Source organism: Cygnus olor, chromosome 25 (genome assembly GCF_009769625.2).
Source record: "Cygnus olor isolate bCygOlo1 chromosome 25, bCygOlo1.pri.v2, whole genome shotgun sequence".
NCBI lineage: Eukaryota > Metazoa > Chordata > Aves > Anseriformes > Anatidae > Cygnus > Cygnus olor.
The window spans coordinates 686,109-961,480 of NC_049193.1; the positions used below are offsets into that span (position 1 = coordinate 686,109).

The 275,372-nt window shown below is 57.9% G+C and overlaps 9 protein-coding genes across 22 annotated transcripts in view; 4 read left to right on the forward strand and 5 right to left on the reverse strand.

Moving 5' to 3' along the window:
• Positions 1-2,433: 2,433 nt before the first annotated feature.
• KPNB1 (karyopherin subunit beta 1) lies at positions 2,434-25,834 on the reverse strand. Its single transcript, XM_040537103.1, has 22 exons — positions 25,679-25,834; positions 25,337-25,395; positions 23,403-23,585; positions 21,456-21,656; positions 19,354-19,506; positions 18,213-18,272; positions 17,751-17,840; positions 17,205-17,315; positions 15,875-15,976; positions 14,531-14,755; positions 14,120-14,311; positions 12,723-12,853; positions 11,393-11,540; positions 11,047-11,118; positions 8,627-8,771; positions 6,855-6,937; positions 6,128-6,235; positions 5,727-5,870; positions 5,517-5,622; positions 5,061-5,175; positions 4,277-4,438; positions 2,434-3,719 (listed from the first exon to the last, which is right to left on the reverse strand). Coding segments are annotated over exons 1-22 (2,631 nt in total). The 5' UTR covers positions 25,719-25,834; the 3' UTR covers positions 2,434-3,718.
• Positions 25,835-29,212: 3,378 nt separating this feature from the next.
• Positions 29,213-65,375, reverse strand: NPEPPS (aminopeptidase puromycin sensitive). Of its 2 annotated transcripts, none has more exons than XM_040537104.1 (23): positions 64,936-65,375; positions 56,479-56,563; positions 49,501-49,578; positions 48,004-48,125; positions 46,990-47,097; positions 45,862-46,062; positions 45,307-45,403; positions 45,168-45,201; positions 43,608-43,722; positions 41,157-41,321; positions 40,659-40,763; positions 40,225-40,285; positions 39,327-39,436; positions 38,528-38,591; positions 37,978-38,117; positions 36,278-36,412; positions 34,929-35,148; positions 34,191-34,333; positions 33,539-33,595; positions 32,941-33,048; positions 32,566-32,721; positions 32,417-32,464; positions 29,213-30,582 (listed from the first exon to the last, which is right to left on the reverse strand). In XM_040537104.1, exons 1-23 carry the CDS (start codon positions 65,056-65,058, stop codon positions 30,430-30,432), a joined length of 2,628 nt encoding a protein of 875 aa, XP_040393038.1. In that variant the 5' UTR covers positions 65,059-65,375; the 3' UTR covers positions 29,213-30,429. The 2 variants fall into 2 exon arrangements, with proteins under 2 accessions (XP_040393038.1, XP_040393039.1); XM_040537105.1 differs by lacking the exon at positions 64,936-65,375 and adding an exon at positions 63,571-63,926.
• A 4,099-nt stretch (positions 65,376-69,474) lies between these two features.
• On the forward strand, positions 69,475-73,834 carry MRPL45 (mitochondrial ribosomal protein L45). Its single transcript, XM_040537109.1, has 8 exons — positions 69,475-69,568; positions 69,842-70,037; positions 70,472-70,589; positions 70,963-71,061; positions 71,617-71,665; positions 71,910-72,059; positions 72,143-72,316; positions 73,175-73,834. Exons 1-8 carry the CDS (start codon positions 69,521-69,523, stop codon positions 73,232-73,234), a joined length of 894 nt encoding a protein of 297 aa, XP_040393043.1. The 5' UTR covers positions 69,475-69,520; the 3' UTR covers positions 73,235-73,834.
• A 144-nt stretch (positions 73,835-73,978) lies between these two features.
• On the reverse strand, positions 73,979-86,612 carry GPR179 (G protein-coupled receptor 179). 2 transcript variants are annotated; one of them, XM_040537106.1, is made up of 10 exons: positions 85,675-86,612; positions 85,080-85,188; positions 83,949-84,051; positions 83,348-83,817; positions 82,729-82,838; positions 82,417-82,655; positions 81,848-81,986; positions 81,572-81,677; positions 81,301-81,447; positions 73,979-80,945 (listed from the first exon to the last, which is right to left on the reverse strand). In XM_040537106.1, the coding sequence occupies exons 1-10, from the start codon at positions 86,523-86,525 to the stop codon at positions 76,338-76,340; spliced, it is 6,882 nt and encodes a 2,293-aa protein (XP_040393040.1). In that variant the 5' UTR covers positions 86,526-86,612; the 3' UTR covers positions 73,979-76,337. The 2 variants fall into 2 exon arrangements, with proteins under 2 accessions (XP_040393040.1, XP_040393042.1); XM_040537108.1 differs by having other exon boundaries at positions 80,821-80,945; positions 81,246-81,447.
• A 1,477-nt stretch (positions 86,613-88,089) lies between these two features.
• On the forward strand, positions 88,090-105,190 carry SOCS7 (suppressor of cytokine signaling 7). Its single transcript, XM_040536317.1, has 11 exons — positions 88,090-88,270; positions 88,541-89,055; positions 93,548-93,612; positions 96,242-96,346; positions 97,112-97,213; positions 98,053-98,183; positions 98,597-98,765; positions 101,364-101,492; positions 104,041-104,176; positions 104,488-104,645; positions 104,939-105,190. The coding sequence occupies exons 1-10, from the start codon at positions 88,148-88,150 to the stop codon at positions 104,606-104,608; spliced, it is 1,596 nt and encodes a 531-aa protein (XP_040392251.1). The 5' UTR covers positions 88,090-88,147; the 3' UTR covers positions 104,609-104,645; positions 104,939-105,190.
• Positions 105,191-125,117: 19,927 nt separating this feature from the next.
• Positions 125,118-147,011, forward strand: ARHGAP23 (Rho GTPase activating protein 23). Its single transcript, XM_040537120.1, is given in 25 exon segments — positions 125,118-125,722; positions 129,596-129,775; positions 132,993-133,017; positions 133,959-134,051; positions 134,400-134,478; positions 134,892-134,946; positions 136,099-137,530; positions 137,840-137,995; positions 138,176-138,287; positions 138,375-138,432; positions 138,547-138,684; positions 138,768-139,067; positions 140,349-140,410; positions 140,837-140,964; positions 141,123-141,241; positions 141,330-141,485; positions 141,863-141,941; positions 142,132-142,205; positions 142,297-142,386; positions 142,514-142,639; positions 142,808-142,849; positions 142,956-143,049; positions 144,534-144,565; positions 144,690-145,345; positions 145,347-147,011. Coding segments are annotated over 25 exon segments (4,968 nt in total). The 5' UTR covers positions 125,118-125,434; the 3' UTR covers positions 145,741-147,011.
• Positions 147,012-147,200: 189 nt separating this feature from the next.
• SRCIN1 (SRC kinase signaling inhibitor 1) lies at positions 147,201-217,787 on the reverse strand. Of its 10 annotated transcripts, XM_040537113.1 has the most exons (22): positions 217,655-217,766; positions 208,572-208,634; positions 189,041-189,324; positions 178,133-178,156; positions 166,707-166,899; positions 166,358-166,556; positions 165,682-165,775; positions 164,443-165,272; positions 163,972-164,064; positions 163,818-163,861; positions 163,316-163,494; positions 162,994-163,169; positions 162,623-162,753; positions 161,547-161,694; positions 160,279-160,591; positions 159,647-159,896; positions 159,204-159,358; positions 158,963-159,115; positions 158,439-158,567; positions 155,828-157,096; positions 153,250-153,387; positions 147,201-150,783 (listed from the first exon to the last, which is right to left on the reverse strand). In XM_040537113.1, the coding sequence occupies exons 3-22, from the start codon at positions 189,299-189,301 to the stop codon at positions 150,658-150,660; spliced, it is 4,905 nt and encodes a 1,634-aa protein (XP_040393047.1). In that variant the 5' UTR covers positions 189,302-189,324; positions 208,572-208,634; positions 217,655-217,766; the 3' UTR covers positions 147,201-150,657. The 10 variants fall into 10 exon arrangements, with proteins under 10 accessions (XP_040393047.1, XP_040393048.1, XP_040393051.1 ...); XM_040537114.1 differs by lacking the exon at positions 208,572-208,634 and having other exon boundaries at positions 217,655-217,787; XM_040537117.1 differs by lacking the exons at positions 208,572-208,634; positions 217,655-217,766 and adding an exon at positions 199,403-199,524.
• Positions 217,788-247,072: 29,285 nt separating this feature from the next.
• LOC121059908 (elongin BC and polycomb repressive complex 2 associated protein) lies at positions 247,073-249,930 on the reverse strand. Its single transcript, XM_040537123.1, has one exon. It carries the CDS (start codon positions 249,329-249,331, stop codon positions 247,073-247,075), a length of 2,259 nt encoding a protein of 752 aa, XP_040393057.1. The 5' UTR covers positions 249,332-249,930.
• Positions 249,931-267,761: 17,831 nt separating this feature from the next.
• MLLT6 (MLLT6, PHD finger containing) overlaps positions 267,762-275,372 on the forward strand; it is a 43,705-nt gene continuing 36,094 nt past the window's right edge. The window contains exons 1-2 of one of the 3 annotated variants that reach the window (XM_040537125.1): positions 267,762-268,023; positions 271,524-271,603. In XM_040537125.1, the coding sequence (XP_040393059.1) occupies positions 267,915-268,023; positions 271,524-271,603 (189 nt within the window). In that variant the 5' untranslated portion in view covers positions 267,762-267,914. Of the gene's footprint in view, positions 268,024-271,523; positions 271,604-271,629 lie in introns of those variants that run through there. The other 2 variants (XM_040537124.1, XM_040537126.1) reach the window with 2 other exon arrangements.

Consider the following 275,372-nt stretch of genomic DNA (forward strand, 5'->3'; position numbering starts at 1 on the left):
GGCATCGCCCAGTCCTGGCCCCTCTGCATCCCCAGGAGAGCCCTGGGCCGTGGCAGGGTGGGTGGAGGAGGGTGCCCAAGCCCCCTGCGCACCCCGAGTCCCCTCATCCATGTGCACAAACCTCACTAAGATGCAGCCACACGTTTGTGTCAAGCCATCACAGCTCACACCAAGAAGGGCAGCAGCGGCGGACATCCACCAGCACAGCTCTGTGGTTTCCATGCTGCCCTCAGGCTCAGGTAAGGCCCTGCGGCCCCCCTGGGTGCAGAGGAGGGTGCAGGGGCTGGGGGAGAGCTGCACCGCACGGCCGGGGGGCACAGAACCCCCCAGGCCCAGCGGAGCCCACCCACACCTGGCTCTGGGCACCTGCAGCGCGGTTTCCTCCAGGGCCCCGGGTACCCGACTCGAGGGGATTCACCAAATTCCCACCGCTGCGCGTTGAGCTCCTGCTTCGCTTGCACTCGCAGCCAGCGCCTCGGGAACAACAGGGCTAAAAAGCAGCGGTGAAACGAGGAACGGCTCAGCCCAAAGCGCGGTGTCACCGGGGAGCGAGCGCCAGCCGCTGAAGCCACCGGGCCCTGTGCCCAGCGGGTGCCAGACAGTGGCTCCGCACTGAAGCAGGGGCCAGGGCCCCGCTGTCACCCCCGGGAGCAGAAAGCCGAGCGCTTTCACCTCACTCCTCTCCCAGCCCCGCGCAGGATTTGGGTTTCTCCTGCCCTCGGCTGCTCCCCGGGGTCTGGTGCCCGCAGAAGCCGAGCCCCGCAGCGCGGATGGGGCCGAGCGCCGTCCCCAGGAAGCGTCGCGCAGGGCCCCGCGCGCTCGGTGGCACAGATGGCAGCTGCCACGCTGCTGCCACGCCGCTGTCACCCCCGGCTCCCCCGGCTCCCCGCAGGAAGCGCGCGGCCGCCGCACACCCACACCGTCTCAGAGCACCGCGGGGGCCGCGGCTGGCGGGGGGGGGAGCAGCAGCGGCTCTGTCAAACGAAGCAGCAAAAAAGTAACGAAAACCAAAATAAAGCGGCTTTTATTTAGGAGGTAAATAAATCGGGCCTACCGGTTTGTTAGCAGCTGGGTCCTCTCCAGGCGCCGTTAACGTGTTGCAGCAGGGAGGAGGCGCGGTAACAGCGCCCCGGTGTCGCAGCCGATCAGGTCTTTGCTGGGGGAAGCGCCGGCTCCTTCGCTCGGCGTGCCCGAGGAAACGACAGAGCTCCGTTAACGAAGGAGCCCGGCTGGGCACCCCTCGAGGCCAACCTCCCCCTGCCAAGGCACCGGGGCAGGGCAAGGAGCCGGACACAGCCCCAGGCACATCCCCACCCGCTGCTGGAGCAGCCCCTGGAGAGGAGACATCGGGGTGGGCTCTACCTGCTGCACCTGGCTGCACCAAGAGCAGCTCTCCAGGAGCCTGAAGGAAGCCAAAGAGGTGCTCGTGCTCCCTCCGAGCCAGCCGCTTCCCTGAAGCGAACAAAACCCCCAGAGCCCCAAACAAACAGGACAGACACGGGTTTGTTTCCACTACTGTCTCAGTGTACTTTATTCTCCTGCTGTCTACAGCTGAACAGCCACACAGGACAGAAACAGGTAGCACTGAGGAATGATCAGATTTCTTCCCTCCACGCCCCCTCCCCAACTTCAGGAATGGCTTTTTTTTTTTTTTTTTAAAGGAAATCCCACCCCACCTCAAGAAACAAAATAAAAAGAAAAGGCATTACTCGAGACGTGGCCCAGGCCTCTCGCTACCCGTGCTCAGGAGCTGGCTGGCGCTCCCGGTCAGCGGAGCTCCTCCTCGCCTCAGCACCTGGGAGGTTTTATTTTTTTGTACACTGGTTCAAAGTCGGCACTTCGACTGCAATCTGAACCCAGCACTGAAAGGCACATATCTGATACCCTGTACAAGAGCTATTGTGGATGCTGCAGTGCAGATGGGCAACAAAAGTGGACTCCATTACAGAGGGTCCAAGGATCAGACTGGGAGAAGGAAGTTGGGGAATAAAGCAGATTGCCACCTGCTTCCGGGGAAAAAAAAAAAACAAAGCAAAAGGAAACAAAATACTGGCTAAGGTTTTCTACTCTCCCTCCCACAAGCAGCTTTTAAAAATGTCCACGTTAAACTGCAGATTCAAATGCTGGTAGTATCAACAGCTGCATTAAGAAAAATGAAATGAAAAATAGTCTGAAGCCCTGCACCTCCTCCGTTTTTCTTGGCTTATTGCTGACAATCTAGGATAAGCAAGGGACTATTCCTCAAAAGCAAAAGTCTCATTTAAGAAGAAACGAGATTCTGATCCTTCATGTGAAAGTAAGACATCGCATGATTAGGGAAGTAGTAAGCAGCCAATTCATTTCAGAGTTGCCCATCAGACTGTTACTACTCTATTAAAAAATTGTTAATGGGTTCCCCTTTTTACTGGAAAGACCAAGAATACAAAAAGGAAGTTTTGGGGAATGTTTGACACCATTTTATTAATCTTCAACTGCAGTGGAAAAATATAACCTTTTACAAGTGCCGTCTTGTGTAAGCTCAAGTCAGTATATATATATTTTATATAAATTTCTTTTTTCCTTTTTTTTGTTTTTGAAGTGCAGCAAGAGACCAATACCACATTAGATTTGATCAAATAAAGAGCACAAAAGGCCAAGCAGTTTCCAAATGGCATTTTATCAGATTTTGTTTGAACATTGAATTTATCCTCATTTTGCAATCCAAAATATTACCTGAAGTTTTATTTTGTTTTTCAACTCTTTGGCACAATTTTTGTGGGTGTTCGGGCTGCTACAGTACAAGTCAGGAGAGATCTTTCCCTTTGCGTTCTCACTGCCAATTCGGAGCACTTAACGCTTATATTTTTGTTTGTAAATCTGAAATCTTGTTTGACAATTTACTTCTATACCCTCTAACGCAAGAGTTTGCTTTTTTTTTTTTAATTTTTTTTTCTTTTTTCCCCCATTTCTACATTCACAGTTGAACAATATTAAGGAAGGAAAGGCGCTTTGATGAAACGAGATCATGAAAAGCGTCACTCAGAACGGGAGCTCTGAACATTCGTCAGTGTTTCCCTAAAATAAAAAGCCCTAAAGAGCGACTTTCCTTTTTTTCCTCTTTTCTTTTTTACATCTCTTATGCTGCATCAGTAGACTGAACTTCGGTTAGTTTATGAAATGCAACAGCTAACCCTTTTTTGGGAAAAGATAAACTGCAATGACTTGAAGTTGAGAATGTGGATACCGCCTCATTCACACACACTCACTCTTAGACTGAAAATCCTTCACCCCTCCTTTTATCCCGTGCACCGACAGCATCGCGTGGCCAAGGTTGCCGCGGGCGGCTGGAGGCCCGGGCTCCATCTCTCCCAGCAGCCAGAGCCGACCTCGGGCAGAGCGCGCCCCGGCTGAGCCCTGCTTCCTCTTCCAGACCAGCCGCTCCAGGGACGCCAGCCCGGGTCTGTCGGAAGAGGCTGCCCGTTCCCCAGCAGGAGCCGGTCGTCCCCTCTTCCCGAAGGTGGCCGAGGCCAGGCTGCCGACACAAGTCAGTGCTCAGCTCGCTAACAGCGCCGCTGCTGTTGCTGTGGCGGGATTTTCAATGTGGTGTGTTCCAAGCCTCACTCACTCATCCTCTCATTCCCAAACATTCAGCATCCGTGCACACTCCTCACTTCCGGGTTTTTTCAAAAGATTGGAGATTTCCAGTGGGGGTCTCAGGTGTCATCCCAATGGTAACAGATCTGCAAGCAGAAAGGGCTGGTCAAAAAAGCCACACGCAAAATCCCACGGCCAGGCGATACGAGACACTAGCAGCGAGTGGAAAAAGTCGACTCCACAGAAAGAAAAAAGAAATAACGGGGATATTATCAAAATTCTCAAAGTAGGGTGAGAAAGCTGTAGCAGGCTTATTCTCCCAAATGCAGACACTGTCCTGCCCCTCAACAACCCGCTCCTTTTACAAGGTGCTTCAGGAGGCCTGCGGAGTAAGCGGACTTCAACTCTGCTGCATTTGGAGGACTTCAGGATCGTCCCAGCCTGGCAAGGATGAAGCATTTCACAATGCAAGAAGCCCTCAAGTCTGCACCTGGACTTGTCAAAGTCAAGCAGTTCACTCTGTTTTCCTGTTTGCATTTGTTCTGATATACAAGACCACAGATGGGGCTTGTTTACAGAACAATAAATTAAAAACAACCTTCTACATAGAACAAGGCTTTTGTGTAGCATCTCTTTCAGACTCAGGAGTTCAGCCAATTTCATAATTATGCAACATGAAAAGGAGGTGGGTGTAATCCCTTACCAAGCTTGATTCTTCAGTTTTCTCAGTTCTTTAGTCGCCCAGGTAGCAAGGGTTTTTGTTTTGTTCGTCTTGGATCTTCTTCCTTCAGTTAGCAGTTCATGTATCATGGGTCTAGCTTCTACTAATTTCAGTACATCTTTTCCAAATGCTGTACACAAATCCCTGCAGAAGCAAGAGAGGCTTTGAGGCTCAGTGCCACAAACAGATGTGCCAGTACCGCTCTGATCAGTTCTTGCTAGCTAGAAGAAATCTGACTCACAGCTAATGTCCTTTTTAAAATGCTGCATATGGTCACTAATTTCAGCAGTAGGAGAGCTGAACAGTTTTCTGGAATTGTGACTAACTGGAGACATTCAATCTCCTGTCCAAAGACTGATCTCCCCAATGTTTCCATCAGCTCTCCACCTAAATTCCCCAGAAAAGATTAAGACGCCCTGGCCCGAGATCTTCCATATACAAGCAATTGAGGGTTTGGGTTTTTTTGGGTTTTTGGCTTTTAAACCCAGATCACCCCTGAAAAATCCCAGATCTGCATGTTACAATAACTTCAACAACTTTCTCTCATACCTACAGTTTTTTTACCCTGCCAGTTAAGGACCTCACCTGTGTTACCTACTTCACAAGTTCAGCTAAATTTTCGATGCCCAACTGAAAAAAAATCCCAAACTGACATCAAATGCTTCTGACAGTCACGAAAATGCAGCTTTAAACACTAAGGCTGCTGCACAGAGACTTCTATCTGATGAGCGGGCTGTAAGTTTTCAGACAGGATCGGGATGCTCACCCTATCAGTCCAGCAGCACACGCCACTACTCCATCTGTGTGATCCTCATCTCCAGCAATATGGTCAATGTAAGACAGAATAAATTCTACTCTGGGCTGCACCAGCATCACATCCGCTGAAAGAGAACAGCTTCATTACAGGGTGAAACACAGCTCACGTTTAATGGTCTGCCTTTCAGAAGGGCTTCCAGCATACTCCCAGACAGCCAAAATTTGACCCCAAAACCACTCTGATACACGAAGAACAACGCATGCCAGAGGAAGAGCCCTCCGCTGTGGTGTTTCTAAGCCCATTCCCTGCTCGTGGCAGCGAGCATTCCCTCCCACACAGAAGTGAATTAACAAGAATGTGCCTGTGGATGTGACAACTACCGTGAAACAGCTTATCCAAACAGAGCTCTTGCTATTTCCCTGTCATTTCAGCCCCAGAAAGACCACACCAGGACAGAGTACTCACGATGCACATTTTCTTGGTCTCCTTTCAATCCTTGAATGATGCCAGTGTAAGCTTCCAGGCAGCCCTCCCGCAACTCATTCAGGTAATCCACCATATCATAGTCAGACTAAAAAGGCAGCGAGAGAGCATGTATCAGTGCCCTTGATAAAGTGTGCACAGCCCTTACTCGTTTATGATTTTAATGAACTGCAGAGCACACTGTTGGCTTACCTTATCAACCTGTGCTTGGGAAGCCTGCTGGAGGGTATTCAGTACAACATCCAGGTACTTCTTAAATTCTCCTCCAATAGCAAGGGCAATATCACCAAACACTGAAAGAATCTGTGGCTTCACAGACCTATGAACGTTTTCATTCTGAAAGAGATTTCAGCACCATTACATTCAGCTGCACTTTTCTAAGAGGGGAGGAGCTAATAAATTAAGACATTTACTTGAAACATAAATCCTTATCCTCTATAAATTTGGATTCAATTCAAACACTAAGCGACATAGTTGTCAAACATGGGATCTTCAGAGCATGCCTAACACTTCTGCTTCTCCCACCTCCCACTTTTCCTCTCAATGTGCAAGCCAACTGTTACTAACCAGCTAATGAGAAGGTAAACACTCACCCCCAAGTTCTCCAAGAGCAGCTGCATAACCTCGTCACAAAAAGGCAGGATGTTGGATTGCAGGGCTCTGCATAAGTCACCAACCAGGCCCACTGCAGCCAGACAAACCTGCAAATAGAACAGCGAGTCAAACACCCACCCAATGAGTCAGTCTTCCACACTCTATCTGTACAGCTTCAGCTGATTGAAGTGCTAAGTAGTGGTGAGAGTCTGCAGCCATTGAAGTCACTGACAGGAACGACCCTCGCATAAAGCAGGGGCTCAGCAGCTGCTGTTACCACTTACATAAAGCCCTGAAGAGCTGAACGCACCTAACCAACAGGGGAGGCAAGGGGTCCAGGTGCCAGCAAAGGGACGGGTACTTGTTCTGAACCACCACTACCAAACGCAGAGCCTAAATATCTGCCCCACAGTGAGAACCATGACTTGACCTTCTAATGGAAATTCGCAGCCAGTAGCAACCTCTCTCCTCATCAAGGCCAACTAATACGCAGCCACTGAGAAAACCCAGGTGTAAAGCCAATTAAGGCCTTCTGGTGAATTAAGTAGAAGAGTGTCTAAGTTTGCGCGTGCAGACAGTAATTACAGAAAAATCTATGGGGCTCCAATTTTTGTTTCATCACCAAAAGCTGTGGTGTTTTACAGACGCACATGCGCTGAACTCAGCACCTGAGAGCAGGTGAGAAATTTAGAGGTTGCAAGCACAGGGCAGCCTGGTTTGACCCACCTGGTACTCTGCGTAGTTCTTCAGTCCGATGCCAAGGAACGGTTTGAAGGCGTCCATGTACTTCAGAAACTCTCCACCTAAGACTGTGCATGGAAAATATTCTTGTCAGAAAAAAATCCCAGCCCACTATGTATATGATGGAACTCACCAAAACCAGAAACTCAACATATTCTACCCCAAACCAGTACCTGTATTTTCCACAGAAGCACAGCAAATCAGTTCTCCGCTAGACGTTAGACAAAAATTGAGCACTGGTGAAATACATCCGTCGGGACTAAAATGATTCAGAGCCCAACTTCTCGCAGGCTTTTGAAGATAAACAACCCATTCCACCCCGCGCTAAGAAACGATGCTGGGCGCTCCCTGAACGAGCACGGCAGATGCAGCAGCACGCTTCAGGCAGGGCTCTGCACATGGGGTTCAGTGCAGCAGGAGCACCACTGCCCAGCTCCGCACCAGCTGAAAATGGAGCCTTGTCACACTGCTTTACTGCCACGCAGCTGGAACATCTTCCCTTTGGAAACGGCTGCTCAACCTCTTCACTTCATGGCTGTGCAGTTCGAGCATTCCCCAGTGTGTTTGTGTTTAGGAGATATTAAATATTTGAAGTGAAAGACTTCCTTTATGCTATGTCTGCTCTTCTCCAACTCCCGCCTTCCCCAGGACACTTGCATTACTAAGGTCGCACGTGCAAACATCTATCCAAAGGGAAAAGGCCTTTGCCTCAAGGGGACAGCTTTCCATTTCTGCTTGCTGCCTAGCTTCAATTCTCCCACTTGACTTGCCCATTCACTTCCCAGCTTCCTCAGACAAACCCAGGAGCAGTCATAAAGCCGTCCTCTGCAGCGGGGCACCTGCCGAGGTCACAGACCTGCTCTCTGAACTGTTGGAAGGGGCTGCTCCAAAAAGCCCAAACTGACGTGTTTACAAGCTGTCCTGCGTTCTTGGAGCAACGGGCACATACTGCTGCTGGAAATAGGTCTGGTCACCTGAAGAGGCCCTGAACAACCCAGTCACAGTTACAGCCTCAGGAAAAAGAAGGAAGATCCAAAGGAACCTCTTTCTGAGCCATGCTCTCTGAAGACCTGTGTCCGAACCACGCGGGGCTTTTACCCGTGGCAGCAGAGGGCACCGAGGTTACACACAGGCTGCCAGCAGCTCCTCAACTCCCACAGCCACGGACGGAGCATTCGGCAGCACTGCTCCTGGAGCTCCGGACACCAGCTTCTGAACACGAACCACAAAGCTCCAACTGCCTGCACTGCCACAACCCAAATTTTATTTAACTTCACAAATCCTGACTCGCTCTAACGCTGCTCTTTGCCGGTGTGATTTCTTTTAAATAAGAACAATGACTATAAATCAGCCATTGACAAAACATCCCAAAACAGCAACAGGTCTCAGGCAGCAGGCAAGTATGAATCATTAAGATAACGTTCAGCCGGTGCTGCAGCAGCACGAAGCCAGCAGGTTCCCATTGTGCTCAGCACCGCACAGGGTAGCGCTAGCTCTTTTTCCTGGCAAAATTTGCATTGTAACTACGTTATTAACGGAAAACGAGCTATTCATTCAAGAAACACAGTCTAGCATAATCAGGCAGTCTCAGGGCTTCAGCGACAGATGTGGTGAGCTGTGCGGTCAAAACCGTACCTCCAGCAAGGCAGGAACCAATGCTGTTTTTTTGCCAGATAGTCAAAAAGAGAAGGAAGCGCAGGGGCTCTGCCCAAGTCCCGCTCCCCCCAGCACCCCCAGCTCCGCAGCGCAGCACCGACCTTCCACCAGGGTGCTGACTGCCATCAGGGCGTCCTCCTGCACGCCCCCCGAGCCGGCCGTGCTCTGGAACATCCTCAGCAGCGATGCCATCACCACGTCCGAGATTTGCAGCGCGTCCTGGTGCTGAACCTTCCGGAGGACGTTCTAGGCAGGAAAGGGGAAAGAGACTGTAACTGCTTCTGCACGTACTGGGCTGAATTATGCCTCCACATCTGTGCTGCCTCTGAACACTCAGGACCACAGTGGGCTGCTAAAAGCAAAGCTGCTGTTTGAACTTCACGGCTGCAAAAATATGCTTTGTCAGTGTGAGCACAAAGTCCCATTCATTTCGGCTGCACTCCATTTCCCAGCCACAGAACAAGCAGAATTTACCTTTCCTGCTGCATAGGCTGTTCTCCAGGCCTTCCTTTTGTAAGCTGGCATTAAATGCGACCAGCCCAAATTCGGCCCTACAAAAAAAAGCCCTTTTTCCATCACAGCAACGTGACAATCTCTTATTGCCAATTAGAGGCTGCATGGAAGCTTTGCTTCTGCACCAGAGAATTAAACTTCAGAGATAATGCCTGTTAAACTGAGATGCAAGCTTGTCTACTGCTAACTGCAGTCAAACCTCTCCTATCTGGGATAAGCAGAGAATAAATTAACATAGAAACAATGCAAAATGCATTAGTTTACATGAACATGTTTAGCACTGAGGCATCTGAAAAGCAAAACTGATTTCTGAAGAGAGCAGAGGCAGCCCAGCACACCAGGAGAGCAGCCTGGGGAACGCGGCAGCACATCACAGCGAGCAGGAGGGCTCCCCGGGCAAATACCTGAGCTTCACCTCTGCTCTCCTCCCACTGTACAGCCCTGATCGTCCCTTTCGGTGTACAGACTACAGAACACAATTTTGACTTATCCTTATTTACAATATAATTGCACTTCCTATGAAAAGACTGATCCTTTAACCTGCACAGGAAAATAATTATCTGACGCCCGATTCTTTAAACTGCGTCACTCCAAAGAGATTGAGTTTGACTGTTCAAATAATAGGTCTTGATTTAATGCTTTCTCTCTTCTGCTGGAAATACCATGCAACAAAATGGCATGCTTTACTAAGTAACACTGAAAAAATCCTCCTGCTAATTTTTACTTAATGGAATTAAGTATCTGCTGCAGCTACTGTAAATACTTAAAGCTCAGATTTTGTGATAGTGAAGAAAGCTGTGTCTGCAAATTAAAACTAGCAGCTTAATTCCACGTGTGCTATCTGTACCAGTTTCCAGAAGGGAACAGAGGTGTCCCGAAAGACCTCAGTGACCGAGGTCTCCCTCCCCACTAAATCCCACCACTAGGACAGATGGTTTCCATCTACCTTTTATTTGAAAAATTACCCTAAGAATCAGAGAGGACCAAAGTATCAGCTAATGCTACAGTCTTGAATTAGAAGGAGTAAGTCAAAATTTCTCAAACCAAACTGAAGACAATGCCCAGGAGATTTTATAACCTCACTTAAGAGAATGGAAGCTAAAACGCATGGCCAAGAGAGGCAGGTTTTCACCTGCAGGTGAGGAAAAGGCTCGGTCTCCTCAGCTAACAGAAATGAAAGACAAACTCCAGAGAATGGGTAACAAAACAGAACAAAGGAATAAATCTGAGCAGAGAGAGATGCGGAACTCTGCTTTTATTTCAGATTACACGCTACTCAGCTACATCTCCAGGAGAAAATCCTTTCTTCTGTGAGCCGCACAGAGCTGTGCTGATGCTGAATCCACGTCTATTATACAGTTCTAAAGCAGCACCTTGTAACTTTTAATAAGCTGGGCATGACAGCACAGCACCGCTCTTCCTGCAGTGCAAATAGGAAGGCTTCGATATCAAACACCCTGTATCTCAGGTGGATGGTCTGATCAACGTCCAGAACAGTTTTAGAAAAAGAGGTGGCTGTTTTCAGCAGACTTCGTAAGAACAGGCAAGGAACTGAAATGTGCTAGTGCTCCAAGTCACGTGGGCTGTTCATTACCAGATGTTTAATTTCAAGGACACTTAGTGCATTTTAATTAGTGCCGTTTTAAATAAGAACACCAGCCACAAGAGGCAGATGAACAAATTAAAGCTGTTATGGAGATTTTTTTTTGCCTGTGCCAACCAGAGCAGTTGTTCAGTCCATAGCCAATATAAGAGCCAATCTGAACATACATACAGTTCTTAACATGCCACATACAAGGTACTTTATTTTAAAAAGAAGTTATTTTCAACTTTGTGAGTTGTACTCTGCTGCAAAGGGTGAAGCCTTCTGAACCCTGCACCACCTCCCACAGGTGGGAACTCCCCATTCAGAGATCAACACCGGAGCTAAGTCTGCATCCCTGGGGGCACAGGGACACCCCTTAAACCACCTCTTCCCAAAACCGCAAAGCAGGAAACAGGAACTTACCTGGAGAGTAGCACAGAGAAGAGACTGAAGATCATTGAACTGGATTCTGTCTGAAGTGCTCTGGATATGAGACTGAAAAAGAACAAACCCCATATATAGAACGCCTTCTTCACAGTCCATGAAAATCCAGCAGATTTTGACAGCACTACGAGTTGCAGAGAATCAATTTTAAATATTTGTTTCTTCAAAATTTAAGATGAGAGGTGCTGTTTGTAAGCTTAATATATCTACTATCTATAAAAACCAAGGACACGTTATACCATGATATATACAGTCAGCAACAACGCTCATTTTTCTATTCCAGACGAAGCCAAACAACAGGGGTTTAAACATCACGTTCACCGACCTCCATCTGCAGAACTTGCTGAAGTCGTTCCATAATGACCAAAGTTGTCTTTTGGACAGCAGGGTAACAGTCCTTGGCACTATTTTTCACTATTTCCATCAGAGCTTCATACGCAGAGCTCCTCAAGTTATTCTGGTGTCCATCAGGCCTGTAACAGAAGGAATGTATTTGCAGCTCCCAGTGCTCAGGCTTGCTTAGAAATAGACTTTTTTTTTTTAGTAAATTGGTAACAGCTAAATTTTAGTGTTGTGACAAGCTGAAGCAAATCATATTTCTGTATTCCAAGACTTGAAAGTAAATGAAATTTCTGAAGCCATTTTCGGACCATTTTTTTCATTTGCTATTAATGACTTCCAGTATCTTCAGTCACAGATTACAAGCCCAGGAGCAGAAAACGCTTCAAACCCACATCTTCCAGTGTGCTGTTACCCTGCCTGGGAAGAAATTGTCTCAAGAGGTGAGAGGCATACATTTTACCTCTCTGACATCCCTCTGAGACATCAGTGAGGGTGTTAAGCTTGAAACAGAGATCTATGCTAAGACGGAATTCAGAGCCTTGAGCGAGACACTACACTTCTGGTTGGAAGAGAACGAGACAGGAAGAGAGTTTAGACTTTGAATTGTTCAGACAGGGACACCATTTAAGAAGTTATCCTGCAGCAAAAGTCTTCAACTGAGGATTGAACTGATCCAAGAATTGAACTGCAGAGCTGTCGAGATTCTTTATATAACCTTGAAGGCAGAATACAACTTCATTACCCTTATTTTTGCCTCTGCACAACTGAGAAAATATTTTGCCTTGTCTATATTTCAGCTTCGTTGGGAGAAGGACAGTATCAAGCCTAACTAAGCCCTCAACTCTTCTGGGAGTACCTGGTGCTAACGTAAACGGATTTAACATGGCAGCAACAACCACGGCACAAAACAGTCACAGTAAACTAGTTATGTCTTGCTGCGATCCTAACTGTTCAATGGCCTTCTAGCCAACCTTTAAGAGCCTTACAAATACTGTACAAAGATCTGCACAGTATTACACTGTGGTCCAAAACTTCAAATGAAAACACGGAATAGGCACTCTTGGGGGAAAGCCCAGGCTTACTAGAAGCAGGTATGGGCAAAACTCTGAGAAATTGTTCTCTATTAACGGTGTTCTTCCTCTGGAAGTGTGTTCTATATTTCACATGAAGTCAAAAAGCCCCATCTAATAAAACATCATTCAGTTCTAAGCTGCAAGAGGAAGACGACCAACAGCCTAAAGTTTTGGTTTACTTAAAAAAAAAAAAACAAAAAAGCATCTTTGTAGAGCTTAAGCCAGCTGGGTTAATGTTACCTATCTGTGGTCTCCAGAAGTTTCTGAACTATAAGCTCAAATGAAGAGGATAAGCAGTAGGTTGCTGGTTCTTCCTGATCATCAGCTACATCTGCAGCTTCATAGGCAGCTTCAGCAAGACTAGTGAAGGCCTGAAACACAGAACAACCATTTCTATTATTTAAGTGAGTTTACTCTTGCAAGTCCAGAAACACATATCCCAACAGTTCTTATGCTAACAAAACAATCAGGTGCAGGATTAACAGTTCCCTCCATGAGCTGGTAACGGTTTAGCGCACTGAACTTTGGTGCAAGAGTGACGAAGGTTTCTAAGACTCGAACGTAAGCATCATTGTGCGAGGCAGTCGTGCTGCCACAGACACATCTGCAGAGTGCTGCTGGTCCCAACAACCGAATAAAGGCAGACTGCCTGAACTACACAGGCTATTAACAGACTCTACCCGCTACCTGGCATTATCATTGCAAGTTAAAATCGTGGTTTAGACAAGGCTGCTCAAATTCCCAACTGCAGAACAGCTGTAACAGCTCTGAGACACGTGGATTAAAAAAGCTGAAAGCCTCCTCATTTTCACTTCAATCTAAAGACGCATACTAGTCATCATCTTCGGAAGACAAAAGCCACAGCTACATGGACTTTTGCCAGGATCAGCAGATCAGGGAGAAGCTTCCACACTGACTAGAAGCCTTCAAATCTCTGGAATACTGACAGAATGAATCTTGTCATTTCTAGAACTTGTTTTGACGTGCAAATACTCATCTCTAGCTGAACTCCTATTTAGCAGCTCTGTTAAAAGGCAGTAAGGCATCCTCTTTATAGTGAAAGATCAGATATGCTACGTGGTAGTACACATTCATCAAGACAATACAGCTGAAGTGAGCAAGCCAACCCGAGGGATTGCAGCTCTGTAAGGGAACAAAAAAATTCATGCTCCTCAAATTAGTTTTGAAGCCACTTCAGAAGTGGGCTTAGGTAACGGGAAACAAGGTATCTTGTGTCTCCCTCAAGATTAAGCAGGGAATCCAGCTGCCCCCACAAAAAAAAAATCCTAGCATGCCTCCTCTAAGCACCCATCATACCTGCTATCAAGAACAGCTTCCACAGCATTTTTAAACTTAAGGTAACTTTACACTTAGTTTTAAAAGAGAAAATTGCTAATATTAACTATTTATTTCTTAAACAGACTTGAGATAACTTACAGTTAACAGCTGTGCTTGCTGGACGACCAAGTCATGAATCATCTCTGAAGCCCATTTAAGTGTGTGAGCACATATATGTGTGTGCGTGTGTGTATATATCTATCTATCTATCTCTATAAAACGAGCTGTGCTCCCCTCGCCTTTTTTTTTTTTTTAAATAGAAACTTATCACACACCAAACAGCGAAGGGACTGCCTTACCCAACACACATTGGAGGCCACTCGGGGCTCAGCACTCAGGCCCTCAATCAGACACTGCAGCAGTGGAGCGAGGTAAATGTCATTGATGGCAGCTTCGGGAAGCATTTCACAGATCCTGCCCACGGTCCATGCTGTTGTGTCTCGAACCACAACGCTGGGGTCCTTCATTAGTTCTATTAAAGTTGGCATTGCCTAAAACACAATTCCAGCCAAGAGAAAGGTGTGATCATATGCAATATAGGGAAATACAAACTGGCCGCTGTTTCTAATTTTAACGTATTACCTATGGTAATGAGTAAAAGCAGACATCCTTCTGCTTCTCCTCAGAAGAGCAACATGCAAAGCATGTGTCCTCCAAATAAATCCAAGTTTTCTGTTTTACAAGCCTCCAAGAAACACAGATAATCTTACCTGTATAACTAGTGGTTTGAGCTGGTTAGGCTCTGGTCCTTCCAAAATACACCCAAAAGCCATCACAGCTGCATCTCTGTATCGCCAATCTGGATTTTTAATGTGTTCTTTAATAAATGGCAGCACATGAGGAACAATGTCATCTTCGCAGCAGGTCGCCAGGAGCATGAGGCAGACTCCTGCTGCTTTACAGGGGTTCCAGTCATCGTCATCATCATTTTCATCCTAGGAGGAGAAGAGCACCCTGTCAGTCTGGGAAAAAAAATCTCTCTTACCACTCCGAGGCAGTGGCACCCCGCTGGCATTGCTGCGAGTAACACTGCCCTGTGGCCAGGTGTTCATTCAGGTCTGGAAGTGCTAGAGAAACAGCCTGAGTTCCGTGCACCATCGGTACCTTTCCATCTCGGTGTAAGACTCCTAGCTCCTTACTGACAGGCCTACAGCAGCCTCACACATCTTCCAAACTGCTTCTCTCTCCTCTAGGTGGAGATTTTGTGGTTTTGTTTTTTTTTGATCCATGCCATTGCCTTGCAGACTGGCCACTGTACCTAGATGCAGTCAGTTAAATAGCTTCTTCCCCCCAGCTGTTAGCTCAGCCAAGTTCCTTTGAAGCTGTGTACCTGTGATTCTATTATCTGTTTTATCTTCCCTGGTTTAACAATCACTTCAGAACCTCCTGCAATTTAACTCTCCGCACCCAAGCAGACAGCAATATAAGAACAGGGAAACAATTCTCTGGTTTCACTAGGAGCACCAACCACTTTCCCAGTTCATCACAGTAAGTAAATGAACTCCATCCTGTATAGCTTAATTAACAGTTTTATTTTATAATTAGACCTGCTGTAGCAAGTGATTCCATTAATTTTTATTAGACTGTGAAACAGAGTCCAAACAAGTCCCTGTGAAGTGCTTAATAGCTACTAAATAAACATGGACCTCACAGCTGAGCATGTAAAGCTCAGGAATTCCAAAAATTGGATCTCAAATGCTGCTCAGATTCTGCATTGGCTTTAATTTCACAACCATTTCACGAGGAATACAGGTAACTATAAAACCTTTTCAGAAATCATAAATACAGATGTGTCTTAACAGGATTCAGCATAAAAGCGACAGTCCGTGCAGTGTCAAAGTCTCAGCCCTAAAGAACGATGTGTCATTATGTCAGGGTGGTGCACGATGCCTCATCACAGACCAAGGGCTGCTGCTACAGGTGCTCAGGGCAAGCACACGGTTATAAACTGCCCGAGGGGACCTAAAGCACCTTTTGGACCAAGCCTGTCGAGAAGTCAGTTATGCAAGTGAGCGATGACCACTTTCACATGCAGCAGGCATTTTGCAACTCACCTGTTTTGTTAACGTCTGTGTTAGAATTGGGACCAAATACTGTAGCGCTCCCTTAGCGTAAAATTTGCTAGTGTGCTCCGGAGGCCTTCCTTGCTCTGCTGCCTAGAAAGAAGGTTATAAAACGGTTCTCAGTGACTATATAGGCATGAAGTCTGAGTTATGAACTGCAGTAGATAGAGATTCCCTTCTGCATGCTTTCCACTCCTTCCCAACACAAACTAAGTTACCATAACACACAGGAACCTCAAGGACACTCTGCACCAAGCCCAGTTAAATATTCAATAAGCAAGTTCAATTTGCCATTCCATACATGTATTGTGCCCCTCCTTGCATGGTACAAATATAAATATTTTCAGTTTGCAGTTACGTATAATTAACAAGTGACCCCAAGTAGGAAAAGCAAGAGGTCTTGCTGCATACAGACTAAACCTACATGCTTACTGTCCTTTTATCCTTGCTATTTTGGGCAGGCAACACAAAATATATATTTAGCTACTTTTAAAGATGGATATGATTCATCTAGAGCCCTTCAAAGTTTAAGTTGTTATTGATCTTTGCAACTAATTTATGCAAACAGCATCTGCATGCAGAACAATACCCCAAATTCATCTCCAGCCCATCCATTGTAAAGGATAATGATTAGTTTCATTGCATACCATAATTTTAAACTTAACTCATGAGTAATATATTATATAGAATGTGATCAGTCTTTCTGCACGTCAGGATAGGACTAAGTTGCCCGTGCCTCTAACAGACCCTAGAAATCCTACACATCAGCACAGCACAGAGGCTACCAGGCCTGACACACAGCAGGTAATTCGAGAAACACTCTCCCTTCAACATGGAACATATTTCAGCAATTCAAGATGCTAACTTAATGAAGCAACAGCTCAAAGATATTACTAATGGTGGCCTCTGTGCAACCTTAGCTACAAGCTTCACATTTACCTTGAACGGCAGAATAAACAAGTCGTAGCTGAGCCCTGATTAAGGCAGCTGCCAGCACCCAAGCTAGCAGCTAACAGCTAAGCTGGGTACCACAACACTGCTGATGCCTGCAGCACACCTGATACCCACAGAGCCAACAAGCCTTGTGGGCTTCATGCAGCCCCAGGTCTCAGCTTCTGTATCAGACATGCATCACGCAGCATCAGAGTGGTGCATGGTGTCTCATCACAGACCCAGAACTGCCACACGAGGGGCTCAGGTTGGCTCTCCTACAGCAGCAGAAGTTTTGAAGAACAGGAGGACTTCCAATGTGGTTTAAAAACATTCCCATACAGATGCTCGCAGGCACTTGCCATTTTTCAGTGGTCATTTCCAAGCTCACCTCTGATGCCTCTATAGCGAGGTCCATCTCCTCATCGCAGACGTTGGACCAGAACTCTATTCCCTGTAGAGCCACCTCATCTATGTCGCTTTTCATTGCTTCAATAGTTATCTTTAGAAACACAAAAGAAAGGAAGGGAAAACAATGTTTTAGCATGTTATTTCTCCTCAAATATGCTCCCCAATTTTGAGCCAAGTAGTAAAAAATTCTAGATTGTCTGAAATTGTGTGCCACGTTTGAGTTACTGTTCCTGAAGACAACCTCCTCACTTACGAGTTTGTCAGTCACCAGCACCTGGCAAGGGCTGCAGAGCAAATCAAGCAGCCTGCACTGTCCTAACACTTGGGAGCCTCAAGTCCGAGGCACCCAACGTCGGCTTTATGGATTTTGCTAGGAGAGAAGTAGTCACAGCATGCACTCAGAGACAGAACTACATCCAAAGAAAGAAAAACAAATCAAGACCATAAGAAAACTTTTCCTCTCAGATTAAGAAGACAAGGAAGTACAAGCAGAGATCAATTACATATAAGAAACCTGAGTACTCACAGCAAAAAGAGCAGGACCCATATATGTCTCCATATACTGATAATAAAGGGACATTATCTTCACCAAATTCTGTAAGGCAGCCACTCGTACCTGCCAGAGTACAAAATGGATCAAAGATGTGATATTTCCCTCAGTGCTCTGATCAACAAGCATAGCTGTAGCCTACCACAGGCTAACAACCCAGGCCTTGTACCGATTTAGTTTACTCCACGCCTAATAAGGTCTTTCACCATAAGCAACTTAAATCCTCTTGGTAGTTTACTATTTTTAAGCATAAAATTCACTGTGTTCGAGAATTTACATGTGCACCAGACTTTTAATAGACTGTTGTTTATTTTATGTAACACTTTTAAATTGTTTATTATGATGCCACAGATTCTAGTCATCTTCCCAAGAAAGGAACAGGGGCAGATCAGGGCACTTTTTTTCCACCCACCTTCGCATTGTATCATTTTCACTCACCCTTGTGTCTGGACATTGTGTTGCTTCACAGACTACTTGCATAATAAAGTGCCTTTCAGACTGAAGAAGAAATAAAAGAACATTAGAACTGTATTACAAATGCACTGAAGTCGTTGCAAGCCTTCCTATGGTGAATGTATTTTGGGTCAGAGCTAGTACAAGCACTCAGAGAACATTTCTAAACATCAAGGAATGGTGCAGGTTACTATTCACTGCAGTATTTTGATTAATTTCTTTCTCAAAGCGGAATCCCAATCCACTTTAAAAGATGCTTAGCAAGCTGTCCAAAATAGAAAGATAAGGCAGAACTGAAGATACTACATATTCTGAGACAGCAAAACAAAACAAAAAAAGCTTACTGTTTCATCAACTACTTCAGCAATTGCTTCAAGAAAACTCAAAACTCAGTCAGGACATAAATTTCTTGGGGCGGTACCTGGATGGCTTTGCATTTTAGTAGGAAGGAACAGACTTAGAGGCCCAGGCTATTTACAGCCCTGAAGCCCAACAGGAACACTCTGCACCTGCATCTCAAATTTTGAAGGACTCCAGCTGATCCCATCAACACCTGCTGAATAGTTGCCTATGAAAGGTTTTCATTAAAAGACCTTCTAAGCTGAAGGTTCAATATTTCATCTTCTCCATACTCCCCCTGGTAGGGACATAGAGAACATACTTTATCCAAAAAAGGGAAATTAAAAAAAACACCCAATAGATGCCACTGTTTTGAAGGCTCTTACAGGCCTTCCTCCCCCAGCCATTTCCAGAGGCAAAGTTAAATCTGGATTGCTGCCACACCACTTGAAAGAAAGTGCTGATCCAAGCTTGGACACTTACAGTGGTATTACAGAGTAGAGTTTGATTAGGAAGCAGAGCATCTAATAGGCTAAACTCTAAGGTCAGTTCAAATTTATCCTAAAAAATTCAATGCCGCCTCCTTTCCACTGATGAACCTCTCTGAAGACGTCCATGGCATTTCTGCACTACAACAAGAACACCCTGGATTTAAGGAAACGAATCCAAGTCTCAGCTGTTGTAGAGTTATGCATCAAAACTCAGCGTGGTGCATGATTTCTCATCATAGACCGTGGATTCAGTCTTTGCATTTTAGGCCAAGGATCGCTACTACTGTCCCCCTTACCTCTTTGTCAAAATTTGCTTTGGTGAATTCCAAAGAGTTCAGGAGTGCATTAGTAGCTGCTAGCTTCACATTGTTGCTGGGCTCTTCCTTTCTCATTCCCTGGATGATAGCTGTCAGGATCTCATTGGATTTGTCCTGAAGTTGCTCTGGGTCCTAGAAGAAGTGTTGATAAAGTTACTTGCCAGCTGAACAACTTTCTCTGTATTTTGAAGTATCATCAAAGTTTGATCCCAAAATCTACAAGCAGAAATTGTTAAGACATTAAGGCCAAGAAGTCTTTTGTTCACTGGGACCACCAGAACACAAATACAGGAGATGCGTGCACCTGCACATCTTCACAGCTTCTGATACAGAAAAGAAGACTGAACTGAGGATGGAGATTCCAGGTATTTAAGTCAAACTCCACTGTTTCAAATTATGGGCCAACAAGCTCCAGGCTACTACTCCAATTAGCAAGTTAAGGATGCTGACTTTTTTCCAGTCCCATTACATTCTGGGCAGAGCTCTATGGCAGCAGTTGTGATTGACGCTGTTATCGGTAAAGCTGTCAGCCTTCTTTAGACATAGGATGAAAACGTACAGCATGGGTCAGCAGCAAGGAGAGCTAGCTGTTCAGCGTTCAAGGCTTCAATATTCAAGTTGTGAACATAGACTGAAGATTAATTTTTCTTCATCGTAAATTGACTACAAGACTTGAGTTAATTGTTATATCCGAATTTATCCAGCTGTAGATTCCCAGACTAGGGGGAACATGTACAGTGTCACGATGCGACTGACACAAACTTAGTGCAGAGATCTTGGCTACAAAATACCCAATCAGTAACCCAGGGTCTCCAAAAATCCTAAGGCTAACAATAGGTACCACCCAAACAACCAACTAACCTGCACTCGAGTCCAGCAGGATCTCCTAACAGATCGTGCTGGACCTGCAGCCCTCCTGTGAGCTCCTAGATTTCCTGATTTATTTCATTCAGCCTCCGAGAAGCAACCGACCTCCACCCTAAGCCTGTTCCCCTGCACTTTGCTGTCTTTTCATTGTTTTGTGTGGCATCGGTCAGCACAAGCTGTTCGTTCAGCATGCTGACAAGCACGCACCTTTTCAGGTGGCTTTCAAAATCTGACTCCCACTGCTCCTTCGCTATTCCTTACTCCGCCTGTTTCTGTCACTACCTGTCCATGGTCATCTTTTACTGCTCCTCACCTTGCCCGAGAGCGCCTCCCTCACCCCCTTTTCCCTGTCCTCCACGAGAGGGGCACCTGCTGCAGACACCACGCGCCCCGGAGCTCCCCGCCTGCCCCCGAGGCGGCTGCGATGCCCACGCTGCGTCCTTCTGCCTGCGGGCAGCAGCAGTCAGCAAAGGAGAGGCACGGGAATGTCTGCAACCAAACCTGCTCACGAGTAAACCAGTCCCCTGCAGCCTGACAGAAACACCGAACAGAAGATCTCTCGTTCTGCCTCCCCACACTGAAGTTCAACAAGCAACGTGCTGGATCTGCGTTCTCAAAGGCATTCAGTGGCACCACACTGCAGCAGCCCATTTTGTTTTTCAGTGGTAGGTCTGGCAGCACGCAGGGGCTTTGCCAGCAGTTCACAGCAGATACTTGACGACACGTCGTGATACTGCAAACTACGCTCATAAAACCTTGAGACCTTCTGTAGACAGTGTCCCAAAGAGCAAGGTATTCTTGCCTGTGCTCCTTTGTTATCAAAAAAGAGACTCCTCGTGTAAGATGGAGCTAACGCCCAAAGGAACCGAGCGCTCGCTGCTCATCTGAAGCACTTTACCTAACCAGCCGCAGGCTGAAGTTTTCTGACAGCACCCCTCCCCACCTCACGACCACAGCGACACAGACTTCAGCCTGCACCTTACGAAAGGTGACCTGGATTTCTGCTGTGAAAGCAGGTCAGCTCTTTCAGACGCCATTCCTGCATGTTTACTGCCTGTCATTCTGTTCGCTGAGAGATCCTCGGGACAAGCACGAACAGACAGCCGAGAGGAGGCCGCGCAGCTTACTGGGGAGAGGTGTAACGAACGGAAGCCTGGAAGAGAAGATGTGCTGGGAGAGGTTAGGGCAGCTCGGCACACTTCAAACATACTCACAATATCCTGGCAGATGTATCCGATGGCCTCCAGCGTGGACTCTTTCATGTGCTCTGTGCTGTGCTGGTTTGTTACGTTAGCCACCAACTGGGGAATGAGCTCGGGCCACTGGCTCATGGGGATCTCGGCGCAGGCGATGCCGGCCACGCACTGCGAGGCGGAGCTGGGCCGGTACGTCTCCGTGCCCAGCGTCTGCAGGACCTGCGGGAAGAGATCAGCACAAGCACTCGGGTCAGCACCCAGGGCGACGGGCGCCGCAGCCGGGTCCTCCCCGGGTGCTATTACCACTGCGCCCCTTCCTCAGCAAAGCGGCTCGCTCGCCTCATTTCTCCCTCTGCAAACGGGCCCGTGACCACAGCCAAGTACCGTTTGAGATGAACTTGGCCAGGGCTACCCCTTGCAGGAAGTGTGCTACAGCTGTGCGATCGCACACGCTGCCACCACATCCTCCGCATCCCATGCGCAGCGCCGCACGCCGCCGTGCGCGCCGGTGACTCACCAAACATCCCTCCCCGCTCGCACTACGGAGCGACCTGACAAAAGCTAAGCTAACGTGCTTTAAAATCCTCCCGAAATACTGCTTATGCCAAGATGACCTGAGTATGACTAAAGTATGACTTTATTTCTTTTTGCTTGCAGTCAGTCAGAAGAGTAACTTTTTGGTGCACCTCAGTAACTGTTAGGGAAACATAAAGGAGGGAGGGGCACGGATTTGTGTCACATTTCTGGTGGCACACCTCGGCCTCCCACAAACCCGCCCAACAAACACCCCATTCCTCATGTTCTTCAGTTTCTCCCAGACTCTACAACTCTTCCCCATCCCCACCCCTGGAGCAAGGGGAAGGCTCCGGGCTGAGAGCACCGGCTGGCACCGAAGACCACACAGCCTCACCACGGGACGAGGACCAGGACCTGCCAACTCCCTACCGCCTAATCAACGCGCACTAATTGGTCGCTCAGCTCCTCCACACGGCGGTGGAAGTAACGGCAATCCTCACAGCTGAGGAAAGGGCCAATCAAGGGGAACTGTTAAGGGGAAGCACCGAACGTGACAGCACGATAAGACGCAAAGGACTTTGCTTTAGTTTGACATAAACGCAGCAATAAAGCGGCTTTGGTAGCTTTAATACGCGGCAATATGACGGCTCCTGGTGACAGGATAAGCCACGATCCTTTCTCTATCATCAATGTAAATAACAGGCCATGTAATCAGTGACCCAACCTCACGCTGCGAGATACAGACTCAAAGCTGTCTGTTAAGACAAGAACAATTAGCTGAAGTGCAGAGCCAACTTGCATCAAGGACATGGAGCGCTGCGCACACCCAGGCACAACTGTGCTCCCGCAGAAGACCTCAGCCACCACATGTGCAGAGCCCGGGGTCCCCAGGCAGATCCCTCACCTGGGCAAAGGTTTAACAATTCCCCATTCCCCATGTGGAACCCGCCTGTTTATGGCTACCTTCCTCTGACACGTAAAATCTGCCAGGCCCTGCGCACACGTGTGTGCTCACACACATGGAGCGCCTCAAAGGTGTTCACGAGGGACTGGAAAACAGTTGAGGAAGCTGCTCAAGTGTAAGAAGAGAAAACAAAACCAACCCAGCTGAAACCACGGAGCGGGGAAGCTGTGCCCACTAGCTCCAGCCATCACACCCGACTGTTCGGACCCCCTCTGTAGAAACATTTCCATGCGACAATGTGAAAGCAGCAGCCTCACACCTCTTTGGTTTTCACCCTAGCGCTTCTTCAGGTTACACAGGCTATAAGCAACGGAGCACCACAGCAAAGTCAAGTTACTGGTCTTGGGAAAGGGAGCAGCCAGCAAGCGGGAGACTTAGGGGGGAAAACGATGGAGAAGACATTCATCGTTCATCGCCCCCCAAGAGAAACCAATGGGCTAAAACCAGAAAAACAGAACAGAACAGAAGGGAGATGCGGGACTCACATAGTTCTTGACCTCTCTGCGGGCATTGGCGTCGATGGCGAGCCACCGCTGCTGGTACTGGGCCTTGATGTCGGGGTCCTTGGAGGTGAGGGAGTTCTTGATCTGCAGCCCGGCCGCCACCCGCGCCACCTGGCTGTTGCCGGGGTTGGCCAGCACTCTGGACAGTTCCACCAGGAAGGTTGGCTGCGAGGAGGAGGAGGAGGAGGAGAGGGAGGAGGAGGGCGCTGAGACCCGGCCCAAGCCCCCAGCACCCCCCGGCCACGAGCCCCCCGCCCGCCCGGGGTTAGGAGCCCAGCTGCTGAGCAGAACCGCTGGGAGGAGGCGTGAACAGGCCCCGACTTCGCCGGGTGTCGTCGACTCACCCGAGGGACCGCCACCTTCCACACCACGGCCTGCCTAAAGTATTCCTTTAAAGAACGACCCGGGTCTCCAGCCGAGGTTTGTGTCCCCTGGGCGGGTGTCAAATGCGGCAAGGAGCCGCTCGCTGCCTCTTGCTGCCTTGCTTCGAGGCAAGCACCCAACCTGAAGCCTCAGCAGCGAAACCTCTGCGTCCCGCTGGCTGTATGAAGCCTTTGCCTGCTAAGGAAACCTTCTGGGAAAGGCTGGAGACAGCCGTGCAGGTCTCAAAACCACTTCGTGCCAGGCAGGGACGTGGCTTTCCTGAGAACATTTAACAGGCAGCTGCACCCAACCCATCGCTAGGTCCGTGTAACGGGGTGTAAGGCACAGAGGACGGTTTCAGGGCACCAAAAACAGCTCCTTTTAAAATTTAGCTTAACTTCCAAAAGCCCGACAGAAAAAGAGTAACTCCGCTATCTTGGACTTCATTTTTTGAGTGATCAAAGTGCTCCTCCTCACCAAACCGTCGTTGGGCTGTGCAGCGCTCCCAAGGTTTGAAATGCAGAATTGGGAAAGAGAAACACGTGGGGCAACTGCAGCCGGTGAGCGCGAGGCAGGGGAAATGCTCTGGAACGTCAGTGCTCCAGGCAACCCCCCGAGCGCCCCACACCACCACAACGCCTCCCGTCCATCAAAAATGCTCCCGTTTTACATCTGGTTTTGGGATAGCGGATTAAAAGTGGGGAGCTGTTCAAAAGACACGATGAGAGCGCTGCTGCCTTTGAGAAGGAATCTGTCCTAACGCCCCAGGAGCCGAAGGATCCTTGGATTTCCCTCTCAAATTATTCTCACGAAGCTCTAGGAACAGATCTTGCTAAAAAAGGAAGCCTTTCAGGCCTGAGACCCACAGGAGCCCTTCTGCGGCCGCAGAAGCGCCGGTGAGGAGCCCGGGGAGGGGAGTGAGGAGCCCGGAGGGTGGGCAAGGAGCCCCCTGCGGCTCCCCTGCGGGCTGGGCGGGGGCAGGACAGGGAGCGGCGGCCGGTCCCTGAGGGGGGACGTTCAGGCCCGGGGCCCGAGGCCCAAAGCGCAGAGCCGGGGGCACCCCGAGGGGCTTCAGGGGGCCCCTGGGCCGCACCACCGGCAGTGCACGGAACGGGGCCTGGAGCCGGTGCTGCTCCGGGCGGGCGCTGCCCCACGCCCGCGGCTCCCGGTGCCCCCGGGGAACGAGGCCCCGCGGGGCCGAGGCCTGCAGCGCCCAGACCGAACGGGCCCCGCCGGTGCCGCACGTGCGGTGCCCGCTTCCCCCCCCCCTCCCCCCACCCCACGAGCCCCCCCCCCCTCCGCCCCGTTCCCCCCCCCCCCGGTCCCGGCGGGCGGCGATGGCCGCACATGGCCCGGCCGCTCCCCGGCGCGGCGCCGCCATTGGCCGCGGGCAGCGGGGGGGGGGCGCCGCCATTGGCCGGGCGCGGAGCGGGCGCGGGGCGGGGAAGGGGGCGGGGGGGGGGGGGGGGGGAAGCGGGGCCGCCGCGATGGCGGCGCGGCCTGGCAGGGCCGGGCCGGGCCGGGCGGGGCGGCCCCGGGGGCCCCGCGCTCACCAGGTTCTCGATCGCCGCCTGCTCCAGGAACTTCTGCGCCGCCTCCAGCTCCGAGCGGTCTGCGGGGGGAAGCGGGCGTCACGCGGCGGCCGCACCGGGCCCGGCACGGCCCGGCCCTGCCCGCGGGCGGACACCGCGGGCCCGAGCGGCGGCCCCGGCCCGGCCCGGCCCATCCCGGCCCGCTCCGCTCCGACCCCCCCGGCCCCGGCCCCGTCCCGGACCCCCCCCCCCCCGGCCCCGCCGCCGCCGCCCCCGCCCCGCCCGGCCCCGCCGCCGCCGCCACCGCCGCCCGAGGCCCCGCGGCCGCCGCCCCGCCCGGCCCCGCCGCCGCCGCCGCCCTACCCGGCGACACGGTCTTCTCCAGGATGGTGATGAGCTCCATGGCGGCGGCGTGGCGGCTCCGGCACCGGCGGGACGGGGCAGGGCGGGGCGGGGGCCGACGGACGGGAAGCGAGAGGGGCCTGCCCCGGGCGGCGGCGGCCGGGGCCGGGGGCTGGGGGAGGGGGGGGTCCCGCGCGGGGCCTCGGGGGTCGGCGGGGCGGGGGCGGCGGCGCGGCTCCGGCTGCTGCGGGCGGCGGCGGCGGAGGGAGAAAAGGGCCGCGCGAGCGGGGCGGGCGCGCGCGCGCACACCGAGCGGGGCGGGCGGCGGAGGGATACCAGGCGCTGCCCGCCGCCCCGCGCCGCGCCGCTCATTGGCTGGCGCCCGCCGGCGGCGCGCGTCCCGATTGGTTCGTTCGGGCGAGGGGCCGGCCATTGGCGGGCGGCGGGGAGGACAGGGGGGGGCGGGGCTTCCGGCGGCGCGCGCGCTGATTGGGCGGCGCCGCAGAAGGGCGCCCCGGCGGCGGCAGCGGCGGTGCGGGGGGGGGGGGAGGGGGCGGCCACGTGGGGGCCGCGCCGCGGTGGGGGGGGCAGGGCCTGGGGAGGGGGGGGGGCGCAGGGACCGGGACCGGGCGGGGCCGCCCCGGGGCCGCCGCTTCCCGGTGCGGGGCGGAAGTGCCGGGCCGGCAGCGCCACGTGCGGGCGGCCCCGGGAGGGGCGGGCTCGGCGCGGAGCCACCGGCCCCGGCCCCGGCCCCGGCCCCGGCATCGCCCACCGCGCCCCGCAGCTCCCAGGGAACCCCCCCAGCAGCTTTTGGGGTGAAATCCGGTGAAATCGGGGCTCTGGCAGCTGCTCAGGGCAGAGCCTGGGGCAGCTCCCGGTCGCCGCGGGGCTCGGCCGGGCACGGGCCTGACCCAGCCCCGGGGCAGAGCCCCCACACCCAGAGGGGGGCCGGGGGGGGGCTGCACCCGTCCGGCCGCGGCAGCGGTGGGGGCCCCAAAACCCCGCTGTGCAGTCGGGGTGAGGCTGCGGCCATGAACTTGGGGCAGACGCCGTGGGGATATTCCTCAGACGTTCGCCTCTTACCGTAAATGGCCCCCTTGGTGCTCGCATTGCGGGGCCTCAGGTGCCTCAGAGGAGGCCGTAGCGAGGTGGGGGTCGCTCTGCTCCCCCACGTGCCCGGTGACGGGACGAGGGGAATGGGCTAAAGCTGCGCCAGGGGAGGTTTAGGTTGGATATGAGGAAGAACTTCTTTACCGAAAGGGCTGTTAGGCATTGGGATGGGCTGCCCAGGGAAGTGGTTGAGGCACCACCCCTGGAGGTGGTTAAAAGACGTTTAGATGTAGAGCTCGGTGATGTGGATTAGTGGAGGACTGGGTAGTGTTAGGTCAGAGGTTGGACTGGGTGATCTTGGGGGTCTCTTCCAACCTGGATGGTTCTGGGATTCTGTGTCAGCCCCCGCTCCCATGAAGTGCCTGCAGCCACCAGGAGAGAACTGCTGCGACGTGCTGCCCTCGGAACAGCTGCAGGGACGGTGCCGGCACCTCCACGAGTGGCACCACCAGAACTAGGGCCAGGTGGGCAGGTTCCCTCCGGTGCCTTCAGGTTTCACAGAAAATCCTACACCGAGAAACCTCGAGGGACAGGAATGGTCTGTGATGGGCGTGTACCCAGAGCCTGGAGCGCCACGGGAACCTCTGGGGAGCTCCTGCAAATCAAACGGAGCCGAATGGCGCCGGGTGCGGGAGGCCAGTGCAGGCCCCCAGAAGGAGGTGGACACGAAGGTGGCAGCGCGGGGGGACGCCACACGCAGCAGGCGCAGCCCGGCTATAGCAGCGGCGTGGAAGACGGCCTCGCGCTCGGCATCTCTGGTGCTGAGCTGCAGCAACGTGGCAGATCTGTGCGTTCGCTCACTCGGCTGGAGCAGCCCCGAGGCTGGTTTACGTGCTGGACACGCGGGATGCGTTTTCCTACCAGACAGGTGAGGAAATCCAGTTTGGGCAGCCGGTAGTGATCAGTGACTTACACAAGGCCGAGCAGAGGCACTCACCTGGTCTTCCTGGCTTAGGTAGAACGTTCCAAGTGTGTTCAGACTTGAAAGAGCCTCATTTTTCTTTCCCAGTTTGGGTCCCTGTAAAAGAAAGGTTAATGAGTCCATACCATCAGCCCAAGGAGGAGGCTGGCAGCGGAGCAGTGAAAACGAAATGCCAGAGGGCAGCGTTGGCAGGGCTGCCAGGCAGCTCCCCAGACAAAACCCAACTCACAACCAGCTGCATCCATCCGCGCGTGGTCAGACCAATATTGACATTGTGTCACATAATGTGAGACAACTGTGTCACAAAATTGACGCAGAAGTTAGTGAAAGTGTCCAAGAGTGGAGAAAGAATACATCAGTTTCTTTAAACACGTCTGACTTCAGTAGGTACAGCGGGGCCCTTGTTCGAAGCCAGTTTCCATGTACGTGGGTACCCCGGCCGTGTGCTGGGACACCGCGCCCCGAACAGCCCCGGGGAACGCAGTTAATTCGTAGGGGCAATGCCCTCGCTCGTCATCGCGTTCGCCCCAGCCGCAGCTCTGCCGCTTCCATCACTTTCCTCATCCTCAATGCCTCTTGCTATTCTTGTGCTGACCCTGTCCCAAGGATCGGTTTGCCTCCAGTGAAGAAACATTTCCTATTTCTTGTAAGACGTTCTTACACAATATTTCATCTAAGTGGACAAATCCCAGACTTACTTCCATGAAAACTAAAATTACTTTCTTTGCACACACAAGAGACGAGGCCCAGGCAGTTGTCCGAGACCATTCGGTTTGCTCACTGACCACAAGCTCGTTATTTTTGTCACTTTCCTTCAACTGCTTGCACGTCATTTGCATTGTTTAAAGTCAAAACAAAACCACCTCAACTTGCAGGCACAGTACTTCTCTCATACATCACCAGTCATGCCAGAATCACAGCTTTGCACGTTATTTTGTCAATGTGCAAGAAGCAGAAGAGAAACCAGCTTACTCTTCTGAAATTGTATTGGCTCTGCAGTGCTGACAGCTGGAAAAACCATCAGTAAACTTAGCAGAAGTGACTCAGGACTAAAAGGATCCCGGGCTGGCTCTGGCCACATAGCCACGCTAGCCCTGGGGATCCCGGCCACCGCAGTACCGCTCAGGAGCGCTGCGGCGCCTGCCCGGGCTCACCCTGGTTCTGTCAGCAGCCTCTGCCCAAACCTGGTTGCGCACTCCCTCAGCTTTTCAGGCGTTTTGTACAAATTTGCTGATTTACTTTTTTCTTTTCCACCTTTTACCTTCCAAATTCTGTCCCGGCTAGTTCCTGAGCGCTCAGGTACAACCTTTGTCAAGGTCACACAGATCAGCTTGCTGTCACGCTCCTTCAGCTGCCCTAAGACCTAGCGCTGAGAGCAGAAGAGGAAAGGGCCAAGATCAGGGCTTTCCTCGGGCTGCTAAAGATGCCATCGGCAGGTGACCACTGCTGCTGCCTCGGATTTACGTCCCTGGAAAGCTGCGACGCTCCCAGGCTTCAAACAGAACACAAGGGGAGGACAGGAATTTCACATTGACATTTTTATTAACGCCAACTGTTTTAATTTTTTTTTTTAAACAATAGCACAAAAATGTTTCAGGGAAGCAGTCTGACAGTTAGTCTGATGACCTTCTGAAATACAGTTAAGCCACACCAAATACGAATTCCTGTTAAAGAAAAAAAAATGGAGCTCAACCTTTGTATTAGAGGGTGTCGTGCCCGGTTAGTAGACCACGCTGCTTTGTGAAGTAAATGATGGCACACAGCTTAGACTTCATCATCACGCCAGTCATCACTAATTTAAGGCTTCTGAATCAAATTACCATCAACATCACAGAAAGGAACGAAAAGCTAGTGTTGCTACGGCCATGAGGAGATTGAACAAGCTGGATCTTTTAGACAAGTAACGGTGTCTTGAAGAGAAGAGCCCTGCCCTAACAGCAGCCAGGAGAACCAGTCACACAGTACTTATCTCCTCATTTGCATGCATTTTGAGGGTGCAATTTAGTAAGGAAAAAAAAATATTGCATGAATCGTTCTCTTATTTAATGTGGCTATGAAAGATGTTTCCTTACAACTCCATTATCTCTAAGAAGGACATCAGCGAGTGAAACCGAGGAGAAAACCGAAGAGCGACAGAACATTTTTCTTTTTGCTGAGAGGTAACACAAAAGGGAGGGAAACCTACTCCTTGGATTGGGGGGGACTGCGGGAACATCTCCCCAGAACCTCGCACAGAATGACGCGCAGACCCTCCGTCACGCCAGCTACCTGCCCTGCCGAGGGACCTGTTCCACACAACGCTCTCAGAGGCATTGCCCCATTGCTGCCCCAGGCTCTCCACAAAATTCCACTGACCTAGAAACCACTGGTTTCTTCTTTTTGGGGGGAGGGTGTAAAAAACAGAACATCTGTCAATAAGGGTGTCAGGAGGGGGAGGGCGTTAAATATTTTAACCACTGACAAGGCTTGAGGAAGTTTCACAGTTTTGTTATGCTCTATTTTATTACTATCATATTTACAGATTTCTTTTTTTCTTTTTTCTCTTTTTGTTGAATTGCTGATAATTTTAATAGAATTTAATTCTGGAGTGTGAGCAGGAACCAGTTAACTACATTCATTGTCCAATCCCCATCCGTTTGAGAAAAAGACTCCGAATTCTTGGCATATGAATCAGCTGTTGGGTAGCTCCTCCCTCTCCCCGCGATGAGGCAGCAGGACTGCAGCAGTGGCATGCACAGATTCACACCATGGCTGGGGGGGCCTTGCGCTGCAGAAAATATTGGTGGATGTTCTCGGCGTCCCGCTTCAGCCAAGCTGCATTCAGCAGAATATTTTCACAGCACTGCTGGACAGTGCGTTCTGCCGATGGAGCTGGGTGGCTCTCAAAGAAGGCCTGTACAAAAAGCACACAACCGTCCATAAGGGTGTAAACAGCCACAGACAAGGTTATATTTTAAGTCCCCAAATTCCCTGGTTTGTACAGAAACAAACTACGCTTCTCTGTGCTCGTATCTGCTCCCACCAACTTCACAGACTGAAAAATCTGCAGAGCGCTTGCTGAGTTTGCAAGACAGTAATCCCAGGTACAGACTGAGAACAGCAAAATGCTTCCATCTCTCTGCTAGAGGAAAGCCACGGCAGCATTTCTACAAACCAGCCCAAACGCTGCCTCCTGTCTGTCCTGACCTCGCTGCCAGGGACAGCAAGCGGCACTTGAATGATGATTTCAGTCCCTCATTGGGAGGCAACAAATGAGCAGCAAATCAAGTGTGTATTTCTGGACACTTGGAAGAAGACACTAACTGAAGCCTCAGGCCGTTTTGCAAAAGCATTTGTCTAGAGATCAGATTTCTCAGGACTGAAGGAGGCCTCTGTCCAAACTGCATTATGACCTCCAGGCACCAGCAGCTCTCAGAGTTTTGCTGGATGTTCTCAGGTTTCTTCCTCCAGAATCAACAGCATCGATCACCTGCAAATAGCTCGGGCTGAAGAAAGTGCACCAGAGGCTTCTGTGACTCTGCACTGTGCAACTGGTTAAAGGGTGGAATAAGCTGGCACAGCAGGGAGTCATCCTTCATCTCCGCTTCAGCATACCTTCCCTGTATCTAGCAGATCCCCTTACACTAACGTATGCCACAGGGTGACACGGAGACTCAGGCACAGTAAGCATTCCAGCAAAAAAACTAGGTATACCATGTCTCAGGAAGTTCTTTTGCAAACTAATTATGATTTAGTTATGGAAAGTTGCTCTGGTAAATGTTTTGCAAAGTGTTTTTTAAGAACAAAATGAATTATAGTGCAAGGTTTCTCTGTAAAATCACTTGTGCTACTAAATCTTTTCTAAGGGAAGGGATCACTAGATGACAAAAGACAGACAAAGCTTGTGGCTCAGAATATCTTTGAAATATGAATTCTTCCTGAACATTTTCCTAAAGGCAAAGTGATAATCAAGGGCCACATTTTTAAGTTTTCTCTTCCAAGAAGGAGCCCCCGTAAAACTGCAGGCAAAGAACAAATAAAACCCCCCCACATCCTCAAAATGCTACCAAGACCAGTGCCTACACTCCCAAGTCTGAGGGGACGCTCGAGTCCATGAGTGACATCACATCACCTTGGGCCACCAACTTCACGACAGGCTTTCTGCAGACACGTGAGTCTGTCTTGTGTCAAAGCCTTGCTCTTCATACACAGCACAAATGACGACAAAACTTGGAATTACAATATGGAATTTAGCTAATTTTTAACACGTTAATTCCTCTAAGAGTCACCGTGTGCTAGTGCAGTCAGCACAACATGTGCCGTGTCAGTCTGAGGAGGAACAAAGTGGTGGTGTAAGCCTCAGCTTACTACAGAAGCAGTAACAACTATGGAATTTACCACAGTTATCTTTAAAGGCTATCTTTCAAGGAGTCTCAAAACCCATGCCACAAACTCTGCTGCATTTTATAAACATTTAAATGAGTAAGACTAATGAAATATGAACCATTAAAAGTTGCATATTAGTCTATGAAAATACTAATTTAAGACATTTCAATAGAGTAACTCAAACAAAAGCAATACGATTCAGGGAGTACACAACAGTCAATAGAGTCAAAGGCAGAGCTTCTGTTCAGTTCAAAACCAAAAACCACACGGAACTCATGGCTCTTCCATTAGGTGCTTACAGTCCAGAGCATGCCACATCTGTCACAGATGAAGTTAATGATCTATTTAAGTAAAATTCTTACCTTAACTTCTGCGGCCATTTTATCATTTGCAAATCCATCCACTGTTAGCTGAAGGAAAAAAAATAACCAAGGGTAGGCAGTTAACATTTCAGATATAACTTAGTTTTGGTCTGCTATATGAACAGGACTTTCCTCACAGCCACACATACCTTTATTAGTCGGGATATCAAGAATCCACCTTGGTATCGATTATAAAGTTCCTCCCAGTTGTCCCTTACAAATTTCCAAGCAGCTTTTCTCCCCTGCTTGCTGCCTCCAGCTACTCCACCAATAACAGATACTGTGTCCTGGGGACGTACCTCTTCCTGAAGGGGAGAATGGGGACAAATATTCAATATTGTTCCAACAAATACAGCATGTTGGCTTTATACATTTCTACGTTGAAGATCCAGGATAGTGTTTTTTTTTCCCCACAAACTTTAAGATACAAATCAGACTTAATTGCTAAAACTATTCTTCCTTCCCTTCATTATATGAGTCCAGTGCTCTATGTAAGGAAACAACAGGTTTTTCCAATAACTTACTGAAAGTGCAAAGGTGAGAACTTTTTGAATCAGTTCTGGTTGGGAGATGGCTCCAAGAACTCGCTCAATTCGGTTCTTCTCCTCCTGCATGTCTGCTTGCTTGTGAAGCTTCAAAGCCAGAGCGAACAATGTTAGCGCATGGTATTAAGTGACTTCCTCTCACCTAGCACTACTGAAGTTGCTGTATACACTACAGCTTCCAGATTAGTCTTTAACCGTAGTACGTGGACAAATGGAAGATGTTCGTGAATAATCCTGCAGCTATCTACATTACAGACCTCATTACACATCCATCAGCAGAAAGTACCAATAGTAATAAACTGATCTTCACCGCTGTTTATATAAGGTCAAGTAGAACCGTGCCTCTGAGCAATGAAAAATAATCCTAAAATGAGATGCAACAATCCACTAGGTGGCAATTTCACGCTACACAAGGACCAAGGAAAACTGCAATCAAGTCCTAGCGTTCACATCATCTGTAAAACATCCGACTGGGCCTGTCTGCAGATAAACTACGTCTTAAGACGAACTTGTGAGGTAGAATATTTAGCTTTTCATTGCATAAGCTGGCAGTGTTAACAAAAGGGTGTGCACTCACCTTTAGCATGGTGTCTAAAGTAGTACTATCTCCATGCTTCAAAATTGTTACATATACCTAAGAGAGAGCATAAACAAGGGAAGTCCCTCACAAATCACGCTTTTAGAAATGCAATGCAAAGCTGATAGAAGGGATGAAAGGGCTCTACAACAACAATCAGTTTCTACGTATTTAGGCTAGATTTCTGACAAGCGAACAGATCTGGAAGATACCTGCACCAACACCTTTCGTTTTAACACTGAATTTTAAAGACTCATCAACTGCTTGGCCTCTTCCTCAGTTTCAGCATAATTTGGGTAATTTCAACTACAGCAAAACAACAGAACAAGGAATCTTTGTACCATGCAATAGCTAGCAAGTACTTCATATATACCCAATCCATGTCCACCACAGCTGGACTTTGTGCTCAGCGAGGCCAAGCTGACACCTGTAGTGCTCTTCAAGGATCCCTGCACAATTTCCCACATTGCTTTTAAAACTGGAGGATGTAAGGTGGCCATAAACAAATGAAAATGAATAGAAGTCAGCTCAGGTTCAGCACTGCACTTGAACAGTCTCCCAGCCCCCAAAATCAACACCACCTAGAGACCACAGTTGTTCTGCATCAGTAAATGTGCGCAAAACATGGGAATCAAAATTTACGATAACCTACAGGACTCCTCAGATCAGCTGAGAGAACTTGTTTTCCTTCCACATGGTCCTTAAATCGGCGTCTGGCTTCTTCTAATGTTGCCTTGTGCCCAGCTTTTCCTAGTTTGCCCAAGACCAGACCTCTGAGAAGGGCATCAAGATGACCTAATGAGTAGCAGGATAAAATACAATTATTTGGAGACAATTCAGCAATTAAATTAATGAATGTAATTCTTTAATTCCATGTAGACTGATCAGGGCTGAGCTGTATAATAATCCTTCCACATGCTTGGGGATACCTAAAGAAACTAGGACTTTTCCCACTCTCATTGGTGCCAATGGAAGAATGCATTGATTTTCCTACGGCAAGAGGGTCAGGAGAAGAAAATTCTGGAGCAAATACAACAGGCTATGCCTGTAATCTGAGCTAGGCTGGTAGTAATAACCATTTGAGTCTACAACAGAACTAACTACGACAAGTAAGCATGCATGTATGTGGCTTCCCATCCCTATAGTCTAACAAGCAGAGAATTTTCACTCAATCAGTGACCAGGTAGGGAAAAGCTTCACTATTTTAGCTTGCACTTGAGAAAAAGAGGATTGTTTTGGGGTTTGGCTGTTTAAGTATAAAAATACCCCCAAATGCCTACTTCAGACCTTCCTCTTCCTTCCTTTTCTGCCCTTCCCAAAGTCTCAATGGCTTAGTTACACAGAAGCATTTCAAAACCACTATTGGATCTCACAATGTAAGTTTTCCTACCCTCTCCAGGTTTGGGGTCCCATCCCAGTCTCTCCCCTATCGGTGAGAATACATCTTTCACGAACACCTGGATTTCCTCATAGAAGTCTGTGTGGGATAAGAGAGTTGAGAGAATCTCCAGGTTACAGCTGAGATCGCTCCACACGGTGTAATTGGGCTCATTGACAAAAGCTTCCATGACTTTTAGAACCTCTACAGTGCTAATGATTCCAGCTCGGGCCTGGGAGAAGAAAAGACACAGGTTAGTTTTACTTCCAAACAGAATTAAGATGTTTAATAGCTCGTTGCCTCATTTAACAGTCTTTTCTGTTCAGTTTGCACAGCCTGCACACCAATTCTCCTGTGAGGTTCTGCCAAGGTGAGCTGACACTGGTCAGAGTACCTTAGCTGTCTGCTCAGGGCACACCATGCTTCTCATACACAGGTAAGCACTTCACAAGGAGACAGCTATGTAATTATAAGCACATTTTGCAAACAGGAAGCAGACAGCAAGATTAAGTGACTTAACAAAACTGCAGCAATGCTGGCAAGAGATAACGAACCTACAGAGTTTTTCTCAGCCATATACTACACCCACCAAAATCTTATTTTAACTAAAAACTGTGAAGATTTAGAGGCTTCGTTTTTGTTCTTCATTAAATCGAGAGTGTAAAACTGCAGAAATCATTTTTGTTTCTTGCTACTCGTGAAACAGTACAAGTAGTACTGCCTTTCCACCTCTGCCAGCAAAATGATTCAGAGCATCATGAAAACACTTCTGTGCTCAGTACAGTTGATGATACCTACAGTGAGCATCTCCAAGTTAGAGAGACAGGGTATCAAAAACACGTTTTTAAAGCTTCCATATATATATTTGCTAACCAGCAAGAATAAGAAAGTGCAATTCAAAATACATAGTATAGTCGTTAATTGTTCAGAGCTAGTACCATCTGCTTTTGGGGTAATAACTTGCTTTTAAACAGTAGGAATCCCCAACAGCCACCTCCTCCAGCTTTAGCAAGCCCTACTGGGTAAAACGCATGGTGCTGATAAAGTCTTGGATAAAGTCTTTGAGGGGGTAATTAAAATATCTTATTTTTAGGAGTTAAGAGAAAGCAAGTTCTCAAAATAATTAATTTTATAAGACTATAAAATAATACATCCCTACAGATAAAGTGGGAGTTATGGACAGACTGCTTCCACAGGATTTAAGTCTTGTAATACAAGTTAGAACTTGTTGAGCTAATTAATAGTTAAATGTATGCGGTAATCCCAAAGGCGCTTTGCCTCCGGAAATGGAGACTGACAAGCACTGCTTTCTGCAGCTACTATAGCTCTCATTATTAGACAGAATAGCAAAGGTTGCTTACCAGAGAGAAAAGATCATTCTGCAGGCCAAGTCTGTCCACAGGGGGTAGGGAGAGGTCTTTGATCGCTGGTATTAAGTTCTCCAGCATGTCAGGGCTATACTGGGTACGGTAAAACCCTACTGTTCCAAGGTTTAACTGAAAAGTACCAAAAGAGTAAAAAATTAAAAGTAAGGAACAAAAATGAAATGGTGTTTTGGTGTTTGTGTGTGTGTGTGTTTTGTTTGTTTTGTTTTTGTACCATGAGACGTTTCTCAAAGTACTGCAGTTCAGAGAACTCAATCAGTCATTTAAACCAAATTTTAAAATAAAGGGAGGGGTGGGGGTGGGGGGGAGGGCACACTAAAATTTTAAATAAGGAATGCTCTCTAAGACAGACAGAAGATGAGAGGGAGCTGGCATGAGGAAGCAGAGGCTAGGAGCAAGGAGAGAAGAGAAACTTCTATGGGTAACTCCTAACTGAAGTAAGGGTAGTCAAGTACTGGGAAGATAAAATGCAGGAGACTGCTGGTGCTAGAATCTTAACTTTTGTAACCTCACTCTCAACTTGCTCAATTCAAGAAAATGGTTCTCTATCAAAGTTAAGAAAGGAGAACAAGTACCTCTGCCCTGCATAAACGCAAGTCATGGTCAGCAAGTTTGATGGATTACATGCTACTACCTGCTGGTATTTCAGTGTAGGCAGTCAAATATTTTGGTTGGTTGAACAACAGTACCAGACATAAACCAGAAACATTGCTGAGCTCATCAGGAAGTCACCCCCCTTTTTGCTGGTGCTACAATTTTGGTCAGTCCAATTGCCAGTCCTCAGGACAATGGCACTAACTAAAAACGTCAGGCTGACAACCCTTGCAGGCAGCAGTCCTACAAATTCACCTTGGACTGAGCCGAACTGTTGCCTTCTCAGGCAGCAGTATCAATCTTCGGTCTTGTTTGGACAGGTGGGTTTTGGGGTTGTTCATTACATGTCCCTCTATCACCAGGGGGAAGCAGATAGATATGGTGATACAAGGGAATACACAGGTCTGACAGCTGCAATATTCCTGTTAGTTAAATGGAAAGGTTTGATTTAGAATGAAAAAGAGACTAACCCTTACTGTTATTTCATGGAGTCACCTCTCGGAGTACAGCTCCAGCTTAGAAACAATTATTCTTCAACCTCATTAGTTCATATGGCAATAATCCCAGTCAGCTGCTGTCTTTCAGTTTTTAAATTCTGTTTCTGACTGGTGTCTGCAACAGATCTCAACAGTGAATTTTTTCACTTGCAGATTTGTACTCGCCTGGTAATAGCCCATTGAAAACCTTCACACTTAATGAAAGATAAACAGGACTATTTTTGCTCAGGACGGACTTGAACTAAACTGTGGTTGCCATAGGATACTGAAAAAGCCACCACATTTCAAATCAAAAGTTGCCTCTACTTAATGGTGCTCTGTTTTTCTGGGCTTGCACTCCTAAAACGTTCCAGTTTACATCGTCTGGACCACTCTTGGAAGCAAAACTTCCAAGAGAGAAAGGACCACACTAAGCAAGCATTATAGAGAGCAGCCAATATCCAACAGCAACACAGAAAGGCCCTCCACAAGAAATACAAGATTGCAAGGAAAAAAAGAGAAGAGGAAATTGAAATGCAGGGGCACATTACAGTGACAATCCAGCTTATTGCTAGGAATATGTTCTCTTCCGTTGTGACAACTCACCTTCACCCACTGGTCTGGTTTAACATCTTTCAAAACCAAGGTCAGCTCTGGTTTGTCCATCAATATTTGCATTTTGGCACAGGTGGGGTCATCACCTGTACAAATACTTATGGGGACCATCCACATAGGAAAATCCTCCCCTAAAAGAGGAAACCAAAAAAAGGAAAAGGCCTAAGGAAGAAAGGTATGCAAACACTGAGAAACCTGCCTGATGCTCGAACAAGTTTCAGCAGCAGTTTAAGTAAGTCTGCTTAAATTTAAATTAACAAAAACCTGAAGGAAAAGAGCAGTTCTAGACTCCAAAGCCAAAAATCTAAATCACCTTTGAAGCCAAACACTTCAATTTCCATAAGCAGAGGAGGTAGGCAGAATTTGTATCTTAAAAATAGAGCTGACTTCCATACGAGGCATTTTTATTTATTCACGACTATAAAACCAGCAGCTTACAGAGCTCCTCAGATAGCAGCATTGACCTTAAACTGGACATCAGTTTCAGGCATTCATCAAAAGCATCCGAACACTCCGCTCCTGCTCCTAGCACTCATCTTACCGGTATATGGTCCACTGGCACAGAATTTCTTCTGGGCTAACTTCAACACTTTGTCCTCTTCTTGCTAAAAATAAAATATAATAATTAAAAAAAAAAAAAACACATTTCGAAAGAGTTGCAACTTATTTCAATATTCATGAAATGAAAGGAGAAAGGAATTACCAGCGCATCTAATCTCAACTCCTGTAGATCGCTCTTTATTTCTGTGCACTTTTAAACTTGGAGTAACTTTCATTCTCCTCCACAAATAGAAGCTAACCACAAGAATTCATTCCAGTTTATTAATCACTGTTATTGTTAACACATACATACCCCTAACCCCTCCACTGATTTTTTTTGTCAGACTTTTGTCTGACCTCAGTTTTTAGCCACTAATCCTCAGTCTGCAATCTTGTAGAGTAAGCATAATCAAACTGGAGCGAGAAGCAAACTGCTGCAAGGGGACCTAAGTCAAATACTCCCTTCCTCCCCCCTTTTCACACACAAAGAGCAAACGGGCTATGTCAGCAAACTCCCAGCACGTGATCCAGAGCGCTTGTGGATAAACTCCATTATCACTTTCCACTGGGCTCCTCAAGTGAGTTGCTCTCCCCTCCCTTTAGAATCAGCTCTGTCACTAAACAGAGCAATTCACTGTGATGTCTCCTGGTCAAAGATTATTATTATTATTATTATTATTATTATTATTTAAGTGATTGGATACTACCGAATTTGATCTTAAACACAGCTAAACGCAGCATATTTGATCTGAAGTACTGAAAAACAGAGTTATTATATGGGGAATTGCTATACAATTTACCTGTTCAGCTTCCACATAAATGAGAGGAAATCCCATTTGTTTGGTCCACGTATTCATCACAGCAGCAATAGGTTTACCACTAGCTTTTTCCAGGCTTTCCCAGAGGTCCTCTGCAGAAGAAAAGTCTGACTGAGGTCTCCCAGAGCCTTGACGCGTCAGACATGACTACAGACACCACACAGGCACTGGAGGGTGGGAGGCTACGTTATTACTCCAGTTTGCCCTTCGTGTTTTTGACTGCCTTTTTGTCAAATTGTAACTGATGATGGGCAAGAAAAAGGAAATCGTTTAAACCATTCACAGGTGAGGAGAGGGAGGAAGAAAACTTCATTACAACTACAGAATGTAATCGATACACACTGTATATTCAAAATGATAAACAGAAACATCTTTTCCTCAGGTTTTTCACATACTATGCCAAAGAGCCAACTGAACAACATGGGCTGTTAAAGGCTGACAGAGCACGATGTTCCACCTCCGCATTTGTGACCGATGCACAAAAAAGGTCTAAGTAAAGAAAGCACTGTGAGATGTTAGACCAGACTTTGAACTGTTCAATCATACACGCAATCAATACTGCAAAAGGAAGCTTGCAAAAGGCTTACATGGCAAACCACCATACTCTACTTCTAAATCAAATTATCACACAGATATGCTTGTCAATGGTAAATGCAGGTCCTTCAGATTATCTCATCCACACACTCCTGAGATACAGAACCCCTACAGGATGCTGAATTCTGGCTGTGCAGGTGACACTGTATAAAAAACAAGCCAAATACTTCCTTGCATTTCAGTTATCTCAGTTGGAAAACCAGCTTTGTAAGAATCCATCAATTTAGCAATAAAAAATTTGTCTCCAGAAATCAGTTTTCTTAAGCATATAATAATCATCAGTTACCTGTAGCTGCATTCTTCTGCAGGAACTTTGTTAAATATAAATTCATTCCTTTCCGAAAGTCCTGGAAACACACAATTGAATAGGTAATGGCACCAGAATGTCGTCTCTACCTCCCTCCGCACTGCATTTATATTCAAGAATCAACCAAACAATCCTAGGATCAGTATGCACATCTAACTCTGACCTAAACTATGCTACTAGAAAGAATAGCTTAAAACATTTTTGTTAGCCAACTTTTAGTATTGAAACAGTGGGGAAAATACAGAAATAAAACTATCTTATTTCTCCTAGCTAAGTTCAAATACAGACCAGAAACCACACTGGAGAAAATCCTTCAAAATATAAAATACATAAATTTAATAGTAGAAAGGTTTTTTTTTACTGTAAAAAGATTTGGCAACCTACACTTAGGTTTTTGACAACAATCTTTTTACCTCATCACCAATGTAGTCATGTAGCATTCGGATTACAGACGCTCCCTTGCTGTAAGAAATAGCATCGAATATTTCATCCACTTCGGATGGATGGCCAACACTAACCTGCGGTAAATAGGGTAATTAACAGTGAGAACAATTTTAATTGCCACAAGATTTTGATTTTGCTTGTTTTATTGCTTAAGGAGCTGACTTTTCTCTTTGAAGAAAGCACACATATATCCATCCCCAAATTGTCTTAGTGGAATCTCTGCACCCACTTTGCCATTTCAAGTCAGTAGAGGAGGAACACTCCTGAAGAAGCCATCATCAAACCCTCAAACCTCACTTTTGAAATACTAGTTCTAACAAAGGAAAAGCCACAAAGTGTAAATGCAACTTCAGATTTTCCTTTGCATTATGAATGACTGCACAGTTCTCTTTTCTCAAGAGGAAAAAAAACTCACATCCAGCTGACAAGAAAAAAGGGAGATGACTAGAACAAAGAAAAAATCTTACTTCAATAGGATGGCTGTTGTCTAAGGCATCAAGCTCTTGAGCTCGTGTGTAATCAGCAGAAACAAATTGAGTCCAGATATCGTACTCTGGGAAGCAGTGATCTACACATAGGTACTCAATCCAGGAGGCAAATCCTTCATTCAGCCAGAGATGGGTCCACCATTCCTGGAAAGATGAGAAGGCAAAATAAAATAAAATTAACAACAAAATTCCAGGAACATGAGTTAATCAACAAGAGGTTTGCAGAAAAGGTAAGCTGTTAACAGCCTAGTGTAGCACAAATCAGAAAAAGGTAATAGATGTAAACACTAATTCCTCCCTATAAAGAAGTCTGCAACCCAAGAACAGTGATTAGCAGAGTCTTCCCCTGTCTGAAGCTCTAGGAATTCTGCATGGAGAACTGCATCAGGCACAAGTGAAATTCCCAGACTAGACTAGAGGTCAGAGCAGAGCCACTAAGGGAATTGTCATGAATGACTGCTACGAATGTTATCTAGGTTAGGAAGCTGAGTCAGTGATATGCAAGGCCACGGTTCCACAAAGCAGCAGAACTGTGGGCAACACAACAGTGTCTTCTTCAAAATGAATAAGATCAGCTGCAGAAAACTATTTTTTTATTTGTTGCTAATGAACATACTTACATACAGTAGAAAACCTGGCGTCTAGAAGTGTTCCAGACTATGGAAACCTGAAATCTACTGAATAGCTAAAAGTGGTTTCACCCAGCCAAGGATGGGCTCCGTTTAAAACGTGAATGTTACATTGACATTTATTTTTTTCCCCTTCATTTCTGATATGTAACTGAAGCAGAAGAGATAAGGAAACAAGCTATGGATAGCAAGGACGAAAACACCCTTTTCATAACCACACTTACCATCGTATAAACCTAAGCGTGGTGCTTAATTGAGAAGAGCGTGGCTATGACGATATGGACCCTTAAGTAAATAAACTAAACAGGACGTAGAATCAACCCAGTAAGCTGTTCTACAAAGCACTACTGCTTCTACGATGAACGAGACATTTACCCTAGGGAGAGTGGAATTTCAGCAAGGAAAGCTGTTACTGGAACTCTACGCAGATAAGCCCAGCTTTATTTTAAGAGCGAAGACTATCTCATTTTCTTTTACATTTCTGACTGCATCCATTTCCAGGACAAGGTTCTAATACAAAGGTTGGTGCCAAAGGATTACTGCAACGGCAAAACAGATTCTCAAGCAATGTTTGGACATCTAAATCTTTTCACCCGCATTTTTCTCCCTCATCTCACTTGCAACCTAATTGCTCAAGAATCTACTTCTTCCCCTGAAAGTATTCTGATCTCATTTATATTTGCTACAGAAGAATTGGTACATTGTGCTGCCCAGTAAGACCTGGTACTGGCAAACTAAACCAGTGATGCTGAGGCTGGTGCAAGCATCTCAGGTTATAAGAGGAGAAAGAGCTGACTTTCCAGAAACTTGGAAGTAACACTGAAATCTGTTTTCACTTTTCACAGCTACACCACAGAAGAGAAATTGCTCTGCATTGCTCTCACATGGAAGTTACCTGTGCTATCACAAACAAGAACACAGCTGACTAGAATTTAAGAGGCACAGCACTGTGAAGGAGTTTGAGAACCTCTGCTGAGCATTAATATTTATATTGGTGGCTTTCTTCCACCCACTCACACTTCATTTAAGCAGCCTGAAAGCCAGAACAATGCAGATCTGGGGCTCCAGAGGCGATGTACTTTTTTTGTCAAACACGCTGGTTTCTAGCAACACAAGAAGCTTCCTAACCTGTGAAATATTTGGATTCAAACATCTGTTTGTGGGGTTTGGGGATAAGGAGTGTCAGATCTAATTAACAGAGTAAGCTGACGCTGTTTGTTAACAGCAGAAACTCTGACAGATACAGCTTTCAGTTTTTAGCAGTAAATGGAGTTTATTTACAGATTTCAGTCTTGCTGCCTCAGATAATGCTTCTGTTCCCACTAAAATGACTTAAACATCAAACCATTCAGACAGCTGGCTTCCCATATACCTGAAATAATTCACGTAAGTTACTACTGAGCACCTTCTCAGCTAGTGGACTAGAGTGATTTGCAATGCTGAGCTGGCACTGATATGCCTTGGTATGAAAGCCTGATGAGTGAATCATGCCCACCTGAAAGGAAAACTGGATTATTGCCTCTGAGTAATCTGACTAGCCAAAATCATTTGCATGGAACACCGGCACAACTTTAACTAGAACAGTATTCAAACAACTGAACAATGTTTCACACAGAGAAAGTCTAAAAATACTTTTAAAGAACACAGTGGTGAAGAAGAGAGTGATAATAAAGCACTAGTTATAAATTAAAAAAAAAAATTAACATAACATGCCCAAGGTGTTATTAAGGGACACTTTAAATAGCACATGATATGAAGCATGTTTCAAAGAAAACTAGAAGAACTTGTAACTGTTAGGTACCATAGTCACAAGGTTTCCAAACCACTGATGAGCAAGTTCATGTCCTACAACCAGAGCAACCCACTGGCGAGATGAAGAACAGGAATTTTTGGGGTCAATGAGCAATGCGGTCTCCCTGTATTTAAAAGAGAGAGATAACTGAACAGAGTGGTACATGCCTAGAGAAAAAAAAAACACAATCACAAGTAGGTTAAATTACCTAAGCGAGCTAAAAAGTGATCAGTACAACTGGAAAAAACAAGAGCTATTTCAGTTTAGACACAAAATTGTTTTGTTAAATTCCATGGTTATTGGAATGCTTTGGAGCAATAGTTCCTCATGGCATGCAAGAAGACAAATGCAAAAACCCAAGCAGGAACAAGAAAGTTTACCCTTTATTTATGCAATAGCTCACCTACGTAATCTAGGAAGGGGGGATTTGGGGAGGAGAGGGCAAATCTCACCTTAACTGTAACTCCCTTTGCACTGCAAGCTGTATGCACAGCAAACCTCCTCTGCCTCCCCCAGCCCCAGAGGAACTCCAGCTCTTCCAAGTGCACGGCCGGCTGTGTTACACACGCCGCTGCAGGTGCACGGGATTCTCCACGCACAGCACACACACGCACGTGCTCCCTAGGTCAGGCACACGGCCTCGCGCTATCAACACCCCCGTCGCGGTCAGGACACGGTGGGTCAGCCAGAAAAAGGATTCTGGACCGCTGCGACACAGGGGAAAAACGGGCACCTCAAAACAGAGGTGGTGCCTGCGGATTATGCCGACCTTCTGTCCCCAAAGGGATAAAGCAAGCGTGCCAAGCCGAGTACAAGGGGGGGAAAATTTAACAGCAAAATTAAGAAAGGCTTCCAAAAATTCTGCTCATTCAAGACAAATATTTTTTTTTTCCCCACAGGGAGTAAAGTATCAGGTTTCATCCAAACTGCAACAAGAAGTTGATTTTAAACCTAGGTTCAAATTTCCATTACAATTTTTTTGAGGCCAAATCAACAGTTTAGCATAAGAAATTCAAATGATTTCAGTTTTAAGTCCAAAGCTTGCAAGTCCAATCTTGCACAAAATGAAGGAAAATCAGTCTAGCAATGAGCACAGATAATGTAAGAGTATCGAGCAAAGGTACAAAAACTTGACCAGATGAACATAAAAAACTGAAAAGGAAGGCAAGTTAGTATTTTTGATTTACATGATTTTAATGTGGTTGCTAAATTTACCAACTTGCCTACAACATTAAGTAAGAAACCCTTCCAGCTGTGTCAGTGAGTACATAACTTTTATGGGGAAAAAAAGCAGCCAAGAAAGTTCTCTTGTGGAACAGGCAGTGCTGCCAGACAGTTAAAAATCCTCACACCCTTGGACAGTAGTCATATAGCTAGCTCAGTCTTGCCTTCCTAAGATTAGTATAATAATGCACGCTTATGCAGAAGTCAAAATTATCCAAACTGAAGCAAGATCTGGAGGTATTTACTCAGTCTTATTTGGGATGATAGCAGCTCCCTAAAACTAATCCAGTTACTTCCAAGAATTAGTGAACAAAGAGGGGGAAAGACAGTATTTTAACAGCATACCTATAAGTAACAAGGCCCCAGTTCTCCATGGCACCTTTATAAAATAAATACAAAGGTTTATTGATATTGATACACACCTCTTCCTAAATGTTTATAATTCAAATAAAATACAGTTCATCAATAAAGTGAGTTACTTTACCAGCAGCAAAATCTGCAATAGCTATGAGATCAATTTTAGGAAGAGGGTAAGGAACATTGAAGTAGTCCTTATAAAAAGGCAGAGTTTTAGCAGCAACCTGTAAGAGATAAGAGGGGAAACTTAGTAAATATTATGTGAACTTGGAACAATTGGTGTAACTTGAAAATTTCTTTACGGCTGAAAGTAGCCTAAGAAAACAGCAGACACAAGCTTTCCTCCAGAAGCTGAATTCCCAGCTTCCAGAGCACGGTGGTTTGGAAGACTCCCCTTCCCTTCTCCTCCCAGGCTGCAGCCAACCCGTCAGCACTTCTTGTCTGCGGATGAAAGTCTACACTATTGAATCAAAACAACTCAAGTAAAATGCATACTTTTGTCATTAAAGACACGAGTTTGTCCACAAGTGAAATTTTGTTTAACATCGAGGCCAGTCTCCCTGAGCTATTAAAGTGAAAAACACTCCCACAAGCTTTGGGCACATTTACGTGACCGAGCAGAGGAGAGAGGTACTGTCGGAGGTCACGACAGCAGTAACGAAATCACCCTGAGCACATTTACCTCTAATGCAAACTTTCCTTGTTCTGCTTTGCCAACGGGAGTGTAAACACGCACTAAGACGCCATCCAGGGACCTGGTCTCTACGAAGTCGTATTCGCCCACCACAAATGCCACCAGGTATGTCGACATTATAGGGGTGCGAGCAAACTTCACCTCCACCAGATTTTCATCATCCGGGTACGGCTTGCGGTCAATGACGTTCTTCAACACGAAAGAGAATCGGTTAGTCTCATGGCACTGAAACTGCATTATGCAGCACATTCGACTAACTATTGCGTCATTAAGAGTCACACATTTAACATGAAAGATCTCTGATTATAAAATACAGACCATACCATAGGTCCCCGCCTAGCTACAAAAAGCCCCATCATATACGGGGGTGTGCTTTTATTATATATACATATATATATACACACACACAGACACATTATATTCTATTACTGGAAAGGCAGCTGAACATGTAAGTTATCAGCTGCTGTTCTCCAGTGAGGATATTACCCAATTCCAAATAAGGCACAAGACTTTTACTAACATACCAAAAAAACCCCTGTAACCACATGGTCAGTGGGCAAAACTAGACTTACAGGTAACTATGAAGGTTAGTGTTATTAGAACTTAAATACATATATATTTTTAAATCTACTTTAAAACTCACTTGCTCTTTTTCAGAAATATTTGTACCCTATTTAAAATAGCAGCCTGAAAATGCCCACTTGTATTTGTTACAGAAGTACTTTTACTTGCACATTTTACCCTAGTTCTGCTCAGAAATTCTCTAGGGCAGAAAACATGCTTATTTATCTCAAGTTATAGCAGCTATATAAACATGCAAAGGCTTTTTTTTTTTTTCAGTCACTCTTAATCAAGCAGCACGTGGCCTGACATATGCTAAGACTTTTAAAAAGAAACACACACCGCTGTGGTTTGCACAGTCTGTTTCGATTTTGTGTTAGCATCTGAAATAACAATATCTTTTTAAGAATTATCTCAATTTAGAGCTGCTTAGTAATAGCTAGCAAGATAGACTATATTCCTAAGTCCCAAAACATATTATTACCTTTCAAACAGTCAGCTGCCTTTATTATAGCTTTATTTAAAATACAGTTTGCTTGTGCATTAAGAACTTACCATATTTGACAAAGCTACTCTGTCTTTAGGAACCACCAATGAAATATCAAATGTTGCCTTAATAGCAGGCTCATCCCAGCAAGGGAAAGCTCTGCGAGCATCAGTAGCCTGAAGAAAACAAGAACATTAACCAAATAAATCACGAGATACTGTTGCAGTAAGAACGCACAAAAATTCAGCATATTTTACAGGCAAGAAGTTGGATGTTTGATGGCTAGTCACTGGTGTAGTGTCCTCACTGATACCCCTTGACCCCTGCATTACAGCGTTTTGTTACTACTGTGATTGCTTATTTCCTTTTTTTTTTTATTATTTATTTTTTTTAATGCTCTTTGTGCTCTGATGGAATTCTACAGTCTGAGTAAAATTTAGCAGAGTCATGACAGGAGCAAAGCTCAGTCATGTGAAAGCAGAGAGGGCACCCAGGCGTTCACAGACAGTGCACACAAGACCACCTATTTATATTCTATCACTATATTGCACCCAAGAAATGTTCCATTTGTATTAGGTAAGTACTCTGAGTTTTTATGTAACCAGGCAGATGAAATTACAATATGGTATAAAATTCTGTCATTATGACCAGGGTTTACATAACGTTTGAGGCATTATCTGGCTCACATTTTTGGATGTCATTAAGATGCTGAGATTAAATCTGAATGTTCTATTAAAAATTAATATATTTCACAAAGGCAAGTTATAGAGATGTGTTTGACCACTTCTAAATAAATAGATGCAATGTTTAAAAACATCTATTTTATATATACAACGCATCACACATCAGCGTGATCCCTGGCTGGGGAAGTTGCCAGACCCAGAATGTACTGACCTTCAAGACACAATGTAAAGGATACCTTTAGTGTTATCCATCCACACTCAGAGCAGGAAGCAAAAAATGGATTTTTGAAGTTTGCCCAGAGGGTAGAGCTAAAGCTAGGAAACGAGGCCTTTGCCGCTTTTAAGAACAAATCCTATATTAAGAATGACATTCTCTGAAAACAAAAATATAGCCCGTACCTCAAACTGAGTGACAGCAGCATAGCGTGTGTCTCCAGTAGGGGTAGTATATTTACTTCGGTAAAAACCTTTCATTTTATCATTCAGCTCCCCTACAAAGTCTATCTTTAGCGTTCCTGTCCCTGAAACAGAAACAGATGGGACATTGTTATTTGCACGTGCCAAACAGCACATTTATTTGGTCTGGACCTGCAGACCAGGCTGCTCAGCTGGCCCACTGCCCCTCTGAAGTAAGATGTTCCTTAACTCATCTCCACCCATGACTTTTTTGCCAGCCTCCCTCAAACCCTTCACCCTCGTTACATAAAAATAAGCTCCAGCAGAGCTAAACATCACAAACAATGCAGGCAAAGCCAGCCCTATCATGGTGTTTTGGCACTTGACGGTTAAATTCCTGTAAGGTTCCTGCAGGGCTCATTCTCATCCTCTAAATACAACACAGCAACCAGGAGACACCTACCTTAAGCCACTTGAAAACTCTGATCCTGCAACTCTTACCTCTGAGTAAAGTTTGCAAAAAATATCGGATAGCTACTAAGTGGTAATAGCATCCTCTGAAATCTACTGCGAAGGCCAAAGTGGAGCACTGGCTGCCTTCAAGCTTCTAAGTCAATTAGTCTCAGGATTTATTCTGCCCTCGACGTCTCAGCGTAAAAGGGGAAACCTGATCTTGACCAGAAAGGCAGCACGCCAATATCACACAGAATGAAACATTAACGTTTTATCACCCTAGAATCTTTACATTTGTATTTGAAAAGATTAACTAAAACTGCTTTATTCAAACTGAGGAGCTAAGTTTCAGTCCACAAACTCTGCAGAGCAAAAACCAGTACTTCCAAAAGATTTAGTGCATTCATGCCTAGGAACACACTGCGGTAATTCAGATTAGCTCTTTCTCAGTAAGAGGAGAACAGATCATCAGTATGTGACATAAATAGCTCGTGAGCTTAACGCCCAGGAGCAGGTAAATAGAGTCACCTCAGGTGTTAGAAGCAAGCACTGCCACTAACAAAACAACCTCTTCAATTCCAGGGACCCACGGTCAAAGTGATTTTATCACCTTCGTTTCCCATTAATCTTAATGATTTTAATATCAAAGGAACCTTGTAGGAAAGATTTCCTATGTCAGGAGCTAACCTGCACTGCCCATTCTAGTGCTATCCATGCACTGAGTAGTCAAATATAAACAAAACACTTCCTAGGCAGACAGAAGAACAGCAATTTTTTATGACACTTACTTGAAACACATTATTTGTACTAGAAAATGGAAGCCCAACTTTAAAATCCTTTCAGAATGAACTTCAATCTACTTTTACAACCAATATTTAAGAGTGCCCCTCTTTCAGCCTCCTGCTGACTTACAGTGGGCAGAGTCCCGAGGGAGCACCGTGCTCCCAGCCAGTGACTGCAGGGAAGACAGAGCTACAGCTCCAGCTTCTCAGGGTGCAACTCCTTAAATATGTCGTCAAAAGCCAAGAGCACCTAAATACCTCTTACCTTTCTGAAGGGTACTGGGAAAGGAGAGGGTAACCTTCTCATCCTCATTTTGATAGTTGAACCCTGTGGCGTGTACCTCTGAAAGAGAGAAACAGACTTTGTTTGAAATAAGACCCGGTGGTGTTTTTGTAACTCCTGAGCACTTAAAACAAACTGAATCAGCTGAACCCAACAGCATGCTGCAGTTAGCGGCCAAATCAAAGAAGATTTTGAATAATCCAGAATGATAATTTCAAGCAGCCAAAGAAAAGCCACCCATTGCTGGAGTTGTACCTCATGTTACCTTGCTTCAGACAACTAAATTTAGCACATTTACTTCAGAGCATGAAGCCACAGCCTCAAACCACCACCTCCACGCTCCGTCCACCTCTGAGGCACATACTGCCTTCAGAACGCTGCCTCCTACCTGGCAGAGGGACGTCTGCTGCTGCGTGAGTGCTGAAATCTGTGCTGCCCAATTGTCAGCTGGCGCTAAGAGCAGTGTCCTGCACGACACCAAGAAAGCTGGAAACAACTACTACAGCCCTGCGGCAGGATTCTTGCTAATTATTCTGAACAGGATGCTCATGATTTAAGTAATTTGTGGATCTCAGTTTGAAAAGCACACCAATAGCCACAGCAAGGTGTTTTCGTTTGGTTTTAACCACTAAGAAAAACTCAATGTTGATTTTATTTAAAAATTGTCTTCAGAACCAAGGACCTACCTTGGAGTTTGTATACCATTCAGCAAGGGCATCCAAAATCAACTGAAATATTAAGCAGTATGGCATTTACACAGCATTTGGATCTATTTGTAGATGCAAACATCTGAACTATGAGGCCAAGCTGGGTAGCTGGGGGAGGGAATCATTATACAGAAATTAAACTGTCCTGCAGCGTAGGGATAGCAGAGCCAAGAGAGAATACCTCGTGTTGCTCCCACCTTCCTAACTCACCAAGTGCCATCACTGCATCCCAGGTGATGTACAACCAGGCTCCTTCAACCAGAAACCTAAAATAGCTGCAGAGGGTCTTGCTGTGCAAAGTCCTGCTATCTTCATCACCCGATACTTAACCACCAACACTTAACCACTGCAATGACTACCTGTCTTTAAGGACACAAACCTGAATCAAAACAGCTTAGTAGGAAGAACAATGCTTTCTACCACACATCAGTGCCTTGGACTAACGAGCTGGGTAATCTCGGACACAGCAACGCACCCTTGTAGGGTGCTTAATACAAATACTTGCAATAAAAACAATTCTGGCTCTAAAGACATACAGTACAGACACAAATTCAAGAGAAAAATATCTTTACAGGACTGAGAACTCTAGACAGTCTGTACTGAGAAGTTGCAAGATTTAAATCAGCTCTAAGTGGGATGGGACACATCATTTACACTGAATACGTGCCTCAGCCATCAAAATTCCAGCAAGCCTGAGTACATCCTGAGACAGCTCAGTGCAAGAAGGTGGAAACACTTCCCTCCAAGTACTTACGGCAACCCCAAAACGTCTGTATCTCTTTACAACTTCTACCAGAAGCAATTTGATACCAAAGACAAACAATACCGGGATTTCGGGACCATGGTTATAACCCATGGAAACTGAAGTCGGGAACAACACGCATTATGCAGATCTTCCGCCAAACATTGACAATGAATATCAAACTTCTCCCTCCTCCTCTCCCAAACACAAAGCCCTCATAAGCGGAGCTGAATCTGTAGCTCCACTACTTTAAGACCTTTCTCACCTGCACTGGAAAGCCATAGGAACGACAGGTAAACGTGAGCACAAGATGAAGGCGAAGACCTTTAGCTCCCTCCCTCCACCAGCCTGAGAAGCCACATTAACACATACTGCAAGCTGCAGAGGGCTTCCCCCCCTCATTTCATAGTGCTAGATCCCAGCTGCTCGAAGGTCAAACGACAACTAAACAAGTTAGAGCTCCAACAGGCTGGAAGCAACCATTTCCTGGGAGATGCTGTGCTCTAAAATTGTAGAATATAAACAAAAGGTTCAAAGATACACCGACTATTCAGCGCTAATTTAATCCACAGCAAAAGAACCATAGAAAACCATCAGCGATACTTTCTGTAGTTTGAGAGAACTGCTTATAACAAAGATGTAATTGCAGTAAAAGGCCGTCTGAATTCCTAACACTGTTGAATACAAAAGCTCCTGAAGAGAACAACACAATTTTGGCAGCCTACTAACTCCGGAGAGTTTGGCACGGCAAGGTTGCAAGTTAATCACTAGCACATTAGTGCACAGTCTGGACCACGTTGCATGAGAAAATAAAAAGTGGCTGGTGCTCGATGCTTTTGGAAAAAATGAATAAAGAGCAGACCTAGCAGCTCTCCCTAACTCAGGGCACTACGGATCAAATTTTACAACAACATTTTAAACGAGTTACAGTCCTACAAAGTACTTCCTGAAATCGCATGGTAACTAGACGGATACATCAATTAATGATTCCAATTTCTGTATTACATACTTATAAACGTGGATCCTAGCCAAAGGTTTTAACCAAAGTCAAATGTACATGTATTACAAAGCGAAGACAAAGCCAAGTGGAAATGATGGAATTATAAATATCATAAATCAAGCTGACTGTAAAAAATGTTGCCCTACACAGGCAGGTTTGTTTCCCCCCAAGAAGCCCCCCCCGTCACTGGTAATGGAAGGTATGGTGGCTTAATGAACTTGTACTCATCAGCTGAGCTGCTGTGACAGTGCTGCGTGCTCTCTTTGCCTACTCTACCTGCAAATTAAACACTTTAGCTTAAAGCATCTACACGCTGACATGTCATATGCTATCCTTCTGCATTAGCGCTGAACTATGCCGATGCCGTTCCTGAGAACACTCTCAAGTGCTGTCACATCTTTTCGCAGGTCTCAAACTAGTGGTTGTAAAATCCTTTACAGGAGCCAGAAATATTCTCACCTATCTGATATTCCCAAACTATGCCAGCGCAGCCCAGACCTCTTTAAATAACCTACCATTAAAATTTCTGTGTCACATCAAGTTCCTCTCCAGAAGAAAGGATGAAAACGGGCTTTTCTACAGCAAAGAAAGGTTTCACAACTGGCTTAACAAACCCAGTCTGCTGCAGGCAGGGACAGCGGTCTCACGTTCCCCACCTGGCCCCAGCTGCATGTCCCCGTTCCTTACGCTGGCACTCACGCAACCACCACGATCAGGAAGGTGATCTGTCTCCAGGCTGCCTTTTTCCTTTTTCCCTTCCTCCTTGTAGAGGCAGTTTTCAGGCAGAGCAGAATCCTCACCCACGTGGCTGTTCTGCAGAAGGAACGTTAATGCCAACAGAAGGACAAGCCTCGTTGCCCCTTCCCGCAGCAGCACGGTTTTAGAGCACCTCACATTGGGGTGGAACAGCAGTGATCCCAGGCCACGGGGATGCATTGCTTAGATGCACTTGGGCCACACTGCTTAACTTCTGATAAGCGCTAGTGATCTTCTGTTGTCATTTTTAAAAATCAGCTGAGGCTCTGGTGTAACCACACCGCTTTAAGCACTAGCATCCAGGCAAGTCCCTGCAATCCTACGAAGGAAAAAAAATAAAACAGGTTCTGGCCTTAAAACCTTTTAAAATATGAAGTGCAAATCAAAGTTCACTCGATTATTTCTGCTAAAAAAAGCATCGTTACAGTTGCTTGTAGTCTTCGATACGAAATTGGCAATTACTACTCCCTAAGCATCTCTACATTTAAGAAACTGCATTATATCTCCCAGCATCTGAAAGATTATCCAAGCTAAACAAAGACAATGTAATACACTGCTCACAACTCCACCACAATTCCACAGCTCCTTGATGGAGATTCATGGGAAGCTCAAACTGCGTAACGTCCAGTAGGGATGAAACTCAGTCCCTTAAAATTTAACTTTAAAAGCAACTTGCGTGGGTATGCCTTTTCACTTCTTCACTCAGCTGAACAAAGTCAACCATGTGGACTAAAGCAGTACAGCACGCGTGTACCTAGCCACTAGGACGGCACTGTAAACATTTGACTACAAATGCTAAAAACTAGCTTCTTGAAAAACAAAAATAATTGCTTGTTACGACTAGCGGGAGAAGCCAATCATAACTTCAGCAGAAAAAAACTCAATCTTTTTGTTTGAGTAGCCTTGTTCCATTACAACATAACTGGCACAAACGGCAAATGCACATCCTTCAGTTACCATCACTGCACTTAATTTTGTAACAAAACAGGGAGCTTTTTTGTTCCAAAGTACTGCATGATCAATCTCTTGGTTTATTCTTCACTAACATTCAACCGTGGATTATGTAGCAAAAAATTTTCACTTTGACGTTAAAGCTTCAGCAATTGTTCCTCAGCTTCCTGTTGAATTTTGGGAAATAACCTGATTTCCTGGCAAATCTACATTAAAATTCCAAAGACCAAGTTCTACCCTCTGCTGTATTCGTCTCTAGAAGAATGGATAGGAAGAGAGGGAAAACACGGCCCACAGCTCCAGTTAGGAGTTGCGCTGTTGCACAAACCACAGTGCACTCTAAACTACCAAGAATCATTAGCAGAAGAATAAACTCTTCTGCACAAGAGTCAACAGATCAGCTCCACAAATGAAGGAAGGATATCTGGTGAACAAGGTCTCTCCTTCACACAGCTGCTTTTCAGAACATAACCACACTTGAAAGAAGAGAGCTGACCGATTACCTTCTCTTTCCCACGGAGGTGCAGAAGTAAATGGGGTAACAACTTCCCACCAGAGCCTTTAAGGAGGAAACGTCACGAACATTAACTCGATTTCAAATATTCTACACAGGCAACACGAAAAAGCACCTAAGTAACTAAATCCAACTGATCTGGCTGATTTCTGTTGCTTCACTGGACTACATTCCGTATTCTGTTTTTGAGACCACTTATAAAATTACCGTCCAAAAGCTGTGCACAATAGAAGCATTAGTAAGACTGACTCGATCTGTATCAACAGGTGCCAGCAAATAGTCTGCCAATTTCATGCAATTTTACTTCCAAAGCCATTATACTAGTTGGCAGCTTACCAAATTGAAAGATATGTTTTAACCCCATGAAGCCAGAGTGTAGTTATAGAAAAAATGCAGGACTACACCTCAACCATTTACGTTACAGCAGTTTGAGAGGTGAGTGCCTTTACCACAGCCAGGAGCTGTACTCGTATTCCTCCGTGCCCAGTGCCATATTCAAGCCTATCTGAAAATCAGAATGAAGGAACCGAGGCCACGGAAATTTATTTCCAGTTTACTCAGTTTAAAGGCAAAAAAAAAGTCTCCCTTAAGCTCTGCTATTAATACTTCAAAGTTACAAGGAGAGAGTATTGCTGTTAAAGAACATAAAAATAGACCCTGCAGGAGAGGAAAATCAGCTCTGAAAACAAAAAGATAAAATAGAGAGGGTGTGTGTATTAACTTTCCTTGACTCAAGCAGGAAGAGATTATTCCTAGGCACTTTTTCCCATTTATTTTCATTTTCTCAGGGATAAAATAAAAAATTAAAAGGAGGTCTGGGCCTGCGGCAGAGTGGCAGCTGGACCAGACTGCAGACACGCTCAGCTTATTACCACCTTTCTCGTTATCTCCTCATTACTCCATGGAAGAAAAAGCTCTGGGAGTGCCCACACACCCCTGCCAGCAGCTGGGAACAGCAGGGGTATGGCCAGCACCCCGCTCCTTCGCTGCCCAAACCTCCCGGCGAGGCTCCTCCTGCTGCCAGCTCTGCTCCCCAACACGCCTGCCCAACGCCGCTTCCTTTGGATGGGGGTCCCCGGCTGCTCGAGCACGGCTCAGCTGCTCACAACTGCACCTAGGGAGCCCTCCTGTTACTGTAATGCTACGTTAAAAGAAAGTCAGAGCGATTTAAATGCAAAGACTCACTGCAGAGGTTTCGTTTGCCAGGTAAAAACTCATCAGCCACAGGACAGCCGTGAGCGAGCACTGCAACAAGAACCAAACGGTCCCTACTGAATCCGGAGAGATAAGGTTCTTCTTCTCTGGGTGTTGAGAAACAGCTCTGAGATCACTGTGCTGGAGACATTTCACCTACCCAAAGGAACACCTTCCTCCTACCTGTCACCACGGCCATGCCTGCAGTTCACAGTCATGGTTTAACACTGCTTCGTGACACCACTGCAGCGCTTTCCTCACGGAAAGGAAACTGTGAGCCTTTTGTTGTCTGAAGAATTTAACACACAGTTGTGCCTCACGGACCACAGAGCTGCCAGGCTCGAAGCAGCAGAGGCTCCACAGCACCACAAGAAGACTTCGCACGCCTCCAGCACGTCGCTCGCTTTCGAAGAGCTGATTTTCCAGATCTTAATCTTTTCATGCTTTAATTGCTGAAACTTCTTTTGTGCCTGATAAACCTCCTCTAAACGCAATTGCTGATGACATCAACTACCGAAAGTGTTACAAATAGGTGCTGCTGCTTTTGTTTTTCCAGAAACTTCCAGTCTTTCACTGAACTGTACCCAGCCACTGTCTCCTACACACAAACACCTCTTTCCATGCTGCCATACACTAGGGAAATACTGCTAAATGTCAATTAAGTGTTTTCTGTACTTTTGCAGACCCTTCATAATGAGTATTTCCCACTGCAAGCCACTACTGATACATTTTCATCTGAGCCCTTGGTGCAGATTTTCTCAGTGTTGCCATGTCCACAGGTACAGATCATGTTTTTACACGGTATCTGCTATACAAACAAATAGCAACATCAAAATAGTCGTCCTTTTGCCTGTGAGGCACAGAGGTGACAGTACAACAGACTTCATGGAAGTGTGAGGTAACTTTTTTTGAAGCATAATGCAAACGGTAGGGATGAGAAAAGAACGAAGGCTAAATAACTCATTCTGTGCTTTACAGGTAGATTACCTTCTCCGACTATTATATATTTTTGCAATTGAAATTAACCGTTGGCAACGACACATCAAAAATGAAACGGAATAACACGTAAAAACACCGGCAAAAAAAACAATCCTACCTTCGTCTCCCTCTGGCGCATAGGAAGCTGTAATAATGTCAATGTCAGCACAGTTCATCACAATTTGGTTGGTTGCATGCTTCACCTGTAAGAGAAATTGTATCATCATCAGGAAGAAATGGTGTGCCCTCCTCCTCTGTGCTCCCTCGGGTAGGCATGCCCAGCCTCCATTTAATCTACAACCCCTACATCACCGAGTGTTTGAAATAAAAGGTAGGGCTCCAGACTGGCAAAAAAGAAAAGGATTTTCCACTGACTGCTCTCATTCTTTCTGGAACATGCGCACTCGAATCACGTTCCAGCCATCTAGACCTACTTATCAATACCGTAAATTATTTAAGGGAATGGACTGCCTGTTAAAAATCACTATGTAAGCCTGACAATAGGGCCCTTGTACATGCCTGGGAATCCAAGACCAATAAAAATAGATAGAAAGCTGTAGGCTGCCTTTTAGCGACAACCTTCAGGAGACCGTAGTGCAAGTGGAATGCTTTTGAACACAAAACTACATCTTCCAGAGACCAGAAGCCACACGACCTACAGTACAGCGTTCTAAGCTGCTGACACTATAGGAACTGTTTAGGTTAAAAACATCTGCCAAGAAATTCGCCTTTACATTTTCCTGAAAGCTTTCCTTCTGCCAGCTCTTGGCTACACATTCTTTGCTTTATTTAACAAGTGGCCAGCTCCCAGCGTAGTAATAAACTGCCTCAACGTGCCAGCTTTCTGTTTGGATGCAAGAGCTTGAATACAGAGGAATTCAAATTAAAAATTAACTAATTACAAAGGGGCAAAATATTTGGGAACAAAACTAGGAATTACTCAGAAACTTATGGTTGAAGCCACCCGAACCACCACACTGGATGAGGCTGGTAATCCTGCTGGGCCAGGAGACAATTTCTGGCAGTAGGCGATACCAGAGCCTTAAAGAGAAGAGCAAGAAGTTCTGTAACAGCCAACTGCATTTTAACGTAGCACAAAGAACCTGCTCCCTACCCAGACGGTTCTTTCCTTAGAGCATACAGACTCATGTCCCTTTCTTTTTTTCACTGTTATGACCTAAAACTGCCACATTAACACCCGTGCTGTCGCCCTGGCTGCCCACGTCCCACCAGGCGATCCCGACGGCCTGCGATGGACACGGGCCCCCAGCACCAAGCGCTCCTCGTCCTGCAGGACCAGAGGATGCCAGCTGTGAAGTGTCACAGCCGAAAGGAAAACATCTCCTCCTGCCACACAGGAGCTGGTGTCTACACGGGATGAGCAAACAGAGGCGGGTACTCGGCCCCAAGCTGCTCTGCCCAGGCTCGCTGAAGAACGGTTCCTTAGTCATTGTGTACACAAGAAACAAATCTGAACCCGGTCAGCGACGAGAGGCTTAACAAACCTGAATGTGTAACCTGACAGGAGTGCCCACATCAGAAGAACGGCCCATCTAACCCAGCAATCTGTTAACCCACCTGCCAGCACCAGGTCCTCCACGGAAAGCCGCCCCCCGCCGAGGGCGGTCAGTGAGAGGCGAGGCTCCTCGGGGAGCTTCTTCACAACCTCAGTCACCAACTCTGCTTCCAAAGCAAACGTTTATGGCCCATTCCTAACAACAGAGCGTCTGCACAACAAACACCAGGCATGGCGTTGCGTTTTTCGCCGAGCGTGGGGAACCTTCCCAAGCCCCGCCGCCAGCACGCAGCGGCGCAGCCCCGCTCGTTTTCTCCACGTTGCCTCTTTAGGGTCATAAAACCAAAAAAAAGTTACCTAAGGATCTCGGTGCAATCCTGAAGCAGGGGTACAACGTACCCGGCAGGCAGGAACCAACAAACTGACAGCTGAAGGGGCTGGGGCTGGACTGGGTACTTCAGCCCAGAGCCTCAGTCTGACCTGTCTGCTCCATTTGGGTGCGTGCAAGCACAGGATTGCAACACCTCCCAGACCAAAGGTCCGTGCCCAGTGGCTTTCATCACAACACTAAGGTTTGGGGGTTTTCAAGGAGGTCTTCTAAAACACAGAAAATCAGGATGAGAAAATCTTTTCATAAATGTACTTGTAGAGACCTTTATTCAATCTACAAATCCAAATCTCTCTGGATTAAGAATTCAAGATGCATCAGTAGTCGTCCAAACTGCAGACAATACTGGATTTAACAATAGGCTTGGTCTGCAAAAAATGAACTCTTCTGAGGACAGAAGAATTTTCAGCATAGACTGCCTGCAAAATAAGAAGTTTACATTTAAGCAGAGACAAATTCAGAGGCTCCTTAGAAAGGCAATTACCTATTCTTAGACTTTCCTTACCTCCTACAAATACCAAGCCAGTTTTACAAAGGAGCACAACAAGCTAGAAAACATCTAAAGGGACTCAGTGAGCCAGTAGCTTGAAAAATGGTTACCCTCCAGCTCTGAAAGATGTAGGGCAAAATTCAGCGCACGGATACGAATACTGACCACGTACTGTACGGCACACTTCTGAGCCTCTCATAATTTAATTGTGGAAAAAAAAAAGTTTTCATATTGGCACACAGGCCCTAGCGTAAGAGCCTCCTCCCTCTGCTCCACAAAAATGATGAAGCACAGACACACCTGTAAGAGCAAAACCAAAACAAAACCACGAACCGCCCAGCATACCTCTCCTATGACCATTTTATCTCATGAGAACCTGCAGACTGATCTTAGGGACACCGTGTGCAGCAGGAAGATGAATGAACGTGTTTTACTGCGAGTGAACCTTGAAATCGCTTTTACATTTCTGAGAAAATTATTTTCTGGAAGGCAGATATTCTGTTCACGCAGCGTTTTTCCATGAACGCCATCATATTTAAGAGGCAAAGCAGCACCTCGCTGCATAAGGTATAAGCGCTCGTGAAACTGCACAGATGTGAACCATCCCCCTGCTTCACCTTGCTCTGCGACGTAATAAACCCACTCTTCAGCAAGAGGAGGCCAATCAAGGTAATTTAGTGTAAAAGAAGGAGAAGGTAATAAATGCCAACCTACAAATGGCCACAATGGAAGCAGTTTTGCCATAAGGCTGACACACTTAAGAGCAGCAGATGAGCTAAGATCAGTATCTGGAATGCAGGAACCAGTTTCAAAACCTCGAGCGTGTTGCTTCCCACGAAGCTCCAGCGGCATCCGTCAGAACTCGGACACCCGCCAGGATCAGCCCAAGGCAGGTACCAGAGGCAGGGCTGCCCTGCGACAAGCCAGCAAACCCCAAGCCGTCGACCTCTGTTTCCCACCCCCTGCGCATCCATCTTCATGCTCAGCACTTGCTTCTTGTCCATCTTCATGCTCAGCAGTTGCTTCTCGGAAGGAAAATCTCACCCAACAGGAGACCCACAGCCTAAGTTCCTTCCGAAAGTTTTCCAAGGTAATATCATTCGAAACAGGAGACGAGCTAAAAAGGCCAATTATTTGACTATTATTCATACTACAAAACATGAAATCACTCTCACCTTAGTGCTACATAGCTCCTTTCCCCGCTCACCTCCACGTTACGTTTCCCACTGCGGAGACACGAAGCTCGCTGGCAGGAGCCACCAGCGCGGTCTCACCTAAACTCTTATTCTCAAAGCACGAAACAATGAAGAGGTTTTCAAAACTCTGCCAAATATGACTCAAAGATGCTGTACAGCTTTTTATTTTCACTAGTTATCAGATCAGGAAACGACCTGATGGAAAAAATGGTTTTAGGACATGAGAAACAGGATTTTGAATGGCCTCAGCCAACGCCAGCCTCCCTGCAGCACAGAACGAGGAGCACCGAAAGACCTGCTGCCGCCACGACTGGACGATCTCTGGAGGTCCCTTCCAACCTCAATCCTTCTGTGACTACTCTGCAGAGCCGCTCACAAGACGAGGGAGGTCATTAAAGTCTTGCTACTCTCAGCCTCAGAACGCTTCCCTTAACGTAGCATCATAACAAGCACGTACGCTTGCAGCATTTTACTCTCTAAAAAGTCAAAATTACTTCAGTCCTGTCCTAGGATTTTTTTTAAAGAATTCCTAAATGCGAAGAGAAAAAAAAGTTGCATTAATTTGCATCTAGAGCAAATTATGGTAGCCGAGCAGTACACTTACCGATGCCAAGACTGACTGGCTCTCTGGAGCACCTCACTGCGTTCCAAGGAGCATTCAACCGCGTTCACCCGCAGCAGCCACACATAGCTCAGAAGTGTAGAATTCGCACAGGCAAGTAAATCCCTTTCCAGCTATGATTAATGCAATCATCTTAGCCTTGTGAATTACAGAACTGAAAGGGCCCTTTCTGTGAGGGAGAGGAGCAAAGACATTCCTACTTTTGAAGCTGGTGGCAGAGGGGTACGGAGCCCAGAGTTCCTGGCTGCGAAGGAGCAGACTCCAACACTCAGCAGGACACCTTTAGCGCTCGGATTACTCAAATTCAGACCTAATTTAATGCGCCACAAATGTAAGTTACTACGCTGGGTAACACGGCCGTGTATTTATACTGAACAACTCCCCCCGCCTCAGGAGATGCTGACCACAAATACTACACCTATTAATGGTTAATTTTTTCAAGGTTTAAATACACGAGTGTCACAATCAATCTTTAACTGGCGTGCAGCGAGATCAGAAGGCTGCACATCTTTAGCCTAGCAGATACTGCATAATCAACCTATAAAAAGCAACAGACGCAGGTTAAACACTGCTAAATATAACAGAGTATCTCTAAGACACATTAAAGGGACTGGGAAAGATACTCGAAAGAGCCATCCACCTTAGGTTGTAAATTCTTTCCCGCAGAAAACAGGTTGCTTTGCAACCAAGGAACACCTTCCTGCCGTTTGTAAGGAATGAATCACCACCACCCTCTCCAAAGATGGTAGTTTATGTAGTGGTTAATACCAGGAAGTCAGAACGCAGCCGTGTACCTTTCTCAAGCCCTGCACCGCTACACCCTGTGCCGGACAGGTGACTGTTCGGGGCCGTGACAGCACCGAGAGCTTCCTTTCAGAAGCTTAGAACAAACGTTGAACTTTGGGAGCCAGATGTTTGCTCCTGATGTGAGTTACTCATATTTGCCTTTGCAGCACGATGCTGAAGACCAGAAGGGCAGCACATCCCCTCTTTGTTCCAGCCCTCACTTACGCCTTCCAGGAGTCAAGAGCAGAATAGCGAAGCGTTGACCCAGGCAGTGAGTAATACAAGTGCGCTGCACTGATAACTACACCCCGAGAATCAGGGCTGTAATAATTAAATCTCAAGCTAACAGATGAATAAAGTAGATTAACAATTTCCAATCAAAACACCAAACCTTAATTGTGCTCATTCAGAAGCACTCACACAAGCCCAACAGAGCAGTTTCGGACCCCAGCAGACAACCTAACCAACAGACCGGTCACAGGATCGTACGGGCGGCTCTATTTCAGTTCCAGATCCGCAACCGACGCGCAGCGTCTGATCTCCCACAACCACATCGAGTTCGGTTCTGGCCGTGATAAATGAGTGATTTCACAGGGAACCTGCAAGGACTTTTGGTTTTTAAACTGTGATAAGTGGCAACGATAAATTACCAGTTTATGTAATTGCTACATAATTCCGCTGACTTCCAAAACGTTTGTATGACCACGAGTTACATTATTTTAAAATCTCAGGTAACCAAGCAGTATTTAGGCTACCAAACACTTAACAAGCTCAGCTGCAAATGCTAAGGAATTAAATTGTATCAACAGACAGATTACTGTATTGTTCCTTTATCAAGGAATGACAAACACTAGACAGAGGGCCAATCCCCTAACCTGAAAACTCGAAGTACCGTATTATTTCTTTTTAAGCCTTTGAAACCAACCTGGCCACTGTTGACAATGAAGCAACAGCTTTATCTTTTGAATCATGAAGGGCTTTACCCTCTGAAGCTTATTTGAAGACAACACATAGGAAGTGCAACATTTATTACTGTGGCAAAAAGACCAAGTGTTTTAGGTTATTCGTACATGCAAAAGCCTGAGTAAGTGTACTGCCCCAAAGCCAAGATTAGGCTATTTAACATTTTTTTAGGGCTTGGTGCTCAAGTTGAAAGACTTACCAAAATTCTACACAGAAAGCTGCCAAATCCTGCTTAAGGGCTGCGAATTAAAAACACAAACTCACTGATCAAGTGTTTACTTGTAATATCTTGACTAAGTATTGCAGCCTCCACTAATTCCAGTTTGCTATTAAATATGCAAAACAGCAAACACTTTTGAAGTACATAATGAAGTTTCCCTAATTTTGTCATTAATTATGATTGATTCCAGTGTCAAAGTTGCAGTACTCGCCATGCAAGTCAGAAAGCATCCCTCTTTTAAGTATCTGAGGCAAATTATCATTTGTCTAGCCATTATCATATTGGAATGGGACATCTATCATATTGGAGGGGATAATTATACTTAATTATATATAAAAAAAGATACCTGGACCTTCAAGAGTAGGCCACGCATCTAATACTTACTTTAATTCCTTACCCAAAATTTTGACAATTCAAAGTTTGTGTCTTACTGTTAAATCACTTTTACCTTGATGCGTGCACAATGCATGCCAAAGCTCTCAAGCACGCTGAAAACAGAACCCTTCTCTGATGAGTTCCACTCCACCTTATTAAAAGGTACTGGTACCAACAGCCAGCAAGTCCCTAATTGAACCAGTTAGATCAAAAAGCACAAAACTAATTTATTTTCTAGATTCAATCCCAAACCGGTAACAACCAACTAGCACACGCTAGCACGTTACGTTTAAGCAAGCCGTTCCCTTGTACAGAAAGCACCCTGCCCACCTAGCACGGTGCGTGAGCCGGTTGTTCTTCTCTCCACCAAGGTACAGGAGTCACCCTCTCGTTTTCTGCAACGTGCCTTTGCCATGCTTTGGACACCGGCGGCCCCAGCAAACCTCCGGATTTGCTCGAGGCACGCCAGCACCACCTCCACCTCCCCGCACCTCTCCTGCACTTGGCGTGCATGCGCCAGGGGATGCAGCCTCGCGAAGGTTCCCCAGTCTGTGGCGTTGGGTTACTCAGAAATTTAAGAACACAGATTTTAGGCACGTTTTTTAAAACATCACCTCATTTTTCCTATTTCTGCCATGGGAACATCATGCTCGCCATGTGCACTGCGTTTCTTACAACCTTGAACCCTCCGGAGCAATATTCTTCCTTATGCCCTCCGCTGGTAGGAAAGTCCAGGATTTCGCGTTGTCAGGTGGTGCCCGCTGCTCTGGGAGGCTATTGAGCAATCCCCGCACAGCGGGGCGTTAAACATCCCAACGGGGCGAAAATCCACGCACCCAACGCCACCTCCACGAGAAGCCTGCGAACTGTCGTTATTCTTGGGATTCAGCCGAAGTTTCCGCGGCCGCACTTCAGCGCTGCTCCCTTCTCCGCGGCGATGCTGGCTTAAAAAGCCGCGCTCCCCTCCCCCCGAGCGTTATTTTTAACCGGGGCGATTGCAGTGATCCCATTTACAGCGCGGCCCCGCAGCTGGAGCGGGGCTGAGGAGCGGCGGCTGGGGCGTGAAGACAGGAATAGGCGGCCGGGATTAGGAGGGAAGGGACGGGGAATTTCTCGGGCGGGCGCTGCCGGCCGGGCTGAGGGGCTGCCACCACGGCGAGCCCCCAAAGCCGAGGGCTGGAGCCGTGACAACCCCGGGAGCCGGTTCGCGTTCCCAGCCGTTCCCAGCCGCCGTTCCCGTGTCGCCCTTACTCATCCCTGCTCATCCCCCTGCAGCTCCGCGGCGTCACGAGGCCGCGGCCGGGCCCTTCGCCCTCCCGGCCCTGCGAGGCGCTTCGGGGCCTGCGGCCGTGCCCCCGGTGCTGCCCCGCCGCGGGCCGAGGCCTCGCCCCGCTCCCAGCCCCAGCCCCGTGCCCGCACTCCCCCGGGAGCGCCTCGGGCCCTCCGCCCGGCCACCGGGGGGCTCCGGCAGCGCCCGGGAAGTCCCCGCGGCTCCGGGCGGCGGCTCCGGGAGGACGCGGAGGGGACCGGGGGGCGACCTGGGCACGGCCCCGGTTCCGCGGGGAGGGCGCGGGGCAGCCCCCGGGCCCCGCCGCGCTGCGGCCTACCGCGGCGCCGCACCGGGCGGCCCCCGGCCGGGCCCGGCGGCACCGAGCAGCGGCCGCGGGGCTGGAGCGGGGCCGGGCACCGGCTGCGGGGCCGGGAGGGGCGGCACCGGGCGTTCCCCCCCCCTCCACCGCCGCCCCCACCCCCCCGGGAGCGTGCCGCCACCCCCCCCCCCCCCCCCCCGGTACCGGGCCCCTCCCGGGGGCGGCGGCGGGGCGGGGCCGCCGGGCTGCGGGCGGGGGGCGCCCGGTGGGGCCGGGGGGGGATTGCTCCGGGAGGCCGCCCTGCACCTGCCCGACCGCGGCACCGCGCCGGGGGCTGCCCGCGGGCAAGGGCCGGCACGGGGGGGGGGTGCTCGGGGCGGCGGCGGCGGAGGGGGGGGGCGGGGGTTGGCCGGGCCCGGCCGGGCCTCACCTGCACGGCAGCCTCCAGCTTGCCCTCGAAGGTGAAGTCGATGAGGTCGGGCTTGAGGCAGAGCCCGTAGTTGAGGGGGCAGACGTCGGCGGGGAGCCGCTCGAAGGGCCGCTTCTCCGGCATGGCGGGGCGGCACGGGCTGCGGGGCTGCGCCCCCCCGCGGCGGGGCGGCGGGCAGGGGGCGGCGGCGGCGGCGGCGGGGGGAGGAGGAGGAGGAGGAGGAGGACGGGGGGGGGAGGAGGGCGAGCAGCGGCAGCCGCGGGCTTCCAACCGGCGACGCGGCGGCCCCGCACCGACACGGCGGGCGAGCGGCGGTGGCGGCGGGAGGGAGGGGCGGGGGCGCGCGCGCGCTCCCGGCACGAGGCGGCCGGGGAGGGGAGGGGGGAGGAGGAGGGGGAGGGACGGGGACCGCGCGTGCGCGCGCGGCGGCGCCACGCGGCCGCGCACGTAGCGCGGTGCGAGCGCGTTGCGTAAGCGGCGGGGGCGGCCCCGACCCGCCCCGGTGATGGGACCGGGGGACGGGGCCGCGCGCTCGGGGCCGCCGGGACCGGGCTCCGCGGGGCGCAGCCGCGGCTCGGGGCCCTCCCGGGGGTCCGGGGCCTGAGGCCTGGCTCTTGGCTCCGTACGGGCCCGGTCGGTGCCGCCCCTGCCCATACCGGCGGGGCGATGCCTGCCCGGCTGCCGGTGGCTCTCCCCCGGGGCAGGCCCCCTGTCCCCGGCTCGGTGGCCGCTTAGCCCCCGGGCCCAGTGCCGCTCGGGGAGCTGGGGCCCAGCCCCAGCTGCTGCCGGCCCCCCAGTTATGGAACTGTGGCAGCAGCTTAAAACCCCCTGTGCTCTGCAGCAAACCCCAGCGTGTACGCGGAGACGGGAGCGGCGAGGAGGGGCGCTGCCCTGGGGCCTGCTGTTCCCGTCCTCGGGCCTGCTGTACCTGCCCGGGCAGCTGCAGGGCGCGGGGCTGCTCCCTGTGCCACCCTGAGGCCGCTCCTCGCCTCCTCCTCCACCTCCTCCTCCTCCTCCTCCTCCTTCTCCTGAGCCTGACCTGCAGCAGGGGGAGAAACAAACCTGGGTGCTGCAGGACTCCCAGGAAACAACAGGGCTCGAGGTGCTCACACGGCCCTTGCTGTCTGGACTCACGCTCACTCGTTCCCATTTTGTCCTCCGAAGCCTAAAAAACCTCAGGCTGTGGAGCAGAGGGGAGCTGCTCTGCCCTCTCCTGCGGTGCGGCGAGCTGCTGCCTGCCCTGGGGTACCGCGGCCCCGTGGGGCCCGGCCGCGCTGCGGAGCGCTGCTGGGGCCTGTGGAAGATGCTATGTCAGGAATCTGTCTTAAAAAGCTATGTACACAACACAGCGAGCAGTATTTACAGGGTAATAAATGTCCCAAGTGGGTGATGTTGGATGGCTGCTTGGTTTCGTGACAAACACCAGCAGGAAGTTTAAAAATTCTTAATAAAGACTTTATATGGGAAAGAGAAGGGCGAAAAATCGAATTCCTCGGGAGGAGCGGTGCTGGGCCCGAGGCCCCGGCGGCCCAGCCCTGCCCTCGCACCCAGCCCTGCGTGGGCTCCGCGTGGGAGCCGCGGCTCCGGGCGCAGCTCTGCCGGGAACCCAGCGCGGCGCGGAGCGCTGACCTACTTCAGCCCCGGCCCCCCAAAGGCGGCGTGCCGCGGCTCTGCCGGGGCCGCAACCTCCCTCGTGTTCGGAAGGAAGCACAGCTTGCTGGGGCAGGAAAGCATTTGGCTGTTAATTGCTTTCTGCCGCTGGATATCACAGTTGCTCCTTTTCTTCTCTCCCCCCCCCCCCCCAAAAAAAAAAAGATTTATTTTCGCTAAAAGTGACATCTCACTGTTTAAAATATAAAGTAGCACCAAGCAAAGAGAGAGTGGGGATTTGCTGAGACCTGGAGGAGTCTGCAGCACGAACTGGGGCATGGAGAAAGTACAGACGGATCTTAGCACGTAATTATAAAAACCAAGCAGCTGATGAGCATGGGTTCATCTGGGGCTTCTCGGGGCCGCATTGTGCTACAGTGCCCCGAGGAGAGGGAAGGAGACAGAAGGAAGCAGCTGGGGCCGTGCGGGGCTTTGGGAAGCTCTGCAGGGCTCCGGGCGCCGCCACCCTCCCCGGCTCCTCCGATGCCTTTGAGCATCACCACCGTCCCCTTCCGCGGGGACACACGGACACGGGCAGACCGGTGGGACAGACGGCCGCCCGGCCAGCAGGAGAGACCTGGTGGGGCAGGGTGACTTTTCCCCCCGCTCCTCTCCCCGGGCATGCAGCAGGGTCAGCAGCGGGATGAAGGCAGGAGGGGATTGTCTCGGGGCTCTGCCTCCCACCCCAGGTCGCTCGGTGCCGCCGCTCGTGTGCCGTGGTGCCCGACGAGCCTCGCTGCACCCCCGGGGCCGCGGCGGCTGGCCCGCGCTGCTGCATTGTTCGATGACAGATGCTGCTGTCAGCAAGAATCATGACCGAAAGAAAGGAAGAAAGGAAGAGGGAGAGAAGGAGAGCCTCTGAGGAGATGCCCGGGGAAGCTGCCGCCTCTGCCGTGTCCTGAGCAAACCGGGTTCTCCTGCCGCACCAGCGCGGGGAGGCCTGGGGACAAGCGGACGCGGTGGCTGCCAGGGTCTGTAATGAGCCCGGATCCTGCAGCCACAAATTGCTGTCAGTGCTCTGGCTTAATTAGGAAATCAAGGGAAAGAGGGGAAAAAAAAAAAAGAAAAAAGAAAAAAAGAAAGATCCCGGAGAGTCTTTTCTTCTCTTCTCTTTTTGCATGGGTTTTTGTCGTCCCTGCTAGAGCGGGAGCAGCCGGAGGGCACCAGCTAATCCTGCCTCGCAGGTCCAGCCGCGGCTTAGGGCAGGAATCCGAGGTATTCGGGAGCAGGGGACGGTGCTGGGAGCTGCGGGGTGGCTCCGGGGCTGCCCCCAGCACGAGGCCGCGGCAGGAGGGGGGCTGGCAGCGTTCTGTGCTGCTCCCCCCTCGCAGCGGTGGCGGCGGTGGCGTGCGTGCCGGCCTGCCCGTTGCCCTGCCCGTTGTCCCTCCTGCACCCCGCAGACCCGGGGCGCGTTGCACAAGCACCTCCGTGGTGCAGGGATGGTGCCAACGCGGCCAAAGCCCTGCCTGGAGGACGGCGCAGCCCCGGCGGGGAGCGAGCCCTGCTCCTCCCGGTGCTCCGGTCCTGCCTAAGCCCGGCAAAGGCCCCAACGGGGCAAGATGTGGGAGTTTTGTAAATGGGGGGGTGGGGGGGTCAGCACGGGCAGGCCAGGGCCACCGTCAGGTGGCATCTCCAGGGGCCACCACCCTCGCTGGAGCAGATCCCTGCCCCTGGTTGCTGCAAGAGCCCCCCGGTGGCACCCACCCCCCCATGCACCCCGTCACGGCCCCTACTGGGGGGGGGCAGGCCCCGGTAGCGGCGTGGGCTGGGATCAACGGTCCCGGGCGCAGCAGGGCCGTCACTACACATTAACCAGCTGTCCGGCGGGGGGGCTCCCTCCCGGCCAAGATCAACAGTCCCCGGGCTGGGAGCACGGCCTGGGGGGGCCAGCGCAGCCCTGAGCCTTCCACCGCCCCCCCGGCCCCACGCTTCGCTCCCCGCTGCCCTCGGGTCTGCGGGACGGACCGGGCTGGGCCGAGCCGAGCCGAGCTGCTGGCGGCCGTGCTGCCCCAGGGGGGGAGGATGGGGCTGACCCCCCCCCAGCACCGTCCCTTGCATTCCTCGGGGGGTTGCGCGGGGGCCCTGCGGGTGCTGCACCCGCTTGCCTGGCACTGGCCCCCCCAGCACCTTCCCAGCCATGTGGGGCCGGGTGCCCCGTGTGGAGCCCCCGCAGCCCCCCCCTGCCCCCCCCGCAGGGAGCCCCCCACTTCCAGGCAGACACGGACAGAAGGGCCGGGGGGGGTCAGAACCGAGGGGGGGGCACACAAGGACATTGCATGGGGGGCCTGCACCCCTTGCACAGTGCAATGGGGTGGGAGTTGGGCCCCCCCCCCCGTGCTGCAGGGGGGCTCCTGCGCGTTTGCAGCCGTGCACGTTCCCGGGGGGGGGGTGAGGGGGGGTTGCACCCCGTGCACGGTGCACGGGGGCCCCTCGCTGCTTGCTCGTTGCATGGCGGGGGGGGGGTTGCACCCCGTGCACGGTGCAGTGGGGTGGGCGCTGCACCCCCCCCGTGCTGCAGGGGGGCTCTTGCACGTTTGCAGCCGTGCACGTTGAACGTGGGGGGGGTGAGGGGGGGCTGCTCCCCGTGCACGGCGCAGGGCGGTGCAATGGGGGTGGGCGCCGCGCCCCCCCCCCCCCCCCCGTGCTGCAGGGGGGCTCCCGCCCCGTGCACGCGCACCCCGCTGCGTCACGCCCGGGGGGGGGGGGGCCTTCCCCTCCCCCCCCCGCGGGGCCCTGGGGGCGCCTCGCACCGCCTCGCGCCGGGGGCGGAGCCTCCCCCGCCCCCCCCTGCAGCCGATGGAATTTTCCACTCGCCGCCGCCGCGCGGGCTCCCGACGGCCCCGCCCCCTCCGCGCGCCACCGCGGGGCCACGCCCCCTTCTGGCCCGCCCCCATTCTGGCCCCGCCCCCTTCCCGTCGGGCCGTGCGGCGCCAAGATGGCGGCCGCCATGAGGGCGGCGGGACCGGGGCTGCTGAGCCGGCGGGTGCGGGGCGCCGGGGGCGGCCGGGGGGGAACGGCCGGGGGCCGGGGGCCGGGGCCGCTGTGAGGGAGCGGCTGGGGCCGGGTTGGGGCCGGGGGCAGGCTCCCCCTCCGGGCACGGTTCCGGGCGGCCGCCCCGGGGCGGCGTTGGGCGCGGTGACGGCGGCTCCGCGGTCCGGAGGCCTGAGGGGAAGCAGCGCCCGGTGCCGGCCGCTCCCGGCCCTCGGTTAACGCCCGGCCCTCGGTTAACGCCCGGCCTTGCGTTCCCCTTCCGCAGGCCTTGGGGTCGGCGCTCCGCCCGCCCCGAGCCGCCCCGCCCTGCCTCGCGGTGCCGGTGAGGACGAAGCGGCGGCTGTTCGTGCCCGAGTGGGCCAGGGAGCTGTCCCCGGAGCAGAAGGAGCGCAGGCTGCGCGCCGCCAGCAGGGCGCTGCCCGAGGACCGCGTGGAGCGCGCCTTCTTCTTGGCCTGCACAGGTGCTACGGGGCTCTCCGGGGGCAGTTCGCTGTGACCGTGCGGACAGGGAGCGTCCGCCTGCAGCGGTCTCCGTTACCTGCTCTGCCCCGGGTGGGTGAAAGCAGCGGCCCTGCTGCTGCCAGCTGTGCGTGGGGCTGTTGGCCCTTCGTACCCGGGGACCAGCGTTAGCATGGGAGGCCGTGTTTCCTCCTGCAGGGTGTCTTATCCTCACGTCCCGGGGCTGCATGGAAGAGCAGGAGAGCTGATGGTATAACACAGCTTGTTCACAGTGAGAGGTGCCCCTATCATTTGTGGCCACACTCTTTATTTCATCCTAAAGATGCTTTCAGGGAGGAATCCTTCTCCAGCAGCCAGGGTGCTGCCACTCTGTTTCCTTCAGAGTGCAGCGTTTGGCGGCTTTTGAGCCTCCTGACCTCTCTTCTCTCTCATGCAGCTGATATTATAGACCCTTATGTCCCTCCTGAGGGCGATGCCCGCATGACTTCCCTATCCAAAGATGGGCTGAAGCAAAGGGTGGAGAAGCTGAAGCAGACTGCTGCCTCCCAGCTGGCGTATGTACCTTCCTTCTAATTAGTCTGTGGTGTCGAAGTCTTGCCCAGTTCTGTCTCGCAGTGGTGAGGTGGTGTGTTTGTTTATAACGTTGTTGCTCTTGTACCACTCCTGTCCTTGGCTTGAGAGTGAATACAAGGCGTCTGTCCTGGCACGAAGGGGTGCAATGTGTACTCGCTTTTTCTGGGTTCTTTGGGTTTGCAGAAGTATGTTTTTCTTATGAGCACCTAGAGACTGTGTGTCAGTGGGGAGGGAGTCTCTGGTTCCCAGTTACTCCCTGGGAAAAGTGGTTCTAGAACTGGATAAGATTGTTGTCATCTGAAACACTGAAATGTTTTTTACTTGCTGCAGAGCTTTTTTTTTGTGTCTTTTCAGTCTCCGGAAGGTAAAGGATCACGATCCGGATTTCAGCACGAAAACCTTCCCAGAGAAGGCCCAGGAGATATTCATTGAAGCTCACAATTGCCTGGCAAAGTAAGACCTGGTCTCTGACTGAAGTGGTTATGTAGGACCTGCTTCTTTTTGCTTATATGCTCTGGTTTTCTTCCTTACCTTTCTAAGCCTCGTGCCTCCTCTGCAACAAGTACTTTCTTTTGCTGCCCTCATCTCTCTGAAGAGGAGGTGGCCTCGGAGGTTTGGGAATCAGTGTTATTAGCAGCTGAGTGGATGGTTGCTGCTGTTCAGCATCGTGCCGCAGAGAATGGTTTGGATGTGAAAGGATGCTCTGCTGACTTGCTCCACTTTGTAGGAATAGAACAGATTTCAGAAATGCCTCATTTTTGGTTACAGTTCCAAACATCGATAAAGCACTTAGACCATAACTAGCTTCCAAGGGATGTTGTCATGTCTTTCCCCGAAGTCTTGTCAGCCAGCTGGCATTCAGGTTCTGATTTTGTGTTAAGATCACAGCTGAGAATCTTGTTTTTCTGCTTTGCCGGTGGATTATATATCTTCTGGAGAAGCAGGAATTTGTGAGTAAGCCTCTTTACAGTACATGTATTTGAGTAACTGGGTGTGTTTCACTTGCAGTTTTAACAAGCAGAAACTTCACTCCCTGGTGACAGAGCGCTGCTATCCGGTAAGTTTATCTGGGTGTTAGTGTGTCCTTGACTGGTTTTAGAGAGTCTTAAAGAGTGTGGAAGGGTTGAGAAATTGCCTGTCTCTTTTCTTTTTTTCCCCACCTGAATACAACAAAGACAGTGGGGAGACAAACCACAAGTTTAGGTAATAGATGACGAACAAATGCCTCATTACATGTAGTAGTTTGCTTGTTCAATTCACATCCTAATTAAGTTGGTGCCGACTTATTTTTTCCTTTTTAGGACATGGTCCGTGGCAACAGGTACAAGACCATCCGGTGGAGTTTTGTGGAGTCTCTGGAGCCTCCGAGAGTGGTCCATATTCGGTGCAACAGCATTGTGAATCCAAGTAACCTGTACGGCCAGGTGACGGTGCGGATGCACACGCGGCAGGTACGTCCCCCTGCCCCCCTTGTGTGTCCCAGCTGCCTCCAGCCTGGGGCCAGCCCAACGCGTGTTTCCTGGCTCTGTTGCAGACTCTGGCTATCTATGACCGGTTTGGTCGGCTGATGTACGGTGGGGAGCAGGTGCCCAAGGATGTTTTGGAGTATGTCGTATTTGAGAGGTATTTGGTCAACCCATACGGCACGTGGAGGATGCATGGCAAGATTGTTCCAGAGTGGGCTCCACCGAAGGACCCCATCGTTAAGGTAATGCCACCAAGAGCAGACACCAGCATGGCCCGTGGCTTTGAAACATAAGCTCCTAGATAATTTTGTGCAAAAACAGAGCTGAGTTTCCTGTAGTGGGCTGGTGGTGCATGTACTTGCAAGCAGTCCCATTTATTAACGTGGGATTATCAGCCTCTAGCATCTCTCATGGTGGCTAGTGAATGTTACAACTGCTGGGCACTGGGTTTAGTCCCAGGAGGTATTTGCAATTTGTGTGCTTCTGTCCTAGTTAAGGACGTATTGTTGTATATTGCCTAGAGTTTCCTATGATTAAAGGAGAAACTTGAGAGCCATCAGCACTCTGCAAAAGACAAATCTGTAACTTGAGGCAGATGTGGGTTCTGCTCTGAACTACACAGTGAGTTGGGTTTTAAGCCATCTGATTGTTCCTGTATCTAGTTTTCAGGGGTAACAGAGGACTTCGCTGAAGTCTGTAGGGTGTTTGAGATCTCCGTCTGGAAAATATATAGAGATAAATACATATTTTAGGGTAACCTGGAAGATGTAATAGCAGACCAATGGTATTTGATAGGTATGTGATAATTTAGGGCTTCACTGCTCCCTGTACGTAGCCTGGCAAACTGATGCAGGTGCTCTGTCCTCCTGTGTGACTAAAAACAGGTCCTAGAGAGGCAGGAGGTGAGAAGTGCAGTGTAGTACAATGCGTGTAATACCGCTCCCTGCTCTGTGTCCTCCCCCATGCTGCTGCCATCTGGTCATCTTCCTGTGCGAGGCTCTTGCATTGCCACCACCTCCTGGTCACCCCTTTCTCGTGCTCTTGTTACAACAGTTCTGAGCTGCTCCATGTTGTGCTGATTTTTGTCCTTGCTGTTCCAGACGGTGATGATTCCTGGCCCAACCTTGGATTCTTCACAAGAGGTTAAAGAAAATAAATAAGAAACTTCAGAGCAAGTACAGAGACAGCAGTACGAACAACGCTGAAGGAACAAAATGGAGAATGTCTGTGGAGGTAGCCGGCTGGGTGTAGCTGTGCTTTTCAACAAGCAAAGCAGCTTTAGAAATGGACTCCAGTCACTAAGAAATTGCCTTGAAAGGAGTGAAAGAGTCGTGGGAGAGGATTCAGATGAGCTCTAAGAGCTTTACTCTGTCCAAATAGACTATGTGCTGTGTCTTAACCCTCTCTGTGTTTCTGTGCAGATCAGAAGTCTGCTTGCTTCAGGGCGGCTGTCTGGGCTAATCTCTGTGCCGAACTTGTGTGGCGAGAGCCGTTGACAACACAAGTCTGTCCAGACATGGGATGTATGGTAGACCTGGTGGGCTTTCATTAAAACTTACAGCTGTAATTATGGGTGCTTTCTTTTCCCATCCTCGTTCCCTGTCTGTACAGAATCCCAGGCTTCTTTTCCTAACACAAAACAAGAACAGCAAGCACACTTTAAATCAAGTTCTCCTGAGTGGGTCCTGCTGAATGGGTGCTTGTTAACGGCCAAGCTGTAGCACAGCACTGGTAATTTAATAAATTTTTTTGACTCCTGAGGTCAGCGTTTGTGTCAACTAATGTCAAAAGGCAGCATTTCTCATAGCTGATGGGTTTCAGTGCATTTGTTACAGATGCTCTCAAATTTAGCAATGGGATGTTGTTAATGAGCAGCTGGCACCATCCTGTGGACACGATGACGTTCACATCAGGCCCTCTGGTTTAGCAGGCTGCGTGAGTCCAGAAAACGTACCCAGAGGTTACCTTTTTCCATGGCTGCAAGTAAGGCAGTGCACTGCTAATCTGTTCTTGCTCTGCTTTGCTCAGGTAACTTCTATTTGCATCTAGTCACAGAGCAGAAAATTCACTAGTCGTCAGATAACTGAGTGTTTCCTTTTCCAGCCTCGTACCGCTTTTTAACTCAGCCATTTTCAAGAGCTTATGAGAGTTGAGCGCCTTTTTTTCTTCCTTGAGAGAGATTTTACAGAGCACGCAGTATGATTTATGGCTCCTTATGCTTGCAGAGTTTTCGGTGTTGCCTGTGAATGATGTTCCTTTGAAAGGGCAGAATATCATCTCTATGCTCAGTTAGGAGAGGAGCCAGCGATGGAATCCCTTTCATCTCTTTGGAAATCAGAGGGGTGTCACAATCTGTCTGCCTTTCCTGCAAGAACCTACTATATCGAGCCTTCTGCCTACGCTTCATTCATGAGCTGAAGAGAGATTCAGTGCTCCAGCATATGTGAGCTGGGGTAGGAACAAAAATAAATTAGCGAGCTGCCTGGCTTGTGTCTGGTGTGACTAAGGCAGCGTAGAAGCGGGTGCGGCTGTGACTGCTCAGCCACTTCCTACGGACACGATTCTCCAGCTCAGGCTCTGAATGAGAGGAGTGCGTTTTCTGACAGTGGCTGGGTTTTCTGGGAGAACAGCGTTTAATTCCAGCCTAGCAGCGTGTAGCTCCCCATCTCCTTTGCCAACCTCTCTGACTACACCACTGCTGTTCTTGGGTTTCCTTTACGGCCTCACTGCTTTTTGTTGTAGCTCTTCCTTAAATGTATTTAGTATGTTGCCCACAGCCCATAAATCAGCCGAGTGTGCGCTCTGAAGATAACTTTATTTTCTGTATGTACACTTACTTACACCATTGGATGACTTTGACATTCGGCACTGAGGATCACAGCACACTACAGCGATGCCACTTTCTAAGGAGAGAGGAGGCAAACGACGAAGGAACGGCAGGACAAGCCCCGAGCCCCAGCCTTGCAGGGAGATCAGAGAGAACAGAAGCGTTTGCTTCTGTGCCTCTGGTTTCGATTTGCTTCTGTTCAAACAGAGCAGGGGAACAAACCTGGGGAGACTGCTGTGCTGTGCCGCCCAGAGGGAGCGGGGGGAGTGGGACCTGTGCAGCCCGCAGCGTGCACCCCAGCTCTTCTCGTGGTGATGGGATCAGCCCTGCCTCATGCCCCGGAGGTCGTAGTGCCACTATGGCCTCAGCACCTTCCCTGTCTTACGGGAATGGGTTTCCATTTCTGCCCCCAAAAGGAATGTGAGTACAGGAAGAAGTTGAAATGGGGGATGATAAAGGCATCCCGTGTTTCTACAGGTGGGCAGTAAAAGTGAAGGCTTGGGAGTGCCACTGGAAAGGGTGATGGAAAATCCGCCCTGCGATGGGAAGGTGAGCTCTGGGCATTGCACACATGGTGAATGTGTACATGTGCACACAGGCATACAAGAGAAATAACCAGTAATAACAATGTTTTGAATAGCGTAATTAAGATAAACACTTCTGCAGCTGAGTTGCCAAGAGAAGTGCAGCAGTGCTGTGAAATCAGCCAGAGATGAGTTCGGTAGTGGGGGTACCTCTCTCTGCTGTCACAAAAGCAAAGCTTTCTAGGAGCAGAGCAGCGGAGTGACCTGAAGGCTGGCTGGTCCCACCCGGGGCAGCGATAGGCAAAGGCACCCGGGCACGCGAGGCAGCGGTGGGCATCGCCTCATTGCAGTGTCAAGGTGCTGGGCTGGCAGCACCGGGCTGAAGCAGAGCAGAAGGGGAAGCTTTGCATGCGTGACAGTCCCGCGGCTGGCTCAGCAGCCTCAGAGGATGTTCAGAAATAAGTGGTGGTGTCCGGAGGAAGCCAAACGTGTCGTGGCGCTGACTGGGAACAGCGGCCTTGTCCCAGGCGTCGGAACCTGGCCGGTCCCAGCGGTTCTTACGGAAGTCGCTCTGTTATTAAATGCAGGTGACAGCAGCTCTGGTGCCTTCAGCTGGGCTGCAGGAGCTCCGGACAGTTGTTCTCCTCCCCAGTGGCACCATGGCTGCCCCGACCTGACTTCCCCTGGACTCACGATGGAGAGAGTGACCTGATCCAGCACGCAGGGGCTGCCAGCTCCCCCCGCTCTGAATTCCCACGGTACCGGGTGCTCGGGAGCCCAGACCCTCGCTGAAGGCAGCCGTGGGCTGTCCCCAGCCCTTGCTCTTGGGTCCCCCCGCGGGCAGGCGGCGGGCTTCAGCTCAGGACTTTCCCTGCACAACCGCTGCCAGCTCCCAGCTGGAGCGGGCGAGAGCTACTCGTGGTCCCACGGGCAGACGTCGGGGCTGGTTTCCCTCGTGCCTCCCTCTCCGGGGCTCTGCCCAGCCTGGCAGAGGCTCAGGCTGGGGTCTGTGCTCTCCCACGGGCACGCCGTGGGCGCTTTCTGAGTGCCAGGGGCAGGGGGAGCCTCCTCTGCCTCCCAGGGACAAACCTCGGCCATGGTGGCACCTGGGCTGGGGCTGCTGCTTGCCACATGTGCTTGCCAAGGGAGCCCTGCAGCTGCCCGCAGGGGCTGGGAGCCCGGCAGGACGCGGCGCAGGGGCTTGTGCTCGGCCTGGCCCCCAGAGCAGCCCCCGGCCTTCCGCAGGGCTGGTGGAGATGTGGACACCGGCTTTGGCTCCCCAGTCCCAGCGGGGGCTGCTCCATCAGCTCCCCATGGGCACGCTTTGGGCGTGTGGATCTGCACGGCCTTGGGCTCCGCTGCTTCCCAGGGACAGATGTCGGATTTCCTGCTCTCCCAGCTGTCCGACTTCTTGGACGGCTCTCCCCCCGTTTCAGGTTTTTGGGGGGGCTCCTCCGTGCCCGGGTTCTCCCAGGGGCAGACAGCCTCTCGCTCGCTGCTCCCCTTCTCCACCGCCTTGGAGGCACCCCAGTGTTTTGGCCAGAGGCTCACCTCTCCCGGGGCTGCCCCGGTCCTCTCAGAAAAGGCTCCTTTCCCTGGCAGAGGCGCAGCCGCCTCCCAGGGGCAGATTTCAGCTTTATCCCTAGCTCCCAGCTCCTGAGCCTCCCAAGGACAGACCTCCGTGCTCAGGGCTCTCCCTGCGGGCAGCGCTGGGCTCCCCGAGCCCGGGCTCTCCCAGGGACAGACCTCGGCCGTGGTGCTCCCCGGTTTCGTGGGAGCAGCTTTCGGCAGCTCTGGGCTCTTCGTGCCCCCCGCGGAGGAGCCCCCTGTGCCCAGGCCCTCCCAGGGACAGACGGACTCACGGTCCCAGCCCGCTTTTGCAGGCAGGCTGTCTCTGGTCTCTTTCAAGACACCTTGATCCGTTGAAGTGTTTCTGCCCCCTCTGGACAGACCGCCTTTGTCCTGCCTCGGTTTCCCTTTCTCTGAGGGGAGAACGGCCACCTCCCAGGGGCAGATCTCGGCTTTATCCCTGGCTCCCAGCTCCTGAGCCTCCCAAGGACAGACCTCCGCCTTCAGGCTCTCGGTGCTCTGGGATTCCCTCGCTGCGGGCAGCGCCGGGCTCCCTGTGCGGGGTCTGGCTGGAGGCTCCCAGGGGCACGCGGCCTCGCTGCCGCCCCTCTCCAGGGACCTCGCCGGGCTCGCCAGCGCTGCCTGGCGCGTGATGCGCTTCTCCCCCCGTGGGCCTGCCCTCGGAAGCTGCTTTGCCTTTTGCTCATCGAAGGGGGGTGCAGCCGCCTCCCAGGGGCAGATTTCTGCCTTGCTGCCAGCTTCCAGCCCCTGAGCCTCCCAGGGACAGACCTCTGCCTTCGGGCTCTCCGTGCTCTGGGATTTCTTTGGCTCAGCTTTCGACCCCTCCAGGCTCTTCCCAAAGAGCTTAGCGGAGATCTGGGTGTCCCTGCGAGCCGCCCGACCCCCCTCCCCTGCCAGCTTTACTTTGCTTCCCTCAGGTTCTCTTGATCTGGGTTTGTCGTCTGCTGGGGGAGTCCCACGCGTGTCCTGACTCCATCTTCCCTTCCCCGGCGGAGCTGCGGATACTTCCCAAGGGCAAATTTCTGCTTTAGCAAGCGGCTCCTCCTCAGCTTCCCACGGACAGACGTCGGCCTTCTTGCTGCCAACTTTTCCAGCTTGGGCTGATGTTTTGGGCAGAGCTGGGCTTTCTGCCGTGAGCCCCTCGCCAGGCTCCTCTGCACCTTCCCAGGGGCACACGGACAGGCGCTGGCTGCTCCCTTGGTCCGCGGCGTGTGGCGGCTCGCTCCTGCCCCCCGGGGCTGCCGTCTGCAGGGGAACCGCTGGGGAAAATTCGTTTTCCTCCTTTATTTTCTCTGCCATGGATAAGGCTGTGCTGGTTTCCCAAGGGCAAACTTCTGCTCTGTCGCTGCTGGCTCCTGTGGCTTCCCAGGGACACACCGAGGCCCTCACGCTCTCCGGGCTCTTGGAGGTGAGTTTTGGCAGATCCGAGCTGTCGGGGGCCGCTCGAGGGGGGGGCAGCTCGGTGCTGGCACTGCCCCAGGGCCGCCTGGCCGCTGGCTGCCTGCCCCCGCTCTCCGGTCCCTGGGTCTGCTGAGGGCACAGGGGGCGGATGCTTCTGCCCCCCCTGGGCAGCCTCCCCCCGTCCTGCTGCACCTTTCCCTTCTCCGGCTGAGGCTTCCCCACCTCCCAGGGGCAAATTTCTGCTCTGTTGGCCATCTCCCCCTCCGCACTCTCCCATGGACAGACCTCGGCCATCCTGCCCCCCACGCTGCCTGCTGTCCCTGGAGCCGCTGCCGGCAGCTCTGGGGGCTTTTTCCCCAGCTCTGCCCCTGGCTGGATGCTGCCAGGACCCCCATGGGGGGGACCAGCCTCGCCCCCACTCCCCTCCCAGGGGCAGATCTCCGTTCTAAGGCCACCACCCGCCTGGGCCACCTCCGTGCTCCTGCTCCTTGCGGGGAGCCCCTCGGTGCCCCATCCTTCCCTGGCACTGCAGGGGCCGGGCTGGCTGCCCCCTTTCCCCAAAACCTTCATGGGGCTTCCCCCCCTCGGTGAGCCCCCCCCTGCAGCTGTTGCCTCCTGTAGTGCCAAAGCCCCCCGGGGGGCACCCAGGGCTTCCCAGGGACACACCTCAGCCCGTGGCCCCGCAGCAGCTGCGCTGTGCCCGGGGACCCGGTGGCTGCCCGTGCCCAGTTCCGCAGGTGGTGGTGCTGGTGCTGGTGGTGGCTCCTCGGTGGGGTGCCTGGGGGCCTCCTGCCCCTGCCCCACGGCAGGGGGCTCAGCCCCTGCCCGGGGACCAGCCTGCGCTGCCCCCGGGGTTTGGTGGGGATGCTCAGTGGTGTCCTGGCGGCTGGTGCTGGGCGAGACCTCGTGTGCCCCCGAGGGCATCTCCGGGACCCCGCCGGCATCTGCGCTCCCCGGGGCAGCGCTGGGCTCCTCTGCCAGCTCCTCACCACCGCCTGTGTGCACACCCGTGCCGTCCTCCTGTCCCTCTGCTTTTCCCCTACTGTCCCCCCAGGCTGCGCTTTCCGACGTGGAGCCGGCATTGTTGTTGTGCCGGCAGGGCACCGCGTCCCCCTCCTGCGGGCTGGGCTTGGGGCTTCCATTTGTGGGACCTTGGCTGCTCCCCCCTGGAGAAAGAGTGGGTGTCCCTGCCAGCTTGGGCCTCTCCCTCCTGCTGCCCCCGTCTCGGTCTCGGCCCCGTGTCCTGAGGCTGCCCTCGCTCTCCTTCTTTCCTTTCAGGCTGTTTTTCCCTCTGGAGCGGTTCAAAGCTTTGATGGCCAACCCCAGGCTCTTGAAGGTTTTCTGGGAGGATGGCTTGAGGCCTGGGGGGGCCACTGGGGTGTCACCAGGGGTCCCTGAGGCTGAAGGCTCGGCGGCTTTTTGCTTCCGGCTCAAAATCTCCTCCTGGATCAGCTCCCAGGGGCAAACCTCCGCGGGGATGGAGCGGGCGGACTGCAGCCGGCCCTGCCCCGACGTGGGGGATGCTCGCCCCAGTGTCCCCACGGGTGTCCCCACCGGTGTCCCCACGGGTGGTTCCAGTGTCTCCCTGCTGTCCCCAGCTGCCGCAGTGTGGTGCACCAGGCTCTGGTACCGCACGGGGGGCGGCGGCGGGGTCCTCCTCACTGCCACCCGCACCCGCCCCGAGAAGTGGGAGCTGTCGACGCTGATGCTCTTGGTGGGCACGTAGGTGACGTGTTTCTGCACCTTGCCGTCCCCTGGGGGGGACGCATCACACGAGGGACCCCCGTCGGCACGGCCGGAGCCAGCTGGCAGGGGGGCACCGGCAGTCCCAGTGGCTGCAGCAGGGCTCTGAGGCTTCCCAGCTTGCTCAGGGGGTCCCTGGTCCGTGGGGCGCCCCGCGGCCGGGTGCTGCTTGGCGTGCAGCTCAGCATCCCGCTCAGCATCCCGCCCGTCCCGTGCGGCCCGGCTGGCCACGAGCAGGGCCTCATCCCGCGCACCGGCGACGACGCTCAGCGACTTCAGCAGGAGGGCGCGGGGCTGGGGGGGCTGCTCGTGCCCCGACAGGTTGTGGGCGCTGGCCGACTTGCACACGAGCGGGGCGGCGTCGAGGGACTCGCTGTCGGATTGCTCTGAGCCTGCCGCGGTCGCCGCTGGTGTCACCGGCACAGTGTCCCCGGTGGGGCTGGGGCCAGGGGAGCCGCCCCGGGGGTCCCACGCCGGGCTCTCGGAGCTGCGGGACTTGTGCAGGGCGGCGGCGTGGTGTCGGGAGCCCCCATCCCGCACCCTCAGGCTGGCGCTGCCGGCGCTGGGGAGCCGCTTGGCCGAGGCGCGGCGGCTGCCGGGGGTCCGGAGCCGCTCCTCCCGGCTGCCCCGGGACACCACGGCCTCGGGCAGCTCGGCGAGGCGGCGCACGAAGGAGCGGCCCAGGCTCCGTCGGGACCCGCGCTTCTTGGGCACGTGGGGGTTGTTGGCTGCCATCCTCCGTGTCTTGAGCACCTCCAGCTGCGCGTAGAGCTTCTTCAGCTCCTCCTGCGCGCCGCGGGACAGGGGACACGGCAGAGAGAAGGGAGAGAGGAGAGCACGTACAACGGGACCACCCTGCAATTCTCCACCTTGGCCCCCGGAGCCACGGGGCCGGGCTGTGCCCATGTCCCCGTGCTGCTGCTCTGCCCGGTGCCCGTCCCCCCGAGGAGGTGGCTGCAGGGGACAGGCTGGGCTCCCCCCACCAAGGCCCGTGGCCATTCGCCCCGTGCCCCCTCCCGGCTGCTGCATCCCCTTCTCCACCCTCTGTTTTGCATCAGGAGAAAGACTGCAAAAGGCAACTCTTACTCTGCATGGGGCTGCATAGCTAGCGTCAAAAGAAGGTCCTGAGTGTGCCACCCACCCGAATGTCATCGGGGTCGAGACTGCGCTCGCTCCAGGCAGACGCGATGCTGCTGTTGAGGCAGGAGCCCGAGCGCCTCATGTCCAGCTCGTCCTCGTAAACCTCGGCCGCGATCTCCTCCCGCAGCGGCGAGCTGGCGTGCAGGAACTGGGGGCAAGGGGCGAGCTCGCCGAAGGGCCCCAAAATCCTGGGGAGCCCCCGCCCCATGTCCCAGGCCCCTGACAACGGGGGAGGTGGCGCGGGGCAGCGCAGGGGCAGGGCCAGGCATTACCTTTGGGATGAAAAGCAGCGCCAGGGTCATGGTGACGGTGCTGTGGGTGTGAGCGAAGAAGAGCAGCAGGGTCCAGTCGGGGTGCAGCGAGGGGACCATGACGAACCTGGAAGGGGCAGGAGGGCAGCGTGGGGTCCCACGGGGGCACTCACAACCTTGGCCCCTCCTGGGGGCCCCGGTGGGCAGCTGCTGGCTGCAGGGCTTTGCTGCTGCTGCTCTGTATCGCCGGGGCCAGGAATCTCTGTTTCCAGCCCCATTTCCAGCCCCGTGCCCTACCTGGCCACATGGAAGGCGGCCGAGATCATGAGCTCGTTGTGCAGCGCGATGCCCATGTAGCGGGGCTCGTGGAAGGCGGAGGGCACGGCGCGCGTGGCGTAGCACAGGGAGCTGCCCCACAGCAGGAACAGCATCTCGGCTGCAGGAGAGAGCAGGAGCTGAGTGCCCGGCCCCGACACCCTGCTGCGGGGACGCTTTCCCGGTGGGTTCTGCTCCCCTCTGGGCCCCTCCCTGCCCTGGGTCGCATCCAGCCCAGCACATTCACCCAGGTGCTGCTGGCGCGTGCCGCAGATGGAGCCAGGAGAGGCGCACGGCATCGTCCGGCACAGCCTGGCACTGGCAGCGGGATGCGCTGCTGCCACCGGGTGCTTCACTTGGGGCCAGGGCATGAGCTGGGGGTGCTCGGGGGGAGGGAGGCAGCTCGGACGCCCCGGCTCTGCTGCAGGCTCGATTGGATGGACGAGGAAACCAAAATCCTGCCTGCTGTCTTAATGGGACGGGGAGCAGGGAGGGGAGAGGTGCGGGCAGGGACAGCCGTGGGGGTGCCGGGGGGCTCTGCCGGCGCTCACCGACCACCATCATGTAGTCCCAGCGGTCGTGGCCGCAGATGTAGAAGTGGAGCCCGCGGGTGGTCTGGGTGCGGATCACCAGCGGGATGTTCTTGTCGACGTTCTCCAGCATCCCCACGGTCCAGGCCGCCAGGAACCACAGCACCAGGAGCAGGATCAGCCCCAGCATCTTCAGCACCCGCCCGCTCGACATGTAGGGCACGCGCTGTGCCGTGCGGGCCAGGAACACCCTCAGCACCCTGCAAGGCGCGGGGGGTGAGCCCCGGGCTGGGTGTCCCCGGCGTGGTCCCGGCAGCCCCCCGGCCCCGCTACCTGTACAGCTTGAGGGCGATGGTGCCGTAGACGGTGGCGAAGCCCAGCATGCGCACCCAGCGCAGCACGATGCAGCGGAAAATGCTGGGCTTGAAGTACAGGATGAAGACCTGGGCGGTGGGAGGGAGGGGTCGGTGGCGGCGTTGGGTGCCCGCTCACTGTGATGTGGGTGGGGGAAAGGGCAGGGACGTGGGAAGCAGCGACCGGGGGCAGCCTGGTCCCCCGCCTCCCCCTTGCTCCGCGGCAGCCACCGCAGACCTTCCGGGAGGGAGAGGGGATTTGGGTAGGGATTAATTCTGGTGGCCAGCGGGAGAAAAGGGATTTGGTTTCCTGAGAAGGTTTATACTGCAGCCCTCGGAGCCTGTGCCAGCACAATTAACAATTAGGTGGAGCCGTGCCCGTGCCCTGCCCGGTGCCAGCTCTGCCGGATGGGTGGGACGGCTGCTCGGGGCTCGGCGCCACGTTTTGGGATGGGGGCAGGTGGGGGGGCAGCCCCATGCCGGGGCTCGTGGCTGTGTATTTGGGGTCCACAGCTTAACGTGGAGCCACGGGGCCGCCTGCCCTGGCACGCTCTGAGCACGGAGGGGGGGCTTCAGCACGGGGCCGGGTGGGTACTCACGGGGAAGTAGAGCAGGAGGGACCCGAAGAGGATGGTCTCCAGGAGGACGACTCCTGACGCTCGGATCCTCTGCGGGGACAGGGCCACGTGAGGGCGCAGCCGGGAGCCCAAGGGTGCTGGGAGGGATAGAGCCCAGGGCAGGGACGCCCACCCCAGAACACCCTCCCTCGAGAGCCCCCCAGCAGGAGGCAGCCGGGCAGGGGGACACGGGGCGAGGGGAGCAGCAGCGGGGGGACCCGGCGCAGCCCAGCTGGCGCTTGCCTTGCTCCTTCGGAAGTGGTAGGAGATGAGCATGCTGAGGAAGACGGCCAGCATGCAGAAGGCCTGGCAGGAGAGGATGGCTGCCCGCAGCGCCCGGTCCTCCTGGATCAGGCAGGGGGTGTCGTCCACGCAGGTGGCGCATCCCTCGCGGCAGGGGCGGCACGCCAGCCGGGGCCCCCCATCCACCGGCACCGGGCTCCCCGCCACGCCTGGGGATGGAGCCGGGGGTAGGTGAGGCCCCCAAACCCCCCTTTTGGGTATCCCAAAGCCCCCACAGCCCCGGCACCCTTCAGGGGGCCGTAGGGTGAGAGGGGGGCCCCCAGCTGGGTGCTGCACCCACCTGCCCCGGTGCCGATGGCCACTCCGCCGGCCCCGTAAAAGCCCGGCTTGCACCGACACACGTACTGCCCGAGGACGAAGCCGCGGCTCTCCTGGGGGACGCACTGGAGGAGACAGGCAGAGGTGCACGGAAGGGATCGCCCTGCACCCGTGCGTTGCACTGGCCCTGGCCTCCCCCCAGCCCTGAGCTCCCCTGGCACCAGGGGCTCCAGCACACCCCCGGCTCCCTGACCCCACGCTGTCCTCCCCCACGCCTGGGCCTGGAAATCAGTGGTTAAACATTTAAGAATTAAAAGCCAAAGCCTGGCCCCCAAATCCCTCCCTAAAACCTAAATGGACACCTAATGCAGCAGAGCGCGCTAATCCAGCCGTGCGGCTCGGCCGTGACGGCAGCGGCTGCGGCAGCCCCGCTAATCCCCCGCTGCCCAGCACTGGGGCCGGACCCTGCCCATGCCGCCAGGCCGGCCGGGAGCTTTTCTGGGTATTGTTGTTGCTGGAAAGACGCCTGGCACGGCTCAGGTCACGTCCCTCCCGAGGGAGTTACTTGCAGGGAGGAAAAGTGTCTGAAATAGAAGCTGGTGAGGTGCCGCCTGCGTGGGGACGGCTTTTGGCCGGCGTTTCCCATGACGGGGGGCAGCGAGTTGTCACCCCACAACCCCGGCAGCACCAGAGCCCAACTCCATGGCACGAATGCTGCCCCAGACTGGGGCTCTGCAGGGTTTGCCGTGACCTCCAGGTGGGCACAGTCCGGGAAGCATTGAGGGACGCCCGTGGGGATGCTGCACCCATCGGCTCCCAGCTCCCGGAGCGCTGTCCCCGCTGTCCCCGGGTGGGCGGCAGCTGGGTCACCCCGCTGGCACTGGCGCTGGCAGAAGATTTGCACAATAAACCTTGGGCACGGTGCGAGAGCAGCTGAGCGGAGCAGATGGAGCGGCCGGCGGGGGATAAAGCTCATCCCGCACGGAGGGACAGGCGGCGGGGACGGCCCGGCCGGGGCCGGGGCCGGGGACGGTTTGGAGCGGGGCAGCCCCAGCCCCGATGGATGAGGGAACGGAGTCCCACGGTGCCCCAGGGGCTGGGATGGATGCTGGGACCAGCGGGGTGCTGGGTGCTGGGTGCCCGCGGCGGGTACCTGGGTGCTGTTGAGGTCGCAGCGGTGTGTGCCTGCGAACCAGCCCGGCCCGCTGGCGCACTGGTCGATGCCCACGTCCCGCAGCTCGATGTCCACCCGCACGACGCCCCTGTGCAGGGGGACGGGGTCAGCCCCGGGACATTTGGGAGCTGGGGGGGTCACAGCTGCAGGGGAGCTGGGGCACAGGCCCGGGGGGGGGACGCTCGTGTTGCCAGACGCTGGCTGGGGCTGTGCCCCCTTGGAGCTGGGTCTGGGAGATTCAGGGCTGGGGCACGGACAGCCGAGGAGGCCGGGGAGCAGTGTGGTGCAGTGATGTGCAAATACGCGCACGTGTGTGCGCGTGCACGAACACACAGAAGTGCACACGCACGTGCACACGCCTGCACACACATTCCCCCAACATGCACACAGGCACGCACACACCCCGGGGCTGCTGGCACACGCCGCAGGGAGGAGGGCTGCCAGCACCCCACACCCTGCACCCTGCCGCACACGAGTGGCGCCCCACGCCTGGGGGCGATGCCTCCGGCTGCACCCATCACCTCCGCGGTGCACCCCCGGCCCCCTACACCCCGTCACCGCCGGCACCACTCACTTGAACTCCGGGCTGAGGTCCGGCTTGAGCCCGTAGAAGGCGGAGGAGAGCGTGACGGCCCAGGCGGGCAGGAACTTGCCGTCCCGGCACTCGAGGAACGGCGGCGACCACCGCACGTGGCCCGGCTCCCCCACGTAGCTGTCGCCCCGCTGCCACTTGGGGGTCTCCATGCTGCGCAGGTCGTTGCTGAGCACCCTCTTGCGGAGCTGGGGGCTGCGCTGGGAGCGGAGGGCGTTGAACCACTCGTCGTCCCAGCTGCGGTTGCCCAGGCTGGGGGCGGCGGCGGAGACGTCCCGCAGCCGGATCTCGCCGTCGCCCGCCGTGGCCTGCAGCATCAGCCGGGGCTTGGCGGCCAGCGGGTGGGCGTCGAGGGCCAGCACCGCCCGGCGCACCCAGGGGTGCCCCTCGGCCAGGCTGCGCACCAGCGCCTGGTACCACTCCACGTCCTCGGCCACGCTGGCCTCGCGGATGTCGTTGCTCTGGAAGAGCATGTTGAGGAAGTTGGCGGCCTGGGCCAGCGCCTCGGGGGCGGCACGCAGGGCGGCCCGCAGAGCCGGGGGGGGTCCGGGGCCGGGGGCCCCCGCCGCGACGCCCCGGCTGCAGTTGGCGCGGGCCAGGCGCTGCGCATCGCCCGAACGCAGGAAGGCCAGCGCCGCCGCCGAGCCCTCAGCGTCCCTCGACGCCCCCGGCTCCGACGTGGACACCCCGGGGGGTGGCGAGGCTGGGGGCTGCTGTGCCCCCCCCAGGAGCAGCGCGGCCTGCAGGCACCAGAGCAGCGGCCACCGCCGCGGCCCCATGGCCGGGCTCAGCGCAGCCCCCCGGCACCCCGCGTCCGGCCCGGGGGGGGGCATGGTGGGCACGGCGCCCGAGCCGGCCGGGAGCCCGCTGGGCTGCGCTGAGCCGCGCTCCGCCGCCTGTTTTCCTCCCTCGACAGACGTCACCGGCTCCAAACCGCGCTCAGCCGCTGGCGCTGCCCGCCCGGAGCCCCCCCGCCCGCCCCCGCCCGCCGTTTGTCCCGGCCCCGCTGCGGGGAGCCCCCGGCCGGCCCCGGGACCCCGCTCCCCGGCCCCTCGGGCTGCCCGTGATGCAAGCGCATCCCGACGGGCAGCCATGGCAACCGGGCTGCGAGCCGCATCCGCAGCCCGCATCCGCATCCTGCATCCACATCCTGCATCCCGCGGGTCCCCGGGTAGCCCCGGGGGCTCGGTGCTGCAGCGTCCCAGGCCCCGGGGAGGGGGCCGGGGTTGGGCTCCCATGGGCAGGAAGCCCAAAGTCCCTGTCCTGGGGCAGGGAGGGAGATGGGGGCACATGGGGGTCCCAGTGGGCAGGGGTCCTGTGCCTCCAAGCCTGCCCCTTGCTCCCCCCCCCCCAATTTGGGGGTGTCCTTGGTGTCACGCAGCACTGCCTGCCTGCAGGGGGGAAACTGAGGCACAGGAGGCTGGTGCAAAGCAAGGGCGGCTTCTCCCTGGCCTCCAGGCAGGTGCACGGGAGCTGCTCCCGGTTCTGGTCGTCCAGCGGGGGGGGGGGGGGGGGGCTGGGGCTGACCCGGGTGCCTGCGTGAGCCGTGCAGGGGCCGTGCAGGAGCCACGCAGTGGCTGTGCAAAGGATGTGCAGCAGCCATGCAGAAACTGTGCAGCAGCTGTGCAAAAGCTGCGCAGGAGCCGTGCAGGAGCCGTGCAGGGTGTGCAGAGCTGTGCAGGAGCTGTGTGGGCGTTGTGTAGGAGCTGTGCAGGAGCTGTGCAGGAGCCATGGAGAGCTGTGCAGGAGACACGCATGGGCTGTGCAGGAGCCATGCAGGAGCCGTGCAGGAGCCGTGCAGGAGCCGTGCAGCAGGCATGCAGCGTGCATGCAGGAGCCGTGCAGGAGCTGTGCAGGAGCCGTGCAGCAGGCATGCAGCGTGCATGCAGCGTGCATGCAGGAGCCATGCAGGAGCCGTGCAGGAGCCGTGCAGCAGGCATGCAGCGTGCATGCAGGAGCCATGCAGGAGCCGTGCAGGAGCCGTGCAGCGTGCATGCAGCGTGCATGCAGGAGCCATGCAGGAGCCGTGCAGCAGGCATGCAGCGTGCATGCAGCGTGCATGCAGGAGCCATGCAGGAGCTGTGCAGGAGCCGTGCAGGAGCCGTGCAGAGCCGCGCAGAGCCGCGCAGACCGGTGCAGATCGGTGCAGCCCCGCGCAGCGCCCACCAGCTCCCACCTCAGCCCCCCCCCCCACTCCCGCCGCGCCTGCACGTGCCGGGGGCGCGAGGGGGCGTGGCCTCACCCAGGGGGCGTGGCTTCGGAGGGCAGGGAGGCGCGGCCGCGGGCGGTGGGGGGGGCGTGGCCGGCGGCGGAAGTGTGGGGGCGGGGCGGCGGCGGCCGTCGCCGCGGAGGAGGGAGCGGCAGCGGCGGCGGCGGCGGCGGCGGCGGCGGCGGCGGCGGCGGCGGCGGCGGGGGGGCGCCCCGCTGCGGGCCGGGCCATGCGGCGGCCGTAGCGATGCAGCGCGCCGAGCTGCGGGACGGGGAGGCGGCGGCGGCGGCGGCCTCGTACCGGGTGCTCAGCCGCCTGCTGGGCTATGGGGCCGCGCCGGAGGCGGGCGCGGCGGGCGGCGCCGTTACCGGCGGGGCGGGCGCGGGGCCGCCGGGCCCCGGCGGGGGGCGGCTGCCGCTGCCGCTGCCCCTCCCCGCCGCGGCGGTGGCGCCGCCGGGCGGCGGGGCGCTGCGGGGGCCCCGGCCGCCGCCGCAGCTGATGGTGTTCCGCAACGCGGCCGAGGGGCGGCCCGGCGAGGCGGAGGAGGGCGGCCCGGCGGCGGGCGGCGGCGGAGAGGGCCCGGCGGCGGGCGGCGCCGAGCTGCTGTGCCCGCGGCACCGCTGCGCCCTGGAGCCCAAGGCGGCGGCGGCGGCGGCGGCGGGGCGCTGGGGGCCGCCGGGCGGGCTGGAGCTGCAGTTGGCCGCGCTGGGGCTGCGGCCGCCGGGGCTGGGCCCCAAGGGCCCCGGGGGCTGCCCGTGCCTCGGGCCGCCGCCGCCCGCCGGGCCCGCCGCCGAGGAGACGAGCGACGCGCTGCTGGTGCTCGAGGCGCTGGAGCCCGACGAGGCCGGCAGCGGCTCCGAGGAGGAACCGGGCAGCCCCGACGGGCAGGAGCCGCCGCGCGGAGCCGCCCGCGCCAACGGGAGGAGCGGGACCGGCCCCGGCCCCGCGCCGCCGCCGCCGCCCGGGGCGGGCTGCAGGAAGGGCTCGCTGCGGGTCCGCCTCCGCCGCCTCTTCCGCACCAAGAGCTGCAGCGGAGGCTCGGCCGCGGGGGACGCCGCCGCCACCGGGAGCCGCCGCGCCGGGGACCTGCCCGCCTCGGCCGGGAGCCTGACCGACGTGTGCGGGGCCCGCGGCCGCGAGCAGGAGGCGGGCAGGTACGGGCCGGGATGGGACGGGACGGGACGGGGGGCACCGGGCAGCGGCCTCCCGACGGTTTGCTGGCGGCCGGAGGGGACTTGGGCTCGGTGCTCACGGCCGGGCCGGGCTGCGGGACCGGGGAGGTCTCGCGGGGGGAGCGGGGCTCTTCGGGTTGGGGGAGCAGCACCGGGCCGGCTGGGCACCTGCTGAAGGCGGTGCTGGTGTGGGGGGACCTCAGCCCCCAGGAAGTGCACCCCGAGAGCGGCCTCTGGGGATGCTGAGCCGCAACCCGGGGGCTCCCGGTGCCAGCCCCCGTTCCCTGCTGGTTTCCTGAGCCTCACGAGCCCGGCACCCAGGCTTCAGCCTCGGTGCTGGTGGGTAGAGCCCGCTGTGCAGGATGAGGCCTGAGGAGGTGCTGGGGGCCTGATCCTGGCACCCCCGTGCGGGGCTGGCCGTGTCGTGGGGCTTTACATCAGCTTCTTGCTTGGATTTTCTGCTCTGGCTCCAGCTGCGCGGCTCAGAGCCCGCAGCGTTCGTCCAGCGTGGGGTTTGAACGCTGCCCTTTGCCGGTGGCTCCCGTTCCTCCGACAGGCTGGCACGGGCGCTGTCACGGGAGGGCACGTCACCGCACGGCAGAGCCACCAGGCTCGGGGGCTCCGCCAGCAGCTGGCCCTGCGCAGGGCGCTGAGCCGCTGCCTGGCACCGCCAGGACCTTCTGCAGCAGCGTCTCCGTCCTGTGGCTGCTTTTAGCAGCTGGCCCCTATTTCTCGAGGCGCTGAGGGCGCGTGGCTCGGTCCTGCTGCGCGTGGGGACTGCGCGGGTTCTGGATCGCGTTGGTCTGAGTTGTTCACGCTGGTGTGTGAGCCTGGCTGTGATGTGCTCCCAGTTCCAGCCTGGTGGCACAGGCCGAAGGGGGGTGTTTCTGCGGAGGCCGTGAGCTGCTCGATGCCAACAGGAGAGGGCGAGGTGCCCTGGTGCTGTGCCAGCCCCGGCCCTGCTGCAGAGCCTGCTGCCTGCAGCACCTCCAGCAGCTGGCGTGAAACTCCTCGCAGGAGGCAGGGAGAAAGAACCCTTCTGAGGCCTGCACGCCTGCTTCTGGTCGGCCTGGAAGCAGCGTTAAATAATTGAATGTACCTGGAGCACTTTGGGGTTGGCGTTCCTCCTGCGGGGCTCCTGGGGCAGCGTGCCTCTGGTGTGGGCACGAAGCTCGCTCGAGGCGTGCGCGGAGCCAGGCTGAGCCCCGAGCTCTGGTCTGTGCTCACCGGGTGCTTCGGCCGTGAAGCTGTTGTGGGGGCAACGAGGCTGAAATTTTCCCCGTTGCAGCAGGGGAGGTGGCTTCCGAGGTGGGACAGCCCCGTCTGCACCGGCCCCTGGCCCGCAGCTGCTCGGAGCATCCGCGTGTGACCTCCTGCCTCGTGGGAGGGTGCCTTAGTTTTATACACGGCTTCGTTTCCCACGAACGACTAAATGTGCCTCCACCAGCAGTGGAGCAGGTTGCCTGTAATGACATAGTATTTTGCTAACGCGCTTGTGGTTTTTCCACTCCTTGTTCTTCTCGTCCACGAGAGCGAGGAGTCCTCAGGACTTCCCCACGCTGGGCTCGGGCGGTGGAAGGCTGGCGGTTACGTCTCTCCTCAGAGCAGGAGAGAACTGTGGTGCTGCCTGGGCTTTCCCTTTTGTCGGAGAGTTTCATGGTCACTGCTGGGGGAAGTGCTGACTTCTCACGCTCCAGCGTCGTGGAACTGCTGTGCTAATTAGGATTTTAACAAAGGTTAGTTCAAGGTGCCTGATGCAGCAGCTGTTGTGGTTCAGGGACTTCTCCGCTGCCTCCAGCTTTGGGAACCCCCTCCTGCTGAAGAGGTCCGGGTTATTTGAGCGACACTTTCTGTTCTGTGGAGCACCGGTGGGACCTGGAGGTTGTGCTCGGTGTTGGCCGTCCCCTGCCTGTTAACAGGAACAAGGTCAGCAAGGAGCAGTCTGTGCTGCTGAGCGCCTGCTCCCGGTGTGCGGCTCTCCCCTGGGTGCTGCTGGCGAACGTTGCTCTTGGTCTGCAGTGGGTTAGTCTGGCTGTGCCTGGACATCGCTGAGAACCAGCTCCCGGTGTGTGGAGCTGCATCCCGCAGTGCCAGGCCTCGAGGCAGCACTGGGCAGCTCTGCCTCCTGCGTGCACATGCAATTCAAAGCAAACCAGCCCCGCTGGCTGGAATCAGTGGCTGGGCTCTGAGATGTGAGAGGCTTGGAAACTAAACGTGGAAGATGAGGCTTCTCACCCAGGGTGTAAGGATTTCAAGGCTGCAGCTGTGAAACTGCTCTTTTTGAAGCAATTTGTACCGCAGAGGTAAACGGAGGGTTAGGGGACAGTGCTGGGTTGCAGCAGTTCAGGGGTCAGGGCAGGCAGCCCTGAGCTGCAGAAGGTGGTGTATCAATGGTTGTATTGATGGCCTGACCTTGTTTTTATTAATGTCTCCATATAATACACCTAAAGTAGCGCGTAGCCAGCTGGTGGACAAGACCTGTGACATGCTAAAAGGCTGCCTGCAGTCACTGCTGCAGGAAGGGCCACGTCAGCGTGTTCCCTGCTGCAGTCTGGGCCCGGTGGGTGACCCCGAAATCCCCGTCTGCTGCCACTCAAGGCGCTCCCGGTCCCGTGTCTGTCCGTGGAGTGTTCGGTCCACGTGAATTGCTTCTTGCTCTCACCCTGCTGCAGATGTGAGCTTGCTAGAAATGAGAAATCGCAGAAATCTGTCGCTGGCCGTAAGATGTTGGCATAAAATGTGGCTGTTTTGGTAACAGCGGAGTGCCGGCAGTGCTCCTTCCCCTCTGCTTTAGGATGTGGGAGCAGAGCAGTCCCTGTATTATAGGGTTAGCTGCTGTTAGCCCGCAGTGTGACTTTGTGAGCGCGTGTGGCTGGTGACTGGTGACTTGTTCTCCTTTGAGGGCGAAAAAACTACCCCTCAAGTAGGTGCGAGAGCTTTGAAATGAAAACACTTCCAGGCATTTCAGTGGGATTTTGTCTATCGAGATGTTGAATTTTTCTCAGCTCTTTTATTGGCAGTCCTGCAGCATTAGTTGTTTGTTCACAGCTGTGTGACCCGGTGACGTTGCTGGAGCTCAGCCACAGACGAGAAGCACTCGGGGTGCCCTGCGAAGGGCCGGGGCGCACCCGTCCGCGGTGTGCTCACGTGGCGCCGTGCTGCTCGGCCGTACGGGGCCGGAGCTCACCTTCCTGCTCCCTGCAGGCTGGCTGAGTTGTGTCTGATCAGCGCGATCCTTCCGAGCGCTGCGAGCCCTTGCTCAGAGCTGCTTTTCCCTGAAGCCGTGCCCAGCCTGCTCAGGAGGCCGTGACGAGAGCGGGGCTGGGGCGTGGGGCCCACTGTGACGACGTCGAAGCGGATGGGGATGGTCTCAGAGCTCCCCTGGGTCCCTGGTCCAGCCACGTGCAGTGGGACCGGTTCCTCCGGCCGGCTCAGTGAGGCCGTGCTGTGTAATTTGGGGTGACCTTGTCCGAGCCAGCAGGGACGTGTACCGGGGGGCTGGGAGGACCCTGGGCAGGAATCTGCGGCACCAGAGCCTCCCTTGCCTTCAGCTTTGCTCTTTTCCTCATGTGGAAGTGAGGTTCTGGCCCCAGGGTGCTTCCAGCCCCGGAGTGGTCCCTAAGCGGCGTTTTTGGGTTGAAATAGCAGAGGTTGGACAGCTCCTGTCTTGCTTTCCGTGGCGAGGCCTGGCAGCGGGCCGCGTTGCCCTGCTGGCCCCAGCCGTGGGCTCGTGCCCTGGGTCTGCCGTGCCCTGTGCCCCGCCGGCGTTCCCTCTGCCTAGGTCTGTACAAAGCCCTTTGGCGCTGCAGCAGGGAGGGTGCTGGAAGGGCTGGTTCCCTGCGTGGGGAGAGCACAGGAGTAGCTCCAGCCTCATTATAAAATCACTGTTTTGGGAAGGAAGCTTTGGAGGAATTACAGGTGTTCTTGGATGCCCACCGGAGGCGCCTTTTCAGCTGTTTCCATCCACCTTGATGCTCCAGGCTCAGCTTCCCTGCCCTTCGCTGCCTCCTGGAACGCTTCGGGGAGGCGGCATCCTCCAAACACTGCGCGAGGGCATTCGGTGTGCTGGCTGTAGGCACAGCCCGTGATTGCGCAGGGCCCCAACCTGTTTGTCTGAGGCGTTTGGCAATGCCTGGTCCAGAGAAATGGTGTGGTGCCTGTTGTGAAACAGCTGCTTGGCTCCGGTTACGATACTTGCTTGGGGTTTTTCTTTCCAAAGACTTTATTAATTACCTAGTTAGAGATTTGCTTAGTAGCAGGATGGAGACCTAGCTTTACTGGTTGACTGTCCTACTTAAGCCAACACGCTGCTCTAGGAGTCGAATAAACACGCGGCGTTGAGCTGTCTCGAACCTCTGTAAATCATGGTGAAGGCTCTCCCAGTCTGAGAGATCAAACGGTGTTTTCTTCTTTTGGGATGCACCGAGTCTCCCCATCCCTATTCACGATGTTTTTTTTTTTTTATTTCCAACAGGAAACACAGACTGACAAGAACTCAAAGTGCCTTTTCCCCGGTTGTTTTCAGCCCCCTCTTCACAGGTAAGGATTTGAGTCATGTATGGTTGGGTCTGCCGTTTTGCTACGAACAGAGCAGTGTATGTGTAACGACAGCCTGCCCCTTTCCTCTACTCCTCAGCTGTGACCCTGGGGGCAGCTCCTGTGGCCTGCGTGGCCTCAAACCCGAACCAAGAGGAGCTGTAGAGAACGGGGATGTTTCATGTCAGCACTTTGCAGTTTCTCCTGTCGAGATGCGGGCCTGAGCTGTGCTAGAGGCGAGGTTCCTTCCTCCACAGGGGCTTTTTGCACTGGTGGTTCGGGAGCTCCCTGTGGAGCAGGGGCTGTGCCTGTGCTCCCCTCCTGTGGCCCGAGGGGAGCCGGCAGCTGTGGGGCTGAAACCGCTCCGCGGGGCAGCGCCTCCCCGCGCAGCTTCTGTTCTCTGCGTGCTTCCCCTCTCCCCGCTTCCTGCTGGTTTCTGACCTTCCTCTTTCTGCTGGGGGAAGCTGGCTGCTTTATAAATGGCACAAGGGGGAAGTCCTGCTCTGCTGGCGGCTGATACCGAGAGCCTTCTGTCACGGTCATGTGCCTGGTGTGGGTGTGGGCCGGCAGCGAGAGCCCCCCAGCTGCGGGGCTCAGGACCTCTGCGGGCGAGTCCTGCTTTAAAGCTCGCGGAGAGGAGGGCTGAGGGCACAAGTGAGTATTTGTCAGGTGTGCAGAGCTCCACCGCGGTGTCACAGAGCTCAGGAACAAAGCGAACGCGTGTTGAGAGGCTTGTTGCAGGGCTAAGGACTTGCAGGTTCTCGTGGCTCCGTGCGGCTCCTTCAGCCCTGCAGAGATGGAGTCGTTTGGGGGCGATCGGGCTGTGCCGGTGCCCGTTGTCTTCTCCATTCTCGTACTGCTTCGGCTGATGTCCTGATAGCAGGGCAGCATGCGGAGGATGCTCCCTGTGAGATGTGACTGGTTTTGTGTGTGTCACATGCATTTATTCAGCAAATCAAGGCTGGTTAAAGCAAAAGCTGCTCCTACACCGTCAGCTGTCACTAGGGGAAGCTGCGGGCAGAGATCTGTGGCTCTTGTGCCTCCTGGTGACAGGCGTTACGTGGCCGTGCGTGCTGAGTATCTTGGCTTCAAATGAATATTTAACAGAGAGGAGAGCATGGAGTGGACAAGTTCCTGCTCTAAATCTGGGAGGTTGATTTAATTGCTAGCTTATCCTATTAAATGTTCTTAAAATGGCTTATGTCAATTCTTGCAAGTCGGTGGAGTGGTGGCAGTGTCCTCCAGGAGCTTTTCCTTTGCAGAGGGCTGTGCCAGCATCCCCAGCGTCAGCGTGTCTGCCCTTTAGTCGCTTTGATTTGTTGGTGACTTCAGCCTTACCCAGCTGAGGTCTGTGTGGAGGATTTCTGAGGCTGGGGCTGCCAAAGTAGGACTCAAATGCCTGGCCCAGCTTGCTTGGGGTTCTTGGTGACTTGCTTCCAGGTCAGCACGAGGGCCGAGCTGGGGCCAGCAGAGGTCCTTGGGGAAGTGGTCCTTGCCTTCTGTGACCCCTTCTCGGGCGTGCTGCGCTGTAGGTGCACGTGGCTGCCATCGCTGCTGTGCTGGGAAGGGTTTGAAAGCTGGACTCCTGCAGCCCCCCTTGGTCTCGTCGCTTTTTGTTTGTGCGAGGCGAAGGCACCCAGCCTACGTGGCTGCTTTATTTGTAGGGCGTGGAAATGAAAGGGTGGCTGCATGCATGCGTGTGCACCCACACCCATCGGTCCCCCAGGGAGAAGGTGCCGCGGATAATAACCAGGCCTAAATAACCCTCGTAACGCTGCTTATTAGTAGATAGGGCTTCTACGGTCAGGAGGAAGCTGAGTCAATATTGTCCTATGCCCTGTGCGGTAAATACCTGGAGGTACTGGCCGAGAGGCCGGGGAAGTTTTTCCATCTGAAGCAGAATTGGGGCCCTAACCCCAGGAGTTGAAGTCTGACACAGCCGAATCCTGTGGTCCCTGGGACCATGGCTCAGGTGTGTGTGGTGCTCTGGTGTTGGTTAGTGGTTTGTGACAGCTGGGTTAGACTTTTTTATTTTGGAAAGTTCCTTGGCTGTGCTAACACCGCTCAGTTCTCTCTTCAGGAGTTAGCTGGTTTCCTTTCACGTCTGTGTTGGTCTGGTACTGATGGTTTAACCTTGATTTCATGGCTTCATTTTTCTCCCATGAATTTAGATTAATTTTAGGCTTTACTAGTTTGTTAGACATCTCAGTTTGCATTGTCGTTTTCCCAAACCAGTGTCCTGGGTCTGGAGCCTTTAGGTGAATTCCAGCAATTTAATGTAGAGGCCTGTCCAGCTGGCACCTTCATGGCCTGCCGGATAGAAGGTATTTCTGTTAGATTGGCTGCTTGTAGGCAAACTCCAACTGGAATTAATAGGCGCATTATCTCATAGCTGTGTATCAGCAGGGTAGGGCTGTGAAACCATTTCCCAAGAATTACATAAAGTGCCAGTGCTGTACGTCGGTGACGAGCGCTGCAGGAGCTCAGTGCTTCCCCATCGCCTGCTGCTGGACCGGTGTCCATCGCTCCCTTACTCCTCGTGGGCAGGGGACCCAGCCCCTTCCCCTCTCCCCCTGCCTCCCTGCGTGCCCGGGAGGTGCAGCACTAACAGTCTTGCTCCGCCAACCTGCAGGTGAAACAGTGTCACTAGTGGACGTGGACATCTCCCAGCGAGGATTGACCTCCCCTCACCCTCCAACTCCGCCGCCGCCTCCGCGAAGAAGCCTCAGCCTGCTAGGTACGGCACCGTGCCTCTTGAGAGCCCGTCCGTGTGTCTGTCCAGGAGCACAGAAGCTGTCTGTCTGCCCGTGCTGAGCCCTAGCAGGGCCTCGCTGCCTGCTCCCCCTGCCCCAGCAGGATTTCTTGCTGTTGCTGGTGGTGTCGGTGTTTCTTGTAGATCGGGCAGGAGGGGAGGGTTGTGGTGGAGGCATGCGAGGTGGGACGTGATGTGCTGATTTCGCAGTGTCTCCTCTGATACGGCTGCCCACAAAAACATCCCTCACTCCCTCCCATTGCCTGCCCAGGCTGGTTCCTTCCCCTGCTTCAGTCTGTGGAAGGGAGGCTTTGGGGAGGATGGTACCAGGAGCCTGGCGCGGCTGCTCAGCACCCTCCTCTGGAGGAGGCTCCTCTCTGAGCTTAGCACGAGTCAGCCTTGGTGAGCAGCACCCGACGTGCGCATCCCGCGTGCTAGGGCAGCATTGTGCCTGTGAAGTCGTCTGTAAATGCCGGTCTTGTGCTGCAAGCTGCGCGCATGGAGGGAGCTGGGCTGGAGAACTAACTCCTTCGCTCCAGGTGTGTGTGCACAAACCTCTGAGCGTGCTGAGGATGGGCTGCTTTGGCACCGCAGCAGTGCCCTGCTCTCAGAAGTCGGCGGAGCACCGTGAGCTCTCCAAGAAGAGCTCCACCTTCTGCTCCAGGCAGCGCTCGGTGCTGGTTTGCTCAGCAGTGCAGGGCTCGCTCGCTTTCTGTTTTCTGAATGTCTCTTGCCTCTGTTCTCTCCTAGATGATATCAGTGGGACGCTGCCTACATCTGTCCTAGTGGGTCCGATGGGGTCTTCCCTGCAGTCTTTCCCTCTGCCTCCGCCTCCTCCACCCCATGCCCCAGGTCAGCTTAGCTTTAGCAGCAGCAAGGCTTTAGTTCTCCAGGGCTTTGGACTTTGCAGCTCTTCTTGGTTAACTTTAAGGCTGCACTTAAGACAGCAGCAGTGCTGCCTCCTCTGCCCACTTAGGGACATGCACTGCTACTGATGGTGTGCTGTTGTGTCACGGCTCTGGTTTCCTGGCCTTGGTCCTTTGTCTGTTTTCCATGTGCTGTGGCTCTTTTGTTGCCCGCAGTTGTTTTCCCGAAGCTTGTAATTGCACCAGCTTTATTCTCAGTTCAGCATCTCCCATTTTTTCTGCTTCTTCCTGGGTTCAGCAGAAGCGCAGCCCCTGGCTGTGGACTTCTCCGTGTGCTTTGGGTGTCAGCAGTGTCAGACAGCAGCTGTAGGAGCAGGGCTTAGCTCAGGAGCCCAGGCTCTGCCCGCCTGCTGTGCAGTCCAGCTAAACAGCATGTGAGGATGTTCCTTATGCAACTCCCCTTTGGTTTTCAGTTTCTGGCCCTTCAGGACCCACGGGGCTTTAATTGCCCCCTTGTTATAAACTAAGGTGTTGGGATGGGTTAATTCCTTCCAGCTGGTGCCACCTGGCACTTCCCTTGGCTTCCCTCCAAGCTGGCTTAAGGAAATAGCAGACGAGGGCTCCGAATGAGTCACCTTGGAAGAGCCAGGTGGTGACTCCTGCCGTGTCCTTCACGAGGACGCTGTCCTCCTGTCCATCAGTCCTGCTTTCTCATCTCCTCCTGCCCTGCCCTCTGGAGCCAGGCGTGCCGGGGGACGGGGCGGCTCGGTTTTGGGGCGAGCTCCCGACGGGTGACCATGGCCCGGACCGTTTCTCCCTCTGCAGACGCCTTCCCGCGGATCGTGCCCCTCCGGCCGATGGAGACGGCGCCCAGCCAGCCCGCCCCGCACCTCCAGTGCCCGCTCTACCGGCTGGACTCGAGCAGCTTCGCAGCCAGCTTGCGGGAGCTGGAGAAGGTAACGTCCTCGTGGGGGGGTGCTGGCAGCACAGGATCTCAGGAGGGGAAGGCTGCAGGTCTAGGCCATGGTTTTTGGGACTGACCAGGAATAAAAGTTTAAGGCGGGACCAGAAAACAGCACCTGCCTTTTTCCCAGTGAGGTCTTTGGTGAGTGCAGAACAGCATCGCTCATGCGTGGAAGAACTGTCATGGTTACACCTGTTATTTCACTACTTCTGGGTGCTGGATGTGATGTCGCTCCTGGAAGAGAAAGCACCGAGTCCTAACCATCTATTTTCCTGCTGAATGTAACCAGAAACTTAAATTTTGGCATTAAAAGTGAATTAACAATAGCAAACTGTGCTGCCTTTAGTTGGTGACGCAGTCTTCCTTGCTTTTGGTCTGCTGATGTTCCGTGTCTCGCTTCCGCAGTGCGGGTGGTACTGGGGACCGATGAACTGGGAGGACGCAGAGATGAAGCTGAAAGGGAAGCCGGATGGGTCCTTCCTGGTCCGAGACAGTTCTGATCCCCGTTACATCCTGAGCCTCAGCTTTCGGTCGCAGGGCATCACCCATCACACCAGGATGGAGCACTACAGAGGTAAGAGCCACGGGGAGCTCTGGGGGTGCTGACGGCTGGGGCCCGTGGCTGTGGGCAGTCTGGTCTCAAGGTCCCAAATCTCTGCCCAGAGCACTGATGTAGCAGAAAAGAGGGAGCAGCAGCAATGTGTCCTCACTCTGTGTCCTGCATTTAACCTTGCTATCTATGCCTTGGGCACAAGTTTCCTTAAAGCAATGAAAAACCGGGGAATAGAAAAGTTCCCCGTGCCTCTCCTCAGGCCTTGCTTTGGAAAACTGAACTTGAAGAGAATGATGATGGGGAGATCTGAGATCCCTCATCACGAAGGTGTGATATAGCGAGAGCCATCGTTCACAGCTGTCCGATTCCCCAAACTGAACTCTCCCTGTGAAATGAGAAGCGATCTGTTGACATCACAGCTTGTCACCTTGCTTTGTTCTGCTCGGGGGACGCTCAGCAGCAGTGCCAGCTGCCCTCTGTGCAAGGCGAAAGTTTTAGCTCCACTGTTGTGGGCGTTTGTTCTGAGAACTTTGTGGTGTTTGCACCCTTTCTTCCTGCCATGCTTGCTGTCGTGCATGGGGTCTGTCTCACCTCGCCCACATGCTTTTTCTGCTCGTCTTCAGATGTGGTTTTCCGTATCGAACCCCAGCACAGGCAGCTGCCCTCAGGCCGAGCAAAAAGCCCGAGAAGGCTCAGCACAGGAGGGAAGGGCATCAACAGGACTCTGGCACCTGCCCTGTACCCAGTGGGCAGGCTGTAATAACAGCTGCCTGTAGAGCACTGTCATTAGGTGTGCTGCCAGATAATGGGTTCTGAGGCTTCCCAGGCAGTCTGCTGGAGAAAACAGTGGTTTGTGACCTTTCAGGGCAAAGCTCACCTGTTCCGCCTTTTTGCCCTTACTCTGGGGATGTCGCTGTGTCTTCCCCCTCCGTTAGCATTGCTAGTGCTAAACAACCCAGCAGAGTTTCTGGTCTTGAGCCCCTCTGGTGGGAAGTGCAGCAGCATTAATTGTAGCCTGTCGAGAGCCAGTTGTCCTGACCATTGCATAAGGAGGATTGGCTTTCATCACCCTGTCCTTAGAGAACTTGTAAGCAGCATTTCCAGCTGGGGGAGATGTGAGGTCGGCTGCACAGAGGATGCTTGCTCATGACTGAGCTTTGGATCAAACTGCTGCTGCTGCCGGTCCAGTTTCTTGCTTTGGGGCTGGGGTACTTGTTCTCAGAGCTCCCTTAGCCAGGTGTCCTTCCCTCCTTTCCCTCAAACTGCATTTCTTGCTGCACGTGGTGAAGGCTGGTGCTGCCACCATCCCCGGAGCAGCGTTTCCAGGCGTGGCACTGCATCAAGAACTTCATTCCTGGGTCCAGTGCTTCTGTCTGCATCAGTGGCTCTATGCTTGCCCCTGGGCTGGCTGCCTTGTGCTGAATGTGCTGCAGCAGCGTGCAGAACTGCAGACCTGCGCACTCTGATAAACCGGGAAGATGACAAATGGTGGGGCTGAGGGAATGGTAAAGAGATAAATGCTTGACCTTCAGGTTTCAGGTACTTGAGAGGAAGAAGACATAATTTTTGTCTTTTTTTTAGGAGAGCTGAGTAGGCAGCCTGCGGAGGCTGGTGTTTGTGCAATAACCCCCCAGTGTCTGTCCTTTGCATCTACTTGCCACTCGTAAGGGCTCATTCAGATCAGAGATTGCTGGTGCCCGAATGTTTAGCAGGTGCTAACCTGGATCACTGTTTCTCACACTGGTCCCTGGTAGGGGTGAGATGATGCCATTTCCCAGTAAATACTACCAGACCGAGCTGTGGGGAGAGGAAGTGCATTTTAAATTTGTGAGCAGTGTGTAAGCCCTCTGTTGCTGGTTGCTGGCCACCCTACAGGGGGCTGTGATTGCTGGACATCCTCCAGCACCACCTCTTCTAGGTTTCCTGTGCCGCTGCTGGGGCAGCTGCTCATCCCAAAAGTCCCTGGGCTGGAACACAACTTTGGGTACCTCTGGTTTAGCTACACCTTCTCCTTGGCATGAGTGCTTTACGAGGATGGGTGCAGGGACACAAGTCGCTCGCTGCCTCGTGGCTCCAGGTCCCAGGGTGCCCGCAGACGAGCGATGCAACGCGCCTGCTGCGGGGATCTGCCCCCTGCGGGCCTGGTGGGATCGCTCCTAGGATCCTGTTGGGCTCCTCCTGGTGAAGCTCTGTTCTGCCAAAGCACTGCCTGATCCCCTTGGTAGCTCCTTGGTCACGAGGGGGTTCTGGCTTGGGCGAGGTTTTGTGGGTAGAAGGGGACGGGGGGACCACGGGCAGCTCTCTGGCAAGCAGGGGAACAGGCAGGGTTGCTCTCTGGTACAAGAAGGGCAGTGTCTGCAGCACCAAGAGCGTGAGAGCAGTCTGACTCGAGGCTTTAACCTACTTAGGGTTCTCTCAGCAGGTTGGGGCCCTGCCTCCCCTGGGCTGCCCTCTCCAGTCCCATTGTTTGCCATTCGAGCAGTGCCTCCCGTGTCAGGTGGCGGTGCCAGCCGGGCTGCAGCTCTCGGCGGCTGTCACCTGGCCTTTAAAACATCAGTCCCACATCTCTCCCTGCCACCAGCGCCCCTGTAACGTGAAACTCTTCTGTTCTGTTGGAAGGGACCTTCAGCCTGTGGTGCCATCCCAAGTTCGAAGACCGCTGCCAGTCTGTGGTGGAGTTCATAAAGAGAGCGATCATGCACTCCAAAAACGGGAAGTTTCTTTACTTCCTCCGGTCCAGGGTCCCAGGTGAGTGTCCTGCTGGGTCTGGGGGATGACTCTTGCTCTGTGATTAGCTGCTGGCGTGTTCTAGAGAGCCAGCTTAGTTCACCTTTTGTCTACTCCCTCAATCATCTGCTTGGCTATTACAAAAAAAAAAAAAAAAAAGCTGCTCCCTCCACCAGTTACTTGGCTACTGAAGCCCAGCTGCCTTCCCTCCCCCAGTCTCAGGGCTGCTTTGCTGAGAAACCTCTCCGTGCTTTGCAGCTTCCCAGTTCTCCCTTTGCTGAGACCCACCTGGGGCTGCCGAGAGGAGAGGCATTAAACTGAGCGTGTGGGAGCGCTTCCAAGTGGGGAGCTAAATGTGAGCCTCGAGTGATGGATGCTGTAGGTTCAGAGTCCCCGGGGGGACCGTGGTGCCAGGGCACATCCACAGGCAGGTGCTTGCAAGCATGAGGGAGTGTTGAGAAGCTTTGTTGGAGCACGTTTGATTGCATGATGCTGGAATTGCAGAGTGCTTGTTTTCCCATCCAGCAAAGTCTGGTCCTTCTGAATGGGCTCACATCTGCCTCCTGCGAGAGCCAGGCTGGCAACTGGGTCAGTGTCTTTATCACTTTTTTTCTGGTTTTGACTCAGCTGTCATTGCATGTCAGAAAGCTAGCTGAAAATCCAGCGTGAAAGAGAGGGAAGAGTCTGCCAACTGAACAAATATGCCCCTTACTTGGGAGAGAGCAGCAGTGGGGAGCAGGAGTTGGAGGGAGGATGAGAGGTGATGCTTTGAGCAAAGCACCAGAGCAGAAGGGAGCGCGGCTGCAGCAAAGCAAGGCACGGCGGTGAAGCAGAGAGGGGCAGGATCGAGAAGATGGCCAAGGCCCTGGTGGGGGCAGGTGGGGAGGGGATGGGATGTTCCTGGCTCCAGGCTGGCTCTGGCTCACCCATGGGATCGGAGCAGAGCTGGAGTCGTAGCCCAGACCTGTTCAGTGTTGCCCCCTGCTGCAGAGATGGCCAATAACTGGGAAGCCGATTTATAACGTGGCCATGCTTTTGGGGAGGAGAAGGCTGCAAAGCTACTGCTGCTGTGTATCCTGCCTCCAAGAAATTCTTTCAACTTAAAAATACAAAAATACTTTACCTCCCCAATCCTAAGACCTGTTCCCCTTGAGAACAGAGCTTTGTGGACTTGCCAGCTCTACAAGCAAACGCCTTAGTAGAAAGGATTTGCTCTAGAAAATATCTTTCAAAGAGAAAAGGAATCCCCCTGAGCAGCGCCGTGCACCTGCCGGGGGGTCCCTCGCCGCCTGGTGCCAGCCCCACTGAGCTGCCAGCCGGCTGTGCGGCCGCTCCTGCGCCCCTCCGTCTGCGTGCAGCCGCGGTCCCCGGCGCTGCTCGGGGCTGCTGAGCCTCGATCCCTGAAAACCCAAGTCTCACGCTGATCCCTGATCTTTAGTGGGAGAATGTTTAGGATCTGCATCCCCCCGGCGTGCTCGTTAGTGATGTGCTCCTGCTGAAGCGCTAACGGCCTCCCAGAGGAGGGGGATGTTTCCAGCGGGCGCCTGGCTCCTGGCGCTGGGGCACGCGGCCAGCACAGCGTGCAGAGCTCGTGCTGCGTCCCTGTAGCTGCTGGCTGCGCTCCCGGAGGCTAATTCCTTTTTGGTAGAATAAGGAGGGGGGGGGAACCCAGCCTTCAATTGATTCCTGTTCTTTGCTTTCTCAAAAGCTGGCTCACAGCTTCCTGAGCTGCCTGGAGCAGTTCTGAGCCCATCTTAGTGTGAAGAGCTTTCCCTTTTCTCCTTTCACTCCATTGCCCTCAGAGACAGGCCAGCAGGAGGGGGTTAGAGTGTAACTAGCTCTGAATCCTTCTGTAAAGACAGATAAAACCTTACACTGTGAATGAGCCCAGCTCCCGTAGATCCTTTCTGGTGCTCCTGCTGACCTCTTGGTTCTGTGGGCTTGATTGTTGCTCTTAACTTGGGGGGAGGAGGTTGTGGGGCGGGGGGCAGCTGGATGTAGCTCCTTTTCAGCCGTGCCGGGCTGCTCCCTGCGTGGGGAGCTGGCTCTGCCGAGGCTGCTCCCGCCTCTGTCTTTGTGCCCACCCTCGTGACCCCAAGAATGAGCAACTCCTGTGCAGCTTGAGCTGACCAAATCCCCGGCCTTTTAATGCCTCGATACAGCTACCCAAAGGGTTATGCAGAGCAAAGTGTACGTGCCGGTCACGCTGCCTGCCTTTCCTTTCGGCTTTCTTCTGCATCCTTTCGAAAGCAGTTTGCTTCTCGGTATGAAGGGACTCTTCACCACTGGTCCTGGGGGAGAGGCGGTTAGGAGTTGGCAGTATCCTGGATCTGCTGTACCACTGGTGGCTGCAGGTGCCCTGTGAGGAGAGCTGGGAGGAGCTGTTGCAGCCTTGTGAGGGAGGCTGGAGATAGCTTGTGGTATCGCCCGTGTTTGCCTGGCCAGTGCTGAGCTGCCTGGGCACAGCCTCGCAGAGAGCTGCGGTTCGCAGGGACCAGCGCTTCCTCTGGGGATCGGTTGCGGTTCGTATCTGACACAACACTCTTCTCCAATATTCTTTTTTCCAAAGGTCTCCCTCCAACACCTGTCCAGCTCCTGTATCCAGTCTCCAGGTTCAGCAATGTCAAATCCCTTCAGCACCTTTGCCGCTTTCGGATCCGGCAGCTGGTCCGGATCGACCACATCCCCGAGCTACCGCTGCCCAAGTAAGTCCCGAGGACTGGGCTGGGGAGAATTTGCTTTGGCTTCGTCTGCCACTCGCCATGGCAGGCAGAAGACCTCTGTGTCGGCAGCAAGGGCTGTGGGAGGGAGTGGTTGACTTCTTGCTTTTGGCCTTGGGTCAGCAGGATGAATGTCCTGCGGGGCACAGGGGTGCAGCTGAGTGAGGTGTTACGGCCAGTGCCACTGCCAGGAGCGCGGGCTCCCATTCCTGCTGGGGGAGAGGTTCTCGTCCCCCTTTGCGGAGGCTGGCGTGGCTGTGGCTCGGGGCTGAAGCTCCTGCCCCTGCCTTCCCCAGGCCCCTGATCTCCTACATCCGGAAGTTTTACTACTACGACCCCCAGGAGGAGGTGTACCTGTCGCTGAAGGAAGCTCAGCTCATCTCCAAACAGAAGCAGGAGACCGAATCCTCTACGTAGCGAGGCCGGCTCGCCCATCGTGTTGCTGTCACTGATGGTACGTGCGTGCTGCTGGTCCGTGCGCTGTCCCGTGGGGTCCAGCCTAAATCAGGCTGTTCCTCTGATTGCGAAGGAAAGACAAAATCCTCCCTAAGGAGGCTGTTCGCTCCCACCAGCCTTTTTCCTTTACTTCCGGGGAGACAAGCAAGGCTTCTGCCGCTTGCTTGTGCTTGTTTTGTGCCTTCACAGGCCTGTGCTTGCTCTTGTGCCAAACCCTGAGTGGTCTGGGGCAGATTCGGCCACGTCGGGCGGGCTGTTTGATCCCTTTCCTCTCTCTCTCCCCCCCACTAGGAATTTGGTTGTTGCCATCCAGTAGCCCAAGTCAGGCGGTGGTGGGGACGAGGCACATGAAGGTGAAGCCTGCTTCTGCAGTGTGACTTCTGCTCTCAAGCTCTTTTGTAGAGAGAAGAGGGTTCAAGACTCCTAAGAAGCACAGCAGAAGGGGACCAAGGGTCTCGGCTCCTGGCTGAGGGCGAGGGGGTCTCGGAGGCAGCTGAGCCCAGCTCGCGGACTCCTTGCAGAACAAAGAATGTCACGGCACTATGTACGAGTTTTTGAAAGTTTTATTTTTGATGTCTTCATTTTTTTTTTGAGTTTATTTTCAGCATGAGAAATACTGTCTTATGATCAGCTGAATTTTATTATCCTCCCTTGGAAACTTCGAGGTGAGGAGAGAGAAGGGGACTCTCTGGGAAGATCGCCTGCTCTGGGCACTGATGGGACTGCTCTGCGGAGGTGAGGCAGCCAGAGAGCTGCCGGGAGGCAGCCCGAGCCAGAATCTCACGCAGTTCCGCAGAGCAGCCTCTGGGGAGCACGGGGCAAGGCTCCCCAGCTCCCTAGGATCTGGAGAAGAGGGCCAGGCCTCGTCCTGGGCGGCCGAGCTTTGCTACTGGACTTGCAGGATGGCCTTAAAGCTGGGCCCAAGGAAGGAAAAGCCTGCGAGCCATTCGGATGTCCTGGAGCCTTCTGCCACAAGGAGTGGTTGCTGCTGTACCGGGGAGCAAGGGCTGCCCCTTTGGGGAGGCGTCGTTCCCCTGAGCAAACACTGGAAGATTTCACTGAACTGCTGTGATGAGTGGAAGGAAGGTGGCAAAGCTGTCGCTGTAACTTTGGCAGCAGCCTGTGGACCAAAGGTACTTGAAGTGATCTCGGTCTGGCAGAGCCTTGGGACGTGCACTTTGAGCCTTTCTGCTGGCTGTCTCTAGAAGCTGTGAATGAAGTGGCTTTCTACCGAGGTGTGAAGGATCCCGATCGGTGGTTGCTGGGGCATGGAAGCATCTCTGGGGTGACTCGAAGCAAGGAACAGCTGAGGGTTCTTCTGGAGCTCGCTGCTTCCTCTTCCTGGGATGTCCGTGGAACCACAGCAGTTCAGGAACAGGACGCCAGGAGAGACGGCAGCTCTTGCTGAGCTGCTGGGCTTAGCACTGGCTGCAGCACCCGTGTCCCTTTCAGTCCTGGTCTGCTGTTTCATCCGTCACAGCAACTGCAAAGAGTTTGCATTTCACGGTGAAGTTTAAAGTTTGCCCGAAGCGATGCTGAGAAGTCTCAAGCTTTTCTCTGGTATTGAAACAAGCCTGTGTTCTTGGGCGAAAGAAACACCCCATCCTGCAACCGTGCGGCCTGAAAATGCGATGCTGTGTGTGGCCTGGGTCTGCAGATGGGGTCAGTGCCCTGTGAGCTGGAAGCAGTTGTTCGGGAGCCACTGGGACTTTGTTCTTGCCCCGCAGAATGATCTATGTCCTTGAATTAGACACAGTCCTGTGGATCTTAAAGCAGCCTTGAAAAATCCTGATTGTCTGCCTATGCCAAGTGCTGCTGCAAAGGGTGCTAACTAATCCTGGTCTCCCTTTCTTAACCACCACCTCTGGCCTCGCTTTCAGTCTTGGGAAAAAAAGGTTTTTACAAGATTTGGCTTCCAGATGAAACCAATAATTAATCTTCAAAATCTGTAGAAATACCTCATTGGACGCTACCCGCTGCTGACTTTGCGTTGCATTGTCGGGTGTCAGGACGGGGTGGCTGCCCCACAACGTGCTGGGTGGCATATCTCACTCAGCCCATGGTGAAATGTGAACTAATTTGGTCTACAGCTACTGCGTCCTCCCTGCGCAGGGAGGCAGGCGTTCGTCCCTCTGCAGCCCTTGCCACGTTCCCCCCCCCGCTGCGGACCCACAGCTCCTTCCAAGCCATCAGCCTGCAGAAAGTGCAGCTGTTCCGACCAACGCACAGCACAACGGGGGGAAGCACCCGTGTCCTTGCGCACGGGAAACCTGAATATCAGAAACCTGAATATCAGCGCACCTGGCCCTGCTGCATCTCAGCTGCTCATGTGCTGAGGATTTGAATCTTCCAACTTATCTGTATGCTGGAACAGAAAATCTTCCCGACAGCCATGGCTGGGCTGGTGCCTCAAGTGTCTTACGCAGTGCCAGCGAAGCAAGAGTGTGCCCGATGCAAATGTCTCTTGCAAAGCTTTCCCCCAAAAGGAGACCCCAGAGATGAGGACGCGATGGCATGGGGCAGGCGATGACCTCCTGGCTGTGACCTGCTGGCCAGCTGCGTGACCTGGGGGAGCTGTGAATGCCCCCTTGCTGCAGCTGGGCACAAGCTGGTGTCTCCCAGGTGTGGAGGTGGCAGCATTCTTTTCATTCCATCCCTGGTCCGGTATGGGGGGGACTGGGTATTGCTGGTGTAATAACAGCACCTGGGTTTGGGAAGGGGAACAGCCGGACTGGGGGAGAAGCAGCACTGGGAGGGGGCATGGGGCCAGCTGTGCCCTTGCTGGGCTTGCTGGGGACAAAAACGCACAACCCGCTCTGCAGTGGCGGCAGGGTGGGAGAGCCCCCGTGTGTCCATCAGGAGCTCCGTGACACCCGTGTCCCTAAAACGCCCTGGGTGTGGGGTGGCTGATGGTCCCACAGCACAGCGAGCTCAGGGCAGCTGCTGCCCGAGTCCTGAAAAGCACGGACCAGGGCTGCCTCGGTGTGCTGGTGTGGTCGTCCTTGTGCCAGGACGCTGTGTTCACGGGGACGTTCTCAGCTCAGCATCGATTTCCTTTCGCGGCCAAAGGGAGGGGAAGAGTTCAGCGTGGTTTGGGCAGCCTCAGTGCTGCTGGGGTGGGAGCAGAAGGGGCCTGAGCACCCAGAAACCTCGTCCTGTCCGGCTGGGCTCCCGGCACCTTACATATCCGTCTGAATTTTTAAACCCCAGAGGTGTTTTTCTCATGGAAGTGTTTTCCGTGTGAGCACGTGCAGGGAGACAGGTGAGCTGGGGGCAGTGCGAGGCTGTGCCCCCCCCCAGGAGGCTCGGTGATGCTCTGGGGCAGTGCGAGGCCAGGAGCCCTTTAGGGGGGAGCCCTTTGGGGGCTCCCCGGCAGCAGGGCCCCCGAGGAGGCACCTTCCAGCCTTCGGCCTCGGTTCCATGCAGTTAACATCTGACGTGTATGGCTTTTACACCAAGAGGTCTGAGCCTGCCCCTCGGCGGCTGGGTGGGGGCCGGGTGCCCACCCCCTGGTTTTACTTGGGAAATCCCTGGTGGAAGCTGGGGGGCAGCGCCCGGCGCTGGGTGGGGGCTCCCAGGTGGAAACGGAGCCGGAGCAAGGGGCGAAGGGCAGCGGCTCCGAGCACAGCGAGCAGGAGGCGCGGGGCCAGGGGGGGTCCCGGCTGGGAACCACCTCCAGTAGAAATGCAGCTTTGCTTAATTTTCTTTTTTTTGTGTGTGTGCGCTTAATTTATTAAAATAGTTGCTGTATAATTTATTTTCATAAACTATATTAAAAAGTTACTAAATGGTTAAAAAAAAAAGAACAGACTTGCAGGCCAATCTTTCAGAAGAAGAAATGTTTTTTGATATAACATGACAAATGCACTTTGGGTGTGTTTGGTTATTTTTGGGGGTGGGGGGGGAGCCTGGCTCTACCTGGGGGTCGTTCCAGAGGGGGTTTGTCTGTATATATTGTATTAATAGGCATGTTTGGCCTCTTGTGTGGAGCCGTTAGTAACTGCTGCAGGTCCCGTGGGGAAGCTGGTGTGAAGTTCCCAGTTTTTGTAAGCTGTCAGTCCGGGAGAGCTGACTTCTGTGTTTGTAACTCCTTTTTATCGTCGTTTTGACCGATGGTTTTTTGGTTTGCGGGGGGGGTGGGGGGGTGGAGGGAGAGAGCGGGGGTTTGAAATAAAACGATTGGAAATTGTTTGGTGCTGTGTGGTCCCTCGAGCCCGACGGGGGGGTCCTGGGGGGGGGCTGGGGCTGTCTGGGGGGGGACACCTGCAGGATGGGGACACCCCGTGCCCACCCCCCCGCCTGGTGCTGGGGCGCTTTGAACGCCCCCGTGCTGCCGATCAAAGGCACGGAGCGACAGAATGGGGCTGGGGCGGGTGGGGGGAGCTCCCCCCGCGGCTGGGGGCGGGCGGGGGGTGGGGTGGGGGTGGGGGTGGGGGGGGAGAGGAATCCCGGGGGGAGCCCGTGGGGACAACGGGCGGCGGGGGGGGCGGCCCGGGGGGGCTGGCAGCGGGGACCCCCCTGCCCTGCTCTGCCCGAGCCGGGGGGGCTGCAGACAGGGAGAGATGCGGGGGGGGGGGGGGGGAGTCTGGGGTCGCCCTCCGGGGCTGCAGACGGGGAAGCCCCGGGCCGGGGGGGCCGTGCCGGGGGGGCCGTGCCGGGGCCGGGGCCGCCGCCCCCGTGCCCCCACAAGGCGCCTTTGTGCGGCGGCCCCCGGCTGGCAGCGCCCCAACATGGCTCCTTGGCAGCCGCCGGCGGCCCCCGCACAAAGCCGCGTTCTTCTGCCCGCCCCCCCCCCCCCCCGGGCTCGGCGGGGCCGGGGGTCCCGGGGGGCCCCGGGGGGGGGGTCCGAGCCCGGCCGAGCCCCCCCGGGGCCGCCTCCGCGCCGCTCCCCGGCGGGCAGGGGGGGCCCGGTGCGGGGCCGCGGGAGGGAAACTGAGGCCCGGGGGGGGGCCGGGCCGGGGGCGGGGGGGCCCTGACACTGGCGGGGCTCCGGGGCTGGCACCGGCGCTGCCCCGAGGCCGCGTTTACCCGGGCGCCGCGCCGGGGCCGCGAACCCCCCGCCCGCGGGGGCGCAGCCGGGCCGGGGGGGGGCCGCGCCGCCAGCGGGCACCCCCCCGGGCACCCATGGGCGTCCCGAGGGAGCTGGGGAGGGCCTGGGGGGGGATGGAGGGGGGTGAGGGAGCGCTGTGATGGGGGGGGCGAATTGGGTGGGGGGCGGCTGGAGGGATGGAGGGCGGGGGGGGGGCGTGATGGGGAGGGGCAGGGAGGATGCGGGCGGCGTGATGGAGGCGAGGATGAGCGCACGGCGGGGGAAGGGGGGGATGCGGAGGGGGATGCGGGGGGGGGGTCGGGCGGCGGCGGGGCCCCGGGTGGGGCCGGGCGCGGCCCCCTCCCGCCGCCGCTCTCAGCTGACGCCGCTCCCGGGATGCGCCGGGCGGCGCCGGGCGTGGGCGGTGGCGAGAGGCGGCGGCGGCGGCGGCGGGGCCGCACCGGGGCGCACCGGCTCCGGGAGCGGCACCGGCACCGGGAGCGGCCCATGGCCCCCGGCCGGCCCGCCGCGGCCGTGCCCTGAGCGGCCCCATGGAGCAGGTAGGAGCGGGGGGGGCGGGCCGGGAGGGGCCGGTGCGGGGCCGCACCCGTGGGCGCGGTGCCGGTCCTGGGCGGGGGGGGAGGCCCGGTACGAGGCTTTCCTCAGCAGCCCCGGCCGGGGGTCCCCCTCTCCTTCCCCGGGCCCCCACCTGCTGCCCAGCATCGCTGCTTCCCACGCCCAGCATCACTGCCCGAGACCCCCAGCCTGCAGCCCCCCGACCCCCGCCAGCCTCCCCGCCTGCTCTGCCCAGAGCAGCCCCCCCCCCCCCCATCGGCAGCCCCGGGGCCGAGCCCCTGCCCACCCCCCGGCACCTCTGTCCCCTTGTCCCATCCCTGCCCCGCTGACAGCAGCGCTTCCCCCAGCTGTGGCACGGGAATGCTCGGTGCGTGGCCCCATGTGTGAGCTCCCTGGGCACCCATGGGTGCTCGCTCTGGCCGGGTGCTTGCCCCCGGGATGGTTTCTGGCTCCTCACCTCATGTGGGTGGCCAGAGGGATGGTCCCTGCTCTGACACAGGTCTCCTTTGTGGCCCCAGGTGTGCCTGGGTGTTTCCCAGTAGCGCAACAGAAGGATGCGAGCAGCAGGATTTGGGGAGGGGACCCCTGCCTGGGTACGGAAAAAGCACGGGGGGCTCTGATGAGGCTGCGTCTGTTGGTGTTTCCATGTCTCCCAGCCCTGTTATTTACCAGCCAACGCCTCTGGAAGCCGTTCTGGCCATCGTGCTGGGATGCTGCGTCCTTCCCTGGTGCCCACCCCGGGCTGTGGGTGCTCGCGGTGTCCCCATGCTGGGGCTCTGGGTCTTTCCCATCCCGTCCCCCTCCGGAGGGGTTATTCTCCACTGAGCATTTCCTGGCCCTGCTGTTGCACACCAGGGCAAGGGGCTTCTGCTCCCTCCCTGCAGCCCCTCAGGCTCTGCCTCCTGTTTTTGCCAGCAGCGCCATCCTTCTGGCTCGGCCCAGATCTGAGCATTCAATGCTGCTGTGCCCCCCCGGGGCGGGCGGGCCTGGGGCCACACCGAGTGGTCCAGCACGAGGCATCCTCAGTGCACGGCGAGCTTTTGTTGCACGTTGGGGGCCGCGTGCTTATGACCCCCCCCAGCCTGGGGCAGGTCCATGGCCAGGAGAGGCGGGGAAGCGCGCAGGCACGTGCGTGGCGTGGGCGAGTGCCTGCTGGTGCCTTCGCCAGCCCGGTCGGACCCCAGGACCTCGCTCGCATCCGCCCCGCTGGAGCAGCCAACGCCAACGTGCGGTCTGCGCGTGATGCGCTGAGACCCTGCGGGGGCTGCATCCTCCCGGGGCCGTGAGCACCGGGCCCCGCCGCACCCCTGCCCCGCTGCGCCCCAGGGTGCGCTCTCCCCGCTGGAGAATCCCCCCTCGTGCTCCTCCAGCTGCAATGCAGAGGAGCTGCCGAGCAGCAGCCCGCACGCCTCCCTCGTCGCCCTGATTGGCAGCGGCACCGTGGTAATTTTAGGCTGCGATCGGCAGCAGGTTGGCACGTGCCTGCCGGCACCCGGGCAGGGATAGCAGGGGCCGGCAGGGCAGCTCCGTCCGGCCGCTCTCCCACCGGTTGCAATGGGCCCAGGGCAGCGTGCGGAACCGGGGCTCTCCGGGGTACCCCGGCTCCCTGCAGGATTTCGGCCCCTCCCTGGTGCGGGGACGTCGATGCAAGCCTGCACCGCCCCGCATTGCTCAGCCTCGCTGCCGGGCTTCCACACACCTCCATCCATCGCTCGCTCACAGCCGCCTGGCTCTTGTTTGTCCCCGACCTGGAGGCGGACGGTGGGGACGGAGCGATGGGGGCCGTAACCCTTTCGCCGCTCTGCTGCCGGCTCAAGATGGCTTCGCGCAGCAGCGGCTGCTGCGGGGGGAGAGGAGCTCCCGGCCGGGAGGTGCCTGCGTGGAGCTGGGTGCGGGGCCAGTGGGGTCCGTGTGGGACCCAGCCCCACGGAGGCACCCAGCGCCCAGCCCGCTCTGTCCTCCAGGGACCTGTCCCTGTCCCCAGCCCCGCTGCTGTGGGCATGGCCCCGCTCCGGGCTTGGGGAGAGCTGGGGGCCAAGGGATTTGCCAGCGCCATGCCCTGCCCCAGCCACACCAGCACCGCTCCTGTGCCCTGCGGTTGCTTTTCTTCGTTTTAATTCATGGGATTAGGTTAAAAAAATATCGCCCAGCTGTGATTCCCCTCTCGTTCCCTTTGTCTGCGGCGCGTAAGCGGCTCCGCAGGGAGCGGCAGCCTGTGCCGGCGGGGGGGGTCGCTCTCGCCGGGTTTTGGAGCCCGGTTCTCCAGCTGCTGGGATCTGGGCTGCGGGTGGGGGCCGGGGGGGATTAAAGGCACGGGCGGATCCGCCCCAATGAACTGGGCAAGCGGCAACAGCGAGTGAGCAGGGCATCTGCCTTGGTGGCTGGGGCCAGAATGGGGATTTTGGGGTCTATCGTTGTCAATTGGGGTGCAGGATGAGCGGCTGTGACAGCTCCAGGCTTGGGGGTGCCCTCGGGGGCGATGTGTGCCACCCCCTCCCTGCAGATGGGGTTGCGGTGCTGGGGGAGACAAAGAGGGCTGGCGGGGGGGGGCATCAGCTGGGTGGGGGCGCGGTGGCGCTCCTCGGCAACCCACCTGGAAAATCTGGGCCAGGAGCAGGGCTGGTGTTTGGGGACCCTCTGAGCCCCCAAGGCTGCGCGCCCCAGAATGGGGCCACCTCTTTCTGGGGGCGGCTGCGTCTCCCTGAGGATCCTCCCCTGTCTCTCAGCCCTGCATGGAGCAGGGTGTGTGTGTGGGGGGTCAGGGCCCTTGTGGCCAGCCTGGGTCTCACCCCCTGCCCTGGCAAGGGTATGCGGGGTCCCCAGGGTCTGTGTCCGAGTCCCGCTGGCAGCACGTCCACTGTGCTGGGCTCCTGGCTGGGTAGCACAGCCCCACCGTGGGGGCTATGGGGGGGTCTGCAGGCAGGATGTGGCCTTGTTTCCTGGGGGCAGGACCCCCAGGATGGAAAGTGCAAGCAGGGTGGGTGGGCATGGCCGGGAGCTGCCCTGCTCTGTCCCGTGGGCCAGCTGCTGGGAAGGGCTGCGGACGGAATCAGGTTGGTGCTCGGTGCCAGCCCAGCTCGGAGGAGAGGTTTCCTGGAAGGTCCCTGGGGAGAGGCCATGGCAGAGCCGCTGGGCTGGCCAGCCCTGCCCCGCTCCCCCGTGGCCTCAGCTGGGAGGTGTCCGGGGGGGGCTTTGGGAGCTGTGGCACGGCTCCAGGGTGTGGGTCCGGCTGCACCCTCACGGGGTGGAAACATCCCCTCGCTTTCCTGTTGCTGGCATCCAACCATCCCCTCTGGCTGCTGGGATGGGTCCCGAGGCACTGTCCCCTCCTTGCTCCTGGGGACCCTCCGTGCTGCCCACCCAGCAGTGGGGGTCCCGCTGCGTCACAGCTCGCCCAGGGCTCCCTGCCCACGCCGCAGCCAGGCACAGGCCGTGCTCCCGGCATCACTGCCGTGCTTCTGGAGCTGGCGCACACCCCTCAAATGCTGTTCATGTCTCTGGGTGCTGGGACTGGTCCCCTTGGAGGGGTCCCCCCAGCTCCCCCAAATACCCGCTGGCACCTCGTGGCGCTGTGGCTCCATCCCGAGGGCTGGCTCTAGGCCAGATGAGCCGGTGCCAAGGGCTGGAACATCTGTCCCTATGGCAGGGGCCCCGCGTGGCCTTGGCACTGCCAGCTGCTGCCGGCCGCATCCCAAAAGCTTCAGCCTGGAGCCAAACCCTGCCCCTTGCCCCCTCCCCTCGGCTGGGGGCAGCTCCTGGGCCCTGTCCCCACGGGGGGACACAGCTGGTGGCTGCCCAAAGAAGCCGGCGCTGCTCACACGGGGAGCTGGCAGGGGGCAGCTTGGGGGTGGGCAGGATGTGCCTGGGAGCAGGATCCGGCCCCGTGGCCTCTCCAGCCCCGGGTTCCTGGGGGTGAGAGCGGCGGCTCCTTCATATCCGGGGGCTTCTGAGGTGGAAGATGACGTCTGGGTCATTTATTTTTCCTAGTGGTGCTGAGGTTTTGTTGAGTGCCCAGAGGAAATCCTTGTTGATGCAGACTTTCTTCATTGTTTCATGGAAAACTCGCGCTCAGCGGCTGTGCTCACGCCAGGCGCGTGTGACGGAGGGCGCAGGTTGGCACCTCTGGGGGGTGGGCAGGGAACGCAGCTCAGGGGGACTGGGGAACGCTCAGGGCTGGCACCGAGCGATGTCCCTGCTGGGCTGAGGACCGTCGCACCCACCAGCAGCTGAGGGGCCCCATCTCAGGGTGCTGCTGTGATTCGCCCCCTACGGGGCTGCTCTCAGGCCGTGGTAAGACCAGGAGAACAAAACCACCGTGCCAGGCCCCTGGGCTCAGACCCGCTGCCCCCAGCTGAAGCCCAGCCCCAGCCCCGTGGCTCTGCCCGTCCTCCCCACCCAGCGTCCGTGCGTCCCCGCGGGCTGTGGCCGTCATTCCTCCCCGGCTTCCTGCGCCTCCTCCCGCTTTCCCGTCACGTGTGGCTCCGTTTCCCCTCTGCCATCGCCCTGCAGCACCCCAGGGCGAGGGTGCAGGAGCTGGCAAAGCTGCTTGGCTTCCCTCCTCTGCGGGGAGGGTAACTGCGAAATTTCCCCCACGAGGCTGTTCAAATGCCTTTCGATGTCCCTGGGGGGGAGGCAGGTTTGGAGAGGCGGCCGGGCCAGACCCAGGTCCCTCCTGCGTGCCTTGGCCGAGCCCGTGGTGGTCTTGAAGCCTCTGTGGAGCCGTGGGCACCCCGAGGCTGAGGCGTGGGGTGGATGTGCTCGGTGGCTGCTTTGGGATGGCTTCAGGATGCTCTGCTCTGGTCCAAATGGTCGGAGCCGTGCCAGGCCCTGTCCGGCTGTCCCCTGTCCCTCTGTCTGCTGGGCGAAGCTCTGTCCATCTGTCCCGCTGTTTCCCGTCCTGGCCGTTTCCTTTCCCCATGGTCCGTGTCAGCCTTTGGCCCTCCGTCAGCCCCAGCCCGGTGTTTCCGTCCCTGTGCCGGCCCGTGCCAGTCCCTGGCAGTCCTGTCCCGCTGTCCTGGCGCTTCCTGTCCGTCCGTCCCTCTGCATCGCCTGGCCTTGGCCTCTCCCTGCTGCTGCCGTGCGGCTGTCCCTGTCCCGCTGTCCTGCCACCCCCTGCCCGCTCCCACTGCACCGTCCCGCCCCGGGTCCCCGTCCTCGTGTCCTGGGTGTCCCCGGTCCCGCTCCCTGGGTGGTCCCTGCCCACCCCAGCCCCCCGCGGGTCTGTGCCCGTCCTGGTCCCGGTGCTGCATCCCGTGCCGAGCCGCGCCGTGCCGAGCCGTGCCGCGCCCCGCCCGCTCCCGCCGGCGCCCGGAGGAGGCGGAGCCGGGGCCGGGGCCGGGGCCGCGGCCGGCCCAGCCCGAGCCGAGCCGTGCCGAGCCGAGCGGGACCGCGCGGTGCCGGGCCGTACCGAGCCGGACCGGGACTTGCTGGGCCGTGCCGGGCCGAGCCGTGCCGGGCCGAGCCGCGCCCCGATGAATGGCATCGCCTTCTGCCTGGTCGGGATCCCGCCGCCCGCGGTGAGCGGCTCGGGGCGGGGGCACCGGGAACGGGGCCGGGGCCGGGTGCTGGCGATGCCCGGGCGCCTCGGGGACGGGACCGGGACCGGGAGCGGGGCAGAGCCCGGGGCTGGGCTGCGGGGCTCGTCCCCGGTGCCCGGCGAGGGCGGCGGCGTGGCGGGGCCGCGGCGCCTGGGTCCGGCCGGGCTGGAGGCGAAGCCGCGGGCGGCCCCGCGCGATTCCCCCTCGGGAGCCGCCGGCCGGGGGGGTTCGGTCCCCAAACGTCCCTGCAGCCGGGCCCCATCCTGCCCCTGGCTCCGGGCTGAGCCCAGCGGGGCGATGCCGCTGGCGTGGCGCCGGCACCGGCATCCCGGCGGGCGGAGGGCAGGCCAGCCCGGCCGCGGGCAAAGCCTCGTCTCCTGCCCCTGGCACCGGGTCCCGGGGTCTGCAGCGTGTCCTGCACCGCCCTGGGGACCGGTGGGAGCGGGGGCACGGGATCAGGCCCCTTGCTGCGGCGACCGGCCGGGGAGGCGCACAGCTGGCGAGGGACGTGCCGGGCTTTGTGCCGCAGCCCGGGTGGGGATGGGGACCCCACCGTGGGGCTGGGGGCAGGGATGGGGACCCCACCGTGGGGCTGGGGGGCCGGGGCCGGTGGTGGGCGCGTGCCGGGTTAGCGCCCGGGCTGGTATGTAGGCCACGGTGGCAGACTGGCACAACGCCTGCTGCTCTGAGCAGAGGTTGCACGTCCTCGCCCCAGAGCTGAATTCGGCCTGTGTTCCTCAGTTCCTGGTTATTTGAATGCGGCTTCCCCGTCCCCGCAGTGGGGCTAATAACCGGCCTCAAAGGATTAATTGGTGTGCGAAATGGTTCAGATATGAGGAGTGCTGCTCGTCGCAGCGCCGAGCATTAATCATGGTTTCCCCTCGGATTCCTCCGTGCTTACTCCGTATTGCTGTGCGTTGGGGCTGAGATTTTTGAGGGGGTTTCTTGAAATCTGGTCTTGTCTTCTGCTGCGTTTTGGGGTGAAATGTGCCCTTCTGAGGGGCAGGACCAGGAGCATGGGGGCTTTGCTCTCCGCCTGGTTCTGCCACCCCCTTGCTGGGTGACTTGGGGAGCTTGGTGACATGGGGCGAGCAATTTAACTGCCGCTGCCTCCCTTGGCATGGCCGGGAGGACGGGGACGTGGGACCTGGCTCTGTGAAGATGGCACTTTGCCATCCCGGTGAGGGGCAGAGGCCACGCACAGCCCCCTGCTCACTGCTGGGGCTGAACCCTTCTGCATTGGGCCCCATGGAGCTGCTCCCTATTTACCGGAGCTGCTCATTTCTTAATGCTTTTTTTTTTCTTTTTTTTTTTTTTTTTTCTGAACCCTGAACTTGAAAGACAGGAAAAGCTTGTGTTCAGGCCTCCTGCCGCAATCCTGGCTTGCAAGTGTGAAACCTGGCACCGGCGCAGGGTCGGGGTGTGCGGCGTGGCGAGGTGCTGGGGGCCGGTTGGCGGAGCGGGGGTTTTGGCACCGTGGGTCCCTGGTTGTGCGGAGGGCTCCTGGGCTTGCCGCGGCTGTAGTGTTTAACCTTGAGCACGCATCACGCGCTGTGAGCTCTGGCACCCGTCTCTTGCGCTGCAGGGTGACGCCTGGGTGACTTTTAGTGTCCTAAAACCCCCCAAAGGTCTTGCAGCGCCATCCACGTTGTTTGTGGCGTCAAATGCGAAGGAAATGCTGAAGGATCTTCTTAGCGGCAGGCAGGGCTGGGGGACACCTCTGCGCCTGTGGTCTCTGGCGGGGGAAGATCTGGTGACAAGTTGGGGTTTGGCTCATGCTCCCCGCTTTGGGCGTGGGTTCCCGGCCGGGGTGTGGGCACAGCCCAGGGCTGTGGCTGCTGCCAGAGGTGTGGGAGGGCGCGGAGCAGCTCCCCGGAGCGTGGCGGGCAGTGCAGGGGGCGAGCAGCTCGCCGAGAGCGCCTAGAGCAGGAGCTGGGGCTGGGGCCTCGCCCCTGCGGTTCACACGGAGCTGCTGGTGGGCAAGCTGGAGGAGAGTGTGGGGAGGGGATCGTCATGGGACACGCCAGGCCTCTGGGATGCTCTTTTATTCTCATTAAAGGAAAAAAAAAGATTAGGTTTCAAGTCGGTGCTGTCCCATTAATAAACCAAGTTTGTCTTTAGCAGGCAGCAAGACCTGATTTAAAAAGGAATGGAGATAGATGACCTATTTTAAGCACTCAAGTTGGAAAATATCGACCTGGCTGCCTGCAGGCTGCGAGCAGCAGGGCCGGCTGCGCGAGCTGCGCCGTGCTGTGCTGTGCCGAAAACCTGTCTGGGGTGTCCAGGGGCCAGGCTGGCTCAGGATGCCCCGGGTTGCAAACCGTGGTGGCTGCTTCAAACCTGCCGCGGTACTGCTGGCCCCGGCCCAGCCGCCTCCTCGCTGGCTCACAGCACCCAAAGCGCTGACTCCTTTTCCACGGCTGGTTATCCCCAGGATTTCATTAAGTCTCCCTAATTGCCTTTCCGGGCAGCACGGCAGCCAGCACACCTCTGCCGAGGCGCGGCGCGGGTTTGTGTCGCAAGAGCCGCGGTGCTGTGCTGCGCCCGCTCGGTGCCGCAGCCTCGGAGGGAGCCAGGAGCACTGGGGGAGCGCAGGGGATGCTCCCCACTGCTGCCTTTGGGCTCAGCCCTGGGTGCAGCAGGGCTTTTTGGTGCTGTGCTAGTCCCCAAGGATCCCGGCCCCGGTACAGTTTGGCTTCCTGGGGCTGCAGCTGGATGAGGGTTCGGTGTTGCTCACCAGCCCCACGCGGGGCAGCTGCGCCCTCTCCACTCCTGAGCGTCCTGCACGGGCGGGCGCCTCGGGGAGCGATGGCTCAGCACGGCTGGAAGGGCTGAGCAAGGGGAAAATCTGAGCTGGGAGCTGGAGAGCAACTCTGGTGGCCAGGCTCTCTCCAGGGAAAGGGGTGGAAACCCGGCTCGTGAGTCATCTGAAAGTGGCCAAAATGAAGCGCTGGTGACCGCAGGGAGCGATCCTGCTGTCACCCTGCGCTGGGATCCAGCCGGCGCCTGAGCACCCGGTGTGGCAGGAGGGAGCGGGGCGGCGAGCTGCGCCGAGGTCCTGCACTGATCCTGCCGGAGCAGGCCCACGGTGCTGGGGTCCCCGGGCAGGTGACGAGGTGGCTCCCGGTGCTGCTGCAGGTTCCCAGCCAGCCGGGTGGCCCCGGGCTTGGCAGCTCCTCCCTGCCCTGCCACCGGCCCGCGGCGAGGGAGGGGAAGCTCTGCCTTAAAATAACCGCCATGGGAGACACCCCTGGGGCAGTGCCGCAGAGCTGGTGCGGGGCACCCCGGGACGCAGGTGTGGGGTGCTCGCAGAGGCCGTGCCCATTGCCCCGGCGGCAACAGAGGGGCCCTTGATGGGGCTGAGCGCGTGGGGCAGCTCCCGGAGGCGGGTGGGAAGGGGCCTGGTGGCTCTGGGGACAATCGCGCTATTGTGGCACATAGTGGGCTATTTTTCTCCTGTGCGAGGCCGAGGCGGGCGGGGGGGGGGGGGGCGGGCAGTGGCTGTGGTGCCAGCGCTTTCGGGGTGAAGCGTGGTCCCCGCTGGGGCTGGCGGTGACTGGTGTGGTCCCAGGGGGGCACCGATGTCCCCGGAAGGGGTGGGTGGCAGCTGCGGGGTGAGCTTCGCGGGCAGGAGGGGAGGTCCAGGAGGGGAGGTGGGATGGAGGTTGTGCTCTGCGGGCTGCAGGACAGCGTTGGATGCTCGGAACCTGAGGAAAATGCCGTCAGCACCTGGTGCCACGGCCGTCCCAAGCTGTGACCCCAAAGCCGTGTCCCCCCTGCTGCCGCTTGTCCTCCCTGCGGCTGTAGGGAGGCTCCAGTTGCTGCCTTGCATAGCAGCTGGCACGAGGTGCGGGAGCTGGCGCTTGCCCTGGGCGCATCCCCCTCAGTTTTTTGCTTCCAGGAGCCTCCGGAGCATCTCGGGTGCTGCCCGGCCCCGTGCTCCCTCCCCAGCCTTGATGTTGGGCCTGGTCCCCGTGCAGCACCCAAGCACGGTGCCACGGGGTCCCCTGTGGGTGCGAGGGGTGTAGGGACGTGGCTGTCCCCTCCCCGGGCCCCCGGCCCCGCGTGGGGCAGGGGCTGGAAGTCGCCGGCAGCTGCCCCTGACCTCGCTGGGTAGGATTTTCCGCCGTGGTGCCGTGGACAAACGGGAGCGGAGCGCAAGGTGCCTCTCAGAGCCACCGGAGGAAATGGCTCATTGTTAGCCCTGCTGAAAAAAAGACCCGAAAAATTACAATAATGAGGCCAGCTTCTATTTGAGGGTTTCCATGGGAAAAACAGGAAATGGAATCCTGTTACTTTTCTAGGGCTTGCTGCCGATAACGCCGTTTTTAGGACAGGGCAGAGAATGAGGAGGAGGAGCTGGGGACGGAGGCAGCCCCACCAGCGAGCCCTCTTCCCCCCTTCCTTCCTCTCGGGCCTGAGCCCTCGTCCCCCTCCTCGCAGCCGCTTTCCCCTCCAGCACCATGAATTGAAGCCTTGCTGAGTGCGTTGCTGAGCCCCTGAGCATCCCCTGGCCTTGCAGGCCCACCCGTGCTGGGGCTGGAGGTGGTGCCTGGAGTCCTCGCAGAGCTCGGCGCGTGTGAGCTTGGCAGGGCTGAGCTCCGCGTCCTGCCCTGCGCTCGTGACGTGGTGCCGTGAGCGGAGGCAGCACGTGAGCCCGCAGGCTTCGCACAGATGCTGGCGTCAGCACCCACGTCGCTGCTGCCAGCCCGGGGGGGATCCTGCCCCTGGAGACCCAGCCGTGGTGGTGCAGTGGTGGGGACCCCCGTAGGGCTGGGCTCCCCCAGTGCCTGCTGAACCCCATGGCTGGAGAGCTGCAGCAGGCGCCCGGGGCTGGGGAGTTTGGGAAAAGGGAGAAGGCTCTCCAGCCACCTCCCCAAATTTCTCTTAATGCTGTACCACAGCCCCAGTGCCCTGGCCGGGCGAGCTGGAGCCCTCCAGCTTCGGGACACAAAGGGCAAGAAAGCTCAGCAGGGCACGGGGGGCCGGCAGGGAGCTGAGCACGGTGGTGCTGCGGGCGGGAGGGAAGGGAGCCAAGCGGTACCCGGCGCGGGCTGGCGGCGGGGCTGCGAAGGAGCCGCTGTCAAGATAAAAGTTTGTGTTGGGAAGGAACCAGGCGATTTCCTTCCCCGCGTTAACACCCAGGCTGGAGAGGGAGGAATGGCAGACATCCCGGTCGCCGCTCCTCAAGCGGCTTTGCGGCACCGTTTGTCTTTGGCGCTTGGCATCCCCTGGGCAGCACCACCCCTGCCCGGCTGCTTCGGTGGGGAAATGCGGGTGGGGGGGTCCCGGTGTCGGGAGGGGATCTGGCCCTGGGGGGGCTGCAGCTGCCCATGCTGACAGGTCTCTGACCCCCAGCAGAGCCTGGCCCTGTCCTTGGTGTCGTGCTGGCGCCCCGGGCGGTGCCGTGGTTCGAGCCGTGCCCTTGGCAGCGCCGAGCGCCTCGGGCAAGGGTTGGGTGCCCTCAGCCCAGCACCTCCCGCGGCCCCGTCTGCGCCATCCCCAGCGTGAGCTGGGCCAAGGGCTGGGAGCCCCAAATCTGTGCTTGAGGGGCTCCTGGTGGCCGCCCCTGGTTCCCCTGTGAGAGTTGCTCGGTGTGCCTCGGCGTGGCGATGCTCAGTCCCTCGGGGGGTGTTTGGGTGCCGCTGCCAACCGAGCGCCTGTGAAGGCAGCAGGAAAAGGGGAAGCTCTCTAAGGAGCAACTGCTTGGATGGTCAGAGCAAAACCATGCGTGACCCTGCCCGTCCCTGGGGCTCCTGTCCTGCCCAGGACCACCGCGGTGCGTCCCCGCTGGGGGTGTCGCTGTCACCCCGGTGGTTCTGGCTCCTGCTCCTGGGGGGCTTTGGGGAAGGGGCGTCCCAGGGGCAGGGGCACGCGCCAGCTGTGTGCAAACAAACCAGCACACCCCCAAATCCCTGCTGAGCTGCAAAGCTCCTCAGCCCCCGTTTGGGTTAAAGAGAATTAAAATGCTTTCTCCTGCGGGGCGTTAATCTGGGAGGCTGGGGCATGGCCGGGCCGGTCAGCTGGCTGCTCCCAGACGCTGTCACCTGGGGGGGTCACACTGCCACCACCACCTGCCCCCCCGGCCCTCTGCCAGCACATCCCTGGGCCAGGACCCGCCGCCGTCCCCACTGGAGCAGCTCTGGGGTCCCCTTGCTGTCTCCCCACGTGCCGGCAGCACCGTGGGGCTGGCCTGGGCTGAAGGTGCACGGGTGGGACCTGGGTCCCCCTCCCTGGGCCCCGCTGCAGGTGGGAACAGGGAAACACTGCCATGTGAGGGCTAAAAATGTGCTATTGCACAGCTTTCTCTTCCCTGAAAATCCTATTAAAACCTCATTTTTCTGACCCTAATCTCAGCTCACTGTTCAGGAGGGATTAGTGTTTGCCCTCTCCCCCCCGGCCCCGTGTGCTCCTGCGCTGTGCTGGCTCCGGGCTGGGGAAACCTCCGCCGGTGCCAGAGGAGGGGGCTTGGCAGGGCCCCGCGCGCGGTGGTGGTGGCAGGGCCGGCAGCTGGCCGTCCCCCTGGTCCCCCTGGTCCCCCTGGTCCCTCTGTCCTCTGTTCTTGCCCGTGTGTGACGTTACCCTCGCAGCCTGCCAAGGGCTGGTGATGCTCCTGCTGGCAGGGACCCAGGGCCGCAGCTGGGATTGGGGGGGGGGGTCAGCGTGGGGCTGCGGTGCCACCCCCAGCTGGGACACCGCTGGGACATGAGCTGGGCTCCTCTGGGCTCCCGTGTGCCTCAGCTTCCCAGCAGCTCGCCCGTGCTCCCTGCTCGGCCCTGGAGGATCCGAGGCTGCAGGAGCGAGCGGAGGGCAGTGCGAGCAAACCCGGGCGGCGCGGAGCAGCAGGCAGGGAGCGGTGCCGGCAGAGGGCCCTGCTGGCCGCTGGCAGCGTGGGTGCGCACGCGTGGGCGCTCGCCCGCTGCCTGCCCCGGCGTGCCGGCGGCGGCGGTGCATGCCGGGAGCGTGCCGCGTTCCCCCTTGCTCCCATTTGGCTGTCTATTTAGGACACTCCTGTGCAAAACACAAGTATTTTGGAAGGCGTCCAGGCGCGCTCGCATTCCTCGGGGTGGAATCTGCCCCCGCGAACGCCGCCTGACCTTTCCCAGTTTGGGCTGCGGGAACAATACTGGGGGGGGGGGCCCGACCTCCGCTCAGCCCGCTGCGCCCAGCGCGCCCCGGGGCGAGCGGCCCCCCCTGGCCCCCAGCGGCACGCCGCGGGGTCAGCGCCCGCCTGCGTGCTCGGTGCTGCCAGGGAAGGCGTGAGCAGAGGTGGCAGGATCAGACCCCCCTCTCCGTGCTGTCCCCGGGGCAGCCGGCACTGCTCCAGGTGCCGATGTGCATGTGGGGGGAGCGGCCCCCACTTTGGCCTCGTTGCTTTTCAAGGTGCAGACACCGGGAGCGCGCAGAGGCTGTAGAATGCCCCTGTTCTGCGTTGGTGCTGAGCATCAAGGGCTGCGTGGCCGATCAGGGCCATGCATGGGTGCCAGGGAGCAGTGCTGGGTGGGGACTCAGCCTGCGCTCCCCATCGGGCCCCCAGCGTGCGGGGTCGCACAGCGCCGTGGCTGCCCAGGGACCGGGCAGCTCCGGCTGGGGCCAGCCCCCAGCCCCAAGCTCCAATTTTTCCCCCTTTTTACGTGGTTTCAGCAGGCGGCTGGGAAGCAAAGCGCCTCCCCCCCGGCCGCTGCTTGGCACCGACAGCTGCGTCAGCCCCGGCTCGCTCCGCCGGCTCGGCGGCTCTGCTTGTTGGGGCAGGCCGGGCAGATCGGCAGGCTGCCTGTCCCCGGGCTGCAGGCGGGGGCCAGGGCAGCCCCCCTGGGGTGGCTCCCATGGGACACCCCTGGCACACGCGCCGGGTGACGTGGGGGTGGCCGCGGGGGTGCCCAGGGGCCAGGGGAGGAAAGGCAGTGATGGATTTGTGTCCCACGTCCCGTTCTCTCCCCAGGGTGCTGGCGCAGAGGCACCGGGATGGTGCCAGGGGGTGTGCTGGGGGCGTGCGGTCGGGCCTCTGGGGACACGGCTGCTGCTGGGCCCATTGAGCAGCCCCTGGAGGGGCTCAGGGCAGGCACCGGGGCTGTTTTGGGACAAGGCTGTGGCGCTTTGGCCAGGGTCGGTGCTGGGGCCGTGCTGAATGCCGTGGTGCTGATGGCGCATGGGGGTTCATGTGGCGTTGTGCCCTGGGCACCGTCCCCTCACTGGTGTCCAGAACCAGCTGGGCTGGTGGCCATGGGAAGTGGCCACGTGGCATCGGTCCCACCGTGGTCATGGTGCAGGGGGGCCGAGGAGAGGAGGGGGCCGTGGCCTGGGGCTGCAATCCCAGCAATGCCCGGCATTTCCCCGGCGCGGCCGCACGTGCCTCCCCCCGGCCTCCAGCGCGGCAGGAATGCGGCACGGGAGCCCTCGTGCGGGGCTGTCCCAGCTGGGGCCGCAGCGGCTGTCCCCCAAGACGTGCCCGGGGCCCCTGCGGGGATGCTGAGCTCCAGGTCCCTGTCCCTGGGTGCTCCCGCTCCTTCCTCCCCATCCTTCCTCCTCCTCCTCTGCACCCCATGGACCAGCCTGCGCTCCCCCGGGTGCCGCCGTTGTCTTTGTTCTTCCCCTCTTCGGGTGCTGTGGTGTGGATGGCTCTGGGGGATGCACAGTGGGGTGGGCTGGGGAAGGGGAATTCATCATTCACCCACAGCTGTGGGAGCCCCCCCGGCGCACCCAGGGGTGAGCACGGTTTGCCATCTGTGCCTGGCTGTCCGGGGGCTCTGAGCTGGGGATTAAATCACGGGGGCTGGTGGCCTGTGGCTGCCTGGGGGGAACAGGGACCAGCTGCCCTGGTGCCGGGGTGTTGGGGGCAGCGGAGGAGCTGGGGGCCTCTGGTTGGGCTCCTGGTGGGGAACGTCCTTGGAGAACCCTCCCTTTGCCACAGCCACCGGGGGGCTGCACCAGTCCCTGGGGGCTGCGAGAGCAGAGCATGGGGCTGGGACATGTCCCTGCTGCGGGGGCTCCGCTGGGCCCTGTGCTCAGAGAGAGGCTGGGAGGGGCTTTGGGACCCCCGGCTTCTTCCCCTGGGCTCCCCATTGCAGAGCCCCTCGCAGGGGTGCGCCGGCCGCTGTCAGCCCCGTCCCGGCATCGCCTGGTGCCCCGCGGCGGGCAAGCGGAGGAAGGAAGGAAGGGGCTGGGAGGAGGGAGAGGAGGAAGCGGGGAGGGTCGGATGCTGCCCGGGGTGATGGAGGAAGAAGGGGGCGGTTAAAAAACAAAACGAAAAACAAAACAAAAAAAAAAAAAAAGAAGGAAAAAAGGGAAAGTGTGTGTGAAGCAAAACTTCAGGCCGGGGGGGGAGTGACGGGGCTGGGAACGCTGAGCGCCGCGAGCAGCTGGAGCCGGAGCCCTCCAGCGGGGCTGGGGCGTGCGGCCGCCCGCCTCCCCCCGCCTGTCCCCCCCCATCCTCCGCTGTGCACGGTGGGGGCCGTGCTGCTGGCGGGGGAGAGCCGCCAGCACGCCGTGAGAGCCGCCACGATGCGGCCGGTCCCCGCCATCCCTCCGCCGGGGCCGGCGGCGAGGAGGGGAGCCGTGGCTCCTCTGGCCATCGGCTGCTCCAGCTGCTGAGAGCCCGCTCTGCTTCGCCTCGCCGCCCGCATCTCGTGCCCATCCCGCGGCCTCATGGTGGAAGAGAGCTCGGGAAGAGGGGAGCGGGGGTCCCGGCGGGCTCTGCAGGGCCCCCCGCCGGCCCCCAGCCCCGTGGCGGTGGTGAGCAAGGCGCTGTGGAGCGTGGAGCGTGCCGGCAAGGGCTGGCGGTGCGAGCGCGCCGTCGGCGTTGATTGCAGCTCGCCCGAGCCCCGCTGCATCTGGCTGAGCAGCCTGCGCCGGCACGCCGCCGCCCCCGAGCCCCGCTGGCCCCCGGGACCCCGGCCCCGTTGCGCGCCCCCTCGCACCGCCAAGGGCCGCAGGGTGAGAACCGCGCGCGGGAGTCGCTGCTTGGCTGGGGGGGAAGGAGGTGGGGGGCTGCAGGGTGCTGGTGGGGCTGGGCAGGGGTGGCCTGGGGCTGTGATCCCTCTGCCCTGTCCCCTGCTGGGGCTGGGGGCTCGGGGAGCCACGGCTGGGGGGCCGGGCTCGTGCCCCGCTGGGGGGCTCCGAGGCTGGGCTGTGCGCGGGGGTTTTGCTCGCTGTGCCAGGGAGGGGGACGCATCCTGCCCACCCCGAGGGCTCTGGGGGATGTGGGGAGAACGCTCCTTTGTTCTGCAGGAGCTGAACACCGCCGGGGGCTACCTACCCATGGGGGACACGACGTGGCACAAGGACCCGGTGCCGGTGCCGGGGGCGAGGGAGCGGGGGGGTACCGGGGCCGCCTGTCCCCGGGAGGTGCCGGCCGGCACCGCGTCAGGGCGGGCAGCGTGCCCGGTGCCCGGCTCCACGGCCGATTGTTGGGATGAGCCCCGGCGCGCGGCCCTGCGACAGCAGCGCTGGGGCGGCTTTGTGGGGTTTAGCGCTGGGGTTTAGCGCCGGGGCCGTGTCTGGCTGCTGGCGCGGGGCAGGGGAGGCTCAGCGGGGCTCAGGGGCGGCTTGTGCAAAGTTGAAGTCAGTGCCTGACGTGGGGGCAGAGCCCCCCTCCTTGTGCGGGGCTGGAGGTTTTGGGGAGCCAGGCTAATGAGCAGGACGCAGCTGCTCAGAGCGCGTCAGAAACCTTGGGCTGCGGTTAAAATAAAGCCCAAAAGCAGGAGATCGCTGGCTCCCCGCGGGGAGAGGGGACGGGGCACCAGGGACAAATGGCTGGGATGACAGTTCAGGTGTCGGCCCCTCGCTGGGGCTTTGCTGTCCCCCAGGGGAGCTGCAGGAACCCGCGGGGCCGTGGGCTGCCTGGGGGATGACCGAGCACACGGCTGGGGCTTTGCGGCCTGGAAAGCTCCAAGCTAGGGCGGGCGAAGAGGAAAACTGAGGCACGGTGAGCTGAGACTGGTGCGGGATGGTTTGCCGTGCCTGTCTCCTCACAGGGGTCTCTGCGGGGTCTCGTCTGGGTCTTTGCAGCGGGTGACTTCCCGCGCCAGGCTAACTCAGGCCAGGGGGACGGAGCGGAGCTGGGGACTGAGGGGGAAGCACCCCCCGACGGGGCCTGAGGGGCTGTAGAAGTCCTACAGGGGACTGGTGATCAGGGCGAAGGGAACACGGTGTGCTCCCGCCCGGCGTCCCCCTGTCCTTGGCAGCAGGGTCAGGGTGCTGGGTCCCTGCGCAGTCCCTCCTCCGCCACGAGGTCAGAACCTCGGGATGGAAACAGCTGGGGAGGGTTGTTTGCAATGCAAGGATCTCCTCCAGCTCCTCTGCAAGGTTGGATTCAGGCTCGTGGGACCAGCTCTGGGTGATGGGCACCGGGCTGGGGTCACCTCTGGGCACCGGCCGCAGCACCTGCTCGCCTGGGGTCCTCAGCGCTTTCCGTGGTGGGTTTGCAGGGGGGCCTGGGACCCACTTGAGCATCCACAGCTGCGGGAAGAAACCCTTCTGTCTGCCCCGTGTCCCCTCCCGGTGCCAGCAGCTGGCAGCGAGCAGGATGCTAATGGGGTGGCTCAGCCTGTTGGGGAGGGGGGAGAGGTGTGGGGGGGTCCCGGGGGCCTGCTGGGCAGCTGGTGCTGGTGCTAAGTGCTTGGTAATGGGCAACCCGGACCTGGGGACGTGTCCCTGTGTCACGGGCACACTGGAGCCATGGCCACGGCTCCGACATGCCCGTGACACAGGGACACGTCCCCATCCCCGCGGGTCGGTGCCGCCGCTGGTGTCTGCACCGCTCCTGCCCTCTCCGAGGCTTGTCGGTGCTGGTTAAAATCAGCGGGGCACATTCAGCTGTCAGCTTAAAAATAATCCAGCGAGCCGGCGGCCGACACAATGGAGGGCGCAGATAGGGACGGGCATCATACCGCGGTGTGCGGGGCCTGGGGTCCCTGCGGGAGCCTGGGGCGCTGGTTCTGGTCATGTTTTGGGTCCCCACGGCGCACGGAGGACTTGGGGTCCTGGGGGCGTGTAGGGCTGGGGGCATTGCTGTGCTCCACTCCGGTGCTGGGGTTTTCTGGCTCCCTGGTGCCAGGGTTTGCAGCATCACAGCTCTCTACCTCCTGGGGTTTCTGCGGGGTCTGCAAGTGCTCGAAGCCGCCCTCATCTCCCTGCTGCTGCCAGAGGAGGCGAAGCCTCCGAGCTTCCCTGTGTCTCTCCATGCAAGTCGCTGCCCCCAAACAGAGCTGCCGGGGGGGCGTGGGGGCCAGGAGAGGGGCTGTGCTGGGGAGATGCCACACGGGAGCCCTTGGCTGGGGCCTGCGGTGCTGTGGCCGTGCCCTCCCCTGCCCCTGGAGGGATGGGACCCCCCCCTGGCCCCCCAGCCTGGATGGGTGCCACAGCCAGGAGTGCACGGGACACAAGGCACAGGGGGTGCAGGGAGCCCTGCTGAGCCGATCGGGCAGCAAAAGGGCCGGCTCAGCACAGGCGCAGACAAAGGCTTTTTGTGCCTCGTCCCTTTGTGCGTCCCTCTTCCCCTCCCCGCCTGGTTTTTGCCTCCTTTCTCCCTCATTCATCACCCCACCGGCTACTGCTGCCCTCCCTCTTGGGGGGGGAGATGTCATCTGAATTTTAACACTCCTGGGGGAGAATCCGGTGGCTGCTCAGGCCTGGGCACTGCTGCGTGAGCGGAGCTGCCAGTGGGGAAGGATCCGGCCCCGGGGGCTGGGTGACCGCAGCCACAGCTGGGGGTCTGCTGGCGGAGCCCCCCGCTGCAGACGTGGGCTGCAGATGTGCGGTGCTGAGCCAGACGTGCAGTGTGCAGCCAGGTGTGCAGCGATGTCCCCTCTGCAAACCTGGGGTTTCTGACCTCTTGGGCCCTCTTGGGCCCGTCTGCCGCTCCTGGTGTGCGGGTGCCGCCGGCAGATTTATCTGGCGGCAGCTCTTTCCCCAGCCTGCGGCGGGGTGGCAACGGGGTTATCTCGCAGGCACAGCCTGATCAAATATTCCCTGCTTCGTGCGCCTGGCTGGGCATGGAGGTGACAGGACGCGCCTGAGGGGGGGACTCGAGGAAGGACGCGTGGCTGCGCTCCGTGTCCCTGCAGTCCCTGTTTCGAGGCTGGGGGATTTGCATTGCAGGCGCTTGCATGGTGCAGGGGCAGCACGGGGCCATTTTTCTGCCATGAAGGAGCCCCCGGACAAAGCTTCATAGCAGAAAACCCTGCGGAGAGCAGCTCCCGGCACCGTGCATCGCCGCCTTGCTCCGGCACCTGGTGCCCGTGCAGGAAGGCAGCGCGGCGGCACTGGCCCTGCGCTGGGGTTGGCTCCAGGAAGCGTCCCCTGCCAGTGCCCCAGCCCTGCCAGCTCCCTGCCCTTCCTCGGCCGTGGCCCTTTGCCCGCCGCCTCCCGGGAGGCCTCTTTCCGGCTTGCCCCAGGGCGCTCCTGGTTGTCACCAGTAATCGGAAGGGGACCTTTTGTCCCCGCAGCTCCGGCTCCCCTGGCCATGCACCCCCCGGCTGCCCCCCTTCTGCAGCTTCTCCTCCGTCTGCTCTGTCCTGGGTCCCGTCCAGACCCAAGGCACGGCTCGTTCCAGGTCCCCCCCCCTTTTTTTTTCCCTTTCCATGTGCCTTCTTCCAAAACGTCCCTCACAAGGAGGCTCTGAGGATGCCTTTGGGGTGGGCTCTGGGAGCTGTCGTTTGATGCAGCAGGGCTGGAAGTTGGGAGGGATCTCCTGGGAGCCAGGGGGCTTTTCAGCAGACCCCCAGGGCCGAGGGCAGTGGTGCTGAGCTGGGGCTGGCTGCCCGCACTCACCCTGCTGCATGTGACATCTCCCCCTTGTCCCCACAGCCGACGCCGGGCCGCAGAGATGGGGCCTCCCCGAATGACAACGCGCCCCCGGAGGGGCCCTTCCCCTGGGGGGGCCCGAAGACAGTGGTGCTGCGGAAGAGCACGCAGGGGGGGTTCGGCTTCACCCTCCGCCACTTCATCGTCTACCCCCCCGAGTCGGCGGTGCACTCCCCGGCCAAGGTAGGGCTGGGGCTGGGGGCGGGGGGACCCCGGTCTGGGGTCTGCTGGGGTCTGTCTGGGGACTTGGGGGCTTAGAGGGGCTGGGGGACGGCCAGTTGGTGCAGGATGCTTGTGTGTTATCTGCGGGCATGGGGGGATTCGAGGAGCCATGGAGTGGGCCATCCATTGCCCGCCTTGTCTGGGTGCCCCCACCCATGGGTGGCCCCGAGACGGGGGAGCCGTGGAGCTGCTGGGAGCCACATTCTGAGCAAGCAGCGAGTGGGCAGCGCCTCCAGGGACGTCCCGGAGCCTTTCTGGCTGGGGACACGGCTGTCTGTGGGAACGGAGACGATGCCTCAGCACCAAGCAGCAGCCCCAAGGCTCGGACAGCCCTGGGAACAGTAGGAAAAGACGATGTTGAGCCCCTGGCATGACTGCTGGCTGCAGCACACATCCTGCCCCAGACCCCGCGGGCAGGGAGTGGGGACGTCGCAGCGGGACATGGCTCAAGCCAAAGGAAAGCGCTCGTGGCCGCCTGGGAGCCCAGGAGCTGGCTTTTCAGAGGGTGCTGGACCAACCCTGCGGAGATGCAGCCCTTCAGCAGAAACTGGTGCTCCTGTGGGTGCTGGGACTGGCAGAAGTGCGGTGAGGGCGGCGTGCCAGTCCCCGGTGGGACATGCCTGCAGCGCAGGGCTGGGCGGCGAGCTCGGGGTTTCACAACGTGCTGCCTGTCAGCTGGAGGCGTTGGGCTGGATCTGCCCTGGGAGCCAGGCAGCAGCTTCCCGGCTCACCTGCAGCCCTGCTGCTGCACCGCTGGGGCGAGCAACCCGAGGATTTCTCAACCCCTGCACCCTGCGAGCCATCGGCTTTTGGGAAGCCCCCCGGGCTACGCCTGTCTTGCTCCAGCAAGCTCCCAGAGGAAGCTGCTCCTGTCTTACAAGCCTGGATTTGGCCTGGTCCTTTGGTCCCCCCGTGCTGTGAGGGCAGGGGTGGGGACGTCACCTCTCCGTCTGCACCCAGGGGGTGAGCAGGAGGCGTCTGGCTGGGGAGCCCCCTCTGCTCGGGGCCACCTCCACAAAAGCAGCCCAAATCCCTCCTGCTTCCTCTGCCTTGCTGGCTGAGCCTGCCCTCTCCCTCCTGGATTTTGGGGCTGGGCACTGGGCAACCCCGTGCCTTCGGGGGGCTTTGCTCATCCCCACCCACCAGCAGCACGTTGTTCCTCTGGGACGGATGCGAGGGGACCCCAAGCACCCACCCGGCAGCTTCCTGCGTGAACCGTGCCCTCGGCACGTGAAGGTGACCGGCCAGCTCTCCTGCCACGGCAGCTCCGAGTCTCCTGGGGTGTGACGTCCCCCCTCAGCCTCGTGCACACAAAGGGGACGCGTCCGGCAGCCGCACGGCCCAGTGCTCGCCGCCCTCCGCCAGCAGACAGGGAAATGCTGTGGGAAGTGAATCACGGGGTGGGGAGAACCAAGTCGCCGGTGGTCCCGCTGCCAAAGCCGGGTCCCGGTGTCCCCGAGTGGCAGCACTTTTCCCCGGCTCCCGCTTCTGCTCCCCTCAGCCCTTCGTGCCTGCCCTTCCCTGCCCGTGCCAGGAGCATGGACCTGAGCCGCCTCCGCCACTGTGGCGCTGCCAGGGGAAGTCGTGGGCACGGCCCAACCCCGCTGCGAGCCCGCGGCGCTGCTGCCCCTCCTTGGACCTGCACGACTCGAGGGCACCCTCCAGGAGCTAAGGGCAGATTCTGCCCCGCAGTGCTGGGCGCTGGGGCTGAGCCTCCCCAGGACGGAGCGCGTGGTGCTGCCCTGCGTGGCATCGGCATGGCAGGGCCGGGAAGGGACCGGCAGAGACCCGCAAGGGACGGATGCTTTTGGGAAGGAGCTGGGAATCGCTCCCGGCACCCGTCTGAGCCAAACCCGGCGCTTCCGAGCTGGCAGCGCAGGGCGCGGCGCGGCTGGCTCGGCACCCATGGGTGCCGGCGGGTGGCCAGGTCTGGGGGCTGAGTTTCGGTGGCGCTGACTCAGCAGGGAGGGGGGCGGCAGCTCCGCATTCCTCGCGCTCCAGCACCGCCGCGTCCACGTCAGCACCTTTCCGGGGAGCGGGGCTGCCTGGGGGCCGGGCTGGGCACTGGGGCGAGTCTGTGCCTCCTGGGTCCCCCGAGGGTCCCTCGGCAGCCCCATGGTTTGGTATTGGCACTGTGGCAGCTGCTCGGTGCACAGGTGTGATGGTGTCCCACGTGCCGGGTGTGTGCCGGGGCTGCGGGACATGGCTTTTCCTTCCCTTTGTGCAATGGGGAGGTCCCTCCAGCCCCCTCCTCCTCACCAGGAGCATCCCCTCCTCACATTGCGGTGGAGACTTGGCCCTTCCCAGTGCCCCAGAGGGCCGTGCCCATCCTGGGCACACCGGGGCTGTGCCCCACTGCCCTGCAAAGCAGATGCTGCTGGCAAAGCCTCTTGCCTGGAGCCGAGCCAGTGCTTTGCTCTGGCGATGGCAGGATCAGGCACTTGCAGGGTGAGAAATCCCCTTCCAGGCACCTGGCTCCATCCTCAGGACCTGACTGTGGGGCTGAGCAGCCCAGGGGGCAGCTGGCTCCACAGCGGGCCTGGGGGCTTGGTGGGATGGGTGCCAGCACCCTGTGCCCTGCCCAGGCTGAGCACCTTGGCTGTCCCTTGGCTGGGAGGGGAGGGCCAGGACCCCCCCGGCACCCCTCCTGCAATGCAGCAGAGCATGGCCCAGGCTGCCTGTGGCAGAGCTGTCCCTGCTGGGGGGCTGTGCCCCAGGGGCACTGCAGTGGTGTGGTGTGGGTGCCTGTGTACCCCTCTGGCCCTCCACCCCGGGGGCTCATGCTCTCCCCAGGGAGGCTCAGGGGCCCCAGAGAAGGGCGAGCCCCAAAGCCGATGCAGGCACAGCAAATTCACACTCCCTGCCCCAAAACCGGCCCCTTCCCCAGCAGCTTGGTGCCCCAGGGCCAGATCCTGCTCCTGGCTGCCGCCGGGCTGCGCTGACGGCCCTGCGGGATCCGGTGTCAGGAGTTAATTTTACCCTGGCTACGCAGCCTGGGGCGGCAGAGGGCAGAGGGACGGACGGACGTGCGGGTCCGCGAGGGGCTTTGTGGGGTGCCGCCAAGCTGTCCTGGCTGGGGGAATCCAACCCCACCTCCCCATCCTGTCCCCTCCCGGTCTCCCTGTGGTGTCCATCCTGGCCCAGCCACCAAATGAGTGTTTTTCTCTTCTCTTGGCAGGAGGAGGAGAATGGGAACCGAGCAGGTAAGCGCCGGCGCTGCGCAGGGGCTGTGGGTGTCAAAGGGCTCGTGTGGGTCGGAGTGGGGGCTTTGGCCGGGTCGTGGTCAGCCGTCTCTGCTGGTCGGTGGCCGTGGTGCTGGTGGCACAGCCCCAAATGGAGGCAGGCAGAGAAGCAGCACAGTGGCAGCTTGGGGACACGTGGAGAGGCAGGTGGGCGCAGTGCCCCCTTGGGGGGTTCGCTGTGCCGCAGGGGCTGTCCCAAATCCAGGGAGCTGGGCATGGGTCAGCACCCGCACCCGTGGCGCACGGCTTGGCTGAGTTCGGCTGTCTGGGGACAGGGACGTGGCCTCTCTCCCCTGGGGGCTGACGGTGATGGGAGAGAATGTGAAGGCGTCAGAACGCATCGACGCGCTGGCGGGCTGACGAGGCACCGCGGGGCCGGGCGGGCTGGGGTGCTGAGACCCAGCGCTGGGTGCCCATGGGGACCGGGGGGACACCAGCCTCGCTGCGGGGGGGTCCCCAGGGAATTCAGCATCCCGCATCAGCACCGTGTCCCCACCGCCCTTCCCCTGCCTGCCAGCACCAGCCCGAGCCACCTGCCCACCACCTGCCCGCCCGAGTGCTCGCAGCGGGGGACGTCCCCTGCCGTAGCAAAGCACCGCAGCCGCTGTAGTGCCAAGGAGGAGTTGTGGCTGCTTTGGGGGCAAGGGGAGCTCAGGACCCCCGCAGAGGGGTCTCCCCCACGCAGGACCTGTGTTTCGCAGGTCACGAGCGCACGTAGTGCTGCGGCACCTGGGCTCAGCGAGGCAGAGGAGGGACGGCGAGGGGCCAAGCGCGCAAAAGCCTGGCAGGGCAGGGTGTGTGCGTAGGTGTGCACGTGTGTGCGGGGTGCCTGCCTTGCACCTCGCGGGGGGCTGGACCTGGCCGTGCCGATGGCTCCCTGACCCTCTGTCCCCTGGGAGCAGGTCCCCCACGGAGCCGCCTGGAGCCCATGGACACCATCTTCGTGAAGAACGTGCGGGAGGACGGGCCGGCGCACCAGGCCGGGCTGCGCACCGGTGAGCGGGGCACGCCGCGGGTGCAGCTGGGTGGCAGAGCCAGGGAGGCTCAGAGCTGCTGGTGGGATGGGCACAAAGCTCTGCCTCGTCTGCCAGGGCTTTTTGGGCTCGTTTTGGTCCTTTTCTTGCATTCCCTCTTTTTACCCCTTTCTTGCTACTCCCTGTTGTCATCCCTGGGTGGAGATGACCTGAGCAGTGCTGGGGTCCCCACGGCTCCCCTTGTCACTTGGGACAAGGTTCTGCCCCTGACCAAAGCCCCAGACGTGTCCAGTCCCTGCTGTGGGGGGACAGCCAGGCGTCCCCACCTCCCATGTGCTCGGGGTGACAATCTCTTCCCCCCCTCTGCAGGGGACCGGCTGGTCAAGGTGAACGGGGAGAGCATCATTGGGAAAACCTACTCGCAGGTCATCGCCCTGATCCAGAACAGGTGAGTCCCCTTTGCAGGGGGCTGGCACGGGGCTGGGAGGAGCACGGGGCTGGGCAGAGCCCGGGAGGTGACGTTGAGGGGACACGTCGCAGCAGGCACCGTCCCCGGGTGTCCCTGGGGCTGGCAGAGCCGTGACTCACTCGGTGCAGCCGGGGAATGGGGACCGGCAGCAGCGCGCCGTGACCGGTGTCTCTCCCGTGGGGACGGGGACATTTGTCCCCTCACGAACGAGGATGCTGTGGCTGCTCTGCGTTGCTGGGACTTGGTGTGAGGTGCTGGCAGGACGAGCCCCATCGGCAAGGCTGGGGCAGGCGAAGGCGCCGCAGGGACCCGGCCGCGCGCGCGGTCTCACCCAGGGGGGCAGGCGGCCCGTGGCCCTGGCCGTCCTGACCCCTCGCCCCCTCTCTCCTCAGTGACGATGTGCTGGAGCTCTCCATCATGCCCAAGGACGAGGACATCCTCCAGCTGGTGAGTTCCCCCGCTTGGCCGAGCCCTTTGCCCCCGGCTGCCCCCAACCCGGCTCAGGGTCCTGGTGGCACCAATGCCGAGTCGGGTGCAGATCCTGGAGCCGGGCAGTGAAATTCCTCCTGCCCCTGCTGTTTGCTGGGCGGGTGCCAGGGGCCGGTTTGGTTTCCAGGGCTCAGGTTCCCTGGCGTGGCCTTCCCGGGGTGTGCCGGCATTCCTGCGGTGTGCGGCTGGGGGGTGGCTGTCCTCCCCGCCCCGCGGCAGCCGGCAGAACCCCGAGCAGCTCCGCGGGGAGAGCCAGGAAGGGAGGAAATGTTTAGGCGGGCCGGGAGAGGGGCTGCTCTCCCTGCCTGTGCCCATCCTGTGTTTTTTTTGGGGGGGCCAAGTGCCCCCGATCACACTGGTGCCTGGGGGACACTTGGGGACAGGGCTCCTGTGAGGGTCAGCGGATGCAGAAATGGTGGCACTGGGGGGCTCGGGGGCAGAAAGGCTGGGGAATGTGCCCCCTGTTTTTTGGGGGGCATCCTCAGGCGTAGCTGCAGGGTTGGGTGCTCTGGGTGTTAGGGTCTGGCTCATCCTCAGAGCCCCCCAAGCAGCTCCAGCGGCGGTGAGCCGCTGACCCCAGAGGGTGGCTGGAGCCCAGGGGTCTGGGGGAGGTTGGTGGGCGCCTCTCCTGGGGTCTGCTAGCGCCAGGACCTGCTGCTGGTGTCCTCGACGGTGTCCTCGAGCAGTGGCACGGTCCCCAGAGGGATGGGGGCCGTCTTGCAGCCTGGGGGGGCTCTCACATCTGTGCCTTCCCCGGGCCCTGAGGTTTCCCAGGGCGTGGAGTCAGAGGTGCCTGTGAAAAGTGAGAAGGGAAAGCCAGGGCTCGGGGACGGGCCAGCCCGTGCGTCCCGGGGTATTTTGGGAAGCAGGAAGGGGGGGTGGCCGGGCGCTGCGTGGCGGCGGGGAGAGCGGAAGGGGCTGGCGGCGGCGCTGCTTGGCGCGGGGGGGGGGGGGCCCGTGGGAGAGCAGGACCGGGGGGCTGCAGCCCGCCCTGCCCAGCCTGAGCCGATGGTAACGAGGAGAGAGCGTCCCTGCGGGGTCCTGCCCAGGGGTGGGAGCGGGGTTTGTGGCCGCGGTCCCCCCCACCCTGACCCCCCTGTCCTCCCGCAGGCGTACTCGCAGGATGCCTACCTGAAGGGCAACGAGCCGTACTCTGGCGGGGCGCAGAGCATCCCCGAGCCCCCTCCCATCTGCTACCCACGCAAGACGTACCCCTTCCAGGCGCGGGGCGCTGAGCCGCCCCTAGGCCAGCCTCCGGACCCCCGTGCCCACCGCCCCGCCGGCCCCTCGTCCCCGCTCAGCACGGCCGCGCTCGCCGGCGCCCGCAGCGAGGCGGGTGGCAGCCCCGCACACCGCCCCGAGGAGCCGCAGCCCGGGGGCCCCCCGCAGCGCCCCGCCGTGCCCCACGGGCGCCCCGGCTCCTTCTCCCGAAGCGGCTGCCCCAGCTCCAGCGCATCCTCTCTGCCCGAGCGTTATGGGGTCCCCCCCGCCGCCTCCTCCTGCTACGGGGGCCCCAAGCACCTCGCGGAGCACCGGACTCACTGCGGCTTCAAGGAGGGCGGCGGGGGCCCGCGGGTGCCGGGGCGGCAGGAGTGCCAGCAAGCTCTGTCCCGCTGGTTCTGCAGCCAGGAGCCGCGGCGCAGCACCTCGGAGGAGCGCCGATACGCCATGCCGCCCCGCTACCGCAGTGTGTCCCAGGACCGGCTGGGGGGCTCGGCGGCCCCCCGGGGCTGGCCCCACAGCGCCTCTCACGACACCCTGCTGCAGCCCGCCCGCGAGGGCTGGGCGCACCGAGCCCGCTCCGACCACAGCCTGGGCCGCTGCGGGCGCTCCATGGAGGCGCTGGAGCCCGGCGCCCTGCTCTCCCCTCGCCTCGACCGCTCCGCGTGGCCACCCGAGAGGCTCTGCCGAGCCACGGCTGCGGGGCCACCCGGCACGCACAGCTCCTTCACGCCGCCCTCCTCCTCCTCCTCCGCCGCGCGGGAGCCGGCAGCCCCCGTGCAGAAGCACCCGTCGCAGCCCAACCTACAGAGCGTGGACGATTCGGGCTACATCGGCTACCGGAGCTACAGCCCCTCCTTCCAGCGCCGCACCGGGCTGCTGCACGCCCTCTCCTTCCGCGACCCAGCTTTCGGTGGCCTCCCAACCTTCAGCATCACGCAGCGGCCGGCCGCCACGGCAGCCCCGTTCCCGGAAAGGGCAGCCCCCGTTGCACCCCTGCCTGCTGGCCCCACTCACCCCGGCCCCCCGCTGGCCCCTGAAGCCCCCCAGGAGCAGCGGCTGGAGAGCAGCCGGGTGCCCGAGCAGCACGAGGACCGGAGGGAGGAGGTGGTCCTGCGTCAGAAGCCACCCACGGGCCGCAAGATGCCGCCCCCCCTGCGGCAGATGAACTTTGTGTTCCCCGATGGGGTGAAGGAAACGGACGTTTGCGACCCGCCAGCAGCCAGCAGCAGAGGGGAGAGGCCGGCAGCCGAGCGGTCGGGCCGGCGCGTGGCCCCCTTGGCGGCCCCCGAGGACTCTCTGGCATCCATCCCCTTCATCGGTGAGTCCGGCAGCTCGTCTCTGTTGGCCCTGCTCCAGGATGGGCAGTTCAGTGAGTGCCCCATGGCAGGGAGGGCACCGTGGGGGGCCTGGTCCCAAAGTGGGGTCCTCAGGGCTGGGGCTGGATGCAGCGGGCAGGGTGCAGTGCGGGTCAGGGTTGCGGTGCGAGGGTCTGGGTGCAGTGGGGGCTTCTGGCTTTGCTGGGGGTGCAAACCCACCACCTGCCATAGGGGCCAGGGGCTCCCGGCGTAGGCTTTCCTGTCCCATCCTGCCCTAAGCCCTCCTGCCACCTCCCACCCCTCTCCCGCAGACGAGCCCACGAGCCCCAGCATCGACCTGAAGGCCAAGCACGTCCCTGCCTCCTCCGTCGTCTCCAGTGCCATGAACTCTGCGCCCGCTGTTGCCACCAGCCCCTCCTCGCCCACCTTCGCCTTTGCCCTGAGCCGGCACTACTCGCAGGACTGCAGTAAGTGGGAACAGAACGGGGACAACCCCCGGACCTGGAGCTGGGCTGGCAGGGGCAGATGGGCTCACTGTGGCCGGGGGCTGCAGCTCTGCCCCCTTCACCCCCTTGGGACACCTTTGGCACCTGCCCGAGCCCTGCAAAGCCCCGTGACCGTGTGCTTTGCCCTCCTCCCCCTCGCAGGCAGCATCAAGGCCGGCCGCCGCTCTTCCTACCTCCTGGCCATCACCACCGAGCGCTCCAAGTCATGCGACGATGGTCTGAACACATTTCGGGACGAGGGGAAGATCCTCAGGTAGGGCTGGCTCCTGTCGCTCGGCCACCACGTGGGCGCCGTCCCTTCCCCGACGTGACCCCGCTCACGGGGCTGCTCTCTCCGCAGGAGGATGCCCAGCCGGGTCCCCAGCCTCCGCATGCTGAGGAGCTTCTTCACCGACGGGGTGAGTGCAGGCGGCCGGAGCTGGCGGTGCCGGTGGCACGGAGCCGGGGGGTGGCAGGGCCAGGCACAGCCGATGCCAGCACCCGTGACCCCGCGCTCCGTCTCGCCCCTGCAGTCTCTGGACAGCCTCGGTACGTCCGAAGACACCCGCTCCAAAAGGCACTCCACCTCTGACCTCTCGGACGTCACGTTCAGCGACGTGAGGAAGGAGGGCTGGCTCCACTACAAGCAGATCCTCACCAAAAAGGGGAAGGTACGCGGGGACCCCCGGCCCGGCCGGCGGCACGGGGCCCGCGGGCAGCTCTGACGGTCGGACCCGGCTCCTTCTCCCCGCAGAAAGTCGGTGGAGGCATCCGGCAGTGGAAGCGCGTCTTCGCCGTGCTGCGCACCCACTCGCTGTACCTGTGCAAGGACAGGCGGGAGGCAGTGACCTGCGGCCCGGCCCCAGGTGAGGAGGAGCAGCCGATCAGCATCCGAGCGTGCCTGGTGGACATTTCCTACAGCGAGACCAAGAGGAAGCACGTCTTCCGGCTGACGACCGCTGACTTCTGTGAATATCTCTTTCAGGCAGAGGATCGGGAAGACATGCTGGCCTGGATCAAAGTCATCAGGGAGAACAGCAAGGCCGAGGGCGAGGTGAGAGCCACATGGGGCTCCCGGCTGCCTCTGGCTCTCCCGGCACTAACCGCCTCGGCTCTCTCCGGCTCTTTGCCTTGTGCTGCTTCCCCAGGCCACGGCCAGCCCGTGCTCGGCCGGGCAGCGTGGGGCTCGCCTGTCCTGCGCGCCGCACCGTGCTCCCAGGGGTGCACGGCGGCTGCCGGGCACCGCGGCATCCAAGAAGAGTGCGGCTCCGTCAGCTTGGCCAGGCAGGGTGCGCCGAGGTGCTCGGCACAGGCGGCGCAGCTCTCAGAGCATCGCAGCAGCTCGGCCAGACAGGGGCTGTGCCAGAGCTGCTGGTTGCGCTTGGTAGTGCAGTGGCAGAGGAGCGCGCGTGGCTTGGCTGGAGCCCCGTCCGTGGTGCATCAGCACCCTGGGGCGCGTTGGTGTCGCTGTGGCTGCGGGTGAGACCTGCAGGGAGCTCCCTGCCTGCGCCGGACACGGTCCCCGTGGTGCTGCCTGTCCTCGGGGCTGGCGCAGGGTCCGGGCTGAGCCCTTGCTGCGGTCTGTGCAGTGGTTGCTCGGGTCAGAGAAGGGAGAGCTGCTCCCGGGGCCGCGGGCTCCACCGGAGGGGCTGCGCAGGTCTGGATGTGCCGGCGCTGGGCTGGTGTGCACCATTCCCTGTGGTGCTGCGATGGCCTTGGTTGGTCTCAGCGTTGATGCCGGGATTGTGGCACGGCTCCGGCCCTGGGGGGTGCGTTGAGCTTGAAGCGGTTTCTGGTTCGCTGCAGCACAGCCCTGTTCAGAGGGTGCAGGGCTGGCAGCGCCGGCGCAGGGAAGGTGCTGCCGGGTTGGAGTACTGGGAGTTGTCTGGCTGCCTGCTGGGGCCAGGACCCTGCAGGGAACACCCTGCAGGGAAGGGCGCATGTCTTTGGGCACCGTGGGGTGCAGTTTGTGTGTCTGGTTCAGGCAGGTGGAGGTGTACGTGCTGCGGAGGGCTGGACTTGAGCCTCTGGGGCCGGCTTGGAGCCCTTGTGCTGCTCGCGTACGGTGTGCCATGGCAAGGAGCGCCGGAGGCCTCTGCGGGGCAGCGAGCGCTGCCAGGCACCGGTTGTTTTGGGGCACCAGGGCTCGGGTCCTGCTCTCACCCCGGCTTGGGGCTGGCAGGCGCTGGAGGTGCCTCTCGGCGAGGAGCGCTGGAGGCAGGCGCGGGCTGCGCCTTGGCCTCGTGTGGCATCTGGGAGAGCGTGGACTTACCCAGGGCCTCTGGAGAACGCGCTGCTCAAGCTCCCCCTTCCCCTCTTGTCTCTGCCTCCCCAGGACCCCGGTTTTGCCAGCCAAGCGCTTATCAACAAGAAGCTAAACGACTACCGGAAAGTGAGGTATGGACCCGGGGGCTGCAAGGCGCGAGCAGGGCACCCTGCCCACCCCTGGACGCCCCAGGGAGCAGTGGGCACTGAGCAAAACCAGCGCCACCTGCAGCGGGGCAGCACCCCCATGTCCCAGCTGCGCCAGGCTTTGCTTGGGGTTCAAGAAGGGTCTGATTCGGGCAAGCTCCGAGCAAGGGGTTAAAAGGGCTCGGAGCTCCCACGGCACTGGCATGGGGCTCAGCCCTGTGATCCCCCAGAATGGGGTGCTGCCCTGTGGGGTCAGCGCCAAAGGGCAGGAAGGGCCCCGTGAGCACCCATGGGGCCGGGGCAGGACCCTGGGCGGGTTGAAAGACACCGGGCCTTGAGGGGGGGTTTGGTGGGGGCCCATCCACGGTGCTTGGTCCCGGCTGTGCCGCCCTGACCCTGCTCTCCTCACAGCCCGGCGGGTGCCAAGCCCGACTCCTCGCCCAAGGGCTCCCGTGGGCTGGGGATCAGAGCCGAGTTCCTAAAGCAGACGGGAACCAGCACACCCCGGTCCCCGAGGCAGGATGCGGCCGTAATGAAAGGTAGGTGCCCCCCTGCGGCACGGGGAGCTCCAGCACAGCAAACCTGCGCGCCTCGCCAGGAGGGGTGCCCGCACGCTCACCCCCGCAGCGCAGCAGGGATGCTCTTGCTGTTTCATCCTGACTCTTAACAAATAATCCCATGGTTGTTTTTCGCCCAGATGAGAGCAGCTCCCAAAAAGCCCCTTGGGGCATCAACATCATGAAGAAGAACAAGAAATCTGCCCCCCGCGCCTTTGGCGTGAGGCTGGAGGACTGCCAGCCCGCCCCGGACAACAAGGTAGAGCGCGTGGTGGTGCCTCGGCCAGGGGCAGCCCCGGCGACCCCACACAGCCCCGCGCCTCCCTCACTGCTCCCTGTCCCCGCAGAACGTGCCCCTGATTGTTGAAGCCTGCTGCAAGGTGGTGGAGGACCGCGGCCTGGAGTACATGGGCATCTACCGCGTGCCCGGGAACAACGCCGTGGTGTCCAGCCTGCAGGAGCAGCTCAACAAAGGAGCCACCGAGATCAACCTGCAGGACGAGGTGAGGCCCCCATGGCCCCGTCCCTGTGCCCCTGGGGTGCTCCTGGTGCTGTTCTCCTGGTCCCTGTCCCCGTCACGTCCCCGTCTCCATGCCGTGACCATCCCCGGGGTGGCAGGGCCGCCTAGTGGATGCTGTCTGCAGCGTGGGCGGCAGCTCGGGGCCACGTTTGTCTCTTTGCATCTCATGGCACAGTGGTGGCACCGGCCTTTCCCTGCTGGGTGCGGGGTGGGGACAACACTCCTGCCGTCCTCATGGCTGTGGTGGCCTTGGCTGGTTTCCCTCTTGGTGTTGGTGGCCCTGGGCTGGGGACTTTATCCTGCTGGTGCCTGGGTTTGCCCTGGTGCCGTCCCGCTGAGCAGCCCCTTCTCTCCCCGCAGCGGTGGCAGGACCTGAACGTCATCAGCAGTCTGTTGAAATCCTTCTTCCGAAAGCTGCCTGAGCCGCTCTTCACTGACGGTGAGTCCCGCACCGCGGCCGTGGCACCTCCTCGCTGCGCCCATCGGCCCCGGTCCCTGTCCCTTCCCTGCCCCTTCATGTCCTGTCCTTCTGGGACACCCCAACCCTCTGATCAGTGCACCCAGGGGTCCCTGGCCCCAAGGAGCATCCCTGCTCCCCTCCCCCTGGTCCTGACCCCTGTCCCTTTCAGATAAGTACAATGACTTCATCGAGGCCAACCGGATAGAGGACGCCAGTGAGAGGATGAGGACGTTGCGGAAGCTGGTAGGGAGACCGGGCAGGGCCTTGCCATCGGCAGCGGGGGGCACCGGCCGCTTGTGGGGAGAGTAGAGGGGTGACCCTGTGCCTCCCACAGATTCGGGACCTGCCAGGTCACTACTACGAGACGCTCAAGTTCCTGGTGGGCCACCTGAAGACCATTGCGGACCACTCGGAGAAGAACAAGGTACTGTTCCCTGCCCGGCCTCAAGCCCCCCAGCTGGGGCTGAGCCGCAGCTCCCGGTGGGGTGGGAAGGGAGATGGCACCCGAGGGGGCGGCCACAGGCAGGCACCAACCCCAGCTCTGGTTGCAGATGGAGCCCCGAAACCTGGCCCTGGTGTTCGGCCCCACGCTGGTGCGGACGTCCGAGGACAACATGACCGACATGGTGACGCACATGCCCGACCGCTACAAAATCGTGGAGACCCTCATCCAGCACGTAGGTGGCGTCAGCACGACCTCATTGTCGGCGGGGCTGGAGGGGGGCTGCTGATCCCCACGATTTGGGGCTGGGAGCTGCCTGGGGGGAGGCACGTCAGGGTGGGGGACTGCTGCACCCCGGGGATGCCTGGCTGGGCCCTAACCCCTCTGCCATCTCCCTCTGCAGTCAGACTGGTTCTTCAGCGACAAGGAGGACAAGGGCGAGAAGGTGAGTCCAGGCTGGGCCCGGAGGCGGGGGCAGAGCGGGGCAGAGCCCTGGCACAGACCCGGTGGCCATCAGCAGCCCCCTGACCAAGCATCCTGTCCCTTTGCAGACCCCCGTGGACGAGAAGGAGGCGCAGTCTGTGCCCAACATCGAGTACCTGCTGCCCAACATCGGCAGGACCGCGGCGCCCGGCGATGCCTCAGGTGAGGAGCCGTGCCTGGGGCAGAGTCCCCCTGGTCCTGGCACTGGGGCACCCCAGTTGCCTCTGGCCACTCCGTCCCCATGCTCGCACCGCCACAGGCAGCTGGCCGGGTTCTCCATGGCTGCAGCTCTGTGCCAGAGCGTGATGTGCCCGTGCCCTCCTTGTTGGGATGCGGGGACACCCATGGGTGCTGGCAGAGCCCCCTCCCTGCCCTCTCCTGTTGCCCCTGCTCCGGTGGCTGCTCATCCCCTGCGACCCGGCCGAGTGGCACCTGGGCCACGACCGCTGCGGGGCCCCTGCCCGTGCCCCTCTTGTGCCGCTCACGCTGACAGCCCAGAGACCGGGAGACTTTGACGTTCGACTGATTTCTTATGTTCTTTCCTTGAACTTCTCTGTGCTGTCCTCTTCCTCCTCCTCCTCCTCTTCCTCCTCCAGCGGACCTCCTCGAGAGCTAGAGCGGGTACAGTGTTGATCCTGGGTGCATTGCTCACGCACTAATTCCTCCGGGTGACCACGAGAGAGCGGGAGCAGGAGGGGCAGTGGGAGGGGGCGGGGGGAGGCTGTCCTGCCCAGCTACTGTCCCCAGGGCTCCCCAGCATCGGGGGGCTCCCGGGCCCCAGTAGAGCCCAAACTCCTTCAACCCTGGTTCTCCCCCCTCTTTGGTGGGTCCTTGTGGTGTCTCTGGGGCTGGTGCTGGCACACCCTGGCAGGGGCTGGTACCAAGTGCCCCGGGACCCAAATGCCGGGCTCTGGGGTTCCCCATTCCCTGGGGAGGGCTCAGCACCTTTCTGCCTCCCCCTCTCTCGTCGTCAGCAGCTTCTAACCCCATCCTGGGCTGGGGCCTGCAGGGTGGGAGAGGGTGTCTGTCGTGCTGTCCTTGTCCTTCGAGCCAGGCTGCCTGTCACCCCCCATGTCCCCACCTGTCCCCTAACCCTTTGGGGAGCGCAGGGCAGCCCCACGGCCTGTCCGAGCCCCTCCCCCGCTCAGCCCATCACTGCACTTGCCCCATCGCAGCCCCCCAGCGCTGGTATTGAAGCTGCTCCCCATGTCCCATCCTGGTGATGTGGTGGTGGCAGGGCCGTGCCCCAGTCCTGTCTGTGCCCCGTGGCCACGGGAGGGTTGGGGTCCTGCGGCCGTGCTCTTGGCAGCGTGAACTGTGTGTGTCTGCCTGTGTGCCCCCCCCTCGTCCCCGCTCCATACCTCGGGGCTCTGCAGTGACCAGTGCTGCAGCGGGTGAGTGGTGCCGGGGTCCCCATGTGGGACCAGAGCCTCCCCACACTCCAGCTCCTTCCTGCAGCCTCCCAAACCCACTCAGCACCAGCACCCCTGCATGGGGCTGGCTGGGCCGATGGCTCCAGTGTGTCCCCGTCCCCAATCTGGGGGAGCAGAGCAGCGTCCCCGGCTCTGCCCACTGAACCCCTGCCCCAGCATGCGCCCACCCTGCCGGGGCCTCGCTAATCCCCTTCTCTTCTCTCTGCCTTACAGACTCGACCCACAGCGGCTCTGCCAAACTGAAGGTGAGAGGGGTCCCGGGCTGGGGCCAGAGGGAACGGGGTAATGCCCCCACCACAGCTGGGAACCCCGGCTGCGGGGACGGGGTCCATAGCCTGTCCCTAAGTTGTGGCACCCCTGTCCTTCCAGGGCACGTGGCCGTCGCGCAAGGAGCCGTCGCACCGAGAGCTCCTCGCCATCCCCTTCATCTCAGCCGTCAACCGCAAGAGGAAGAAGCGGCGAGAGGCCGAGGGCTTCAGCAGCAGCACCGATGATGACGTGGAGCACAGGGACACCAAGGGCCAGGAGCAGGAGGATGAGGAGGCCATGGCTGCCACGCCGGGGCCTGGCAAAGCTCCCTACGGCCCTGGCACTGAGCTGGCAGCCCCCAGCCCGGCGGGGCCGGAGCAGGAGAGCGCCTTGGAGCCCGGGGGCAGTGGGGCTGAGCCGGCGCTGGACGCCCGCTCCATCGTGTCGGGCTACTCCACCCTGTCCACCATCGACCGCAGCCTGTGCTCCGAGGTGCAGTCGGTGGCCGAGAGCCGCGGAGAGGAGGCGGACGACGAGCGCAGCGAGTTCAGCCACGTGGAGACGGACACGGAGAGCCGGGAGGGTGCCCGGGCCAGGCTGGGGCAGGTGGAGGGGGGCGCAGGGGGCGAGGACAAGGTGCCCCCCGGGCGCCCATCCTTCAACTCCCACCGCCTCATCCAGTGCGACACGCTGGCCCGCAGGAAGCTGGGGCGGCCCCGGCCGGCCGGTGAGACCCCAGTGCCTGCCGGGGAGGGCCAGGGTGGCTGGGCCCCCCCCCGGCCGGCCCTCACTGCGGGAGCAGCTCCGGCAGCGCCTGCGCGCCTCGGCCGACGACATGGGGGTCCGCCTGCGCCGAGCCCACTCCCCAGAGACGCGCCGCAAGAAGAGCAGCTGGCGCCGGCACACCGTGGTGGTGCCCGGCGGCCTCAAGGACCTCAACTTCAACGAGTGGAAGGAGCCGCGTGGGGGCCTCGACGTCCCCCCAGGGCCCTGCCGTGACAAGGACTCGGGGCTCAGCAGCCTGGAGTCCACCAAAGCCCGGCCCACGGCGCCCAGCCCGGCCCAGCCCGGTGGTGCCACCAAAGCACCCAGCACCAAGAGCCCCCCAGGCAGCCCTGGCCCCCCAGCTCCCGGCCCTGTGCCCCCCCTGCGCTTTCCGCAGTGTCTCTGACCTCCTGGAAGGCCCCCCCGGGGCTGCAGGCTCCCCCCCCCTCCAGCTGGGGGACAGTGTTTAATTTAAGGACTCGCATTTGTTCTTGTATTTAATTGTGCTCCTGACAAGCTGCATTTATTTAACGGCCTCCCTCGTGACGCCTCTCCGTGGCTCCGGTGCAGCGGGTGGGCCAGGAGGGACGAAGCCACCTTGTCACTGGGGCCCTGCAGGGTCCTGCACTGCAGCCTGGCCCCATCCCACGGTGGGGGGGTGCATGAGCCCAGTGTCCCCCCCACCCCATCCCCTGCTCCCCCACGCTGTGGGGTCCCTGCCCCCCGGCAGTGCCGGCCCTGGGGCTGCCCAGCTGCGGCGGCGCGAAGTGCGGGCGCTTCCCAGGGTGCTGCGGCTGCGGCTGTCCCCGCCAGAGCCCTCCCCTCCTGCCCCCCGAAAGCCTCGGGGAGGGGACCCCGGGACCTTGGTGCCCTCGCACCATCCTGTGCCTGGACACGGCGCATGTGAGGCCGCAGGGTTTGGGTGATGGCGGTCTTGGGGTTCCCATCTGGGTGTGATGGCCCCGCGGGATGTGGCAGTGACGTGGCCTGGCTGGGTTCTTGCAGGAGCAGTGTTACAAGAGGGGCTTGCTCAGAGCAGCACCGTGCCATGGGTACAGGACACAAGGTGTGTCCTAGCCCCTGTTGGACCCAGCAGCCCCCAAAGCCCTTGCTCGCCTTTCTAACCTCCCCTCGCCGCCCTCCCCATCTCCCCAGGCTTCCCCTCCCGGCCAGAAGCACTTTAGGAAGGGGGTGATGTGCTGCCACCTCGGGGGGCACGGCTCGGCTGGGGGACGTGGGGACATGGGGAGCACAGACACATGTATGCCAGGGCCCGGCAGCTCCCCCTGGGGCTGGGGGGGGGGCGTCAAGTCAAGTCACTGTCACTGTTACACGTCGTTCTCATACGTTATGCAAATATTTGCTGTAAAGTTCCCGCCCCCCCCCCTTTTTTTTTTGTAAATAGTGTCTCTAAATGTGTAACATATTACAAAGGATTTATAAGGATTTTGTAAGAAGTTTTGCTCAGCTGAAAGGCCAGCCCCGACCACACAAAGCGCTGGACCACTGTTGACTTTTTAAACCCTTCTGCATGTGTACCCCTGGCGTGTTGTACGAGTCGGTATATGCAAAACTGCAAAAAAAAAAAACAACCAGCCCCAACAAAAAAACCCTGCTTTGGAAACTGTCCTTCTACGAGTCCCGATCTATATAGTGGAAATAAACTGGTTATTTGAGGAGAGTTTCCTGCTGTTATTGCTGCGCCTTCCAGCTCGTGGACCCCATTTCCTCCATGCTGCAGCCCCCAGGCACTGGTCCTGATCTTGGGTAGGGCTCAGGGCGGGGGGGGGGTCCCAACCCTCCCGCCCCAGGACCGGCACTGCAGCACAGACACAAGAGACCAGGCCTGCGGGGAAAAAGTGCCATAGAGAAAAGAAAGTATTTTATTAAAGCCAGACACTCTGATAGAAAATAAAAGTAGTAAAGGGAAAAGAAAAATAAAAAGCAACCCTTTGTCATCGGAGTTTGCAAGTTACAATGGTCACGTTTCGCACAGAACTACCCATGGCATCCATACAGAGATACAGAGACTACGCTACAGCCGGCCCGGCCGCGGCGAGGCCAGCCCGCGCCCTGCCCGGCCCCGCCGCCGCCCCGGCGAGTCCTTGGTTTTGTTTTTGTTTTCTTAAATTTTAAAACAGTTCACAAGAAAATTCATGCTAAGAGACACACGACATTGTAGAAACCCCAAAACAGCCTCTAAAGAGTATTAGGAATCTTTTTTTTTTTTTTTTTTTTTTTTTTTTGTCCTTTTAAAAGTTGTAACCTTTTCTTAAACAACATTCAGACGAGTAAAGCGGGATGCGCATGCAGCGGGCGCCTCCAGACACATGCACGATGCAGGCAGCACTTGTTTTTTTTTCTTTTTTTTTTTTTTTTTTTTTTTTTTTTTTGGTCATTTTTGCAACTTTTTTTTTTTTTTTGTCTCTTTTCAGTTTAAATCAGAATCAAGCAGATTTTTTTTTTTTTTTTTTTTGTTCTCGTGCTTCAGCAAAAGCACCAGGCTCGGTGCTCACACACAGTTTGCATGATGCCATGAAATGACGGATGCACACGCACGCACACACGCAGAGACACGCTCACATAGAAAACCAGCCTGGTGGGCAGCCAGGAGGGGTGGGAGGGATAAGAGAAGGGGGTGGCCCGGAGCTCCACGTGCCCCCGCTGCAGGCTGCTCCGGGGCCAGGGTCCCGGTGCACCCCTTGGCAATGCTCGGGCAGGCAGCAGCCAACACCCACAGCAAGGTTGGGGCGCAGCGAGGGGCTGTGGACCTCCCTCCCCCCCCCCCCCCCAGGCATGAGCTCACTCACAGCTGCAGAGTGCCCCCTGTACCCCCCCCCCCCCAATTCACTCTGTGCAGGCGGGGGTCCCTCATGCACTGCCCTGGGCGCCCCGACACCACCCGGCGCAGGGCACACGCCAGTGCAGGAGGATGCTGCGGCACTGCCGACAGCTCTGTGCATGCATGGCCACGTCCCCATGGGGCTGGAGGCAGATGGGACACCCCCCACAAACACCCTGCACCCCCCCCAGGGCTGGCTGCAAGGTGCTGAGCCCTGCAGTGGGGCAGGCCCCGGGTGCCCTCGCACCCCTGTGCTTGGGGTTGGGAGGGATTGGGGGCACGGCCAGCCCTGCATGGCCACTGGGGCACTGGGGCAGGGAGGGCTGGGGAGGGGGCCAGGCACGGCCCCTTCCCAAAAATCCATAAGAAGCTGTGGCTTTGCTACAGTGTTTCACTTTGGTACCAAGAAAAAGTAATTACAAATTAAATTAAACGCATCAAGTGACTGCTATTGCTGCCAGGAGCCGCTGCCCCCTGCCCCAGGTCCCGGCCTCGACGCGTGGCCCCATGGCTGTCACCGGCAGCCACCGGCCCCGGGCTCCTGACCCCGACCCCGACCCCGACCCACCGCTGCCTTGGTGAGGGGCAGGACGGGGACGGGGACAGGGACAAGGACGGGCCACAGAAGGGGGTGGAAGGAGGATGCCAACTCAGCATGAGGGCTAACAAGCCGCTAGGAACTGACCCTCTCAAAATCACAAGGAGCTATAGTTTAACCGGGGAAGAAAATCCACCCCCTAATATACCAGACATGAAGAGATTTATTTCTTTTCTTTTCTTTTTTTAAATATTTATATATATATTTATATTACGTATATTATATATATATAATATGTAAATATATTTTTTAAAACAATATAAAATGTTAAGACACTTCACTTAAATGTAAAGAGTTGCTTTTTGCAATCCAAAGAAATTGCATCATGATTTTTTTTTTTTTGCTTTTTTTTCTCTTTGTTATTCAAAAAAGGCTCGTTCTTCTGTACAAAAATGATTGATATACAAAAAAAGAGAGGGGAAAAGAAGAAAATAATAATAAAAAAAACAACCCAACAACGAACTAGCCAACGAAAGGAGTGATTCGATCTCTTGTTGCACTGCGGGTGGACGGTGCGCTTCACAACACGGCATTGAACACAGGCACACACGCGCACACATGCACACACGCACACACGCACAGCGCTCACCTTGCACACCCGCCGGGCTGGGCTGGCAGCGGGGGGGTGCAGGCAGGCGGCCTGGCCCCCGGCCCCCTGGGCATCATGGCAGGGCTGGGGCTGGGCTCATCCCCAGCGACCACCCCCGGTGCTGCCCCGTCCAGCCCCGCTCAGCCTGCTGACCCCAGCCCTGCTGCAGGGGGGGGGCTCTGGGACATCCTGAGGGCGCTGGGTGATGTTCAGGGGGACACGGGTCCATCAGGGTGTCCCCGTGCAGGCAGAGCCCCCGGGCATCGCAGCGTCCCTCTGCCCCAGCCACCATGATGACCCAGACGAACAATTAAAGTGCTACGTTACGAACCTACAGTGATGGGGGATGATCCCCGGCGCCCCCCCGCACCCCCTTTCCCTACCCGTTTCCACCTCCCCAAATTTTACATGCTCAACCTCTGGGCGCCCCAGCAAACCCCAGTCCCCCCTGGGCACCTCAGGGGCACCTGGGCTCCATCCTGGCCACCCATCCTATGGCAGAGCGAGCCCCATGGGGCCGGGGGCTCAGGATGCTCCTCGGAGCCAGCACCGACCTTCGGCGAGCGCCGGAGCGAGCGCGGCCGCAGCTCTGCCCACGGAGGCCCGACGGGCGCGGACATCGTCCCCTCAGGGCTCGGCGGAGTCGCGGCGGCCGAGAAGCTCAGCGGGGAGAGCGGGCGGCGGGCAGGGCGAGGGGCAGCGGGGGCGTCCTCGGCAGCCGCTTTTTGCCTGCTTTGCGCCCCCCGGCCACCTCCTTCGGCTTTTGGGCGGCTGCCGCCTGCGCAGGCGGGGTCGGGCGCCGCGCCGCGTCCTTGTTGCTTGAAGCTCGTGAAACTGGTGGGGTGAAGCTCTGAGAGCTCTTAAATAAACAGAAAACGGCAGGTGGGGAAGGGAGGGATCGAGAACCAAAAACGACAGCAACCCAAACAAACCAACGAAAATAAAAAAGGAAAACAAAAGAAAGAGGGGGAGAGAGAGAGAGAGAGAAAGAAACAGAAAGTGGCTGGTTGGCCATTTTGGAGCAAGATGTGAGACAGAAGTCGGGCCGTGCCGGAGCAGAGGCAGACACAAGTCGGGCCGTGCCGGAGCAGAGGCGAGACAGAAGTTGGGCCGTGCCGGAGCAGAGGCGAGACACGAGGTCGGCCACATTGGAGCAAGACATTTAAAACAAAGAGAGGGACACGTGGCGATGCCTCAAGGTGCCTCAAGAAGACAGTCCAAGGGAGGAGCACAAGGAAGAGAGAAGCCCGGCCCCAGGAGCAGGAAAACGGTTGGATGGAGCTGGCAAGGAGGCTCAGAATGAGATGGATGAGTTCCTTGCCCCAAAGGAAGTCAATACAGGGATGGATGTTCTGCCAGATGCAGGTTTTTCTGAGACTGCAGGGGAAGTCTCACTAGCCTCTTTAGATGGTCTAGCGGCCTAGAAAGAAAAGCAAGATTCAAGGAGGAGGAGGAGGAGGAAAAGGGGAGGAAAGTCAAACAGTTTCTTAAAAAAAGACCAAAAAAATAAAAGAAAAAGAAAAAAAAGGAAAAAAATAAAACAAAATGAAACAGGAGTTTGTTCAGAAGCAGCATTGATTTAGGCCTGAGGTCAAGCAGCTGGAAAAGGTCCACCACAAACAGAGCACGAGATGAGCTGGTTCCACGAGTTACTGGATGGGAAGGGGGCACCCCCGAGAGGAGCAGGAGAGAGACAAAAGAGAGAGACACAGACAGACGGACACGTGGACAGACACGCACACACAGAGGCAGGCAGGCGGAGGGGAGAGGGGAGAAAGGTGGGGTGGGGGGGACAAGAATCGCAGTGTTAGGCTGGGCACGCAGGCTGCGCGGTGCCTGCCCCAGCCGGCGGGGCTGCCGCAGAGGTGCTGTTCATCAGAGCCGAGTGGGGCCGCCCGCGCCACGGGGATGCTCAGCAGCCCAGCGCTGGCCCCGGGGGAGCCGCACTCCTCTGAGAAGGTGGCAGCGCCCACCCCAGCCCCTGCGCCCACCTGTGCCGGTGGTGGCAGCGCCAACAGCGACACGAAGCAACCCTGCTGCTGGCGATGATAAAAAGGGCTCGTGCAGAAGTTGCTCCGCACGGAGCCGGGGCGGAATGCACCGGGAAGGTGCTCACAAAGCCTCCGGAAAGGGGCAATGTCACCTGGGCTTCTGGGTGGGGGCATGGCCAAGCCCTGCACAAAGGACAGCAAGGACAAGGGTGCCAAGGAACCCCCCCCCTCAGCTGGGGAGGCAGGGTCCTGGCCCATGCTGGTGCTGCCACAGAGTGCCCAAGGTGGGGACTTGGTGGAGTGAAGTGACAAGGAACACGGTGACACTGGGACAGCTGGGACTGTGCTAGCACGTGGCCTCTGGGTAGGGGACTTGGTGGCACCGCCGAGGCTTCCAAGGCCACGGGGGACCTGTAGACCCCCCATGGAGGGGCCAGCAGCTGCCTGCCCGGCTGCTCAGGGCTGCGGGAGCACGGAGCCACACGGAGCCCTGTGGCTGGGGATGCTCCAGGGAGAGCCTGGCCACAAGCACCCCAAGTCTGCAGGCACCGATGAGGGGCTGAAACACTCACCAAGGGGAGGCTGCTGGGCGAGGACAGCCTGGGGACATGCCACCACCACCCCGGGACCCTGTCGCAGTTGTGACAAACAGCACCAGTGCGTGGCTCTGACCCGGTGCTCAGGAGGGGCTGGGGCTGGGCCGAGCCCTCGTGCACGAGAGGTGCCCGTTTTGCTCATGAGACATTTGCACAAATTGCACGAAATCCCCGCCACCACTCGCCCCAGCTACAGCTTGAGGTAGCTGGGAAACCCCTCACGTTTGCCTGGCAGGGTTTATGGATCCAACAGAATGAGCAAAATCGGGTTTATTGGGTGGTTTGTTAACGACAGGCCCAGGGAAGGGGACTGAAACACAGACCGGGTTGGGAAGGAGGACAGGACAGGGTGAAGCCGCTCGTGGTGCTCCCACGGCGGGGCTGGTGCGAGGAGAGCGGCAGGAGGGGAGGAGAGGAGCAGGACGGGGCTGGGGGGGGGGGGGACAGCCTGGCTGGGGGCACCTGGACTTGTGCCCGAGGGAGCAGGACAGGCACTGCGAGCACTGCCCCCCCCCGCAACAACACAGGAGCAAGTGAAATCCAGATGCGTGGATGAGCCCCGGGGACAGGGATGGGGTTGGGGTCAGGGACAGGAGCGGTGCCGGGCCGGAGGGGAGGCACAGTCCCATCCCACAGCTCTCCTCTTCCAGCTGCTGTGGCCCCCCCCACCCCATCTCCACGCTGCCGGTGCCCCGGTTCCCCCACCCTTGGTGTCCCCTCCTGGCTGCGGGGCAGGCTGAAAGCGCAGCGCGGTGATGTGCCGCGGGGCTGCGGCTCTCCAGACCCCGTCTGTCTCACGGGAGGGGCCTCTGGCCAGCTCCCCCTCCTCACCGTGGCCAAATGCTCTGCAGGGAGGTCTCAGGATCCCCCGGGATCCCTGAGCCGGGCACTGGGGCTCACCCAGTCCGTCAGGGCGGCAGCAGCACCCAGGGACGGCAGAGAAGTCGCCTCCTGCTTCATTCTCACCACCCCTGAGGTGAGCTTGCCCCCCTCAACTCCGCACAGAGCTGCGGCCCCCTCCCCAGCAGCCCCCTGTGGCTGCCCCTTGCCAGGCCCAGAGGGAGCTGAGAGCCCCCTGCCTGCACCCCGGTGGCGGGGGCCAGCACCCCGCGTCCTGCCAGGCTCAGCCAAGGGGGAGCGTGGCCACCGAGAGGGTCCAGAGCCATGAGAGCCGCCTCTGCTGGCGTGGTCGTCCCTCCTCCCTGCCCACCACCCGTAACACAGCGAGGGGGAAGCAGGGCTCGTGGCCAGCCTGCAGCTCGCCCTGCCGCTGGGGAGCCTGCTCTAGAGATAGGCTACCTGCTGCTGTCCCTGGATCCGCATGTACTCCATCCGCTGCTTTATGTGCTTGCTTTTGTCGGGGCTGCCCTGCTGGCTCTGCTTCAGCCTGGATGCCGGGTTCACCATCTTCATGGCCGGGATGGAAACGCCACCGCTCTGTTAGGACAGAGAATTTCGGGAGGCGGAGATTAAAACCAGCAGATGAAAACCCACACGAGCACAGACTGCAGCCAGGCACTGCTGGCATGGAGCACACGGGGCCATGCAGGGCCCCATGGCCCCATCCCCATGGCACCACCGTGCCATCCCGCAGGGCCCCGGGGCTCTGCCACACTGCCGGGACAGCCCTGCCGTGGCGCTGAGCCCAGCCGAGGACAGGGACATCGGCTCCATGTGCCAAGGGAGCCTTCACCGGGCAGCGCCGTGGTGACCCCAGAGAGCAGGCAGGACTTACCGAGAGCTGCAACGCAAACGGGGGGTTAGGGGCAGACACCGGGAGGCGGAGGGCAGGAGGAAAGCACCCTGCTGGGGTGCACAGCCCAGAGACAGGACAGGAGGTGACGTCAGGTGGAAGCAGATTCCAGGTGGAAACGGCGGCAGTGGGAACAGAGGTTTTTATTAACTATCCACACAGGCTGAGATACAAAGACTTGCGAGAGCAGCAGCAAGAGAAGCGTTACGTGTTGGCACGTCCCTAAGTGCGAGGAGATCCCCAGAGCAGGTACCCAGAGTGGTGCCTGCTGCGGAGCCCAGGCAGAGCCGCATGCTGCAGGCCAGCCACGCATCCCCCCACTGCCTGGGCACCCCAAAACCCCACACCACTGCTGCCCTGCCTGCCCCGTGCCGGCCTGGACCAGCTGCCCCTGGCAGCAAAAGCAGCACTTCTGTGCTGCCCCAGAAATGTGCATGGGATGCCCAGGCTGCGCCGCTGCCAGGACAGAGCCCACAGGTTATCTCCGGGGCCAGGTTAGTGGGATCGCTGCCTGCACTGGAACTCAGTGCCTGTCCTCCCTGCCTCGCCACGGGACCCCCTGTGCTCCTTCAGCCGGGACATGGGGACTCCCATACCTCACGGGAATCTGGTTCCCATCTGTGTCACAGCTCTGCCAGCGTCCTGGGTACAGGCAGGCGCTGGAGCTCAGCGCTCGCATCCAAGCTGCAGCAGCCCAGAGCTGTGCCGTGAGACCTCAGCCCCGGCTGAGCCAGCTCTGGCCATGCGGCCTCTCCTGGCAAGCCCTGATCTGAGCTCTGCTTTGTGAGTGCCTGCACATGTTCCAGCCACAGCCATAAATCCACCTCGTAGCTCTGCTGCTCCTGTGCACAGCTCAGGCGGTGCAGCAGGACCTGACAATAGGGGGAAATTGCAGCTACACCCACTTGGAAGGCCCATTCACCCAGCCAGAGCCCTGTAAAGGGACCGCCGAGTAAGTGGGAACCGGGGCTGAGATAATTGCTGCAAATGAAAAAGAAGATTCATTCATGAGTGCTGATTGTTAATAAAGGAGCAGGCTGACTTGTGAGTAGCTGAGGGCACTTTTCCCCCTCTTTTCCCAGCTATTCAGCAAGCCCAGTGGCTGCCACAGATTCCAGCAGAAACCAATTTGGACGGCTTCAGGGAGCCCGCGCTGTGATTTAATTAGGAGAAACATCTGCTGCTTCGCAGTGACACTTAAAATGCAGTTCCTCAGAAAAGTGCTTATGCTAAACGGAAAGACGAGGAGCGCCGCGTTCCCGCCCAGCTCCCCCAGCCCCTGCCCGCCCCGTGGCCGCTCGCTGCCGGAGCCAGCGCTGCCTTCGGCCACGCAGCGCGCGCAGCACGGGGTGCCCGGGGTGCCTGCTCCACCGCTCCCCTGCCTCCCTGCCCTGCCTCCCGCTGCTGGGAGCTGCAGGAGCCGATGTCACCGCTCCCAGCTCACAGGGGCCGAAGAGGCAGCCCCAGCCCCAGCCCCAGCCTGGGCAGGGGGTCCCTGCCCCCTAACCCAGCACCGGCAGCAACAGCGGCCTGAGCGTCCTTCTGCCACCCGCCACCCGGAGGGTGACTCTGCCCAGCTGGTAGGGAGCCTAGAGCTCGTTGGCGTGTGCCTGGATAGCTGCAGTGCTGTGCCAGAGCTGGCCCTGGAAGGGCCCCAGAGGAGGGCTCCTTTGCCAACCGCTTCTCCTAACGCACTTGGCTCTGCTGAGCCGATGTCGCTGCGGGGCTCTGAGCTACAGCGGCCCCCCCACGGCATGGCCAGCTCCTGCGGCAGCGCTGGCCGAGGTGACCGGTGCAGACCAAAGTCGGGTGCACCTGGAGCAGCCCCAACACCCGTGGCAGACACCAGCTGCCCAGGGTCTAATTCAGCACCCGTGCAGAGCCAGGGAGGGTGCGGGACAGCCCCGGCCCCAGGGCGGGGTGGTGGCAGTGCCTCTGGCACCGGCTGCCTTTACACGTCAGCCTCTGCTGTCTGCAGCCTCGCTCCAAGAGGATTTTTGTGTTACACCTCAGCTCGGCCTGGAGGTAGAGTCACAGAGGGGGAGCAGGTAGAGGTGGAGGAAGAGAAGACATCAGAGTGAATCCGAGGGCAGAGCACACCAAGAGGGAGAACAGAAAATAAACCTGAGGGCTGCTGAGGGGGAGCTGTGGCTTGGGTAGCAGAGGTGGCTTGGTCTGGCTCAGAGACGGGCTCTCAGGAGCATCCTCTTTGGGCCGGCTGAGATCCAGGGCAGTTCCACCATCACAGCCGCTGTGCTCGAGGTGCCCCGCACCCGCCTTTGTCTCCTCGCTGCCATCAGACACTGCTTGTCCTAGCAGTTCTTTAGGGAAAATAAATTCGGCTGCAGGGTGGCTGCTGATCTCGCTGATGGTAATTTCCAGCTCACGGATAGTTTCTTCGAGGCTATCCAGTCTCTGGTACGTGCCTTTATAAATCTCCTTGCTGCGTGGCGACATGCTGTGCAGGGGGGACACGTCCCCTTTGCTCCTTCCCCGAGGAGCGGGGCAGCAGAGCCCCTCCGCTGCCTTCCCACCTGCATCCTCCTCGCCTCCTCCTGCCCCGGCAGCCGGACCCACGCTGTTCCAGCCCGGTGATACTGCACACTGGTGAGGCCCTGGGGAAGCAGTGACCTGCCCCTGGGGGTGCCCAGCCTGGCACCATCCACTCCCCTGGATGTGGTCACAGCCCGCGGGACGCCTGGCTTTTGGCACTGGCAAGCCGTCGCGCTGGTCCCTCTGCAGGTGTTTGCAAACCCCGTTGGAGCATCCAGGAGGGACGGATGCCTCCCGTGTGCTCTGCCTGGCTCCTCCTCGGGGCTCTGCATCACTGGGGACGGCGCTGGGCCTGTGGCTGCCTGCACCTGGGACAAGCGCTGTGTCTTCGGCCCCCGGATCTGTGGCCTGCCCTCGGGGGTGAGGAGGCTGCTCAACCAAAGGACCTTGCGGTGCAGTCTGGCTGCTGCCTTCCTGCCTCCTGGCAGGGCTCAGAGCAGTGTCCTCTCCTTCTGCCCCGGTGGGCTGGCTCGCTCCTCGCTTTGGGGGAGACGGGACCTTGCTGTCTGCCGGAGGGAACCTGCGAGTCTCTCCTGGTGCGTGCTCACAGCCTCGGGATGGGGCACTCTGGGACTGCGGGGCTGAGGCTGGAAGGCCCCCGGGCATGGATGGAGACTTTCTGGGGGTGCCAGCAGACACTTGGCATCTCCCCCCTGCCTCAGGTGCAAGCTCCCCTCCGGCTCCTCCGCTGCCAGCTGGGTCCCCATGCTCGGAGCAGCCCATTTCCACTGGCACCTCGGGTTCGGTTTCAGGGGACGGCGGCGCAGACTCCCACTCGGTGAGCACAATCTGCGGGAGGGAGAAAGCCCTGCTCCCCGGGGGGGCCGGGGCCACCGGCTCCTAGGTAGAGAATTCAGACAGATTAGGAGCCGGGGAGCGGCACGGGCTGCCTGCTGGTGGAGGGAGCAGGCAGCTGCTTGGGGAGCACAGCCAGGCTATTTCGGGTCCCCTAGTTCTGGTCCCTCCGGGCATCGCTGCAGGAAGGTGTTCGGATAGGAAGGGAGCTGCTCGGCTCCCTGCCTGGCCGGGTCTGGGCAGCTGTGACCTCCCAAAGGTGTCTCGAGGCATGGAGTGACCGCGTTTATACTGTGCGTAAGGCAACCTTAGGGGAGATGTCGGCAACAAGGGGCTAAAATCTTCAGCAAGATAGACTCGGTGCTGCTGCACCTCCTAAATGTGTTTGGGAACCTGACTGCTGTGGTCCAGCTCAAATTTCTCTTGTACTGGTGTAAACTGGCAAGACGTTTGTGCAAGCACAGAGCCTAGCCCTCGGGGGCTGCTCGGCCCCACAGGACGCGCTGCTCTCAGTGCTCAGGACCTGAAGGCAGGGACGAGCCATTGGAAATGGGCTGTGGTGGGGTGACAGACCTTTACATCCCTGAGCAGCAAGAAGTCACCTGGAAAACCCCTTCCGTCCTCCCTGCACCTCTCTCCATTACTGTCCCAAGGGGGACGCAATGAGCCGTGCGGTGCCTGGGAGACCACAGCCCTGCACGGAGGCAAGCTGGAGCAGTGCTCTGGCAGAAGAGCTGCTCCCCGGCAGCTGCAGCAAAGGGGGGGCCCTGCTCCGCACCCCAATCCTGTCCCGGGCAGCGGCTGCAGCCTCACGGGGCTCCGTGCACAGCTGGCTCCAGCCCCTGCTGCTCTGCTCAGCAGCCCAGAAACTGGGGGGAGCTGGGGCCAAACCCAAGGAGCTCCCGGCAGCCTCCAGCCTCTGCCCCAGCCTTCACCTTCTGCCTGCATCATGCGCATGGAGCAGGCTCTCTGTGTCTCCATGCACCACTGACCACAGCCCCGCTTCGTTGCCACCCTCCCCATGTAGTGCCAGGCCACCCGGGCACCCAGTGTGGCACGAGAGCGGGGAGCCCTCCCTGTGCCCTGCGTGGTGGGGTGCTGGGGGGCCCTGCCTCTCCCCCATCCACGTGGCTGCAGGATCCGGCCCTCACGGGAGCTGCAGCAGCCCCGTGCTGTGCCGCAGAGGGGTTAGTGCTCGGTCCGGTGCCGTGTCAGTGCCGTACACGCAGTGGCAGTGAGCAAGGGAGTGAAGAGAAGCCATTAGTTGGTTAAATCAGAGAGGGAAGGAGCAGTGAGTTAAAAAGAGGTGGGAGAGGCGGTGGTTAAAGTGCAGCCGGTCAGGAGGAGATGTCGGCAGGAGGGATCGGAGCTCGGAGCGAGCTGTTACCTTCCATCCTTCGGCTGCAACGGAGGCTCCATTGGGCCACATGTCTGCGTGCCCAGGGGAGACGGCAGCCGCGGGCGGATCGTAACGGAGCTTGGGAATGAAAGGGGAGGCAGAGCTTCTCTGAAACACCTGGGGAGTCAAACACGAAGGGTTGGAGGAGGAAGGCTTGGGGCTGACAGAGACAGAGTCCCGCCAGGACAGGGGCTCAGCAGCTGCTGGTGGTGAGGGAGGCATCGGCTGCTCCCCGCTGGCGAGGTGCCCTGGCCACAGAGCACCCCCGCATCTCTGCTGCCCTGTGGTAACGCTTGTGCCCCCCGGGCAGGATGCAATTGCTCCATGCTGCCTGTCCCTGTGGCACCACACTCCTGCTGGGGATGGGGCGAGGACGGGGACACCCACCGCTGCACTGCTGCTCGGGGGTCGCTCCTGGAGCTGCTCCTGTGGATGCCCGGAGCAGGCGCAGCGTGGGGGCATCGCCCCCAACCAGCGAGCCGGGCGCCTGCAGCCCCCCCTGCCGCGCTCACCTCCAGCTCCGCAATGATGCGGTCCTCGTCATCGTCGTCCTTGATGGCAGAGGCGATGATGGGCGGGGTGGATGCAGGTCTGACCACCTCCGACACCGTCCGTCGCAGCTTCACCTGCGGCTTCTGGGTCTCCAGCTCCTCCGACTCGGCTTTCTGCGGGGGCGCAGGGCGGTGAGGGGCTGGGGCAGCCGAGGGGTGACCCAGCACCCCCAGCAGCCACCCCCACGGCCCCACTCCCCACCTTCATAAATCCAGGCTCCTTCTTGCTGGTGACGATGACTTCGCCGCTGCGGGTCGTGGTCAGCCCGTGGGACGAGGGGAAGCTCCGGCGGGGAGGGGGAGGCGGCGGCGATTTGGAGGGTTTCTCGGTCCGGTACCGCGGCACCGTCAGCTCGTCTGGGCACAAACGATGCTGTGAGGGCACGAGACCTTCCCCTTCCCCTCCAGCACAGCACTCGACGTTCTCCCGCTGCCCTCCTGGGCACGAAGCTCCCTTAGGGCAGCGCTGCCCAGCCCAGGGAGGCACAATGGGGACAGCACGAGGGCACGGCCAGTGCACACGTGGATAGAGCTCAGTGCAGAAAGCAGAGCTGACACCAAGCCCTGCCCCAATGCCTGCCCCTGGGACCCTGTGTGCACCCCAGCCTGGGATCCATGGGGCACCCCCAGGTCCCCGCGCCGTACCTGAGCCCCTGCGGCCGTTGGGGTCGGCCTTGCCCGCGGACTTCTGTGCGTGCTGCGGCTTGGAGGGCTTGTGCTCGGGCGTGGACGCGGCGCTGCTGCCGCCCGTGGCCTGCTTGTGCTTGGCAGCGAAGTCCAGGTCGGGGATGGCCTTCATGAGCTCGGCCTGCGTCTCCTCCAGGAGGCGGTTGATGTCCTTGGCACTGTACTGGGTCAGCGCTGCCCGCTTCTCCTCCCAGTCCCGCTCGGCAGCCTGCGACAGCCGGCACAGCCCCTGCAGCCCGCGCCGGCTGGCAGCTCCCCGTCGCCCACCGTGCCCACCACCTCCCCATCACTTGCGGTCTCCCAAGGCTCAGTGGCACACTGGGTCTCCCTGATATCGGGGACTGCCCAACACCTGGAGCTCCCCACCTTTAAGATGCCCCCTCCCTGACATCTGGGACCGCCCAGCACCTGGGGCTCCCCACCTTCGAGATGCCCCATCTGCTACAGACCCATCAAGAAGGATGTGCTCAGCTTCTGTTCCCAGTTTTAGCCGTGGGGGAGCTCCAGCAGGGTTCGACCCTTCAGAGGAGCCCCCCCCAGCTGTGGGTTTCGTTCAGACAGCACAGGAGGAACCTGCCCCAGGCCCTTACCTCCACAGACACGGCTTTGTCTGCGCTCTTCTTGCTGGGAGTCTCCGGGCCCGTCTGGGTCTTGGCAGGAACCATCTCCGGAGCTCGGGAAGGGTTATTGCTCTTGGAGGGGTGGGTCTGGGTCTGGGGGGGGCTGTGCCCGAAGCTGGGCATGCCCAGGGTCTCGGTGGCAGCCGTCAGGTGGTGGAGGCTCACTGGGGGGCTGGTGGGCATCTCCAGGTCCAGCCCTTTGCTGAAGTCTGTCTCGGGGGCCATCTTCTTGGGGGACTGGCTGAGGGTGTTGGGGGGGGTCCACACGCCCTCGTCCACTTGCCTGCAGGGGACAGAGGGAAGGTGCTGGGTCACCGCACAGCACAGGGAGCTTGGTTAGTGCAGCCTCTGCAAGCCGCTCCACAAAGACCCTCGCTCAGTGTTTGTGTTTCATGGCTGAGAGCCGGGAAGAGCAGGAGCACGAGCTCCAGCCTCCCTCAGCAGGGCACGTCAGCAGCTCCTCTACCTGGCTGTCCCTTTGCATGAAGCCTGGAAGAAATCGGATCCCTCCGAATTCTGCCCCTCTGTCAGATCTGGCTGAAACTGCCCTTTGGATTCAGAAGTTATTAGGAAACGGGAATGACAGGTAGGCAGATTCATGCGCTGTGTGATCATACGAGCTCATTTCCATAGAAAACCAGGCTAGAAATGAGCCTGAGGCGAGCCCCGGTGGCGGAGCACTCCTCGAGCTTGGCCAAGTTGTGAGCTTTCATGAAAGGTTTCGTAATCAGAGCAGGCAGGTGGGTGCAGCGGCCGCGCACGGCCCAGCCTACCATCGTTATTGGATCGGGGAGAGGATTTTCTCCATCAGAAGAGTTTTCTGTTCCTCAGGAAAGAGATTTCTGACCACATCAAGTGTCTCCATTGCATGCAGATATATGATCAAGTATTTTCAAGGTGATAAGGAAAGACTGGTTTTGAAAGAGGGGTTCCCACGTACGCCCTGGAAAGGACCAAGGGCATTTTTTAATTCCTTAGCAGAAAAAATGAACCCTTTTTCAATGGCTCTGGGAATTCTGACCCCTAACATAGAGAGGACACTGGCTTACAGGTGGAGGACACAGGAGCAACCGAAGGGCCTGGTTGTGTCCTCCAAGGTGCATACAGCCCCCTCCTGCCTGCAAGGGAAGGACCGCGGGGCTGTGTGGGGCTGTAAGGAGGAGGTGGAGCAGGGGCAGCGCCAGGGGCTGCGGGGCAGGGGCTGGGCTGGGGGCTCGGCAGCAGGGCGCAGTGCTCACCTGCGGATCTGGGCGAGGGTGTCTGTCACCGTCTTGCAGCGCTTGAGCAGCCCGTCGAGGCGGTTGGGCTCCTCCTTGAGGAACTTCACGGCTTCCACCTCCACCCGCAGCACCACCCGCATCTTGCTCTGCAGGCTGGGGAACTGGGCTGTGGTGGGAGAGGGGGGTCAGGGGGCACTGCAGGGGACCCCACACCCACTGAGACCACCACAGACATCGTGTCTGGACGGATGGGTCCCGGGGAGCCCAGGCTGTTGTCTCTCCACCCCCCCGTGCCCCCCATCCCTGCCTGTCTCTCGCAGGCACCGGCCCCAGCCCCTGGCAGCTGCAGTCTGCAGCCCTGGGCACAGATCCTGACCTCTAGCCAGGGGCTCAGTTGCGGGGACCCTGCAGGCTTAGTGGCAGGGGACACAGAGCAGGTCATTTCTGGCTGCCCAACCCCTGCCTCGCGCACTTGTCCCAGCTGCTCAGCATCATCCGATCTCACTGCAGGACAGCGGAGCTGCTCCCACCTCTGCCCCGTGCCCCCAGGCCCTCCCCATGTCCCTGCTGTCCCCCCCACCTCTCGCAGCCTCAGCGACTTCTGCCAAGTCCCTGCTCCGTCTGCCCACGCTGCGGCACGCAGGAGCTCTGCCACTTCGAATCGAGGCGCAGGGCGTCTGCTCGGGGAAGGCAGGGTGGGGACAGCCGGGGACAGGAGACTGCAGGAGCAGCAAAATCGCTGCAGTGCGTGCAGGGGGGTGACAGCAAGGTCCCCTGGGGCAGCAGCGCCAAGCACGTGGGAGCTGGCGGAGGGACTTGAGATGATTTTGGCACCGGCAGAGCACCAGGGACCCATCCCTGGGAGCAGCACAGAGCAGGAGCACGGGGCGCAGCCCTTGCACCCAGGCAGCCTGTAGGACACGCGACGCAGCCCTGCACTGGCACGGGGGGAAGCCTGTTCTGGGGCATGAACAAGCCACGTACAGCAGAACGGGCTCCAAAAGGTGCATTTACTCAAACCCGGAGCCACACAGCAGCGCCAATAGAGGCTGACAGCGTCCTCCCCCCCCTGCAGCGCCCGTCCTCCTCCTCACCCTTGAGGTCTGTCAGCGTCTCCCCCAGCTGCTTGAGCACCACGGCCTTCTCCTCCAGCTCCTGCACGGGGATGAGCCGGTGGTTGTGGGCCAGGTCCTTCTGGATCTTCTCCACCGACTTCTCCAGGTCACTGCGAGCACAAAGCAGGGCCGGGGTGTCACTGCTGTGCCGGGACGCTGGAGACCCCGGGGAGGAGCTGGTGGCCACGGGCAGGTCCTCATGGGACAGGGGGAGAGGAGAGCTGTGTCCTCCCTCCCACGCTGGGCACGCGGTCAGGGATGGGGCTGGTGCCATGCGGCACCTGGATTTGCACCAGCAGAGGATGTGGCCGGGGGGCGTCAGGGCACCAGGACACCCCCCGCGTGCTCACTTCAGCTGCTGGGTGATCAGCTCCTCCTCGTTGAGGTACCGGAGCCGCTCCTCTTCCACCAGGCTGCGCTGGCGCTGCAGGGGGTCCTCGTGCTTGCGCATGGTATCGGTCACCCGCACGCTGATCTCCGTCTCCGTCCGCCGCAGCATCGTCTTCACCGTCTCCTGATTCTGCAGCTGGGGGGGCGAGGGAAGGGGGTCAGGCTGCTGGCTGGGCAAGCTGCCCCGCAAAAAAGGTCACCAGGAAAGGGGGATTTCTGTGCTCCCGGGCTGGAGCCTCCCAGCCAGAGCTGGGCAGGGCCGGGGCCCCCCTGTGTACCCACCTGCAGCTTCTTGAGCTGCTGCAGCTGGTTGCGGAGGTCGCTGGCGTTCTGCTGCAGGTCGTGGAGGTGCAGCTGCATGTGCAGGCGGGTGATGGCCGTGGGCTGCCCCGCTGGCGTGCTGGTGGCAGAGGGTGGCGGGGGCGCGGGCACCGGGGTCCCCATGCCGCTGCGGCTGGTCGCTGCAGGGGGCAAGCAGAAGCTGCTGAGGGAAGGCACCACCCCGTCCCAGCGGGGTTTTCCTGGGAAACCCTCTCCTTCCCCACTCTGTTCCAGTCCAGCACTGCTTCTGCCTGGCCTCCAAAACCGCCATCAGCTCTGTCCCCAAGCTGGCACCAAGGTGAGCCCAGATCAGAGCCGTCCCCTGGCAGGATGGGGCCCCCCCGGGTTCTGGCATGGGATGGGGCTGCAGCAGCACAGTTCCTGGGGCCAGGGACCCACGGCAGCCCCGGGACATGGGGGGCACTGCGGGGAGGTGGCTCTGCACCTCTCCCCTGCCACTTACACGCTGATGGGGGGGTCCCGCCGTTGGTGGCTTCTGTCTTCTCACTGCAATGAAAGAGAGGAGGGGGTGAGCGTGGAACAGGCACCTCTGCCCTCTCCAGCACTTTGCCTGGAGGAGGCCCCCCCAGGTCCATGCCTGCCCCCCTGCCCCTTACCTGGGGGTCTCTGCCTCGGAGCCGCGGAGCAGCGCGCTCTGCACCAGCCCGGTCAGGCTGGCGATCTGCTTCTCCATCGCCTCCATCCGCTCCCTGTGAGGGAGGCAGGGGGTGAGGATGGGGCATGGCACCGCGGACCCCCCGATGGCACGGCTTGTCCTGGCCTCACCTGCGCTCACCCACCAGGTGCTGGGGTCCATGCAGGTCCCGGGGGGGGCACAGGGGGCACAGTGCAGCCATCAGCTGCCGTACCCAACCCCCTTTGTTCCCTCTTGCTGCCTCCTGCTACCCCCAGGTGGCTCCCCCAGCCCCGCACAGCTCGGTGCTCATCGCCCGCCCCAGTGCTTCTGCTGGGATGGACTGGGGCAAACTTGGCCCTGCTCCACCTCAGCTCCCCGCCTGCATCGGAGGACGGTGACCTGAAAGCAGAGCCCATTTCCACGGGGACGCTCCTCCCGTGCCCTCCCTCACCTCGTTTCTGTATCCTTGGCTGGCACTGGGGAGCTGAACCCCGAGAGCGGGCGGTCGCTGGGGCCGGGAAAGAGCTCGGGGGGCCCCGAGGCACTGGGGTTGCGGGGCTTGCTGACGGGGCTCTCCATGAAGACGGAGGAGCAGGAGTCCTTGCGGAAGGACTGGCGGACGGGCGAGGACCGGCTGGGCGGCCCCGAGTAGGGGCTGTGGGGGCTCTGCCCTGGCTGCACGTCCACCAGGCGGCCATCGGCCATCTTCTGCGGGGAGGAGGGGGGCATGCGGAACCCCAGGCCGGGGCCGTACGTGTCGCTGTACATCTGCGCGTTGGGCTTGTACAGGCTGTCCTCCAGCTCCGTCTGCAAGGCGGCCGCGGAGTAGGTGCTGAGGGAGCGAACGGAGCCCCGCTTGTAGAGCCCCCCGGAGTAGCCGAAAGGGTCCCCCATGCCGGCCAGGGACTGGGTGGAGGTGATGCTGAGCCGGCCCTCGTGCACCATGCTGTAGGGATCGGCGTACAGCCCCTCGTTCTTCACCAGCACCATGTTCTTCCCGGCCAGGTCCTCGTCCGGCTTCACGTCGCGGCGCTCCAGGATGGCGCTGGGGCTTGGCGAGACGCCCGGCGCGGGCGGCAGGTTGGAGAGGCGCTCGCCGTGGTGGACGGGGCTGCCGGCGTAGGAGGGCGGGCGGCCCCCGCTGTAGGACATGCGGGAGCGGGACGGGGAGGAGGACTGCAGCACGGGCGGAGGGGAGCTGGAGGCTAGGTGAGAGGCTGGGGACATGTTGTTCAGCCGGCGGGTGGGAGATGACTCCCGGGAGGTGTAAACCATCTCCCGCTGCGGAAAGGGGCAGGGATCATCAGCACGGTGACCCTGCGGGCCGGGCCCCTTCCCTGTCCCAGCCCCTGCCCCAGTGTCCCCCTCCAAGGACCAGGAGCTGCAGCTCGCATGTCTTCACCTGGCCTTGGCAAACAGCAGCTCCCTCCTTCCCATCCGCAGGAGCAGGATGATTTATTCTGATGAATCCCCAAATTATCATGTTTATCACCCCCCTGTCAGGCCCCAAACATCCATTCTTTTAGAGTAACACTTAACAATGCTGGGACCGGGGAAGAGGAATGGCAGTCATTACTCCTTCCACAAACACAGGCAATTACCGGGCCCTCCATCTCCATCACTTTCCCTCTTCCAGAGCCCAGCACCAAACCCCGGGGCTCTGCCCTGCCCCAGACACCCAGCCCCTTACCCTCAGGTCGCCGTTGGTGATGTGCGAGGCTGGGAAGGAGGCATACAGGGGCTCTTTCCTGTAGATTTTAATGATGCTCCTGTCCTGGATATCACTGCAAGGAGAGGCAGAGCTGTGAGCCGGCACCCTGCGAGCACAGGCAGCCTCCCAGCCCCAGGACTGCACCCATGCCCCCCCTGCTGCTTGCAGACTACTGATGTCTCCGTCTTCAACACCCTCAAAGAAACAGAAATCAATGTCAGGGATCCCCTGAGAGATGCTAGGTCAGGGTCTGCAGCACCAGGGGCTGGTTTGGCTCAGTAGAGATGAGCAAGCGTTGCCTGCTGTGGTCCCTTTTGAAGGCATTTACCCCCCACAAGCCCTTTGTTTCCTCCACCATTTTCAAGGAAATCCTTCCCCGTTGCAAGGGTCTTTCCATCCCCGCTCGAAAGGGGGACACCGGACTACGACCGCAGGCAGCGAGGCTGCCAACATCGGCTTGCCTCTGAGATGGATGGAAAATGCAAGCTGATGTGCTCAGCACCCCATGCCAGGAGTGAGCAAGCTCTCGAGGGTTTGTGCAAGGAGGAACATTGGGAGGCTGCTGTTCCCTGCCTGAGCTGGCCCAGGGTGCTCGGGACCAGCAGAGAGCCTGGGCTGGATTCCTGAGCCCCCCCCACATCTGTCTGCCCCTCACCGGACATCCTCCAGCTCGTAGAAGACGTTGCGCGACTCGTCCTTGATGAGGATGGCAGTGTTGGGAGACTTCAGCATCCCCATCGTGAGCTTCTGGGGGAACATGTGGACGATGAGGGCGTGCAGGGTGTCCATGCTGCTGATCTCGTGGGTGATGTGGACGCGCCTCGTCTCATCCCCAAACTGCAGGAAAAGGACCCCTGCAAGCAGAGCGCGCAGAAAGTGGTGAGGTGAGGTGAGCCCTGGCCCCAGTGCAATGCTGGTGACGTGCCATGGGCAGGATTTGTGCCCCGTGTGCCTCTCCCAGCCCCAGGGCAGCCCGCCCCCCCTCTCCCCCGCAGTGCCGGTACCTGGTGAGCGCAGCTTCGTCTGGCTGGTGGAGCGGGACAGGGGCAGGCTCTGCCGGAACCGATTCATCCTGTTGAAGCCCAGCGGCAGCTCCGCTTCCGACATGGTTTCCAGGGATTCGGCCGAGGCGAAGGAGAGCTTGGCTTGGTCGGCCAGGCCAGGCTGGGAGCCCTGCGAGTGCCGGGAGCTCCTGGTCTGCAAAGGGGAGAGCAGGGAGGTGAGAGGAGCGGGGTGCTGGGTGCCCCTGCCCTGCCCCGGGCCCCTCCGCTCCCCCGGAGCCTCGTGCAGGATGCGGGCAAAGCTGAGCCGTGGCTGGGGGTGCTCAGCCCCCTCCCAGCTGAACCCATAGGCACAGCCTGGACACATCTCTGGGCTCAGCACCCCCTCTGCCCACTGCCCCAGGATGTACACCCAGGCGTGCCCATGTTTCCCACTTCAGGCTCGCAGCACTCCGCGTCTCAAAGCCTCCCAGCACCATTCCAGGCGCCTTTGAGTTTCTCCTCCAGCAACCCACTCAAAATAAAAGCAGCGATCGCTGGTAACAGAGCCAGGGCTTGCATGCGAGCACTGGAATAACCTTAGCAATTACAGGAGGTTACACATCCATTACGCCAATGAACCAGCTCCCGGGAAACATAAATGCCTGGCTTATTCTGGAAGCAAAGCAGCGGCAAGGTTTATGGCTGCCTGAGCCGGGGGAAAGTAATGGGTTTGGGTTTACAGCAGTGAAAATTTAATATGCCAGGAGTCCAATTTCACATGGCCAGGCATATATCCCCTGCATGAAATTCAGGCTACAGACACGGGCTTTCCGCACAAATGTGTTTAAGCCCTGTATGTGGGCTCTGTGCATGTAGACAGGATGGTGCCTGCTAGGTAGAGGTCAGCACACTGACACCCAGTGACACCCACTGGCACCCACTTACCCTCCCGGAACGGCTCGCCCATGGGTACACAAGGGCTGGGTGTGAGCCAGGAGCAGCTCGGTGAGCCCCAGCCCCACGGGCAGGCAGTGCTCGTGCAAGCAGCGGCCACGGCTGGAGCTGCTCCTGCCCCTTCCAGGGTCGGGGTGAAGTCGGGGGCAATTTATGGGGTGGCCCTGGCGGGCAGAAGGGGACTTTGTGCAGGATAAACTCAATGAGCAGCGGTGCCAGGGCACAGCCCAGTCGTGCCCAGGGGCTGCATCCACCCCGTCCACAGCTGAGCCAGGGGTCGGACAGACGGACGGACAGACAGACAGACACTGCGCAGGCAAGTCTGGGTCCCGCAGGTGCCCACCCACGCAGCGGCTCGGCGGAGCACACGCTGCCTGTCAATGCCTGGAACGCGAGGCTTGATTTTCCAGACACATGTTTAACGTGGGCAAATCAAACAGAGAGAACAAACAGCTCCCGGGGTGTGGAAAAGGCGGCGTGGAAGGGACAACAGCTCTATTTTAAGACCAAAAAGAAAAATCAATATGAAATGATAACAGCCATCATCGTCATTTAAATTAGACATTAATTGGAGGATTTAATTAATCCTGTGGGGCGGGGTTTTCTAGGACTTGAAATGTTCTCGCTGTAGCTAATTGCTGGAAAATTGACTGCTTAGTTTTGTTGTTGTTGTCTCAGCGCAAGGCTCGTAGGCAGCACAGATGCTGAAATTCTTCCATCGGGTGGGATCCCAGGTGGGATCCCACCCCGAGCCAACACCCTGTCCCCAGTACGCGTTCGGTCTGCAGAAAAGAATCATTAAAAAATGGATTTCGTCCGGGGGGGGGGGGAGTGGTCTCTGTCTCTCCCTCCCCAAAGCACGAAGCACGACAGGACGGCTGAGATCGCCGTTGCCACGTCGCATCACTGTTGCTATGGGTTGCGGTGTGCACATCCCAGCTCAGCACCCTAACGCACGGCACGCAGCGGGGCCGTGGGCTGGGGTGGGCTGGGGACAGCTGCCCCTGCTCCTGGCCCCAGTGAGCCCGGACCCTGCCTGCCCTCTGCCTCCACCCCGGGGCTTCAGCCAGCCTCGAGTAATTAAGCTGCTCTGACGGAGCTAATTATGGCATCCTCAAAAAAAAAAAGAAAAAAAAAAAAAAGAAGGAAAAAAATCCCAGCAAGATGAAAATTAATGGATTTTTGGCCCGGAAGGGACCGCTCAGATCATTAGCCTGATGCTCAGCCTGGCATGCAGAGGGACCAGCAGCAGCGCCGAGCCCAGGGGAAGCAGCAGCCGAAGGGACGCGCCCAGGCAGCGCAGCCCCAGCAGGGGCAGGATCGGTGCCTGCATCGTTCCCCAAGGTGTAAGAGGGGCTGAGCAGCCCCCAGTGCTGCGGGGGGGTCTCTGCCCTTTCTTGCCGGTGGCCATTCCAGCCACAAGAGCTGGCGGGGGGCACCCACGGGGCTGGGGCACCTGCAGAGCCCCGCAGCAGCTGGCAGAGCCACAGGCAGGAGCTGGCAGCTCCTTCCTTGGCCTCCTGTGGACAATTAATGGCACGACTCCTAGGGAATTGTTTTTCATTGCTCTGCCTCACTAACGACTTATCCCACTATCAGGCAATACGTTTGCTGACAGCTCGGCCCCCACACATCCTGACGGCTGCCCCTGTCAGCAGCCGACATGGGGAGGACCCGGCAGCCCCGGCACGCTCCCCCAGCCCTGGTGCGCTCCCCCAGCCCCGTTTACCTCGCTCGCAGCCCTGCTGAAGGAGCTGGGACCCATTCATGTCCACCAAACCCTCAGCACACCCCCACGTGTCAGGACCCAGCACCCTTGTGCAGCTTCATCCGTCACCGTGGCTTCTCAAATGGGCACCCGGATCCCTGCTCCTGCTTCCCTGGAGATACCTGGGGGGGGGGCAATCCTGCCTTGCCGGGCACCAGATTAAGCCCTGGGCTGGGCAGTGCCCGGGGCAGCAACTCCACTGCCAGGACTTTACTGACGGCCCCTCAGAGCTGCCAGGGGGAACACTGTGCTCGGCCGAGCACTGCCCCGATGCCAGGGTGGAGGCCGTGGCGTTGCCTCCTCCCCGGGCACACACAGCTCCGGCTCCACAGGCACCTGCCAGGGCCCATGCTCAGGTGCTGGGGCTGAGTTTTCATTCCCATGCACGATGAAAACCAACATCAGCCCTCACGCCGACTCCAGAAGGGAAATCTCTTTCTCTGTCTGGCCAAGAGCGTGTCACGCCCTGCAGCTGAGGAGCGAGATATCAAAGGCTGCGGCAGCCAAGCACCCAGCGCACACCAAGGAGCGGAATATCCTCCTCCTTCAGAGCACCTTTCATCCCCGGGCCTTATCTCCCTGCCTGCTGCACAGCGTGGCCCCACGGCTGCGCGACCGGGCTCGGAAAGGATTGATGCTCTGCCAGGACATTGCAGCCGTGCTGGGACCAGAGCTGTGCTGGTGGCAGCTGGGGAAGGATAAATCTGGGGGTGCTGGATAAATCCCGGGTGCAGGAGCACTTTGCATGGAGGAGACCTCAGGACCCCCCAGCCTGAGAGCAAAGGTGCTCGGTCCCCTCCTGCTCAGTTATGCCCCCAGGGACAGTTTTGCCCGAGCTCAGAGCCCCGATGCAGAGCTCAGCACCCTGCAGCTTCCAAAGAGCCGATGTCCCCCACGCGCCCCAGGCACCGAGGTTTTCCCCGCAGTGTCTGAGATCCACGGCGGCAGCGAGCGGCCGGATGGAGGGGGGAGAGCATCCCCCTCGCCGTCCCCATGCCGCAGCGATGCCACGCTGGGAGATGACCCATTTCTTGCTGAACGAGCATCGCAGCACAGGGGTAACGCAGTGCCGGCTGACTCCTGCCACGGCCGCGTGTGCTGGGAGCCGGGGGCCCCGCGGGGCTGAGCGCCCTGGGCAGTGCTGGGGGCCCCGTGCTCTGCCCTGGGAGCACGGCACGGCCCCGAGCGTGGGAAGCAGCAGCGGGTTCATGGTCGGAGCACGGAAGGGAAGCAGAGGAGCGCAAGTGCCCAAGAGCAAAACAAAGCTGCCCAAGGCCACCAGGCAGCTGTTACAGTCCTGGCAACGAGGGAAGGAAGCCCAGCAAGGAGCTCACTTTCGGGGCGGGGGGGAGCAGAGATGCGATGGCTGCGGTGACAGGCACCAGGGGCAGGGTGACTGCAGCCTGCCCCAAGATGAAACGTGCCTGCTCACCTGCCACGGGGCACTTTAAAGCCCCCGGTAGCCTCCTGCACACTAAAGCAGAGGAAATCTTGCTGGGGCAGAGGCATCAGCAAAGCATCTCCGGCCTGGGAGAGCGCCAGGGGTGCTGCTTTGGTGATTTGCCCAGTGAAAGCCCCTCGCAGAGCATGGGGCTCCCCAGGCCCCCTGGGAAGGCAGCCCCCCACCCCGGCTCTGTGCTGCCCTGGGAGCCTTATGTAAAAGAGGTGGGATGGGGAAAGGGGGGGCCTTTGTCTTTTATCTCCCCAGAGCTAAAAAAAGACAATTAAGCAATTCTTTTAGCTCCTAAAACTTCCAACAATCCCTTTCCTGTCAGTGCTGAAGCAGCTTCGTTATATCTGCCTGGCTAGATAAGGATGTTTCTCTCCTCCTCCTCCCGCCCCTTGTCTCCATCCCCCCTTTCTGCCCCGCTCCCTCCCTTACCTCCCTGCCAGCTTCCAGGGTGCTGAGGTCTGAGCGGTGCTCCGAGGACTTGGGCGAGGTGGGGGCTCTCCCATGGGTGCTGCAGCGATGGGTGCCGCAGCCACCCCAATGGTTAGGGGCAGGCCTCGGTCTTGATGTAGACCCACAATGGAGGCAGGGAAAGGGGGGGGAGTGTTTAGGGGAGGAGAAGGGGGCAGAAGGTTTTTGGCAGGGAGGGGAGGAGGAGCAGCAACTGACCTCACCCAGGACCTTTTGAAAGAAGACAGGAGGAAAACACGAGAAGCAATGTGCTGGGACAGATCCTGCCTCGGGACAGAGCAGGGCACTCTGCAGCTGTTCCCATGCAAGACTCAAAGCCACCAGAGCTGATCTCCCTCCTCAATTCTTCCACCCACTTGCTAGCGCCAGGCAGCAAGCCTGACCCCGCAGAGAGACCCCCCAGCAAGGGAGCAAAGGGTCTGTCCCAGCAGGGACAGCGCCTCGCCCCTGCCCAAGGAGGGCTCCATGGGTGGTTTGTACTCGGCTTTAGAAAAAGCAACCATTTACGGCCCATTTCTGCTGCTCCTCTGCACATCAGACACACACACAGCAGCACTCAGAAAATGCCGTGTTTGGCCCACGGGAAGCAGAGCATTTGCAGCACCGACACCGGGCAGCACAGGGGGGTCCCTCCGCACCCCGCTGAGATGCTCCCAGGGCGCACGGCTCCGCTCCACCCAGCTCCGAGCCCAGCTCAGCCCCAGCTCCGTCCCGGCCCCTCTCCCTCCCCAGAACCACCCGAACTCAGCCCGCAGGCACCAGTACAGACCTGTACCCGCAGCTGGGCAGGATCAGCCCTTGCCGTGCTAATGTCACGGGCAGTGTCCGGCCCCAGGCGCAGACCTTGGCACCTCCAGTCGAAGCCCACACGCGGCTGCCCGAGCTGGGTTGGAGCAGGGCGGCCACATGGGGGGGCGGCAGCTGCCCCCAGCCCTGCCCCGGCCACGCTCCATCCTGCCATGCTCCATCCCGCCGTGCTCGCAGGGATAACGCGCTGCAAGGCGCTCAGGGCAGCCGGGCTGGGGGCGCATCGCCCTGCTGCGGGAGGACAGGGTCCTGCGCAGGTCCCGCGCTGCTCTGCCAGCTGCCCCCCAGCCCCGCTCCGCGTCCCCTCTACCGGGACGCACGATCGGGATAAAGGCCCCCGAAATCCGCCCTGGCCAGCTTGGGAAGCAGCTGGCACGGCGCTGGCGAGCCCAGCCCTGGGCAAAGCAAGGCAACCGGTTATTTACCGAGCACATAAAGCCCCGGCCGCAGCCCCTGGTCGGACACTGATCTGGATTAATTCCTCGTAATCCCCTTCTCGTCAGTTAATCCAGCATCTGACCGCAGGTCCCAGCTGGTGGAGTGCTGAGGTTTTGGGGTGGGCATGGGAGCTCAGCACCCCGATGGATGGGGCTGGGCTAGGGATGAGACCCCACCGGGCTCTCCCAGCACTGCAGGGAGCAGAGGAGAAGGATATTTTCTCCCTGTCTACAAAAAAATATATAAAATCCATTTCTATCAGCCATTATCCACACCTCCCATCCCTACCCATGCGCACACCCCTTGGGGATGGTGTTTGAGGTCTCCTGGCCTAAAATCCCAGACCTTGGGTCACTCGAGCCAGAGGGGACGATTGCTGCGGGCGGCGATGAGACCACGACCAGATAGCGCTGCCTCCAGCAGACCAGGCCGGCGTGCAGGGCAGGAGCCAGGGAGCAACGCAGTCAGTTCGTATAGCGCAGAGCTCACCGGGAGCAGCTCCCATGGGGAAAGCCCTCGTGTTGACACCGCAGCTGTAACCCCCAAGCGCCTCCCCTCGCTGCTGCTTGCACCGGGCTGTCCCACGAAAAGCAGAGCCAAGGCTCTGTGATTTTATCCTTCTGCGATGCACCCATGCAGGGAGCGACCCCTCCGGACAGAGCCTCTGCCCACGGAGTGGGGCCACGCTCAGCACCCAGTGCTGGGCACGTGGGGGATGCGTGGGGACAGGGAGAGGGGACGGGGACCGCGTGGGACCTGGTGGGCTGCGGCCGCTTGTCCCTGCACTGCCAGCAAGGGTCAGCGGCAAGCAAAGCTGTTAGCAAAGCTGGGAGAAAAACAACATCTGTCCCTCCCGCAGCTCTGCGTCTGTCGTTTCCAAGGAAAATTTTAATTGAAATTTTTAACTTTTTTTTTTTGAAGCTCTGGAAAGGAACAGAGGCAGGGAGGGGCGGGAGGGATTTCTGGACGTTTTGCCTGCAGTGCTTGCCCCTCTGCTTCACCGCCTGCCTCGCCCCATCAAAAAGTCACGGCAGCATTTCGGCCAGGCCAGCCGGCTCCCAGCTGGTTGCTGGGGGTCAGGAAGAGCCAGCGTGGGGCCAAAGCCCCGGCCTGCAGCCCAGCGGTGCCTGCCCTGCCATCTGCCCTCCCAGCACTCGCAGCCTGGGGCTGGGGCACTGAAGCCTTGCAGGAGCGATCTCTGGTCCAGCGTCTGGAGAACTCCCCTGAGAGCCCCCAGCTGGCACCAACCAGGAGCTTTGCTGCCACCCGAAACGGCGCTGACCCCTCCGCAGACAGAGGAAGGAAACACCAACCGAGGCAGCGCATCGCAAACTGCTTCATTCATTCATTCCTAATGAACTCTGCTCATCCTCAATTATTGATGCTCCCGGAGACTAAGTCAGCAGCCTGCCGGCCTTGTAAGAGGAGCAGAGCCCAGGTAACAGGACACGGCTCCAGCAGCTGCCTCCTCACTATGGGTCTGGCTGCAAATCCCTTCCAGCGAGCATCCCGGCCAGGCACAGCACGCAGGGCACCGGGCATCACCTCGCCGGGCTCTCAAGTTTCCAAACAGCTCAGAGGGAGCTGCCCCAGGCTGTCCCAGTGCGGCACGCATCGTTTCAGTCTCCTCCCGCACGTCCTGACTCGGGGCACTTGCTCCCTGCTCCCTGAGGCCGATCGGCTGCACCGAACCTCCCCACGGCGCTGTGCCGTGTTTCGGCCAGCCAGGAGAGCTGAACTTCATCAAAACCCCTGTGCAAGGAGGGGCTTCCACGAGCCCAGCTCCTGCCTCCTGACACAGGAGCCAGGAGATGCACAGCCGGGAGTAAAAGGAACAAGAACTGGAGGAAACTGGGGCTGCAGCAGCAAAGGTGGAAGAAATGAGAGGTGCAGCTTCAGGGTGCTCTGACCACCACATGAAGGGCCATACCACGAGTCTCCACTGACCCCCTTCCCTCTCAACCCACCTGGATCTCGCCACCGAATTAAAAGCGTACTACTCACGGCAACAATAATTCATCCAGCGTCTAATGCTCAACATTTTGTCAGGATTATCCCGATTAACCCAGAATTAATCCTGATCTCAATGTTAACAGGATTAGCGTTAAAATCGGATTAGTTTTTAAAGCAGACCCCTTGACTAAAGGAAGGGGCCGTCCCCGCCAGATGTGCGCAGCCCGCCACCGGCAGCCAGATGTGAGCAGGAGCTGGGCGCGAGCTCGGATCGGGCTCCCCTGCAGCAGGCACCGCCGTGACACCAGCACCCATCACCCCTGCCCTGCAAACACACGCGCCGCTGGCACGCTGAAGGTGCCTGGCACTGCGATGTAGTGTTTCCATGCACAAACACCCTTCTGCACCCGGACATCACCCGGCCGGCTCAGCGGAGGCCACGGGTGGCTGCCTGCCCCCTTTAACCACGTCGCTCCCCTTCCTGCTGGCACCCGCAGCCTTCGCCTGCCTGATGAATATTTAAGAGCCTGGCTCCTCTGCAGCCTCATGAATATTGACAGCTGCTGGTCCCTGCCACCCAAACACGCCTCGGTGCCGTCCCTCCCCAGCCCAGGCAGCTGCTCTGCCCCAGGGATGGGATGGAAGCCGGGCAGCATCACCATGTCTCTGCGTTCAGCCCCAAAACACCCAATTCCTCCCCAAAAGCTCAGGGCAGAGCAGCAGGTGCTCCAAAGCAAGGCTGGGAGAGTGGGGCTGAGGTCATCCCTGGGGATGAGGCTGTCGGGGCTGGGGAGGGATATGCAGCAGGAGATGGATTTGGGGGTGAGGGTAAAGTCCTGGCTCTGCCCCAGCCACCTCAGTGCCCACGTGGACATTTACCCCAGCGATTTTTCCCTCACTCGGGTCGAGCAGGAGCCGCTTCCAATCTCCTGCTCTCCGGCAATACTGCCTCGTGTGACAGCATCTTCCAAAAATAAGCAAATTACTGCATCCTTCAGGGACGCCGGGGGACTGGAAGGAAAGCCAAGCATGAGAACACAGCACAAAGGGGATGAGGGAGGGAGAAGGGGATGAGCCCTTCCTCAGGATCACGGGGCTGCACCCCAGCAGCAGGGAGGGAGCCGGTGCAGGATGCAAACCCCGCGGGATGCCCCGGTTAGAGCACTAGCTGGGGTGATGGCTGGGAGCTGGGACGTGGCTGTAGGTGGTGGGAAGGCGGCTGGGCACCTGGCGGGGGACTCGGGGACTGGCAGCAACGTGACAGTGGCCATGGAGAGGCTGGATCGATGGCTCCGTGCGAGCACACCGCTTGACCCAGCTGGCAGGAAGGAGCATTCGTGAGACGAGCAGGGCTGGCTCAATCTAGAAGCAAGTGCAGAAGCCCCAGGGATGCGTTGGGCTGCCTTCGTGGGGGCACAGGGCAGGAGGACAGGAGAAGAGCACGGGTAGGAGGCTGCAGCACAACCTGCAGACACAACGGGGTGCACAGGACCACAGCGGCTGGGCGCAGCACAATTCCCGTACCCCTCTCCGCAAAGACAGCGCCAGCCGACGAGCATCTGCTCATCTCAGCTCGTCCTGAGCCTGACAAACACAGCAATGCCGGCTCCCTCCGCAGGAATCCTCCCCCAAAACCCATGACTGGAGAGCCCCAGATTTGCAGCCAGCAGCTGCCACCCATCCCCTGTCTGCGGGGCAGGAAGGGAGCAGGTCCTGCTCCAGGGCCCTGCGCACCGGGTCCCTGGGCATTTGGCACAGCCGCTGCCCGCAGCCCGTCCCCTCCGTCCCTGCGGATTGCAGCTCTCTGCCCGAGGGGGGCCTGCAGCTACGAGCCCCCCGGGACGCAGGTGGCCTCGAGGAAGCCCCCGGCACCTGCTTGCCGGCATCAGCCTCGCGCACGGCTCGCCCCTGCTGAGCAATCCCCAGCTGCCTTCGGCTCATGCCCCACTTGGAAGCGGGGTCAGGCAGCTGGGGTCCCCGGGCTGCGAGCGTGGGGGCGATTTAACTCCTGGTGCATTTCTAGAGCAGACACAGCCAGGGGACACTGCTACGCCTGGCAGGCAAAGTGAAAAAACGCACAGCTCTAGGAGATCACCCTGCGTGCCTGCCAGCACCCAGCTGCTGACACCCCTGGGGTGCCCGGAGCTCGCCCCCATTCCATTTCTTACAAAAAATTAAGAAAAAAAAAATAAGGAAAGAAAATCAAGGCTTTTGTGCCTTCCCTCCAGTCCCCGGAAATGTCACAGAGAGCATGTGGTTAAAACCAGCCAGCGAGGACTCAGACAGCTGGATATTCATGGAGCTGCTGCTTGCACGCATTTTACAGTGCAAGTACTCCAGGAATGAACACTCAGAACAAGTGCACATATTATGCATTTTATGACTACTCAGCTCCGAGCTGCCAGCCGAGGCAAGTGCCTGTTTTTTCCACAGGAAGAGCAGGCCCACCAGGGACAACATGCCAAGGTCACCCAGCAACACGCCTGGCCTTGAAGTGTTGCCACCGCATCCCCCGGCGAGGAGGAGGGAGGCAGGGACATGCGTACTTCCCCCTGCAGACAATACGGTGCCTGTCTGCAAGGTGCTGGCAGGCAGCGCCGGGCAGGACAGGCTCCCGCCGGGGTCTCCTTTGTGCTGCCTGGGAGAGGCAGCGCCGGGCACGACGGCTCCGGCACAACGCAGCAGATACCTGCAAGCCCTCTGCTCTGCCATCCGCAGCCTGCTGACGGGCTGGTCCCCGATGCCAGGTGACAGGGAGGAGGATGCAGGCAGACACGAGGACCGAGGCAGCAGCACCCCAGCCCCTGGGCACCCAGGGCACCCCCCGTTGCTGCCCCCTCCACTCCTTCAGGCAGCACCCGACCCTCTCCGTGGGGCTCAAAGACATCAGCTGAGCAAATGGCTTTGCCGTCTGCTCCGCGTGTCCTTCGACAGGCCCTGCAAAAGCCGTTCTCTGGGGCCTGACACAGTTTGTGCTGGAATCCCTCGCTTCTCCTCCCTCTCCTGCGAGGTGCAGGCTGGCACCGCCAGGCACACAGAAGCCCCCGCCGTACCCCGAGCCAGGACGCTGCCAAGTGCACCCGCATTCCTCCCACCTGCACCCACGTTCCTCCTGCACGCAGCATCCAGCGGGACCAGAGCGCACACCAGTGCGTGGAGCAGCTCGCTGCCTGCCCTGTGCCCCCACAGCAGCATGGAGACACGTTCCTCTCCTGGTGGAGCTTCACAGGTGGATTCTGAGCCCATTTGGAGTGGGCTTTTTTCTGTTCTTTTCCCACAGTCAAGGAAATGGTGTCCTTGTCCCTGCTGCAGTGAGATAACTCAAGAGCAGCAGGATTTGCCTGTGGGTTTGTAGTGGCCTAGGTGAGGGCAGGGCATGGATTCCTCCCTTTCAGGTAACAGTTTTGCTTCTGCACAACTCATCCCAAAAGCATAAGGCCCTTCTCACCAGCTTAAGCTACTGCCGAGCTGAGGACAAACTGTTTTGGCACGGGAATCCTGAGCAAAACCCCAAGCTCCCACCCCCCTGCATAGACACAGAGATGAGGCAAGGGTGGAAAAGTGCATGCATTTCAAACAGAAGCATGAAAAATCAGAAATACTGACCTTAAAGCTCCAGTAGTTGGGTTGCTAACAAAAAATAAAACAACAAAACAAAAGAAAACAAAAAATACCATTAAGATTCTGCTTTGACTTTTGTTTTCCTTTTGAGAATTGTTGACTTTAAACTGCAACATTAAACCTGCTCTCGTTTCTGCTTAAAATCCCCTCCCAATGGGTTGCCTACACTTCATGCTGCTAAGGGCTGGTGAAAGGGAAGCGGCTGCGCAGGGAAAGAGGATCATGCAAGCAGGCAGGAAGGGACAGAGAGGGGTACTTAGCGCAGACGGGGGTACAAACTAAGTGAAGCAGAAGGAAGTGGAGAGCGGGACAGCAGCCCAGTATCATTTCTGGAGTGCACTGTTTTGGCACGTGCTGGTCAGGCTGCTGCCCTGGGAGTCGGTACTGGAAGCCAGAACAATGTTCAGTTTTAAAGGGCTCTTCCAATCCCCCCCGGTTTGCCCCTGCATCCTCCCTCTGTTGCTTCTTTGCGGCGTTTCCACCGGTGTCAAACCAATGTGCTACAGCGAGTGACAGGAGCTGGCATCAGCCACAGCCCAGCAAGCTGGAGAGCTCGGGAGCTTTCTTCTCCCAAGCCACCCGCTGATAATCAGCGGAGAGATGTAACCGAAACTCCCGAGGATGCCCAGAGCTGTGGCTGCGACACCCCTGAAGGGCAGGGGGCACATTTAAGACCCAGCTGTGGGCCAGCCGCCTCCCCAGGGCTGCACGAGACCCTCCGAGGACCACGCAGGGAGAGCACGGCCAGCAAGGAATGCGCGCTCCTCGCAGCGCTGATCGGGGCAGTGGCAGTGCTTCAGGGTGGGACACGTACTGCACTCAGCAGCACCACGAGCACCGCACCAGCACCACACCGGGGCCGGTCCCACAGCACCCCGGTGATGCCAGCCAGCACCAGCTGCAGCGCGGGGCTGCGCCGGAGGAAGCAGCGGGCTGGATCGGGTGACCACACGTGCGATCCACCTGGCTGGGTGACAACAAGTGTGAACCACCTGGCTGGGAAGAGAGCGCACTCTGATATCACTGAAGCATGCAAATTATGGGTGGGGGTGGGAGAAACACCTGCGGAGCAGCTTCCGTCCCAACAGTCTTTTATTGGGATCAAAGTTCTTGGTTTCTCTTCTTTGCCTCCCCTCTCAAAGCCACCAATCTCCCCGCTCTTCACGGTAGCTACTTCTTCACCACAATCACCACGGCTGCAAACCTAGCTCGTTGGGTAGAGGATGCTTTCCTTATTATTGTTTTAATACAAAGCAAGCTCCTGCACCAAGACCCCAGTCCCCACCAACCCCTGCAGTACCCTGGTGGCTGCCGAAGCACCTCCTGTCACAGTGCTCGGGGAGCACAGAGGCAGAGCTTTGGTAAGGTTGGACCCTCGTGGAGTATTCATCCAAGGTCTTTGACAGTCCGCTACCAGGGTATTAACCCTTCCTGACAAGGTAACTGGAAGTCAACTCTACATCAACACAAACTCTCTTGTAAGTTCACTCGTTAGACTGATCTGCAGCCTCAGAATACCCTTATTCCAACTCGAGATCGACACAGACGCATTTCCATTAATATTCCCTAAGACATGAGCAGACCCACAACAAGTTCTGCATCAAACCAACTAAAACTGTTTTAGAAGTGATTCAAGTCAAACAAGCGCAGTTTGCTCATGCGGCCAAGCCTCAAGGCACAAAGGTCTTTTCCAAGGGCACACCGTGACTCAGAGGCACAACCAGGAATAGAAGCCCAGAGCCCTGATTACCAGGTGCTATGAGACAACAACCAGCAGGATCCAAGCCTGTCCTGGGCACGTAACGCTATTCCAAAACACCGGGAGCTTGAGAGCAAGAAACTGCCTCGGAACACGTTTTAGTACTGGACAAAGCCATCCAGGGCATCCAGCAATTGGGCCAGCTCCCGGAGCTGCAGCCTGGGCACGGGACGGAGCCCAGCCCCGCGCCAGGGTGGCCGCACGCCCAGCAGCGGGCTCCTGGCGAACCCATCTCTGCGTCTCCTGGAGGTGAGCAGGACTGCAGCGATGCTGAAGGGCTTCACACGCTGCTCCTGGATTTGGAAACATCTCAAGTTCCACAGCAGACGGAACTGCTTTGTAACGGGGCTTCTGCCCGGGACCCCACAGCCCTGAGCCGAGCTCCCCCCAGCCCAGCTGGGGTGCTGCCTCTCTGGGAGGGCTGCACAGGGGACCCTGCATAAACCAAAGCCAATTTCAAAGGAAACAGGAGTGAATCCTTCACCCCCCTCCTTGCCAGACTCGCCACGGGCTCTCCCAGCCCCACGCAGGACCGAGGTCACGCTCGGGCTCCAAGCACAGGAGCCAGGAGGGGCAGGGCGATGGGACAGGGCCAAGCCCCCCAGCCCGAAGGGCCTGGACCCAGCCCAGAGGCGATGCTCCCAACTTGCTCCCTCCCTGGCTTGTTTTCCTCCACGCTCCTTATTTTGCTGTTGGAGAGTTGCAGTAATTTTCCTCAGGCCCTGATATTACTGATCCTATCTCTCACCAGCCCTTGGTATGTATTTTATTTATTATTTTAGGATGACTGGACAGGCTTATCACAAAGTGCATAAATTACACCCCCACCACACACAGCCACTCCACAACAAACCAGTGATGAGCTCGTCTGAACCCCGAGTGCCAAGGCAGGGGATGGGGAATATTCTGGAAGCGATGCGGTGTGGTCAGGGTGAGCAGGCGCCAGGATGGCCCAGCACAGCACCCCTTCGTCCCACGCTCACAGACACCCGTGGATTTGGGCCTCCTCCCAGCTCCCCAGCCAGAGCATCAGTCCGAGGTCAGTTTGCCTCTGCATGGCGCAGATGGAGCCCCCGGAATTGGGAAGGTGCTCAGCAGGGTGCTTGGTTTGGTGGCGGCTGCAGGGCTCAGCCCCATCTTATTGCAGATGGGACCCCGCGCTGGTCCAGGTCTGGGGCTGCCAGCCTGGTGCCATGCGGCGAGGGCAGATATCCCCCGCGGGCATCGCAGGGCTCCATCTGTCCTTGCAGGCACTGCCATGGCACCGAGCTCTGCGGGGCGCGGAGCAGGTTTCAGAGCCGGCTCTTTGCCCGGTTTAGCTCATTTTCTACCAGCCCGTTTCCCCCAGAGCCCCCCCGTTCCCGTGACCCAGGTACGCCCCAGCCCTGCGGGGAAGGTGGCGGCGTGGGAGAGGGGCATGGCGCTGAGCAAGCAGCCGGCTCTCGGGGCTGCCTCCCACCAGCGGCTCCACCAAAGCTGCCGTGGGACCAGAGGCAGCCCCAGCAGACCCCCAGCTGTCCCCCAGCGGCCCCACATCTGGCCGGGCGTGGGTTGGCACAAAGAGAAGGGAAGAGGAGAGGACCAAGGTAGAATTAACATATCTCTGGCTCTTCAAAAGCATCAAAGGGAGATAATGGTCTGAGAGAGGATTTGAAACGACAGCCCTGTTACAACCGATAAAACAGGCAGCTCGCTTGCAGCAGAGCTGTGCAGAAGGTATGAGGAATTACAAAGGCTGAGATTATAATTACAATGAAAGTCATGTCCGTGATGCTGCAAAATGAGCGACTAACGAGGACTCGGGGCCCTCCCAAAACACAGATGTGCACACACGTGCACAGGCATGCACATCGGAACCAGCAGGCATGCAAGCACAAAGTCTGTTCGGGCACACATGTGAGCCATAAGGGAACCCGTGCACACAGAACCGCTCAGAGCTGCGCCAGCATACACACACATGCACACTGCAGACCAGAGGAGAACCAGAGCTGGGGGAGCATAGCTAAGAACATTATGTAGTTAACTAAATTTAAAAAATTCAGTCTTTGTGATAGTCCCGGGAGAAGACCCGTAGGTAAACGAAATCCAAGTGAGTCACTGCCTTGACCAAGGCAGGTTTCCTCCGGTTAACAATTATGACACAAATCTATTAGTGATTAACAAGGCAGCACCAACTGCGTCCCTCTAAAATGGACAGCAGCAGCATCCCCGGCACACTCCACAGAAGGGAGGGACAGCGGCAGTTTCATTGGCTTTTTAATTAACTCATTTTCAGGAGTGCCAATTTCTGATCGAGTCCCCCTCAGGCACAACGTCTTGACAAACAAAAATCTCCTTGAAAAATAACAGCAAAGTAGAGTTAATCTGTTTCTCCTTATTAAAGTTTTTAATGCTTTTCAGCACAAGAGAAGCTGAATTAGCAAAATGACAAGATAGAGCTGAATGCAAACAGTAACCAGATACAGTGAAGAGACACCGACACTGTGCATTGCAGATACTGTCATCCGAGGTCTTGTAATTATTGCAGAAGGACCTCTCCAGCCTGAGCATCACAGCATGTGGGAGAAAGGCCAGCGTGAGCCAAGACTGGGATCCAGGAGCGCTGGATCCACTTCCCATCACGCCTGGGCTCCCAAGGGGCTCCGGGAGCCACTTAAACTCTCCATAGCCCAGACCCCACCACAAGAAGGGCACCGAGACGCTTGTTTTGCGTCTCCTCTTTTAGGCACAAGCATCCTTGGGCAGGGACCTGGGTTTTACTGCAGCCCTCTCTAGTCCCCAGCCCAAGGAGGCTCTGACAGCTGCTGAGGGATGCTGTTGGAGACGCGATGGCAGCGACCGCAGTGATCTGGGGGCAGCCAGCACCAATACCCCAGCCCAGCCAGGACATGCTGCTCAAAGCCTGCAGGAACGCCCCATCCCTCGCCCTCCCATGCACCGGCCTCTCCAAGAGCTCCTGCTGTAGGCTCGTCAGCTCTCCGACAGTAATGACAGCCCAGACCTACAAGGCAGCCTCTGAAAGAGCTCAGATGATAGCACACAAACACCCTTGGACATCAGTGGATTTGTGCTCCTGACCCTTACTCAAGCGCCCTCCTTCCACGATGCCAATACGAAGCAAGTCAGCTGCAACGCCCGTTAGGAAAACGCAGCCCCAGGCAGCGACAGATGCATTAGGACCGGAGCGCTGCTGAGGACGAGCCATGCAACCACTCTGCTTGGCCTTGAAATCTCCCTGCTGTGGCCTCCACGTTCAGGTTCTGGCACCCCCTTGTGCTGCAGCTCCCCGGGGCCCGGCGCTGGTGCTCAGCACATCCCCAGCCCGCCCCGACCCCCCCGGCACACGCAGGGCTGCACGGCGAGGCCGCTCGAGCTGGCTGCACAAGGGCATTAGAAACGCCCTCCTGCTCGGGTAAAACTCGGTGTGGTGGCCGCAGCCTCCCAGTACGGCCTTCCAGGAGCTCCAGAGGTCCGGACAGCCTGGGTGCCGGGCAGGGGGGGGGCTGCAGTGGGGGCTGTCCGGCCCCAGAGCGGCAGGGACCAGCAGGGGCCGTGCACCGCGCGCCCCCTCCTCTGCCTGCTGCGGGCAGCGGGGACGGGGAGCGGGGATGGGGGGGTCGGGGGGGGACAAACGACAAGGGGGGGCAGGAAAACCGGGGAGAAGTTGCTCCCATAGCAGAGTAGCTATGGCAACGGCACGCGGGGGTGGTCGAGCACCGGGGGACGTGCAAGGTGAGCGGTGCTGGCACCCGGCTGGGGACCGCGGGGACACCTCGGGGCCACTCCGGCACCGGCAGAACCGGGGGGGGGGCGGTGCGGGCTGCGGACCCCCCGGTTCCCGCTGCGCCGGCTCAGCGCCGCGTGCGACCCCGCTCAGCACCGGCCCCGGGGGGAACGGGCGGGGAGCAGCGGGACCCCCCCCCCGCCGCCGGGAGCTCGCTCGGTGCCCCCCCCCCCCCCCACCGGCCGGGGCCGCACGGTCCTTGCTGCCCCCCCCGCCCGCTGCGGTCACTGTCACCGACCCCCGGCAACGACCCCTCGGCGCCTCCGGGATCGCTCCCCCCTGCGTGAACCCCACGGGGGGGGGGCGGCCCCCAGACCCCTGCACGCCCCCGGGAGCCGCTCCCGGGGGGGCTGGAACCGGGCAGAGCCGGGAGGGGGGAACCGGGCAGAGCCGCAGGACCGCGCCGCTCCCCCACCATCACGGCAGCCCCCCCGTGCCCCCCCCAGCGGTCTCGGCGCCCCCCCCCCCCGCTCCCACCACCCCGGGCGGCTTCCGCGAGCCGAGGGGGGTCGTGCTAACGGCGGGGGGGGGGGCGGACCCGGGGCTGCCCGTAGGAAGCGATCGGCCCCCGCCGGGAGGGGGGGGAGGGCACGGGGACGGTGCGGGGCTGTCCCCAGACCTCCCCCCCCCCCCGGCCCCAGGGGGCGATGCAAGGGGCGACGCGTGGGGGCCGGGGGGATGCCCCCAGGGGAAGGGCAGGGATGGGGGGCGAGGAGGACAGGATACGGGGTTGGGGGGGGGGGGGGGGGGGAAAGAGGATATACAGGGACGGTGATGCTCGGATGGGCGGGGGGGAGGGGGGGGGATAAAGGTACCGGGGACGGACGGACGGACATCCCCCCCCGGCCCGGTACCTGCGGCAGGTGGCCCCGCAGCGCCGCTCAGCGCCGCTCAGCCCCGGTGGCCGCCGCCGCCGCCGCCGCTCCCCTCTCGGCAGCGCAGCGCGGCCCGGGGGCGGGCGGGGCCCGGTGGCGCTGCGCGGAGCGGCCGCTGCCGCCGCCCCCCCCCCGCCCGCCGTCGCCTCCCGCGGCCGCCGCCGGCCCGCGCCGCCCGCCCTTATCTCGGGGCGCGGTCGCCATGGCAACCGCGACTCCACCTGGCGCCGCGCCGCGCGCGCACCCCCCCCCCCCCCCCGGAGGAGGAGGCGGAGCGGGGGGGGGGGTGGGAAAGGGAGGGGGGGGCTGCGGGCACGGTGCGCGCGCACACGGTGATGCACGCGCACGCACCTGTGCGCATGCACCCGCACGCAAGCGCATGCATGCATGCGCGCCCACGCGTGTGCACCTGTGCGCGTGCATGCACGCACATGCATGAACATGTGTGCACAGCTGTGCATGTGCACGCACCTACACACGTGTGCAGACCTGTGCATGCGCGCGCACACACATGCGTGAACATACGTGTGCACAGCTGTGCGATGCACACACACGTGTGCACAGCAGTGCATGTGCATGCGCTCACACCTACACACGTGTGCGCCTGTGTGCATGCATGCACACACGCCCAAGCATGCACATACACACATGCACACACGCACCGTCACAGCCCCCGGTTCCCACAGCCCCAGGGCTCCCAGGGTTTTCCCTCTGACACCATCACGCTGAAGCGCCCCCCGAAAGGCCCGAGAGCCACAAGGGCGATGAAATCAGCGGCATTTTCCTAAAAACCTCCGTGCGATGGAACCACCAGGATTTTCCAAACAACCTCCGTGCAATGAAACCAGCAGGATTTTCCTAACGACCTCTGCAATCAGCCGGAGCTCCTGGAGGGGAGCAGGGTTCGAGCATCAGCGTGCGGGACCAGGGGCACGGGCAGGAGCTGGGGGCTGCAGCAGCTGCACGGTGCTGGAACCAAGCGTCCCACTGGCCCAAATTGCAGCACACGGCGCTCATAAGCCCTGGGAGGCGGCTGCCAGGCCCTGCAGGCAAAGAACTGTTAAAATTTTATGCAAAAAGTTGTGTGCAGCAGGCAGAGAAGAGCAGTTCCCCTTCCCTGCTCAGCCGTGCCCACAGCCCCAGCCACCAGCAGCACGCAGCCCCCTGCCCCAGCATGCAGCCCCCCATAGGGCACACCCCACTGCAGAAGGGGAAGCAGCTGAGACCCCCAATTTCTTTGGGGAATGGGGATGCGAAGCCAGCTGCAGCAAACCAGCACCCCCAGCCTGCTGCACCCCTGCCCATGGGACTGATCCTGCCCCCACGGCAGCACCAGAGGGGCCCCTTGGTGAGGCAGGAGAGGCCACGGGCCTGGATTTGTGGGTACGCTCGTCTGCGCTAGCTGTTATTTATTTATTCCAAAATCGGATTTATTCTGGGCAGCTGCAAATCTGCTGCTGTCAGGCACCACAGACACATTAACACTTAGCTTGAGCCTTTTATTTATTTTTTTTTTCTGCAGCAGAACTGGACAAGCTTAAATCCAAGCTTTTACATACTTTTATTTAGACCTGAAGGAGGTTCCTGCTCAGCTCTGCTGTGGTATTTAACCCCGCGCTGCAGCTCGTGAGCTGCAAGTTGCCCGAATAGACGGGGCTTCAGCTGGCATGCACGCGCTGAACTGGTCAAAGGGGCGTTTGTAATCCCTTAATTTCTGGGGTTAACCATTTCTCTGCATAACAACACTGGTTTCAGGTTGGCACCTCCAATCACGGGGCAGAAAAGCACATCTGAAAGCAATCTGGATATTAGTGAGACACAAGGAGGGGCGCGGGGAAGGATCACCCTGTTAAAACCTTCGTGTTATTACTGTTCCAAGCACTCCTAACGTCCTGGCAGCGGTCACCGCAGGGGCAGGCAGCCCCACAGCCCCCAGGGCAGCCCTACCCACGTCCCGTGTCCCCAAACGTCGTTGCAGGTGGAACTGAGAAACCCGGCTGTGCCGTCCCTGTCCTGCCCCTCTCCTACCACATCTCCCCCATGGGGGTAGGATTTAGCCCAGGCACAGCCCCGAAGCCCCGTGGCCGCTGTGCTCCGTCCGCCAGGCTCGCAGTCCCATTCCTTCCTTTATTGTTAACATGCCCATTTAACGCGTTCTCCCATCTGGGTTTTAAATTAGCTAGCTGCTGCCTCAGACTTCTCTGCAGATTTGCTAGCAGTCTGTTGGGTGTTGGTACAATTATTTGCCTTTTTTTTTTTTTTTTTTCCTGCTCTGTTATACATACATATGATTAAAATTAATATTGCGCTTGCTTTCCAGCTCCTATGCATGAGTACAACTGCAATTTGCTGCGGGCTTTGCCGTGCTGAAAGGGATGCTGACATTTATGAAATATTTTCATTCACCTTTGATTGTGTAAACTCTCTCATATGTAATTTTTTAAAAACAAAAACCACAAAACAGCAAAGCCTGCGATCTGAAATATCTGCCAGGCTCCCTCAAAATACTGAAGTAAGTTCCGCACGTTTCAGGCAGGCCCAGAGCGTTGTATCCCAATGTCATTTTAAGGTTGCCCCCAGGTTTCCATTGTTTCTATTTTCATTTTCTCCCCGTTATTATTTACCGCCTGTAGGGAAAATGAAAACATGCATACACGGTTTCTTTCCTCCCCTTCCCCACCAGCTGCAAGAAGGCGATGCTCAGCTGGGGCTGGAGCGGGCGCCGTGCCCGTGCCCGTGCCCGAGGAGCACGGGGAGCCCACCGCCCGCCGCCCTCCACCACCATCCCCGGGGGTGTCCTGCGTGGGCTCCACGGCCCCAAGCGCCGGGCTGGAGCCTGCGGCTGGAAATGCAGAAGATGCTTCCAGAATCCAGAAGGTCTTTTGTTCGTCTCCTAAAATCCTCCAAAGCTCACCAGCCCCCGAGTCAACACTAGCTGGATTTTTCTTTTACAGCTGCTGCCTAAAGAAAAAAAGTCTTTAAATCTCTGTAATAATAAGGGAAAGATTCCTAGTTATTTGCTAAGTAATATCGCTCTGTGGCTAGAAATGTCACTTCGCCTCTGAGCAGAAGGCCTGGATATGGCCCACGCCCCCCTGGAGGCCCCGGGACGGCTCTTGAAGCATCCCGCGGGCAGCGCCCTGCTCGGGGATGGCAAAGCCACCGCCACCAGCCAGCACAGCTCCTGCTGGAGGGTGACAGGAGCAGGATCCTCGCCCTCACCCTGCCGCAAACACCGCCCCGAGGCAGGGAGCGCCGCTTGCAAGCCCTTAGCCAACACCTGGATGCTCGGCTGGTGCAAATCAGTGCGGAGAGCAGCGCAGGGTTTGGCTGCTCCTCTTCACATCAACCACTTGCACGGAGAGGGGCTGCAGAGCGGGACCCCCTGCGCTGCCCTCCCGGCCCCAGGCAGGCAGGGAGCGGGGACAGGCGGGGGCTGGCAGGATGCGGAGCGGAGCTGCCGCTTTTCCTTACAAAGCTTTATTTCTTTCCGCCGCGATAGTCTGGGAGCCGTCGCCTCCATCCCTCGGGGAGGCGTCTAGTTGGAGATGATATAAGATTTCTTTCCAGCCACTTCCTCCAGCTGCTCCGCGCTCGCCCTCCCCTGTGCCTTTTTATAAAAGCGACAGTTTAGGTGGGGATTTATTGCTGCCCCGGCGGGCCCCGGGGCTGGGGCTCGCTTCTACCTGGAGGAGCAGCCTGGGCGCTCCCGTGCAGCACCCTGGGGGCACCCCCAGGCACGAGGGTAAATGTCACCCCCGGGACCCTCGGGCTCTGCTGCTTTCAGCAAGGCTGCCTGCTGGTGTCACCTGCTGGCCCTGGCCCACTCCAAGGTCCCTGTGCAATCAAGCCCCCGGGATCAGGCAGCCAAGGGTCGTCCCCTTTTGGCACCAAACCCCGGGAGCACCTTGCCCGCTCACAGCCCCTGCCCTGCGCAGCTCAGCAGCGTGTGCTGGAGCAGAGCCGTGGCCCCTCAATGCCTCTGCTCACCCTTCCCCACAGCCCCCACGTTCACACCACGTCCCCGGAGCCCTGCCCAGGCAGCAGCAAGGAGATCCCTGCACAGAACTGCCCCGGCTCAGAGAGCATCCCCATCCCCAACCCCATCGCATCCCTGTCCCCATCCCTGTGCTGCTCCAGCCGGGGCTGGCTGCAGTTCTGCACCTACATCCTCAACTGCAGCTGAAACCTGCAGAGACCCGCGTGGGTGCCCTCTCCTCGGTGGGGTGAAGCCACCTTGTGGCCGTCACGTCCGTCCCTCTGCCTGCGTGCGCGGAGAAACACCCACTGCCTCCGCCGACAGCCAGCGGGATCAAATCCACTCCGTGCAGGGGAAATCTGCCCCGGGACCCCAGCCCTGGGGGAGAGGAGCTCCCATTCCACGCTGCATCCAGGCCCCCAGTGAGCCCCTGCCCCACCGGACAGCCCCACGGGGCGAGGTGTGGTGTCCCCCCCCCCGAGCAGACGCCCCTTACCTGGTCCCGCATGCGCTCCTGCTGCCCCCGGAGCGCGAGCGCGTGCTGCGGGTACTTGTTCTTCAGGTGGTCCATGAAGGCGTCCCGCTTGCGCTCCATCTCCGACTTCTGGAGGCCGGTGAGGGCCTCGAGGCTCTGGGCGGCGATGACGGTGTGCCGGCGCTCCGAGGTGTGCACCAGCCCTACGTTGGAGAAGCGCCGCGTGCCGTTGCCCAAGGTGCGGTACTCCCGCGGGTACTCGGCATCGTCTGCCGAGATCATGTGGGTGCTCGTCCTGTCGGGATCTGCGCGGGGAGAGCAGAGCAGGGTCAGGGCCCGGGGGGATTTGGGGTGCTGTGATGGGGCTGGGGGGGGGGGGTTGTAAGCTAGAGGCCAGAGGTGGTGTTGAGATGTGGCTGAGCCCCGCTGGGAGCTGGGTCATCCCCCGAGGGGACGCAACCGGCGGGTGGGTGGCACGGGGTTTGTCCCCCTGCGATGGTGGCTGGGGTCAGACAGGGCTGGGGGCTGCAGGAGGGGCAGAGGGGCTGGGGTGCTACCGGGACCACGACATCTGGGCTGAAACATGTACGAAACAGCGCTGGGGCACCAAAACGGCACAGACAAGACACACGAGCTGGGCACCACCCGGAGCACAGACAGACGGAGGGACACAGACACACAGACAGACCAAAAAGAAAATGAAAAGTGGGCCGGGGCGGTGGGGGCTCGCGGCCGCCCGTCAGTGCCTGCACTCTGCTGCTGCTGGGGGCCGCCAGGACCCCCCCTTGCCCACCCCCGCCCTTGCAGAGCCCAGTCCAGGGCAGTGGGTGCCAGCAGGGTGCGGGTGCAGGAAGGGCTCGTCCCTTCGCGGGCATGGGCCAGCCATCAGCGGCACTTTGTGATTCTAATTTCTAGGGAAGCTGCGCCCAGCACGCACGATGCAGGTGGTAATTAATGCCTGGAAGTCCCCGCATGCTGCCAACGCCTGTCACCTCCTCGGCGGCTGCAAGACGAGGCCACCCGTGGCACACAGCCCCGCAGCCTGCTGCAGAGCGCCCCATGGTGCCACCCTAAGAAGCTGCCGGTGAGGCTCTGAAGACCTTGTGCTGTTCGAGCCCACGGCACACAGTATGAGATCAGCCCGCTGTGGTGCCCCGGCCACGAGCTCTCCGCCACGGTAACTATTTTGGCAACCTGCAGCACTCGTGTTGCAGGAATTCACCACGCTAAGGCTCGCCTTTTTCGCTCACCATTTAACCTTGATCCATTATTCATCTCTCTCCTTGTCCTTCTTTTTCCCCCTTCCTTCCCAAGCTCCTGTTAAGCAAATCATAGAGAGCTTTTCCTCTTCCCTTAATTATTTATTAGCCCAACATATTAGCTTTATAACAAGCAGTCATATTATTAGTGTAGGACAAGACTCCAGTGTGTGCTACCGACATAACTCGTCTGCTCAAGGTCGTCCAAGGGGTTTTGCTATACGCTGGTGACTCCAGCACTCAGCCCCCAGCAAAAGCCCCGGAGCCATCCCGCCTTGGACAGCAGCAGGATTGGAGCGAGAGCTGAAACCCCTGAGCCCCGGCTCAGCCTGGTCCCCGCATCACCCCTGCACGGGGGTCATCGCGGCACATCCGTCACATGCAAAACGCCCTCGGAGCCCTCCGGGGCGATGCCACCAGGGAGGTGTCAGACGGGGCCACCTCGGCCCTTCTGCTTGCGCCGCAGAAGGCAGCGCGGCACTGGGCTCGGGGCAGGGGGCTGCGAGCACCCCGGGCACCACAAGCTGAGGAGCCCCGCGAAACTCCAGCCCCTCTGGGAGGTGCGGACGGAGCAGTCCCTCCTTCAGCACCCCGCTGAGCCCCCTCCTTCCAGGAGCTGCCGTCCCCACCTCTCCTCCCATGTAACAGCCCCTAAAAGAGCTTCTCACCAAGGATTTGCTCTCAGGCAGCAAACCCCTTCCTGCCCTCGGCTGGTCCCTCAAGCACTTGCTCTGCAGGCAGGGCAGTGGGGACGCAGCCAGCACCTGCACCGTGGGGACAAGGTCCCCCTGCGGGGAAGGCACATCGCATCCCGTGGGAACGGCGGGTCCGGGATGGCTGCAGCAGGAGGGGGAAGGAGCACCCTGACAGCTCACGGGCACGGCAGAGACAGCGCCGGGAGGAAGGCGCTGCAGCTCCTTGCCCTCACCGGGGAGGGAGGCAGCATCGCAGCGAGGAGGCCTCGAGCTGGAGGAAGGCGCAGGGACAGGGGCTCAGGGCACTGCGAGGGAGCGGTTTCCTTGCACTCTGGGGTGCTGCGGTGGGTGGTGCCTCCCCCAGCCCCGGATTTAGCAGCCCTGGGGAGAGGCTGAGCTCCTGGCTCCTTCCCACCCTCCTCCTCCTCTCGGCACTGAGCGGCACATCAGCATGCAGCTCCCTGCTCCCTAATTACACGCTCCGGGAGTGGAACGCGCCAGCTCGCTGTCTCTCCCCGACTACTAAAAAGGATGATTTGAAAAGCCCTGCACAATCCGCACAGGGGTCAGAGCAAAGCTTGAAGCCGCTGGGGACTCTTCCACCCCCAGCCGTGCCGCATCCGCTTCCGCACCCCTCGCCGAGCTCCGGAGCAGCCGGGGGGAGGCAGCCCCAGCACCACGAAGCCCAGGACGGCGGGGCCAGGAGGAGCCCCCGCAGACCACGCACGTGCCCGTCCCCACCTCGTCCCAATGCTCCCAGCCCGGAGGCATCCGTGGATCATTTGCTGTAGCGAAGGAGGAAAAAAAAAGGAGGAGCCAACGGCCGGGTGCAGGAGCTCCCTCGAAAGGGGGCCATAAAATCCTGCATGGTGCTCCTCGCTCCCCTGGCACACGGCTGCCTCCCGGGGCTGCTTCCAAGTGGGTCACTGGGCTGGGGGAGCCGTGGGCAGCCCTGCCCCAGCCTGGCCAGGCAGGCAGCCCTGCAGGACACAGCCCCAGCCCTGGGCTGCTCCATGCTTACCCTCAGGACAGCTTCCGAGCAGCCAGCAAACTGCTTCGGTGGGATGGGGGGGGGAAGCCCCCAGCTCTCCAGTGCCCGAAGGTGGCTCCTTGGCTCCCACGACAGCTGAAATCCCACGGAAAATCCTGGCAAGCCCCTCTCCAGGCAGCGGGGGGTTAAGGGAGCGCAGCGCTCAGCAATTCATCCATCCATCCTCCTTACCTGCCAGCAGAGCGGCCGCAGCCCGGGCTCCTAGCAGGATGCGGCCATCACCTCCACCCCAGCAGGGGGGGGCACCGGAGCCCACCCGTGCTGGCGATGATGCTCCTCTGGACCAGGGCTTTGCCGCCTGAGCAGCCACTCTCCAACAGCTCCCTGCTCCCTCCCCAGCCAACACGGGTGGGAGAGGTCCCCAAAATCCTGCCCCGTGCCACGGGTGCTGCCCTGCCAGAGCCACGCCGGGGTGGATGGCCGGCAGGGTGGTCTGTCCCGATCCCCCCGCCTGCAGCGTGGCAGGGGTTTATCATAAAGAGGATCTTTCAAACACAGTTTATTACTGCAGTTTCATAAATCTTCATGAAGCAGCAAGGCTCACGCGGGCCGTGAAAGCCGTGACAGTTAGCGGAGCATGAAAAATAGACCAAGAAAGCAATTGTACAAAAGGGGGAGTGGGGAGGGGAAGGAGAGATTACATTTGGGGAGAAAGGGAGGCAAAAGAATAGAAGCCCTTGGAGCTACATGGCTCCCCTGTGCCCGGCCATTAAGGCAGGGGGATGAGCACAACGCGTTCACCTTCCCCGGAACGCCGCAGCTGCCGAGCTCCAGCCCCGCTGCCTGCGCACAGCACCCGGGGACACGGCACGGCGTGCACGGAGAGCCCCATGCTGCACTAACCCCTTCCCTGCCACGCTGCCAGGCCCCCGTGGAGCACGTGGGGCTGGAGCAACGGCTGGGGAAAGGGCAGCAGGAGACCCACCCGGCTGCTCCTGGGGCTGCCTCAGCTCGTTTTGTGCTGAGCAGCTAGGAGGGGACCCCAGGAGCAGAGCCCCTGCCCAGGCGGGGACCCACCGGGGTGTGGAGACCAGCAGAGGCGTTGCTGTGCTTGAACCAAGCTGTACTTGTAGCTCTTTTTAAATGGGGCCATGGTGGTAAAGTGGCCTCGAGGCCCTGCGCAGAGGGGCTGACAAGCCTGGCGAACGCAGCCAAGAGCTGCATGGGTGCTGGTGCCCCACAGAGGGACAAAGCTGGGTGGCACTGCTCCGGCCAGGATCACTGCGGATGCTCTCCAGCTTCTCTCCAGCTGTTCCCTGCCTGGCATTTTGCTGACGTTTCAGCCAGGACAGCAGTCAGATGAGACGTCACCCACAGCAGCCCTTGGCCCCAGCTTGGTGTGGGGACGTGCGCTGTGCACCCACTGAGCCTCGGCACCAGCAGCCTTCATGTTTTCTTACCAAAGCCTTGCCTCCCGGGGGCATCTCTGCCTGGCTCGGGGGCTGCAGGCGGGGGGCTCAGCGCGTGCCCCTGCAGCTTGGCTAAGGCACGAACCTGGGCTTCCACGCACCCACATGCCATGGCCCGGTGGGGCCACCCCAGCATGTGAGTGTCAAGGCAGGAGCGCTCGCACGCCCTCCCCGTGCCTCCCGGCGGCCTCATGCAGAGGAGAGAGCAATATGAGGACTGAAAGCTCACGGACGGCTGGGCTGAAAGCTTCCTCGCGATTCTCTCTCTCCTGGGCTGATAGAAACCTGGCACTGAACCTCCTGGGAGAGGCCGGGTGGTGCTGAGGCTGCTGCGGGAAGGGTGACAGCCCTGCTGCCTATATGGGACCGTTAGCGCCTGTCCCAGCACAAACCTCGCCGTGCCCGTGGTACGGCTGTCCCCAGGGGGCAATGCTGCTCGCACCCCCGAGGGTCTCTCCCCACAGCCCCACGCTGCGGCTCAGCAGCAGGCTCCCTGCCATGCCTTTCATTCCCTGATTCAAGTGGAACCAGGGAAGATAAAACACCACCTGCCGACCGCTTCATTGGGAACTTCCCAGCCAGGCTGGCGCAGCCCCCGTGGCCCCGCTGTGCCGGCACCGTGCCCGGGACACCCGCAGGCTGGCAGGGACACGATACCCGCGTGGCAGCAGCCTGGATGCGTCCCTGCAGACCTGGCCCTGCCCGTCCCCAGCCACAACGTGCCCTGGCTGTGCCCACATCCACCGAGGCCACTGCAGCTGCGTGGGACCGAGGAGCCCACCCAAGGCAGTGCAATGCGTTGGTGCGTCTCAGCGCATCCCCTGGGCACAGGCATGGGGCTGTGACAGCTGGTGGCACCCAGGAGATGCCAAGCAGCTGCCTGAGAAGCCCAGAGGCAGGGCAGGATCTGTCCCAGGCAGCTGAGCACAGCTCTGGGGCCGATGGCAGCAGCCACACTGGCAGGGTGCATTCCCTTTTTGAGCACAGGGCAGCCCAGCTGGCACCGCAGCGCAGCACTGCCCTGGCTCTGGAAGCAGAGAAACCATCAGCTGAATTACCCTGTCATTGTCAAAACCTGAGCTGAAGGAGAAATCCCATCTGGCCAGCCCTGTAAAAAGCAGCAGCTACTTCCCACCTCGCCGGGTGTCATTGCACCCACGTGGGCACACGGAGCCGAGCTCACCCAGCACCCCCGGCCGCTTTGTGCTACCAGGAGTGGCACCACCGGCCTGGAGCCCCCTCCCCATGCTCCTCCGTGCTGCCAGGGGGACGTGACCCAGGCTGTCGCCTGTCCCCTCCTACACACAGGAAGGGGGACATGGCCCCCAGAAGCCCCCAGCCCTGCCCACGCAGCCCGCAGCTCCCACCAGGGTGCTTTTTGCAGGCAGGGCGCCCTGTCCTTGCGGTGCCTGTCCCTGCCCGCTCACAGCACCACGTCCTGGCACAGCAGCCAAAAAGCACGAACCGGCCCTGTCCTCCCCAGCCCCGTCCCTCTTCTCGGTGCTGTCTGATCAGCTCAGCATCTCCCCGGGAACTCCTGATGCTCCCAGCCTGGAGCTGTTCCTATACTCGTCCAAGCACTTCCCTGCAGGCTGTGCAGCACCACGGCCCCGTCAGCACGCGAAGGAGCTGCCCTGGCTTTGGCGAGGGAAAACGAGACAAGCGGCGGGGGAGCTCACGGAGGGCGAGGTGACACAGAGAGGATGAGTCACAGCTGGTGGAGCCGGGGCAAATCTTTGCCCTGCCACCAGCTTTGGCATGGGGACAAAGCCGGTGGCATCCCCTGAGCAGAAACTGCCCAGGGTAAGGCAGCAAGCCTGGCCCTGCGGGACGAGGGGGTCGGTGTGGAGCAGGGCAGAGCCTTCCCCAGCGGGGAGCAGCTGAGCAAGGAGCCCTGCACACCCTGGCATGAGACACTGGATAAAAATAAAGGAGAGCAGGGGCCAGGCTCCTCCCAGCACAGACACAAGACATGTCGTGGTCTCCTCTCCCACCCACGCGGCAGCAGCAGCTCAAGGCGGTGAAGTGGGGACAGGATCAGCCCACGTGGCCCCAGCCAGGTCCAGCCTAGGGATCCCCCTGGCCCTGAACACCAGGAGGAAACTGAGGCACGGAGCTGGGGGAGGGAAGTGTCTGCCCAGAGGAGGTCAATGCAGAGTGCATGGGTCCAGCTGCAGGCAGGAATGCTGAGACACAAAGGGCTCAAATCCCATGTGGGAGCAGGGGGAAAGCACAGGCAGAGCCACGTGCCGCCTTCGCGCGTGGTGGGGTGCCCTCGCTGGGTTCGGATTTAGCATCTCCCGAAAGGACCCTGAGCTTTCCCAGCGTCTTGGCAACTCCGGCTCACTCCCACTGCCACGCTGAGACAGGCGAGCGTGGCGGCTGCCTCCGTGCGGGCGGGTGCGGGTCAGTGACTCACCGCAGTCATGCGGCGACGCGCAGCCGAGCTCCCCGCGAAGCCGGGGCCCCGCTCGCACCTCGGGGAGAATCCAGCTGGACAAACCCAAGGCAGTGCAGGACCCAGGCCCCCGAGCTGCTGCAAAGCTGCCTTCGTCATCACCCCTTCCCTGCAGGCAGGTACATTTGTGCTGCTGTGAGAAGCCAGCCTGCCCTGCGCATCTCCGTCCCTGAGTTTTTCCGGAGCCGCGAGAGCTGCGGGCCGGGGCAGCAGCCCCAGGGGCACCGCCGCACTGCTGCAGAGCCGGGGCGCAGCACGGCTCCGAGCTGAGCTGCTCAGGCAAATTGCTCTGCAAATCAATTCCAATCTATCAGGCATCAGGAAAGCGATAAACTGCCCCTCAAGACACCAAATCGATGCTTCCTCTTAGCCCAGAGCAGAGGCGGGGGGCAGGAGCAGTGTGCGGGGGGGGCGGGGGGGCCGGGGTCCTGCTGCGAGAGCCGGGCCTGGCTGCGAGGAGCCAGCCCCAAACCCACCCCTGGGGCTGCAGCGTGCAGGGAAGAGCAAAACCTCTCTGGGGCTGGAGCGGTGGGGAGGGGCCGGGGGGGCTCAGCCTTCACCCTTCATTGCTGAACTGCCAGGCTGGGGGTGCAGGGCAGCGTTGGGGAGCTCCCGGCGTGGTGGCTGGGCACACGAGCGCTGCTGCTCTTTCGTAGGATCTCTGGCAGCGTGCTCTCCATCAGTGCAGGAGGAAAAGCACCGAGGTGGGTGCCTGGTTCCATCCCACCGACCACCCGTGCCCCACTTGGCACCAACACGTCCCGGTGCCTGCTGCCAGCCTCTGCTCTCCTGTCCAGCGTCCCACTTTCCCAGAAGTTTGTTGGCTTTTAGGTGCAGGAGAAAGGGAAAATTAATGCCTTTGAAAGGAAGGCAGGGAAATCCCAAACATCTGAGACCAGACCCATGGAGAAATGACGTTCCCCATAAGGAATCAGAGGGAGAGGCAAGGCCTCAGCTGAGCCCCACGGTCGGGGTTTGGGTTGGCTCCTTACCGGCACCTCTGCCAGCAGAGCGGGAGCGCAGATGTGTGTGGAGGCTGCGGAGCCGGCCAGGAGGGAAGGTGAGACGGGAAGAGCAGAGCCGCGCGAGCAGGAAGCAGGGGGAGACGGGGCTGGGGACTCACACCGAGACCAAAAATCAATTCCTGACAGGACCGTTTCTTCCTCTAATGAGACACCGAGTGAAGTCACTGAGCAGAGCGAGGCCACCGCAATTGCTTCGGTGACAGGAGAAATGAGGACGAAGAGCGCGCCCTGCCTGCGCCCCGCCGGCAGCGGCCTGGTGGCAGCCCCGGGACACCGCGGGGACCGCAGCCGTGTCACCCACCCCATGCAGCGAGGGGGCCATGGGACCCCCACGCACAGCCCACGGCCACGAGTTATTGATGGGCTACAGCCAAGAGCAGGGCGCAATGCTCTTTGGAGGCCGTGTCCTCGTCCTGGGGTCGGACTGCGAGTGAGTGCAGGCAGCAGGGCAGGCATCGCCACACCGGCTTGGAAATGCAGGCAGGCTTCGTTTCGGAGAGCTTGCGATCAAAGGTGGAAACAAAACGCAACACACTGATGTAGAGGAAGGCTAAAAGATGAGACAAAGCCCTGCGAGGGGTGAACTGCACCCGGCAATGCACAGGGCGCAGCCACGCATTGCACCAGCCCCGCGCTTGTGCCGAATGCACTTGCTGCAATTTTTCAGGCAAGCTAATCACTTCCTCTAATCTCCTGCCATTAGTGCAGTCATGCTAACCACTCGCTCGCCGATGGGAGGCCGAAACCGCCTGACAGGAGCTTCGACTACATGCTACACCTCATCAAAAGCAAATTCATCTGGAAGAACACAGCAGGGACGAGGGGAGAGCCGCCCCCTCCCGCACCCCTGCTGGGAACAGGCTCCCGATGAAGCCACTAACAGCAAAAAACCCAAGTCAAACCCAACGCTTCTCCAGCCCCTGCCTGGGAGGAGAGCCTCAGGCCAGCACCAAGCGCTCAGCTCCACCAGAAGCAGCCCCCTGGTTCCCGAGCTCCGCGTTTTGGGGCCGCGGAGGCAGCGGCTGCTCGGGGGGCGCCGCGCGGAGCCTGACGCAGCACTTGGCCAGCTCTGCGCTGGCACAGGGGCACCCGGCTCCTTCGAGGACTTGGCTCCTGCCGCGATCGCTACGTGCTGGAAGTGCAGAGTGCTGAGCCCAGCTCCCAGCAGCCGCCTGCCGCTGCAGCCAGCAGGCAGGAACGGGGCATTCGGGGGCTTGGCCCCTGCCTTTTTGCACATCCCCGGGAGCTGGGGCGATGCTGTGTGCTGACAGCGGGAGGGGAGAGGCTGGAGGAAGCTATTTCTGTTATGGAGGGGCTCAGGAGCCCGGCGATGCTCCAGACGGGGAGGGGAGAACAGACCCTATTTATAAGCACACAGGTAGCACGTAGGTGTTTGGTCACAGCCTGCTCTGCCAGCCTGTTTAGTCACAGCTAGTTAAAAGTCAGAAATACTGAAAAATATTGCATAAATCAATGTCTAAAGCCTCTTAGATGCAGGAAAGCGCACCCACACGTTAAGAATTGAGGAAGCTCTGCCCAGGCTTTGCTGTCAGCCAGAACAGAGACCCCAGGCACACAGACCCCAGCAGAGGGACGCGGCTGGGCCACGTCCTGCTGCCGGAGGAAGCCGAGGTGCCCGGTCCCCACAGGGCTCCCCAGCTATCACCGCATCCCTCGGTACACCCCACCATGTCCATGTCCCACCAGCAGGGCAAGGCCACCGCACCATCCCCCCAGGAGCACCCATGGGTGGCTCGTGCCCACATCCTGAGGCAGGTGCCATCCCTCCCCTGCCCCTGCCCACTCCGAACGCACACCGCTGCCCCGTCCTGCCCCTGCAGCCCACAGCAGGCTGAGGGAACGGTGCTGAGCCCTTCCACCAGCTCCAGCCCGCAGCTGTCCGGGCAGCGAGGTTTAGTCAAGCAAAAGGAGGACAGCAGCAGCTGCCTGCAGCCCCGCCTGCCTCCTCCCGGCAGCGCCGAGCATCCAGCCCGGCCCGCGCTGCCCCAGGTCCATCCCCAGCGGCCGAGCCTCCGGAGCTCACGTCCCCCCCGTGCCCCCCACTCCGTACCCACGAGCAACGGCGTCAGCCTGCAGTCCCCGGGCTCGGAGGGTCTCTCCTGCTCCCGCAGCCGCGGCGCTGCTCTAGGGGAAGCACCAAAGGGATGCTTTGCCCAGCGAGGAAGCATGGTCGCACCCAGGCAGCCGAGAGGAACCAGGAGACTGCTCGGAGCACGGCTCCAAAATCTGTGTGACAAACACATGCATCTTATCGCATATGTTTAAACCAAATTAAATATGGTTTTACTAATCACTTGGCATTTAAAGCAACACGCCATCTCTGTCAAGTTAAATCTAAGGAGACGGATCGAGTTGCGTTAGCTGTTTATGTTAATTAAATACAGAACCGGTTCATTATTAAACATGTATGCAGCGAAAGCGAGCAGCTAGGTGCATTGTTACCGACCTTATTACACGGCACTGACCTCGAGGAAGCCTGCGCGCAGCAATCGGTCGGCGCTCAGCCGCGCAGCGATGCCGCCTTACACCGAGAGCCGGCTCCTCGGTGCGGGGGAGAGGAGCCGCCGCGGTGCCGCTGCTCGGAGCGGGCGCACGCAGTCGCTCCCGCACCGCCGCCTGCTGCCACCCGGCTCCCGGCACCCGTCGGTCCCCGCTGCCGTCCCCGTGCTAGCGCGGGGCGCGCGGCCGGCGGGGTGGCGCGGGCGGTGGGGCCGTCTCCATGGCTGACAATCGCTGCCCCAGTTTCTGTGCCAGCGGCCATCGCATCCTCCCGGCTCGCAGCCAGTACTTGCGCTCACATCCTTTCCCTGCCCCAGTAACTTTTCCCCCCTGCCCGGTTTTATTCCTCGGCGCTGCGTGGATGTCTGTCTCTCTTGCTCTCTTTTCTGGCTCAGGCACTTCAAAGCTCCCCGTGGGTCTCTGGGTATTATTTTTTTTTCTCCTCTTGAAATGTCAGCGTGCCCCCTCAAATACATCACATGGGCTGGGAGCCAGGAGCCAGAGCACAGCCGTGCCCATGCCGTCAGCGCCTGCAGTGCCCCTCCCTGCCGTGCCCGAGCAGACACGGCCCAGGGCTCACCCGGGGACGGTCCTGAGCCAACTGGGGGCACCCCAGTGCCAGGTCCCACAGGTCTGCACCCCCGGCACCACAGGGACACCAGCAGAGCCTCTACTTGTCCTGCATGGACACATTTCAGCCGAGCTGCCCCCGAGCAGCACACAAACACTAATTAAATGCAATTAAAAGCAAACCCAAACAGCCCCCCGGGGCAGCAGCAATGCCAGCAGTGCTCCGAAATCACGCGCTCATGTGCTTACGGGGACACTTACACCCCAGGCCCAGCTACAAAAGAGCCAAGAGCGGCATTTTCCACCTGCCAGAAATATGAAATATCCAGCTGAAAACACCGCGGCCTCAGCGCTGCTACGAGAAACCCAATTTGTGCAGATTTAAAACCTGCCCAAGGGCACTTTGTTGATCAGCTAGATGGAAGACAATTAAACTGCCGTGGCTGGAGAGAAGCAGCTCACCTGCTCGCGAGGCAGCTCCCTTCTGCCCGCACCCTGCCTGCCGTGCCACGTTTTGTGCAGCCGCCGGGCAGAGCCGGCCGCGCGGCGCATCCGCGAGGGGAATTTCTCCCGACAGCCGCGGCAGGGGAGCGGCAGCTCGCAGGCTGCCAACGGCACGCGATCAGCATGAGGCTGGGGCTGGGCAGCAGATCCCCCCTGCCTCAGCCCTTCCCTCCTTCCCGTCCCAAGTCTCTCCCCTCTCATCTTGGGCTGGGAAGAGGCTTCCCAAACTCACCCCTTTTTCCTCGTTCCCCCATTCCCAGTGTTTCTCCCCCGTGACCATGCCCTGCCACCAGCGCATTTTGGCATCCCGAAGGCGCTCTCACGAACTTACAACCACTCAAGCCTAAAAACCCCAGCCCAAACAACCCGAGTGGGAAAGCCAGCTGCCTTGGGCTGCAGAGCCCAGGAAACCCTTCACCCAGGACCCACGGAGGTCTTTATCCCCTTGTTGCCCGCGGGGAAACTGAGGCACGGATGGAGGGTACAACTTTGCCCAGACCTGCCAGGGCCTTAGCAGAACCAAGTGCAGGAGCCCTGGGCTTTAGGAGAAGATGTCACGTCACCTGCAGTCATGGCTGGGACCCACAGTCCCGCTGGACACCCCCCTCCTGCTGGGCATCCCAGGCTCACCCCAGAAAGGGACCCCCCCGTGCCAGCCAGGGCTCGTCTGTGCCTCCAGCTCAGAGCCCAGAGGCAGCAGGGCCAGAAGGGAGCAGCTCGGCAGCGCCGGGCCCCGGGCTGGAGCCCGTCCAGGCTCCTGAAGAGTCAGAGCCGTGAGTCACGGCTGGCACAGGCAGGCGGGATTCATCGCACGCTGTGCCATGACGACCCCCAGAATCATGCTCCTCTTTGTTGAGCTCTTCTGCAGAGCTGAGCGAGGAGGCTGGGCTGGCTCCGGGCACCGCGCACGCACAGGGTGAGCTTCCTCCCCTCCCTCCCTTAGACTGGGGCCAAGGGCACCTCTTGCTCTGCATTTATGCGGTGCCTACGTTACCTCTAACCTGGGTGCTATTTGCATCGTCTGGGCCAAGGCCGTGGGAATAGGAAGGTTTGGCTGAAGAGCTTTGAGTCCATAGAGGTGCAGGTGGGAGGTGAGGAGACAATGACCCAGGGCAGGCGGCGGGGCTGGAAGGTCGCCCAGCCCTCGCGCACGCCCAGGGCCCACAGCAACAGGGAAGACGTGCTCTCCTCTCTCCTGGGGACAGCACAGGGACACGGAGCTGAAGCTGGAGGTCTGGGGGCACGAGGGGGTGCAGCGGTGGGAGGATGCTATGCTGGAAAAGCAAACAGTTACTGCTGGCAGCAAGGATTAATTGTTCTTCCTGCTGATCCCTGAAACCTGGCTCACACCCACAGTCCTGCTGCAGGGAGGGCCAGAGGATGGGGTGACCTTTTAATTCTGATTGCTCTGCTGATGAGGAGCAAATAAGCATCACTGCAGTTGGAGAGCTGCTCAGAAGGGCCTGCCCGCTGCCCAGCACACCCTGCACCGATGGGCCCCACGCTACCGGTGCTCAGCAGCGAGGAGAATGCCTGTTCTTAAATCCAAAGGTAGATGTTCCCACTTTGGGACTTTCCAAGGCTACGACTTCTCTGCAGTGCAAACGTGAGCTGAGGTTGAACCAAGAGCCACTGGTGCCCACAGAAAGCCCGCGGCCAGGTGCCGCTTCGCCCCCTCTGAGGCTGCAATCAGCGCGGCAGAGCAGCTGCGTGCCAGCAAGTGAACTCCCAGGGAGAGGCTGGTAAAAGCAGCTAACACATCAGGGCGAGACGCCTGCATTTGCACCTGCGACGCCAGACACGGTTTTGCTCTCAGGGGCTCTCCGAGGAGCTGCCTCCAGGAGCCTCAGCACTCGGCCGGGTGCAGGGTGTCAGGACCAGCTCTGCACAGCGCCAGTCCCTGGGGCGGGGAGGAGCAGGCTCCAGGCACTGGCTTTCCTGTGCTGCCCCTCCTGGCTCCTGTCATCTGCAAGCTCCTCAGAAGCACGATTACTTCTCACAATGCCCGCGCACAGCCCCAGCACAATGCAGCCACGCTCTGCCTCGGCGCTGCCGGCTGCGGTGCGAACAGCGGCGCAGTCATTGCAGGACCCCTTTCACCCAGTGCTGAGCACTGCAAGACAGCCCAGTATTGTGTCTGCTCGCACACAGCACAGCTCCGGCCCCGCCGCGCTCCGCACGCAGTCTATACAGCAGTGTTCATGCACGCGGCGCCCTAACACGCCGCGCACAGTGGAGCTATTGTGCGCTGTTCAAATGCCCAGATATCGCAGGCTAACGAGCAGCAGTGGCCAGAAAAGCCCCCACAAGGATGAGCTCTGCCCCCGACCAGAGGGGCAGGATGTCCCCCAGCTGTGTGACCACAGGCAGGCTGCTCAGACCAGGCTTTATCCCGGTCCTTGGGGTGTCTGCACGCAGGGAAGAGGTTCAGGCACAGGCACAGTGCAGCACCAGGCTTGGGACAGGGACCAAAAGGCCTTTTCCATTTCAGAGGCCAATGGTTGCACCACACCAGCAGACAGATCATGGCTGCTACTATCAGAAATGGGAGGAAGCCAGATTAGGAAAAAAAAAAAATCCATTGGAGACCTTTGACATCACATGGCTAAATGCATTTTCACAGTTGAGGGGCTGGGGAACGTAATTTCTTATTAAACTCAGCCAACTGATGACTGATACGTTCTTGAGTAATAAATATTCCTTAAACCCCAGCGAGAACCTGGAGGCATCACGGCAGCCCTGAAGATGGCTCAGCCTCGCTGGAGGAGCAGGGGAACAGACCCCTGTGAGACACCAGGGCCACGTGGCTGCTCCGCCTGCCGAGGCTGCCGGCAACATCTGCCGAGGCTGGCATCGCGCGGCAGCGCTGGCGGGGCTGTCATGGGTGCCGCAGATCGGCACCGGGACCTGCCAAGTGCTGGCAGGTGGAGCTGCGGGAAGGACTTGGCACCGCGAGGGCCCCGCCGCGCGCCCCATCCCCGCCAGCCGCCCACGGGCACCGGTGCCTCCGTGCGCCGCGGCTCCTCTCTGCTCGCAGCCCAAGCTGTTCCCGCTCGGCGAGCCCGCGGGGCTGGGGCTCTGCTCCCCAGCTGGTGAGGCAGCCAAAGCCACCTGGGGAAGCGTCAAGTGAGAGCTCGTCCCCCGAGCAGCCCCGTCCCGGTGATGCCTGGCAGCACAGCCCGGCCCCGAGCTGCCGAAGCGACACCTCCGGCGGCGCGCGGCTCCCAGCCGGCGCGGTGGCGCGGGACCAAGCCCTCGCAACTCCTCGGTGCCCATCTCCCTTTGCTCACTTGCTGAACGCAGACGCTGCAAATCCTGCTCCGTGAGACGTGGAGCGATCCTGGGCTGAGCCCCGTCCCATGGTAGGGGGAGTAGGAGATGTGTCCTTTGCTGCGTTAAACAGCCTCCACCTTCCTCGGCTTTATCAGCCTCTCCCAAGCAAAACCCCTGCCAAACAGGGCACCCAGGTGAGCTCATCCCCACTCGTGGGGACAGGGACACTTGTCACAAGCCACGCTGTGCTGCCGTCCCCCCAACCCCAGCTCCGTTACACGGCCGGGGCTGCTCGGTAACCAGCATCGTGCTGCTTAAGCCCCAGAACTGATAACCTGGAAACTCCCATGCTGCAATCACCGGTGGCCGGGGGGGCTGGTGGGGGTGACAACGGATGTGACGCGCCCTTATCAGTGCGGCAAGGCACGACCTTATCCTCGCAGCAGGAGCACGTTCGTCCTTGCCCATGAAAGATGGGGCCCGGAGGAGGGAGCGGTGGGCGCAGGGACGGACACAACAGGGCTGTGACAGAGAAGCAAAGGACAGCAGTGGCTTCGCACCAGGAGCTGCGCAGTCCCGGGGCTGCACAGGGCTTTTGGCAGCCCCAGCCCCATATCCCGGGGCGGCAGCACAGCCTCGACGCCTCCACTCCAGGTCCTCCAGCACCTGGGCACCAGCGGTCCCCGCGCGCTGTCGGTAAAGGAGTGCCCTGGTTTGCTCTGATTTAAGTCGGAGCGCTGTTAGCTACAGTACTATTACCACTGCCGAAAACGGTAACTAAATGGCATTTCCCCACCGCTCCATTTATATTTCTGTGCTCTTTACCCATTTGTAAACTGCAGGAGGGAACAATTTAAGGCATCTGAGTGAAAAGCTTAAATTAACAATTTACAAATGGCTTAATTGAGGTCCTGGTCTCTCTCTTCCTGAGCAGAAGCTGCTAAATGATTCTGAATCATTCCCATTTATTGGTTCTTGCAATGTGAATTACAGGCCTTGGACCATGATAAAGGCGCTAACACCTTGGCGCAGGCTGGGGGTGCCCTTCGCTCACATCGAGCGGGGCCAGTGACAGCGAGCCAGAGCCTCGGATGGAAGTGGGGTTGAGAAACCAGAAACCGCGGTGAGAAATGGGAAGGGAAGGCAGGGGCTGAAGGCGATCGATAAATCTGACTCGAGCCGAGACACTGAAGGACATGCAGCCATCCCGGGAGCCGCCCACAGCTGTGAGCTGGGCCTGACACCGACAAAATGCTGGGGAAGGAGCTCAGCTGCGGGATGGGGAGGTTCAACCCCGTGTGCGGGGCTGGGAAGAGGCATTGTTGCTCTGCCCGACAGCGGGGATCAGCCGAGGACCACCACTCGACGTGACACAGGGCCGGGTCTCGTGCCCCAGCCACGTACCCACTCCTTGTGCTCCTCCCCAGGAGGTGACCCCAGGGGGCCGGGAAGCGGCCCCCCAGCAGCCGCAGCCATGGGGGTTCGGCTCTGCCCGCAGCCCCGCACTTGTTAAAGCGCTCGCTGGCAACCAAGGACACTCACGTCTGCATCAAACTCCTCGGCTCCCAGTCTAATTCTGGCACATCAGACAGTAATTATAGGTGCATCACCGGAGCTGACAAGTCTGCAGCTCGTCAGCCCGGCACCTGTCAGTGCAGCGCCGCAGACGCCGCGTGGGGAGCAGAGCAGGGAGAGGGGCTCAGGCTGCTCCCACCCGTCCCAGCGCTGCTCCAGGGACAGCTCCGGGCTGCCCTGGGCACCCCCACCCCATCAGGCCCCCCAGTCCCCCATCACCCAGGGGTCAGCACCCCACAGCCGTGCTCAGAGGCTGCTCCAGTACCCACGGGGCTTGGCACCCGGCTGTCACCGGGTGGGGAATGGGCACCAGCTCCTGCCCCAGCCTCCCACAGCACTCCCTCTGCAGCCTCTGGGGAGGGCCGGTGCCCAAAACAGCAGCTGGGAGCGGGCCGGATCCATGCTCAGCCTGGCCAGGCTGCCCAGGGCAGCCACCCGTGTTACTACAACAGTCCAAAAAACAGAGGCAAGACCATCCCCAGCTGCCAGCAGTAGCAAGGAAGCCCGGGTACGGCTCCTACCCAGGAGGAGCCAGCGGCTGGGCGGCTCTGACAACGCCAGGGAAGGGGGGAGGCTGCTGGCTTGCTGGTTTTAGAAGCAAGGGGGAGATGCATGTGAGGGAGAAGCAATAATTTTAATTAAAAGGCAAATGAGTGCACTGAAAATTGACTTAAAGCACAGAGATATTAAAAAGCCGTTGACTCGGTGAATTATTCCTCCTTGGGTTGCTTGATTGCGAATAAGCACTCAGACAGCGCGGGCTGCTTTGGCACCCTGACTCGGGGAGCGCCGGCAAGGCAAGAGGGGAGCGGGAGCTGCCAGGCAGAGGGTGGGGGCAGCCCAGGCCCCTCTGATCTGTGCGACCCAGACACTGCCCCTCTGCCTGGCAGTGGGGACACACACACAGAGGGTCCCTGCTGCCCCCCACCTGGCCCTGGGGCTCGGGGCCAGGAGCCAAGTCGCTGTTGCACCCTGTCGATGCCCAGAGGGATGTCCAACATCTCTTTGGGGAGAAAAAAGCCAAACCTGCATGGCACTGGGATGCCTGGAAAGCCTCCCTGGCTGCCTCTGGGGACCGTGGGCAGGAGCAGCCCTGCCCAAGGGTGACCCCACACCACGCACCCAACACAGACAAAGGAGCCGTTCCCGTTTCCGCTGCTTCTCAAGCGGCTGCCGAGCAGCAGCTCCGCCAGCCCAGCCAGGGCTTGCAGCCTTTGGGAAGGGGTCGAACCTACCTCTTTGCACGGGAGACATGTTCATTAACTGGCATCATTACGTGTCTGCGGGATGACCTTATAACTGTCTCTGTGTTCACCTCCACAAGGATGCAGCTTCTGAGAGCAGGGGCTCTTTAATCTTGTTCAGACAAAGGCAGAACAAGATCTGATAGCTGGAAGCTGAAGCGTCAGGAACACAGACAAGAGAAGGCAGATGTGCTTAACGGGGCCCGGGAACAGCCTGCACCAAGGGGTGGTTTCTCCATCACTTCCCACCGTTAAATCAAGGCAGGGTGTTCTACTGAAAGACAAACTCCGGCTCAGCCAGAAGCGATGGTCTTGGTGGAAGTCACTACCAAGACTGCATGGCCCACGTTACATGGGTGGGATCAAACCGGGTTATCAGAAAGGTCTTTTGAGGTCCTGAAAAGAGCCCACAAACTCTACAGATGCACAGATCCCATCCCTTCCCTGCACCCTTCCCCTTGCTGTGCTCATCTCAACACCCCCAGGCGCTGCCTGGACGGTTCAAGAATGTGAATCCCAGCGAAGCATCACCTCAACGCTGCATCTCCCCCGCGTGCTGAGGCTCAGCGCCAGCAGGACCCGCAGCCCTCCACGGGTGGGAGACCACGAACAGCGGCGGTGGAACCGGCAGGGCTGCGACACCGTGCACGGAGCCAACACGCAAACCCCACCGACAGCACCACGAGCACAGGCTCCGAGACCTCCTTCTTGCAGGGTCCCGAGGAAGCAGCCGCGCAATCTGCTCTCCAGCTGAGGGGCAAGCGTGCTCGCCTTTCGGAGCCAGGAAGTTAATTGCATGTGTAATTCTGGGACAGCAAACGAGCTAGAGCAGCGCTCAGCGCCTCGGGCAGGTCCCCATATGGATGCGTGGCCCGGCCGTGGGCTGCTGTCTTCATCCTGCTTCCCCACTCCCCTTTCGGGGTAACGTGTTCATTACAACTCAACAAGGCGTGTGCAGGAAATGCAATTAAATTACAGCGCGCCGTTCCAGCACCTTGCTTTTCCACCACGACGGCTCTCGTGTGAGCGGGCCTGGCACACCCCGCGCATTACAAGCTTGATTTCCTCCACCTCAGGCCATCCTCCCCGGCACAGCCCTGCTCTGCTGGGACTCAGCTGCACGACAGCGACGCGCAGCCCTCAGACGGCCCCTCGGTGCAGCTCCCGTTGCCTTCAGGCACAGAAAACCCTCCTGCTCCACGGCAGGAGGTCACCAAAGGCCCGGATAACCAAACCTAAAGCAGAAGGCACGGGTGGGATGGTGCCTGGGGCTCAGCCCCGTGAGGAAGAGGCCCTCGGAGAGCCAGGGAGCTGCTGGAGGAAGGGAGGCTCTCTGCGGGCGGTCTCCCCATCGCCTGGGCCGGGACTGACGGGTGCCGCTGCTCCCAGGATAATTTTAGCTCGGAGCTGCTGCCCTGATTGACAGGGCTCTGGTGCACGTCTCAGCCTCCCCAAAAAGAAGGGCTGAAATCTTTGCTGAGACGCTGGAACCATCTCTGGCAATGTGAACACCCAGCCCATTAGAGGCCGACAGATGCCACAGAAATAAAATCTATTATTATGACAGACCCAGCAGGGGTTGCTACTGAACAGATTCCACCACATTTCCCTCTTACAGTTTCTCTAAACCAGCCACGCGTCCAACAGCCGGCTCCCAGCGAAGGCACCTGCCTCCTCACCTAACCCCAGAGAGCCGGCACAGCTCCCCCCCCTCCAAACACCTCCCACCCCATCCCCAGCAGGGAAAAGCCCCAAACCTTGCAGGCTGCGGGGCTTGCTGGGGGAGAGCCGGTCCCCCGGGGAGCAGCAGCAACACCTCCAGCTGCAGGCACCAGCCCGGGCAGGACCGCAGGTGCTGCCTTCCCACCGCCCCCTGCACCCAGGAGGGGGTCGGGGAGGGAGCGAACATGGACACGAAACACGCAGGGTGGGGAGGAGCACACTGCTGGCCCCCGGCCCCGGTACTAACCTGGTGACTTTAAACAAAGGGAACAGAGTCCTGGCTTCTTCCCTCCTGCAATTCGATCGAGCCCTGGTTAGGGACAGGAAAGGAGGAGATTCATGAATGAACGCGATCCAGGTGGAAAAGTTCGCCGGGGATGGAGGGGAATAAACAAATAAATCAGAGCAAGCAAACACACAATAAATCTGAAACAAAAGAGCAGCAGCAGAAAGCATCTGAGAATGAAACACAGTGAGGTGCGTGATGGGGAGCCGGGCTGCGCCCCACGGCTGGATACCCCTGGCATCACCCCACCATGGGGGCACACGAGTAGCAGCCCCTGCACCCGCACCCCCAGCACAGAGGCTCGCCCCTAAACCGCCCCGCTTCTCCTGGGCTGTCCCCATGGGGACCCTGCCCAGCTCGGCCCCAGCACCAGCTGCAGCCTGGGAGCAGGGGCCAAGCACACGCAAGGGCGAGGGGCACTCAGACGGGATGGACTTGCTGTGGCCCTGTTCTGGCAAACACAAGTCGGGACCTTCCCCAAAGCTGCGCCCTCGCTGTACCCCAAACCCAAGCACAGCCTGTCCCGGGATCGCCAGCTCCCCGCGGGGGCAAACGTCGGCTCCAAAACGACAGCACCGAAAAGCGCCTGCTCGCACTGACTGCTCCCCGTGGGCAAACACGACGCTGAGAGCGGAGCTGGGTGGGCACAGGGAGGGGTAGCAGCTACACAGGGCCCCCCACATGGCTGTCCCTGGCTCTGAATGCCCCCAGCCTCCTGCCTGCAGCAGGACAGAGCCCGGGCAGTGCTGGGCATTCGCAAAGGGCTGCTTGGAGCCTTTGTCTTTAGGGCCAGGGTGGATTTCTTCCCCTGCCTCACTGTGCTGCCAGCCTGTGTGCGGGAGGAGTGGGATGACAGGGGCAGGGGCGGGCAGGGGACAGCGGGGAGGGCAGGGGACCAGATCTTGGCACACACAAGGACCTCATTCATTGCACCCAGCTCATCCATCACGCCCACACCATGGGACGTCTGTCCCCTCGTCCTCAGCCTGGCTCCTCTCCCCATCCCCTCGCTCCCATCGCTGCCCTTGGGGTGCAGCCCCTGGGTGAGGCCGGGCAGCGCGGGGGCTCCGCGGGGCCCCCTCCCCAGCAAGGAGGAGGAGGAGGAGGAGATGAAGGAGGAGGAGGAGGGTGATGAACGCTGTTTCCATGGCTGCAGCCCCAGCGAGCGAAGCTGACAGCTGCAGATGGCTTTGGCAACCCTGGCTTTTGGGGGGGTCTTCAACCTCAGACCAAGGGAGGGGGTCGGTTGTGATGTTTACCCCTCTCTCCCACCACCAGGACTGGCTGGGGCCGCACGCTCCTGTGGCACAGGGTACAAATTCCAAGTCTCGTGGTGTGCAAATGGATTTCACACACAGAGCGAGCAAATAATCTTGAAGGCATAATGGGAGAGGAACAAGAAGCACGAAACAAAAGTGGAAAATCCTTCCTAATCGGGCTTTATTCATTTGTTTTGATAATTGCAGTTCAGGTTTAATTATCGATGCCATGTTTTGTGAAGTGCCAGGAAATGCTCTGGAGTGAATTTGTGGCTGTTTGTGGCCGTGGGACCCGGCAGGAGGGCAGGGGGCTGGGGCCAGGGCACCCAGAGGGGCAGCAGAGCCCGGGGGTTGGAGGTGCTGGCCCAGTGGGGTGCAAGGGGCGATGCCCCCTCCCACAGCTGGGTCGTGCCTGCAAAACGCCCTTCCTCTGCCCCAGTAGCAATGAGACCCGAGTGACAAAGCGCGGCTTTTCTGGTGGAAATAGAAAAAGGAGGAGGACAAACGTGGCTCCTCTTACACAAGATTTTCCACGGCTCATTCTTCCATGAACTCTCTGATCTCATCCTTGTGATTTTCATGGTGTAGGGGGGAAGAAAAAGCTCTGGGTGCTGCCCCTGCTACAGACCCCCCAGGCCAAGACCCCCATCACGGCTCCTGCTCCTGGTTTCAGTCTCCGCTTTGCCCTGAGCAACCTTGGGCCGAGAACTTGCCCTCCAAGCCCCTCGGCTCCCCAGCGTGTCAGGGAGATAACAGACTTGTTTCATGGGGAGCCGGGAATGGCAGCTGAGAACAGCTAACCATCATCATCTGTGGAGCACCTGAGGTGCTGAACTGGGGGGTGCTGAGCAATTCCCTCCTGGTCCCCCCATCCCAGGGACGGAGACCCAGGCAGTGCCCAAACCGCAGCCGCCCTGCCCCAATCCGACAGCGGGCAGCAGGAGCAGGGCGACGATTTGCTTTGCACCCCAGTGCGAGCCCCGAGGGAGGAGCAGGGCTCCCTGTCACCTGCCCAAGACCTCCGTCACCGCCCCGAGGGACCTGGCACAGGGACAAGGTGTCGCATCACACCGCCTGTCCCAGGCAGCACTGCGAGCCCCGGCCCCGCCAGCAGCCACTGCCCAGGTGCTGCTTTCGGCAGGGCAGGAGGAGGAGGAAGAGGAGGAGGAGGAGGAGGAGGAGGGCAGGGAGCGGAGCGGGAACGCGCCATCGCAGCGTCCTTGAGTGTCCTTCAGAGGCTTTGCTTTTCACGCAGTGCAGCGGATGAGGAAGGACTGAAAATCCCAAACTGCTCTCCTCTTTGATTCCCCCCACCACAGACAGAGTTGAAAGGAAGCAGCGAAGGCGAGAGAAAGGAGGAGGCGTGCGGGAAGGGAGCAGGGAGAAAGGGAGCGGGTGCGGGGGGAAGGAGGCGCGCTGCTCCCCTTCTCCCCGCTGGGCCCTGGGAGAACAGGGACCCCTTTGGGGGGGCCAAAGGCCCCCCAGAAGCCTCCTGCGCTCAGCTGGAGCTTGGCGGCTCTGTGCGGGCGCCCTGTGGAGAGCAGGCGAGGGCAGAGGATGCTCCCAACATCCACGCACCCGTGTCTTTTCCCCAAAGCGCATCCACACCTCGGCATCACCAAAATTCCCCAGGGGACACGGTGTCCCGGCTGGCTGCCCCCGGCCGCTCCCAGAAGCGGGCGCAGGAGGGAGGAGGGCGACGGCCGCCCCACGCACCCGACTGGGCATGGTTGGAGCGCAGCCTTCGGCTTCACCATCATCCCCCATGGCCCAGCGGGCAGAGGGCGACGCCACAGGCTGGCACGGGGAGGCGGCTGGCAGGCCTGGGAACACGCACCCGCTCTGTTTGGTCTGGGCAATGTGTTTTTAATGAGCCATATAATGTTTTTCAAATTATGCTGGAATCATTAATCCTCCTGAAATGAGACAGATTCTGCAGTCCTCAGGCAACGCTGGGGCTGCCTGTTGCATGGCCGAGCAGGCAGGCGCTGCCTCTGCTCTGCTGCTCGCTGGTGGCATCGGGGCCGTTTAGCTGTGACCCCAAAAGCCCCGTCCCCAGTTCCTATGGGGGACCTGGTGCAGGGCTGGCAGGACCCCGTGCCATGGTGCTGGGATGCAACGTGCACGCATGGGCGCAGACGTGAGCAATGGGTGAAGAGGAGCAAACGCGGGCTCTGGGCCTCTCCCCAGGTGGGACCAGCAGGCTGCTGAGAGCCAGACAGTGAAGCCAGGAGCCGGCACAGGACGGCACAGAGGGACAGGAGCTGGCCCCGGGGGGCTCAGCCGGCGGCTGCCTCTGCGAGGCGGACACCCATGCCTGCAGCCCTCCCTGCCTCCGCGCGCCTTCCCCGAGATCCAACTCTAATTGCAGGAGGGAGGTGCTGTATTTTTCCATGCATGAAGATCCAAAGTGACACTTTTTCCCTTCTCTTTTCAGCGTGCGAGAGAGCGAGTTCATTAACATAAAACCACCGAGCCAAATAAAAACCCTGAGCGCCGTGACAGCATCCCTCCAAATAACACGGGAGGGGAGAGTTTGTTCCTCTCCTGCTCTGCCCTTGCCAAGCGCGACGGCAGCCGCAGAAGGAAGGAAAGAAGGACGGAAGGAAGGACAGCAGCCCGACAGGTGGTTCTTTCGCACACTTGCCCCGTGCCACTCGGCTCCAGCAGGCACCGGGGGGCTTTGGTGGGGTCACCCAGAACCGTCGGGGCCTTGCTGCATGCAGGCACCGAGGAGCTTCCAGGCAGGGCAGGAGATGGGCAAGGATGTGCCACAAGGCCGATGTCAGGTTCACAAGATGTTTGCATATGCAAATTCTTAAGGAATTTGGCCTCTGAAACACGCCAACATTTTAGAAACGTTCACTGCCCACAGCGATGCACACGGTATCCAGCAGGGAATTTGTGCAGAGCAAGAGATGAGGCCAGGCCACCGCTGCCCTGCTGCACCCTGCCCCGTGCCACAGCCCAGGTCCCACCATGGCCCTTTTCTCACTGCTCATCCTTGGATTTCCCTCTCCCTTTTCATCCTTTTTCTCCCTCCTCCCCTGCTCGCATCAGGGACCTGCAGTGAACCAGGAGCTTGTAAAGGACCAAGGGGAAATCCTACACCGGGGAAAGCATCACCCTGAAATCCCATCCCATTGCCCCCACACCGAGCTGCCGGGTCCATTCTGGCTCAGCCAGGTCCAGGGTCTGAGCTGCTGCCATTCTGCATCTGGTCCCATTTCAGCTCAAAACATCCCAAGTGAAAGCAAACTACAAAGAACAAACCAGATGCCACATCCACCATTCAAAACCATCTCTAGGAGTCAAGAGCCTGGGTCAGGGATTACAGCCTCCCCTCCCCACATCGGGCATCCCTGCCACCGAGGTAATGAGGCCAATTAACGAGAGCCACCGACCATCAGATTTTGGTGCCTCTAACCCCAGGGTGCTCACAAGGAAAATGCACTTGGGGAGAGGGGAGGTGGGGGAAATGGTGGCAGGTCTCAAGCTGAATGCTGGCTCCCACCATCATGGCTGTAAGCCTGCAAATCCACCAGCACTGCCCCACTCCGCTGCAGCCCCGAGGCAGGAGCTGCACCACCAGGCACCTCCATGGAGTCCTGAGCTGGCCGCAGGACAGGAGCCGTAAATCTGGGCAGCTCCTGAAACACGGAGGCTTTTAATGGGCTGTAATTGAAATGTATAAACTAGGGCTGGAGGAGATCTGACAACGCCAGCCAGAGCGGCCGATCGCAGGCTCCGTCGCAGCCGAGGAGCATCGCCCTGCTCACCACCTCCTCCGGACATCCATTCCTGAGGGCTGGAGGAGGCAGGAGGGGGAGACCTCAGCCAGGAGCTGCGGGGATGGACTGGGAGAAAAAGCAGCTTCTCTCCAAGTCCCCTTTCCCAGTTTGGCTGTGACACTGGTTCCCAGTTTGGGGAGAGTACAGATGCTCGATTTCCCAACCTAGCACTATTAGCTGTGCTACAAACGCAAATGCATCATCTTCCTTTGCCCTCCTCCCTTTGCAATCAGAACATTTCAGCACAGGGAAAAAAAAAACACAAACAAACCATAAGTGTTTGTCCCCCCCTCCGTACACTTCCTCCCGCCCCCACCCAGCCCTTTCCATCAGTCCTTCTGTTTGAGATGTGATGTGTGTTGTTTTTTTTTTAAATCTTCATTTGCATTTATTCTGAAAGTGGAAACCATGCAGGGGGAGGGAAAAAAAAAATAAAAACAGCTGACAGCAAAGTTTTATTATCCCCATTGGGTGGCGAGGAGCAAATCAGTAATTTTTTAACAAGCATTTAAGCTCCTTTGCTGAGTGCCTCTTTGAGCCTTGGTGCACCTGCAGCCTGGCGCAGCCAAGAGGGGGGGTTGATGAGGACCTTTGGTGGGGAGCAGGCGCAGCTGATGGGGGGCAGCACGCGCTCGCCCCTCCGGAGCTGAAGATGCTGGCGGTGACGAGCTGGGACCTCCCAGCACCACAGGCGAAGATGCGGCTGCAGGAGCCCGTCCGGTGGGTAAGACCCACTTGTGTGAACCCATCGCAGGTCCCAGACCTCCCCAAGTGATGCTAACAGGACTGCCCGCTGCTTTTTTATGCCAATAATTCTGCAAAGCTGGCCCGAGCAGCCTCTGCTCTCCGCCCTGCGGCTCTCACACCAGGCATCACTCATCACCCCCACCCAGGGGCGTTTTAATAACGATAACTGTCACGGAACCTGACCACAGCCGCTGGGAAAGAGCCAGCTGAGCAAACCGCTGGGGATGCGAGAACTTCGCAGCCACGGGGCTGGCACAAAAGGGAGCCTCTGCCCTTCTGATACCTCCCCACCAGCTCCCCATGTCCAGCCCCACGCTCACGCTTCCCCTTCCCAAGCACAGCCCCCAGGGCAGCCCCCGTCACACTGCTTTGCCGAAGGTCCAGCATCTCCAAGCCAAAATCTGCAGGGCTGGGGCCATCAGCACCTTGTGCTCGGCCAGGAGCAGGCCTGGCACAACACGGGGACAGAGCCAAGGGCCCCCCCAGGAGCAGGGAGGGAGCACAGCACCCTTCCTCCCCCCATTCTCACATTGCACCCTCCCAACTCAAACCCCACTCTGCTGCGCCCTGAGCCTCTCCAAAACACGCCGCCAGCTTGCAGCCTCCCTCCGCTTCCTCCCCAACATGGCTGGAAATAAAATATTGACAGCGGGAGCCTCAGTGGGCTCCTCCATGCACACAGCACCTTGCGGACACCTGCACATGTTCACCTCCTCTCCGGACCCCAAAACAGACCCCAGCCACCTGACCCCAGCCCCTCCCTGGTGCACGGGGCTGCTCCCCCCAGCCCCAGCCCTGCCCCACGCTGTGGGCATCACGCACACGTGTCTGTGCGTGCCAAGCAGCGTCCCCGGGGCACGGGGAGCCGCTGTGCACCCTGGCTGGGATCGATGTGTGGCAAAGAGGAGAATCAATTTCTATAATTAAACCCTGCACCACTGGGCTGCGTCCTCCCTCCCCGCTCCCCGTGGCAGACGTGGCAGAGGGCTGTTCCAGCCCCGTGGCAGGGTCCCATGGGGACCACCGCTCCTGGCTGGTGCCAAGGCAGCTCCCACCTGGGTCCCTGCAGCAGCAAAGGGCACCCGGGGCACTCCTGCTCCCATGGTAAAGGAATTGGCATGGAGAATTTCTTGGGGGAAAATAAAGCAAAGGCAGGCACGGGTGGGTGTTTCCCACCAGCTGGGCCTTTGCTGCGAGCTGATGCTCATACGGCAGAGGGAAGGAGGAGGATTTGGGGGAGCAGCCCAAATCCACAGCAGCGTGTGGCGGAGAGGAGCCTTTATCCACATTTCCAGAAAGAGAAAAAAACATCGTGGGGGAGCCAAGCAGCTTGCCCAAGGTCGCGTGGGGAGCCAATGCCAACCCCACCACGAACACCACCAGCACCCAGACGAGTGCAATCGCCGCACCACTTCTCAGCACTGCCCCCATGCCAGCGACACCCAGGCTGCCCACCGACTGCTCCAGCCCGTCCCCACGGGCATTTCCCTGGCCATGAGCTGGGTGCTCAGGAGCAAACAGGCTGAGTGTTCCCCCGCCCATCCTGCTGGGCAGTGAGGGATGGCTCCTGGCAAAGAATTAAGACCCCTTTGCACAAAGGCAGCTTTTGGCAGCCCTGAGGCTCCCCCCTAGCCCCCTGAAGGCTTTGCAGCCCACCAGCAGCTCCCAGGGGCACCGAGTACTGTCAGGAGGAGCACGGAGCCATTTCCACAGTTGTGTGAATGTAGGAGTCTTCGGGGGCAGTCTGGTGGGAAATAATTAGCACATTGAAAATGTATTCCTCATTAAAATGAAGAAAGAGCCACCGCTGGGGTGGGAGCGATCAGGTGGCTCTGGGCAGCTCGGATCCTGCACAGCCCCCACACCAGCAGCACAGTGGGGCACAAAAGCCACAAGGAGTGACCAGAGGGACTGAAAAGCATCGGTGCCCCCAGGGTCCGGGTGCTGGCAGCCAGGCCGGGAGACCTTGAGCAAGTCTGGGGTCCCTGGGACTGACCCAGCCGAATTCCCCTCCTGGTGCCAGGGTGGGGAACATCCACGCCCCGCAGGGACCGGCCAAGAGGAGGGCCCCCTCCCACCCCCAGCCCGAGAAGGGAGCTGGATGGATGCGACCCCCCCACGCTCCCCCGGGGCCGGGCGCGATCCCGGGGCCAAGCGCAGCCAAACCCAACTTCCCCGGGAGTTGGGCGCCAGCACCCACCCGGCACCAGCAGGTGCGGGGACCCGAGCATCGCCGCTCCCCGCCCGCCTCCCGCAGCCAGGGCGAGGATGCGGAGAACAAAGAAGGGGAGAGGCTGCGGGGCGCAGGCTGGGCGCTGCCCGCCGCCAGGGCAGACAAAGGGGCCCCCACCCGCGGGCAGCGCAGCCCCACGCCACGGCCCCAGCGTGGGGCAGGGCACGGCGGGGGCCGCAGCGCACCGCGCACCCCCGGGCGCACCCCCCCCACCCACCGGCCCTGCCTGCCCAGCCGGCGGGGGGAGCAGCCCCCCGGCGGCTCCTTCAGCCCCGGTGGCGGGGGGCCTCCGGAGTTATTTTAAGTTTCCCTGCCCGCCTCCACCCCCCCACGGCCGGGCGCAGCCCGGGACGTGCCAGGCTCTTCCTCCTCCTCCTCCTCCTCCTCCCCAGGGATGCTGCGAACGCCCCAAAAGGGGCGCCCCCGCGGCTCGCCCACCCTGCGCGCCCCAGCAGCGGGCGGGGGAAGGCCGGGGGCGTGAGAGCCGGGAGGGGGCACAGCCCGCAGCCCCCCTCCTCGCCCCCCTGTGCCCCCCGAAGGAACCCCCGAGACCGCAGCCGCCGCCCGGCTCGGGCAGCACAACGCCCGGTTCCGCGCACGGCGCCGCGGCAGCTCCGGGCACAACCGCCCCCAGCAGCCCGGCGAGCCCCCCCCTCGCCCCCGGCCGCCACCGCTCCGGTCCCCGCCGCCGCCTCCCCGGGACCGCGACCGGCGGCTGCGCCCCTTCGGAGCGCGGCGGCCCCGGCAGCGACCGGCCCCGAGCAGCAGCGGCAGCGCCGCGCCCCCGGCCCGGGGGGGGAGCCGCCGAGGCGGGGGGGGGGGGCACCGCAGCCCCGACTCCGGCGGCCGAGCCCCGCTCCCGACCCCCCACACCCCACACCCCGAACACCGGAGCCCCCCGCGGGCGGCCACCACCGGCACCGGCGGAGCCCCCGGGCAGCAGCGGCACGGCACCGGCGGCGCGGAGGGAGGAGGAAAAAAAAAAAAAAAACCACACGAATAAAAAAAAAATACCTGCTACTTAAGAATGGGTGCACATAGTGAGAGTGACATGCCTTGAGAGGGTGTATTCCCCATCGCTGCGCCGCTCGCTCCCGTCCTTCCCGCTCCCGTCCCTCCGCCAGCGAGGCCCCGGCAGAGCGCGAGCGAGCGGGGGCGCGCCCGGGTGTGTGCGCGGGGGAGCGCGCAGCTCGGCGATGTACAAAGGAACAAATGGGAAAAACACATTAGCTCATGAGAGATTAATGTGCGGGGAGACGGCTCCCCCTCTCCGCTCCCTCTTAAAGGCCCCCGCCTCGCATCGGGCGGCAGGTGCCCACCCAGGGGCACCCCGGGGAGCAGGGCGGGGAGCGGCTGCCCCCGCGCACCGCCGGCACCGGGACCCACGGGTGACACACGGGAGCAGCACCCACGGGACACCCTGCTCTGGAGGGGACGGCAGAGCCACGGTTGTGCGCCCTTGGGAGAGGGGCGGGGTGGGCAGCATCTGCCGCGCTGCCGTGGCCCTGTGTGGGCAGCAGCACGGATGCTCTAAAGGTAGGTCGGGGGAAAACAAGCACAAAAGGTGGTGGAAGTGTCACCAGCAGAGCCCCGGGTCCTGTATTTGACCCCATGGGACCAGCAGCTCCCAGCTCCGCATCCAACACGACCTGCCTGTCTCTTTGCAGTTGCAGATTCCCCAGGTGAGCAGCCAGCAAAGCGCTCTGTAGCGGAACGCCATCACGCCGGGTACCTACACAGAGTCCCCATCTGGCAGTGCCACTGTCCAGGGGAGAGCATCCCCCATAGGGTCACCGTGTGCTGGGTGCGCAAAGGTGCCTTGCTGGTGCCTTACCCCATTTGGCACCCCCTGGCCAAGAAAAATGAACCTGAAGTCCGGAGCATAAGATCAGAAGAAGGGCAGGAGAAAGAATCAGCAAGTAGCTGTTTTGTTTTGCGGACGGGCGAGGATGGCTCACAGACTTTCTCTGCTTCCCCCCCCCACCATGGGACAGGGGCTGTGACAGCGACCAGCACCTCCCCAGCCAGGAGGAGGGAGGGTCAAGGAGACCCCAGCTCCGCCCGGCAGCCCCCAAGCTCCCTGCAGCACTGCATTATCAGGAGAGCTGCTGCCCAGCGGCACAGGGGAGCGTGGAAGCGCTGGCTCCATTAGGAGAAAGTCCGTGGGGCAAAAGCCTTTTCCAGAGCCAGCGAAGTGCATCTTGATGGGGCTGACGTGCTCCTGGCAGCAGGACGCCCTGGCATGCGTGGGCCAGGGGGGCTGTGTCCTGCTGCAGCGTGTCACTTGTCCCTGCCTGGTAATGAGCCCACGCTCCCATCACCTCCGATTCCTCCTTACACCCTGCCACTGCATCCTGCTGTGCCGGGAGAGGGGGAGACCAGGAGCTCTGCATGCAGGGGGGGACAGGAAAGAGGGAGGGAAGGGGGAAGAGAAAGGATGAATGAAAAATGGGATGGAAAGAGACCTGGAACTGCTGTTAGATTCGGGAATGCCTCAGAGATGTAATAAGAGGCGAAGCGTTTATAATGCAAAGTGAAATTGTCCGGTCTGTGTCACATTGGCAGCCAGACTAGAGGAGCTGATGTTCCCCCAGCATTAAAGTATCTCATCTGATACCCAGTCCCAATCTGCCGCTCTGAGAGATGCCACCAGGAAAGCCCAAAGCTCCCTGTGTTGGAGGGAACACGGCTCTGCAGGGCCATCTACGCACGGGCACCTCCCAAGCCATGCAGGAGACCCAGCGTGGGACAGATCCTGCCCTCCCCATCGGCCCCAGGGTTTCCCATGCCAGACCCCAAGCCACTGCCTGGCAGGAACCCAGGGGTAGATTTAACTTTTACAGAGTGTCAGGGGGAAATTCAGGCAGCAAGGTGGAAACTGCTCCCTCCTGGCATGACCCACCCTGACCACAAACAGGGAACACACAAGAAAACCCGACACAGACCCAGCAATGATGAAAGCTTCCCCACGCCACCACCAAAGCCTCCCACCAGCACCCATGGAGCAGCCCCAGCACAGGACCGCGCCACGGGGCGACGCCGCTGACAGCTCCCCAACTTCGCAGCTCACGGGGAGGCAGGAGTTTTGATCACAGCAGATCCAAGTGAGGTGGTGAAATGTCTCTAAATGAGCTGAAATGCGGTCTAATCGGCACATCTATTTTCTAACAAGTTACATATTCCCTTCAGAGCTCCAGTCATTTCAAAAACACATTAAGGAGAAATATTTGAAAGCTAAAATGTATTAAACAATCACTTCATCCTCATCAGCAGAGAGGTTATGGACCTTTGCTGGTCTCCTTCCAATAACCTTGCACACCAGATACCACGAGGCGATCTCTTTCCAGAAGCCCATTAAAGCATGTGCAGGGTAGGGCATGGGTCAGCCGGGGGGGGCACCGCGGCCACGAGCCCTGGGGCTGGGCAGGACAGGACGGGGCAGATGCAGCCCCCGCTGCCACCAACAGCATCAGGCAGGGGCAGGAGCCACCATCCCCACCCAAGACCACGGGAATAGCCTGAACACATCCCCTGCTTCTTGGAAGAAAGCCTGCAAGAGAACAAGTCTATTTATTTCTGTTTTCTGAGGCTTTGCAGAGGGAGAGGGAAAGTCCTGCAGCCACAAGAGACAGGAATTTAATTTAAAGAGGAGAGCAGATACGGCGCGTAACTGCACGGCTGCAGGAGCTGGTGTGTCACCGAGCGAGCCAACATCTGCGACTTGGCTGAGAGCTGCAGGGACAGGATCCTGCCATGGATGGCTCTTTCCCCCACGCACACCCCAAAATGCTCTCAGCACTAAACCCCTGCAGGGAATCGCAGCTGGGTTCCTCCCAAAGGAGAGAGGAGAGGGAAGCAGAGATGCTCCTAAGCCCTCTCCCTGCCTTTGCAGCAGCACGACCACAGGAGCAGCCACCACAGCATGCAGCACCTGCACATTTTGGAGGGCCAAAGCTGGGCACGGGGGCACATTCTGCACCAGCTGCCCCCCAGGGAAAGGGCAGAAATGGCACAGGAGAAAGGCCCCGGCAGTGGAGAAGGCAGAGAGAGGACTGGGAGACACACTGGGGCTGGAGAGGGACCAGGGCGCGCAGGGGCTTCAAAGGACTTTTTAGGACAAGTCAGACAAAAAAAGAAATGGATCATAAATAATTGAGAGCCAAGGCTCTGCTTTCGTGTTCCTCCCATCCAGCCCAGAAGGAAAGAGACCTCGATCCCCTTCTGCAGGGCCAGGAACGAGGCCCCGGGTGAGATTTGGGTGCTCCTTGCCTTTAATTAGCCCTCCCCTTGAAGCACACCATCCTCATCCTCCCTCCTCTGCCACGCAGCCTGAGGCAGCTCAGGCCTCTGGCTCCAGCACATCGGAAAGGTTTCGGGGAGCAGGAGTCCCTGGTGCCTGACCCCTCAGCTGGTGGGGGTCAGTGCCACAGCTCCCCCACACCCAGCGGGGCCAGCCCACACCTGGGGGTTTAATACCTTGATGCCAGTAGGGCATTCTTATTAGCCCTGCAAAATCCCAAATCCCTCCTGTTGGTCACAGCAAACTCCCCCAGCAGCAAGCTCCCAACCCATGTGGACACCAAAATTGTTTTCTTACCAGTCCCATTTTGCTGGGGAGCCACATCCCCAGTTAGCAGGGAGCTTCAGAGAAGGCAATACCAAGCCCTCTCCCCCCAGAATAAATAAATAAATAGCCTGTGCCCCATTTTAAAACCACCAAGGAGGAAACGAGTGGCTGGAAGTGGGAGCGCTGAGATGAGCATCACCTGGGCACCGCAAGCCCTTGCTGCCACCCCCAGCCCAGCGCCCTCGTTGCCTCGCCTGGGAGATTTTGAAGCAAAGTCTGAGCATCTGAAGCACCAGTGTCTGCCTTGCTCATATTTTTAACATAGCTTCACACAGAGCCATCCCACACACATCTGTCCCCCCTCTGCACATGCTCACATTCACCCGTGTGCCCAGCCCCACCGCCCACGCTGGCCGTACAGCCACACGTTTCCATTTATAATGCACCCAGTCACGCACAAGCCCCCCCATGGTCGTCCTGCCACACGCAGGCTTGGGGATGTGCGTTTTGCACTGCCCCCTATTCCCACCCTCTTCCAAAAATCCACCTGAAAAGACTGACAAAGTCCTCAGGTTCCCTTCCAGCATCATTTTACTGCCACCGCCCAGCCCCTTTCTGCCTCCAGGAGCACAGGGAAAAGGCCGGAGCTCCAGGAATGAACCGGGGAGGCAGAAAGATAGCTCAAGGAGGGGAAATATTGCAGGAGCTGAGGAAATTCCCCGGCCTGCTCCATGCAGGAATGCAAACGGGAGGAGCTGCCCATTTTCACAGTGACTGGTGAGGGCTTAATAACAGCTAAGTAATACACGCACTGGCAGATGTGTGAGCAAAACCAGCACCAGCAAATAGATTTTGTTGTCTCAGAAAGGGACGCTGTGCTGCCTCCACGTCCCTTCCCATCTGGAGCGTGTGGGGAAGCCGGCGGTCCCGCTTGGAGCCCGGCGGTGCCTGATTTCTGCTGGGAGCTGCTCTGCAAAGCCGCAGCGTGCTCGGTGGGCTGCAGGAGCGAGCCACCGCCGCCCTGCAGGCAGAGCAAACCGAAGTGCAGGGAGGGGATGGCCACCCCGTCCTGCATGGAGATGGGGGGAGAAAGGTGTGACAATCAACAGCCACCCCAGCAGGAAGGGGCCGGGCTGCAGGAGTGCAAAGCCCCGAAGAGAAGGGGTGCCTCCATCAGGGCTCTGGGCCCCACAGCACGTTCCTTAGGGAAGCAAAACCTCTTCTGCCCCAGCACAGAAACCCAAACCCAAGGCCTGAGCCAGATCCTCATCCCACCATGGCCGCACTGGGCTCGAGGCTCGCCCGCAGCAGCACACGGGTGCAATTTGCAGCCACCCCCACGGGTCGCGCAGACAGAACCCAAAAACTGCGCCAGGCACAGCCCCGCACTGAACCAGCCACGGTAACAGGGCTGGGCACGGGGCCGGGGCAGCAGCTCCCATCGCTGCCCCTGCGCTGCCTTCCTCTGGGCATCGGGAGGAGGAAAAGTCTCCATGGCAACTGAGGACAGCCGTGACCGCGACGCCGCCGAGCACATTTGGGGCTGAGCCATGCACCACGTCCCAGACACACCGCAAACGGCTGCGGACCGTGCCGACCGTGCGGAGCGAGGAGGGGTGGTGACCTCGAGCTGCCCAAATTTTGCATCAGAAAACTTGGGCGAGGCCCCACAGGAGAGCTGGGGCCGGACCCCATTCCCTCATCCCCAGCCCAGCCCCGGGTGGGTGCCGGGCTCGAGAGGCGGCTGGGGGGAGCTGAGCCCACGCGTTGCAGGCTGCGGCCGCTGCACCCCCAGCGCTGGAGGGGCTCCATCTCCCACCCGCCAGCAGCCAGGTTTCTCTCCAGAAGCTCAGCATGGACAAAGAATTGTTGATGCATAATGTATGGCCATCGGAGCAGGAGGAGGAAGGAGGGAAGAGAACAACAGAGCAAAGGAAAGGGAAGAAAAAGAGGTTGCGATGGTCGGGTCTCCTCCCTCTTCACTCCAGGTCCTGCATCTTTCCCTGCCATCTGTGGATCCTTTACTCCCTAAAACTCCCCGCCCTCCTCGGCGCTGCTCCGTGGGCCCAGGCGAGGGCTGTCCCCAAGGTCTGGCCATTAGATGGGGACAGAGCCCCACCGGCGCTACTCCTTGCCTGCCCCTTCCTGCAGCCATCCCGCACAGGGGAGCGAAGCCAGATGCTCGGCCAGGCTTGATTTCTTCCTGCAGCTGTAAGAGGATTTTCTTGTTAGAAGCAGCAGCTTTGGTGATTGCAGAGATGACCGATATTTCCAATGGCCAGGCAGGAAACCCTGCACCAGCCCCAGCCCTGGCAGCCCTGGGAGAGGAGGGATGAGGGGTCCCCAGGCTCCACTGCCCATGCTGCCACCACGTACCAGCTTTGCCCGCCAGGGATGGCACAAGGACACGTTCATACGGCCAATGGAAGTGACTTCAGCTCCCCAGCACCTCACTGGTCATCAGCATCTGGGAGGGCTGTGAGCAGTGGGGGACCCTCAGCTCCCTCCCGCTGTGCTGGGGGCTCTCCAAAGCCCCGGCAGCTCAGGAGAAAGCCAAGGAGCATGCCAAGGAAGTTCAGCAGTCGGACAACAGAGATGAGTTATCACGGGATGATCAGAGGCAGAAGCTGACAGTTGAAAGGGAAGGAGATGTGCTGGGGTGAGCAGGGAGAGGTCACGAAAAGCCACGAGAGTGAAAAGCAGCCGCTGATTTTCTTTTTTTTTTTTTTTTTTTCTTGCTAGGAGGAAGAAAGGCGGCAAAGAGGCACAAAGGGAAGGGCAATGCAGCAAAATCGTCAGGCCAAAAGAGCCACCTCCACAGCAGCGCCCAGCACGGGCGTGCTTGGGGCAAAGCAGTGCCAAGGTCAAGCACTGTGCTGCTGGAGGCAGAAGTTGAGGAGATCCCAGAGCTGGGCTCTCAAGGGACAGGAAAAAGCAGAGTTCTGGCATACTGTGAGCAAAGAAAAAAAAGGGGGGGTGGCTGTTAAGATTAAGACACAGTGGATGGGAAAATGCAAGGAGCAGGCTGAGTCACGGCTAACACCTTGCTCATGGGTAAATGCCACAGCTCAGCTCAGAGCAGCAGAGCAGGGTTGTCTGCAGCAACCAAGAAAGAAAGGAGAAAAGTAGGGTAGAGGACTCGGAGGCAGGGATTAAATATTATTTAGCGTGGCTGTGCTTGAGCTGGTGGCTAGACAGCCACCAGGAGACAGCACAGAGGCAACCCTGAGTCATTAGCAGAGAAGCAGCCAGAGCTGAGACCCTCGCTGCTCCTCCCAGCACCCCGAAGGAACAGCACGAGGTGGAGGAAGGATGGTGGCAATTTCTCCAGGCCCTCGCACTCCCAAGGCAGAGGTCCCAAGGCAGAGGTCTGTCTGCTCAGGGGGATTCGTTCAGCTGCCCAGGGCTCCCACCAAAGCAGCCGGCCCGCGAGGAGGGGTCGCCCTCGGTGGGAGGAAGCGGGGAGAGCCCGTGAATCATGCAAAGCACGGGGCAGCCACGCAGGGAAGGCTCAGGGGGTGGAAATGCCTAAAAGGAGCGAGTTTGAAGGCTATTTCTGTTGCAGAAGGAACCAGAAATCTGGGTCAGAAGGGATAGGGGAGACGTCAGCGGCATGCGGGATGAGCAAGCTGCACTGCTCCAAACGGAGGAGTGGGGCTGAGGTGCCCACGGCCAGCGGCTCAGCTGTGCCCCACTGCAGAGCCCCAGGGACGTCCCCAGCCAGGGCTGAGGACCCTGCACCACCTCCAGCACCACCCTGGTGCGGCTAAGCAGCCTCACGGAGGAGAGCCATGAAGATTACAGGGACCTGCCCTCCACACCTGGGTCAGCAGAGCTGCGGCGGCTGCACCCGGGGCCATCGGCCGGTACCAGGAGCACCCAAAGGCCACATTCCCCGTGTGGTGTGTGCCCCAGGAGGGCCAAGCAGCAGCAGCTGGGGCTGACGAGCTCCGTGGCAATCGGTAGGGAACAGGAGCATCGCATGAGGCTTTCTGCTCGCTTCCCACTGACTCTCTGATCTGGACTTGGCAATTCAAGCGCTGTTGATTATCTCTCCTGCCATACAAAAGAAGGTTCTTGGCAAAGATTCCCAGAAAACTTGGGTTCATCCCAGTACAAATGAGGAAAACTTTTGAAAAGTCAAAAAATGCACAAGGACAGAAAAAAAAAAAAATCTTTTCCTGAAAAGCTGAAGCTAGATGAGTGTATCGCTCCTCTTCCCTACAAGGGTACAAGGGTGGCAGCATTTTCCTGTGCTTATGGTACATTCTCTCTTTGTTTTACAGCGTAAAAATACCTCCCCACCACCCTTCCCAGCTTCCTTGCCCTGGCCTCCCTCCTTCAGCTCAAGATGAACTCCCTCCGGTTTGTAAGAGGACGGGCAGGCAAGGCCAACTGGATGCAGGACTGCTTCTCTGAGAGGGATTTGCAGGGAGCTGATGAGCCCTGAGGAAAGCAGCTCCAACACACCTTTGCCTCCCCTGCTTTCTGGAAATGCAGCAGCAGGGGCTGGCAGGCTGTGCCTTTAGATCAGAGCCGGGCTGGTCCCCAGGCCAGCAGCTGGAAAGGGCACATCCATACCCCGGCAGGGACAGGAGCCCCTGCAGTCCTTGGGAACGGGCAAACAGGCTCAGAGCAGAGCCCGGAGCCTGCCTGGCCACAGGTACCTGAGGGGCTGCGAAGGCGCTGCTCAGCCCCGCGGCAGGGGAGGCAGAACAGGAGCCAGGCACGGTGCAGGGGGGTGGTGAGCTCAGCGTCCAGCACCAGCACCAAGGCTGGGGCTTGGCTCAGCCCAAGGAGGCGCAGGCTGCACGGAGGGCAGGGCACGCTCCTCCCTGCTGCCACAGCTCAGCACTGGGGAGCATCAGCTGAAAAGGGTCAGAGCTAAAAAAAAAAAAACAGGCTTAAAACCACCCCAGATAAGTGTGGGAATGCCAGCAGGGTGGGAGGATGGGCACTCATGCTCCTGACCCTGCTGGCTCCCTGCATACATCTAAGCCACAAAGGCCTTCCCAACGTGGTGCTGTTTAGGAAAGAAATGCCAATCTCCTTTCAGTCTGATCTTATCAGGGCTGGGCTTGCCAGCCGGAGCTAATTAAATCCTGGATGCAGTCACTGCTTAAGTGAAAGTTTGTTTCCTGCAGTAGCAGAGCCAAGGATGGAGGCAGCCTGTGCTTTCTTCTATCTGGCAAGAACATCTGCCACAGCCAGCTCACGCTGCTCCTACCTGCTCACGGCTGCGTGCACAGGTCCAGCACCAGAGCCCCCTTCCTCGGGTCTGCCCGGGCTGAAACCCCCCCGGTGCTTGCAGGAGGCCGATAACGCGGTCGAGAGGCTGCAGGCGGCAGCTGCCGCGGTTCCGGAGGTGCTGCCTTCCCTCTGCGCTGAGCGCTGCCTGGGGTTGCGAGGTTGCTCGGTGCTATCAGCAGCCGCCAGGTCCCTCGGTGAAAGCCCAGGGGAGTGCCAGAGCTTTGCATTTTGTCACTGTTGTGTGCAGCACAGGGATCATAGAAGTGACTGGGACCCCAAAAGCACCGGCTCTCTCAGGAGGCTGCAACCGGCTGCAGCACGCAGCTCTGGGTTACCTGGAGGACACCCACAGGCTGTGCTTGACCAGCCGGACACGTGGGGCAGACCTGCAGAGGAAACTTTACTTTGACTTCCAGCAGCACGGACTGGCAGAAGGCAGCCAGCAAAGGCAGTTTCCACCCCTTACCCTCTTGCCTTCAGCAGGGGAGGAACAAGGAAAACAGAAGAAAGAAATGGGAAGAGGAAATGGGGGGCACCAAAGCGCCGTGTTCCTGCCCCACGGGGGCCATCTCCCAAACCCACGTCCCAGGGCCCATCAGCAGCAGGAGAAGTCGCCCAGGCTGCTGCAGCACACGCTGTGCTAGGAGATCTTTACCGCAGGACAGGAATTTATCAAAGCGCTGTTTGAAATCCAGGGAGGCTCCGGTGCAGCAACACGTTTCTTCTCTCCTGGTTTCCTCCAGCTGATTTCACCTGCTCCTCATGTGGTTGCTGCTTTCAGCAGACTTCAAAAGGCATCACAGCTTTAAAATGTTGGGGAAACCTCCCTAATCTACCTTCCAGATTGCTAAATCCTCATAGTCCTACAAAGCAGGCATCCTGGGACGCCTCCCAGGCATTAACCCAACAGCCAGAGCCGATCCCCTCGGCATGGGGAGCGCGATGCTTTGCAGCTAAGACGAGATGATCACGCAGCTAAAGCGCTGACGGAAAACCCGATAGCCAGGGATCTAGTCCCATCTGCCATATGCTTCCTCTGGGACTCTTCATCTCTATTTTTGGGCAATTCATACTTGCCTGCCTCTGAGGGAAAGTGGGTGGCGGGGAGGCTACCACAAGCTGTTGTGCTTCGCGGGGCTTTTTTAGCGTTCTTCGGGAAGATGGGTACCAATTCGTAGGGTAAAGGGGAAAATGGGATAGCCTCGTCCCGAGGCACGGCTGCTCCGCAGGGTCTGGGTGCTCTGGTGGTTGGCAGCAGGGTCTGCCTGGGAGCAGCAGCCACAGGGAACGAGGGCTGAGGGGATCACGGGCATCCTGGTGCTGTGGGATCTATACAGGCTGGGGCAGGGAGGGGAGAAGCCAGCACCCAACAGACCCTCACAGCTGCGAGGGTTTTGTCCGGCTCCATGCAGCGACGTGACCAGAACCTGGCTCGTTCTTCCCGGAGAGCTCAGAGTCAAGCAGGGGAAAAGCAATGGCATAACGAGGAAACGTGCTTACATTCTCCCACCCTGAATCCAACCTGTCTAGAAACTAACTCCCCGCTAAGCCCACTCCATGCGACTTGAGCACAAAAGATGCAGCGAATAAATCTCATTCCTGGGGCGGACAGGCCTGAAGTCAGAGCTCACCAACATCAGTGCAGGGGGGCTCACCCCTGGCACGGAGGACGCAGCAGGGAAGGCCTGTCCCTTTGCACCCTGCACACCCCTTTGCCCACCCGTGGGCAGGTTTGGGGCAGGGCAGGTGGGCAAGGGCCCCACCTGTACCCACAGGGGCAGTGTGCCCAGGGGTCTCTCTCTCACCCAGCACCCCAGGGTGACGGGTGCCATCAGCCAAGGGAAGGAGCTGGAGCCGCCCGTGCTCCACACGCAGGTGCCTTCCCTTCCACCAGCACCGGGATCAAGGGGGAAGCGGGACGGAAACAGCTCCCGGGGGGAGCGCGGGCAGCTGGAGCCGGCAGGAGCGGAGGGAGGAGGCAGGGGAGGAATCCCAGGATGCCTCGCTGCCGGGTTCACGCTGAGTGGAATTGCTGGCAATTTTGCAACAGAAAAGCAATTTGTGTGAATCCTGAAAAAAGAGAGCCCGGCAGCACGGTGGGAGGGGAGGAGCGGTGCCGGGGTCGGGCAAGGAGCCCCACGACAGCGCCTGCAGGCACGAGGGGGTCAGGGCTCGGACCCTCACCCATGGCTCAAGGTCCCCCACCAAACCCAGGTGGGTGCACAGCTGATGAGAAGCGAGTCCAGGTCCAGAGGTGATCGCAGACCTCATTACAGCCAAGGAGCGCACCAGGTGCATTGCCAGGCTCGATGGTAGGAAAAAAAAATCCCATTCACTACACAGGGCAGCTAAATGTGGTGGAAGTTACCTCCTAAACCTTCAGCTGGCGAAGCCCAAAGCCATGAACGTGCTCACAGAGCATGGGGCGAGCCTGGATCAGCGCCGTCCCCAGCCCCTGTGCCGAGCTGGTGCTTGTGGCCGGGCGAGCAAGGCTGCAGGGAGCCGGAGGGAGCGTGTTTGTTGAGCCCAGAACCCGCTGGAATGGCAGATTTCGGATATTCTGCACAGAAACCGACCTGTTTGATGGCTGCTCCTGTTGCCCTGGAGACACAACGGGCCGCAGCGTTATTTATGTTTTTCCAATGACCAAGACAGCACCAGGATGATATGGCTCATTGATTTCCCTAATGAAAGTCTTGGTGAACCATAATGCTGGACCACAAAATTGTGGTGGATCACACAAGCCAAAGAAGAGCTGGTAGGAGCCGCTGTTACGGTCAGAGGGATGCAAAGCGGGACCTTCCCCACCTGCACTCGGAGCCAGGGAGCCACGCAGTGCATCTGCAGGGGCTGGCACTCCTCTCTGCTGGTGCTAGGATGCTTGGCATCCCCTAAACCATGGCATTTCAGGCAATTTTTCCTATTAATGGTGGAAGCTGCAAGAGAAAAAGCATTCTCATCCCTCCACCTGATGCTTTGATAAAAAACACATGAAATACGGGGTATAAAGATCCCAAATCCCAGTAAACCAAGCTCATCACCACAGGGGTGCAGGGAGAAGGGGTGGGGATGCCAACCCCCTTAAATATCAATAATTACCATGACTGAAAAATACACACTTTATACATATACTTAAGAGGCCTAGAAGAATAGAGGGGTGGGTGTGGAAAAACTCCAAATTTCTTCTCCCAAATTATCAGCAAACTGCCTCCTGCAAAGCTGACAGTCAGAAACAAAACAATCATTACACTACCGACTGCTGACGGGAGGGAAGAGATCTGTCAGACGGGTTTGCGATTAAATATTAAACATGCAAATGGGAGCTGCAGCCTAACGAAGGGCAGAGCCAGGCAGCAGCACCCGGACCGAGGGCAGGAGCTGGGCGTCTCTGGACAGCCACAAGCAGGAGAGATGCGAGGGGCAGAGAGGGGGCAGGCGAAGCGAGCAGAGAGGAGCTCAGAAACTGGGCCAGAAGGGAAGACGGACCAGTGAAGTGGGGACAGCTGCTGGGAACAGAGAAATCCCGGAGAAAGCGGGCAGAGAACAAGCCTCTCCTGCTCTCAGAGGCTGACCTCAGGCTTAGCCAAGTGCTGGGGAAAGGATCGCCTGGGCTGGCAGGTTCCAGGGGCTGCAAGGGATGAGGGTGGTGGCAGCCAGCGAGCTGCAGTCACCCGGTTGTCCTCTGCTCTCCGTGCCCGGTTGTCCTCTGCCTGGAGCCACCTCGGAGCGCACCCAGCATGGTCCCACAAGGACACCCCCGCACAGGACAGGTCTCCATGCCAGCAGCTCCTGAGCCTGGGCACAGACGGATGCAACACACTTTGCAGCGGAGCCCAGCCCCACGACCAGCAGCTCTGCAGCCAGCACTCCCCACACCTACTGCACGAAGGCACCGCCACCTCGCCAAGCCTCCCAGGTTCCCCACGAGACACCCCCACAGGGACCAGCACCATGAAAAGCTCACCCCAGCTGCGCCTGCAGGCACAGCCGGTGCCGAGCCCGTCCCGCAGCACCGGCTGCCGGTACCGGGAGCCTTTGGTCTGACCCCGAGGAGACCGAGGGAAGACGTAATGAAAGTCCTCAAACACAGAAAGGGCAACAGCAGAGGGAACGAATAATCTGTTCTTCATGTCTGCTGCGGAAAGGACAAGAAATAATGGGCTTAAGCTGCAGCAAGGGAGATTTTGTCTGGATGGTAAGAGAAACTTTCTAATAATAAGGACTATTAGAGCCCTGCAATAGACAGCCCAGAGACGCAGTGGGATCTCCATCACTGGAGGCTTTTAAGAACAAGGCAGACAAATATCTGTCAGAAATTACATAGGAATGCTTGATCCTGCCTTGGGGCAAGGGATAAATTAAATTACCTTTTAAAGTCCCCTCCAGCTCTCCTTTCCTGCGGTTCCATGGTAGCTGTGTCACCAAAGGCTGTATGTCTTTAAGGAAGAGCCATCTCCCTAAGAAAACAAGCACATCTATCACCAGAAAAGTGCTGTCATTAGCAAAGCTAACCAGAGCAATGTGCAGAGGTGAAGACCCACGAACCCAGGCCCAGAGGCGTGGGATTGATGGGCTCAACAGGGGACCAGTCACCCCTCGAGGTGGGGCACCAGCTCCCCATGAAGGCATCTGGGAGGAGAAACCCATGGCGAAAGCAAGCTCCTGGACGGAAGGACTGTTGGGTTAGCAGAGGATTTTGGGTGGGGAAAAACACTAAGGCAAGATTTAATTTTTTTTTTAATTTTTACATGACCATTAGCATATTTAGGACACAACTGGCTCTCACTGGCTCCAGTGACACCATTTCTGAGCTCTGCCACGGCATACCAGGAACATCGAAGAGCCGCAGACGAGCTCTGTCTGCACGGGGAGAGGCACCCACGTGTGGGAAGAAGCCCCCTGGAAACAAGCAGGACCGATGTGCAGTTCAGAGCACCAAATGATGCTGACAGCGTCAGGATTTCCCTTCCCTTTCCAAAGACGAACTTTCCTCATGCCAACCATTCAGCACAAGCCGAGGCGAGTTAGACCCAAGCCCCCGTAACCTCCGCTCCCCACTGAGCCGCTCATCAGCTGCTTTGCTCGCAGGGGGCCGCGGGCAGGGCAGCAGGGGATGCTCAGCACGGGGTGCAGGTCCGCCGTTTGTTTCGGGGTTTCAGAGTGGTTTACGGCCACTCGCAGACAGCGGGGCTGCAGCCGGCCCCTCTCGCCCAGCTGACGTCTCCATGCCGCCCCGATGCCGTCATGCAATAAATCTGCAGCGGTCTCTGCAGACAGAGCCAGACACGGGAGAGGTTGGGCACAGCTCCCTGGGAGCCCCGCTTGTGGGTCTGGGCCCTGGGGAATGCCCAGGGAGCCGGGAAGGGCAGGGGGCTGGCGGCTTACCTGCAGTCCAGGAGCAAGTCCCTGGGAGAGCTGGCACAAGACCATTAACTGCGTCCCTCACTGCAGGCTGACAGCAGCCCCCTGCTGGGACTGACCTGGGTGACAAAAGCCAGCATTGAGCACAGGACTCCTGCGTGTCCCTGTCTGTGCTTTGTCCAAAAGACTCCAGCCTCCACAAAGAGCTGCTGATGCCCCAGACTGGATGGGATCCAGGAGAAAAAAAAAAAAAAAAAAAAAAACCACTACCCAGGACCTTTATGGGTCTCACCCATATGGGTGGTAGCATCACCTCAAACGAGCATTGCACAGCTTTGGGCAGTTAGAGGAGCCCACAGCCTGCCAGCCCCAGCTTTTCTCCCCAGTTAGAGCCTAGGACACAGACGGGAGGACACGGGACACCCAGCCAGGCCGAGCGGTTCGGCAAGCTGGAGGGAGGGAACACAGCCCACGCTCACCCAGGAACCTCGGGGCATTTCACGAGCCCTCAGAAGCAAAGCCAGGAGCAGGGTGCTGGCATTGTCACCATTTTCAGGGGGAAGGGAAGCTCGTGGGGTAGGAGGCATATGGTACCTGCCTCCCAGCCCACAGCCCCCTCCCCTCGGCAGCCCTACACAGGCAACCCAATCAGTGTGACCTACAAATTAGCCTCTAGACCCACTTTATGCTAAGTGGGCAGGAATACAACAGACCCTGGCAAGACTTCAAATTAGGGCTGCCAATTAATGGTCCTCTTGGGGCTAATTAAATATTACTTTCCGTAGCACTTTTCCCCTCCCCTAAATACTTCACCAACTACTTCCAGACTCAATTCAATGCAGCTGCCAGGGGCAGGTGGCAGCAGCCACAGCACGGGGGGCACGGGGGTACCCCAGATACCAGCAGCTCCCCAGCCATGCACCTTTACACGTTCCAACATGGGCTGAAACAATTTGATTTGGGAGCAATCAGCGGGTGAGTTGGCCTTGCAGGGATTTCAATCAATGCTTCCCTGAAGTCAAGCACTTGCAGCTTTGACCCAAGTGCTTCTAAGGGTGTGAATTATGCAAGCCCAGGAAGCGTGGTGCATCCTCACCTGTGCAGATCAGCAGGTGGCAATGCAGGGCCCTGCTGTAGCAAGGCAGCAACACCTGTGTCATTAACCCTGCCACCAGCCACACGTCCAGCGGTGGCTTTGTCCTTGCCCCAGAGTCTTTCTGACCCAGTTCTGGGGTCTCAGCAAGCACACACCAGGCAGCGACACGAGGAGACCTCAGGGGACTCCCCCCACAACAGGATCAGCAGTTCCCCTTCACACCAACCCCCTGTCAAGGATGACAAGACTTGGGAAATCAGAGAAAACCATAAAGCCCGATGAGAGCACTGCTGCCCTCACACCCAGCAAGGCACCAAACACTGCTGGCACCTCCCAAAACCAGAGATCCCAGCACAGGAGCAGCGAGCTGCTGGGAGCAGCAGGCTCATGGGGGCTCGAAAGCCTGCAGTGCTTCAAAGCTCTTTGCAAATAAGAAAATGGAAGCGGAGAGCAGGAAGGCTGCATCTCCGAGGACTCTGAGCTACCCAAAGGTGCTGAAAGTAGGGTTTGCCAAAGACACTAGACATGCGTGTGCTTGCAGACAGCCAAGTGCCATCACAGTCCTGCGGTTACACCTACAGGCACCCAGCCTGGCCAAAAAAGATGGGAGCTCCAGTGGAGCAGTAGCTCCCCTGGCTAAACACATGCGACACACACACAAATCTGCAGAAAGCCCGAAGCTCCAAGTAGAGAGGGGCTTCGGGTATTTTTTTAAAGCACATCTTGATCTCAAAAGCTGCAACAAGGCTAGAGAGTGGAGCTAGTGCAAGGAGGCAGAACCTGGAGAAGTGGGGTGGGAGATGCTTCCCCAAGCTCCCGTGTTCCTCAGGTTCACCTCTGGAGACCGAGCAGCCCCCGAGACCACCAGGAAGGGAGGAGATGGGCACTGGCAGAGGGCAGCACGTACGGAGCCTCCCTGCCTGCAGCTCTGCGGGGGAGCAGAGGGCACGGTCCCCGAGCTGGCAGCTGGGGCTGCTGGCTGGTGCTCAGTCACTGAGAAAATATCAAAAGGGTGGTGGCTGGGGGGAACACAGGAAAAAAAAAAAAAAAAAAAAAAAAAAAGAAGAAAGACTCATAGATGAGAAAACATCTCAGCTGGTACAGCCGGCCCCCAAGCCCCAGGAGAGCATCAGCTACTGGGCTTCTCCTCCCGTTCCCATGGCAACACAATTTGGTGCTCTTTAGAAGAGTGCGCTCCCCCCGCTTCCCCCCAGTTAATTTTATTTTGTGTTTTGAAATAAAAGCGGTTGATATGGCCTTTGTCTCAGGAGCCCCGTGGGGGAGAGAAGGGAGAATATCAGCCGATCTGGAGGGGCTGCAGAGGGGAAGGGGGCCTGGACCCCCTCGCCCCCAGCTCAGACCCCTGACAGCAGCTTTGCTGGGCACACTGGGGGTCCCGGGCTGTGGCCATGAACTGCGGGGTGGTCTCATCGCTTGGAGGTGATGGGTGGGAGGTCCCAGCCCTTCCCTCTCTGGCTTTGACAGCACCCCAGGAGCTACCTCAGCTCCCCCTGGGTCAGCTCAGTCCCACCACCCTCCTTACGCCCACCCCACCCACCCATGCAGGGCAGACCCATCTCTGGCTGTGCATTCGGGGTGCTCGCCCCCAGCACCCACAAATACGAGCGACCACCCCCAGGGACCCTGCTCCCACCCGGCAGGGCAGGGCACAAGGCAGTGGGCCCAGCACCAATACCCTGCGTGCAACGAATGAACCCAGGGGTGCAGCCCTGAGCCCCCCTGCACCAAACCCCTTCCTCCCCCCGACACAGCCTGAATCCGTGCGGGGAAGAGGCCGGGGGACACAGAGCCAGCGCAGAACGAGCTCAAACTGCAGTGATGACTGCACGAAGCACCCCTTTGCCTATACCACACACAGCCCACCCTACAGGCACACCTTACAGCTCCCCTTCCCCGGGATCACCCGCAGGATCAGGACCTGCCCAAATCCCTGCGCACCGAGCCACGGCCATGAGGAGCAGGGACGGGAGCTCGGCCCGAGGCTGCTGCTCGGCTCACTGCGAGCGCTCGGGCTAATGAGCGGGAACACATCTGTTGGTTGCTGACAGTAGGGCTGTTTGGGAATGTTTTGATTAAACATTTTTCACAGAAAATTCCAACTCGTTGTGAATGAATTCATTTGCCTGAAATAATTGGTCCGGATAAGTTTTCCAGTTAAAGGAAAAGGACTGAAGAAAAACACGGTGGAATATGACTGCCTTTAAACTACAGTACATCTTATTTCACAATTTAAATTATAGGGAAAGAACATTAGAACATCAAGTCAATATTTTGAAGTGCTAGCACCAGAGATGCTGCAGCAGCCAGGTAGCTCTGTAAACTTTTCCCCCAGCTCTGGAGAAAAAAAGTTGAGTTTTTACCCTGCCCAAGATGGGGAACATGCATGGAAGCCTCTGTTCTCACAGAAAATCACTGGCAGCAACTTCTGCCACCGGGGCAGTCCTGCCTGGGGGGGTGGGAGCTCCTGCAGCCCCCACCCCAAGCCCTGCAGCAGCCCCCAGACCTGCTACCAGCAGCTGCTTGCCCAGGGCAAAGGGGGGCCCCCAGCTCCCAGCCCCCTGCCCAGCGCCTTGCAGCTCTCAGGCACAACGCACTGGAGAAAGACAAGAGGAAAACCAAACGAACCAACGCAAAACAAACCAAAAAGAATAATAAAATAAAATAAAATAAAATAAAATAAAATAAAATAAATAAAATAAAATAAAATAAAATAAAATAAAATAAAAACCCACCACGCATTTCTGGGCAGCAAAGCCCACACCTGTGCGAGCGGAGTCCCGGCATTCGAGCACAGCCCGGGCTTGCCGGGCAGATATTGCCACCGTGTGGGCAGGGCTCGCCAGCACCGGCCCCAGCCCCAGCCCCAGCCCCGAGGGCTCAGCCTGGCCCTCGCCAGGTTCCTCCTGGGCTCGGGGCTGCGGGGATGGCTGCGAGGAGGTCGGTGTTGGATGCTCAGCGAGGGCCTCCGGGGAAATGACAGCCCCAGTCCCTCCTGGCCACAAAACCCATGGAAAAAAATAAGTTGGGGTCAAATAAAAAGCTGCTGCTGCGTGGGCAGAGGGGTTAGGCAGAGTTGGAGGAGGCAGATGCAGATAAACCTGTGCGTACACGTGTGTGAGCTTGGTTGCATCGCCCCCGCCAAAGCCCCCAGGTGCGAGAGGCTCGTGGTGGGGCTGGGAAGGGACCTCGGGCCCCAGCATCGCCCCTCTGCCCTCCTGGTCTCCAGAAAACACGTGGGGATGTGCCTGCAGGACGGGGGCTCCAGGAAATAAGAGCTTGTTTATTTGTTTTTATAGCCTTTTCACTTAAAAGTTTTTATTGTTTATTAAATGCTTTTCTTGTTTATTTGAAAATACGTTTTATTTTTAAACACAGCAGTGCTGACCTGAGTGGGGAGGGAGTGGGGTGCCAGCCACCCCTGAGAAGCAGCAAATGCAGGGGAGGAAAAGTGCTGGAGCAAGAGTGTTGGGTGGGTTTGGGGTTCCCCCCACCAGGCCAGAGGTGGCACCAGGAGCCCTGCCCCTGCCAGTGGTCTGGGGAACTGGAAAGATCCCAGAGCCAGCAAGGGGGTGCTGCAGAACCAGCCCCAGAAACCCTGCTCCTGGTGCAGGGCAGGAGGAGAGGTGCTGGCTCTGCCCACGGGCAGGCACCGTCCGCGTGGGACATCTGCAGCGAGGATGTGCGCAGGGTGAGCGAGGGTTATGAAATGCTTCATAAATTCAGGTGTTTGGAGCCTTGTAAAAGGGGAGCAGGATGTGCCCTGACACCATCTGCAGCCCAGGAACATCTGGGATTAACCAGAAAAAGCATCCCCTCTTTCCCAGGCCACCCAACAGCACCTGGAGGTCAGGGCTGTGCGTTGGAGAGGCTGAGGGACGTGGGGTGGCACCCACGGACACCCCAAGGTGCTCGGTTCAGGCCATGCCCCAGCTGCCTGGGGCCGTTGTGTCCCCCTTTGCGCCCCCACACACAACCTGGCTGTGGGGCAGTGAGGTGTGGGCAAGGAGGCCCAGGGCTGTGGGGCAGAGATCCTGCAAACCACTCCTGTCACTGCATGGGTGACCGGGTTTGCAACCAAAACCAAAGGGTGCTGCAAGGCAGAGGTGTGCTGAGACCCCCGCATGTCATGGCCCAGACAAGATGCTCTGCACCCAGGGCACCGTCCCAGCGAAGCGCCGTGGGAATTGGCGGGGGAGAGCGACACAAAGCATTGGCACATAGAGGCAAAACAGCTTACATGGGCCCTGGGGAGGGCCAGCCTCGTGAGGACAACGCCGCGCTAATGCTTTGGCAGTAAATACAACAGCAGCTTCTTCCTAGCAGCCTTTTGGTAGGCATTTGACCCAACTCCAGTCAATCTAACATCGTTACACTGCAGTTAATGTCAGTTTGAAAGTGCTTTTATAGCTGAAACACTGCTGTACTTAATGTAAACACGGAGGTTATGAGTATTCCTGCATTGACACGGGAGGTTGTGCTGATTAGCTTAAATCACTGTCATGTGGTATTAGTTAAAAGGATGTAAAAAGCAGCATCTGAGGCTGTCCGCTGTGCAGAGCAGAGCTGGTTGAGGGAGGCAGGGGCCGGGACTGCTGACACAGCTACGGCTGCAGAGCCCTGTGGGGTAGGTGCCCACCCCACCACCAACGGGGGCTTTTAGCAGCGGGGATAGGGACGGGTCTGCTCTGACGGTGGGGAGAGCACGCAGTGAGCAGCGCTGCCACCGGCAGGCACCCTGCTGGGCTCAGCACGGGGGCACAAGGACTGGGGAGGGGGCAGCTGAGTAGTCCCATCCCATGGGGGGGCAGCACCCAGTCCCACAGCCAGCCGGGCCCCATCCTGCAGCTCCGGGGTCACCTGCACTGGACCCAAAAGCTGGGACTGAGCGCACAGCACCGGGTGCTGGGGTTTGCGTGGGTGCTTTCACAGCCCCCGTCACAGCATCTCCCCACAGCGCCTCGCCTGCACCTTATCCCCACCGAGCCCTGCCGGGGCTGCCCAAGGTAATGCAGAAAAATTCCACAAAGCAGAGGTGCAAGCCCAGCACCGCAGCCACCCCAGGACTGATGGCCGTCCCTCCACCCAGGGCGTTATGCTGCAGGAAAAGTCCTCCAGCAGGAGCAGGGCCTTCGGGCCCCTCGGCTGGGCTTCAGCAGGCAGAAAGCAGGAACGAGGGCCTTGGCAAAGCTCCCCAGCTGATCCAGATGGAGGCAGGATCAGCCCCTCCGCAGGAACGGTCTCCTCAAAGCGCCCAGACCAGCGGAGCTGCGCCTGGACATGCACCAGGGCAGTGGGGCAGGATGGGGGCAGGAAACGTCCCCTTCCCGTGGAAAACGCAGCACGAAACGTGGCCCTGCGAGCACCCCAGAGCCCTCTGCTGCCTGCCCCCCTCCCGTGGCCCCCACCTTCCCCCTGTCCACTGGGAAAACGCCGCAGCGTCCTTCCCCTTCCACGGCCAGGGGTTTTTGAGAACATTTATAAAGATCTCATTGTTGAAAGGCAAAATGGGATCTCCTTTCCTTTTACCTTCCAGGGCAGCCCTAACCCCTCTCCCCTTGTACAAAAACACACAGGAAAGGGGTTTCTTTTCTGCTTGATTAGATTCAAAGGGATCTTTGTCTGGGGGTAGGTAGGGAAAAGCCCTCCCCCACCTCCCTTTTGACCCTCAAGACTCTGTCTGGTTTTGTTTTAAACCAAGAGAGACAGCGCCGCACCCTTGGGACGTTAGAAATACAGGTCCTGGGGGACAGCAGGGGTGGCCCCGCTCCACTGCCCTGCTCAGCAGCTCCGGATGGGGCGACCCCGCGCTCCCCCAGCCCACCAGAGCAGGAGCTGGCCTCTGGTTGCGGAGGGTTTTCCCCCAAGAGCCCCCCCAAAGCCTTTCCTCCGCTCCCCTCGCCGTTCAGATATTCCAGAAGGCTCCTAAAGGAGCCCAGCCGCCAGCAGGGTCAACCGGCAGCCGCAACCCCGGGGCAGCAGCGGGGGTTTGCAGCCCCCCTGCTTGGAGCAAGCAGTGGGGGGGCCCTGCCCCAGGAGCTGCCCCCTCCTCCTCCTGATCCCAGTGCCCCCCCCCCCCGCCCCCCCAAGAAAAAAGAGATCACGGATCCCCACAGCAGCACTTTGCACACATGTGCTCCATGCGAGTGGCTGCGCACACGCACACGAGCACCCATCAAGCGTGCGAGCGCTGCTGCGCCCATCGCTGCATGCAAAAAGTTGGAAACGCAGCAAACGCAGCAGCTGCCAGGGAGCTTTCCTTCTGCCTGGATTTTTCTCCCATTAAAAAAAAAAAATAAATCTATTTTGTAAACCGTGTACCTCTTCTTATCTTCACTAGCAATTAATTTCAAGGAGGGATGTTCAATTTTGACAAGGATTCAAACATTTTAATATTTGGAGAGGGGGGAAAGAAGTAGGACATTAATTATTCAGGTATTAGTAGGTATGATGACAGCATAGCCCAAACGATTTTCTGTCACAAACTGCTATTAATGGATTTTTTTTTTCTCCTCCACGGAAGTGTTTTGCAAAGATTCAGTACCGGTGTTGTTCCTGAAAGAATAAGTACTGAAATGATCGTTATAATTGTAGGAGCAGTAGGAATTAATAATGAAAATAAAGGAAATTGGAGCATAAAACAGACGAGAATCTCCACTATAACTGCATGATTAAAAAACAAATATAAAATATTGCAAGTTGGGGAAATATCCCCAAATCACCCCATTCGGGGTCCCAACCTGTACCCCAGAGTCCCACACCCTGACCTGCACCCCACAGGCGGGACTTGGGGGGGCGACACCGTTGGGCAGCCCATTACCAACTGAAAGGGGCTTCTCCCCCGCCCCCCCCGGGCAGCACAGCTGGACCGGCCACAGCTGGGGGGAGCACAGCTGGTCCCAGCCCAGGGTTCACAGAGTTCACACCGCCGAGATTTTCGGGAGAGATAGGGGAAAGCTGACACCCGGGGGAGCCCCCGCAGCCAGGGTGAGCAGCCGGTCCCCAAACACCGGCGCTGCCTTACGGCCCTGCAGAGGGGGCCGGGGGCAGCCAGGTGACAGCCCCCAGCCAGCCCAGGGCCCCCCCGGGATGCTGCTGGGCACTGCGTTGCTCCTCTTCCCCACCCTCTGGCCCCACAGCCCCCCGACAGCACCCAGGACGGCCACCAGCCACCCCGCAGTGACACGGGTGTCCCCGAGTGGGTCTTGGGGTGCAGGCAGCGTTCTGGCATGTGCAGCCCTCTCCCTTGGGGCACCTTCCAGGACAGGGAGTCCCACCTGGGTAAGCATCGGGAAAAATGTGAATTAGCAGGAAAAAATATGCAAGTAAAGAATGGGGGTTATTTGGAAGGTGGACGGGAGGGAAGCACCTCTGCTCCAAAGCACCCCCACAGGGGATGCAGGAGGATGCTCAGTGGGGTGGGGGGATGGCAGCACCCCACACCCCCGCACCCGACCCCCCTACGCTCTCACCGGCCCCCAGGGACACGAGCTGCTCCCACGTGCGTCCTCGGAGCTTCCTGCTCCCAAAATGCAGCCGCTGGGCTCGCCTTCCTTCCTCCTTACCGCCGTTTCTGCTTGTGCAGCATGGGGCGAAATGACACCAAAGCCTGTGAGCGAGATGCTAGGAACATACAGAATCAGTCGGAGCTGAGGGTATAAAATTACAAATCTAACAGCAGCATTTTTGTTATTTCCCCGACCCCCTACCCCCCCAAGCCACCGCTGATGAGAAATTAAGGAACAGTTTGAAACGAATCCTCGACTCAGACCTTTACCACAAGCCGAGGGGGGCTCCTCGTCACGTTGCAGCCGCAGAGCGAAACGTGGCCCCCGCCGCCTCGGGCCCCGCACTCTGCTCGGGGAGGATCGATTTCAGAGCGTATCCCGACGGGTCGCTCCCTTTTTATGGCACGCCGCTCTCGTGCGGGATCCCAAGTTTCCTACACGACTCCTTCAGTTATTGGGGAGGGGGGGTTAACCACTGTAACGAATGGTTAATTACAAGCAGTCGCCCAGGCGGTTGCTGGCATTTCCAGCTGATGAGAAGTCTGTGTGATCCCAGCCTGCAAACTGTAGGAAAAGCTGGGAAGGAAGGAACCAGCCCGGCACACGAGGCCCCGCGCGTGGAGGAGCCGGAGCCTCGTGGGGAGCGGAGCCGGGCACGATGCCGAGGGGCTGTCGGGGTGCAGGGTGCCCACACTGCCTGGCCCTGCAGCCCTGTGGGGCCCCCCACGCCCCCAGCCCGCTCAAACCCCCAGGGCCTGGAGCAGGGAGCCCAGAGCTCCTCGTCCCCCTCGGCCACTCTTTGCCCCCCACCTGGGGGAGCGCACCACAGCCCCGAACGGCCAGATCCGGCCCTAGAAGCTCCCTTTCTGACAAAGGGCAGGAGGAATCCTCCCCCGGTTTTGGGGAAGGGGGAGGATGAGCACAGTTTCCCATATGGCCTCATTTAGGGCAATTTCTTTCAATTGCTAAAAGCATAAACTCCACCTATTGAGCCCGTAGATTTATATGGAACAGCTGAAGGATCCCGCAAAGCGCTTTGTGGGCTGGGCAGGGAGGCTCCCACCTTCCAGAAAGGTTTGCAGAGAATTTCGTGTTGGTGGTGTTTTTTTCAGAAAGCAAGCTCATTTTTTGCCTTTTTTTTTTTTTTTTAAGAGGGAGATATTGATAACACGGGAGTTAGAAAGAGCCTCATAACTCACAATAAACCCTTGTCCATTCCCTTCTATTGACTCCATGTAAACACGGTAAATGAAAGGCCTTCGGTGACACTTAATCCCTCACCCCCCCCCCAGCTCCCCCCTGCCCCCGACCCGCCCGGGGAGGGGGGGCGCTGCTTTTTTTCTCACAGCTTGCTGCTTTACCGAGCCCCTCCTCTGCTATCTAATTCATCATTAACACCCTGACACTAAACTAAATAAATGCCGCGGCCCCCCGGTGCCCCCCAGCACCTTGCTCTGTGCCCGCGGGTTTTCTCCTGCAGGTTTTGGGCATGGAAGAGCCCCAAACCTGGGGGCTCAGCCCCCCTCAGAACCCGCTCCCCGACAAGGCCTGTGCTGGTCCCAGCAGATAATTAACGTCATTGTTAAATCACCTTCTTTAAAAGATAATAATAATAATAGCAGGGTCATTGGCTGTGATTAGGCCACCGCAGTCTCCCCTCTGCAGCCCGGGTAGCTGCGTCCTGCCCCGCGTTGCTCCCGCTTTCTGCCGGGGCTGGGAGCTCTCGACTTTGCCTTTGGAAATTTTACGTTTTTAAATGGGAGTCATTTTGACTTCGCCTCCTTTCCTCCATGCCAGGAGGGGGTCGAAAAAAGGCTGCAAATCGGTTTCAAATGCCTGAGTGTGTGATTTGCTTATCCATTTTCTTGTGTAATCTGGATTTCCAAGATTTTTAAGGGCAGGGAGGGTTTTTACCTGGCCTCCCGCAGAAGCGAGGGCATGAGACAGTTTTGCAGCAATCGAATAATGCACAGTTATTAATCATAACTAATGAGGTCCTGACTGGGGGTGCCATTCGTTTCTCTTTCCATTTCTCTTGGTTTGGAAAGATAATCTGGGAGATTTCTGCCCAGGAGTGAGCCAGATCGCTGCTCCCCGGGCCACCGTCTCTGCCCTCCCGGTCATGTCCCCGAGGCCCTTCCCTACCCTCTGCACAGGTACAAGTCCCTTGTGCTGCTCCTCCTTGTTCTGGTTCTTGTGTTTGGGTCTAAACCTACCACCGCTGCTCTGATGAGCCCTTTCAGTCTGCAGCCGTTTGTCTTTGCTGAAGAATTAAAAATATATCTGAAGTGCTCCTTGCGTGAGGGGCACGAGCTCCTGAGGCCCTCAAAATAGAAACACATGGATGGGGGACGGTCCCTGCGTCCTTGCGTCTGGCCTACAAATTAGACAGAAGTCACTATTGATTTCCGATTAAATGTTTAGGAAAAACGTTTCGTGGGGGAAAAATTTCTCCAGAGGAACACCTACGCCCGTGCTGCGGCACCGAGCACACGCGCGTGCAACCACCCACGTGCTCGCGCGTAGCACGGACACACGCACGTCACCACACGCAGCCCCGCGGTTGCAGCCCCACGGCACTGAGCCCACGCGGGTGTGAGGCCGGGGGCCGGTCCATGCACACGGGCGTGCGGAGGCGTGCGCTTCGGCAGGGCGCGTAAATAAACACACACAGCCAGATGTGCACGGCGACACGGCCGCGGCTATAAATAGAGCAGTGGCACACGCGCCCTCCGCAAGGCGCACAACCTCCATGGATGCACACACGTGCACATGCACACACACACACACATACACATGTGCACCCCGGGTGTGCAAGCACACGCTCCCCCCGGAGCAAGATCTCACCCCCCAGCTCCCGCACACGTGGGCACACATCAGCCACCCACCCCATGCATGCACACACAAACAGGGCCGAATAGCAGGCAGTTCTGTAAAAAACGTATTTATTTCTCAGCCTAGATTCCATATTGCACGCAGGAATTAACACTTTCATCGTCATATACTTACAACAACTTCAAATAAATAAAGGTACAGGAAATCTAAACAGAAAACCCAAGACAAGGCTGGAAAAGGCGACAGCTCTCTCCTCCCCGCGGCGGACGTTTTGAACACGTGTTCCAGGCCGGGGCGCGGGGAAAGGCGGCGGCGGCAGCTGGATGCGCCCAGCCTGGGCCGGGGGCTCGCAGCCCGCTGGGGCCCGATGCCAGCGAGGACCCGTGGAAGGGGACCAGCTCTGCACCCCCCTTGCAGCAACCCCATGAACAAATCAGCCCTGGAGCCGGGGCCCAGCGGAGAAGCACCCACGACGTGACACTTTTAAACCCACTGGACGGGGACGGAGGGATGTGAGTTTTTAATCCAGCAATGCAAAGCAAGAGCAAAGGTCCCTGAAACCCCCAGCCCCTAAAAAAAACCCTTACAAACCGTGATTACAAAGCACCACACCGTATCCAAGCTGAGATTTTCCTGAGTCTAAAGCTTGCTGCATTTTTAAAAGCAGCACCCTTTATAAAAGTTTTATTTATTTTTTACAAGAAGATACTTTCTGTTTTCTCCTACCTAGACAAACATTTTTTATGAAACAAAAAGAAAAAAAAAAAAAACAGGTTTTGTTTCTCTTGCACCCGTTTGGAAATAAAGCAATCTCACTAACGTCACTATAAAGGTGCCTTTATACCCTTTATGCTGTCCTGGCAATGCAAGTTGAATTTTTGCTCAAAACCAGAACTAGTTTGTTACACTCAAAGCGTCCTCTTCTCCTGGCTCATTGTTTCGTACAGAGGTATTGCTTCTTCCAACAAACTACCGCTCGGGCTTGCTCATTTTTGAAGTCCAAACCAGGCTATTTCAGGTAACAATTTGGGTTTTCTTTTTTTTTTTTCTTTCCTTTTTTTTTTTTTTCAGTTTACTTTCGATGCATTGCCACTCCCCTCTCCAGCCTCTTACCGGGTTATTGCTGGGAAGATTATTTTTCTGGATCGCTCAATTTCTTTGAAACATTTAGAAACAAATGGGGGAATTATTGTTATTGCTAATTTCTGCTGTGAACTGGATGTTTCTGCTGCTTGAGGAGCCATTCAAGGTGTGTTTGTGTGGAAAGTTTTGAGGTATCTTTGTATTGTATTCACAGCCTTGCTACAACCCCCTTGCATTATATACAGATGTACACAGCTACACACTCTCGTACTTACGTGTGCGAGCAGAGAAATGTGTACGTGCACAGCACGAGTGCATGTGCACGCACAGGCCGTGTGTTACTAGCCGGGCTCCCACGCGCCCCCATGTACAAATGCACACATCCACAGAGAGAAATGTCCGTGGGCCTGCACGCGGGGGTGGTGGCTGCTGCCGCTGCCCCGCGCGGCTTGAGGTGATTTCATCCCGCAGAGAAATTCCTGAGTTCTTTGCGCGCCCCTGCCCGCGGCAGCCGGAGCTGCGGATTCCGGTTGCAGCTGCATTTTGCTTTTGCTTTTCGCTTTTCGCTTTTCGCCTTTTGCATTTGGTTTTCGAATTTATTTTATTTTTTTTTTTGCTTTTCGTTTTTCGCTTTTTGTTTTTTTGCTTTTCGGTTTTTGCATTTTTTTTTTTTTTTTTTTTTTGCTTTTTGCTCTTCGCTTTTCGCTCGGTAATTCCTGCGTGCTCGCTGGCGGCGCGGAGAGCTGGGGCCGGGGCTTTGCAGCCCGCGGCCCCGCGCCGCCTTTGTGCGGCTCCTCCCGCGGGCACGGCCCCGCACGGCCCCGCACGGCCCCGCACCGCCGCCCCGGCCCCGCGTTCCTTTCGTTTCTCCCGGCACACGCGGTGCTAGCGCGGGCCGGGCGGGTGGGCAACGGGCTCGGCTCGGCTCGGGCCGGCTCGGCTCGGGCCCGACGCGCCCCAAAGGCTCGCGGGGACACCGGGGACCCCCCCGCGGCTGCGGCCGAAGCCTGCCCGGCCCCGGGACACGGCGATTTCGGTCCCGCCGCTGCTCCGGGCGGCGGGCTGAAGTCAACAAAAACCGCAGTTAACCAAAAACCCGCTGCAAACCCAAGTCAAACAAACACCGCTTTTAGCAACAATTCACCAGCTCCAAGAAAAACATCGCTTAATAGATACAAAATACGTTTGACCTTAAAAATGCCATTTTTTTACCCGCTGGTGGAATTAAACCAAAAAAATCAAAATCAGCCGTGGCAGATGGGAATATTTTCTTTGAATCCTGCGATGATTCCCCTTCCCCTTCCCTCTCCCTTCCCTTTCCGCGGGACGAGGAGGCCGCTGCGGAGGGCCGGGGGATTGCTCCCAGCGGGAGGGGGGCAGCGGGGGGGGAACGGCGGCCCCGGGCCGGGCCGAAACGCGCTGCGGGATCCCGGCCGCGCCCGCCCGGCCGCGGGCTGCGAACATTTTCTGTTGAAAAGAAGGGGGAAAACCCACCCCCGCTCCCCCAAGCCGCAGCAGCTTTGGTTTCCCTAACGTCTCCGGAACGAGCAGGCTTCAGAGGGCCCGTCGGGCTTTGATGCCAAAGCAGGGTGGAAATCACATCAGAAATAGTCAAAAGAGCCAGTTACAAAGACAGTGGTTTGCAAGAAAAGTTAAACTGGGATATGATTTCCTCTGCAGAGAGGAGAGACATTCCCCCCACATTCTTCCCTGCATTCCACTTCGGAGCTCGGGAGAGATCAAATTGTCCATCTGTACTCTATTGCTAATGCTCCTGGATCCTATTTCTTGTGCCCGTAAAGCTTTTACAGGCCTGCTACCTTTAGGCTAGCACAGTTAGGGTTATTATCCAGCAAACAACTCACTTTTTTTTTTTTTTTAATATACATGCAGCAGTTTCAGATAACTTCCTCTCAAAGCCTCCTGTTTTCTTTTAGCAAACAGAATTTCCTGGTCTTTTTAAAGTTTGTGTTTTCTTCCTGTCTCTTAAGTAGACAGAAAACATTACATTGCTATTAATATAGTTATTTGGACTAGCTGCTCCCAATTTCGCCGGGATTGACTCGGGCCGAAAAGGAGTGTTTATGCTGCATGACATCATTATTTCTCTCTGCGTGTGATTATTATTACTTTAATCCACTGCATTTATGGAGGCAAGGGGAGAAATCGGCTCTATTCTTTCCTCGTTTCAGCGGTTTTTGGCTTCCGGGGGTGGGGAGCGGAGCGCGGCCGGGGCGGGGAAGGGGCGACGCTGCCGGCCGGGGCGAGCTCGGCCCGGGGGGACCCCCCCGCGCCCCCACCTGGCGCCGCGCCCCCGCCCCAAGCCCGGCGCTGGGAAAAAAGCGGAGAGCCCGGGGGCGAGGGGTCGGCGCCCCCCCGGTCCGAGCGCTCCTTCCAGCATCGCGGAACCGGCCCCGGGCCCCGGCGCACGGGAGGGACCGAAACCTCAGCCGGGGCCCGAGCGGGGAGCCCCCGCCCGGCCCCCGCACCCGCTCAGGGCCCCGCACCCGGCCCGGGCCCCCCTCGCCGGCAGAGCCCGGCCCGGCCGCCCCCGGGGCTCGGCATCTCGGGGCGGCCCCGCGCCCCACGCCCGGCCCCGCGCCCCCCGCCCGGCCCCGGCCCCGGCCCCGGCCCCGGCCCCGGCCCCGGCCCCCGCCCGCCCTGCGGCTCGCATCTGTTGCGTGTAAACCTTTCCTCCGGGCCGTCCGCGGTCCTTAGAGATCCTCCAAGCTATAGCCCCGGAATTTGAGGCTGGGGGGCACCGGGATGGCGTTGCCCCCCAGGTGCCAGCTCCACAGCGGGTGAGTTTTGGAGAGGGCCCAGGAGTTTTTGACCCCCAGGGAGGAGGCAGGACACAGGTCCCCATCTTCCCCCACAACCAGGGAGGGAATACAGGGGAAGTTGCCCATGAGGCTGAAGGAATTCCGAGGCGGGGTTGGCCCGGCGCTGCCGAGGCGTTTGCAATGAGTGTTTCCCTTTTTGGCATTCCTCCTTTGAGTCTTTTGTGGCCTCCCTTTAGAGGAGCTCTGTTGCCTTTCTGCCTCAGCGCCTCTGGCAAGGCGTCTGCGCTTGGCATTCCTTTCCGAGCCATTGCCTTTCAAAGCTTTGTTTGACAAGGTGCTGGGGCTCTCTGCTCTTTTGGAGCCGGGGGATTTGAGCTCTGCAGCTTTGCAGGGCTCCGTCCTCCCTCCGTGGCGCAAACTTTTCCCGTCCACGTTGAACCCCTTGGCGTAACACCACAGCTTGGACTGCCGGATGAGCCTGTCAAAGTGCTCCCGCCGGGGCTCCCCCGCCTCCCCGGGGGGCGCCGGGCCGAGGCTCCCCGCCAGCTCCGGGGCCGGGGGCTGCGGGGCCGAGCCCGGGGCCGGCTCTTGGGAAGCCGCTCGGCCGGCTAAAGCTTCGCTCTGCCTCTCTGCTTGGTCACTGGGGCCTAACGAGGCTCTATTGTTCGAGGCATCTTTGTGCAAATCCTTCCCTTTGGCGCAGGGCTCTGCGTCCCCAAAGCCGCCCTCCTTTTGTTGCGGGTCCCCCCCAGGGGTGCTGCTCGGGGAGGGAGGGGGAGAGGAGGAGGAGGAAGAGGAGGAGGAGGAGGAGGAGGAGGAGGAAGAGGAGGAGGAGGAGGAAGAGGAGGAGGAGGAGGAAGGGGAGGCCTCCTGCTTTGCGTACAGCTCCGGCTGCGGCTGGGCCCCCGAGCCCAGGGCTGGAGCCGGGCTCAAACTTTCCGAAGTTGATGCTCGCAAAGTCCTGGCCCAGAGCTGCTGCGAGAGGAAGAGGAGGTCGGGGTCGGGGCGCAGCGCCTTGCCCGCGCCCGGTGGGGGCTCCGCGGGGCGCTCGTCTCCGAGGGGCTCCCGGGGGGGCTGCGGCTGGAAGCGGGGCAGAGCCGCCTGCCTGTACCGGGTGCTCTGCACCGAGTCCCCGCTGCACAGCGAGCTGCTCTCCGACTCCGAGGAGCTGCCCTCCTCGCTGCTGCACGACGTGTCCCCTTCCTCCTCCTCCTCCTCCTCCTCTTCCTCCTCCTCCTCCTCCGACGAGTCGCTGGAGGTGGCGGGGCTGGACCCGCCGAAGTCCAGGCTGGAGTCCGAGTCGCTGGAGTAGCCGGCGGAGGTGCCCTGCCGCTTGGAGCCGGGGAAGGCGGACGAGCGGCCTTTCCGGGCCCCCCCGGGGCCCTTCTCGGCCGGGAAGAGCCCCTTGGCGCAGCAGGGGCCCCGCTTGCGCCGGCCCGGCTCGGCGAGCGCCGCGGGGTGCGCGGCGGGGTGCGCGGCCGCGGGGTGCAGCAGCGCCAGGTCGCGGGGGTAGGCGCCCAGCGCGCCGCCGAAGAGCCCGCCGCGCTCCGCCAGCCCGCAGCCCCGGCGGCCCCGCGGGGCCCTCTCGAGGCCGGGGAAGGGCCGGTGGTGGAACGGCTGCGGCAGCAGCGCCGCCGGCGCCGAGCGCGCCTTGGCCAAGGCCGGGGGCAGCTTGGGGCGCCCGGGGGCCGCCGGCGCGCAGCAGGCGCCGGCTCGGCAGGGCGGCAGCAGCTGGGGCCGGGGGCAGGCGAAGAGCTCCCCGGGGTCCGGCAGCAGCAGCTGCTCCCTCCGCTTGCTCTTCCTTTTCCTCTTTCTCCTCCTGGGGCTGAGGCTCTTGCAGGAGGTGCAGAGAGCCTCCAGGTCCGCCTTGGATATGAGCGAGCATTTCACCGCGCGGGTGGGCACCGAGTGGATGGCTTTGAGGGTCCGGAGCTCCTTGAGATCGCAGCGTCGGCTCTTGATCTTTAAGGTTTCCATCTTCTTGCTGATGGTGGTCCTGGGGATATCCTTAAACAGGTCGCTGAGGACCTGGGCCAAGGCAAACATCTGGGTGCCATTGATCTGTAAGTATCCCAAGTTTATCCCTTCGATTTCTTGATAGCCGGCATGAAAATCCCCTGGCCTGGCTTCCCCATTGTAATCCATGGTAGCTGGAACAATTCCGAAGGTCCCTTCGCAGGTCAGGAACATTTTGCAAGGAGCGTTTACTTTGTCTCTTTCAAAGGGGGCATTGAAAATAAGGACATATTTGTTTCCACTCCCTGATCACACATCCCTACCCCTCCGGAGAGGTGGGGGAGGGGGGAGGGGAAAAAAAAAAAAGAAAAAAAAAGAAAAAAAGCCAAAGCAGCCGATCGCCCCTTCAAACGCTCCGGTCAATGGCTCGCAACATCTTCCAAACACCCAGCTCCTCCCGGGCTGGGGCTCGACTCCTCGTCTTCCCCCTCCCCGGCAAAAAAAAAAAAAAAAAAAAAAAAAAGAAAGTCAAACATCTCGCATCCTCCGGGCTCCCCCCAGCCAGGTCCCACCCCGCGGCCGCGCACCCCACCTTCCCCTCCGAAAATAACCCCCGGGGGGGGGGAGGGGGGGGGGAGGAGGGGGGGGGGGGTAGCAACAAGCGCAGCCCCCCCTCCGCTGCGCGAAGCCCCTGAGATGCTTGAGCAAACAAAGCTACCGGCGCGGGGGGGGCGGCAGAAGCGGCAGCGGCGGGGCCGCGGCGAGGCGGGGGAGCCCCGGGGCTCCGTGGCGCTCCCACCTTGGCCGGGCTCCGCTCCCGCGGCCCCGCCGCCGCGGCCGCTTCATCCTGGGAACACCCCGCGGAGCCGGGCCCGCGGCCCGCGCGCTGATTGGGCAGCGGCGCGCCGTGACGTCACGGCCCCCCAACATTTCACACGCACACCCCCGCGCAGCGCAAGCCCCGCGCAAGCCCCGCGCGGCCCCGCGGCCCCGCACCGCACCGCGCGGCCCCGCGCAGCCCCAGAGCCCCGCACCGCGCGGCCCCGCAGCCACGCGGCCCCGTAGCCCCGCACCGCGCCGCGCGGCCCCGCGCAGCACCGCACCGCGCGGCCCCGCACCGCGCCCGCCCGGCCCCCCGGCCAGGGCAGTCCCACACAATAGCCACCGTTTTTTTTTCTTTAAGAAAAAAATAAATTAAAATGGGGGAGAAAAAAAAAACAAAAACAAACGAACCAAAAAAAAAAACACAAAACGCTGCGTTTTCGAGGTAGTTTCAGGCTCAGCTCGCCCGGCGCCTCTGCTTTGTTCGGGCTGGGGCATTCCGGCTCGGCTGCGGGGAGGTTGCTGCGCTTTCCAAAATCTCTCCGAATTCCTCTGGGATGGGTGTGTGTGCGTGCACGTATATAGTTAATAAACCGTGCAAGGTTTTACTCTAAGCGAGTTGTTCAAAACGATTGACTCTGCAACAATTCATCGTGCAACCCGGAGTGGAATGCTTATTAATTGCCAATTACTGTATTTATGATCTGGAATGAGCACGGACTGGAGCTTAGAATCAACAATAACATCGGCAACAGTGCAAATAAAAGCAATGCAAAGATACTCATATTCCTTTTTACTCACACGCTTGCCTTATTCACTTTTCACCTTTTTCTTCCAAACTCTGTCTTTAAAAAAAAGAAATGAAATGAAAGAAAAAAGAAAGAAAACGAAAAAGAAAAAAAAAGAGAGGAATAAAAAAAAAAAGGAAATTCATTTGCATGCCTTTGTGCGCTGCTTAACTTTATTTCAAACTTTAAGTCCCAAGACTTCTTCGGCATTTGGTAGCTCGCTCCTGCCTTACAAACCAGACGCCGTTTTCCCAAAAGGACGATTGCAGATTTCTCTCTCTAAGGGAGGGTAAAAAACCCACCCTCACCCAGCCCGGAGCTCCATTGTCCCGTCCCTTCTATTTCTTTATAAACCTGGAGCTACTTGAGCGAAGGGCGTGCAGCCGCGGAGGCTGGACCGAGTGATTTTAACTCTCTGCTCAGGAGGCTAATTTTGGGGAAACAGTTACCTCGGAAACCTTTTTGGGGGAAGGGAGGCTGCAGCTCTGCAGCGCATGCTGTTCCCTTTTAAGCTTCGTCTGTCTCCCACATGAAAAGTTGCTTTTAGTCTTCCTCTCCTTTTTTGTGGTTCAAATGGCAAAATCTGAGTAATTTGATAATAATAATTTGTTAAACTATATGTACAATCAACCACAAATGATCCCGATTTAGAAACAATCCCATAGGAGGAGGAGGAGGAAGCACATTCCTGAGTATGTGTGTAAAAAAAAATTAAAATAACTCCAACATTGCCTTTAATTTGGGAGCGGAGATCACCTGATTTGCATTTACCTTCTCGCCGACAGACGAGAGGCAAGCCTCACGCACAGGCGAGCCGATGCCGTATCGATCCTGCTGCAGAAGAAATCAATGGCAGGATTTTTCCCCTTCCTAGCACACATGTGCGCGCACACCCCACAAACTCGTGGCCTTGCTGAGAAAAGAAAATGCCACATTCTCCAGATCTGGCTGCATTAAACCAGCACATTTCACCCTCGTTTTCCACAGGCAGAGAGTTTCCTGTGAGTAAAGGTCTGCCGTCCAACACAAACACGAAATTCCTCTTTGTTTGGGCAGAGGGGAGGGGGGAGAGTTTGCATCGCGCTGGACGGAACGTGGCCGGTCCGGGGATCCTGCAGCTGGCTGCTGCAGAGGGGCTGCTGTCGGCACAGCTCGCCGCGAGGGACCACGAGAAGTCCTGCTTGCAGCCAGACTGGAGTTTCCCTTTGCAAATAAGAAGGGAGATCCTGCGTATTTTTGTTTCCACAGAAAGCCAGAGCCATTTTACCTATAGGCTGAGCATTGCTCCGTGCCAGACTGGAGGAGGGGAGCGTGGGGTGGAGGGAAGGAGCTGGCATGTAATATCCCTGTCCGATGCAGCTGATGCAGCCGCGGGGTTTATGAGGGGCTCTTGTAAAGAAAATACAAGTTCGAGCAGCGCAATAAACTGCTTCTGACCGCTCGTAGGGCTTTAGAGAGGACACAGAGACCCCTGATCGCAAGCCAGGAGGAAACAGGGCTCACAAGCCGCGCACAGGCAAATGTATAGATACGTCATTTCCCATTAAATCTCTGTCAATAGAAACCCAGATAGACAATATTTTGGCTATGAATAAAGTTCGGTATGGAATATGTGTGCGTGTGCACGCACTGATGTCTCTGTACAGACACAGACAGCTCGACGTGGGGCATGAAGACCCTGCGAACCCACCCGTCCACGGTGGTGGGCTGGGTGCTCGCAGCAGGGCCGTGGTTCGGAGGCGCAGGGGTTTCAGTAGCACCGTAAGGGCTCTGTGTTTCCCCGTAAGCGTCCCTTGCTGCCCCGGCCCTGGGTCACTTACTGTATGCATAATGAGCCCCTTGTCCCTTGCCTTATCACCTTCGATGCTGCTTTATGATTTTGTAGACGAGCTGGAGCTGTTAGGTGTGTGACAGCTTTTACACATACATATGTGCATCGCTACAGTCGTGGCAGGCCTGCTGTGGAAGTGGCCACAGGATGAGCTGTAGGTCTTGGGGTGGGCAGGGGGGGCTCGACCCCAGCCCTGCAGTGCAGCTGCTGAGCCGCAGCCGCTGACCGAGCTCATCCTGGGAATTGGCACTGCCGGCAAGCTGGCACTGTGCACATTTGCATCCAGCCCAGCTCCTGCTCTAGGGGCCAGGGGTGCCAATCCCCCCCCTGAGGCAGAAGACAACCACCCGGGGGTCACTGCGGTAATGCCACCCATGGGCCCTGGCAGGTTTCTGCCTTATGCCTGTCGGTTGGCTGGCAGTTTCCGCAGGAAGCAGGACAAGTTACCAGGTTGTTGGGATATTCCCATTTCCCAGGATCCTGGCGGCACAGGGTGCACAGCAGCACCCCCCGATCTCCCACCCTTTTCCCTTCCCCTCGGCAGAGGGGTGTTGGAGCTGGGGTACGCGGGCAGTTCGGAGCGAAATAAGAGGAGGGGGAGCCTCTCCGGCTACCTTACTGCTGGGGAGCCAGCTTGCTTGGAAAGCAGACCCCAACGCAATGTCCTGAGTGGGTCTAGCTGTGGATGAGGTACAGTTTTGCCTGGCACCAAAGTTCACACGTGAGGACAGGGTGCGGGTGGCTGCTGGTGGGGAGGAGACCGGCGCACGTGTACCTGGCCCTCCCCGATGGGCACCAAGCACTGGGAACCAGGCAGCGGGCACCAGCACTGGCTCTGCGGGCTCAAGGTGGGATGGATCCGTCCTGCACGGCTCCGTGGAGGTTCTGCACCTCCCCAGCACTGCTGAGGCTCTCGGGCTGTAGGAAGCAAGGAGCCTGCAAACGCCTCCCTCAGCTGGGGCAAGCAGCTGGGGCTTCCTCAGCACCTCGCTTGCTCTTTGACCTGGTGCGAGGGTGCCGGTGGGAATCAAAGGCTGGGGCAGGAAAAAAAAAAAAAAAAAAAAAAAAGCAAAAACCTCCAGAAAACTCCAGATAGGCTTGTGCTGACCCAAGGAGGAAGCATTTTGGGGCTGGGCTCCCGGTACGTCAGGTCTCTCAGCACAGGTCAGGCTGTGGCAGCAAATGGCCCATTTGGGTCTGCTCACACGGCTCAGAGCTCACTCGCGGGTTTCCCAAGTTCACCAGCCTTTGTGGAGAGCCCACTAAGCAAGCAAGGGGGGAAACGTGTGTGAAAGGCAGGTGCAAACAGAACAGGACAGTGCTGGGGGGAGCTGGGGGGAGGGCAGGGGAAAGCACAGAGAGCTTCACAGAGCAGGAGGTACTTAGAGAGGAGCTATGTCCAATTTTCCACAGAAACGGTGATTAGAAACTAGCATTGGTCCCATTTAATTATGTCAATTGCACAAAATCATTTTATTATCTTTCTTTTTCTGTTGGGAAACAAATCCCAGAAAATCAGGTGGCAAAAACAGTGCCAAGATCGCTCCACGCAGAGGGCCGCACAGCAAGGGACAGCCTGAGCGTGCCCCTGTGCAGAACAGGCACCCCTCAGAAAGCACCCACGCGGCTGGTCCCATCCTGAAACCCACATGGCGAGGCTGCATCTCCCTGCCAGAGGGGCAGGAAGGGCCTTGTGCTCCCAGTGGGACACTCCACACCTCTGGGGGGATCATGGAGAAGCCCTTTGGCTCGGGTATGAAGGGTGTTTGCAAGGAAAATATTATTATTATTATTTAATTTCAAATGGTTTTAGAAGACCCAGAGGCAGCCCACCACGTCTGCAGGGAGCTGAAAGCAGCCTCAGCACCAGGCACTGCCTAAGACCCGTAATATTTTGATCAGAGGCAGTTACTCCTGACAGGCACTTAAACTGTCCGGGATGAAAATATTTCTACAAATCACTTGGTGCACTGGCTTTTTAAACGTCTCTGTAACATTTTACAGGCTACAGGAGGGAGCCAGAGAAGCAGATCCAAACGCCACCAGCCCGGCCCGGCCTGCAGGACAGATGGACGGACAGCCAGCCAGCCAGGCCCGAGTGAAAACGCTGCCTTTGCTTGGGGCTGTGGTGGCTCTGCGACTGCCTCCCTTCTCCAGAACCCACCTCCGTGCTGCCAGCAGCCAGGGATTGCTAAAATGCTCTCAGATGCACTCAAGGGCAGAGATATTCCCTCGCCTTCCCATGGGACAGAGTTATTTTTCAGGATTTCTCTCCTTAGAAAGTTTCCTCTCCATGGGCAGTTTGTGATTCATATTGAACCCAACCACCAAAAAATGCTTCTCCATTCTTCATCTAAACCTCAAGCTCATTGCATCATTATTTACTAGTATTTTAGTAAACCCTGCTGTTAATAAAAGAATATGTGAATTTAGCCATTTATTTATTTTCATGTTTATAATAGGCTTCGGGAAAACCAGTGGCTGGAGAGAACGGCAGAGCAGAAACCTTTGCAGCGCTCTGTATTTGTATGCAACGGGTTTGTATAATTTGCAGCGAATTTGTGCTATGATGCACGGGGCGTTATTAGTAGATGTTTGGTTCTTCGGGGATTTTTCCTTTAGGTGCTACCCCCGTGCAAACAAAAGCAGTATTTAGTGACAATTTATAAAGATGCAAATCCCGCTTCGCTCTCTTTTGTTTCAACATACAAAGACAGAAAAGTGTGCTTATTTTGAAAGTAGGCTCAGCTAGCTCTGTTGCAGGCTAGGGCTGTGTGCTGCTGTTGTTCCCTTTTCCTCTAAACAACATGTTTTTAGAAGGAAAAAAAAATTAAAAAAGAAAAAAAGAAAAAGTACAAACTCATGAAAACTGGGGGATTTAAACCACCGGAGGGGCCTAGGGAGAGAAATAAATTGCGTCAGACCAAATGGTGCCACTCCAACGACATTTAAAACATTTAGAGAATTGCTTGGAGTAAAACCCACAGATTTACGTGCAAAGAGGGCAGGTCCCAGGAAGCCGCCCCATGCCCGCAGAGGATGTGGGGCCGCAGCGGAGTCGGGGCTGGAGGGGAGAAGGAACGAGTCGGTGGCTTTTTATCGGCCGAACTGTGTTTTCGCCTTGCTCTGCAGGGTTTTACTGGTGTGGGAGGAGGGTCCCAGCTCAGGGAATTAAAAATGCACCCATCTTTCCCCTTACTTTCACCATCCCAAGGGCACTCTTTCATACTTTGTGCTTTACTTCTATCTTTCTTAATAAACTGTCTTTCAGCATCCTCTAACAAAGAAACCACATTTTCTCGAGAGCAGCTGAAGGAAATTATACAGTAATAAACACTGCCGCTTGAAAAAAAAATATGTTTGTTTGTTTTCCTAAGCAAATACAACTGAGCAGTTCCAAGAGGTTTCCTTCTCCTGGAGAAATCCCTGCCGAGAGGCGTGCAGGAGGGTGCTGGTGAGCTCGGCAGCTGCCGGGGGTGCGCTGGGAGGCTGGAGGGGGACAACCTCCATTTTCCTGCTGCCTCTCACAAGCTATTTTTTCCCGACGATTTCAAAGATGATTTTTGTGACAGCTGAGTGTGCGCCTTGCGAAGACAAAACAAGGCAAGAGCAACAACAAACAAAACCAAAAACCAAGCAGACTTCTAAGAAGGAGGGACAGTGAGTTTGTAGATTAAAGATTTCATGCCTCTATCTTAAAGCTAGCAGAGAATTTGCATTATTCTTCCGTCGCCTTTTGATGTTTCCCATATTACATTGTGATTTAGTTGTTTCTGCCCTTCTTGTTTAATACAGTCTCTTACTCATTTTACGTGGAACAATTATTAATAAAAAAATGCAGATTATTAAATAATAAACCCAGAACATTTTCTCTGTAACAAATTTCAAGCAGAGAAATCTTCATTCTTGCTTTAATTGTGTGTTTGTTTGTTCCCTTTAAATCTAACCTGGATAAACCAGGAAAAGTCTCATTATGTCTAACCTACTGATTTACTACTAACGCACGATTGTGTTCACTAGTTCAGTTTAGAATTAAAAGAATGCTGGAAAATATTTTTGTTGCTAAGATAAGCTTAAACCAAAACTATTCCTCACCATTCAATACGTGCTGGTATCAGTAGAAATTAGAGGCAATGCAAGGCAAAAAAGCCACGATCTTTCAGTCCTTTTATAAAACAGAGAATGGTCTTAGATATTGCCTTTTCTCTCAAAGAGCATTTTATATTCTTTGAAAAAAAAACATTTATCAATTCTTATTTAAATTGCACAGCAAACTCATACCTACAACACTTCTTCCTAAGCCTTTAAATGTTATATATTAAAGCAATTATGATTTAAGATTCCTCCGTGAAAGACAAATAGTCTTGGAGCATTTTTAAACTGTCTAAAGTTTCATGTTGTCAAACTTTAAAAGGAAAAACTTTTTTTTACCTTTTACAAAGTATTTCTCCTGCCTGTTATTGATTGACAAGTTTATTATTATTATGAATGGATTCTCCCATTTCCCAGTCCTCTTCAAGGCCTGATGTGGATTGAGAGCCTGACCAGTTGCTTATTGACCCATGATGGCTATACAATGACCCTGCTGCCCCCAGCGTGACCCTGGGACCCCCGAAGGACCCAGCCCAACAGAACAGGGCTCAGATATGCAAAGTTGGAGCTTTATGGGCCTTGGGGAGGGGAGGCGTGATTGCAAGTGGGCGAGGGTTTCATTAACAAAAATGTGTTTATTGTAAATAAAAAGGCAAAGGGGTGTTTAAAGGAACATGTCCTGGAGGATTGCAGCTATCTTCTGTACGGGAAATGCTGGAAGTGCCGGAGCCCTCTTTGCACCAACATGTGCCTAATTGGCGACAATAAAAGGGGAACGGCTGACACTCGCCCTGCTCAGTTTCCTCACTGCCTGGGTGATACTCGGTAAGTGTTGTTCGGTTTCAGAAAGTCACCGAGTTTGCTCAGGTTTGAAATCGCAACCTCCTTTAAGGACGCAAACAGAAAATCAGTGAAAATGCCCAGTTGCACCCCAGTTCTTTCCCCTTCTCTCTCTCCATGCATCCGTGTGTGCGGGTGTCTGTGTACGGCTGAACTGGGAAGCTGTAGCCTCGTTTTGTGCTGAGGTCTGGTCATCGTACAATGAGAGGAAGCGAGGCCTTTAAAATGTAATCAGTGGGGATGAATGAAATAAAAAAGGTTAGAGTGGACATCAGCATTAATATTCACCCTTTGTCTTTTCACGCACTACATGAGGAAATGAAGGGGAAAGGCATCTCCTCCTACCCTTGAAAAACAGCTTCTCTGGCTCGTTACTGTACACGTTTTTGTGTGTGAGTTAATAATCATTTGTGAGAGGTGGTATGCAGCCCAGGGAGCATATGTTTTGTGAAATAGCATTTCGCTCCGTTTCAGAAAGCAGGGGGATCTGCTCTCCTCCCTCGCTCCTTCATTTAATGGAGATACAGTTGTTTAAATAATTTCCCTCTTCCCAAAACAAATGCAGGAGAATGAGAGCTCATTTTTTATCCTAATTGATGGATCACTGAAGACAAGCCTTTGAAGAAAACGGCTGTCAACAGTGGGAGATACCCGGAGCATCTGGGTTAGATAGGTATAAAGCAAAGAGCAACCTGCATTCTTTGCGGGGCTGGATGCTCTCGGATTATAAACCACTGCGATTGCTTTTGATTTCACCATAAAAACAACAGCAGCAGCAGCAAGTTGTTCTGACACTCTCAAAACATCTGGATTGTAAAGTTTGCTGGTTTCTGGCAACAGCAACAATAATAATAAAATCTCTCGCCGTATGGGCAGATCCCCAGGGTTTCGGCTCGACCCGGTCGAGATGTTTGTTCTGCTGTACGTGTGTGTGTGCACATCCCAAATGCTGCAAAGTGATGGGTGCGGGGGATAAGCACACCAGAGCCCTACATCTCCAGAGATAAAAGTTCTACCAATTTCTAATCACGTAAAGCAGGTAATAGGAGATACGGGGGATAGGCAGGGTGCATGTGTTGAAATATTTAGATGAATTTAGATGCAAATCTGGGGCTATGGAGAGGTTGGCACAAAGCTGGCACACAGGAGGATGGAGTCACTTCCAACCATGTGTTCTCTCACACGTCCTGGCTGCAGGGCTGCGCTCGGGTCTGTGCTGGCACGGACACACGGACGTGGACAGAGGTGTGGGGTGAAATGCTGACCCCCAGGTGCCCCCAGCCCCCTCAGGCGTTACCGAAATGTCCTCAATCCGCTCCATGCCCAGCACGACCTGGGGAGGAGCTGCTAGACCTGCTACCGAGCTGGGTCAAACCCTGGGATTTGTGGTGGAAAAAGTTATTGAAAGGCTGCGAGTTGTTCTCAGGCGCGTTCTGCAAATTGCTCGTGTGCTCGGTGTGTGCGGAGGGGGGGGGGGGGGGCGGTTCTGTTTGTCCTTATTTCATTTTATGGCTATTTTTTAACACCACTCTACCTCCAGCTGCCAAATGGCTCCGGGTTTTGGGAAGGCACCGAGCTGGCAGCAGCAGCCCGCGAGCCCCTCGCCTTTCCCCCGAGCGGCCACCTCCGAGCCCCGCTCTCTGCGCACCGCCAGGCGGGGGGGGCCCCTTCCCCTCCTCACCTCCTGGGGGGCGCCGGGGGGGGGGCTGCTGGCCCCCAGCAGAGCCGGGAAGAAGGTGAAGGCTCCGCCGCTGCCCGGCGCCCCTCGCTGAGCCCCGCTCCCCGCTCCCCGCTCCCCGAGCGAGCGGGCGCCGGCCCCGGGGGGGGGGGGCGGCGGTGGTCGAGGGGCTGAGCCTCGGGGGGGGCCGGGGCCGGGGCCGGGGCCGAGGCCGGGGGGGCTGCCGCAGCCCGGGCGTGCTGCGAGGGGGCTCTGCCCACCCGGCCCCGCCGCCCCGAGGAGGGAACGGAGCCCCCAGGGGGCTGGAATGGAGCCCTCGGGGGGGTGGAAATGGAGCCCCCCGGGGAGGAAGCGGAGCCCCCGGCCCTGGCCACCGCCCCCCCGGGCAGCCGGGCCGGGGGAGAAACGCGAGCTGCTGGCGCCCCCCGGAGGCCTCCCGCCGCGGGCTGGCCGCGGGGCACGCGTTTGGGGGAAAAAAGGGCCTTTTTAGGCTCGCCCAGCAGAGGTCCCCGGCCGCCTTCCCACGAGCCCGGCCCCGGCCCGCCCGGTGCTGGCGGCCGCGCGGGACGGGGGAGCGGGACGGGGGGGGCGCGGCCGGTCCGTGCGGGACCGCTCCGGGGCGCTGCCGCCCCCCGGGCACTGCGGGTACCGGCAGGGGTTAAATCCGGCACACAGGCTGAGGGAAACGAGCGGCAGGCTGAATTAGAGCCGGGCTGAATTAGAGCTGGGGTGGCACCGGTGAGATTCCGCGGCACAGCCCCAAGCCCAGCCACCTACAGCCTTGTGCCAAAGCACCCTCGGGTGGCCTTGCCCTCGGATTTCGGCCCAGATGTTTGGCACTTGCAGAAAATACGCCGTGCGATCCTACCAAACTGAATGGAAGAATAGTCGAGCATCGAGATCGACAGATCTCAATCAGGACTAAACAGATTTGTTCCAAATATTACTCATGAATTAGTCTGATTACTCATCAAACTGCAGCCTAATTTTGATCCCTTAGCTCTCGTTGCGGAGCATCACCCAGAGGTAGCGCGGGTGACTTTACACAGTATTTTGGTGGTAAGCCTCAGATGTCAGATGTCAGAATTTGGCTGGCTTTTATTTTCCAGGGAACAAGCAGTGACTCACCAGTGACTAAGTAACATGTTACAGCCTCAAAATTTCTGATGAGTAACAGGGTGTGTAAGATCTGACCCGATCTGTAACAGTCACTACATAGACACATGACTAAAAGGATGATATTAACAGCAGCCCAGATTGGCACAGTCCATGATAAATTACCAAAATTACCAGTAAAGGAAACGGTTGCTTCCTCTGACAAATAATTAGGACATTTATAGTAAACAGGCATCTCAGAACAGTCCATGCAAATCTCCCAAGACCAGTGACGAAGGTCTAAAGGCTTGGTTGTTTTCTTTCCCGTCCTTGCAACTCTTACTAAAAACCAGAGCTTCTCACTGTTGTACAGACGTGTGAAGTGCTGCCTGCAGCTGCCCAGCCCCACATCGGGCACCAACCGCCCCTGTCCCAGGCGGCCCTGTGGGGTTTTCAGGGGCTGGCCCAAAGGGCGCTGCAGCTTTTCTGGTTTTGAGCGGAGAGGTGATGGGCAGATGTGGAGGGAGGCAAGGAGGATGGAGGATGGAGGGATGGAGGATGGAGGATGGAGGACAGCGGGATGGAGGAGTGACAGACGTGCTCCAGGGAGGCCACCACCTCCACTATTGCAGAGGATGGGCGAGGGGCAGCACGGGGACACCCACGCTTGGGGACACCTGGTCCCAGTCCCCGGGCTGCTCTCCCCACCCCGTGCCCCTGCTTCCTGCCTGGCCCCCGCAGGCTGCGCGCCCACGGCTCCGGCGCTGCGCGGGGACAGGATGTCGTTGCCTGAACCTCAGCGCTGCAGCTCGCAACCAGAAAAGCCGCCGATCATTTCCTGTCAATATTCACGGGGCTTTTTCACCCCCAGCAGCTCCCAGGCCCCAAGCTTGCTCCAGGCACCGGGCAGCTCCACAGTCCCAGCACCCACCCTGGGGGTCCCTGCACCACCCCACCCTGCAGACCCCACTCATGCCCTCCGCTCGCTGGGCTGCTGGCAGGGATTTTTGTGCTGGGCTCACCGGGAGCAGGAGGGACCTTGGGCACAGCCGAGCCCCCTCCCCAGCCCAGGGCACCGCACACTGAGCGGCCGCAGAGCAGCAGAGCTCTGTGCAGCTCCGTGCGTGATTTTTCCTGCAGAGCTGCGTAAGGGGTTATTTTGCATAGTGGAAAACAGCTTGAGAAGTCATTATATACATACACATATATAAATATACATATATAGGTGACTTGGGAGGAAGGGAGGAGAAAGACTGACCCCCTGCAGATTCAGCACCCAGGATCATTGGTGGCTTGGTGGTGGGGGGCACAGGGCAGCCGTCACCCACAGGCTGCCCCGTCCTGCCCACACCGTGCCAGGCCACGGGGCCTGCCCGGCCCGGGACGTTTTCAGCCCTGGGAAGACGGCTTCAGCCTGGAACAACGGCTTGGCTTTGTGCGGGCGCTGCTACCTTTGGGCTTTCACCTCAGGCTTCCTGTCTTAAAGGCAGTTTCCGACAGCGCAGCCAAGAACTGAGCGTACGATTGTAAGCTAAGCTGATGCAGTGCTCTAAACCAATACAAGGATATCAAAACAGAGGGTTTAATTAAACTGGTTGGTAAACCAATTAAATGAGTGCAACTGGTGGGCATAGGCAAAGCTTCAATTACTGCCAAGGATTTTTTAAAGGCGCTAAAAACATAGGAATGTGAGGAAAAAGTCCCAAGGCACAAAGGGAAACAGGTGCCTAAGTCCCATTAAAAAAAATCTGTTTGTGATTATAAATCCTCTCTTTCACATTGGGACCCAGGCTGCAGACTCATGTCCTGCATCAGGGAACCAGCAGACCCTCTGCTGTGCCAAGGTGCTCCAGGAGAGGTTAAATGCTCTCAAAAGCCTTGGTCCTGCTCCCCATTAGCAGAGGTTTGGGCACACCAAGAAATGGGAGCAGCTCAAAGCTTGTGCAAGACATCATGTAGAAAGCTTTGGTTTTAAAACCAGGCATCTATTTAGGTCCCTAAGAATAAATGTAAAAGCCAAACTACAGGCTCCTAAAAAATAATCTTGGTTTCTGGACAGAGACCACATCACTTATTCCTCTGTTAATTGTGTACTTTCACTGCCTAATGTAAACAGTAATAATAAAAATAATATGACACTAACAAGTCCTTGGTTCTGCCTCCCCGTAGGGAGTTAGACTAATTGGTCTCTTCAAGTTCCTTCCAAAGCAATGTTTATGTGATTTCATGATTATCCTGTTAGATTTGTTAAACTGGACTTGTTCTAGAGATGTTCCTCATCTGCATGGTCTGCAGCACATGCTCTTTTCTGCAGGAAGAAGTGAATAAACAGCTAACCCACTTTAAATGCACGGCCCACAGGAATCCTCGTTTCGCCGGTGGGAGAGGACAGTAAGATAAGCGGGCTGGAACACGGCCACAAATACCTGTGTGCCACAAAAGCGTGGGAGTTTCAGCTTTAGGGATGAAGAGAGAGAGGGATTCTAACAATCTCTTCAAAATATTTCCACTCATAAAAGAGTAATTTAATACCGAAAGCAAATTTATTGCCTTCCTGTCCAATGACCTACTATATTAATCAATTTTACTGTTTTAAATGCATCAAAACCATGAAGATGAATATGACATAGCATCTCATTTGATTTAAGCTGCTGGAGGAAAAAGAGGCCGGCACAGAAGATATTTCAATTGCTACTTTTTTCCTTTATAAGCCATTAATGGTACTATTTCCTTTCGAAGTTGTTAATGACATCATTGTTTCCTTTCAAAGTACTTAATGACATTGTTTAATGAATAATAACTTGCACTTATACAGTGCTTTTCAGACAAACAACCCAAAAGGGCTCTGCAGTAGGGAATAGGGCATACAAAGAGGGAAAATGAGGCACAAAGGGAGGAAGTGACTTGTCCAAGGCCAGAAAGTCACTGACAAAGCAGAGCTCAGAGTGCATGTGGTTGGCACTCGGCTTTCTGTACTCTGAATCTTTCTGGGTATGCTCATATATTAAAAATGCAGCATTTAGCCCATAATAGAGCAAGCAGAAAATAACCCAGCTAGTAAAATACAAGCACTGATTCAATAGTCCATTCTGAAGGCTGATTGTTCTTTTTTCTTTCATAAATGTCCGCACTAAACAGAGCAGTTTCTTGGGAAAAGATACCTCAACCATGTATTTTTGTTAGGATATGAGCAGGGCAGGAAAGTGACAAAAAGTGTGGGGTTTTTGGTAGGTGTGGTTAATGAACAGCAGGGGCAAAGGTCCCGCTCTCTCCCTCCAGGCAGCACGCTGCAGAGGCGGCTGAAGCTCCTGGTTAAACAGAGACTTTGCCTTTGCAGGCTGCAGACCGAGCTCCCAGCTTCAGTGCTTGGGGGGTACGAGGAGCCTTTGCAGGCCTCAGCGGGAATTCTTGTCCTGCAATGGGAAAAGAGAGTTAAGGAGCACCGTATACTTGGAAAAACGCACACCACTGTGCTGGTTGCGATGGGGCTTCATTGCATCCGAAGTCAGCAATCACACCTCCCCTACCTACGGCGCAGAGAAATACCAAGATTTTGACACCTCGTCCATGCTGACCTTTAAACGTGGACCATTTGTTGCTAGGTAATACGATCAGGTCTTGGTGGAGGGCAAAGGAAAAAGTTTGTGTGCTTTAAAAGCCCACCACAAAGGAAACAAGAGCCCAGAACTGTCCTGTTAGCAGCATTACATGCAGGAGAGGTAAAAAATAAAGCTGGGTAAAGTTTTGTGTAATTCACTGAGTCACATTTGATTACTTAGCATCACTATCGTTACCATCATTCTCATTTTTGTTGGTAATAAAATGTGTGCAGCCCACTTGCTGTGCTAGTAAGCAGTTACAAAAAGACGAAGGAGCTCAGCGTGCACATATCTTTGTGAGAAGGTTGAAAAGTTTGGTCTAAAATGAAAAAAAAAACAACTTTTAAACAGAGATATGGTTCAGAGAGTTCTCTGATTGTGTCCCGTTCTCCCTAGTGGCTGTTCTTAACAGAGGATAAGAGTTTGCTGCTGCTATCTGTTGCACTGATCCCTCAGTTCAAACTGAGAGATTTATACTTTAAAGTGGTGGTTCTTGCTAGTGACTCAAGGAATTTGGCTGCCTAGTGAGGATTACTACTCTTATCTGCACAATTCCCTCCTCCTTCCACCTGCCCATAGGAATAAGATAAAATCTGGTAGAACAAATGGGTTCGTTAAACAGGAGCTCAGATTCGCCTGTCCACAAATAGGCAAGTGTTAGCCCTACACGGAACCAGATAAATTACCGTCCTTCTCACGATAATCTCAAGTGACAGTTTCCCCATAAACGAAGGCAAGGAGGAGTCTCATTCCCAGGAGAAGCTGTTGGAAAAGACCAGGATCCTGCGCAGAGAGGCAATCTATCACTGCGAGCCATTAAGCATGCACATCCCGGTACTTCCCTGCATCGATGCTTTGTGCAAGCTAGGCCGTAAGCGCTTCTCTAGCACCGATCAGTCCTTACATTTCCTAGGAGCATGTGGAGTTATCATAAGGAAGATAAATTTTCTTGCATTTATTTTGTTGTTCTTTTCTTTAGCATGAGATTTATGTATTTTATAGACAAAATAGCTGAAGTATGAGTGAAAAAAATGCACTGATAAGGCCCTACACCCCAGTAAGAATATTTTGTTTATTCTATCTCAAGGATTTCCCTGTCAGCGACTTAGAAGATAACTAAGTTTATGCTATTTTTAAATACTACTCCAGTAAATGCAAAGGACCTCCCTCCGATGAAAGATCATCTGTAACAAAGACTCTGCAGCCAGAAATAAGGCTGACAGCACTGGCCATGATGTATGAGCCTGTGGAAAAGCCAGCTCCCTTATCAAAAATTCTCTGTATATAGCAGTAAACTACTAAGTTTAGTAATAACTCCTGTAACTTCGGTCCACAGTTATGACTGAGATACATGAGGACAGTGGTTTCCATGAGTCAGTATATATCACTTTATTTGGCCCACTTCATACGTATGAGCACATTTTAGACTGATAAAATAACAAATGAACAATGTAACTTAAGTATCCCCATGTCTCGGTTTTCACAGCCGTAACTTTTCCACAATTTTTTCTCAAGGAACAGTCGTGCCCTTTCCTCTCTGGCCTCGCCTTTCCTCACCGCAGGGATTAGTTATGTAAATTGGAACTTAATCCCCTAAAGGCAAATTTGCAGTTCAAGTCCAAGTGTCTGTGAGCATGGCCAACTGGAACCAAGACCGTCAGGGGCTGGCGGATGTTTAGCGTTTTGTCCTGTAGTCTAAGACAACCTTAAACCACAAGGATCTCCTCCAGGTTACAAAGGCAACCAGCCAGATTTTCCCCCCTTTCTTTTAAACAAGTTCATAACACAATAGATAAAAGAAAAAAGAGGGGGAGAGGAGGGGAAACCCTCCCAGAAAAGTGAGCTAAGGCTCAGTGAATTTCCAGCAATGTGGTGAACGTATTGTCTGCCCCTGTGACTCTCAAAGGAATGTAATAAAAGGAAGACAGCAACCCAGCAGGCAGCTTCTCAGGGAGCCGTCTGCCTTCCAGCCCCTTGATGTAACGCTTGAACAGGTGCAATATAAAGGATGCTAAACTGGTGATTATTAGGGCTGTTGGAATGGGTTTCCTCTCTGCTCTCTGATGAGAAGATTTTTTTTATAAAGAAACTCTATGACAGGATATGCTGACCTTTCAAAGCCTACCCATCGCAAGGGAAAAACTTGGAGTGAGAAGAGGAGGGTCACCAGTCTAGGAGATATTGACGCTATTTCTGCTCTTGTTTAAGTTACTGTAAATCAGGAACAGTTCTTGTGGAGCCGCTGTAGCGATGTGCTTGTAGGACGGCGAGTGGAACTGCTGATGTTGTGTTCCAGGTAGGGCAGATTCCTGCAGGAACATTGATCGTTTTGAAGACTTCTGAGCGGAGATAGGACCTCCCAGCCACTCCCACATGTGCCAGCGTCTGAAAACACTTTTAAGTGCCTGCTCCTGGACACAGCAGGAATGGCTTTTGATTTTTTTTTTCCCGTTTTTTCTTTTTTTTTTTTTTTTTTCCCCACTACCACAACCATCTCTCTTCAGTGCTCACAACCCAGCAAAAAACAAGGAAAAAAAGATTTTGTGTAGTTGAATGTTTCCACGAATCCCATGCATTTCCTAAGTAAGATATACTGCTCTCTTCTTTGCATCTAATTCATAACACTTCTGTTTAAAACAGCAAGGATTTGCAGGAACAGAACTAAAACGTAGAAGTGCAAATTGGCATGTTTAAGTGCACCTTTGTACTGGGGTTCCTGTGTACCATTCCTCCAGCAGCCTGACCTGTGACAAAAGCACCGCTGTAACGGAGCTGTGCAGTGCAGCAACAAGAGGATGGCTTTTTCTTTATCACAATGCAGGTGAAAAGTTATTCGCTGCTGCTTTTCCTATCTTTTTTTTTCTTTAGGACAGCATGGTCTGCTGGGGATGGACCTATGTGAGAGACGGTGAGACCTGGGCTCTGTTCCCTCTCCGCTGCTCTGTGTCCTCTGGCAAGTGATTCCAGGTGCAGCCGGCCCTGCTGGAGCTGCACGGACAAGTTACACGAATTCCTTGGGTTCCTCCTAGACCTATTCTCTAAGAGTTACTTATTTATGTGCTCTGTGCTCGGGTTTTCCTCGTTTCTCCTTGTCTTAACTGAGTGGTGCATCCAAAGCCAGGGCTGTTCCTCACGGTGTGCCATGATACCGTGTGGAGACCTGCAGCTGCAGTCCCACAGAGCTGTACTCCCTATGCTCTAGGATTATTTCTTTTAACTGGTTTGTATGGGATTTCTGACGTTTCTCCTGCTGGACATAACCCCCCAAGGGGACATTTTTCCCCTTCCTTGGAAAGACATCGCCAAAAACAGGTGCCAACGGGTTAAAAACTCCTCCAGAAGGAGCCTCCGAGAGCGGGACAGGCGGTGGCGCTCGCGGAACCCCAATCTGTCAAAGAGGAATTGCGGAGATAATAGGATTTGGGGAACGGTCGCAACTCATCGCTCGGGAGCGACCCGTGGGGGCTGCTCGGGCACGCACCCAGCGCTTTGCACACCCGGGTGCGCGCTCGGAGCCCTGCCCGGTCCGCTCGGGAAGGCTGGGGGGGGGGGGGAGGGGGGCACACACACAACAAAACCATAAAGAAAGCAGCATAAAGCGGCCGGAGGGGGGGGGGGGGGGTCCAACAACAACAACAACAACAACCACAAGAACCCAACCCCAAAGCAAAGCACGACCCCCCCCGCAGCAGCCCCCCCCAGCAGCCCCCCGCCGCAGGGCGAGGCGCCGGGGGGGCCCCGCTCGGGGCGCGGCCATCATGGCCGGGGGGGCGGCGGGGCGGGGGCGCGCGGGGGCGGGTGCCCGGGCGCGGGGCGAGCGTGCGGGGCGCGGGGCGGGGGCGCGCCGCCCCCGGGTCCCCCCCCCCCGGTCCCCGAGCGCCTCCCGGCTCCGCGCCGCCGCCACCGGGGGGCCGGGCACCCCGAGCCCCTCGGGGGGCGGCCGTGTGAAAGGCAGGCTGCGAGCGGGGAGGGGGGAGAGAGGAGGAGGAGGAGGAGGAGGAGGAGGAGGAGGGAGGGAGGGAGGAGTGTGTGCGTAGCGGGAGGAGGGGGGGAAGGAAACCCTCATGGAAGTATGAAGGAGATGGTGGGAGGCTGCTGTGTCTGTTCTGATGAGCGGGGCTGGGCGGAGAACCCGCTGGTGTACTGCGATGGACACGGCTGCAATGTGGCGGTGCACCAAGGTAAGCGCCCGGCACGGCACGGCTCGGCCCGGCACGGCACAGCACGGCCCGGCACGGCTCGGCTCGGCCCGGCCCCGCCGCCAGCCCCGGGCCGCGGAGCAGAGCGGGGCCGGGGCCGGGGCCGGGGCCGGGGCCGCCGCCGCCTTCCCCCCGCCGTGCGCCCCGGGAGCGGCGGGGAGGCCGGGGGAGCGATGGGGGGGGGGGCTTTGTTTTATCCCCATTGTTCCAAATAACGGTGTCGCCGCTGGCCTGCCGCCGCGGAGGAGCCGGGGGGGGGGACGGGGGGAGCGGAGGTGGCCGTCAGCTGCTCCCGGGGGGGCACCCACGGGCCGGGGCTCGGGGCGCTGCCCCTTACCGGGGGCGCCGGCAGCGACCGGCGGCCGCTTCCTTCCGTGGGGGGGGAGCCGGGGGGGGGGGGCCGCTGCCCGGTGCCCGGGGCCGGTGCCGGGCCCCGGGGGGAGCAGGGGGCAGCGCCTCGACCTCCCCCCCCCCCCCCCCCGCCGCCCCGTGCCCGGGCTCGGCCCGCGGCCGCCCGTGGCCCCGGGTAACCCCCCGGGGGCGGCCGCGGCCCGGGAGCTGCCGCCCCCAAGGGCAGGGAGGGAGCCGGCCCTTCCCCTCCCCGAGATAAGGGCCATTTGCATTTTAAATGACTCGGAGCACGCCCCCCGCACACGCTACCGGGCCGGAAAGTTTGTCCTCGGCACCAACGCCTGTACGGGTGCGTGTTTGCTGCCGTTTAAACCCAGCAGCGAGGAAGGGTGATGCTGCTGGTTGGTTTGTTTTGAGTAACACGAAGGTTTCTGGGCTCATCTGGCATGTCTGTTTTCCCATCTATTATTATCCCATCCATCTCCCAGCGTATCTCCAGCCTCTTCCTGTGCAGGCTCTCCCTCGGTGTCTTGCTGCACGCTCCTGTCTCGGGCCGGGAACCTGTCCTGTGCTGCCTCTCCCCGCCTGTCAGGCCAGGTCTCTGGGTCCGTAGGTTGAGCTTTCTTCTGCTTTTCCTATGTTTGATGCGTCTGTGCTCACATCTTCTGCGAGAGCTCGCTTGCAACCAGGTGACTGAAGGGGAGGTGAAAAGAGGAAGCGAAGCTGGCGGGGGATTTCTCTCCGTTCAGTCAGTGCCTGGGTGTCTCCTGCCATAAAACAGCCCCTCCAGGTTGTCTCCGTGTGACCGGCAGCGTGTAGGGTCTCTCTGCAAGGATGCTTGCTTGTTTTAGTTTTGGTGCTGTAACTCTTCCGTTCTTCCCAGGACTTGTCAAACCACCCGCTAGAGAACGTGTTTCTGCATAGCTATTTTTTTGGAGGGAGATTAAGGGCAGTGGCATCCTTGTGCTCACTTCCAAGAGTAACATCAACACTTCCGTTTGCCGGCTAGAACGGTCTCAAATCTGCAGTCCGTTTGTTCTTGTAGGGTGCCTGCTTGTGGGCCCGCACGGTTACAGAGATGGATGCGCTCGCTGCGAGGCAGCCAAGCGGGTGGGCAGCGTTGGTAGGGTTGGGAGGCGTTAGAAGAGCCTCTGGGAGGGCATCGTTGGGGTGTTCGGAAAGCACAACTGTATGGTTAGGGCTTGTAGGAGTCAGTCAGGATACAGTAATTCTTAAGGAGGGTAGCAGTGTGTAGTGGATGTTCAGAATACCTTCAGCCCTCTTTTTAAAGCCTGCTCACAAACCTAGTAGTCGTGTGGTGTTTTGGTGGGCTTTTAGTCACTAAACAGAAGCAAACCACTGTAGAGGTTCAGCTGGGCCTTCTAGTCTCATTCCCTACAACCACACGCTAGGTTTGGTATCTCTTTGTACTGCTTGAATATCTGCAAAACCAAAGTTGTCTTTTGAAATGATTGTACAGCCCAGTAAAGAACCCCCTGTTTATTTTAAGCTTATGTTATAGCTACACATTAAAGCTGATTTAAAAAAAAAAAAATAGTACCATTTCTGTGACAATAGTTAGAAATCTTTCCAGTAAAAAAATCAAAATGTTAACAAAAACATCTGATTGAAAATGAAGGCTCTAATAAGGTAGTGAAGAACGTTTAGAAATAATATTTTCAACTCTACCCTATTTATGTTCTGCATTTTTCCTTGTTTTCTTCCCTGTTGTCTTTCTTTTTGAAGCAGTGGGCACAGAAGCTTGCACTGGCTCCAGCTGAGTGCTTGCTTTTGGCCCTAAGCCCATTGCTAAAGATGGACCCAAGGCAGGCTCCTCTGTCATTGCTTTCATGTAGTTTCTATTTTCTTGTGTATCTGCCTTGGCTCATCTTGCAGTCACTTCTTTCAGTTTAACTCCACAATCATGTTCATTTTCCTGGCTAAAACAGCATAAAAGACGTTAGAGAGATGGAGAAAACCTATTGCGCATCGTGTCTGGTCCTTTCCCCAGGGGACATCACAGGATTGCATCCAGCAGGATATTTTCAGATGCTTTGTCCAACCTAGTTTCAGATGTCTCGAGTGATTGGGATTCCATTCCAACCGTCAGCTCGCATTTGAAGGTGGAATAAGGAAAATATAATTTCTTCTTTCCTAGGAGACTTCTATAACCTCACCTGGCCACAAATAGCCTTATTTCATACCCCTATCTTTGCCAGCCTCTTACTTTAAACCTACATGTGTGGTGGCCAAGAGCCCATTCAGGGTCAGAAAAGCTTCCTCAAGGACTCAACAAAGACCATCCCTGAATGGTGAGAGGGAGAAGGTCACCAAAGAAGGTGAATGGTCTTCAGGAAACATTGTCCCATCAGAGAAGGGAATGAATTTCAAAGGAATGGAGCTGCAGCTCGCCTAGGGAGACCCTGAGACAATCAGTAGGGATATAGAAAGCTAGAGGGATGCCTGGTGTAGGTGGATAAGAACAACAGTTTTGGGTTATCAGCTGGAGTCTTGTATCAATGCGGAACCTGTTTTGGGGGCTAGTCCTAAAAAACTTGAATTCAGTGCTGTTGGAAGCTGCAAAAGGCTGCTGCTGAATGTGACTTACAAGCCTGAGAGTGTGCAGGGTAAATGCTTTTTTTTTCTTGATATCTGTGTGAACTCACACTGAGATTACTTCCTTTATGATACTGAGATTTTATCTTAGTCGTAATTATGGTTAAAATGCTTAATAGCCATTTATTTCATAGTTTTATATTAAATCACTAGTGACATTTTAAAAGTTAAGGGTTAAGAAATTACCCTGTTTGTGTTCACTAGGCCAGAACTGGACCTGGTTTATGAAGTGTTGCATTCCCACTTAGCACAGATTTTTATAAGGATATTTTATACTGGGTGTGAGCTTATTTATAAGCTTGAATAAATGTATCACGCTGGACCTCTTGCAAAGGGCTGTCCGCTGTTGCAGGGTGTGGAAACTGGAAAGGGGAATAAAATGCTGCCTAGATGTAATTTTTGTTTTTGTTACCAATCTCTGACTAATAACAGCTTTGGCAAACTTTTATATACAGCTGAGAAATTAACAGCCAATTTAAAGACAATCAAATGAACTCTCTCTGCTTTTCTTCCAGCTTGTTATGGAATTGTCCAGGTTCCTACCGGACCGTGGTTCTGTCGGAAATGTGAATCTCAAGAGAGAGCCGCCAGGGTGGTGAGTGCAGAGCACGCTTGTACTTACACGGAACGAGTTGGTTCAGAGCCCTTCATGCCTCTGCTGGAAGCAGCGTGGTCCACTGACAAAAGTGACGGAGCCTGGCATTCGGCACTGCTGTGGTTGCAATCCCAGCTCTGCCTATAGCCTGCACTATAACTTTGGACAAGGCGTTCGCCCCTCACCTATCTGAGAAACTAATTCTCTTCTAAAATCTTTCCCCTCGTTTCTTGTTTATACAATAGAAATAATTATGTCAAACAGCTTTATAAAGCATTCTTAGCCATTTTGATGAAAACGCTGCCAAAAGTACTTTTAAGCAAGTTATCAGTGATGAAATTTTTGCATCTAGGGACCTTGATCTTCTAAAAAATAATGACGTTCTCTAGAAAGTGGCTTCCCTGCAGTTTTTTCTATACAACTCCTCAGAAAGTTTTGGAGTGGAGGAAATTTGTTACCACCTGAGATGCTGCTGTACAGTGTATGTTGTCGTACTGACAGACAGGATGAGTTGGCATTCATATCTCGTTTGCAGCAACAGTCTCCTGCATAAAGTCTTCTGTGTTTGTTAAATAGCAGAGAAAATGACAGGAAGCTGGATCAGGTTTTAGTTTCTGTCTAAGTAGCAATTTAGCAGTATGGAACACTTTGCGAATGTTCTTAATTAATTCTGGCATTTCCCGGTGAGGCAGGAAAGTGGAAACAATCAGGCCAGGACTGCCTCTTAGGCCCGTCTATGTGGCAAAGTTATTTGTGCAGTAAACTAGACTGTGAGTTTATAGCACACCAGCTACTCTGCAACTTCCCATGTGAACCCTTATCAGATACAGCTACACCAACCAGCTGCTGAGGGGCCAGGGTATAGATCTTTACCGTGTTAGTTATGCCAGAGATGCTGCTTTTGCCATGCAGTGAATTTGAGACTGTTTCGCCCCCTTCACTTCCTTAAAAAAATCAATGTAGATTAAACTTTGGCTTTTTCAAATATGGAATGCCTCAACCAGCACAAACAACGCTTATTAATATCTGCACTGCCTTCTGAACTGGTTTAGCCATTTTTTTTCTGAAGTACACCTAGTGAAAGTACGTAGTGAAGCTGATGTAGGTGACCTCTGAATATGCGGATCTGTGCAGAACGGAGCAAATAGCGTGCTCCATCTCAGCTGGGCTTTCTGCTTGCTGCAGTACAAAAGTTTAATCTGTTTCACAGATGGGCGAAGAACTTGGCAAAGATGAGTGAATGGGGGAATTAGGTATCTGTGCCATGCTTTATACATTGCATTAACTCATTCCTCATTGGAAGTGGGAGTGTAAACAAGACCAGACTTTCAGACCTGAGCTCTTTTGCCTTTGTAAGATGCTGCTTTTATGCGCACTGCAGTAAAGAAGATCAAATGTGTCTTTGGGTGCTTTTACATCCTGCAGATAGTTTCATAGTAAAGAAAGGAATTTGGATTTCATGAGCCTCCTTCCCCCCGTCTCCCAGCCGTGCAGGCAAAGAGAAGCTCTTCGGTGTTAGCTACAACTCAGTGTAAGCTGTAGTAGTGCATGTACACACAAGTCCTCCTCACCTGTACTCATTGCAAGGATTCTAACTTTTCTCTTGCACTTTAGACACTTCAAACTGCCTCCAAGGTATCAAGAAAACAATACCCCTGCAGGTGGCTCCTTATTTAACTTGCCCTCAGTGAAATCTGTTAGACAATGCGTGGTGGGCTTCAGTCATGCCATTCAGTGGCATTCAGCCCTGCTAGTATAACAACTGAACAGTGATAATCTTCCTTCCTAAGCAGAGCTGGGGATGATTTCCTATATAAATCCTTCACCTTTTCAGTTAAACGCCAGCAGTCATAGCAACAGACACGCAAATGGGTAAATACATAAAAAGAATCTACTTCTTTGATGTAGGGAACAGCATGATCAGAGTAAGGGAAATGAGTCAGGTCTTATGAGGTCTGTGCATGGCTGTGCTGCTAACACGCTGTTTGAATCTGTGCTCCATGGTCCAGCGAGGCTGGAAGGTGTGACTCTTCACTGCCCAGGGGTTTCATTGCACCTCTCTATGCCTGGCTTTCTTCAGCTGTAAAAGCAGCGTTATCAGCCTGCAGACACTGCCTTGAGGGTCTTGAATGAGAGATACTGCTATGTGACTGCAAAATACACTGTCAACAGCAGGATGAATTGATATTCGTATTTCTTTCACAATGACTGTGTGGCAAACTCCTTTGCAAAACAGCGGTGTTTGTCTTCCCACATCTGCCTTCATAGAAGAATCTTAAAGCAGTTTACAAGCTTAGTCCATAACAAGCGTATTTGTTGGCTAAATATTGATACTTTTACTTTGAAAATGAGATATGAAGGCACAAAGATTGTTGCTCTCCTTAGAGAGTACTTTAAAACATCCCAGTTTCTGTGTCTCTCTTTTAGAGAGACTCCATCTCTTCAGTTTTGGAAGGAGAGCTCAGGAGCCCTGACTTGGGTTGTCAGGTCTAATGGCTTGGTGCTCTGTCCCTGAGTTAGAAGCCCTAGGAGGTCAGAAACTCTAACCTTCGCCATCACAACCTGGTTTTAATCAACCAGCTCTGTTCTTTTCCCAGAGTTGAAATAAAAACGCTGGAGACTTCCTTGGCCTATGCAGGTTGAGTGAAAGGAAGAGGTACCGCTAATCCTTGCTCATAACCTCTCCTTAGATGCGCAGGTCCCTAAAGGATGCTGTGGACACTATTGTGCTTACAGTAAGCAACTGAAAGCCCATCCACTTTGTAATCAAATTGTCTAGGAAGCCGGGTGAGCTGCAATGGCCAGAGGGCACTCATGTGAGGGATCATGTGAAGGCTTTAGCTGTCATTTAGAGGCAGGGCTATTAAAAGTCTTGTGTGGGGCCGATGGAGCTGTTAACCCCTCTTGTTACAATCAGAGCTTTGCTAATCGCGTGGTGGGAGAGCTGCTTTGATCTGAGGGGTGGAGGAGAGAGCGGAGGGGCCTTTTCAAGTGCAAATTTCTTATTACAGTGTCTCAGTTAACCCAGTTCTTTCTCTGTCTTGGCTTTGCCGGGCTTTCTGTGGTAATTGTGAGAGCTGCTCTCCAGTGCCCTGCCTGTCTGGACCCAGCCAGGAGCAAAGTGAATCACCTCCTGTGGCCAGACACATATTTCAAGCAAAGTTGCGGGGAAAGTGTGATGGGCTGCCAATGGCATTGGTCTTCATCCTCTCACCTCTTGTTTATACATTATCACAGGAATTTCATGTTTGCCAGAGGTACCTATTTGGCATCCCCATACCCTTGACTCCACAAAAATGTCTGAGAACTGGACTGAGCCTTCCTGCTGCCCAAAGCATTGTGATAGTATTTATTGTGTCAAGAGGTAAAATGACAGCAGAGGAAGCATTGAGTTTCCTTGAGGACGACCACCTTTGTGGAAGGTCCTCGGGGACAACTCAGCAGCAGATGTTTTTGCTGGAGGCCAGTTACTGCTCAGTACATGGGTGCTTGTTGTGGCACAGAGCACCTGCCCCGTCACACATGGGGCTTGCCAGAGCTGGGTGGATGTAGTGGAGCAGCGGCAGCAAGCATGCCCCACACACTCATACCGGTACAGCTGCCATCTCGCTTCGATACCAGGCAGCTCATTTCAAAACTTTCTGATGAAGCACATTTTTCACAGAAAAACAGCTTTTTTGTTGGTGTTTTTCTTCTTCTTTTTTTTTTTTTCTTTTTTTTTTTTCACAAATCAGACATTTCCGCTAGGGAAGGAAAAGGGCTGTATGTC

What these genes read in the sequence shown, in the direction of transcription:
- KPNB1 (XM_040537103.1), bottom strand. Translation starts at nt 25,718, where the DNA reads ATGGAGCTCATCACCATCCTGGAGAAGACCGTGTCGCCGG. An exon ending in CACAATGTCCAGACACAAGG is followed by an intron (nt 17,841 to 18,212) that starts GTGAGTGAAAAT and finishes GTACTCTGGCAG; the next exon opens with GTACGAGTGGCTGCCTTACA. An exon ending in TGTGCTGCTGGACTGATAGG is followed by an intron (nt 4,439 to 5,060) that starts GTGAGCATCCCG and finishes TTGCTTCTGCAG; the next exon opens with GGATTTGTGTACAGCATTTG.
- SRCIN1 (XM_040537110.1), bottom strand. Translation starts at nt 199,105, where the DNA reads ATGCTTCCTCGCTGGGCAAAGCATCCCTTTGGTGCTTCCCCTAGAGCA. An exon ending in ACAAAGCCGTGTCTGTGGAG is followed by an intron (nt 159,897 to 160,278) that starts GTAAGGGCCTGG and finishes CGGCTGTCGCAG; the next exon opens with GCTGCCGAGCGGGACTGGGA. An exon ending in TCCCCCTCAGCAGCCCTCAG is followed by an intron (nt 153,388 to 155,827) that starts GTTTATTTTCTG and finishes CTGTCCTAACAG; the next exon opens with AGCGGTGGCGTTTCCATCCC.
- MRPL45 (XM_040537109.1), top strand. Translation starts at nt 69,521, where the DNA reads ATGGCGGCCGCCATGAGGGCGGCGGGACCGGGGCTGCTGAGCCGGCGG. An exon ending in TGCGGATGCACACGCGGCAG is followed by an intron (nt 72,060 to 72,142) that starts GTACGTCCCCCT and finishes GCTCTGTTGCAG; the next exon opens with ACTCTGGCTATCTATGACCG. An exon ending in CGAAGGACCCCATCGTTAAG is followed by an intron (nt 72,317 to 73,174) that starts GTAATGCCACCA and finishes TTGCTGTTCCAG; the next exon opens with ACGGTGATGATTCCTGGCCC.
- GPR179 (XM_040537106.1), bottom strand. Translation starts at nt 86,525, where the DNA reads ATGCCCCCCCCCGGGCCGGACGCGGGGTGCCGGGGGGCTGCGCTGAGC. An exon ending in GACCTCAGCCCGGAGTTCAA is followed by an intron (nt 85,189 to 85,674) that starts GTGAGTGGTGCC and finishes CCCCCTGCACAG; the next exon opens with GGGCGTCGTGCGGGTGGACA. An exon ending in TCGACCCCGATGACATTCGG is followed by an intron (nt 80,946 to 81,300) that starts GTGGGTGGCACA and finishes CGCGGCGCGCAG; the next exon opens with GAGGAGCTGAAGAAGCTCTA.
- NPEPPS (XM_040537104.1), bottom strand. Translation starts at nt 65,058, where the DNA reads ATGCCGGAGAAGCGGCCCTTCGAGCGGCTCCCCGCCGACGTCTGCCCC. An exon ending in TTCTCACCTTTGCACTTTCA is followed by an intron (nt 32,722 to 32,940) that starts GTAAGTTATTGG and finishes TCTCCCCTTCAG; the next exon opens with GAAGAGGTACGTCCCCAGGA. An exon ending in AAATGGCCGCAGAAGTTAAG is followed by an intron (nt 30,583 to 32,416) that starts GTAAGAATTTTA and finishes CTTTTTGTACAG; the next exon opens with GCCTTCTTTGAGAGCCACCC.
- SOCS7 (XM_040536317.1), top strand. Translation starts at nt 88,148, where the DNA reads ATGCAGCGCGCCGAGCTGCGGGACGGGGAGGCGGCGGCGGCGGCGGCC. An exon ending in CGCGAGCAGGAGGCGGGCAG is followed by an intron (nt 89,056 to 93,547) that starts GTACGGGCCGGG and finishes TATTTCCAACAG; the next exon opens with GAAACACAGACTGACAAGAA. An exon ending in AAGAAGCCTCAGCCTGCTAG is followed by an intron (nt 96,347 to 97,111) that starts GTACGGCACCGT and finishes GTTCTCTCCTAG; the next exon opens with ATGATATCAGTGGGACGCTG.
- LOC121059908 (XM_040537123.1), bottom strand. Translation starts at nt 249,331, where the DNA reads ATGTTCCTGACCTGCGAAGGGACCTTCGGAATTGTTCCAGCTACCATG.